We start from the raw sequence: 288,358 nt of genomic DNA, 5'->3' as shown, positions 1-288,358 counted from the left end.
TCTTTTGATTTGTTAGTCATTCACTAGATATTAGGTGACCCACCTATAATGTGCCAGTTACTGTGCTAGGTGCTGGATATCCTGTAGTGACTAAAACAGGCCTGTCTTTGCTTTCATGGAACATACTGTCTTTTGGGGGAGGGGCATATAATAAAGGAGGCCACTGTGGTTGGAGTGTCATTAGGTCACCAGAACATGGGTTGCATTTCAGCTAATGGAAACTGCACGGTTATAATGGTGACTTCCAGTGTGTTGTACGCTGATGGTATATATCTCCTCCAATGGAATACAGGGGTGTGTGGTATCGTATTAAGAGTAAGGCATGAGGGTGTGGGGATGATCACTCCTGCACCCAGTTAAGGTCTCAGAGAGGCTGAGAACTGCTCTGGATTAAGGAAGGAAAGGGAGGACTATTCTGAAGGAGACCAGTGGTCATGATATGTTCTAACATTTGGAGATCAGACATGCTGTTCTTAGAAGATGGTAACCAGTTCTGGAATGAATTGAGTCACAAGGAGGAAAGGTACAGCACAGGGCATATAGTCAGTGGTACCATAATGGCATTGTCTGGTGGCAGCTGGTAACTACTCTTGTGGTGAGCACAGCATAATGTATAGAGTTGTTGAGTCATTCTGTTGTACACCTGAAACTAAAGTCATATTGGGTGTCAATTGTACTTCAGTAATATAATAATAATAATAATAATAATAATAATAGTTGGTAACTTCTGACGAGTCATCTATAGGGGACAGAATTTCCCTCATCTGTGCTTTCTTTCACCTTTGTCTTTGGAACCAGGAAACAAGTAAATACAGAATTTGCTAGCTAAGATGAATGGTACAAGTTGCACCCACAAAACCATGGAGAGCTAGTGGCCTACATAGGAATCAGCTCATGACAACCTTGGCCTCACTGTCAGAGATTCTTACCAACAGAGTTCAATTGCTACTATTTTGAAAAATCATGGCTAAATCACATCCCTAAGACAGTCCAAGTTGGTTCTACTTGGCAGTATTATTTTTGCTCTATCTGTCCTGCCTGTTTGATCTTTTTATTGAGTTATAATTTATACATGGTGAGATGTGTAGTCTTATGTGTGCAGTTCAGTTTTGACACACACATGTGTTCCTGTGACCCACATCCATTTTCACTTTATTTTAAAAATCTTGGAATCCTCTTAAGTGATGAATATTTGCGTCCAGAGGCAGATTTCTGGAAAGGGATCCCCTATCTAGTCCACTGGCTGCCCTCTCCCCACCAAAAACAAAAACTCATCCAATCCTTTTCCTGAGTTCCCCAATCACCAAAGAGGACTTAAAGCCATAAGAACATTTTGTAATCCCAGCTTTCTGAAACCTAACAGAGATTTTGTCATCTGAAAACAAGGGAGAGATTAAGTACGGAATTTGATTCTGACAACAGGCAGAAAGGAACGAGCTAGACAAGAAACGTCATGGAGAATTAATTCAAGCACCACTGTGCAAATGCTCCACCACCTTTTTCTAGACTCTAAATATGATGCACAGTCCTGGTCAGGGAAGAACAGTTCTTTTAGAGGAATTTGCTACAGAGAGATGACATTATCAGGGCGGGAAGTGAAGACCCTTGTACGTTTTTCAGAATTTTGCCTTCAGCTCTGCCTTACTCCTTGTGAATGGATTTTTTTTAGAAGTAAGACATACAGACAGCTAAGCACACTGTTCTCTTGACACTGCTGCCAAGGTCTCAGACCCATCTTCTCTAACTGCCCTCATATGCTGGGATGTCTTTTCCAGGCCTCCAAAGCAGCTCTTCTTTTGCATCACTTTGACCGAGGGTTATACAGTCAGATAATATTGCAACATATAATTATTTAATAATTACAGCTTGTGTAACACTTAAGGAAAAGTGAGAAGTTTTATGTGAAAATGCTCTCAGAGCTCTAAAGTACATATAATTCATATGGATTATTTAAAAATTATTTCTCCGAGGCAGGATACTTTGCAGTAACTGTATTCCCATTGTATCTCACAATCAGAAAGGCAAGCCCTCCTCATTTTCCACATCCCCAACTTTCCCTGTTTTAATGATGGTATTTCTGAAATATTTCCTGAATCTGACCCTGCCTCTATATATAGTCCCAGTTACCTCCCCACCAGACTTAACATCCGCAAAGAAAGGCACGATGGCCATTTATCTACCACTCTCTTAATGGTGCACACGGTGCACGTGGTGAGCACTCACTCGTTTTTGTGAAATCAATGGGACCTACTTCCCTAAGGTCCGTCTTGTCCACTCCATCAGAATGCAGCTCTGCCTGTGTCCTGTACATCCTTGTAAAACCTTCAAGAATTCTCTGTTGTTGGGCAGCCCAGGTGGCTCAGCCGTTTAGCGCCGCCTTCAGCCCAGGGTGTGATCCTTGGGACCTGGGATCGAGTCCCACGTTGGGCTCCCTGCATGGAGCCTACTTCTCCCTCTGCCTGTGTCCCTCTCTCTCTCTCTCTCTCTCTCTCTGTGTCTCTCATGAATAAATAAATAAAATATTAAAAAAAAAAAAAGAATTCTCTGTTGTTGAACGAATAAAGGATGTGCTCCTGAGTGTCAAATTCATATTCCTTCAGAGGCTAGTTCCAATCACCTTTCCAGGTTGGTCTTGTCTACTGCCCACCCCCCTCCCCCCAAGTCCCCAAAGGATTCCCAAACACACTGTGCAGGCTAGGCTCATGCTCCCAAACCTTCACTTAAGCTGTTTCCTCTGCCTGGAATGACCTTCCTTTTACCTTCCTTAATTATCTGGTGATATTTCACTTCTTCAAACACAGCTCAAATGTCACCTTCTCCAATGCCTTCCCCATAAGGGTTTCTGTTTTGGTACTCTCGTGCCCAGTTTATCATTCCCTTATTGCCTATTTCCTATTACATTATAGTGGCTTTGCTCCTCTTTTGATTTTTTTCTGTGAATTCCTTGAGAGAAGGGGCTGAATCTCACCATCATTCTTTAAATATCTCTCGAATCTGACCACTTCTCGCCACCTCCCCCACCAATCATTCTAGTTAAGCTGCCATCCTCTCCCACCTGTTCCATGTGACAGCACCTGACTGGATCCACGTTGCCACACTGCTGTCCAACAGAGGACCTGCTGCAAAGCAGCCAATGATCCTTTAACAACGTAAACAACCATCTGCCGCTCCTCTACCACAAACCCACTAACGCTAACGGCTTCCCTTCACGTTTAGAAAAAAACCCAAAGCCCTCGGCTGTCTGGCCCCTGCGTTCCCCTCTAATTTCATCTGTACCACTCTCCCCCCTTGCTCATTCCAGCCCCATTTGTCTCTTTGCTTCTCCTTGAATATGCCAAGCTGTTTTCTCCTCAGGATTTAGGAACCATCTCTCCTCTGCCAGGGAAAGCTCTTCCCCTGGATATGTGCATGGCTTGCTCCCTTGCTTCGCTGTGGTCCCTCCCTAGAGAGGCCCTCTCTAATCACTGTCTAAAAGAGCACCCTCCATTAAGCCCTCCTCTCTTAGCTGCTTTATTTCTCCTCATGGCAGTAAGCACCATCAGTTTATCACCATTAATTTCCCATGCATTTACAGAGTTGTTCATTTGTCACCAAGAAGAGAGACTGTTTTGTTTATCACCATGTCTCTGGTACCTAGAAGAGTGCCTGGCAAATAACAGGGACTCAAGTGTTTGTTGAAGGAATGGATGAATCTTTGTATCCCAGGTGTTTAACATGGTGCCTGGTTCTAGAAATCCTTAAGTCAATGAATTAGCAAATTGTACAAATGAAATGGAATCTTGGCATGTATTCAGGAATTATCCAGAATCTGAGTGCAAGAGTTTCATCCATTTGCGCCACAAACATAATCTTGATTGCTTTTATTTATTCTAATATCATAGGTGACACAGCCAGGTTCCTCACTGTTTTCAGAAATTGGTTGTTAACAGAGGTCTGGCCCAGGAATACTTGGGGAATTTCAGAAAGACAATCAAGAGTGGCACAGCAGGGATTTAGAACACCTTTCTGCCCACTGCCTCTGATCAGCTCCTGAGGGATTCTGATAAGGTATTTGATCTCCTGTGATTTATACAGAATGTACACCGGCTATTAACCCTGCTGAACACACATTGTTCTCAGGGCTGGGATAAGTAAGATATTGGTTCACCCCAAACTCGGAGAAGGTAGGCCCTTCACACCCTTTACATCTGAGTGCAATGAGGCTTTTGGGCTGCACTCCAGCCTGCCTTAGTGTTTATGCTTTAGGAACCTGAGTGACTTTGGTATGGTAGCTCGGTCCCTTATAGGTGAGCTAGGGAACAGTTTGCCGCACTCTTCTTGTTCCCTTTGGCCTCTGGCAGTTGCTTTTCCTACCCATGTCATTTGTTTTTCTTAATTCTCTGCATTTGGGGATGCAAAAGAATCAGGCAGTGCAGAGGAAGGTGAACCCTTGGCATGAATGAGGTGTAGCATTTGGCAATCTGTCCATCTGTCCTCTTGAGGCTAGGCGGTGACTAAACTTGCTTGATTCTCACACATGGATGGCATCAGGGCAGAGACTAGAATAGGGAGAGAGCCTGGGAAGCTCACACCCCATCCCCCCCTTCGAATTTCAAGTATCCCATTACTAGACAAGAATGGTAGATGGAGCCTCATAAGGTGCAGAGGGAAAGGAACTAACTGGGTGAACTGCCCGTGGGCCCTGTTTCAAGTACAGGGCCAGATCTTTAACGTGCATGGTGTTATTAGATGTTACCAAGGAATTGGTTAGGATTGTTACCTGAATTTTAGAGAAGAGAAAAGATTCGAAGAGGTTGATGACACTTGCCCAAGTTGGGGAATTTCGGAAAGTGGCAGAGCTAGGATCTGAGATTCAGATCAGGCCTTTGTGATTCCCTGGCTGCCCAAAGGAGCAAGAATTTCTCTAACATCTAAAAGGATGTGAAGGGGAGGGGAGGGCCAACAGCTGGAGGAGCAGCAAATGGGTCCTACCTGAAACTTGATCATCATCAGGCCCTGCAAAGTCCAGGTTATACAGATGCCACCTGGCTTCTCTTCTGTTTTGACAACTGAAAACGTTCTCTGGCTGAGGTACCAGGGTCATGCTGGTGGCACTCCGCGGTACTGGAGTGGATGAAATACCCCACAGACACTCCTTCCAGCAGTGTCCTTCCTCGCCATTCTGGCTCTGGTGTCTGCGCAAAGTGCTGTCACAGAGTGCCTCTATCCTAAGGTCGCCAGTTTACTGCACCTTTCTCCTCATTTCCAAAGTTGCACCCCCTGGGAGAGCATCCCGCCCGCATCTCTGGAGGTTCCGGCGGCTCCGGGTCACTGTGGGAGCCGCCAGGCGTGTTAAGACCTTGGTGCGGGCCACCAAGGTCGGGGCATCTTTGGGGCCATCCGCCAAGCCCCTTTCCTAGCGCTCCCGGCGCCACGCCGCAGTGTCCCCTCCGCCACCAGGGGCCGCCCGGAAGCGGGGCTCCTCGAGCGCGGGGCGGGGCAAGGGGCGGGGCGCGGCGGTACCTGGGCCGCCGAGGAGCCGGGGGTGGGCTCTCCGGGGACAGCCGGCGGCCCCCCCAGATCCGCACCGCCAGCCGCCGGGAAGCTCGGGGCTCCGGGCGTAGAGGCTGCGCTGTCACATGGGCGGCGGCGACGGGGCCGCATTTAAGCGGCCGGGGGACGGCGCCCGCCTCCAGCGCGTCCTCGGGCTTGGCTCCCGCCGGGCGCCCCGCTCTCTGCCCGCCGGGGGCCCCGCGCAGCGCCGCACCGCGCCGCCCCCGCCGGGCCATGCGAGCGCGGGCCCCGCCGCGATGAGCTCGCACATCGCCAAAAGCGAGTCCAAGACGTCGCTGCTGAAGGCGGCGGCGAGCGGGGGCAGCCGGGTTCCCCGCCACGGCCCTGCCCGGGAGCCAGGGTTGCCTGGCCGCCGGCTGCCTGGCACCAGCCCAGGCACGCCGCCGCCGTCCGGGGACCCCAGTTCGCGGAGGCCCCTGTGCCGGCCGGCGCCGCGAGAGGAGGGCGCGCGGGGGAGCAGGCGCGGGCTCCCCCAGGCGCACTGCAGGCCCCGGGAGGCGCTGCCGGCCGCGGCGTCCCGACCTTCGCCGCCGTCGCCGCTGCCGCCGGCCCGCGGGCGGGATGGGGAGGAACGGGGGCTGTCCCCGGCGCTCGGCCTCCGGGGCTCGCTGCGAGCCCCGGGTCGCGGGGACTCCGCTCCAGCCGCCGCGTCCGAGGCAGACCCGTTCCTCCACCAGCTGCGCCCCATGCTCAGCTCCGCCTTCGGCCAGGTAAGGGCCGCGCCTCCCGCCCGCGCTCCCGGGAAAGGCGCTCGGGACCCTGCACGGCTGCGCGCCCACAGCCCTCCCGCCGCTTCCCGCGGCCCGGGTCACGCTCCCCGTAGTCCCTCCGCAGCCCTGCGCCCTGGCCGGCACTCCTCCTCCCCCGTGCCTGATTCAGCACCCTGAGCGCTGTCCACGCTCCCGGCCTCTTCTGGGCGAGGTACCGGCGCCTCGCCGCCCTCCACCTGCCGAATAGGCCAGTCCTGGAGGGGAACGACCGCCGCAAACCGCCTGGAGATCTGCAGGGGTCAGGAGGGGTGCTCCGAGCAGGTGGCGCCAAATTCACTCCTCTGGTCTCCAGCCAAGACTGCCAGTGAGCGACCTAAAGGAGCAAGGGGTTTGGGGTCTGAGACTCAAGAATGGCCACCTCGGGGCACACAGCCTTGCTTGGGGATGGGGGACGCTAGTCGTGGGCTGTGGTGGCCCCGGAGACCTGGGAAAAGTTAGGAGAGCCGAATGGAGACTCAAAAATACAAGAAAAGAGAAGGGTCTGGGTAGGCATGGAGGGGCTACACAGAGCTATAGCTCAAATGGGAACTTTGGGGTGTTTTAAGGAGATTGTCATTCCAGGGATGCCATTAGGATGGCAGTTGGGCGGTTGTCAGGTCGTAGGACGTGGAATAACACCCCAGCCTAAGTTGATGTGCCTTCTAAGGTTAGAAAGGTCACTAAGGAGTCACTAGTGGCTACTCTTGTTTCCTGTAGGCTTTTCTCTCAAGGGTCCTGGGCAGCTGAGCAGCTGTCCTCGAGTCCAGGTCTACAGTTTGGGGTGTGCTGCCGGGGAGAGAGGTTCGCAGAGAGGAACCTGTGAACTCCCGAGCAAAGCCAGGGTTTCCTCTAGTCTGAGCCCATAATTAATTCAAACTTATTGGCACAGCGTTGAAACTGTTCTGCGGCAGCCGAAGAGGGATGTGATGCAGAGGTCTGGTGGGAGAGTTTTCGTTGTGTGTGGAGGAAGAAGAGGCCCTGAGTGTTTCTGTGTTAGGATGTAGTGGAGAGAAGCCGTGTTAAGCTTCTGACTTGCCATGCTGGATCAGAATTCCAAGGAGGCTGTGTGTGTTCTGCCTCAGATCTGCACATTCTTTTTCAAAATACTACTCCGTGGCGGCTGAGGCCAGGGGAGGTCTGACATGAAGGTAGCTGCACGTGGATTTGGGTTGCACGGGGCTGCTGTGTGGTGTGATAGGGCAGCAGTGTGTGGCTTTGTTCCTGTGGGGAGCCCTCGTTAGCCGCGTTAGCTGAAAGCAGTTCTCCAGAGTAGAGATTTGGATGCAGAGCTTTGAGAATTAGTGCAGACATATTGAGGTGGAAGTTCACTGCGGTGGCTTATGTATTAGGTGGGAGACATAGAGTGTCCCAGGCAGTGGTCAATGGAGTGAGTCTGGGTTGTGGAATCAGTGACATCTAATCAAACATTTATCAAATAATTTGGGGGCACCTACTTTACCCAGGCATTTATGGGTACTGCGGAGACACCAGTGGACAAGATAGCTGGAGTTCTGGCTGTTTTGGAGCTTACAATGTAGTAATTTGTAAGGGTAGTTCACTGGCCCAGAATCACTCACTTTCTGGCTATTTATTTTGCTGCTAATATGACTTCACTCCTAGAAAAAGAGTCTCTTTTTCCAGTCTCACAGAATTTGCCTGCATGGGCCTTTGTGAGCTCAGAGCATTTCAGCTACCTCCTTTTTTCTTCCTTCTCCCTTCTCCTACTTTCTTAGTCATTAATGAGGACTATCCTACAGCCCAATGTTCTGAAATGTCACCAGGGTCACTTGAGTCAGGAAGAGCTGGAAGGTCCCATCAAATATTTACTACCTCCCTCTGGAAGCTCTTGCTTCTGGAGATGCAGACTTTTTCTGTAAAGCTCAGCACATTCAGTTTGGGCTTCCTGCTGACAGCTCTAGGCATCCTCTTGAACAGCAACAGCAATGACAACCGAACCCAGCCTCGGACTTTTGGGTCAGAGTCTCCAGTCTCCTGAGACAGTGGAGAATTAGTCTTTCCATCCTTTCTCTTTGCAATGAGATTTCTGTCCTTAGATTCAGGACCAGGACCAAGAGAAGAGACATGGAATTCTGAATACAGAAACATTCAGATAGAATCTGTTTAGGGCAAAATATAGTCCTGGGAAGGTCTATTTCTCATGTCTCCCAAGCTCTCTATATATTTTTAACCTTAACTGAATTGCTTAACCTCATTAAGCCTCTGTTTCTTTATCTACAAAATAAAGAAAATCATAGTACCTCACTGGGCTTGGGGGGGATTAAATGGGACATTAAGATATGTACAGATTTTGGCCAGTGCATGGTGCAGAGCAAGGGCTTCATCTGTAATAGTTATTATTGTTGCTGTCAATTAACTACCAAGTGCTGTCCTGAATCTCCTTTTCATTTGTAATACAGTCAAGGAGAGCTAGGGCTCAAAGTGACACTGAAGGGTCCAAGATAGGTCCTACATTAGGGGAACAGGAATCAGGATTCTTTTTTTTAAAAGGTTTTATGTATTTATTCATGAGAGACACATAGAGAGAGGCAGAGACATAGGCAGAGGGAGAAGCAGGCTCCCCACGAGGAGCCCAATGTGGTACTTGATCCTAAGACCCTGGGATCATGACCTGAGCTGAAAGCAGATCCTCAACCACTGAGCCACCCAAGCATCCCCTTATAAAACTACTTTAAGAACAGTTTTTCTGCTCCTTACTCTAAGTTCCTTACTCTAAGACCCCTTGTAGAAAAGTCAGATGTGCATAAAGCCTGCATCTCTGTTCCATCCTTCCCCTTTTTCTAGCTCTAAAGACATCTCTTCTAACTTGAATAAATTAGCCCAATTCCCAAACTGCTTTGCACATAACAAGAACACAGTATCTAATGGGCGAATGACCAGTATCTCCAGCCTCTGCTCTGCAGAGTTTCTTTAGTTCCTATAGTTTAGATGAGGGCGTGAGACCATGAAGTTTTGGGTCATAATGGATTCAATCATACTAGGCCTGTTTTTCTAGGATGAGGGCTGTGTATATCATTCACTCCTGTCAAGTCTTTCCCTCCTGCTCTCTGAGAGAGTGGGAGCCCTCATTGCCTTTCCCCTGGTGCCTGGAGAAAAGGAAAGAGAAGGTCAGCTTGGGGTTGATATCAATCCTGTAGAGTCCTCCAAGACAGCTGCGTTTGCCTTTGCTGTTTGGGGGAAGGAACAAGGGTGCTTGAGACCTCAGCCAAGAGCTCACTAAACAATTGCCTAAGTATCTTCTCAACAACCTGTAAAGGTTGGCATTATCACCCCCCATTTTAGAGATGAGGAAACAGTCTTGAGAGAGGGGAAGTGGCTTGTCCAAGGGCCACAGAGTAAGTAAGTGGCAGGACTATGATCTCTAAAGAACGAGTTGGGTGGGAAGTCACATAAGAGTGTTTCCTTTTTTTTTTTAAGATTTTATTTATTCATGAGAGACACAGAGAGGCAGGCAGAGACACAGGCAGAGGGAGAAGCAGGCTCCATGCAGGGAGCCCGATGTGGGACTTGATCCCGGGACCCTGGGATCACACCCTGAGCTAAAGGCAGACGCTCAACCGCCAAGCCACCCAGGTGTCCCCATAAGAGTGTTTCCTATTTGTCAGAAGCATCCACAAAGCACCTTTCAGGTTATGACCCAGCTTTCCCTGAGCCTGTTCACACTGGGCTGTCATCCAAGTTCAAATGCTGGTGATAGAACCGATCAGGGCTGGAGGCCAGCCTCCCTCTTAATCAGGAATAATCAGCAGTGGGTTTATCCTTCTCATCCCTCTGATCTTGTTACTGCATTCCAGAACTCATAGTGTAGGCTTCTGGAAGTCCAAGGGTTGTGGCCACTGGGGTGAAGAGGGAAGGTGGGGCTGGGCAATGTGCTTTGTTCCTTAGAGAAGCCCCTACCTGTTGGCCCTTAAAAAAAAAAAAAAAGTATATGTGTGTGTGTGTGTGTGTGTGTGTATATATATATATATATATATATATATATATATACACACATATGCAAAAGCAAATTTCTTCTAAAGGTCAAGACACCTGCCTCCTCTAGATCACGTTATTCCGGTCACCCAGGAGCACCAAGGCCTGACCTGCCCAGCCCAAAATAGCTTAAGCAAAGCTCTGAGTTTGAATCCCTGAATCCCTTGCTGCTTCAAGCTAGGGTCAGCATCCTGTCCTGTAAAAAAGGATGAGATTTATTGACTTTTCCACAGGGGCCTGGTCTTGCTGTCTCCTGTCTCCTGTCTCCTGCCTCCAAGGACAGGCATATTCCAAGGTCGGCAAGCGGGTGCTGTGCTCCGGGCTGGCCTGCAGGGGGCAGGAGTCACCAGGTCTGACTGAGTGGGTGTTCTGCTGAGTCTGGCAAGGCCGGCACAGCTGGCCCTTTAAGACTAATGCTGGGCCAGGGAAGGGGGCACCTTCTAGGTGCCTGGCACTGTGCCAAACCCTTTACATATATTATCTCATTAACTCCTCACAACAGCCCTAGGAGGAAAGGGTTATTAATGTACCCATTTTAAAAGAAACTGAGGTTCAGAAGGATTCACAAGTCCTCAAGGTCATAGAGTTTGCTAGGCAGCAGGGCAACATTGGAACCCAGGTCTGTCTGCCCCTGCATTCTAAGCTTTTAGCGTCTGTGTCAGTGGTCCTCAACGCTGACTGCAGATTAGAATTCCTGGAGCACTAAACACCACCAGTGCCTGGAGCTCATCTACACCTATTAAATCAGAATCATCTGCAGCTAGCATTGAGACTCTCACTTGACGCTGTGCTGCCTTTCCCTATATCTGCCCAGGTAGTTAATATAAATTGGGTTTGTACCTGGAACCTAACCCAGCTCCCCTCTGGGGTCCCTGGTGAGCCCCAGCTTGTCAAGAGTCTGCAGATAGTTGATTTACTAGATTTCATCTTCCAAGTCTTTTCTGATCCCCCCAGACTAAGTCAGATTCCTCTGTCTCACATTCTCAGAGGTTTTGTGTTTTCCCTTTTGTAGCATTTACCTGAAACGTGATTCAGTAAGTGCATTCATAGCTCTTTAATAGCTCTTGCCTGCCTGCTAGAACATGAACTCCCTGAAAGCAGGTACCATGCTTTATCTTGTTCCCCACAGCATTCCCAGAGCCAGGCACAGTGCCTGGCACACAAACCCTGGACAAATGATGCTATTTCTTACTCATTAAGTATCTATTATGTGTTGGGTACTTGCCCACATCCGCTTTATAAGCAAGATACGGGGAAACCCCCTTTTTCCAGGCAAGGAAACAGAAGCTCTAGAATGTGAGAAGTCAGAAGCTGGCAGCAGAGGCACGACTCAACCCCAGGCCTGTAGACCCTTCTCATGCACCTGAGTCTCATAACCCTGACTCCCTGCCCCACAGAAAGGCTGCTTGATGCTTTCCAGTGGAGGAACGTGTCTTTGGAGAAGGCACTTATGTTAGCTGCTCACTCTTCGGTTTCATCTCCCTGGTGTCTTTCCTGCCCTTTGAGCATCAACACCTCCCCAGGCTCCTCCCTTTGCCCTCAGGGGCTGCCCCCCCCCCTTCTTATACCCCCTTTGGAGGTTTGGCCCAAACAAGGCTGCTGAGTAACTCCCCTGATTAAACTGTTCCGTCGTCAGCAGCAGCACAGACGTCAAGAGCTATCCAGGGACTTCCTCCCCCGGCTCCCTGGGAGCCAGCCTGTGGCACCTCCTGGGCAGTGCCCCGCCCACTCCCCTAATGGGACTTCTGACCAGCCACTCTAGCTGGATCAAACGTCCCTGGGAAAGCAGCCTCTCTGGACTGAAAACTCTTCCAGTGCCTCGTGCGAGGGTTGTTGCATCAGGGGCGGGGAGAGTTAGGCTTCCCATCCTCTCTGGTGCCCCCTGCTGGGAGAAGCTGGCTGCAAGGTTTCGGGGACACTTCCGCTCTTGGGTCCTCTGGCTCCGTCTGTAGGTCTTGAATGTGACATCTGAAGCTCCAGATGAGTCCACATCAAACCTGGAACCCACCAGGACGAGGAAGAGCCGCTCACCTAAAAAGTTCCAGTCGTGGGACCTTGAAGACCACTTAGCAAAGGGTGGCCTCTCTGCTTTGCACCCCAAGGAAACCTTGAAAGATCCTCGCTCAGGATTAGGCAGAGGATTGTTAGAGGGTTGGCAGCCCTCCATCACAGCCTGTGCGCCAGCACTGCCTCCATCATGCCCCCCTCACCGCGGTCTCTTGGGTCGGAGAGACTCCACATAGCAAAGGGAGCAGAAGGATCCGCTCGCTGCTGTTGGCTCAGCTTGTGCTTCCAGCCCCGGAGCCTCATCCCATTTCAGTGACGAAGCAAGTGTGAAAAATGGAGCGTGATGGGGACGTCACAAGATCTTCCAGGCCCTCAACTGGAACTGTCTGCTCTCAATCCAGCTGGGATTGCCAGGGGGCAATTAGGATGTGTGTCTGTCTCTGAGTGCTTGCATATGTATGTGTGTGTGCAGATGTGTGTGTGTGTGTGTGTGTGTGTGTGTGCACATGGCTGGAGCTGGGAGGCAACCTGGCTTTGGTGGCCCAAACTAGCCTGCTTCCCCCTCTGGGTCTGCTGGCCTAATTCCCAGCTGCAGCTGCCATTCTGGGCCCCCCTCCCCGAAGCAATCTCCCTGCAGATTTGGCAGCGGGAGAGGAGGGGCTGAGGGAAGGGAAATGAACCAGAGAGAGGACTGAGCTCTAATCTGATGTAGATGATCGGCGCCTTCCCTAGCTTGCTACCCTCTGCCATCAGCTCTCCAGGCAATTTTCTCTGTACCCTGCACTCTCCTCTCCCCTTCTGCCTTCATCTCCTTAAGAAAGTGTCCAGAAAGTTAAACCCACACACACAAACACACACACAATCCACCAAAAAAAAAAAAAAAATCAGAGAGCAGGAGCAGGCAGACGAGTAAGAGAGCACGCGCGCAAGAGAGCGGGCTCAGAACGGGCCAGGAGGAAGAACTGCGCAGGCAGAGGGAGGCTGGGGTTTGGCCGTGACAGGGACTAAGGTCTCTTAGGCCCCAGAAGCCTCCTTCATGGACCCGGGGATCCTGAGAGGGGCTGCCTCAGCTTAGGATGGGCAACTGTGTCAAGTCTCCACTGAGAAATCTCTCAAGGAAGGTATGTTTCTGGAGTTTCCAAGTCCTGGGGAAGGGGAGGGGGGCATCTTACCATGTGTCCCAGAGTTGGGGATGGAGGGGGTGGGCATCTGAAGCTTGCTACCCTTTCCATGGGTTCTGTCTAGAGCTGCTTCCCTGTTCCTCCCTCCAGATTCCCTCTGATCCCCGTTTTCTGTGTCTCAGGCTCTGAGCTGAAGTTGGGACTTACAGCTGCATGGGGACCGGGGGCTATGTTTGGGAATTAGCATAAGATTCGGGAAAGAAACCCCCGTAGTTCCTGAGCCATAAAATGAAAAGCACAGGTCCGTAGAATGTGAGTGGATGGACCCCCTTGGGGGCTGCTGGATCGGAAGAGGGTTGAGCTGGGCTTTTGAGCCTGCTGCTACTGAGGCTCCTTCCCAGCTGTGGAGCTGGGGGCTCATTCATCTCTTTGAGAGTCTCTGTCCCTCTCTCTGGTGTCTCTAAGCCTTCAGACTTGTGGGTTTTGAAGTAGATCCCATTGCTAATGGGGTATGCCTTGCTCCCCTCAATAATTCTTGAATCGGGTCAGAGAATCTCAATTAGGACCAGGCTGGTTCAGGGCCCTGAATTGTTTTCACCGAGAAATAGGATGTTGAGCAAAGGTGTCTGTAAGTAGCTTTTTGTCATGGATTTATTGCTTATACACCAGGATAATATCCTTTTGCAAGAATTCCTTTTGGAAAGCAAATCATCACCTCCAAAACATTTTTTATGCAAAGCTGGGCTTACATCTATAGGGTTTTGCTGCACGTGGGCTCTGCCTGTATTTCTGGCCCTCTGTAGTCAGGCCAGAAAAGAAACTCGTGGATATTATTTAAAGGAAGAAGGAATGATAGGGATGTTTTCCTCCAGTTCTTTTTCCAGACAAGGAACTTGATTACCACTCAGGGTAAAGTGACTTACCCAAGGTCTTGGGGTAACTAATGGCATGTCTGTCCCTAACCCCGTACTACCTCCTGGGTCGGTTCAATCCTCTCTTAATTTAGGACATTTTGGGCTTTTCTGCTCATCGTCTTCCTCATTTAGTTAAGCTGCTCATATCAAATTCCCTTTAATCTTCACTGGTCCCTTGGATCCTTCCGAGGGTTGACTGTTTTTCTTCTTTGCATACAACCCACATCATCTGTCATCTTACGGGAGTCTTTGGCATCAGAGGTGGCCTCTGTGCTGTTGCAGAGAAGCAGAAATTGACCCGAATTAGTCTAGAGGACCACAGGGTGAAAGCTTCCCTTCCACCCTCCCCGGGGTTCTGTCCAGAACTTAAAGAGGTGAATTTAAGAGCAAGCATTATCCCTCTGCCCCACCTCACCCATCTCCCCAACAGCAGAGTGCTTACGAACCACACTTCTCATATCTTTTCTTTCCAGCTATGTGACCTTGGGTGAGTTACTTGAGCTCTCTGGGCCTGAGTTCCCCTGTCCACCAAGTGGGAATACTAGTATTTACCTCCTAAAGTGATTGTTAAAAGCAAATAAAGTGCTGCGCACACTGCCTGGAACAAAGTCCTCAGTAAATGGCAGCTAGTATTACTGTCATCATGATCCTAATTTTTCCACTCTGGGTGTCCAGAGAAAGGGGGGTAAAGGAAAATAGGAGAGGTTTTGTTTTGAGTCCATGGAATAAGGTAAAAGACAATAAAACTTATCGCATTTAATTTCATGTTTTTTTGTAATAGTAATAATTGCTTTCTTCTAAACAGCTCCAACATACCCATCCTCTTTGATTTCATTTGCTCTTTTCCACCAAGTAGTTCTCTTGGCTATTTTGTAGAGAAAGGAGCTGGATTTAAGAGCTAAGAGCTTTCCTAAAGTCATACAGCCGAGTGGAAGCGGAGTTGAGATTTTTGCAATGCCGGTCCATAGTTTGGTATTTTATTTTATTTTGTTTTATTTTGTTTTATTTTATTTTATTTTATTTTATTTTATTTTATTTTATTTTATTTTATTTTATTTTATTTTATTTTTTGCCTCCATGAGAGGCTGCCTTTCTTTCCCCTGCTGTCAGGAGTGTTATTCAGAGATTCCCACATCTGACCTTACAGGTTGCCTGGTTCCCCACTCACTGCAGTGATTCTGGCCCCCACCTTGCCAAGCCCTCACTGAATACCTTCAAGGAGAGAGAGCTTTGACTTGCCTTCTCTTGGATAGCTTGCCTTGTTAGAAAGCTGTTAGGTCATGAGGCCAGCTGACCCTGTTGCCATGCTACACTTGGGAGCTGTCCCTTTGGTGCCAGGAGACATTGTGAGCCTATGGGCCACTGCCCACTTGGCTTCCCGAGTGTGGTAGCCAGGGAGCCAAGAAGGGGGAGAGGCAGCCTGCTCCGGGCTCTGTGCAGGACAGGACTAGGCTGTCAGGTGCTATCATTGGCCAGGGAAGAACAGCAGCCTCCTGGCAACTTGGTGCCAGGCAGTATTATGATAAAGAGATGGAGTGGAAATTCCCCAGCTACCACTGGTGCCTCCTTTGTGGGAACGTGTTCTTCTCCATCCCTTCTCAGTTCTTCCCTGATTGGCAAATATGCTCCCACTTCCTCTGGAGCCAGAAGTAAATGCCTTCTGGCTCCCTGCATCTCTTATGTTGCATCTCCACCATCGTCATCATCGTCATCACCGTCATTCTCATCCCCATGGCAACTCCATGTATTCGGCTCTTACCATGCTCCAGGCACTATGCAATAGCTCATTTATTTCTCACAAGGATCCTGAGTTTATTCCCGCTGGACAGAGAAGGAAACTAGAGCACAGAGGAGTGAAGTCACCTGCCCAAGGTCACATAGCAAGCAAGCGGCAGAGCCAGAATGTGTCCCCAAGACTGTTTGAGCCCAAAGCCAGTGTACTAAATTGCCTCTCAGAGTTCTGTGCTGCCTGCTGCCTCCTCCCTCCTGGCTTGTGCTCACTGTGAGCCAAGTGTGCGAGGCTCAGCCAGAAACAAAAAGGCTGATTCTCTACACATAGCTTGGGAGATTATTTCTTGGGGTCCAGCCGCTCTCTACTCTTGGGCTTCCTCTGGGCTGGCCTCCCAGTGAGGAAAGTCTCCCGGGTTCTGCCCTTGCTCTAGCCTGGGTCCTAGAAGCCTGTGCAAGTATGGCTGAGGCTCTGACCGCTTTTAGTCATCAAACCAGAATGGCCCTTGGACTGTTAAACATTTGTCAAGTTCCGAGACAACCAAAGACCCACCCTTATTGCAGTCACTGAACTTGGGCCTTGTGCTGAGGACCTTCACTCTGGGTCTGAACCAGGATACTGCTCCTCCCTCTCAGCCTAGAAGAGGCTTAGGAAGTTGGAAGGGAGTCTAGTCTGTAGCCCCAGAGTGTGGGGCTTTGGGGAGAAGACACACAAGAGGAGAGGGAGGGTGAGGTAAGCCTGGGGGAGCTTGTTCTCCTTCTCAGCCTGGCAGGACAAGCTGCCCCCTGGGTCACAGGATCTTCTGGCCATGTCCTTCTGCGAGCTGGAGGAGTCTGGCAGCAAGTGTAGTACAGCAGGATACAAGAGTAGGGTATGCAGTTCTGGGGTTCTAGGGCAAAGACAACCCTGCAAGTTATAGCTGCTCTGTTTCTCCTTGGGAAGATTTGCCTCCAAATCCTCACACTGAGAGGAGGCATCCAAGCTCAGGACTGAAGGCAGAGTGCCCTGTCCTGGATCCTGGGGGGCCTTGGGCATCCTGGGGAGGCCAGGGTGGAATAGAATGTTGTGACTAGATGCTGCTGTTGTCCTAAGGGGATGGTCTGTGGGCAGTGCTGACTTTTTATAGCTGCATGGGAACCATCCGGGAGGAGGAGGGGAGGGCCAGGGCCTGGGAGCACAGCTATATTCGGTAAGCAGAGAGGGCCCCTGCCTCAGCCTCTAGAGGTCGGGCAAGCTGGGCTGGGCAGGGAGCCAGAGACTGGAGGGGGAAGGAGAGCTGCTGGGGGGCAGAGAGTGTCTAGTCTTGAGGCTGCAAATTGGGAAGAATCTGACCCACAGATGGGCTTTGCTTGGCCCAGGCAGAGCATAAAATCAGAAGGTCTGGAAACATTAGGCTGAATTAAGTAGTACTGCCCCTTCAGAGGGGATCTACAGTCTTCATTTTGCCCCAGGCCTCCCTCCTACCCTACCTGCTCAGCTGTGTTAGCTAGGCCTCTGTGTGTGCACTTGCTGGTCCAGCAGCCTATCTGAACCTGCTCTGTGTGTTCCCAGCTCTGACGGTCCCCACTGCCTTCTGGTGGGGTCCAGCAGGGGGGGCAGGGCCGGAAGTCCATTTGGGAGCATCTTGGGCAAGGCCAGTACTCATTAGTCTCTGAGTGAGTGCTTCCCATTGGTTGGAGCAGAAGCCTCTGTCAGCCTCCTTGTCTCTAAGCTCCCACATTCACGTGAGTGTGTGATTCTGTACATGTGGATGTGTCGTGAGCATGTGTGTGCGCACGTCCCACACAATGGGTGTCATCCCCAGCTCTCCCTGGAGCATCCGTTTCAATCAAGGATCAGAGACTCCATCTGTTGAGCCAATTTGGCTCCTGCCTCCCATCATCCTGAGAGCTCTCCGAATCCCACTGTTTGACTCTCAGGGGTCTCCTCCTTGAGGAGAGCCCCTTCTAGGACCAGGAGCTGGGCTGAGGCCAGGAGGGCCAATGGGGCAGGGAGATGACAGCCTGCCTCTCTTTTGTATTTGCTTGGTGCTGGCTGAAGATGCGCCAGGAGGAGAAGAGCAGCTACACGGTGGTGCAGACAGTGGTGCAGACGAGCGAGGAGGGGCTGGCAGCCAGCGGTGAGCTCCCGGGACCGCTCTTGATGCTGGCCCAGAACTGTGCCGTCATGCACAACCTGCTGGGCCCTGCCTGCATTTTCCTGCGCAAGGGCTTCGCTGAGAACAGGCAGCCTGTACGTAAGTTGGCCCCAGTGGAGCCGCACTTGACTTGGCTTCAGAGGGCATGAGGAGGTGCTGGGAAGAAGAGGGGCTCTGTATGAAGCAAGCCATGTCCCCTCATGGATACACCCCAACCCCTCAATGTATGATTCTGACCCTCCATATTTCCCACCCATGGCTGCAAAGCACTGGTGAGTCCACCTCCACCAGCAAGAAGTAACATAGCAGCTAATGTTTTTTTGTTTGCTTTCTTATTTTCTTGAGCACTTACTCTGTGTGAGGCTCTGTGCTAAGTGCTTTGGTGCATTGTCTCATGTCAGGCTCAGAGCAGCTCTGAGAGGTAAGTCCTATTATCATCTCTCATTTACAGATAAGGAAACTGAGTTGGAGAGATAAACATGTTCAGGATCACAGATAGTGAGTGTAGAGGTTGGATTCAAACCCGGGAAGTCTGATGCAAAGGCTCCCTGTTCTCTTAACAGCAGTTCTGAATACATAGGCCTGTCCAGGAGAACTTCCTATAGTGATGGAAATATTCTACAATCCATGGCTGCCCGATATAGTAGCCACCAGCCACATGTGGCCATTGAGCACTTGAGAGTGGCTAGTACAACTGAGGACCTGAATTGTTCATTTCATTTGCTTCCTATTCCAATTTAAATAGCCGCAAGCAGCTACTATATCCGGGCAGCCTCCTTCAGATATCTGAACAGTCACAGGAGGAGGGTGATGATGTTACAGATACAAACATTTGAGGGTTCCACTTGTTGAATGCCACATGCTAAATACTTTACAGATATTGTCTCATGGGATGCTCGCAAAGGCCCGGTAACATGGGTGCTGGTATTAACCTATTTTATGATGAGGACACCATGGCTCAGAATGCTGAAGTGACCTGCCTGTGGTCCCACAGCTAGGAAGGAGCAACTCTGGGCTTTGCACTTGAGTTTGTCTGGCTCTGGAGGCTGAGCTCTTCTTCCAGACCGCATACGTTGGGGAGAAAGGAGTGTGCATGTACTCTCCTCCCGTCTGACCCCTGGGGATGGTGCTCACGGTTTCTCTAACACATTGGTGTGCACCTGTGGCTCTTCTACACATACCCCCAAACGCTCCACAAGGGGAGCATGTGATCCAAGGGCTGGCCACCTGGACTTTGCCAGAGGCACACCAAGAAGGGGTACCTGGCTTGCCTGCTCCCTGGTTCCAGCTATGCAAGAAGGGGAGGAGGCTGCAGTAGGGTAGCACCCTGTTCCTCTCCAATCCTGCAGAGCTGGGTCCTGGAGAAAGAGAGGCTTCTTGAGGCTTGAAGAGTGGGAAAGGACTCATATCTGAGTGATTTGTCCTAGCGAATATACTCTGCATGGGTATGTACACACATACACTCACCTATTTACTCACTTCACTTATTGGGGGTACAGGGTTTTGCAAAAATCATTATTTTTGGCCACCCAAGATCCAAATGTGACTAGGAATGGAGTGACAACACTCGCAGTGTACACGGTGACAGGCTTTTATGGTTGAAGTCCATACCATCATCTTGCGGAGACATAACACATACCTTCAGTGAATCTTGCCCTCACCTAGAAATGCCACATGCTGAACGGGGTAGCTTGTAGCCTGCTCATTCACAGCTCATGTACACTGTCAACACTGTCCTGTCACATTTAGCCACTTCTGAGCCTGAGGTCCTGTGCACCTGGTTGTCTCACGAGATGTTGCTCAGCAGCCCCTTTCTAGAAAATTCTGAGTTTCCCAGAGCTGGGGTCTCTTGCGATGGGGCCAGCTTGCAGTGGGTGGGCAAAAGCTGTCTCTTGCTGCCTTGACCCCTTGGCTAGAACAGCCAGCGTGCCCAGCTGAGATGCTTCATGCTCACTGGGGCCCGCCTGCGTGTCTGTGTTCAGGAGGGGTGTGCCCACATCTGGTATGTGCTTACTCAGGGTGGGCACACCCTGCCACATTCTACCTGCCAAGTCAGAGAGCTGCGATACGTGGGGAGGATGAGCTGTGGGTGCCAGCTTTGGGGCCTACTGAACAGGTCCGGCTGGGCATCCATTTCATGCTGATCTGTCTGCCTCCTGGGAAGGCCTGGGGTGACTGGCACCTCACTAGCCAGAGTCTACCCCACGTATCCTCTGGGCCTGCTCTCTGGAGACTTCTCTGCCATCTGTCCAGATGCCTAGACCCAGAGTTTCCTTGAGTCCCCAAGGAGACCTGGGCACTGCACGAAGCTGGAGATGTGTGCTTTGGACCCTGGCAGCAGCCAGCAGCACCGGCAGCCCCCAGGGTCCTAGGCCGTGTCCCATTACAGGGCAAGAGGTAGGATGAGGGTCTGGTGGGAGAAGGTGGGCGATGCCCTACTTCTGCCTCCACACCCTTGGCTCCTCCTCCTCCTCTCCCTCCCTCTCTGGCAGCCTGTCCAGTTCTGGCTTTCTGTCCCTCCAGCCCTTTCCCCATTGCCTTGCAGGCCTTCCTTCTGTTGTGACCCACAGCAACCCGTCCACTCCACTTTATTTACAGGGTTTTGCCTCCAGAACAACTCTGTCCTCTGACACATTCTGGTGTCTGGAATGGGGACACAGAGTTTCTGTATGCAGGTTGGATGGGGCTCTGGGGTCCCTGGGCATCTTCTGTGTCTATGAGAGATGTGGGCTGCACCTTTTCCCCTCAAAGATGTGTGCTGGCCTTCCCTCCACCCAGTGCTCGTTGTCCCTCGTATAGTCCCCAGCCTGGGCATTTTGTGACCTCTAGGCCCCTTACAGCTGCTAATAGGACACATTCTTTTGTTTCAGGACAGATCACTGCGGCCAGAGGAGATTGAAGGTAAGACCCAGTCCCTTAGGGGAAAGAGTTGCTCAGCTGTCCAGGAAGGTGAGGGAAGGGATCCTGGTGTGAAGAGAGGCAGAGACATCTTGGCCTTCAGGGAATGTGGCCTGGTACAGGGCTGGGCATTGTCTGTGGGGTGCTGAGGATTAGGGGAGTGCAGTCCTGGCAGTTCTAGGCTCTGGCTCAGGAACAGGGGTGGGGGTGGGGGTGGGGCTTGGGCTGCCTCTGCCCAGAGGCTTCACAGGTCCCACTTTTATCCTTTTGTCTAGCTGTGCCCACTTTTATTCTTTCTCTCAGAGCTCCGAGAGGCCTTCCGAGAATTTGATAAGGACAAGGACGGCTACATCAACTGCCGGGACCTGGGCAACTGCATGCGCACCATGGGTTACATGCCTACTGAGATGGAGCTCATTGAGCTGTCCCAACAGATCAACATGAACCGTGAGTCCCTCCCCTGGGCACCACCTGCCCTTCCCCTTCCTACCCTCGCAGTCCTCTGCAGTCACACAGGCTGGTTTCAGCTCTGGGCCCGCTTCTATGACCTGGAACAAACTGCTTAGAGTCTCTGGGCCTGTTTCTTCTGCTGTAAACTGTGAAATGAGAGGAGCACAGGAAGTCAGTGAGGGAGTACCTGCCACACAGCCCTGCATGTGGCCTACAGGGACTGTTGAACAGAAGGGAAGCCATTACTGCTTTGTTATTTTCTGGCTTAGTTTGGGTTCTCCTAGAAGCAGACCCCCAGAGATAAGGATTTGGGTGCAAGCAGTTTCTCTGGAAGGTGAAGAGAAGGGTCAACAGGGAATAGGGAAGTGAGGCCACGAAGAGAAGGAGCCCACAGGGGGTGACCTCTCAAGCCAGCTAGCACCGCTAGTGTTGAGAATCTCATTCCCAGGCAGCTCTGGGAGTTAGTGTACTGTGCCCATCTTGAGGTTAGAGCCCTGGCCTCTCCAAGCCAGGTGTTTTGTCAGTCAGTGGCTGAAAGGTGTTGTGTGCAAGGGGTGGGGTGTGTGTCACTGCTCCAGCACTCCTACCTGCTTTGGGATCTTATTGGAGTGAGCCTTCTTTTGCAGGACAAGAGTAAGGCCTGGGGCATATGGGCCAGATGCTCCTAACTCCTGCTTTCTCTGCCTTTCTGCTTGTGTGTCTTTGTCTCTCTGTCTCTGAAAAAAAATTTTTTTAAAGATTTTATTTATTTATTCATGATATACACACGGAGAGAGGCAGAGACATAGGCAGAGACAAAGGGAGAAGCAAGCTCCTGATCATCAAGGAGCCTGATGTGGGACTCAATCCCAGGACCCTGGGATCATGACCTGAGCCAAAGGCAGACAGACACTCAACCACTGAGCCACCCAGGCATCCCTTCCCTGAGCCATTCTTTGATAAACCACCTGTCCATGGTCACCTCTCTGTCCTCATTTGGCCTTTGGTTGTACCCTCGACCTGGCACTGAATAGGTCAAGGAGAGGTTCACAGTGCCTTCCTTTGCCTAATTAGAGATGAGGGAGTGATTGGATGAATGACCTAGCCCTTTCCTCTGTCTCCAGTGGGTGGCCATGTGGATTTTGATGACTTCGTAGAGCTAATGGGACCTAAACTCCTGGCAGAAACAGCAGATATGATTGGAGTGAAGGAACTTCGAGATGCTTTCCGAGAGGTGAGTAATGGACCCTGGACAGACAGGGGTGGTGGTGGGGTGGTTGTTAGGATTCCAACGCCAGGATGGTTACTTGAAGAGAAACCTGAGCCCTGGATCACGTACCAGGGGAAGGAGCTTGGAAAGAGAAGGGTTTCCGGAGCTGGGGGACAATGAGGCTGGAAAAAGAGCCCAACCTTGGGATCTGCTTCTACATTCCCGGCATTGGAGCTACCCCTCTCTGCTCCCTGCCCTCTCTAGTTTGACACCAATGGTGACGGAGAGATAAGCACCAGTGAGTTGCGAGAGGCCATGAGGAAACTCCTGGGCCATCAGGTGGGACATCGAGACATAGAGGAAATTATCCGAGATGTGGATCTCAATGGGGATGGACGAGTAGACTTTGAAGGTAGGTGGGGTTTGAATGTACAAGAGAAGCCAAGCCAGGCCAACTGTGTATCCATCAAAATTCCAACTTTCCATGCTCCCACCCTTCCATTCTCTTACCCCTCCATCCATGCACCCCTGTAATCCACCTTCCAAATCCACCTTCCCATTCATTCCTACCCCCATCCATCCATCAATCCATCTTGCCAAATCTCTCTCTCCATCTGTTCATTCATGCATCTCTTTACGTGTCCAGGTGTCTAAACACTCATTCATCTCTAAACAATTATCCATACTAGCATTTATTCATCCACTTACATATCTATCCACATATCTATTCATTTTTCTGTACATTCACCCGTGCATCCATTTACTCGTGTACCTCTATCTATTCATACATCTATACCTCTATGCTTCTGTTCATACATTCACATATCTCCATCCATCTTCCTATACCTTTACCCACACTTCCATTGATCTGTTTGTGGGATCCTTTCCCATCTGTATCCACCTACCCATCCATCCAACCATCCATCCATCTCTACCCATTTATCTGTCCACCTACTCCTGCATCCATCCATGGTAGATATTTTTGGAGCACCCCATTGCTCAATCTATACTCAGGGCCCTGGAGATCAGACCACAGATCACCTCCCCATTTGCAGCTCCTGCTGCTCTTTTACTCACACTCCACCTTAAAGCCATACCCCTGTACTTGTGGTCCATGATCCTGCCAAGCTCTGGTTTGAATGCACTCTTCTTTTTGTCAAGATGCCTTTTATTCTGTTCTTTAGCTGGATTAAATTCTCTTCATCCTTCAAGACTCAGCAGTGGGGCCACTTCCTCTGGCACTTCCTCGCTGGTTCCTAGGCCAAATTCCTTTTTTCTGGGCTTTCATGGCACCTCAGGCTTACCCTCCCCCATTCTTCACACTGTCCCTCGGGTGCTAGTTGTAGCTCTGCTTGTTGGAACTTTTGGAGAAGAACATTTTATCTCTACATTTCCTCATAATTCAGCACCTGGCATATAACTAATGCTCAGTAAAAGTGTTTTTTTAAAGGAATCAGTAATAATTATAATAGTTACCATTTATTATACATGTATTGTATACCAGCCACTGTACTAAGTATACTTACGTATGTTATCCCATTTGATTCTCACAACTCTCTGGATTGTACTATTATTGTGTCACATTACAGATGACGACACGGAGGCTCAGAGAATTCATATGACTTACTTGAGATTGCCTAACTATTAAGATGCAGAGCCGGATCATACACCAGATCTGGAATCTCAGCCACTACATACATAAGACTGTATGATACCATTCAAGACAACTAGGGGAGACAGGGCAAAAATACAGTAAAACATTAACTTCGTACTCTATGAGCTTGCATTCTAAGCAGAAAGTCAAGATAAACATGTGCCAGAGCATGATTGAATCCAGAATACGAAGGTTGGGAGGTCTTTTCTGGGGAGCAAGTAGACTCCAAGTTTGAAGTGATTGTGGGTGGCTACATGGAAAGAAGGCTTTGCTGCCACCAGATCTGAAATTTTTAGGTTGTTCTGTGTTCTGGTATCACCCCCACTCTCCCAGGTGACAGCTCTTCCCTTTAAGCCCAGCACCCCCCATTTATTCTGCCAGCATGCGTTGTACACCTACTGTGTGTCAAGATCTGCCTCGAGAAGCCCGAGACCAGCAAGGAAAGCAGAAGCCAACAGTATAGTCCATGTTGTTTTGGGGGAAATACAGCAAGCTGTGGGGTACAGAAAGGGCATCTGTGCCAAGCTAGAGGGGGGATTAGGGAAGGCTTCCTGGAGGAGGCTATAAATAAGTAGAGCCCTAAGAGATGAGTAGGAGCCACCAGGTGAACAAGGAGGAAGAGGTAGTTCCCCAAATGAATTAAAATTTCCATCCACATAGAAACCTGCACACAGATGTTTATAGCAGCTTTATTTATTACAATTGCCAAAACCTGGAAGCAAACAAGATGTCCTTCAGTTGGTGAGTGGATTAAACTGTGACAATGGACTATTATTCACACTATAAAGAAATGAGCTATCAAACCATGAAGAGACATGGAGAAATCTTCCATGCATATCACTAAGTGAAAGAAGCCAATCTGAAAAGGCTACATAGTGTGTGATTCCAACTGTATAACATTCTTGAAAAGACAAAACTAAGGAGATGTAAAAAGATCAGTGGTTGCCAGGAGTTTAGGGGGAGAGAGGGATGAGCCGGTGGAGCACAGGGGATTTTTTAGGGCAGTGAGACCATTCTGAATGATATGATAGTGGCAGATACATATCATTATACATTTGCCCCAACCCATAGAATGAACAGCACCAAGGATGAACCTGAATGTTACTGTGGCCTCTGGGTGATAATGACACATCGGTGTAGGTTCATCGATTGTAACAAAAGTCCCACTCTGGGTGCGGGATGTTGATGGTGGAGGAGGCTGTGCAGGTGTGGGGCAGGGTCTAAATGGAACTCCGGACTTCCTGCATAATTTTGCTGTGAGCCTAAAACTGCTCCAAATAGTCAAATCTAGTTAAAAGAAAAAGAAGAGAGAGGAGACAGGTTGCAGACCAAGCTGAGAGGCGGAGGGAGGGGGAGGGTGCCAGCTGCACTGAAAGGGTGATGGGATCGGGTGGCTGGAGCTCAGGGATGGGGGTGAGCAGTGACAAAGACGTCAGCTGGGGCCATGGCAGGGAGGCCTCATCAGGATATTGGATATTTTCTGGCAGGGAGCCCGAAGAGGTTTTGGAGGGGTCAGCTGTGTAGATGAGACAGCGCCCCCGCCAGCTGCTGGGCGAGATGGATGGAAAGAGGCCAAAGGGCTGGAGACGACCACCTGGGGAGGGGGGGAGCACGGGAGGAGGGGGCGCGGCCTCCGATCCGGGAGGGAGATTTGGAGGCGCCGCCTGAGCTCCCGGGCCTGACGGTGCTCCTGTGCCCTCCCAGAGTTTGTCCGGATGATGTCCCGCTGAGGCCACGGGGGCCCTTCCAGGACTGCCAAGCTCCCCGGCGGGAGAAGAGGAGCCGGAGCTCGCGTCGCCCCGCCGCAGCCGCCGAGAGCCCAGGATGGACTGGCGGACGGGGCCTGCCTGCACCCCGGACCCCCACCCCTCCGCACTGTGAAAGACTCACAACTCCTGCAACTGGAAAGGGGGGCGCCCGCCACCGAGGAGGCCCCAGTGCCAAGCCGGCAGAGGTGACGCCGGGCGCCAAGTGCCAAGGACCCAGCTGCTGCTGGCGGGGCGGGCCAGGGAGCCCGCCAGCAGCCCCCACACAGCATGTCCGCCCCGGGGCAAAGCCTCTCGCCGCCTCCTTAGCTCTCTGCCCGTCCCAGCTCGCCACAGCCCTGTTCTCTCGGAACCAATAAAAGTATTTCCAAGGCAAGGGCAGCTGTGGCGGGCGGTCTTTGCTTCTTGGGCCTGGTCAGATGGTGCGCACTTCCCAAGGACCAACTGCACACCCAGAGCTGGCCCCACAGTCCTGCATTCAACGTGCATTTATTGCACCCCATTAGGTACCCACCGTCATCTCAGAAGCCAGAACCCCATACCTCTAGCTGGAGGGGACCCTGGGGGTGGTAGTGACCTGGCTGGGTACCCAACTGTCCCACACAAACGCAGGCTCTGTACAAAAAGGAGAATAGATGTTGGGTGAGCATCCAGCAGGGTCTGCCCACTTCCTGTCCTCCTGGAGTTTTCCAGCCTGGCGGGAAGACAGACACAAAGTCCTTCAATAACATGGTTACAAATTGTGATGGTTTTAGGAGGGAAAAATGCAGGGACTTGTGGTAGGCTCTAAGGAGGCCTGGTGGACTCCGGGGAGGTCAGGAGAGGCTTTCCTTCTTGAGGACAACGCATTTGCCACGGAAGGAAATCTCAGGGTGTGTGTGTGTGGAACAGATGTCCAGACAGCTACCGCCTGCTCTGCAGAGTGAGGAGCGGGATAGTATAGTTGTTAGGTCCTGGGTTTACTTGCTGTGTGACTTTGGGCCAGTCCTGTCCCCTCTCTGAGCCCCGTATGTAATAGGGGAACAATAAAGGATAATAAAGCCCCAGGAAGTGCTCTCAGGGCATCATGTTACTCCCTTCCAAGGGCTGCCATTCACATAAAGGAGATGTTAGTGGGTAGCAGTTGCCCAGAATTTTTGATGGGGTTAGGGAATAACCAGACAGGTGTGCAGGAGGGACCTGTGTACTTTGAGCCTGTGGTTCTCAAACATTAGCATGTAAGAATCACCTGGAGATTTTGTTAAACCACATATCCGGGCCCCACCCTAGTGATTCTGATTCAGGCTCTGAGGTGGGGTCCATGAATTTGCATCTCTAACAAGCTCCCAGGGGATGTTCTTGCTGTCAGTCAGGGACCACAGTTTGGTTTCTAAAAGCCTCAACAAATCAAGAGTGCCCATGACAGAAGAGTATTCTTGCCAGAGAACAGAATAGAAACTTCACCAAAGCATTGAATTCCCCCAGTCAAGGCTATAAAGGCAAGCAGTAGATTCTGGGGGAAGCAAAAGGTTTATCCCCAAGAAAGGGCACTGAAAAGATCCCTCCTACCTAATGGGCCACAATTTGAATAACACTGCTGTAGTCCCAGACACGTGGGAGGCAGGTGTGCTCCAGGCAGCAGGGGGCTGTGAGCCAAAGGCTGGAAGTGGGTGGTGAGTGGAGAAATCCCTGCCCTTATGCTGCAGCAGAGACAGGATCCTTGTTCTCAGATTTGGCAGGGAATGTGGGAAGACCTGAGGGCCCCCGGCCAGAGGCCTGGGTAATCCCCATGTCCGTGAGGCCAGTGGGGGGTGGGCTGGGAGTTCCAAATTCATTCTCATAATCCAATTCTGAAACTAAGCCCTTGGCTCTGTGCCCCGTGAGGCAGGCCTGCGGCCCTGCCCGCTCCTGTATTGGCTTGGCTCAGCCTAGAGCCCTCAGATCTACACGGTTACAGAAACACAATGGCCTGGAGGGCCAGAGGAACAGTTCATAGAAAGAGGGCTTCTGTGGGCATCTCTGTCCGCTGATAGGATGAGCCCCTGATGGCACCACAGGGAGGGGGCGGAGTTAGGGTGTCAGCTAGGACACTTCTTTCCCAGTGTGGTGGCCTCCTAATCACAGACATAGTGGCTAGGATAAAGCGACTTGAGAATATAGTCAGGCCACTGTTCAGAGAAATTCTAGTGCTCAGGACAAGGGGAAACCCAGGGGCTGGGCTTCTGCATCCACCGATGCTGAAACTCAAACTTCTCCTCTGGAACCTTATATTTAGTGGTTCCTAGTAAGATCATTTGAAGAGAAGGTTCTGCTATGTTCCAAGAACCAAGACTCATTTTTCTAGATGGACCCTATCCCAGGTGGGAATTCTTTCTTGATCTGAACCACACAACTGCTTAACTACCTCCTTTGGGGAGGAGCTAGGTGTGAGTCATCTTAGAAGGGTTCTCACTATCTGCAAGGTCCTTAAATCTGAGCCTGGATTTGGCTCTGTATAACTCGTAAAGTCCATGCATTCATGCATGCGTGCACCAGACAGACATTTCCTGTGCACCTACTGTGTATCAGGTCCTGTGCCAGGCTCCTTGTCTCTACTAGCAGGGAAAACAGTTAAGAAAACAAGCATAATGTGGTGGCATCAGTGTTGCTTCCTAGGCTACCTATGAGGTTAGCCTAGGAGAAGTGAGGATATGTAAAAGATAATCTGGCAGGGTGGGGGTGATGTGGAAGGGACAATTTGCTAGGACCTGAAGGATCAGCCAGGCTCAGTCAGGGAAGGTGAGAAGAATAGAGTTTCTAGTTGAGGCAACAGCACAAGCAAAGGCCCAGTGGTAAGGGAGAGCATGGGTATTTGGGAAATGAAGCAGAATTCCATCTGCCTGGTGAACTGGGCTGGAGAGAGGAGCAGACAGAGATGACACTCACTGGGGAGGCAGGGCCCCATCCACTGCAGCCCCTGGAGTGTGGAGAAGCTCAGGTGGGACCTCTGAAGGACTGCCTTCAAGTGTCAGCCAGCCCCATGGCAGCAGAAACCATGCTGCCTATAAAAGGCTCGCTTTTGGAGACAGATGCGTCCAGTGGGTGGAGCAAATCACGGAGCAACTAAGGACACCCGGGAAGCATCTCTATAGCAATGTGGTTAACAGCATGGGCTCTGATCAAAGGACAGAGGGAAACAGACATTCCAGGCCCCCGCCCCCATCCCGCCTCCCCGGGCCTTTCCAGAAGGATAGAACCTGAGTCTGAGCATGCCTCTAGATCCAGCGGCTAGTTGGCATGAAATTCAGAGGACAGAGTAACATGCTGAGTTGTACCGTGAGTATTCCACTGGCAAAATCCAGGCTGGGAAAGTCCGCAGGTCAAACAACTAAAGCTCTTCCATAAATAAATTACAGAAAAAAGAAAAGAATGGAGAGAGAATTTACAGATTGAAAGAGACTTAGGGGACGCCTGGGTGGCTCAGCGGTTAAGCGTCTGCCTTCTGCTCAGGGCGTGATCCATTCCCGGGATGGAATCCCAATCAGGGACTTTTCTGTGTGTTTTTCTGTTTGTCGTATTTTGCAATAAAAAGGCTAAAAGAAGTGTGAGCTCAGGAGTCAGCTACCTGGGTTCAAATCCCTGCTCTGCCATTTGTTAGCTGTGTCCTCTTAAGTTATACGACCCTTTGGGCCTCAGTTTTCTGATCTGTAAAATGTGGGATGCTGTTCTAGGGTTGTTGGGAAGATGAAGCAAGTTAGCGTCATGGGAGCCCTTGGAGCAGGACCTAGCATAGTAAGCATTATAAAAGTCTCCGAGGTTATTATTGTGTTGTTAGTCCCCATTTACCTACTATTCTCTCCCATACGTCCTCATGCTTTCATAATCCTCTCTCAAGGAAGGGGAAGAGAGAACCAGCTATGGTATTCTTTAATGGCTGGAGAGAGGAGCACTACTCCCTCCAAGGAGTAGTGGAGTCTCTCATTGACAGTGACAAGATATCAGCTGAAACCTGGGATCTGGTTCTCTGACCAGGGAGGGACTATCAGCACAGCACGGTCCTGGCGAGTGGCCCTGGTGCTGCTGGCTGTGCCTGTGGCATAGGTTGCAGGGCCAGAATATCCCTCCATCCCTCTGGAGGTGCCTGCCACCTGCTCCCATTCTCCACAGATGCCTGTCTTTCTTAGAGAGAGGTCAAAGGGGCTGAGTACCGCTACTGAGGCATGGGCTTCAGTGGTAACATGAACCTGGGTTCAAATCCCAGCTCTGCCACTAAAGGGAGTCAAGGCATGTAGGAGTTCAAGGAGCCTGTCTTCCTATTTGAGCCTTATTATTCTTTTTTAAAAATATTTTTTTTAATTTATTCATGAGAGACATAGAGAGAGAGAGGCAGAGACACAGGCAGAGGGAGAAGCAGGCTCCATGCAGGGACCCCAATGTGGGACTCCATCCTGGGTCTCCAGGATCCTGCCCTGGGCTGAAGGTGGCGCTAAACCGCCGAGCCACCGGGGCTGCCCTCATTATTTATTCTTAATGATGATAATTGCATCTGCCTGGTGGGGTGGTGGTGAAGAGATGATCCATGCACAGTGCTTAGTAGGGGGCCAGGTTCAAGGCCTCACACATGCTGTTCTTTGTGCTTAAAGTGCTTTTCCCTGCACTTCTTCCAATAGCTGGATCCTTCTCATGGTGGGGGCGGGGGAGGACTGTGCTTAAATACCTCCTGGTATTCCCTGTGGACTTCCCTATGGAAGGAAGGTAGGAAGCCATGGCCACATCCCATTTATACTATTTAGAGATGGATGAAATTCATGGCCTGATTTGTTTATTTTATTTATTTATTTATTTAATTTTTATTTATTTATGATAGTCACACAGAGAGAGAGAGAGCCAGAGAGGCAGAGACATAGGCAGAGGGAGCAGCAGGCTCCATGCACCAGGAGCCCGACGTGGGACTCGATCCTGGGTCTCCAGGATCGCGCCCTGGGCCAAAGGCAGGCGCCAAACCGCTGGATCCCGATTTGTTTATTTTATTACAATACTTTTTGGGGGGCAGCCCCCGTGGCTCAGCGGTTTAAGCGCCGCCTTCAGTCCAGGGCGTGATCCTGCAGACCCCGGATCAAGTCCCACATCAGGCTCCCTGCATGGAGCCTGCTTCTCCCTCTGCCTGTGTCCCTGCCTCTCAATCTCTGTGTCTCTCATGAATAAATAAATAAAATCTTTTTAAAAAAATACTTTTTTGGTTATCTGCTTATTATGCGACATCCCCAACCCCTCCTGAGAATGGACGCTCCATGTTGGCAGAGACCACCTGTTCCTTGTTCACTTTAATATCTCCAGTGTCCAGTAGGTACTCAGCAATTATTTATTGAATAAATGAACAAAATCCATGCATAGATAAATATATATGTTTGCTCCTCTATCATCTGTCTTCTCTGACTGGTTTTGAGAGGCATATCTGACCTATTCTCCCATGGGGATGCAGAGGGTGGCAGTCATTTGAGACTGCCACCCTCAGACGCAGGAAGGGCTCCAGGCCTCATCCCCAGTGATTCTCCTGACCTCAGATGTCCCTCTACTTCAGTGTCAGGTCTTTTTTTTTTTTTTTAGAAAAATATTTTATTTATTCATGAGAGACACACAGAGAGAGGCAGAGACACAGGCAGAGGGAGAAGCAGGGAGCCTGATATGGGACTCGATCCTAGGACCCTGGGATCATGACCTGAGCCAAAGGCAGACACTCAACCATTGAGCCACCCAGGTGCCCCACTGTTGGATCTTTTTGGATCATTTCCTTGTGCTTTGGGGGCCATGAAGTCACAGGCAGTGCCATGGAGTGGGAAAACAGACCAAGGAGTAGGAGCTAGACAGACTAGATTCTATTCCCTGATCCATCACGTAGTCTCTGGAACCTTGAGCTAGTTGCTGAACTTCCATTTTCTCATCTGTTCAAGAGGAAATAGTAACCATAACAACAATAACGACATATGTGCCTGGAAGGGTTTTAGTGGTCAGATCAGACAGCAGACAGGAGAGCCCAGTGTGGGTTGAAGAGTCCCATATACACATGCATTGTTACTAGTATTAGTAGCTACAAGGGCTTGAAAACCAAATCCTAGGGTGAAACTTGAATTCTGGGGAGACACTGCTAGTTGTCCACCAATACTATTCTCTTCATCTTCCTTGGTAATAAAACTCTCCATTAATAGGATATTCAAAATCAAGATACATTTTTCAGCCTCCTTTGGAGCTCACTGTGGCCTTGTGCCCAAGTTCTGACTGATGGAATAGAAGCGTGTGCAGTTTCTGGGAAGTGTCCTTAAAAGGAAGACCTGGGTTCCTTTGCCTTTCTTCCTCCTTCTTACTAGCTGGAATGTGGCTTTGAGGCTTGGAGCTTGAGCAGCCATCTTGGACCATGAGGAAGAAGTCAGTGCTGAGGTGGAGTCAATGGAAAACCATATAGAGGGTCCCTGACACCCTCTAGGAACCACCCCCCTCCTGTCCCCCCACAAAAGCCCTGGAGTTCCTCACTCCAGAGTCCTTTACAAGTCAGAGAAAAAAACCTCTGTGTCTTCAAAGCCATTATAACTTTGATTTTCTTTCACTTGCAACCAAATTTTTTTAAAAAAGATTTTATTTATTCATTCATTCATGAAAGACACAGAGAGAGAGAGGCAGAGACATAGGCAGAGGGAGAAGCAGGCTCCATGCAGGGAGCCGGATATGGGACTGGATCCCAGGTCTCCAGGATCGCGCCCTGGGCTGAAGGCGGCGCTAAACCGCTGAGCCACCCGGGATCCAACCCCCCCACCCCCGCAACCAAATTTAAATACAACAGATACACTGAAAAAGACAAATTCATCTGGGCTAATTTTTTTTTTTTTTTTTAAGATTTATTTATTTAGAGGGCACTTGGATGGCTCAGTGGTTGAGTGTCTGCCTTCAGCTCAGGTCATGATTTCAGGGGCCTAGGATCGAGTCCCACATTAGGCTCCCCTGCAGGGAGCCTGTCTCCCTCTGCCTATGTCTCTGCCTCTTTATCTCTGTGTGTCTTTCATGAATAAATAAAATCTTTTTAAAAAGATTTATTTATTTATTTATTTATTTATTTATTTATTTATTTATTTTTGAGAGAAAGAGGGAGAGAGAGAACATGAGCAAGGGGAGGGCAGAGGCAGAGGGAGAAAAAGAGAAGCCTACTGATTACCCGCTGAAGGTGAAGCCTGGGGCTCGATCTCTCCACCTGAGATTAGGACCTGAGCGAAATCAAGAGTCAGAGGCTTAACCAACTGAGCCACCCAGGCACCCCTAGATGGGTTATATTTTAATTAACAAACACTTGAACAAGACCAGCTACCTTGCTGGCATTCTATCAAGCACTTTACAAATATTAACTTGTGAATTATCATTATAACTCTAGGAGAGAGAGACCCCCAAATATTCTCCCATTTTACCGGATAAGTCTTGGAAACTTTGAGGGAAGAGGGACACAGTTCTTGGAATGTTTTCTTTTCAGTTCCCTGCTTCTGGTAATTCTTTCCGTCAACAAATATACACTGAGCACGTATTATGTGCCAGGTCCTCTGCTGGGTGTTTGGGATATAAGGACAAAAGGACAGAGTTGATGACTAGTCTCTTGGAGCTTAACAGCCCAACCTGTACAGTCCAGTATGGTAGCCATTAGCTATATGTGGCTATTTAAATTTAAATCAATTAAAATGAAATAAAAATTTAGTTCCCCAGACCAACCGGCCACATTTCAGATGTTCCATAACCACAGGAGGCTAGTGGCTACTGTACTAGACAGGACAGACGTAGTACATTTCCATCACGAGAGAAAGCTGATAAGTAAACTAGCCATTTACAATCCAATCATGCTGGCTATCGTATTTCTTTTTGCTTTCCTTTTTTTTTTTAAATTTTTTTTTATTTATTTATGACAGTCACACAGAGAGAGAGAGAGAGAGAGAAGCAGAGACACAGGCAGAGGGAGAAGCAGGCTCCATGCACCGGGAGCCCGATGTGGGATTCGATCCCGGGTCTCCAGGATCGCGCCCTGGGCCAAAGGCAGGGGCCAAACCGCTGCGCCACCCAGGGATCCCATCTTATTGCTTTCCTAATTTGCCCAGCTCTGGGGAGAGAACAGAAAGGAGAAGGCAGTGGCTTTATTTATTTACATGGTATTGTTAGGTATAGGGTTTTTTGTTTTAAAGATTTATTTATTTATTTATTTATTTATTTATTTATTTATTTATGAAAGACACACAAAGAGAGGCAGAGCCATAGGCAGAAGGAAAAGCAGGCTCCCCATGGGGAGCCTGATTCGGGACTTGATACTAGGATCCGGGGATTATGACCTGAGCAGAAAGCTGACTCTCAACCACTGAGCCAACCAGGCATCCCTAGGTTAAGTTTTTTTATTCATCAATTCACTCCATCTTTACAATCACTTCATTTTAAAGGTGAGGGAACTGAGGTGCAGGGAGGGGATGTGACTTGCCAAGCTTACACCTGGAATAGACAATAGACACACTTCCTGACTCCATAAACTGTACCGTCAACGCAATGAAAATAATCTGGGAGATAATAAGAAGTCAGTTTATGTGGAGAGTTTACGACGATGGCCATGGCAGGCACTCTCTCAAAGTCTGCTTCCTATAATCTTCATTCCAATCCTAGGGGCTCATTTACAGAGGAGGAAACCCAGATGCCGAAGGGAAGCGACTTGCCCAAGGCCACCCAGATGGGAAGGCGCTTGCTTTTTCTGTCTACATCCTAGGCAACTCCAGTGCTGCCTGGCTTCTTCTCTATGACTCATATCCTCCTGGGGGAAGTAAGGAAAAGCGACTCCATTCTCCCTCCTCTGAAGTTCAGTTCTAGTTGCTCGCTGGGGACCAGGACCAGGAGATACCCTGGGCTGGTTCCCAGGCTCTCTGAGTCGATCTGGACCCCCTGCTGTCTGACTGTTACAGACCCTGGGTGAGGAAACTTGGCTTTGGGACCAGACCACCCAGCTCCTACTCCAGGGGCTGGCAAGGGGTGCTGAGCAGAGAGCGGGGACTGGCCCCCACCCCCTTTCTGTGTTTACCTTTTGAACTTTAATTGTGAGCTTATCTTTAAGGGAAAGAATATTCCATAAACTTAAAATAGGCAAGACTTAATTAATAGCATGCTTTGTTCTTCTGATCCTTATCTATTCAGGAAGACACACCCCTTTTCAGTGTTGTGGGTCAAGGTGAAACTGCCTCCGGGGGCTTACCAGCAGCTGCTCCATTTTCCACTTTTGAACTCTGATTCCCTTTGGTTCTTCCCTCCTCCTGTGTGTGGGAAGGTTTTTCCCAACTTTTGGGCCAAGATCTTCTCTGTTTATTCAATTGCCAGTCTTATATAATTACTATATAAGCTATAATTACTTCTTCTTATATGGTTAATAGCTACTGGGCAATGAGGACCTACTATGAGCCAGACATTCTGCTAAGGGCTCCTATCACCCTAGTTATGGTGGATCTTTTAATTATTTCCATTGTACAGATGAGGCAACCAAGGCTTAGAAAGTCACTTAGAGAAGTGATTCTCCTGGATCCATGTAGCTCTAAAAAAAAAAAACGTAGAGCTAGGCTTTGAATCCAGGGCTCTATGCCCCCAAACACTCTTGACTAATATTATGTACTTAGCTACAGGCTCCAGGGTCCCACCATGCTAGCTTATAAAACATGTCCATTTTCCTTGTTTAAAATATGTCTTTTTCTTGTTTCACAATTCTACAAGGTATGTACGATTATTCTCTCCATTTCACAGATGAGGAAACTGAGGTTTAGAGAGATGAATTCATTTACCCAAAGTCACATAGTAATTAATGGTGGAGCTGTGATTCGCACGACACAGCGTCTGAGAGGTAGCCTGGTTCCAAGACAAAGTATTTTATTTTATTTTATTTTTTTATTTTTTTTCCAAGACAAAGTATTAGATTAGAAGCCGGAAAACCAGATTTTGAGTCTCATTGTGTGGGCAAATCACTTAACCCTACTGAACTTCAGCTGCTCATCTGCAAAATGCTGGACATTATTTTCCCAACTTTTTGTGGTGGTTGTGAGAATTAGTGGGTGGGAATTAATGGTCATTGAGAAACTATCCATCAGGGCCTGGATTTACATGCCTTATCTCAGTTTTGGATGGAATTATAGTGAATTTTACCTTTTTTGACATTCTCTTCTGAGTTGTCTATATTCTCCACAAAAAGTGTATCTTTCCTCTGCAAACAAAAAAACAGTTGTCTATTAAATTTTTTCTTATTTTTCCAATTTCAGTGAGAAATAACTGATGGACACCAACTTTTTAAAATAACTACAGTTTTATAGGATAGCTTGAAATCAGGAATTGTGATACCTCCTGTTTTGTTCTTCTTTCTCAGGATTTCTTTGGCTATTTGGGATCTTTTGTGGTTTTAGGAGTTTTTTGTTTTTTCCTACTTCTGGAAAGAAATGCCATTGGAATCTTAACAGAGATTCAATTGAGTCTATAGATGGCTTTTGGTCGTATTGACATTTTAATAATATTAATTTTTCCAATCCGTGATCATAGAGTATCTTTCTAATTATTTTGTGTCTTCAATTTCTTTCACTGATGTCTTACAGTTTTTGGAGTAGTGATCTTTTACTTCCTTAGTTAAGATTATCTCCAAGCACTTTATTTTTTTTTTCAAGATTTATTTATTTATATTCTTTATTTGAGAGGGAGAGAGAGAACATGATGGAAAGGGGCAGAGAAAGAGAGGGAGAGAAAGAATCCCAAGCAGATTCCTCACTGAGTGTGGAGTCAGAAGTGGCGCTGGATCTCAGGACCCTGAGATCATGACCTGAGCCGAAACCAAGAGTCGGATGCTTAATGACTGAGCCACCCAGGCCCCCTTTTATTGTTTTTGATGCTGTTGTGAATGGAATTGATTTATTTCTCTTTCAGAAAATTCATTGTTTGGTGTCTATTTTAAAATATCTAATTTGTGGGATGCCTGGGTGGCTAGGTGGTTGAGCATCTGCCTTCAGCTCAGGGCATCATCCTGGAGTCCTGGGATCTCGAGCCCCACATCGGGCTCCCCGCATGGAGCCTGCTTCTTTCTCTGCCTATGTCTCTTCCCCGTCTCTCTGTGTCTTTCATGAATAAATAAAATCTTAAAAAAATATATCTTGTTTGACCCTTACAACAACTGTAAGGTGGATGATCTTATTTGCATTTTAGGAGAGAGGTGATTACAGAGAAAAGGAATAATGGATGTAGCTGGGAAGCCACTGAGAAAGGAACTGAACCCCGTTCTGTCTGACCCCTAAATCTCAGTTCCTATCACTCCACAGAAGGCGAGTTCTCTGTCCCAAGAGGATGCTGGTGGGCTTCAATTAAATTAAAATACTTTAGCTATCATCCCCCCACCTCCCTTCCTCCAGCCCCAGACAACCCCTAATCTACTTTCTGTCTCTATAAATATACCTGTTCTGAACATTTTATGTAAATCAGTAATACAGCGTGTGGCCTTTTATGTCTAGCTTCTTTCACTTAGGATAATGTTTTCAAGGTTCATCCGCGTCGTAGGTACATCAGTACTTTATTACTTTTTCTGGCTCAACAATAGTTTATTGTATAGGTACACCACATTGTGTTTATCTATTCATCAGCTGATGGACTTTTGGGTTGCTTCCACTCTTGCTGCTGTGAACATTTGAGTACGAGTTTTTGCATGAACATGTGTTTTCATTTCTTGGGTAAAAGGGAGTGAAATTGCTAAGGTCAAATGGTTGCATTATCTTCTATAAAACCTCAGATCTAGCTCTTCAAAGCAGGAACTACTACTTACACAGTTGAGGAAACTGAAACTCAGAGAGTATATCACTTGCCCAAGGCCACACAGTAAGTAAATGGTGGAGCAGGGCTGAGAAGCCAGGCAGTCTAGTTCAGATTCCATGCTCATCATGCCTCCAAGTCTCAGAACTTTTGTTTTACCTAAGAGGTAGTCTAATCCACCAGCTACTGAATCTCAAAACACCAGGCCACGCTGTACAAAGGAAGCCCAGCCAGGAACAGAATCTCAGGAGCCCACTGGGGGTTAGCCAAGTATATTTTTCATCTCATGGGGTGAAGGAGGATCTGGGGAACTGAAAGGAGGCTTAAGGTTAGGTCTTTTGAGGCCTCCCTAGAGATTTAATCCATTTTTGTGATAGTTTCTCCTGGCCTAGAGTGGCTTAAGGATAAAATAAATATGAGCTCTGCAGATCATGTCATATGTGGCTAGAACATGGGCTCTGCAGGTCAACAACCTGGGAAGGAGGATCACGTCTTTGTACCTGTGATCCCCATTTGCACCATATCCTTGCTCTGAGGGCTATTCAAGTGCTGACTTAGCAGGTTCCTCCAAAGATGAGTTTTTAGAGAGTAGAGAGTAGGATAAGACAGCCTAGAGCAGGACTCCAGAGGTGTCTCGAGACAGGAAAAATATCTGTGGGATCAAGCTCATCCTGATCCTTGCAAAACATGGGGGGGCGGGGGGTAGGACCAGGAGGGTATACTTTAAAAGTTACCTCTATGGGGTCTGATCCTAGGGCCAGAGAAGGATTCATGGGGCGTTTAAATCGCCCCTGATATTCTCCATTTTGGTTATCTCATTTTGTTCCTTTCTCTGTTCTAACTAAACAATTAAAATTCAGAGTCTGCAATTCTCACTCAGGACCTTGGGCGTATTTTTGTTCAAGGCTGAGTGAAGCTCAATGCCTGGCACGGAGTAGGTAGGGCTGTTGGGTAAAATGCAAAGAGCCCAGTTAAATTTGGATTTTTGAACAAAACATGAATTATTTTTTCACATATGTCCCATTTGTTTATCTGAAATTCAAATTGAACTGGGCTTCCTGTATTTTATCTGCTAAATCTGCCAACCATAGTAAGGATGGTCTCAAAAAAATACTCGTGGAATTTGCCTTGGCTGTGCCCTAAACTTGCGGTGTGACCGTTTGGCCAACACTAAGACCGTCTCTGAGCCTCAGTTTCTGTCTGAAAAGTGGGAGTTGGGACAGCGACCACAGAGCAGGGATCGCTAGTGTAGGGAAGTGCTGGGTGATCTACTAAAGAGCAGAGAAGCAGCTCGGTCGCGCGGGAACCTCCAGACGAACTCCTAACCGAGCGCCGAGCCGGACTCCTAACACTAGCGCGGGGGAAACCCCAATCCCGTCCCGAACTGGTAGGGGCGGCCGCAGGTCGTCGCCATGGATACACGGGTAGCCTGGAGCCCCTCCCCCACAAGGCCACGCATTTCCGCTGCGCTGGAGCCTTCTGATTGGACGGCTGCCTGGACGCTACCACAGGCTCTGAGCCCGCTAAGGGGTGGGGGCGGGGTGCTGTCCTCGTGGGACTCGTGCCCTCAAGACCCGTGCTCGTGGCCTCTGTAGGGGCGGGGGGGTCTCTACCTCACGAGGAGAAAAAGACTGAGACTCAGGTCGGGAGAATGTGCGCTGCTTCTCCTACTAGAGCTTATATTCACGTCTCTCCCTGAGAGAGGAAGAGGGGGCGGGAAAGTCGGCAACGCCCCCTCCGGAGCCTATTCGGTCCCAAGATCTGGAGCACCGGAAGTGTTGGCGACGTGTCAGTGCGCCCTACTCTAAACCTTCCCTCCTAGGCCACCTTTCCTATTCAGCCGCGGGATTCCGGGGCCGCCTGGGCGCTGCACCCCTCCACTTCCGCATTGAACCGCCGCTTCAACCGAACTCCCAGCCTCTGCGCGCGCTCCCTCTCAAGCCTGATGGTTGGGCCGGCGCCTGGGAGTAGCCACGCCCTCTCCCTCGCCTGGCAGCCAATGGACGGGCGTCTCCTGGCGGGGTGATGGGTAATTAATGAGGATTGGGCGCTGATTGGCTGCGGGGTCGTGGCCGGGGGCTGGGCGGCGGGGTAGGTTGTTCCTGAGGTGGGAGGCGGCACCCGTGGCTGAGAAGGAGGCCCGAGAGCGACATGTCCCCGGCGGCTGAAGCACAGCGGCCCGTGGCGCTGTCGTTCTGAGTCCGGGGCGGCCTGGCGGCCGGCTGAGGACGAGGATCGGCGGAGGCTGCCCCCGCTGTGGTGGCCACCATGCTGGGGGCCTGGGCGGTTGAGGGAGCCGCCGTGGCGCTCCTGCGACTGCTGCTGCTGCTGCTGCTGCCGGCGCTCCGGGGGCCGGGGCTCGGCGTGGTCGGCTCGGCGGGGGCCGGGCTGCCGGAGAGCGTCATTTGGGCGGTCAACGCGGGCGGCGAGGCTCATGTGGACGTGCACGGGATCCACTTCCGCAAGGACCCTTTGGAAGGCCGGGTGGGCCGAGGTGAGAGCCCCTCAGCCGAACCGCGGGATCCAGGGCCTGCCGTGCTGGGCTCAGCCGGGCTAGGCTTGCGGGCCCTGAGCCCCCTCCTCGATCCTGGGGCCACGTCTCTGGAGCCAAGTCTCTCTCTGCAGTTTCCTCAGGGACCCGGTCCGAGCTCAGAGCCTAGCGCCGGCTCCAAGCTGAGAAGAGCGATTGAGGCAGAGTTGGCGAGAAGTTATATTTGGACCTCACATCCTGCGTTTCTTAACCCCTGGCTTCCACCCGATGGGGTAAAGTGAAGACGAGGGCGGCCTGTTGCCGTCTCGAGGCCTCACCGGTTGTAGGTTAACAACAGCGTCCCAGGCCTGGGTGGTTTTGCCCTCCTACCAAGACAGTCCCTGGTAGATTCCTGCCATCCCAGAAACCGGCCGCTTTCCTTACCCCTTCTTCAGGAGCGGGGCTTGATTCTTAGCCAGAATAGAAAGGAATCTTTGAAGAGGATGGGCCAGAAAAGTTTGATTGTAGCCTCCTCCTGCCCTCCTCCCCACCTCCCTCTAGAGCTAGGGATATGTGTGCAAAAAGGTGGAAGCTGAGGCCGCCCCAGAGGGTGGTTATACTGAAGCCATCCTGCACGTGAGGCTGATAGAGTGTCAACTGGATCAACTAGTGTAAGATCTGGGTATTCTGTCCAAGAGTGTGTAGAGCCTACCTTAAGTGGCCTTGAGAGGTCGGATCCCCAGTGTATGGGAAAAATGATTTTGACTTAACTGACAGAGCAACAGCAGTTTTTACAGAGCCACACAGTTGTCAAAAGCTAGTGTAAGAATTGCTGTGGGAGCTGGTTAAAAAAATGCAAATTCCAGACCTAATAGATTAAGCCCACGTTTCTACATCAGAGGCTTCTAATGTTGGTTATCCCCAGACCAGACGTGGGGTGAATCTGCTCTAGACTCTGTTTCTTTTGTAAGTGGGATTGGACAACAGGTTTAAGAGGGAAGTTCCTTGCTTCATGTGTTAGAAGGAGATTTATGTTGTATGCTGGGTTCAGAAGCTGCCAAATTGGCAGTATGCCATCTCCAGAAAACCAAGAAACAGACTTTCTCTCATTCTTTCCACGATGCCCAGATTTGGCTCTTGCCTTTAGGAAAGAGTTTAACTTAGTTCTTCCAAGTTAATTGCAGTGTCCTGGAATTTGTTACATTAGCAAGTTTATTACTTCCATACATGTGAGGGTGTTGGGACACAGGGCTGTTTTCTGAAGTTCTATGTTTGTCTTGGAATTTAGTTAGCCCTGGCATGTAGGTCTCAGTAGCCTGGGTTCAGCTGAGTCAGGGCTCCGTGCTTTAGCAGCTTGTAACAGCAGCCAAAGCTCGGCTTAACATGAGCGGGAGGTCATTGCTATCTCCATCCTGGACCCTTCCTCTTTCTTCATGGGTGTGGGCAGGGAGGAAGGATCCCTTGAGGAAACTCGAGACCGTTTGTGGACTTTGCCTCTTGAGATAGTAGTGGTAAGGACAGTGTGCAGATGGTTTCTTTCACTTAACAGACACCAGGCTTCGCATAGGTTACATTATCCTATTAGGTTCATTATGTAGAGGAAGAAGCTAAGATCATACAGGTTTAGTCCCCAGCTTCTCTTCTTATACAGAAATCCTGGTTTTAATCTGCCGGGGCAGGTGATTTTGAAGGGGGGCGGGGAGGGGGGGACGCTGCTGTTGCTGGTCAGTAGTCAGCCAGTCTTGGCGTCCTTGGGTTATTGGTTCATGGTTGCCGTTCCTTTGGAGGAGATTATTGTAGCAGGTAAAATTTCATGAGACCTACCAAAGCTTATGTGTACTGGACCCCTATCTTGGACCCCGGTCTTTAGGATACTCTATAAACCGTTTCCCTGCTCCACTCTTGTCAGAGTATGACCAACATGGACCACGAATTGGAGCAGTGGGGAGGGGTAGATGAAGAGTGAAGGTTGGTTGTCAGCTGCAGCTTGGACCAGCTTATTGCAACATTACACTTACTGGGTTCCTAGAGTAGCTTTTGGTGGCCTTAGATCTGGGGCTGAGATGTGATTCAGCTTCCACTCTCAGGAGGCAACTCTCTAGTTTCTTTCTGTACTAAGGAGTCGGCACCACCGAGAGAAGTTTAGCTGTTCACTCTGCCCGCCCTTCTCTGGTAGGCAGAGAAGGTAGGTTGTGCCAGGTATTTGGAGACCCTTGCTTAATGCAGCTATTTACAGTAATTGCAGTAGGAGCTGTATGTCTTATTTCTTTTGCCACATGCCTGTGCTACTGTTTGCAGCATGCTGAAGAAAGTTCATTTTATGTTGACTGAATTCAGGTATTTGTTGCCAAGTTAATCCAGATAAGCGTTTGGCCTGCTTTTGAACTTGGTGTTTCTCTATAGTGTCTTTGTAGTTCAGCATTCTTGTAACTGTGAGTGGCCTAGGGCACCTCGTGGCTTTTGCTTTCAAAGGCACTTTATAATATTTATTGAATTTCATTTCTGCCTTGAGGATAGCTGGTGCTTATAGGAGATACTTATAGCCTGGGAAAGGCTTTTTCAACTTGTGTGCCTCACCAGATGGAAGTACCACTATAGAAAGTGTTTAGCAGTGCTCAACTTGGGATTTTGGCATGCTGAACATTCCAGGTTCTTTTTAACTTGCTCATTCTGAGTTCCTCCTGGCTCAGGAGGAAAAGACCTGGTTATTTGGCCTGAGGGCATAGAACTTGGCTTGGTTTTAGGAGAGAGTATTTCCTCTTCATAGAAAGATACCTGGTGATCATTTGTATGACTTTGAAGAACATGCTTTACTTCTTTGGGTCTTGTTTTCCTTATTAGTATAACTTATCATGCTTTAGAAATCAGTGGCCCTGAGTCTGGAAAACTGTCATGTCCAGAGTGGGTTAAAGTGTCTCTACTTTTTCTGTGCTCAATGACCTTTTACATGAAGTTACAACCAGGGCAGAACATGGCTCCAGAGGGGCAAAAGGGTGGCTAAGAGCCGAGCCTATCAGATTACTAATTCTGCAAGCCTAAGGAAGACCCTTTTCTGGGCAGCCTTCTTTTTGCCTGGGGAAGGATTTGACTTTGTGGACATAAGAGCTTAAAAGAGGATGAGAGTCACTGCTCCCTCTGATTTGCTTAAGGCCATGGGATTTGTTTAGAATTCTCTTCCTATACTGTCACCTAAGAGGCAGGCTTCATTTACAGGCCCTCCAAGTAGCAGAAGTTCACAGGTAGAGAATTTAGGTAAGTGGTATTCCCATTCTACAGGTGAGAAAGTACCTGGAATAATTTGTTCCAAATCACACAGTAGGTGGCAGAGCCAGGATTCAAATCCAGGCTTGTCTTACTGTAAAGCTGGGACTGAATTTTCCAAGCAGCCTGGCTCCTCCATTGTCCCTGAGGTAAGAAGCAGCAGACATAATGTAGGCCCTTTGGCCCCCTTCCTTTCTGGTTAACTGTCTGAGCTATATTGTGCCAACTTCAGCAGTGTGCTGATTGTGTACACTTCACTGTACTCAGAGAAATCTGTTTAGCTGTGAATATGTAAACTCTAAGGGGGAAAGAAAAAAATCCTTTTTGCTGCTGCATCTCTTGGGACTTGGGCAAATGCAACTTTGTATGTGGCAAACCTCCTGTGAAAGCCACTTGGGCTTTAAAGGAAAAATATTTAAAGGTAATTCCAAGGTTAAGTAGTTTTTATTCACATGGCTGAGTTTTCTTAGTTGTGAGACTAAGGCTGTTACAGATTACATTTCTGTCAGCTTCTCGCTTTTTCCACTCTGCAAGAAAAAAGATTCCCCACACATGCACAAAATTTTCTGTGTATCTAAAAAGCAAATCTAGTTATGTTTCAGAGTTGTAAAGATCATGGTCCTCATGGAAGAAGGAAATTCTTAGAACTCAAATGGAAGAGAAATAGCAGTCTTTTAATCTTTATGGGTTTGTGCTCTGGTGTAATGGTTTGAGCCTGGGAAAGAGCTGAGGCATGTTGGCAGTACATCCTTTGTTAATGTTACTTAGGCACCCTTCTTTGATTTCTTGAGAAGAAACAAGAAGAAAAAAATCTGAAGACAAAAGTGCAATGAGTTTCCTGTTGCATTGTCTCATCAGGTCCATCTGATGTCATGGCTAACTGTTCACTTACAGGAACTGTTAACCGTTATGTCTATCGGCTTGACCTTAGCCACTGGCTCTTTTAGTTACTCTTTTTACCTCCCTTGGAGATAAAGATCTCCTTGGAGTTTTGGTGATTCAGAAGATAAGGCTCCAGGGATGACTGCTTTGGACATCTCCCAAAGGATCCAAGTGCTAAATGTCTTCAGAGTCACTGTGTGAGATTGGAAGGTGGTCTTGAAATCTTAATTCCAGGCTAGAGGAGAGAGTGGGCCTGTGTACCAAAATCATTGCTAAGTCTGTAGTTTGGAGAGTAGATTTACGGAGCACTAGAAAGCCTCATCGTGTTTACATGATAAAGGAGTCAGAGAAGCTACTCTGTCTTGGAAGGAGGAAGCATAGCTAGCTATTCATCTCTGGGGCTGGAGTGTGGTGTCTTATGTTTGAGGAAAGCCCCCAGTTTAGTTTGTTATTGGGGGGTGGGGTTGAAAAATATAGGTAGTCTTGTCTCCTGTCAAGGTTGGGGGAGGAAGCTGGGGGCAATAGTGGTTTTTGGCTCTTCTGATGCTGACTCAAGGTATGTAACTTTTCACCTTTTTTAATTTTTAAAATTTTTTTATTTTTTACATAAGCTCTATGCCCAATGTGGGGCTTGAATATTCATGTCTCTGAGATTAAGAGTCGCATGCCCTACCAACTGAGCCACTCAGGCACCTCTAACTTTTTAATTTTACCCTGCCTTATTCCTTCTCAGTCTGTGAAATGAGAAAGGTGGCTCCCCAAGGACGTGGGCATCTTAGGCCAGAGGTGCCAGTAGGACCTTGGCAAATTTTTTCTTGCTAGGATCGCCCTAGCTATCTGGAGAGAATAGCAGGGCTTTACTGCTCTGCAGGCACCTCCTTTGTTGCTGTTATTCAGCAAATCATATTGAGTGCCAGGGACCTTGTTAGGTGCTGGGGACAAAATAGGAACTTTTTTTCTTCTTTTAGTTTAACTGGGGGAATGTGCAAAAGAGAATAGGTGAAATTGAATTTTGTGAGTTTGTGGGAAGTTAAGATGTTTACATGTAAAAGAAATCAGAAAGCATCACACCTTTCTTTTTATGAGCTTGTTTCTCTTTACCAGCCTTGGAACTTTGTGAATGAAAATTATAAAAAGCAACTAAGCTGGTATCTTACTTGCAGTAAAGACAATGCAGAAATGACTTTCCTAACATATCCTGTTTGTTTTAGACTCGAGCTTTTCTGAATGAAAAAAAAAAAAAAAAAAAAAACCCAACACATTCTTTGAACTTAATCATCTTGCAGAGTTCTTGGCCATCCCCCCTGTTTTATGAGGTTTCTCTGAAGCTCCCTTCTCAGGGAGCCAGGAGCTGTAGCTATCGCCTGTTTTCTTCTGTCACGCTCTGAGCAGTTGAGGAAAGGCATTTTAACAGGCTTTTTAAAAGTTCCACTCTGAGGGTTTGAGAGCTGTTGGGGTGATTATTGTTTGGTTTCTTTTACTTTACTCTTCCTTGGTAATAGGTCTCTGATTCTTTTTTTTTTTTTTTTTAAGATTTTATTTATTTATTCATAGAGACACACACATAGAGAGAGAGAGAGAGAGAGGCAGAGACACAGGCAGAGGGAGAAGCATGTTCCATGCAGGGAGCCTGACATGGGACTCGATCCCTGGTCTCCAGGATCACACCCCAGGCTGCAGGTGGCTCTAAACCACTGTGCCACGGGGGCTGCCCAGGTCTCTGATTCTTGGATGTCTTTGTGTCTCGTCTCTTTAGTACCAGGCACAGAGAGGGTGGCCCCTTCTGGGCGTGTTACTAGCATTGCCCTGGAAATGGCTCTGTCAGTTCTGGGGTCTTTGCTCTTTTTGTGTGTCTTGCCTCTGATGTGGTTTCTCCTTGTCTTTTGTCCCCAGCCTCCGACTATGGTATGAAACTGCCAATCCTGCGTTCCAACCCTGAGGACCAGATCCTGTATCAAACAGAGCGGTACAATGAGGAGACTTTTGGCTACGAAGTGCCCATCAAGGAGGAGGGGGACTACGTGCTGGTGTTGAAATTTGCTGAGGTCTACTTTGCACAGTCCCAGCAGAAGGTGAGGCCTGATCAGTGGGACATTGCCACTCTTGGATAGTCCCCTGCTATGGGCCAGAGAATGTAAGAGCCTCCCCAGAAGGGAGGAACAGGTGAGCTTTAAGGAAAAGCTGGATTCCTTCTGCCCCTAGAGAAGCAATGTCCCATTGCTCACTAAGCTGCACTTGGCTCTGGGGGTTGGTGACAGAAGGCAATGCCAGAATCTTCATTCTTGGCAACTAAATGATCCTGGTTGTCCTCCTTGATTGTCAGTGCCTTCTTGTTTTTAGTTTTATTCTTTTCCTGCCTCTTCTTGCAAATTTTCTTCTATCCACGTTGAGCTTTTTGTTTCTGTTCTCTGTTCCCTAAGACCAGTATGAGACCTCGACAGTGAAGGAACATGGCTTTGATTTGGTTCATATAAAGAACTCTGTACCCTTGACTCTACCCAGCCCTGTCATCTTAAACATTATTTCTGAATTTGAAACCCAGGCAGGTACATGATCTCACACTGCTAAAGGGGTATGACATTGATGGTTTTGACATTGTCTCTTTTTTTTAATCGTGGAAGGTATTTGATGTGCGATTGAATGGCCATGTCGTGGTGAAGGACTTGGATATCTTTGATCGTGTTGGGCACAGCACAGCTCATGATGAAATCATCCCTATGAGCATCAGAAAGGGGAAGCTGAGTGTCCAAGGGGAGGTGTCCACCTTCACAGGGAAACTCTATATCGAGTTTGTTAAGGTAACGCTCTCCCTCTGCCCTCCCAGTTGAGGAAATGTTAAAAAGAATGGATTCAGGGGGAATATTTACTGCTGTGTGGTGCTGACCGTGGTTTCCCATTTCCTAGGGGTACTATGACAATCCCAAAGTTTGTGCACTCTACATCATGGCTGGGACAGTGGATGGTAAGTGGTGTCTTTTTTGCCTTGGGCTGAAGGATATGGTTGAGGAAACCTATGGGGGAGTGCTTTAGCTGATCAGTATTGTGAAAACACTTAAAGCCAAATTGTGAGGAATCCAGAGCCAGATGAATGGGGATGAAGTGTAGCATGGTGTTGGCCCTAAGCTTTGGAATAAGGTCGGGATTCAAATTTTGCTGCTGCCACTTAATCAGCTCTTTGGTTTTGGACAAATTCCTTGAACTTTACTGTAAATTTGGCTTAATAATGGTACCTCCTGGTGTGCCCTGAACCTTGCGGTCTTTTGGAATTGCCTAAAACTTGTTCTTACTCTCTTTCTCTGACATCTATTTCTTGGGGGCAAAAAGGGAAAAAGCAAAAGAAGGAGTCCTTTAGAGCTTTGGTCTGCTCTGAGAGAGTCCAGAATTGCTGGACTGCACTGGCCAAAAGTTCACTTACTAATGTCTCCTTGTCTTTGGGATCTAACCTTAGGGTGTATTGCTTTCTCAGCATTGAGATGATCCTGGGCACCAGCTTTCCAGGCTGATTTTTTGCAGAGAAAGCTTATGTCTTAGTGACTTTTCTCCTCTATTCTATCTCTGTACCTTTTCCTAACTCATCCTGAATGCACCAAGGAGCACATCTTCTTGTCTTGATGTGTCCCCAGATACTGGTATTCTGACATTTAGGCAAATGTCTTGCCACAAAAACAGATTTGTAGCTTGAGTCCCTAAGGAGGAGGCAGAGCAGAGGGGTAGTGTGTGCTGACAGACAACCCAAGGTTCTGTGGCTCAGCTTTTCCTCAGTTGCTGTGTGGATCAGAAGGGAACATGGGAGGCCAAAGGAAGGATTGGAAAAGGTTAAGTTTTGGGTGTTAGGTCACTGTCTCTGTTCAATCTGGTCTTCCCGTGGTTCTGAAGAAATAGGACAGGAAGGGAAGAGAGCGAGCCTCCCTGGGCACAGGGCTTTTACTGTGTTTTAGTTAAATCTAAAGAAGACTAGTGTTTGCAGCAATTGCTGTTCTCTAGGCCAGGAGCTATTTCCACTACTCTTTTTTCCCATGGACCCTGCTGAGGTCATAGCGTCTCTTGATTGTGGCTCATTTATAGTTCTTAAGGGTCTCACTTAAAGGCTGTGGGTCTGACTTAAAAGGTGTCTGCTTTATTGTGTCAGATGTACCAAAGCTGCAGCCTCATCCAGGCCTGGAGAAGAAAGAGGAGGAAGAAGAAGAAGAAGAATACGATGAAGGGTCTAATCTCAAAAGACAGACCAACAAGAACCGGGTGCAGTCGGGCCCACGCACGCCCAACCCCTATGCCTCGGACAACAGCAGCCTCATGTTTCCCATCCTGGTGGCCTTCGGAGTCTTCATTCCAACCCTCTTCTGCCTCTGCCGGTTGTGAGAACACATACCATCCTGAACTGGGTGGAGGGTGTGGGAAGGAAACCAAACATGTTGGTTTTGGTTTCTGTATTTTTCACAATGATTAACAAACAAACAAAAAACAAAAACCACACACAAAAAATTAGAGGAGAAAAAAAGAGGCAGAGTGGGTAGAGAGCAGCCCCCATTCCCCACTGGTCCCAGCCCTGCTTTATTCCCTGTGCTCTCTTTGTGGCTGGCCCCAGCCATCTCTTTCCTCTCCAGGGTACTTAGGGTAAAGCGGATCCTACACAGTCATGGATCCTCATCTGCACATCTAGTGGAAAGGACTCTGAACCCAGAGCAGACATGGTTCCTTTTTTTAGGTTAGAAATTAACAGCAGGGAAATGTCATCTTATTACCTGAGAAGACCAGTGCTGGGAGTTGGGTATGTTCTGAAGTTATGTCCAGATAAGTTTTCAGATGTCCTCGGATTGAAAGTGTGTGTGTGTGCTTTGTGTATATGTGAAGGTGTATAATTTGTATGATAAAGATGAAAACAGAAGGGGGATTAAAAAAAAAAAAGAAAAGTAGATACTTCCTTACTTGGAAGCCTTTCTGGTTTCAGCCTAATGATGGTTCCACCTTAAGTGTTTGCGCTTTGTCATTGCTTGTCTCCCTGACATGTGCCAGTTAGAGGACTGTCTGGTATCCAAGACGATTAGTTTATTTCAGGTCCTCAAGTTGCCTCTGACTTGTTACCACAACAAATCATTTTGATTTCAGTGCCTGTTGGGGACTTGATTTCCTCTCATTCCCGCCCCCCCCCCCTTAATCTGGCTCATTTGAAATCTCTTCTCTCTGTCTCTCTCTCTCTCTGTCTCTCTCTCTCTCTCTCTCTTTCAATCATCCCACTAAGTTATTGCCAAGAAGGGAAGGAGACATGGGGATTTGGGGTTCCCTTTGCTTGAATGTCTTATCCTCTACCACCTCACCTTGTTGGTACCTCCCTCCCTGGATCTCTGAGCCAGCAGCCAGGAGGACCTGACCCAGCAGTTCTTTTACTGGCCCCTTTGTAGGGTCTTGCTGCCAGGGGACAGGGATGCTTTCCAGCCTGCAGCAACAGAACACTTGACCTTAAAAGTCTCTTCTGGTCTTTGGATTGGAAAAGGCTTATGTTAGCATAATTTAAGAGCCACCTCAGAGACTTGAGCCCTACTAAGTGACTGACCACTGTTTAGCGTATCTATCTAGTATTTGATGTTCATTTAGTCCCATATCCTTCTGTGGCACAAGCCAACCAGTTTTGGTTTATGCCCAGAGTTGCCCCCGCAGAACTAGACTGATTGTATCTGGCCCAGTGGCTCCTCTCACTGATTTTAACAGTATGCCCCTCTGTCCTTTCATCTCCGTATCCAAGTTACAGTTGGGTTCTTGGCATGACAGGGCTGAAAGATTTCCAGTCAGCCATAGTCCTGGCAGCTCTGAAGCCAACCTTAGCATCTAAGCATCTGTCTTAAATTCCCTGGAAAAACTTCTGCAGGAAATGAAGCTTCCCCCTTCCCTTTCTTTCTGGTCACTGTTATCCTTTTCCCAGTTAAAGCAGCAATGAGGGAGGACCTAACCAAACTACAAGGAATTTTGTGGATGGAAGACAGCAGGATTAGCTTCTGCTTGGGCTGGAGCAGCACAGAATCTCAGACAAGGCCCATCTTTTCAGAATGTGTTTAATTTTGTCTCCCCCCCCCCCCCCAATGTTTTTAAAGAGCTTCCATATATTTGAACTGTTCATTATGTGACAAAGTAAGTAGCTTTGGGCTCATGTCCTGGGTTTTGACTCTTAATGAGTTACTCTGGGCCAGCGTTGAGTCCTTTGAGAGTTGGAGCCCTTTATTTTAGCTGTGACTTAGGCCTCAGTAGTAGGGTATTGAGTCGGGCATCTGGATGGCTCTGGCCTGAGGCTGCAATAAGAGGACCGCTTCCTGGAGTGCTTCACAAAGCTCCCTGCTTTAAAGGATGACATCCCTTAGCCTTGGTCCTGGGGACCCCTGCCTGGGGCAGCCAATATCCTGACTATTAATTGAGCTTCTGACAGTGGCTTTGGTTCCTCTTCCATCACAACTCCCCACAGCTGTCAGCCACTGCCAGTGGAGTAGACAAGATGAGGAAGGAGGACTTGCTGCCTCCATTTTGCCTTGTTTGTTACTTTGCCTGGGTCTCTGAGGAAGGGGAGGGTCCCGCCTCCTTACCTCAACCCATCCTTTCAGTGACTCAGAGTCTCAGAAGGAAACCCTGGCTCCTGGGGCCATTTCCTAATGGTACTGTAAGCCAAGCAGCTTTGCTTCCAAGCTTACCCCTGTTTCCAAGCCCACTCCTTTCCCCTGAGTTCAGGGATAAGGGATGGGCATTTTCCTCTGCTTGTGTCCGAAAGGAAGGAACATCTTTCTATGGCTCACAAAAACTAAAGGAGAAGTGAGGAAACAGGAAGAAGTATGGTGGGGGCTGGGGTAGAGTCCCCTGGAGCCAAGCCCACCCAGCTAACAGAGCTGCCCAGGGCTGGTTATAGCTGGCCCGTGATGCTGAACTTGAAAGCTTTTTTTTTGTTTTGTTTTTTGTTTTTTGGCTCCTCCAAGATGATATAGGTACATGAAGTTTAGGTTAAAGGGGTAGGGTGGGGCACTCTTTATTTGTATTTTTGTATTGTGTGTGTCACGGATTACTCTGTTCATCGTTTGCTTTTTGCACTGTTTGTTCCCCTGCCTAAATTTTGAGCTCATGTTAGGCCCAGGCGTCTATGCTGTAGGGAGTCTGTCTGGGGTCGGGGAGGTGATGAGGGAGGCCACTTAGGCCTGGGGAAAGGGAGATCTGGGCTCTTCTGCTGGATCCATGCTCTCCTAGGCTTTTCGATTTCCCTGACCCCAAAGCAAGAGCATATGGCCAAGATGAAACTCCTTTTGCCAGGAGTGTGGCTTTAGTTCAGTTTTTGGGTGGACCACACAAAGATGTCTACTGGGGATGGGCTGAGAGTCTGCAGCGTTGTAGCTCTGATTTGGGTCAGAGGCCGGCTGGCCGTTTTGGGTTTTACTCATCTGACTAAAACATTGTGGGTCCCACAGGAAACACTCTGTGGGATCCATGTCCCCTAAACCAGATCCCATTTTTCTGTAAAGTCTCCGTTATGGAGGAGAAGCTGCTCAGTGGATATCTTGAATTTTGGTGACTTGAAAGATGGTTATCTTCAAGTGTCAGCGGTGTTAGACTCCCAGGGGGGGCCACAGGGCCTGCAGGGCTACTGGCTGGTTTGAGAGTGTGACCTTGTTCTCTTTTTTTCCACAGTTTGCCTAAGAGATACTGGCTGAAATTGGGGGAATCACATTAGGGGTCAATTAGGCTTTGAAGAGATGAGGTGAAATTTAAGTTTACCTCCCCTTTCTGTGCCTGGAAACTTTAATCCAGTTTCAGAATTGTGTTTTGACTTCTTTATCTTTTTGGAGAAGCTTCTGTTTTAAGGAATTTCTCTTCCTTCTTATCCTGCCTCTACTTTCTCCTGAGAAGGCCTGGCCATGGCTTCTAGAATCTCAGTTGAACTTCAGAAAACAGCAGCAGTATTTTCCCTTTCCTAGCAAGTATACTCCTTTCTCTAGAAATTGGCTCACCTTGGGAAGCCCAGGGAGAGTCCATAGGTTCTCTACCCTCCCTGGAGATTGGGGCAGGACCCACCCCGGTCAGCACAGTGCCTTTTCCTCTCCTGCTCTGAGCCAGGGTGGGCATTCCCTCTAGATTCAGGTCTGGGCAGGGGTCTTACAGTCCTTGCCATGGGGCTGATTCCCCATCCCTTTCTCCCTTTCCTCTTTGCTGGCCGGCTCTGACCTAATTCAAGTGTCTTCTTGCCTCAAGGAGCCTTAATGGCATCAAGTGGCAACATGTAATATTGTCCTCCATGCCTCTCCAAAGGACCTAGGAGAACAGGTGAGCTTTCCAAAGTGAGAGATTAACAGATGCTCCTGTTCAAAAAAAAAAAAAAAAAAAGGGAAGGAGGAGGAGATGCTTTGGGCCTCCTTCTGCTGTGGGGAAGGCTTAAGTGATAGTGCAGAAGCAGAACCAGAAATACCTGGGATCTGTTCAGAAATCTTAGAAGAAGTCTGCTTCTCTTCTATGGAAAGATCTAATTAGGGTCCAAAGAGCTCTAAGAAAATTGCAAAGAAGCCTTAATGTTCAAGCTTCAGAGAGATCAGTGTAATTTCTCCTTATCCGTCCGAGCTTGGACTCTTTCTGTATTTAGACCTCTCCTGGGGCAAGAGGGCTAGATTTCTTCATTTTATTATGAGCCCAGATTGGCACCAGTGGGTCAGCTGCCCAGCTAGGGCGGGTTTCTTTGTATGTGGGTGGCTTGCTGCCGATCTAGTTTGTCCTTCCCCCGCTGCCTTTTGGCTAGCCTGCCTTCAGTTACCAAATCATTTTGATAAGAACTATGATTTGGGGACTGGCTGGGTTGGCAGGAAAAGAGCAGGATGGATCTCTTGGGATGGTCCCCTCCCACCCACCCCCCACCCCCACCCCCACCCCCCAGGAGTATAAAAACAAGAAGCCAGGATTGTGCTGGCAGCCAGGGAAACAGTAGTCCTGTTAGAGTTGGCAGGGAGGGCCCTGGCACCTCTCACATCCAGGCAGTCTTGTGAGATGGGGGCACATAGCACCAGGAGAAGCAGAACTTCATTCTCACCTCTATTTTGAGCTTCAGTGCTTTATTTCAGTATGAGGGAAAACAACAACAAACTGAAGTGTGCTTTCCGTCCTTTCAAAGGACAACTGTCGGGAAAGGAGAGCTGAGTTGCCAGGTGGGAGGGGAGAATTGGCAGGGAGAGTCTTCACGGCAAACCAGGAATGAGGCGTTCTTGACTCTTCTCTTCCCTGGTGTGTCATGATCCAGGGAATGAAAAGAAAATTTGACCCTGGATTAGTCCCTTCCTTGGATTTTCCTTCTATATTCTCACACGCTAGGACCAGCTGCCCATTCTGAGCTCAGAGCAGCCCCTTCAACCATTATTGGCCTAACCTGGCTCGTCAGGAAACCCACCCCGCCCTCCAGATTGGGCCTGGCTGCTCTATTCTGTACCAAGTCCTGGAGAATAGTGTCAAGTTCTTCATAGCCCTGGTAGCTCCTAGATTCCCATCCTTTCCCTGCGGAGGCCAAACTGACTCTGTCTGTAGCCACAACCTGCATCTCCAGCAGCACAGTGAGATATGACTGAGGGGCTTTGCACCTGGCTGGCCCGGGAAAGCAGTAGGGGTGGATAGAGCTGTCTTTCCTTCTGGGCTGTCTCCATCTGTCCCTACCCTTTACATGCCCCACCTTACTCCCACCAAAAAGTAAAAAAATCAGGATGTTTTTCACTGTCCATTGCTTTGTGTTTTAATAAACAATTTGCAGTGACACTCTGTTGAGATTGAGTTTGAACTTGATTGCAAAGAGGTCAAAAGGTGACACGGGGGGTCACTTGGCTGCAAAGGGCTCTCCTGTGACAAGCCCAGGGGCTTTTGTCCATTTTCGCCGGGATGTTTGGTTAAAGGATTGAAGTTGTATAAAATTCTGCCTGGCCATTTCAGCCAGCAGTGCATTCAAGGAAAAATAAACAGTTGTTTTGTTTTGTTTCTACTTTCACTGGAAGACCAGGCCATGACTAACTCCCTCCAATGCACATCTTCCCCTCAGCTTCCGTCACAGCCTGTGGACAGACCAAGCCCTGGGACAGTTTGCTCTGCTCTGTCTGTCTGTCTGTCTCAATCTCTCTCTCTCTCTCTCTCTGTTTTTTTTTTTTTTTTGAGAGCGCGCAGCAGGGGCAAAGGGGGAGCAAGGGGAGGGAAGAGAGAATCCTAAGCAGGCTCAACACAGGGCTCAACACACGGCTCAGTGTGGGGCTCAACTTCACAGCCGTGAGATGAGCTGAGCCACCCAGATTCCCTAACTGCTTTTTCCTTTTCTACTGTGTTGTCAGTGTTGAGTATATGTGGGGAAGGGGCAGAAAGGCCAAAGGATGTTTTTCCTGTCATTTATCTGCCTTGTTTTCCCACTGAGGAACATGAAACTTAAAAAAACACCTTAAGTATTATTTATTCCAGGCTAGTCTGTAAATGGTCAAGGCAGGCTTCAAACTTAGTCTATCTGCCTGCAAAGCAAAGCCCCTGTTCTTTCTAAGGCTCTAAGGATAATTGTAGACCTCCCTTATGGAGCCCTTGAAGTGGGCGAGGCATAATGCCAAGCACTTTTCCAGATGTTACTTCTGTTTAATCTTCAACAAACCAGTTGGTATTAGCCTTTTGTAGGTGAAGTGACTTGCCCAAGGCCATACAGCCAGCAAAAGACAGACAGAGCTGGGATTTTGCACCTGGGCTCTGACTCTTGAGTGTTACTCTCTGTTACTCTTAATTAGCTTTCCTTTTTCCACGATGCTATGTGCCTGGCTCCAGACTCCAGAACCTACCTGCTATATTTCTCCAGCAGGAATGGAGGTTGCTGGTATGAGGAGAGGGAGGGAGAGTTTGGCCTACCTCCCTCAGTTATCCCTTGAAGGATAGAATTCAGTGCTCAGTTCCAAGAATGAGGCCAGTGTTGATGGAGTCTGTTCTCAGGGCCCAAATAAACCAGGAGGCCCACAGAGTCTCTTTCTTAGCTCAAGCCCACCCGTAACGGGAGTTCTTTACTAATTCAGACCTAGCTGTTACTATTTCAAGCAGCTTTCCATGAGTTGCCAAATGGGGAAGAGCCCTAAAGAAGCCTTGCTCTAGGGAGTTGCAGGGAGGAAAAGTGTCTGACAGAAGTTCTTGGGCCAAGGGCTGGGGGTTGGGTTAAACCACTCCTTGGGTCCAGATCTTAATCTTGCTAAGGAAATCAGGCTCCCGGTTGGCTGGAGCCACTGTGCTGGACCTTTCTCCATACTTAGGACCCCATCCCCCTCCACCCCTTATAGAGGAAGAGAGGAGTTTTCCCCACACATACTGGAAAACTTGGTGCTGTTAGCAATGGTAAGGGGTCAAGGCAGAGGAGCTGGAGCAGGGAGGTTCTGGAGCCTCTGCCCCCTAGCAACCTGAGATGGCACGCACCTCGCTACAGGACTCTGGCCCCAGAGTCATAGTTTGTTTGTTGCTACCCACATGTATGTTAGTAAAAAATAACCACACTTGCTTTCTGGCTTAGCTTTGTGCTAAGACTTGCTCTCCTGGGTTTCCTTGCTGCTGCCACCAGAGTCCATGTGTTGCTTCCTCAAAGCCTGGTCCCCAGCTCGTTTCCCCTCAGCTCTTCCCAGTCAGCACCCTCTCCTGTCCAGCTCCATGTCTTCTCCCTGTCCGGCATGCCTGCCCATGGCAGAGGGGTCCTGGGGAAAGGCCACCAAAACAGATTGGCATAGTAACTGTTCATGAGACACCCTGGCACCAGCATCATGCTTTTTGTTGCTGTTTTTCATCTCCTCTTTGCTACGGCCCTAGGGAAGACAGACGTGTGACTAGCTTGACTTACAAAGAAGGAAACAAAGATTCAGAGGGGATAGATGACCCATGCAAAGTCCCATAGCTGGTAAGTGGCAGAGTGAGGACTGGGACTGTCTAACCACACGCTTGTGCTCTGAATGCCGTCATGTGCCAGTCTCTAAAAAGAACTGTTTGAATGAAGGTAACAGGATGCTGGGTGATGGTTACATGGAGGTTTATTCTATCATTTCTTCTCTGGAAAAGAAAGTAACCTTCTAAGGCTTAGTGATACAGGAAATGCATAGACATATATTTTTTTTAAGTTATATGGGGTGCAGAATGTGAAAACTTAATCATTCTCATACCTACCCAATTTATCCCTAGAGGGCAATACAGGTGACAGTCTGGTGTGTATCTTTCCTTTTATATGTATTTTATATGCTCATATGTGCATATTTCCACATATTTATTATGCACACGTGCAAGTTTTTCTTCTGAATCCATTACGGAGTTACTGGGTCAAACGGTATATGCATTCACAAATTTGAAAGTACTGCCCTCCACAAGGCTCCATGCATTTTTCACTCACCAATCTTGTACTGTATGACTTGGGAATATGCCAGAAACCCTTTTTTGGAAACAGGTGGGATATAAATAATAAATGAAATGAATGCTTTGTAAAAACAAAAACAATCCTCATCCCGGAGAGTGGTGACTTGGGTACTAGGGAAATGACCAGCTCTCAGTCCCAGACCACGAGGCATGCCTGCAGCCCCAGCCTTGACTGGTGGATTCAAGGCATGCCACCTTTAGGAGGCAGTAGGAAGGAGGACTGAACTTCCCCGTCTTTGCAGAAAAAAGCCTTCTGATGTCTTGCTTACCTTGGCTGCATGAGCTCCAGGCCCCACCTGCCTGGCCTGATTTGAGGCAGACTGCCTGGCTACCCTGGGGCTGCCCTGGAAAACCGCCACCGTCACACCTCTTACAGTGAGGAAAACAACCAGCTGAAGGAGACACAGAGCTTGGAGCTGGGGTGAAAGGAAGGCCAGCCTTTCCACACTGGTCTCCACGCATCTAGCCCAGGGAGATCTTGGGCTTTTAATGCAGTGCATCTCTGTTGTCCTATTTCCCCCAAACATGGTGTTAGTTTATGTACTTTCCAAAAAACATTTTTTAAAAGAGCTTTTTGATATACCTTAGGAAGATCTGGTGAAGAGAAGCAGAGGCAGATTGGTTTATAAGCCTTTATTTTTCCTACTCCATCTATATATAATATATATATATGATATATATGTAGATTATTATTCTATATATAATATATATTTTATATATAGAAATATTATTTATTTATGTATTCATGAGAGATAGAGGCAGACACATAGGCAGAGGGAGAAGATGTGGGACTCCATCCCAGGACCCCGGGATCATGCCCTGAGCTGAAGGCAGACACTCAACTGCTGAGCCACCCAGGCATCCCCAGCTTTTAATCACAACTCACAGGTGGTGTGACCCAAGAGAGAATAGGCCCCAACTCCCTTATATGGCAGTTTTTATTTAATTTTCTTTTTTTTTTTTAATTATTTATTTATGAGAGTCATACAGAGAGAGAGAGAGAGAGGCAGAGACATAGGTAGAGGGAGAAGCAGGCTCCATGCACCGGGAGCCTGACGTGGGATTCGATCCCGGGTCTCCAGGATCGCGCCCTGGGCCAAAGGCAGGTGCCAAACCGCTGCGCCACCCAGGGATCCCTTTAATTTTCTTTTGAACAGAAAAAAGTGATAAAATGTGAAGTTGCTTTTCAATTTTAAGAGAAGATAAGGCTACTTTGGCTTAGCGTTTTCTTTCAGAGATCCTGAAATATATATTTTTTAAATATACAAGCAACCGATGATAGTATACTTGCTGTGATAAAATAATACATAAGTAGCTCTTGTGTCAAAAGTGATTATATTCCCTTTTTAGTTCCTTCCGATACTCTACTCCTCAAGGGGAACTGTGGTTAAAACTTTAGTGCATTTCCAGACCTCTTCCTTTGCAGTTACAAATATAAAACCATATATTCATGTCCTTTTTATTTATTTTATTTTATTATTATTTTTTTCATGTCCTTTTTAAACAATTGGGATTCCTGTGCCTTGCCCCCCCCCCCCCCCCCCCAGATCTTTAGGCTCTCTCTATACTGGTGCATATAGATAGATCTCATTATTTTTAACAGCTGCATAACCTGAATGGATGCAATTTTTCAGTGTTACAAATGGTCCTGTGGTAAACATCTTTGTGCTAAAGGATCTGAAGTTGCAGATTAAGGGGGTAATATATTTGTTATTGTCCCTAGAAAAAGTGGGGATCCAGGTAACTAGTCCTGGTGTTCTGAGAACAAATTTTTTTTTCTTTTTTTTTTTTGAGAACAAAGTTTTAATGAGCAAGTGAGTGTGGGAAATGGCTGCATGCTAAGCCTCCCTCCTGGTGATTCACAATTAAGTAGCATATTAAAAGCTCTGGAAATTCTTCAGTAACCACTCACTGCTGAGTGGTTTAAAAAGGGTTGTTTGCAAAGGGAAGGACTTTAATTCTTTGTACACATCTATTAAAATTTTCCTGAACAGTTTGGTAAATGCCACCCAGTGGTGATCTCTCAAAGACAGGGCAACATTTAGATAAGAAATTGGCCACATACTGTTGTTCTACCAGGTTGGGCAGCTGGGGTGGAGTCACGTTTAGATTTTGTCCAGGAACCAGGTGAGGCCTGTCAGCCCCGCCCAAGCCCCTTACATAAGGTGAGAGGGACCCAGCAAGGCCTGCCGTAAATCAAGTTTTGAGGCTGATCATGGGGAGAAGGGTGGAGTTTCACTGTGGCCTAAGTCTGGCTGAGAGGTGATCTCAGACCTAGCAGACACAGGACAACAGTTGGGTCCAGGCTTCTAACATAGATGTTGACCTTAGAGAAGGAGCCACTTGGGATGTGAGAGGGCAGCCTTAACCCACCCTCCACCCACTGGCCCAACTCCCTGGCCCACCTCCTCCACATAGCGAAATCACGATGAACTTCCATGCAGATGTTAACCTCTGTGAAGCCTCTTCCGGATGGGCCAGACCACTCTTGTGTATTCTGGTAGCACCATTGCTGTACCTCTGAGCAGTTAGCAGTCTGGCTCAACTTCTAGTTCATTCACACTTATTGGGCCAGTCAAGAGGAGGGGCCACATAATGAATCATGTACTTCAGTCCTCCCCAACAAAAGGGGAGCTCCTACATAGTGGGGCATTCCTTCACCCACTCGTTCAGCCATTAATGAGCACCTGCTGTGTCAGGCATTAGCTATACTGCCAGAATACAGTAGTGAATAGGGTGGACCCAATCCCTGCCCTGGTTCATGTTCTTACATTTCCTGTAGTCTAGCCCGATGTCTAGCTCAAAGCTTGGCACAGTTGGGTTTAAAAACGGTAATCTGAGTGGAGAGCAAGTGCTCTTTTAATGTCTAAGCTACAGATTAATTTCCTTATGACAGAAAGTATGAACTATTTTAAAGACATTTGGTGTGACCTTGGGGGTCCGATGGAGAGTCCGGGGGGTGGGCACCCCCCCGGAAACCCCCCCAGCCCTCGGGCTGGGACCGTGCTGGCGAGCAGGAGGCTGCCCCCCGCCCCGCCCCCAGGCGCCACCCCGGGCCCCGCCCCCGCTCTCCATAGTTACGGCGCTGCGGAGGCGGCGGCCATCTTGGCGGCGGAGCGATGAGCGGGTCAAACCCGAAGGCTGCGGCCGCGGGGTCGGCAGCTGGGCCCGGCGGGCTGGTGGCCCCCAAGGAGGAGAAGAAGAAGGCGGGCGGCGGCGTCCTGAACCGCCTCAAGGCGCGGCGGCAGGCGCCCCACCACGCGGCGGAGGACGGCATCGGGGCGGCCGTCACGGAGCAAGAGCTGCTGGCCCTGGACACCATCCGGCCCGAGCACGTCCTGCGCCTCAGCCGGGTCACCGAGAGTGAGTGCCGGCCGGGCCGCGCCCTGCCCTGGGCCCCTAACCGCCTTCAGCCGAGCCGGCCGCTCGCCGCCTGACCCGCCCGGGGGTCCCCCCAGGCCTCCCTCGGCCGGCCAGGCCGCGTCGCCCGCCGCTCCCCGGGCAGGCTCTGCGCCCCCCACCGTCGCCCAGACCTGGTTGGGAAGGGGTACTCCTTGAGCTGGACCGCGCTCCCCTGTGTCCGGCCATGCCAGGCTCCTGGGCGGGCCCCAGCTGGGCCTGCGGGCCGGGCCGCTCCCCGCAGCCGGATCCGTTTGGTTAGGGAGCCCCCTTAGCGTAGCCGGACCCTCCTGTCCCTGGTGAAGTGGGACCGCTGCCCCCTCGCCCGGGAAGGCCCAAAGGCATCCGTGAAGCTCCTGCTCAGCCAGGCTCCTCAGCCGGCCCCGCCCAACCTCTGCAGTCTCTGCCCACCCCCCCGAGCCCCCCACCTGCTTTTCTCTGTCTGCTTCCCTGCACCCCGCCCCCTGACGCCCCCTTCGCCCGCCTGCCTTGGCCCCCTTACTCCTTTGGTCCCAAGCCTCCCCCTTTGTGTGCGGTGTGGGGGGGGGGGCTCCTTCCTCAAACATATTGTCGTGGCACTTCACTCAGATTTAAACTGCCACACTAGAAAACATGTTAATAAAGTTTCAGTTTATGTACACAGTTCAAAATGTGAATCCTGCCTTTGACATTTGTTCTAGTGAATTAATGTGTCAGGGTTTAAGAAACGCATTTCTTGTGTAAAATGCAACCACCCTACACCGTTTCGTTGATAATAAGGAGGGGTGGGAGGAAACGCATTGCCCACCCCGTCCTGGCTCCTCCCTTTTTATGTTCTCTGCCAAGCCAAGCCCTGACTTGTCTTTTTCTCCTGCTATTCCCCCCCCCACTACCCTCCCCCCCCTTTAGACCCTGCGTGCCCTACTCATCCCTGCTCTCCTCCAGCTTTCTAACCCTGTGGCACCAGCACTCCCTCTATGGATCTAAGGCTGCCACTTGTTACCTGCTGAATGGCTGTCAGCCTGGGGCTCTCTCAGGTGTACCTCGGGTAGCTGGTGGCAGCTCCAGTGATTTGGGGGTAGGAGTTTACACAATGGGCCTTGGTCCAGCCTGTATGAAAAGGAATTCCCATCTCCTGATAGGTTTAACTTGATTCTGGGTATTTTGATGTCCCCACTTTCCATCACCGTTTGGGTTGGGCCTGTCCTTTGCATGCCTGAGTATATCTTTAGAAGATCTTGCTATTCAGTTTATTGAAATGCTGTGAAAACACTGCTTCTCTTCTGACCCCGTTTTCATTCGAGACTCTGAAGGTCCAGAAGTGCTCATCACCTGAACTTTCTAGCCTCCTGCTTTCTCCTGATACCAAGAGTGAATCAGGCCATTTTAGTACCTGGCCCTAAGCAGCGTTCTCAGTGGGCACTCAGGTCGTGTGTAGGAACTTGGGATTGGTGCTCTTGCTCAAACTCATCCCAGCATCCTACTGGAGAAAGCCCCAGGTCAGAGCTTGGTGATCTCTGGATTTTGTTCAAGTCTGTTTCGTTCACCTAGTTACCTATTGAGTACCCTCTAAAGGTATAGAACCCATTCTCAGTCTTTTGAGGATTTACAAAGTAATCAGCAGCTCTCAAGTTTGGCATATCACTGGAGAGACAGCTTGTGAAAAACATGGAACAGCTAACACAAGCAGCCAATGTAAGAAAAAGTGCTCAAGTGAGTTGTGGAGAAGATGCTGTCAGGAGTCATCGTAGAAAGAAATCAGGGAGGTTTTCTGTGATCAGTACTAGATTGACTAGCTGCTCAGGTTGTCATGGCTTCCACTTCCCTTTGGCCCAGTGCCCTCTCAGCAGTTCTGCCCTGTCACCTCTGCAGGTATGGCCTACTGCCTGATTTTGTTCAGTCCACAAACTAAGAATGATTTTTACATTTTTAAAAAGTTGGGGAAAAAAAGAAATCCTGCCACACATGGTTATATGCAATTCATATTTCAGTGTCTGTAAATTGTCTTATTGAACTATAGCCATACTCATTTATTTACAGGTTGTCTGTGGCTGCTTTTGCTACAGTGACAGAGTTGAGCAGTTGTGACAGACTGTGTGGCCCCAACATCTAAATTATTTATGATGTGGCCCTTTACAGAAAACATTTGCTGATCTCTGCTGTACAATACTCATGGCTGGCAAACAAGCAATATATTAGCCTTTAGATCAGCATAAATGTTTTATTTTATTTATTCATATATTTTTTAATAATTGTAAAAAAGATTTTATTTATTTTTTCATGAGAAACACACACACACACAGAGAGGCAGAGACAGGCAGAGAGAGAAGCAGGCTCCATGCAGGGAGCCTGATGTGGGACTTGATCTCGGGACTCCAGGATCACGCCCTGGACTGAAGGCAGGCGCTAAACCACTGAGCCACCCAGGGATCCCCTATTTATTTATATTTTTAAAAGATTTTATTTATTTATTCATGAGAGACAGAGAGAGACAGAGACACAGGCAGAGGGCTCCATGCAGGGAGCCCGACGTGGGACTTGATCCAGATCTCCAGGAACAGGCCCTGGGCTGAAGGCGGCACTAAACCACTGAGCCACCAGGGCTGCCCAGCATAAATGTTTTAAAATGGATTTATAAAAAAAAAAATTCTGTCCTGTTGTGACATCCAAGTTAATAGATCATGGAAGTTATATAGGCCATTTTGGGGGTATTTCCAAAGGAAGCCCCTTACATTATCCCTGTTTCTAAAAGTGTTATGATAATCTTTCATCCAAACCAAATCCATGCACTTTTTTTCTTTCTTCCATCCCCTAATTTGCTTCACACAACTTTTGCTTATAAGAGGAAGTTTTGGGGTCTCTTTTAAGTAAATCGTGTAAGAAAAAACCCTGCGTTTGCTTTAAAACTTCAGAAAGAAATGTTTTGGAGGATTGTTTAATAGCATTTGTGTGTGTGTCTCTCTCATTTTTCAGATTATTTATGTAAACCCGAAGATAACATCTACAGTATTGATTTCACTCGCTTCAAAATCCGAGACTTGGAGACAGGGACAGTGCTCTTTGAGATTGCCAAACCTTGTGTTTCAGGTAGGCCTCAGTATTGTAGCAGCCACTTGAGAAGATCTCTGAAGCTCATTTGTGTGTACCATCACATCCTGCGGCCCGGACTCCAGCATGTCCACTTTTGTACCTCCTCCTGGAGCCTGGCAAGCCGGGTGTGCTGATCTGAAGCACATTTGTTGAGTGTCTACCATATGTTGTTTGTACACATGTTTCTGTTGGCATCCAGTCATCTAATCCTCAACATTTCTGTGAGGAGCTTTACTCCCATTTTTCAGATGAGAAAACTGAGGCCCAGAATTTCCAGTTGACTTTCCTAAGGTCCTATGCTCCTTCTTATGTTGCCTCCACTCAGGAAAGGAAGCTTTAGAATTAAAGTAGAAGGATGAAAGCTCCCTTTTCTTCTCCCTCACTTCCCTTTAAACAGTGCCTCATATTTATTTCCCTGTAAGTCCCAGTTTGGATTTTAATCTTTGCCATTTGCAGGATGAACAGAAAGCCCAGACCTATGAACTACTTAGGATTCCTTAAATTAGCTTTGAATAGGCGCTTCCGGTGCTTGTGATGCAGCCCCTGGGTGACTCACTCCTGGGTAAGAGACCACAAGTGAGTCTTGGAGCTCAGCACCAGAGACAGAGCGCCCCCTGGCGTTAGTTGGTAGACTACCAGCACAGATGACTAGAGTATTCACCATGATCTTTATTAATAATTCTTTTTGCAAAGCTCTTCCCATTTGATTTGCTGCTCAGAAGGAACCTGTAAAGGCAGCCCGGGTGCCTCAGCGGTTTAGCGCCACCTTTGGCCTGGGGTGTGATCCTGGAGACCTGGGATCGAGTCCTGTGATGGGCTCCTTGCATGGAGCCTGCTTCTCCCTCTGCTCTGTCTCTCTCTCATGACTAAATAAATAAAATCTTAAAAAATAAAAAGAAGGAACCTGTAAATTTGATAAGGCAGGTATTAGTACCCCAGGTAGGTAAAAGCTTTCCTGAGAAGGTCTCAGCTCAGGTTTATTGTACAGCCAAGACTGGAGCCCTGGTCTTCTCACCCCACCTGGTATCCTTTATGCTCTCATAATTTAGTGCTGCCAAGGCACATAATGGCTCTAACTTGTGGGTACTTAGCTGGTATTGGGAGGATCAGGGCCAGATAGCCTCCTGGGTCTGTGGGATTCACATCCCTAAGCAACATGTCCTGGTACTTTGGGTGTTTTGAGGACCCCAGGGCTGCTTCAGATATGTGGGTTTGGATTAGGCTGGGCCTATAATAGTCATTTCAGTACAAAATTGAACTGTATCAAGAAGCTTGGCTGCAGATCTTGTAAAAGTACCTTGATGTACAACTTCTCCGGGCTTTACCTTTAAGGATCTTGATTGGCTTAGAATATGCTCCACTGAATCAGCACCCTCCTGAAGCACTTGTTCTGCTGAATTTGAATCCTTGAGAAGATTTGGTCTGATTCTCTCTGAATCACATTGTTGGAGTGAGGGCTCTAGAGTGGCTGGCTCTGAACCCCTGCTCAGTCTGGTTGCCCATATTATCTTGGGGTTGTCATAGGCAGAGAGGTTTGGGGCTAAAAGAGTTGTAAGTTGCACCCACATTTAGCCTATATCTGGAGAAAATATTTTTGCTGGACACTGGATAGCTACTAGGAACTATCTCCTTTTTCACATTAGAATGGTTCTCTGAATTATTTTACAAACTTCCACTCTCTGGGTTCAGGAATAGACTAGACTCGCCCTCATTCAGGTCCTGCACATTGGTCCATTGCCCATCTACCTCACTGTTTCCAGGTGGCCTGGAATAGGCATTACGGTACCCTAAAACAGTAGGAGTTTAAATTTTTTTTTTTTAAGATTTTATTTATTTATTCACGAGAGACACACAAAGAGAGGCAGAGACACAGGCAGGGGGAGAAGCAGGCTCCATGCAAGGAGCCAGACGTGGGACTTGATCCCGGGTCCCCAGGATCACATCCCAGGCTGAAGGCGGCGATAAACTGCTGGGCCACTGGGGCTGCCCAGGAGTTTAAATAACAAGATTATTCTCAGGGGTTTGTCTTTGCTGCCTCAGAAATTTTTGCATTCTTTGAACTTGCCTTTTGACTAGTTTTCAACCTTTGTAGTCTCATTCTTCTGGTTGCTGGCTAATGCTGCAACCTCATTGCCAGGGGCCTAGTACCAGGCTTGTGTTTCAGGCTTCGCTCTTAGGATATGCCCACACCCCTATACCACATAAAAGGTAATTAACTTAGTGTTTGAGAATAAGCTTCGAGTCAGATGGATGTACTGGTTCAAATCTCTGCTCCCTCCGTTTACTATTTGGGGGACTTGGACATGTGACTTAACGTCTCTGAGCTTTTGCATCCTGATCTGTAACATGGAGATGATGATGACACCCTCTGAGGATCGCTCTGAGGATTCTGGGAAGTGATTAGCCCAAAGCCTGGCATGTAGTGAGTATGCAGTCAATATTGGCCATCCTGCCATGGGTGTTAGTACAGTTAATTGGTTGTGCTGTTTGGACTGGTGGGGCCAAGACAGTACACTCAAGATTCTGTGTGTTCTTTCAGACCAAGAGGAGGAGGACGACGACGAAGGTGGAGATGTGGATATCAGTGCAGGACGTTTTGTCCGCTATCAGTTCACACCAGCATTTCTCCGCCTCCGGACAGTTGGGGCCACGTGAGTACCAGTATTTCTAGAGAGGAGAACACTTGTTTGTCCACAAAGAATATTCTTGGTTGTGTTCTGGGTTGGCTTTAGAGGAGGGAGGAGGCAAAGTTGGGCTCACAGAGATTTGTTTTGCAGAGTGGAGTTCACGGTGGGAGACAAACCTGTGTCAAACTTCCGGATGATTGAGCGGCACTATTTCCGGGAACGCTTGCTGAAAAACTTTGACTTCGATTTTGGCTTCTGCATCCCCAGCAGTAGGAACACTTGTGAACATATCTATGAGTTTCCCCAGCTTTCTGAGGATGTCAGTATGTATCCCCTGACTTCTATACCATTCTAGATTCTTAGGGCTAGAAGGAACAAACCTTGGAGTCCATCTGGTCCAACACCCTCGTTTGGCAGAGGAGGGAGGTAGTGACAGGACACCACCTCTCTAGGCATTTGACTTGAGGCTTCTCATTTCCTAGCGCCATTTTCTAGGGTTTCAAACTCTGCCTGTATGAGAGCATTGAAGGTTTTAATAATGCAGGCCATCTGCTTTAAGCTGAAGGAAAGGGGGTGACTGAGGGAGATGAGGGGAGGCCCATGACAATCCCTGGGCCTAGAGTTAGCTGGAGCTCCTCTCTGAGCCACTCTTAGGCTTTGTTTTCCACTGTGTTCTAGTCATTGGCTCCTGCCCAGCACTCCTTGTTCACCCACTACTTTCTCCTTAGAGGGAAAAGTGAAGCTGGGGGCTAACTAGAATCAGAGATCTTTCTCATTCTGTGCTGTTAGAATAGATCCACAGGAAATAGGCAGCCATCACATGGCTGGATGGAAGCCATGTCTTAGAAACAGTAATCCTATAGTTCTCTGGAGGAAAAACTGGGGAGGCACCTGAGGGAGAAGCAGGGGAAGAGATGGACTCATCGAGAGAAAGATCAGGCTTTATCAGTTCCTGTGACTCTGGTGGAACTCTCTGGGGTTAGCATTCTCTGTTAGTAATCAGGGAAAATGGCTCCAGAACAATGAGAATATGAGTGGGGATCCTGTGAACTGTGAATATGAGTGGGGGGAGTTTGGCTGAGTTGTAGAAAACATCTACATATACTGATTGATATTCTCAGAATCCCAGGTATTTAAAACTGTTACATTCCGAAAACCAGAATATTCTCCACCCATGTTGACAGTGCTGTTTCCAGGTAATATGAGGATTGCTGATGTGGATTAGGCTATTTATGATAGCATCTGATCCTGTTTTGAGGTCTGCTCCCCCGCTGGGCCAGAATATATAGGTACTTGCAAGAAAAGATTATGTATAGTATTTCAAGTTCTTACCCAAGGCAATAGAACTTTTCTTCTTGAAACTAAATAAGCTGAAAGAGTGTGGAGGTCAATATCCTGGATAAAACCAAATAACTTTGGCCTAAGTAGGTTCAAAGGACTTTAAATAATCCGTTTCATCTTTTGAGAACTGTGGTAAACAAGCATGTTGCCTCTAGAGGAACCAAAATAGCATGTGATCATTAACTCCAAATTGATCAGAGGTATTGACTGTTAATTATCTTTACTCTCTAGTATGGCTAAAGAGGTCTGGGCAATTGCTTGAACAAACAGAAGATTTAAATCTGGATCCCAAGACAAGCATACCATTTTTGCTGGATCATTTGCGACTTAATACCCTGAGTCATCCATGGAAAAGTTTCCTTGCTCTTTCCCCCGCCACACACACTCATGCACACCTCTGGTTCCTTTGGTTGTCAGGGGTGCCCATGGGAAGTGGGCACAGGGAGGCACAGCTTTTGGAATTTGGACTGGAGTCTAGAAGTGGGGAACAGACCAGAAGTCCTGAAAAAACAGTGCGGTGGTCCACGTTGGCAAAGGCATAATCCTGTTTCCCTGGGGTTCTGAGTAAGCATCCAGGCTGGAGATGCACAAGAAGTGCCATGTCAGTTGATTGCATCCTTATATTGAAGTGGGTATCGTGTTTAATTTGGGGGCCTCTGTAGTTCTCTCCAAGCCTGGCTGCCTCTGTTCTGACCTCATTGTTCTGACAGAGTATACTCATATGTTCTTGAATTACAGAGGGCATATATGTTTTTTTCCCACCTGGCCAGTGGGGCAGACTCACATAAGTCTTTGCTGTTTCTGTTTCTCTGACTTGCAGTTCGTCTGATGATTGAAAATCCCTATGAGACCCGTTCCGACAGCTTCTACTTTGTTGACAACAAGCTGATAATGCACAACAAGGCTGATTATGCCTATAATGGAGGCCAGTGACTGCTGCGGGCATGGACGGGGAGCTGCTTTGCTGTGGCCCAAGGCCCTGGCACATGGAGATGGTTGACCCTGTTGGTCAACACACATCTAGAACCTGGTCCTAGGAAGCCAAGGCTGGCGTGGTAGTTTCCTGTGCTCAAGAGAGGTGCCAAGCAGTGCTGTGTTTTCTTCCCCAGTATTTTTTCTTCCCTTTTCCCTGCCCTGTAGGTCACAGAGGTACTAGAGTAAAGTGAAGGGTAAGGCTCCTGGAGTCCAGAGGAAAAAGAAAGTTTATTTTCTTGTAGTCCTAGATGCCTGCTGGCTGTGCTGATGAGCCTGGGTCTCTGCAGGCACAGCCATGTCAGGCTGAGGAGGCTCTGGCCGGTCAGTTTGCAGGTCAGCTGCTTCTCCCTGGCTTCCTGGGCACTGTGAGAAACTGAAAGGTAGGCCTCTTCTAGGCGATTCCTCCTCTCACAGTGTTGTTCTCAGCATAGTCTGACCTCAGTTTGTGTGTAGTTCTAAAGCAACTGGAAAGAAAGGGGATGATGGAGGGGTGCCAAGGTGGGGAGGCACTGGGGGCCAGTAGGGCTGCATGGAGAGGCCAGCTTCTCTGCCTGACTTCCAGGATCCTCTGCCAGCCCTCCTGGGGATACAGCAAGGTTTCAGCCTGGCAGTGCCTTCCTGATCCCATTTTGGAGGAAAGATGAGCTTGCTCTGCTTGTCCTGACTCCTAACTTTTGAGTATCTCCTGAAATAGACTATCAGTTTTTGTGTTCTTGGAACAGTAGGATCTCTTGAGGCCATAGCAGGCTTCGTATTTTGTGGGTTTTTGTTTGTTTGTTTGTTTGTTTTTTTCCTCTAGTCTTCTTTCAGGGAGGTTTTATAAGATGTCAGTGGTGTACCCAGCATATGTGATGGTGGTTAGTCTTTTGATAGTATTAAACAGGCTCCTGGGGCTAATCTGGCTCATGTTGGGGCCGGGTATAGTTACAAATCAGCAGCTACTTAAAGGAGGGATTTGATTTTCTCTACACAGGAGAGCCTGCAGGATTGGCTTTTGATGGGGATTTGCCTCTAAAACTCTTTGTAGATTTCTTATTTAGGAGGATTTTCCTGTCTGCCTTTTTCTGAAGTAGTTTCTGGAACCATCCTGGGGTGTCAGACCTGTTATGCATATTCTGATCCTTCATACTGCTAGTTGGAATGCTTTCAGGTGTTTGGAAAGGATGAATGAACTAGGCTGAGGTGGCTCTTGAAAGGTGTTTTCAGATAACCTTCCCTGCACATGCTTGGGGGCTACTTTCATCCTCAGGCTCTCACTGGATAGCCTGTCACTTCCTCAGCTCTGGCCGGTTGTCTAACTGGCCATGGCTGACCCTCTGATAGGACTGTTGCTGTGGCCAGGGTTTAGCACTGATTGAAAGGGAGCAGGAGGAAGGGCCCGGGTATGCGGGAATAGTCACTGAAGCATCACAGTAACTGAAGGAGAGCAGTCTCCCAAGATGCTTGGGACAAAGGCCCCACAGGGCCCAGGCTGGAAGGGCCAGCACTCTACCACAGAAGCCCCCTGCACCTTTGCTAATCAGTATTGCTCCCTGTTTGGACTCTAGAGTGTGAGTGGCCTTGAACCTTGGCCCAGTGCTCTGTGCCAGGCCAGAGTTTGGGCTGTGCCAGATGCTGGCAGCTTTCTCACTGGGAAAACTCTTCCTCCTCTGTGCTGGCACGGATGCAACCACTGAGGGAGGGAAGAGACCAGGCACCCTGCAGATGAGTTACTCATCACCAGACCAAGTGAATCTCAGAACTGGAGTCCACTACAAATCCAGGTGCCTTATGTGTGGCTCTGTCCCACGTGCTGCTGGGGAAAGCTGCATTGCCATCCTTCCTTCCTCATCTGTGGACAGACATCAGCACTGCCTCCTGACCCTGTTTCTCCTCGTGGCCCCTCTGGCATATTTGTATGTGCATATCAAGCCTCAGAATCACTGTTTCTCTATGGGACAGCAGCATAACTGGGAGATTTTCAACTATTTGATATTATTATCTAGGATGTGGTTTCTGGAACTGTTGAGTTCTGCTCAATAGAGTGTGTCTTGGAATGTGTCCCAGGGCAGCCACATCTTATGGACTAGTGGGCTGTCTCTTCTAATATGCAGTGTTAGCCTTTGCTAGGTGGGAGGGTAGGGGTGGCAGACATTTTGGCTTGAATAGTGCTGTATTCTCTTCCCCCTTAGCTTGCCTTAGTCTCATTGGAGACCATTTGAGGCCATGTGCTCAATATGTGCCCAGGAGGACAGGGCTATGCTATCTGCTCCAGAAAGTCTGTCTGGTGTTCTGTACCTGGGAGTCTGGATTCTTGCATCTCTTTACTCAGGAAATCTTGAGAAGCATTATCACTCTGGGGTGTTAACCAGGGTGTATTTGGAATTCAAGCTTTTGTACCTGAACTGGGGAGAGAATTGGAAGGTCCTGCTTTCTCTGAAAGTAGCTGAAGCAATCAGAAGTTGAATCGGGAGGCCATGTTATTAAGGAATCTGGACTGTTGATAGCAGTTGTCTTGGGGGTGCTACAGTGGGAGGGAAAAAAAATGACCTGTGCAGGAGAGCCTGCCTACTGTTCAGAGCCAGCATCTAAGTGGCAGCTCCTGGAGGAACATGAGCACATTCCAGCAGACTGGCAGGCCCACTGGTGCCACAGGGCCTGATGCCTGTGCCTCTTCCTCTCCTGTCCTGCTTCTGTCCTTCTGCCTTGGAATCTCCAGGAAGAGCAGCTCTCTCTTCCTGTGTAGCCTTTGGGCTAAAGTGCCCTTCTTGCTTATCCAAAGAAGATAGATGCCTGTTGATTTCGTTCTGTCCAACAGAGCAAACAGAAGAAATAACCAGTAAAAGTAGTCATAGGCTAAAGTAGGCCGCCCTCTCTGTAAGTGTTGGCTCAAAGATACCTTGCAGAGAAAGCAGTTTGCAGAGGCATGCAGAACTCCCTGAAGACACCTTCAGCCTTTGGGCCATCTGATTCTCAGATGGGGGCAGTGATTGAAGGGAAGTTGGGGCTAACCATGGACTGGCGATTCTTGAAATGGCAGTGACCAGGAATCGTTGACCTGGTTTTTCCAGGTGAAGTGGATTTCATTTCTGGAGTGGATTCACTAGGCTGTGTATAATGGGCAAGTTGGGCGAGTCTTGCCTTAATGTGTGTCCTGCCACCCCCAGTAGGCTCCCAGAGTATTTTTTTTCCCCTCTGTCAAGTCATTTTCTTTTGGTGGCTGTTGTCACCATGATAGCCGTGAGGTTTGGGGACTGGAGACAGTTTGTCCCCAGAACCACAGCATAGAGTCCTTGCCAGGACACGAAGATTTCTGATGCAGAGGTGCTGGTGTACCTAGTGCAAGAGCCTGATCGTCAATTCATTTCCTCACATTCCACGTTAGAGAATATCTTCACCACAAGAAGGGTGTGGTGGAGGCGAATTTACCCCTTGTTTTAAAAAGGATCATGTAAAGTCATTGAAGTTGTGAAAGTCTATTTTCTTCCCCTGTAAATCTATTTTTCACAGAATATAAGAAACGTCAATGACCTGATTTGTTCTTCCAAAGTCCTCTTTCCCTTTCACCTAAGATCCTCATTCCAGTTTGTATTGTCTTTGTGTCCAAAGTAAACTAGGTGACTTATTTGTATAAAATGTTATTTTGCCACAAGAGACAGTAATAAAAGATTTTTCACATTACATGTGTCCCCTCTTGTCCCCGGACTGGGCCCCGTGGGTTGCTGGGGGGAGCAGGGGTGGGGTAGGGGTGGGCTCCAAGTTTCTTTCTTTTTTTTTTTTTTTTCATTTTTGTTCACTCATTCATGAGAGACACGCAGAGGCAGAGACACAGGCAGAAGAAGAAGTATGCCCCATGGGGAGCCCGATTTGGGACTCGATCCCAGGACCCCAGGATGACGCCCTGAGCTGAAGGCAGACCCCTGAGCCACCCAGGCATCCTGGCTCTGAGTTTCTTTACCTTTCTTTCTTTTTTTTTTTTTAAATATATTTATTTATTTTATTTACTTATGATAGTCACAGAGAGAGAGAGGGGCAGAGATACAGGCAGAGGGAGAAGCAGGCTCCATGCACCGGGAGCCCGACGTGGGATTCAATCCCGGGTCTCCAGGATCGCGCCCTGGGCCAAAGGCAGGCGCTAAACCGCTGCGCCACCCAGGGATCCCTACCTTTCTCTAGATAATGAGTATAGCTGGTTTTTAGGGTGAGCAGGGGACAGTATTGGGCTCTAAGGTTTAATATTTTTGCTTTGTTTTGCTGGGAGGCTTTGCAAATTAAAAATTTTTGTAGTATTTTAACATGAGAGTTACTGAGGTGTGCCTCAACTGTGGTGGAATTCACCTGGATGAGCAGACAGCTTTATTACCCTGTCACAGTCCTGGTACTGGGCCTCTGCCTCCCCCACCCCCTCCAGAGTTCCCTCAGCTTCTTGGTGCTGGCAAAGACCAGTTCCCTTGAAACCCTTGAATGGTTTCTGTCTTCAAGAGGGAAATTGGTCTACTTTTAATATAACACTAACCTCCTTAAGGCGACCGTACAATAGAATTTTTAAGTCTGGTTGAGATGGCCTGTGGCAGCCAAAGCAATCATTGGCCCGTGCCTGCTCACCGATATCCCCCTCCCCTGCTTTTTTCCTTTCTTCTTCCCCCCAGGGCTGGCACCCAGGTGGGCAGTGGAAAGGTTAAGGAAGGCCCGGGAGCATTGGCCAACCACAACCACTTGTTCGGGTTTAAAGTACTGAGGATGTAGAGGCTCTCTTTTAGATGAGAGGTAACATATTAAGGATTCGCTGCATCTTTTCATTGATCTCTGGGAAGGAGAGCAAGGTCTTGGTGGAAGACAAATTTTTGCATGTGCGTCAGTGCTGGGGATGCAAGCCTGGCTGAGTTACAGCGGTTTAGTTAGGGATAGAGGGATGTGTGGGGCCCTGGAAAGTTGTGGAAGTCTGACTCCTGCTTGTTCTGAGGGAAGACCCTGGTCAGGGCAGTGGAATCGCCAGTTTTCTGAGGAGGGTGATGTCCTGACAAGGAGGCTTAGGACCAAATGCATGGCATTGGGGGCCCTGCCGCACAACTGGGGATGACACAGATGGGGCTACAGTGGAATACGGGGGGGGGGGGGGGAGACAGCTTCTGGAGGAACAGATCTCCCTCCCAGGCAACCCAATTCCCTGGGCCTGAATACTGAGCAACAGAGCAAGACAAGACCCTTGTACCTTCCGGAGCTCACAGATCAAAGAAAGGAGTGGAAATGTCAGATGCCGAGTGCCAGGAATAAAGAATGTGTGGGGCAGGGCAGGGCAGGCCTCAGTGTGAGACCTGGGGGGGGGGCATTCCAGGTAGAGGAACAGGGACTGCGAAATCGCAGAGGCAGGAACAAGCCGGGGTGTTGGGGCCTCCTCGCGCGGCCGGAGCCGCGAGGGCACTAGGCACCGGGCGGGAGAGGCAGCCGCCGGTTGGTCCTAGGGAGCATCTTCGGCCGCGGGACTGGACTTCAGGCGAGACGGGCCACGGTCCGAGGGTTGGGAGAACCGACCGCGGAGACACGGCGAACAGAGAGCGTAGCCCGCGCTCCCGGCAGGGAGGCGGGGCCGGGCGGAGACCGCCCCCGGGGCTAGAGGGCCTGAGGGCCGCCCGGCCCCGCCCCTCCCCGGCCCCGCCCCTCCCCGGCCCGGAACCCGAGCGCTCACCGCCCGAGGTCGGCGAGAAGCCCCGCGCCCCGTCCGCGTCCATGGCCGCCGCGCTGCTCGCTCGGGCCTGGGGCCCCAGCCGCCGAGGTGAGTGCGCTCCCGCTTCCGCACAGCGGGGCGGCGGCCCGGGCCGGCCAGCGGGCGCGAGTCCCGGCGGCCGGGCCCTGCCCTGCGGCGCCGGCGGGGGGCCGGCTGCACCCCCTCCGGGCACGCGCGCGGCCTTTGGCCCAGTTGGGCCGCTGCTGGCGCGTGCGCGTCCCCGGGTCCCGCCCGGATCCCCGCCCTCCGCTCAGCACCCGCCTGCTGAGGACTTGGGGCGCCCCTCCTCCCGAGCCAGGCCTGGAGCTGAACCCGGACCCAGGGTCCGTGACCTTGGGCGAGACGCTCGGCCGGTCGGCCTCATTTGGCCTGTGTGTAAAGTGGTCCCAGCGCCGTGTCACTGTCCTCACGGAGTCACCGGGATGAGATCGCAGGCTGTGTGAAGCACCCCGCTCGGCGCCTGCCATAGGGCGCTCAGTAAACGTTAGGGCTTGTGGATGATTTCATATTGCACTTTTCCAGCTTACTTCTCTCCCACTGTAGCAGCAGTGACACATGTGGCCAGGGCTTCCCTTGCCTGCAGGACAGCAGTAGGGGGACCCCCACGGAGGGCTGTCTCTGCGAGGCCCTGTGCTGAGTGCGCAGTCAGCATCGCTTTAACCCTCGAACCCTAAGGAGCTGAATACTGCTGGCCTCCACATTTTCTAGGAACAGAGGCTCAGTGAACTTAAGATCCTTGCCTAAGGGGCAAAACTGTTTTCTTAATATGATTGGTGTCATACTGAAGATTGAGTGGGATAGTTGTGTGCAAAGTGTACAGCAAGTGGAGTAAGCATTCCGTTGGTGGGTTTCTAAACAGCAGTGCTATTGGCATTTTGGGCCAATAATTCTTTGGACATTGTAGAGTGTTAGGCAGTATTCCTGGCCTCTATTCACTCCATAGCAACAACTGGAAATGTTTCCGATCATGCCTAGGGAAGGCCCACTCAGTCTGTTATGATGGTGATCATGCAGCAGGACCTTCTGCATTCGCCTTTCTCTAACACCTGTTCTTGCGGGCAGCTCTGCGTCCTCGGGACTGGCGTCGGTTCCATACTGTCTACCAGTCTGTGGAACTGCCTGAGACACACCAGATGCTGCGTCAGACATGCCGGGAATTTGCTGAAAAGGAGCTGGTTCCCATTGCAGCCCAGGTAGACAAGGAGCATCGCTTCCCGAAGGCCCAGGTGAGAGTTCCAACTTCAGCAGCCCCCGGTAGTGGTCTGCCAGCTGCTCCTGGATATGCAGTGACAGTGATAGCCAGAGGTACTGAGATTCCAAACCAGGAACTCCCGGGCAGGTCCTGGAACCCAGAAAATGCTCTGGAGGTTTCTTTCACCCAGCATGAGGCCTATCGTGCAGATTTAACTCCTAGAATAACAGTAATGGTGGTGGATGGGTGTCATGCTTCCTGCAGGCCAGGCATTGTGCTAGTAGTTATAGTCAGTGCTTGCAGGATGCTTACCATGTGCGAAGCCATCTGCATCTCACAGTAAACCTGGGAGGTGAGGGTACTAGGATTATAGACCCTTTTGTATAGTTGGTAAACTCACATTGACTAGGGGGAGTTAAATAATATGACCCAGGTCATGGAGCTAATGAGTTGCAGAGTGAGGGCTGGGGCCCAGCTCTTCTGCTGGACCCTGAGGTCCCAGTGAGTATGCTCTTTCTTTCCTGAGCCTGTGTGTTCATCTCTTGACATCAGCTGACATCTGTACTTTCATGGTTATTTATTTATTTATAATAATAATTAAAAAAAAGATTTTAATTATTTTCGGAAGGGAGTGTGAGAGTGTGAGTGCATGAGCGGGGGGAGGGGCAGAGGAAGGAGGGAGAAGCAGGCTCCCAGATGAGCAGGGATCCCCAATGAGGGGCTTGGCCCCAGAATTCCAGGATCATGACCCTAGCCAAAGGCTGACGCTTAACTGACTGAGGCACCCAGGCACCCTGTAATTTCATGTTTAAGATGTTCCTGCTCTATCCTTGGGGCCTGGCAAGCCCTGTGGCACATGGTATAAATATCCCATAGATTATTTGTTCAGTAAAGAACTTGTGGAAGAGTAAACCATTCTGGCTTCTTTTCCTTTTTTTAAAATTTTTTTTATTTATGATAGTCACACAGAGAGAGAGAGAGAGAGAGACAGGCAGAGACACAGGCAGAGGGAGAAGCAGGCTCCATGCACCGGGAGCCTGACGTGGGACTCGATCCCCAGTCTCCAGGATCGCGCTCTGGGCCAAAGGCAGGCGCCAAACCGCTGCGCCACCCAGGGATCCCCTGGCTTCTTTTCCTAGCCTGTTTTTCATCCTAAGGAAGTCAAGCGTTCTGGTTGCCATTTCATATCTCCTGAGCTCTGGGGCTACTTTTCCAGCTTAGAAAATACTGTGCTGTTCACAGCATCTTGGGTACTGTGCCTGGGCTGTGGCAATATGCAGGGAACTCAAGATGAAGTGGGTGAGTGGCGCTCTGGGCATGGAAATTTGTTGGGTATCCTTCAGGTGTTATTTGCCACTTGTCAGCCCTTCTAGCCCTGAGGACATCTTCACTTGCAAATCTGACACCATTTTGCTTCTAGAATGCTTGCAAGATTTAGGTGAGGTAATATATGTCAAATTCTGGAGCCTTGGGCAGCCCTTGTGGCTCAGCGGTTTAGCGCCACCTTCAGCCCAGGGCGTAATCCTGGAGACCCGGGATCGAGTCCCACATGGGGCTCCCTGCATGGAGCCTGCTTCTCCCTCTGCCTATGTCTCTGCCTCTCTCTCTCTTTCTCTCTCTCTCTGTGTGTCTCTCATGAATAAATAAATAAATAAAATCTTAAAAAAAAATTCTGGTGCCTCCTTGTCCTGGAGAAATGATAGTTATCAACACTGGTGTCATTTTTATTACAGTCAAGAAATTTGAGGCAGAGAGAGGTTAAGTGATTTTCCAGGAGTACTGATCTATGCACTAGAATTCATGTCCCAAGTCTGGCTGGCTCCAGATCCCTTCTCCCTCTGCCCTCCACGCGTTTGTTCTTGGAGCCCAGCTGGCAAGCAAGGAAGCCCTGTTCTGGTTGGGAATACTGCCGTTGAGGACCTAAACTACCCTTCTGCCCTGCGCACCCACACGCACTGCTCCAGGGACCTCATCTGGCACTCTCCCTTCAGCTTTCAGTACCATTCATGTAGATGTGAACAAACTCCTCTCTTTGAGGAGATAGGTTGGAAATAAGCAAAGGGCAGGAAGAGTTTAGAGGTGCTGCCCTCAGAACAGTTGTCCTGAGATGTGGCTGTGTGCTGGGGCTTCTCCTGCCCAAAGACAGATGGCATAATTTGCTTTTCCTGTTATTCCTATATTCCCTCAAAATCTTACTAATATGACAGACACAGATTTACTCTGGGCAAGACAGCTGGCAGTAGAGTAAACTTTTCCCCAAGCTCCTCTGAATTAGTCCTCCTGCTCTATAATCTCCTCCTGTGTTTCATGGGGCCAGGGGATTTGCAAGCCACCCCTCCGGAATCGTGGTAGATGAGGTATGGAGAGAGGCGGCCCATGGCCGTGGGGTGGCAGGAGGGCTGGCTCAGGAGGACTCGCCGAATTCAGGGCCGTAGCTCAGAGTCCCCAGAGCATCTCTGTCTGGGATTACGCTGGCAGGTGTTTTTACATCTGTGATGTCATTCAGTATCCTGAGTACTGCTTTTGTTTTTCCGACGGAGGCGCAGTCACTGAATTGCCCTTGGGGCTGTAGAGTTAGGGAGAATTTGTGCTGCATCTTCTGATCTTGCCACCACCCCACATGAACGGGACTCTTGTCTGGGTGGCTAATGGGGTACAGAGGTTAATCAAGGCTTGCTTCCCTTGAAGATTCCCAAGATTGAAGCCCGCTGGATCTGTGCGTCTATCCCTGGCTCTGTTACTCTGGATGGTGCTCCGTCCCCAGGTCTAGAAGGGAATCCAGGGCTTACATGGGCAGGGCAGAGAGATCAGAGAAGTAGATGTACACATTATATGCAGGTTGTGAAATTCAAAATGATAGTATCAACTAATGTTTCCAAATAAAATGGTGATAAGAACAGGGATGACTGTCATTTGGGGATTACTGTCTTCCAGTTGCTTATATGTCACATTTTCCACACAACACTCTGAGGTAGTTACTTAAATTCTTTTCAGTTTTTAGATGAAGAATCTGAAGCCAGAGGTTAAGTTTCTTGCTTAACAGCCACACAGGTAGAGTGGGAGGGGCCAGATAGATTCTTGAGCCCCAACCTGGCTTAGAGTGAGTGCTTAGTAATTTCTAATATTTTTTTCCTGAAGAATTTTTTGCCCACCCCCCCAAAAAGTGGGTTTATGGGGGAAGGTTCAAGGGGAAAAGAATTGAGGGAGGCAGGCCAAGGATTAGGTGGAAGGGCTAGTGCCAGTTTCTGTTCGCTTGGCTGGTTTGGGAACCTAAATTGAGCTTCAATTTTCCTGTATCCAAAACCAAAAAGAGAGGAGAGAAAAAGAAAGAAAAATTTACAATGTTCTTTTATTATAAAGGGAAATAAGATGTAAAATGGTGTTTCAACTGATTATGGACTCACCAGGCTTCCAGCACGTGGGGGCTGTATATTTATTGTCTAAAATAGTCCCCCGGCCAGCTGGCTCAGTTGGTAGAGCATGCGACTCTTGATCTCAGGGTTGTGAGTTCAAGCCTCATGTTGGGTGTGGAGCCTACTTTCAAAACAAAGCAAAAAACAGCCCCATTTCTTCTCCTTCACTCAGTGACTGTTTATTCAATAACTTTACCAGCCCAGGTTCGAGACCTGCTTTTCCTCATGTCCTCTCTCTGGTGATGCTGCTTTGCTGACCTAGTTAGCCACATAGAAACTTCTAGAACCATACCCCGTTTTCTTCTTCCTCTTATCCACTGAGTCTAGTTAATTCCTTTTTTTAAAAAAAATACTTTATTTATTTATTCATGAGAGACACAGAGAGAGAGGCAGAGGGAGAAGCAGGCTCCATGCAAGGAGCCTGACATGGGACTCTATCCCGGGTCTCCAAATTCACATCCTGGACTGAAGGTGGCACTAAACCACTGAGCCACCGGGGCTGCCCTAGTTAATTCCACCCTGGAAATGTGTCCTGAATGCCCCCTCCCACTTGTCCCAAGCAAGTTCGTCGATCTGTGTCCCAGGAGCATCCCTGTGTCCCAGGAGCATCCCGTTCACCACCTGTGTCGTTGTGCTCAGCACGTCACTGCATGCCGTCAAGAATAGTCAGCTTCCTGTTCACGCCCGCACATCTCTGTCCACATGACACCTTGCTCTGAGGAGGTGCCCAACATTCAACAGATGGTTGCTGAATTGAATGGGATGGTGAGGTGACCCTGCATGTCCAGAGTGGCCCAGCATGTAGCACCCACCAGCCACCGGCGGACACCAGAGGAGGCAGCACACGGGGCTTCTTTCCCTTGAATAAGCAGCGATAACTCCAGCAAGTTAAGAGCTTTGATTCTTTCAAGGAAGTTAGTTTTGATTCTGTTGAGCAAATGCAAACTCAGGGTAAATTTGATTCTGTGAAAATGTAAGCTCTCAAGGCACCCTGTGGTGTTGTTTCTGTATGAAATGCCTGCTAAAAATTTCCCAGAGATGAAGGCTGCTGGTGCTGCAGGCTCACTGTGTCACAGCCGGGAAAGGGGGCTTGGGGGCTTACTTTTTCTCGCATTTTCTCTTGGGAGCTTGGAGACTGCTGGGATGGTGTCTCTTTCTGGGATGTGAGCCTGGCTTCCTGGCTCACAGACACAGGGGACCTCAAGTGGCCATGCGAGCAGCTCCAGGACGTTCCCCAGGAGCTGGGTCTGAAGCCCAAGTCTGTCTGCTGGAGCAGCAGGGAGCCTGGTGGCCAGCGGCCATCTGTGCTCTCAGAAACCATCTCTACCGCCAGACACACACGTTCTTTGTTTCCGCTTTCTTTCTTTCTTTCTTTCTTTCTTTCTTTCTTTCTTTCTTTAAGATTTTATTTATTCATGAGAGACACAGAGAGAGGCAGAGACATAGGCAGAGGGAGAAGCAGGCTCCCTGCGGGGAGCCTGATGCGGGACTTGATCCCAGCACCCTGGGATCACAACCTGAGTCAAAGGCAGACACTCAACCACTGAGCCACTCAGGTGCCCCTGTTTTTGCTACTTCGCATCTTGTCCCAGTTTCTTTCTCTTTTCAGTTGTCATTTCCCAGTGAGTCCATGCTGGCTCTCCCTCCCCCGCTGCCCGCATCTTTCCCCAGAAGACACGCTTCGGCAAGCGTGTGTCACCACCAGCATTGCTTCTGCCTCTGTGTTTTTCCTGGAACGTTCCTGTGGGCTGGCTGTAGCATCTTGCCAGGGATCTGGTGACCTGTTTCTGAGTAGAAAGTTTGGAAACAGCAGAGCCAGGCATCGCTGATGAAATTGGGTGAGCTAGATTGTGTAAGGCCCTGGTCTGGGCCAGGGGTAGGGGAGCTATTTTCAAAGGTGCTGGAGCTGGAGGCCTTTTAAGCAAACAGAGCAGGTAGCGGGGAGGACGGGACCTGGGTGAAACTTGAGGGGAGACTGGTCACGGCTGTCCTGAGAACTGGCAGGATAGCCCATGGGAGGTGCCTGCTAGGGCAGAGCGCCTGGAGCCCTGGCTTCCTTGTGGCCCGAAGTGTCACCTCTCTGGGAGCTCCCCCACCTGCAGAAGGAAGGCAGGTCCCCCTCATTCTGCCCACAGCCCCTCCCCCTCAGGAATTTGGGTTTCCTTTTTGTTTCTTGGGATGAAGTGGAGTCGTGGGGTGCTGGACTAATCTGTCCTTTATTCCAGGGCTGGATCTGTAGGGCTCTGGGATGAAGAGGAGGTTGGGTGGCGCTGGTAGCGTGGGGCAGTTGGCTGGTAGGCCAGAGAGAGCCTTTCGGCGAGGTACCTGCCGAGGCCTGCGCGTTTCCAGCACCTGGTGGAGTGTGGCCCTGGCTCCCGACCCAGCTCTGTACTCCCTGACCAAATGCCGGATCCCCCCGGCCTGGGTGTGTTGGTTGCCTTACAGTATGGGTCTGACGATTTCTGTTTCTGTTTTAAGGTTGTGCTCGTACTGGCACAGGGCCCTGTGAATCCCCATATGGATTGAGATGCAGTGCAGTGTAGACTGCTCTCTTGCACCCTGGGTGCTTCCTGCCTGCTGCAGTGGTACAGTAACTGAGCAGGCCCGTGTCCTCTGGCTGTAGGCGTATGGTCCCCACAGAATGTTTGTTTTTTTAAGAGATTCTCAAAATGACACAGCTGGAGTACCTCTTAGTCTTTTTTTTCTTTTTAGAGAGGGAACATGGTGGTGGGGACGGGGATGGGTTGGGGGAATCCATGAATCCATGCCCAGCGCCGGGCCCAACACGGGGCCCGATCCCGCGACCCTGAGATCATGACCCCCCCCCCCCCTGAAATCAAGAATAGGATGCTCAGCCAACCAAGCCCCCCAGGTGCCCCGTCTAAGTCCCTTTTATCACCATCTGTTGGTTTCTTTTTGCTATTGTGACAAACGACCACAGACTAGTGGCTTAAAATGACACCCAGTTACAATCCGACAGTTCCTAAAGGTTGGAAATCCACCTGGGTCCTGCTGGGCTGAACTCAGTGCGCTGGCAGCTCTGGAGAAGGGTGCGTGTCCTCGCCCTTCCAGCACCGGCTCCTGACCCCCTTCTAGCCCCCCTTTGGGTCACTTGGACCCCTGCTTCCATCGTCACCTCTCTCCCTTGCCAGGACCCCGTGAATAATCCAGGGTGATCCCCATCTCCTGATCCTTAACTTAATCTCACCTGCAGTGGTCCCCATGTCTGCCTGGTGGCCGTGGAGTGCCGTCAGTGCCTATGGGCTCAGCAGTTTGTGCCACTCGGGTGGACAAGAAGTGTCTGCCCACCCCCCACCCCCGCCTCCCCTGTGCTTTTTGGAGACGCTGAGGGGCATGAGGCCACCCCAGGTGCAGAGGCTTATAGGAGGGGTTCCCATGGGAACAGTTCAAGGCAGCATCAGGTGAGAATTTCCTAGAGGGGAAGGCACATCATTATGGAAGTGGCCCTCGTCCCAAGCTGTCCAGGTGACAGCTTGTCAGCCACCTCAGGACGGTGAGCGCATTCACCCATCGCCCCACTTGTGCCTGGTGCTGTGCTCAGCATCCTGGACATATTGTCTCCAAACTTCGATGGTTCTGTGACACGGCTGCTACTTGGGGAGGGAGTATAACACAATCTCAGAGGTAACATTCATTATAGAAAAATGAGAAAATATCACAAACATTCTTACGTTTGCTTCTTTGAAGTCAAAATAGGGTAAGGACACGGGCACAGGAATCAGAATGACACGGGGGGGACTCATGAAAGCCATGCTGCTCCTCCTCCCCTGCCCCCCCCCTCACCCTGGGCCCTCTATTTTATTTTATTTTATTTAATTAATTAATTAATTTATTTTTAAAAAGATTTTATTTATTTATTCATGAGAAACACAGGAGAGAGAGAGAGAGAGAGAGGCAGAGACACAGGCAGAGGGAGAAGCAGGCTCCATGCAGGGAGGACATGGGAGCCCGACATGGGACTTGATCCCAGGTCTCCAGGATCACACTCTGGGCTGAAGGTGGCGCCAAACCGCTGAGCCACCCGGGCTGCCCTGGGCCCTCCATTTTAGTCGCTTCCTTTCGAAGCCCAGTGTGGTCTGCATTGGTCCCCAGAAGGCAGGCTTACGGAGGAGACCCCGGAGCCACTGCCGGGGTGCAGTTGGCCACAGTGCTCATGAGCATTGGCCCCGAGCACATTGCTCCCCGTGTGTGAGCTCCAGAGAGCCTCAGGTGGGGTTGGGCTCACAGTAGGCACTTGGTGGATGACCATTACTGTCATTGTGGTTCCAAAGCAGAAACTCCAAGCTCTTAGCCTTCAGGCAGTGGGAATAACTCAGTGAGCAAAAACCAGCTCCCCCCTTTGTGGTCAAGGAGCAGGACCCCAACCCAAATTGGCAGAATAATAGGTGTGAACTTCAGCTGCATGAGCCCTGCGTTAGAGAGCATGTGGTTTGAAGACAGAGATAGCAGCTGCAAGAAGTGAGGCTTGCGCTGGGATCTGAAGGGCATTAGTGACCGGAAACAGCATGTGCAAAGGCCTGGTGGTGGGGAGGCAGGGGTATGTGCTAGAGCTGAGGTGAGTATGGCACTGTGCTGACCTGCTCCTTACCTTGGGAAGACCCCGAAGGGGAGCTTTCCTGTGCCTTCTGCGTGCTCACTGGTTCTGGCTGAGGACACACGGGTGAGCCAGTGGGGATGTGGGGGCAAGAACAGCTTGAGTGCACAGTGCTATCATGTAGACCTCAGCTCAGGCTGGGTCTTCGGCTTAACCAAAGGAGCAGTGGATCAGGGATCATGGGGAGGGGGATGGGGCCACATGGCCTGAGTTTCTGCAGGCACTGGCTCAGGAGCAGGACGGAGGGTTTGGAGTTGGGGGAGGTGAGCACTGGCCCCCAACTGCCCTTGCCGTGACTTCCTTCCTTCGGCCAGGTGAAGAAGATGGGTGAGCTTGGGCTTCTGGCCATGGATGTGCCTGAGGAGTTCAGCGGCGCCGGCCTGGATTACCTGGCCTACGCCATTGCCATGGAGGAGATCAGCCGGGGCTGCGCCTCAACAGGAGTCATCATGAGTGTCAACAACGTGAGTACCCCCTCCTGGGCCCCTGGGACACACAGGTGGGAGGGAGGCTCCCTGTGGGCAGGTGAGCACTCTGGCTGTGTCTTCCCGGCATCCTGGGCACAGCCACACTTTGGCCCCCAGCCCCCGACCAGCTCTGGGCTCGGTCGTTTCAGGTGGGGCCCTGGGGAGAACAGGTCTTGGAGTGGGGTCCCCAGGCAGTCAGGTGAACCTGGACTTGAAGGCCTCTGACCACCTTCCCCTGGTGCCCCCACCCCTATAGTCCCTCTACTTGGGGCCTATCCTGAAGTTCGGCTCCAAGGAGCAGAAGCAACAGTGGATCACCCCTTTTACCAGTGGCGACAAAATTGGCTGCTTTGCACTCAGTGAACCAGGTACCAGGGTGGGACAGTGAGTGGTTGGCCCCCATCCCCTTGCCTGGAATCAGGGTGATAGACATGAGTCGGACCTGGGTTGCCCCTGGGGCAGAGGCAGGAGCGGGGCCATGAGAGGGAAGGGCACAGGCCTTCGGTGCAGGCAGTGGGGCTGAGCTCTGGCTGCGTGGAATCGGCCTATGAGGACACAGTCACCCCAGCTGGGCCAGGAGGGATGCCTGGCTCTGGGGTTCCTTCAGTGTGCAGATGCCCTGCTGTGCCCCCTCCCCCACGTTCACGCCCTTGGGCTCCTTTGCACAGCTCTGGGGGCTGGTGTGGCTTTCTCCTGGGAGCCAGCACTGGGATTCTTTGGAGGCCAGGTCAGGGATCTTCCTCCTGGGGCTGGGGCGAGGCCAGGTCCCCTTGGAGGGGGGGTTGCGGAGGGCAGTGGATCCTGAATCTGTGTGTGGGGCAGGGAACGGCAGCGACGCGGGAGCCGCCTCCACCACTGCCCGAGCAGATGGTGACGCGTGGATCCTGAACGGCACCAAGGCCTGGATCACCAATTCCTGGGAGGCTTCCGCCGCCGTGGTCTTTGCCAGCACGGACAGGTCCTTGCAGAACAAGGTGGGGACCCCGGGGAGGGGGCTGGTGGGACCTCTGGGCGGGGCTGCTCCTGCTGTCCCGCACCTTGGGGTCGCCCCTTCCTCTCCCGCCCGCGGTGCCTGAGCGGGAGTCCGCGCCTTCCCCCGAGGGGCCAGCAGAGGGCGCCCCGGGGTGAGGTCCGAGAGAGGAGCGTTTAGGGGCTGGTTTGAGTCTGGGGCGCTGGAGTAGGGGGTGTGGCCGAGTCCGGTCTCAGAACCTCATTGCCTGCCTCTGGGCATTTCAGGGCATCAGTGCCTTCCTGGTCCCCATGCCGACACCTGGGCTCATGCTGGGGAAGAAGGAAGACAAGCTGGGTATCCGGGCCTCATCCACAGCCAACCTCATCTTTGAGGACTGTCGTATCCCCAAGGACAGCCTGCTGGGGGAGCCGGGCATGGGCTTCAAGATCGCCATGGTGAGCCTGGCAGTGGGGCCCGGCCCGTGGGGCCACGCTGGCCAGCCACTGACCAGGGCCTTCCCCACAGCAAACCCTGGACATGGGGCGCATTGGCATTGCCGCACAGGCCTTGGGCATCGCCCAGGCCGCTCTTGATTGTGCTGTCAACTACGCCGAGAATCGCAGGGCCTTTGGGGCGCCCCTCACCAAGCTCCAGAGCATCCAGGTAAGGAGCGGAGCCTAGCCGGGATGCTGGAGGGAGGGCAGCTTGGCCTTTCTTTCCGGCTCTGGGTGAGCTTTAACCGGCTCCCACGCTCTGCTCCTCCTGCCTCCTGTCCTCGGAGGGAGGGGCAGCCACTGACTGCCACGGTGGGGCTGGCTTGTTGCAGTTCAAGTTGGCGGACATGGCCCTGGCGCTGGAGAGTGCCCGGCTGCTGACCTGGCGTGCAGCCATGCTGAAGGATAAGAAGCAGCCTTTCACCAAGGTGCCTGTGGGGAAGGGGTCTCCCTAGGGCATGTAGGCATGGCCCACAGCCTTGGTGCGCCGAGGGACACGTCTGGGTGGGCTTCCAGTTCCTTGGGCCTGTGGGGTTATTACTGCAGGGGAAGGCTCCCCAGGCCCACCCCTGCTGAGGGCCATGCTGGGGTCTCCTCCCCAGAGTAAAGTTTCTGACCCCACCGTCCCCATGTTTAGGAAGCAGCAATGGCCAAGCTGGCTGCATCAGAAGCTGCAACTGCCATCAGCCACCAGGTGAGTGTCTCCAGCGCAAGAAGGGGTGCCTGGGCGATGAGCCCCCTACCCCTGGTCCCTCAGTGTGGCCGGTCCCACCCCTGACGCAGCTTTTCCCTCCCACCGCCTGCTTTCCCTGTTAGGCCATCCAGATCCTGGGTGGCATGGGTTACGTGACAGAGATGCCGGCCGAGCGGCACTATCGTGATGCGCGCATCACCGAGATTTATGAAGGCACCAGTGAGATCCAGAGGCTGGTGATTGCGGGGCACCTGCTCAAGAGTTACCGGAACTGAGCCCCGAGGAAGGGCTAAGGAGCACCGCACATGGGGGCCAGGCTGGCCTGCCTGAGGACAGTGGGAAACGGCAGGAGCCAGGAGGCCTTCACCCTGACGCTCAGGAATGCTGCGGGGTGCCCAGCTTGGGGGGCTGTGCCTCTTCTTGCCAGGACCGCCCAGGGCCCAGCCCTCTGGTGTGGACTCTTCTGCTGCCCTCACCTCCACGCACCCCAGACCAGACTGCCCAGGCTAAGCCTGAGAGAAAGGAAAGGTGAGGGAAGGAGACCTATTCGGAAGACCCCTATCTTCAGCTCCGCTTTTAGACGCTGCTTCCTCTTCACACCTGTGCCTTCTTTTCTTCATCAGAGTGGACCTGGTCTCCTGGAGGCGGGGCCTTGGGAAGGGCTGAATTACCACCTTGGGACCCCCCCCCCTTTCCTTGCTCAGCGGGAGACCCAGGTGGGGAGACTCAGGTGGGACAGGCTCTTGGCAGCATCTGCTCTTCCCTGAGGTCAGGGGTCAGGAGGAGGAGTGGGGTGGGAGCCGAAATGTCAGGGCCCAGAGTAGCAGAGGTTGTGTTTCCTCTGGCTCCCAGGGCTGCCTTGGGAAAGCTGTGTGCCTGGCTCATCGTGAAGCACCTGGAACCCCATAAGCCTGTTCTTTATAAATTATAAATGAGCGGGAAGAGGTTTGAATCCTCCTTCAGGACAATCAGTTGTGGAAACAGTAATAAAGCGTACCTGTGCCTGGGTGGTCTGTCCTTGCCTGGGCGCTGCTGGGAAGGGGAGATGGTCCGTCTGCTAGTGAGCTCTCTGACAGCTGCCATCTCTGAGTGTGTGTGTGCATGTGTGTGTGTAAGGCTGACTGCAGGGGCATTCATCTGCCAGGGAGAGCTCCAGCACGAGGCAGGGTTGACCTGCTTCAGGAAGGTACCACCTGGGTCCCTGGGCTGGGTGAGGGTCTGGGACAGCGATGCTGCGGAGGGAGGACAGGTCTGGGCCTCTAGGCTAGAGGACCTTGTCCCGGGGACTGTGCACGGTGGGTCCAGGCCCTGAGTAGGAGGAAGGGAGGGTGCCGCACAGGTGGGGAGGGGACAGGGTGGGGGGACAGGCCTGAAAGCCCGCTGTGGAAATGGGGCGCCGCAGCATCCTCTGCGTGCTACCTGGCTGCTCCCAGGGGCCGCAGAACCTGCTGGGGACGGGGGTCTGGTGCCCCTGGAGCCGGAGCCCAGCTTTTAACGACTGCCACTCCGTGCGCTGGGGCAGCGGGAAGAGAAACGGAGCAGAGGTTTCTTCAGGGGAGCCCGGGTCAGCCCTCCCGGAGTGGGGAGGCCTGGGGACGCGAAGGGACCCATTTGGAGCGCCCATCACGGGGTGGCCGACCTGGAGCCGCGCGCCTAGCGTGGGGTCCTGCCTCGGACCCCTTGACCCGGCTCCGCGTCCCCAGCCCAGGGGCTCGCCCGTGCGCCGCGGGGCGGGAGGCGTGGAGGTGGGGTCTCCCAGCGCGGCGGGGTGGCGCCCACAGGCCGCGGGGCCGGCGGCAGGTGCAGGGTCCGGCCAGCAGGTCGCACCTGCGGCCGCAGGCGGCTGCTCCCCGCGCTCCCCAGCCCCGGGGGCAGGCGGATCCGGGGGTTGTGCGCCCCGCCCCCCCCTGCTCCCAGCGCACCCTCTGCGGGTCCCGGACCCGCCGCTGTGGCGTCCCTGGGCTCGGGGGCAAGCGGGAGGTGCGGGGCGCGGGGTGGGATTCGGAGCTTCACCCCAGTTTGACCTACTGCACCTGGGAGGCGGGTGAGTCTGCCCCCGCCCAAGTCGCTGACCCTACGAGCAGCCATCGCAGGGTGGGGTGTTCGGTGCCTCGGTGACCCTGTCAGCCACGGAGCTCCGGCCCCCTGGCCCAGCAGAGAAGCGAGGGCACGGCCAAGCGGTCCGTGCTGCCTGGGCCGTTAGACTAGCGGCGGGTGTGGGGGGCTGGGCTCAGGGGGAGCCTAAGCGCCGGCAGGGCTGGCCCAGCTGCACCCCCAGCTCTCCTCAGGCCCCCCTGTCTCCCCGTGTGGAAAAGCAGGTGGCTGTTGGGGGACCCGCAGGCCGCGGGCAGGAGCCACGACACTGCTCCCGGGGGCAGCCTGCTTTCCAAGACCCCCCTGGGTATCGGCTCGCGGAGGGGCCGGGCCTGGCCCAGAGGAGCAGCGGGACGAGCCCCGGGGTCAGGGAGGCCGGGCTCGCCAGGGTCGTCTTTGCTCGGGGCTCCCGGGAGCTCCCCGGGCCGGCTCCCAGAGCCCTGGCTTGTCGGGAGCGGCCAGCGGGGACTGAATGCTGACCTCCACCCCTGGGTCCGTTTGACCCCAGCTGCTGGAGCAGGTCTCAGTTGTGCCCGGCCAGCGTGTGCTTCCTAAGAACAAGGACGCGCCTTCTCCCAACCGCAGGTGGGTTACCCCAGTAGCGTCCATCCGCAGGCCTCGTGCGCAGCTGGCAGTAGGCCCGTGGTCTTTGTTTTTTACCAAGGTCTGGGGTCCCTTGTGGCTTTGGGAGGTCTTTTCGCGTTCACTCCAGGACAGGTCCTCAGACTGCATTTGTTTGTCATGACATTGGTATTTTTTTGTAAAGCTTTTATTTATTTATTCATGAGACACAGAGAGAGGCAGAGGGAGAAGCAGGCCCCATGCAGGGAGCCTGACACGGGACTCGATTCCAGGTCTCCAGGATCAGGCCCTGGGCTGAAGGTGGCGCTAAACCGCCGAGCCACCGAGGCTGCCCTTTTTCAGTCTTTCTAAAGAAACAACTTTTGGCTTTACTGACTTTCGGTATTGTTTTTATATTTTATTTTATAATTTTATTTTTTATTTAAATTAAATTAACATATAATGTATTATTGGTTTCAGAGGCAGAGGTCAGTGATTCATCAGTCTTATAAATACCCAGGGTTCATTCCATCACATGTCCTCCTTGATGCCCATCACCCAGTTACCCCATCTCCCCATGCCCCCACCCCCAGCCACCCTCAGTTTGTTTCCTGTAGTTAAGAGTCTCTTATGGTTTGTCTCCCTCTCTGATTTCGTCTTGTTTTATTTTTCCCTCCCTTCCCCTATGATCCTGTTTCGTTTCTTAAATTCCACATATGAGATCATATAATTATTTTTCTCTGATTGACTTATTTCACTTAGCATATCTTCTAGTTCCATCCACGTTGTTGCAAATGGCAAGATTTCATTTCTGATCGCTGAGTAGTATTTCACTGTATGTATACAGATATATCGCATCTTTATCTATCTGTTGACGGACATCTGGGCTCTTTCCACAAGTTTGGCTATTGTGGGCATTGCTACTATAAACACTGGGGTGCAGGTGCCCCCTTCAGATCACTGTATTTTATTTATATTTATTTATTTACTTATTTATTTATTTTAAGATTTTATTTATTTATTCATGAGAAACACAGTGATGTGTGAGAGAGAGGCAGAGACACAGGCAGGGGGAGAAGCAGGCTCCATGCAGGGAGCCCGATGTGGGACTTGATCCCGGGACTCCAGGATCATGCCCTGGGCCGAAAGCAGGGGCTAAACCGCTGAGCCACCCAGGGATCCCCCAGATCACTATTTTATATTTGGGGTAAATACCCAGTAGCGTAATTGCTGGGTCTTAGGGTAGCTCTATTTTCAACTTTTTGAGGAAACTCCACACTGTTTTCCAGAGTGGCTGCATTCCCACCAACAGCGTAAGAGGGTTCCCCTTTCTCCACATCCTCACCGACATCTGTCGTTCCCTGTGTGGTTAATTTTCCCCATTCTCACTGGTGTGAGGTGGTATCTCATTGTGGTTTTGATTTGTGTTTCCCTGATGCCGAGTGATGTGGAGCATTTTTTCATGTGTCTGTTGGCCATGTGTATGTCTTCTCTGGAGAAATGTCTGTCTGTGTCTTCTGCCCATTTCTTGATTGGATTATTTGTTTTGGGTGTTGAGTTTGATACAATCTTTATAGATTTGGATGCTAGCCCTTTATCTGATAAGATGTTTGCAAATATCTTCTCCCATTCTGTCTGCTGTCTTTTGGTTTTGTCGACTGTTTCCTTTGCCGTGCAGAAGCTTTTTATCTTGAAGTCCCAATGGTTCATTTTTGCTCTTGTTTCCCTTGCCTTTGGAGATGTGTCTTCCTTTGGAGGAAGTTGCTGTGGCCGAGGTGATAAAGATTGCTGCCTGTGTTCTCCTGTAGGATTTTGATAGATTCCTGTCTCACATTTAGGTCTTTCATCCATTTTGAGTTTATCTTTGTGTGTGGAATAAGAGAATGGTCCAGTTTCCTTCTTCTGCATGTGGATGTCCAATTTCCCCAGCACCATTTGCTGAAGAGACTGTCTCTGTTCTGTTGGATATTCTTTCTGCTTTTTCAAAGATTAGTCGACCATAGTGGTGGTGTGTTTTTAAATTTTATCTTGTTTGACACTTTGTTTCCTTCTACTATTTTTAGATTCAATATGCTGTTCTTTTTCCAGCTTCCTGGGCCGAATGTTCATTGATTTTTTTTCAGTCTTTTTTCTAATAAATGAAAGTTATACAGTTCTCTCTAGGCATAGCTTTAGCTTCACTTCCTAAGACTCGATATGTTGTATTTTCATTATTTCAGTATTCTGAGTTCCATTGCACCTTCTCCTTTGACTTATCAGTTATTGAGAAGAGTACTATTTTATTAACATGGGATTTTCCTTGGTAATTTTTGTTACTGATTTTTTAATTGTAAAATACACATAATGTAAAATTTACCATTTTCTTAAAAAATGTACAACTCATCGGCATTTAACACATATACAGTGTGTGTAACCATCTGCACTGTCTCATCCCAGAACAATTTCGTCATCCTAAAAGCAAACTCCGTTCCCATTGGTATTGATTTTTGCCTTAATTGCATTGTGATCTCAGAACATTTTCTGATTATTTAAATTCTCTGAAATGTATTGGGATTTACTTCATGATCCCTAAGTCACTTTTTTTAAAAAAAAACAATCTTTTTTCCACTTTGATACATTAACTCTAGTACATTTATTTTGATTGCTGCATGATATCCAATTGTGTAAATATACTTAGGAAGTTTTCAGTTTTTCCACAGACACAAGCTGTGGTGCAGAGAACATTCTGGAATGTGTCTCCTTATTCACAGATGATAACTTTGAGGTATGTAAGTTGAAGTGATCTTTGCTGAGCTTTGCGCTGTTTGTTTCTTCAGCCTTGCCAGATATTGCCAGGCTGCCTTCCACAGTAGCTGGATCAGTATGTAGCCTTCCAGCAGGGCAGGAACACATCCATCCCCTGGTACCACCAACTTAACATCTTTTCTTTAACCTGATTGTCATTTTAACTTGCATTTCCTTGGTTATTATTGCATATCTTTTTCACGTGTTTAATGCCCATTGTGGTTTTTGCTGTGAATGGCCAGTCATGTCCTTTGTTCACTCCTTCCCTTGTTGATTTGTAATTGTCTCATGGGTGATATATCAGATGCTAATCATTTATCAGCTGTATAGTTGCAGAAAGGCTCATACAGGGCGTGGCTTCCACTTTTTAAAAATGGTTTTGCAGGGGAACCTGGGTGGTTCGGTTGGCTGAACATCAGACTTTTGATTTTGGCTCAGGTCATGATCTCAGGATCATGAGATTAAGCCCCACATCGGGCTCTGTGCTCAGTGTGGAGTCCGCTTGCCATTCTCTCTCTCTCTCTCTCTCTCTCTCTCTCTCTCCCCTTTGCCCCTCCCCCCACTCGTGCTGTCTCTAAATAAACAAAATCTTAAAAAAAATGGTTTTGCATTTTAATGTCTATTCTTTTTTTTTTTTTAATTTTTATTTATTTATGATAGTCACAGAGAGAGAGAGAGGCAGAGACACAGCCAGAGGGAGAAGCAGGCTCCACGCACCGGGAGCCCGACGTGGGACTTGATTCCGGGTCCCCAGGATCGCGCCCTGGGCCAAAGGCAGGCGCCAAACCGCTGCGCCACCCAGGGATCCCTTAATGTCTATTCTTTAAAAGAAATTTGTTTCAGAAGTTTTGTCTTCTGCAAACATTTCAAATACATATTTTGTGGTAAAAAGTGACAGTCCCTTCTGGGGAATAGTTCGGGTGTACCCCTCCAGACCTTTTCCTGGGCATCTATGAACATCTCATGTGTCCCCTCCTCTCCACCCCCCTGTGAGATGAATACTCCACACATTGTTTCATTTTATTCACTTCACATTTCTTTGGGTCAGTACATTTGGACAGTTCATTCTTTGTAACAAATCTGAACATCCAGTTGTACGGTTTTACCCCCGTCCTGCCTGGTTGGTCTCCTCTTCCACTGTCCAGCACACGGGGCGGTACCTGTTTCCCCACATCTTCCCAATGCTAGAAATTCCCAGGTGTCTGGGGCGCCTGCCTGACTCAGTCGGAGGAGTGTGCAACTTGTAATCTTGGGGTCATGAGTTTGGGGCCCATGTTGGGTGTACAGATTACATCCATAAGTAAATAAATAACCTTTAAAAGATTATCAGGCATCTAACTTGTACCCATCTGACAATTGGAAAATGTGACTTGATTTTGCAGTTTTTAAGGGAGCTTGAGCATATTTTCAGCTATTAATTGGTGATTTTCCTATTGTCTGTGAATTTCTTTTGCACATCCGTGATCCGTTTTTCCTTCCTATCTTTCTCTTTTCCGTTGTTGGAAGATCATTATAGTCTAGATAGGAGTAATCCCTGCTGGCTTTAGACCTTGCAGGTGCCTTCTTCTGATCCATGATGTCTCTGCTAGCTTTACTCCGAAGCCACCCCCCAACATGTTAGGCAGCTTCTCCCCATTCCTTCCTACCTCCCACCCCAGAGCCTCTGGTGACCGTGTCTGTAGACTTACTGATTCTGGATATGTTCTATAAACAGAATCACACAAATGTGGCCTTTTGTGTCTGGCTTCTTGCACTCAGCATCATGTGTTGTAGGTTTGTCCATGTTGCATCCTGTGTCAGTATTTCAATCCTTTTTATGGCTAAATAATCTCTCATTTACTCATTTGGGTCGTTTCTTTGTTGTTTTGGCTCTTACAAATAATGCTGCTGGGGGCATTCAAGTACAAGTTTTTGTGTGAACCTATGTTTTCACTTCTGTATACTCCAGAATGCTGGGTCATATGGTAACTGTGTTTATCTTTTTGAGGAACCCTTGTGTTTTTTGGTTCATATTTTCCTAATATATAAAATTTCGGGTTGTTTTTTTTTTTTGGCCTTATCTTGCTGTTGAAGCAATGTCTCCCTGGAAAAACATTATTGGACCTCCTCTCCCCACCTCCTTCCTTTCCCCTTAACCAAATCTGAGTCTCAATTTTGCTTGATGAGTTTAACCCATTTATATCTGTTATTATTTCATATTTGGATCTACTTTGGCCATTTTATATTTCCCCCCCTCCATTTTATTTTGGCTTCATTTTTCTCCGTCTCTGCCTTTGATTGCAGACATTGAATTTTCTTATTTTTAAAATTCATGCTTTCTAGTTTTATTCTTCTGCCGACTGAGCTTAGACCAATAGTTATGTTTAATTTTTCCTACCAATTTATTTAACTTATATCTACATCCTTTCCTAAGACAGGGAAAGAACTTGAGCATTCTCTCATTGTCTGATCTCCTCCTTTCTCTTCTGTCCAACCCCCCTCCCCCAATTTGCTTCCGGTGTTTTGTTCAGGTTTGTTGGAGATTTTCCCTTCCTTCCCTCCCTCCCAGTCACTGTGAACGACCACAGTGTTTTCTTACTCTAATTTCCGTGCATCCCCACGCTCTCCTGGATCTATTTATTTTCTTCTTGAAGGACTTTAATCCAAGATTTGATTCATTGAGGTCTTTTGTATAGAGACTGTTCTGAGAGCTCAGAATATCTTCTTGCTTCTGGTGTCATGCTTTAAAAGTCTGACCCTATTTTTTTTCTCTCTCTGAGTGTAAATTATCTGCCCTTTATCTCTAGTAGGAGCCTTTCCATTGTTTTTCTTTTTATCTTTGAGGTTCTTACGTTAAACCATAAGGTGCTTGGAGATGGGAGGGGGGGCTTGAACTCATGACCCTGAGATCAAGAGTCTGGATGCTTCCCTGAGCCACTCAGGCACCCCTTGGAGGTGGGTTTTTTATCATTTGCATTGTATGGCATCAATGAGCCTTTGTCTTTATCTGTCTCTAATTTTGCAACATTCTTGGGTGGCACATTGTGACTGAGATAACTATGTACTCTACAATCACTGAGGTCTTGGGGTATGATGTTGCAGATTATCAGATGTTAGAATATTTAACATAAACAGTAGGGCTTACGTTGTGCATCCGGAATCTGTTTTGGAGTTACCACAGCTAGTCACGTAGCAAGAATGTGCTTATGTGAACCTCTAAGAGCTCGGGTTCCAGGACCTGAGTGGCTTTCCCTGGGCAGAGCCCTCTCACATCTCTGTGCTACACAGAGGGCCCCTGGAGGACTCTGTTCCCCAGGGGACAGTCCAGGGGATGCGGAGGAATGACGGTTGACTCTCCTGTCAGTCACAGCGACCCCCATAAACTCCCCCCACCCCTTACCTCCTGACTGGATCTAGCTTTCCCCAGAGGGTGCCACAGTGGGGAGATGACATGTCCGAGGGGCCTGGCTCTGCTCAGCCTTTCTCAGCCTTTCTCAGGGGTGGCATTAGGACCCCTCAGCCTCTGGCTGCCTTGATCTGCTCTCAGCTAAGGCCTCAGGCTCTCTAGGGCCACAGAGTGACTGCAGGCAAGGGAGGCAGGAGGGACCCAGACTTCCTGCCACACCCCATTCCCTTACAGCTCTGTGGATGCTGTTGTGATTATAGTTTGCATATTAAAGGGCTTTTATATTAAATATGTTTGGTCTGAAAATAAGTTCATCTGAAAAACCAACCAACCAAGTAACCTGGGGGTGCCTGAGTGGCTCAGTCAGTGTAGCATTTGCCTTCAGCTCAGGTCCTGATCCCCGGGTCCTGAGATTAAGCCCCATGTCTGGCTCCCTGTTCATCGGGGAGTCTGCTTCTCCCTCTCTGTCCCCTCACCCCCACTCCACACTCATGCTCTCTCTCTCTCTCTCTCAAAAAAAAAAAAAAAAATCTGTGCAACCCTTGCAGAGGGTCTGCTCGTGACCTCTCTGGCCTTTCCCTATGCATAGCTGTCTCCTGCTGCCTCCATGTTGTATGCTTTGCTTAAGAAACCTTAGCTGTGATGTAACCTGATATCAGATTGGCCAACTCCTTCTAGTGAATCACCGGAATCCAGATCGTCCTAGGACCCCTGTCACATCTGTTGTGCCTCCTGACTCTGCTCTGGGCTGCTGTGGTTCCCTCTACATCTGGTGTCATCCACTGTCACTCCTGTGAATTTTCTGGCAATCTTCACTTGAGTTCCTCCCTTAATGCTGTATGTTTGCCTTCAATGTCCGTGGTGCTTAGGGTTTGGCTGAGGAGGGGCCAGCAGCCTTGTGAAAAACCTTTTCTTGTGAAAAACCAGAAGTCATCTATATTTTTAAAAAAATTGTTTATTGCTGATGTAGTTCATGTTCTCTTATTTCTATGTGTTTATCTGGTTATGTTGAAGAGCTTTCTTGTCGGTTCTTTCAATAGATTGCCTATTCAGAAAATAAGTCATCACTGCCAATAATCCTTTCTACGTGATCTCCCTCATTTCTTTTTCTTGTCACGTTGCATTGACACGGCACAGCCACCCCTGCTTTACTGAGAATGCCTCAGATGCTTCCCCTGTAGGTATGACATCTCTTTGTAATACATTTCTGGAGTATAAACCTTTAGTGAATTAAGAAAATTTCCATCTCTTTCTAGTTTATGAACAGTTTTTTCATTTTAATGAGGAATGGGTTGCAAATTTTTAAAATGTGTTTTGAGAGGCTCCTGGGTGGCTCAGTTGGTTAACTGTCTGAATCTTGATTTTGATTCAGGTTGTGACCTCAGGATCTTGGGATGGAGCCCCAGAGTCAGGCTCCTCCCTTGGAGGGGAGTCTGTTGGAGATTCTCCATCCCTCCACAACCCCGCCCCCCCCCCCCCCCCGCAGCTGTGCGCCTGCTCTGTCTCTCTCAAATAAATCTTAAAGATGTACCAAAAAAAATGTTAAAGAAAAAGATACACCAAAACAAATGTGTTTTAAATTTTGAAGATGGCTTTTCTCTAATCTAAAAATGTGTGGAATTACATTAATACTTTTTCTTCTGTTTAGTATGAGTGTTATGAGGATGAGATTTAATTGGTCATGGTTGATTGTTTTAATATAATGCAAGATTTAGTTTGTTAATATTTGATTAGCATTTTTGCATATATATTCATAAGTAAGATTCATCTATAAAGCTTTTTACAAAACAAAAAACAAAAAAAATTTAAAAAAAGTAAAGCTTTTCACCTTTTTTTTTTTTTTATAAATTTTTATTTATTCATGGAAGTCACACACACAGAGGAGAGAGAGAGAGAGAGAGGCAGAGACACAGGCAGAGGGAGAAGCAGGCTCCATGCAGGGAGCCTGATGTGGGATTCGATCCCGGGTCTCCAAGATCGCGCCCTGGGCCAAAGGCAGGCGCCAAACCGCTGCGCCACCCAGGGATCCCCTTTTTACCTTTTATATTCTGCTCTGATATCAGGGTTATCCCAAACCTGAAGAGGAATTAGGTTGTTTCCAACTTTTTATGTGCTCTGGGATAGCTTAATTATCAATAAAAGTTTTCTTAGAACTCTCAGTAAAACCATCTGGGCCAAATACCTTATTTTTCTATTTCAAAGAGAGAAGGTTCCACAGTTTTCAGTGTACCGCTTTGTGAGTTTTCCTGCATGACTGTGCTCAAATAACCATCACCCAGGTAAGGATCTAGAACATTCTCCGCACCCTACATACAGGTTCCCTTGCGCCTCCTGATCAGTGAGTGGCTCCCACGGTAACCTGTAGTCTAATTTCTATCACTATAGATTAGTTTTGTCTATATTTCAACTTCATATAGTACAGTGATACAGCAGGAACTCTTTTGATGTCTAACTTTTTCACTCAACATTATGTCTGTGAGATTTGTCCATGTTATTACTGAATTATGGTCAGTAGTTCATTTTTTAAAAATAGCTGTATATTCACTGTATGAATATGCTTTGATTTATTTACCCATTCATTCTACTCCTGGGTTGTTGGGTGGTTTCCAGTTTTTGTCTATTAGAAATCAAGCTGATATGAATATTCTTGTCCATATCTTTTGGGACATGAGCACTCGGTTCTGTTGGCTGTTAAGTGCAGGGGTGGAATTGTGCTGGTCATAGGTTATGTGTGGGTTAATGAGAGGGGGAGTTCCAGTTGCTCCATACGCTCACTGACCACCTGTTAGGAGATGCCTTTTTAAGGGCAGGGGACAGATTATTTTTTCTCAGTTTTAAGACTTTATTTTTTTCAGAGCAGTTTTAGGTTCACAGCCAAATGGGGAGGAAAGTACAGACATTTCCCATATATCCTGCCCCCACACATGCACAGCCTCCTCCATTGTCAACTACCACACCCACCCCTCCACCCCACTGAGCAGAAAATTTCTTATAATTGACAAACCTACACTGACATGTCATTATTATTAGGAGTCCATAGTTTATATCAGAGTTCACTCTGGGTTATACATTCTGTGGGGGTTTGGATTACTGTGTTATGATCGGTATCCACCATCAAAGTATCATATAGAGTATTCACATTCAGGACAGATGTTTAACTGCTTTTTCAATTTGGTCTAGACTTACTGGTCTATTCTGATTTTTGTCTGTCTTCTCTAGGATCAATTTTGCTAATTTGTGTTTTCTTTTTTTTAAAATTTTATTTATTTATTTATTTATTTATGATCGTCACAGAGAGAGGGAGAGAGAGGCAGAGACATAGGCAGAGGGAGAAGCAGGCTCCATGCACCCGGAGCCCGACGTGGGATTCGATCCCGGGTCTCCAGGATCGCGCCCTGGGCCAAAGGCAGGCGTTAAACCGCTGCGCCACCCAGGGATCCCTGTGTTTTCTTAGACAACAGACTATTTATGTAGATTTTAAATTTCATCAGCATCAGTATGGGTTGTGATATGTAATATTTTCATTTTATATTCTTTTTCTTAAAATTAATAAATTCTTTTTCTGAAAGTAAAATGTACAAAGATTGAGTAGTATTACAAGGCTGTAACAAACCCCTCAGTGCCTTGCCTTTCCCTTTTTACTTCCTGGCTCTTTCAGTATTTATATATTTATGCTATTCATCCTATTTCTTGACTTATAATTTGGGATTCTATAAGTTCATGTACCAGTTTAGCTTTTTGCCCCACCTGTCCTCCCATTTCCCCCCAATCCACATTCTCAGTCTAGTTATGTCCCAGTTTTTGGCATAGTCAGTATTCAGTGTTTAACACTTTATTATGACCACATTACTTATTTTTACAGCTGAGCCAAGTAGTGATTTATTTTTCTTATAATGTTTTTTTCCTGGAGTTAGTACTTGCCTCATTTTTCTATTTGCTTATTTCTGTGTATCTGTCATTAATTTTTCCAGTCTTTCCATCAGAGTGAAAAACCCTTCTGATGAGGTTTTGTACATGTTGACCCACATCATATGTCTTTCAAGTTCCATGTTTTTCTTGGTGCCATCCCTTCAGGGGGCTTCCTGTGTTGGTTGGTTTGGGACCTTTAAGAAGTGGGGCCAAAATGGGATTAAATATGCAAGTTTTTTTTTTTTTTTTCAAGGAAATGCCTGTGTGAGAGAAAATGAGGGAGCCAGCCGTGGGTGGGAGAGCCATGAGATTGAGATGTAATTACACCAAGTGGAGGAGAGCAGAAGAGAAAGTTGGGTGGAAGCACTCCGGATTGCTGTGCATCCTAAGGAAGTTTCTGAAAAGCTTTCAGGGAATCCTGAAGTTAAAATGGACTGTCACAGGAGCCCTAGGTCCCCTGGAAACCACTTGCCTCAGTATCTGTGTTGTCCTGTGTCCTAGAGTGGGAGGGGCCCATGGCAGGAGAGGCCTCAGCAAAAACTGGAGGGTAGGGTTCAAAAATTAGCAGCTGGGGCTGTCGGTCAGCTATACTCCCTGAGTTTGGAGGTCTGTGAGGCACATTTGTGATTTTGTTTCTCTACATAGGTGTGGGCAGCAGCAATTCTGTGGTTTCCATGGGCCTTTCTTTCTCTGGGGGAATTGAGAAGGAGGAAGTCTGTGAGCTGAATGACAGCTCCCTTTGCTGCAGTTGACCTTGGGCTTGCAAATTATACTCATCCTTATTCTCCTCCACTTATCTGTTCTACCCTCCTCTTATCCCCAGCAATCACTTTGGCAGGTGTTGGTGGTTCTGTCTGGTGGAGGAGCCCAAGCCCTCACATCTGAGCAGTCTGAACACTTACTGGTAGTCAGATCTTTTTCAGCCTGGGCTTGCTGAACGCATCTGTCCATAGTTGGCATGAGGCAAGAGAATGCCAGGAGGTGTCCGAGAGTGTCACTTGAATTCTGTACAGTTTCCTGTCTTTCTTGTGTAAAAACGGCCTCCTCCTGCTGATCAGTCACCTCTGCCAACACGGTGATTCTCTTTTTTCTCCTGCTGCTCTCCTGCAGAACATCCACTGTGCCTTGTCAGGAGCTGGAACTTGTAGTGCATCAGGATTCTTGCTGGTCACCCCTTTGGTGATGAGGAGTTCCAACACTGCACAGCCCAGAGCTGTGGGATGAAGAACACAAAATGGCAAGTGGCGCAACTGCTCCCACTCTTTGTTTTGAGAGCCACGTGCCCTTCCTATGAAGACTCAGAACTATATTCAAGGCTCTGATTTAATACAAACATAGTGTCCTGATGGATAGTACCTATCCCTTGAGAACGCTTTCTGAGCTGGCATTTTGGCTGTGCCTTTAGGCCACTGAAGCTTTCTGTGAGTCCACTTCTGGAATGTGACACACTCCGGTGGCTCCCAGGATTGTGGGGCACTCCTGCACCTCCTTCCTGGCTGCGTGCTTTGCTTGCTGTGTGGGACTGCAGGCCTGGGCATCAGGCACACTGTAAGCCCCTGTGTAGTGGTGCTGCCTGAACCCTACAGTCTTCTGTCCCCATGAGGATGAACCACTGGCCCTTCCAGGATGGAGAAGGATCAATGTCGACTTGCCACTGTGAGGTCTTCTCAGGGAATTATGCCATAATGGGAGCTCAGTGTTGGTCTCTGTGGCTGACCAGCTGGACATTCGGAGGCAGGAACAGCGACATCAGTCTTGACAAGTGGGAGTCCATGCTGTTGGGGGCATATGTGGCCTCTGCCATTGTAGCCTCTCCATTCATGAACCTGTTGTGCCAGTTCTAGAGTGACTGGTGGTGAACACGGGCTAATGTTGACCCACTGAGTCATTTCTGTCTACTTGGTCGTTTAGTGCCTCTTCCTTGGTAGGTAGCTGGGATGTTTGTGTGTATATATATCTGAGTTTCAGAGGTTTCCATGTGGCCTCCCTACTATGACAGCCCTTCTTCCACACCCAGGGACCTAATATAGGCATCACTTCAACAGCCAAGTTCATCGATGCCAATTATACATGCAGGGACTAGAACAATGATTTTTAGGTCAATCTACAGACCCACCGTACCCACTGTGAGATGGACTTTAGCTAGGACTCCATTTGGGACCTGACCTTATGAGCCCCACTCTAAGGAGGGAGACTGTGATGAAACATTGGCCTCTGGACATCAGCATCCACTAAGGTCCTATGTCCAGTAGTCCTTGAAATATCTGACTGGTCCCTATGCCCCCCCGGGTCCAGTCACCAGAGTAAATGACCACACTTCCTTTGGGGGATGAGTGAAGGGAATGCTCATGGATTACATACTTGCTGTGATGTTACAGGGTCTGTGGTTGATGGCTCAGGTGTCCTTCCTTCTAGGGACCTAGGCACTTTTTGGGTCCCAGACTGGTCTCTTTGAAGAGATGAAATGTGTGACTCAGATCTCTTGAGTCACCTCAGCAGAAGCCAGAAATAGAGATATGGTCATCTAGGAAAGATCTGTGGATGAACTTCTTGTCTACTGGTGTGAACCTTTGTGACATACATTGGTGACCCACAAAGTTCTTGAGAATTTTGTACTACTGCCAGCTTGGAGTAAAAGGGACAGGGGGAAGAAAAAATGAAAGCAGCCTGCCTTTCAAAATTCTACAGGCAGGAAACAGACTGATAAAACTGTTCAGCTGCAAACATGTGCTGTATTTCATGAAAAAGAAAGGATGGAGGGTAGAGCTTCAGGCCACAGAGGATTATTCCCAGGCCTTGAAACCTAATGGAGTTTGCCCATCTGGATTTCAGAATTGCTTTGGACCATGATTCCTCTTTTCCTTCCATTTTTAAAAAAAGATTCTGCCAACAAGTCTCAAATGAGATGCAGGCCTGCCTTCCATCTTGATCACGGCTTTGTGAGGCCCTGAACAGAGGATCCAGCTCAGCTGTGCCCAGAGCCCTGAACTATGGGAACTGAGAGAGAATAAATGGGCACTTTTTTTGTTTTGTTTTTTTTTTTTTTAGAGAGAGAGAGAGAGAGGGAGAGAGTGGGTGAGGGGGAGAGTAACTTTTAAAAGATTTGTTATCTTAGAGTGAGTGGGGAAAGGAACAGAGGGAGAGAATCTCAAGCAGACTCCCTCTTGAACTTGAAGCATATGTGGGTCTCAATCTTATGCCCCTGAGATCACAAGAGTCCGACACTCAGCTGAGTCACCCAGATGCCCCTAAACAGACACTTTTTTTTTTTTGATACTTTTTTTTTTTTAAGATTTTATTTATTTGACAGAGAGAGAGCGCGCCAGAGAGCACAAACAGGAGGAATGGCAAAAGGAGAAGAGGAGAAGCAGGCTCCCCACTGAGCAAGGAGCCTGATGTAGGACTCGGTCCCAGGACCCTGAGATCATGACCTGAGCCAAAGACAGACACTTAACTGACTGAGCCACCAGGTGCCCCTAAATGGGCACTTTTAAAGCCACTGAGTCTGGGGTAGTTTTGTTCACTGCAGTAGGAAACTAGTCTCTTAGCTCTCTTAGCAGGGCCAGCATATCCCCACTGGGTTATGCTGGTTTTTTTTTTTTTTTTTTTTTTAATAATATTCCATTAGTTCCACCCAAGTTCCTTTTTTTTTTTTTTTTAATTTTTTTTTATTTATTTATGATAGTCACAGAGAGAGAGAGAGAGAGAGGCAGAGACACAGGCGGAGGGAGAAGCAGGCTCCATGCACCGGGAGCCCGATGTGGGATTCGATCCCGGGTCTCCAGGATCGCGCCCTGGGCCAAAGGCAGGCGCCAAACCGCTGCGCCACCCAGGGATCCCCTATGCTGGGGTTTAACCACATTTAGCGGCCTGGCAGCTAGGAGGGGTGAGGGCAGCCCCTCAGGGGGGCATCTGTTTCCTTGTTGGGGAGGGGTATCTACAGCATCTTTCAGCACAGTGCTGGCCTCCCGTGACAGGGAGCACCTCTGCAAGCCCAGAGAGTCTGGGCTGGAGGGAGTAGAATCTGCATCCTTGGGGTACCATCCCCATGTCTCCAGGTTCTCCCCACTGTGCTCTCAGTGTTGCAGAGCAGACCTGCCTTGGCTGAGGGTTAGGTCTCTGGAGCTCTGACTCCTGCACTTTCGCTTATCACTCAACTGTCTGCCCTTCTGCCGCAGGTGATAAGAGTGTCTTTAGAAAGAACCGAAAGTGACAGAGGTGTCAGCATACGTTGGGGGGTAATCACTGTAATATGTAAATGTATCAAATCTGTGCGTTGTATACCTTAGACCTACACAGTGTTCTACGTTAAGTATATCTCAGTAAGCAAAGAGGGCCTCTTTATACGCTACTCTGGATCCAGGCCCTCTGGTGCTCATACTTGGCCATGAACTATTAACAGCTGTTTCTCACTATCTTTCTACAGGGCATCAATACAATTAATAATATTAATAGCCAACTCTGATTCTTTTTTTGTGGACACTGTCCCCCATACATGTTCTCTTGATATTTTTCAAATGACAGTATCATCACTTCTGCCACAGCATCCCCTTCTCCCCAGCCACGACATGCCTCAGGTCACTGCTGGTGAGACCTTTAGCCACCACCTGTGCCAGGATCTATCCATGCCACCTACCAGCCAGGACCACATCCTCTTCCCTTGCTGCTGGTGGTGAGACCCTGTCTCACTATCAAATCCCCTGTCTTACAGCCTGTTTTCTTAGACCACTCCTGGTTTCACTTGTGTTTGGCTGAGTCCTCTGAGAAGCAGACATCAAGGTGGGACTAAACACATGAGAACTTATTAACAGGAATGCCTCTGTAAGGGCAAATGGGGGCGGGGCTAGACAGAGAAGGCTGGGTGAGCCATTGGGCTCCAAGTGAAGGAGAGAAGTTTGGGTAGAAGCATCCAAACTTTTGTGCAGTGTCAGGAAAGTTCAGCAAAGCCTTCAGGGCATCTTCCTGCCCAACGGAGCCATCAGAGGAGTCCCATGTCTCCCAGGAATGGGTGTGCCTTAGAATCCCTGTGGCGCTCAGTCACTGACTGGAAGTAGCCTATGGGAGGTGGCCTTGGTGCAAACGACAGCACAGATTTTAAAGGAGAGCGGTTGAGGCCCTTGGTCAGTTGTTTCCTCTACTTAGGGGTCTGACAGGTACATTTTCATGGCTCCTCAACCCCCATTATCCTTTTAATTTGAGCCCACTACCCCACAGTATCATTCTGGAACTTTCCTTGACATCTTTCTTATCTTAGATTTCTTATTTCTTAGATCTTGGGTGTTTTTTGTTTTATTACCTAGTTTTGGTAGAATTTGGTAGAGTATTTCCTCCAGTAGTTTCCTGAGAAAAACTGAAGGAGAGGCAATTTTTTAAAGACCTTGCCTATCTTAAATATTTTTAAAGACTTTTATTTATTCATTTGAGTGAGAGAGTGAGCATGAACGAGGAGAGCAGAGGGAGAGGGACAAGCAGATTCCCCACCAAGCAGAGAACCGGACAAGGGGCTCAATCCCAGAACCTTGAGACAGTGACCTGAGGCTGAGACTCTCTATTTTCTGAGAGTCTTGTAGCATCTTTTCCTTTTCCTTCCATCTCCAGTGTTCTGAGATTTTAAGGTAATGTGCCTTGATGTGGGTCATTTTTCATCCATGTAGCTGAATGCTTGGCTGGTGTTCCCAGTCTGGAGACTCATGTTCTAAGCTTCTTGGAAGTATTATATTCTTTGATCATTTTATTCTCTTTTTGTATTGTTTTATTTCTGAAATTCCTGTGAATCTGATGTTGACTCTTCTTGACTGAACCTCTAATTTTCTTTTCTTCCCTTTTTTCCTTCTTTGTCTCTCTGTCCTACTTTTTGGGAGTGTTCAATTTTATCTTTACATTCTTATTTGACCAATATGTATTGAGCACCTGGAATAGATACTGGAGACACAGCAGTAAATGAGACAGCGCTTACTAGGTTTTTTTTTTTTCTTTCATATTTTCTGTGCAGTAGTAAGAGAAAGTGGTCAGCTGTCTCCACTTTCAGATTATGAGGTTTTGTGAGGATTGTAATTTTCATCAACATTCCATAAGAACTAAAATAGTTATGATTTCTATGACAGCAAGTAGGTATTAATGAGATTTTTAAAAAGATTTTATTTGTTCATGAGAGATACAGAGAGAGAGGCAGAGACATAGGCAGAGGGAGAAGCAGGCTCCTGGCAGGGAGCCTGATATGGAACTTGATCCTGGAACTCTGGGATCATGCCCTGAGCTGAAGGCAGACACTTAACCACTGAGCCACGCAGGCAACTCGGTATTAATAAGATCTAATAAATGTTAATCATTTGATTCAGATTTGTTTTACTAGTGTTTATTATAGCACCTAGTATATTTGAGATACAGTGCAAGTCATTGGGGAAAATAGGAAAAAACCCAGAATTTCCTTTTCTTACAGTCTCTTCTAGGAATACAGTGGTGGTGGATGACGGACAATCAAATAATAGCCTAAATGGGATAAATACAGCCCAAGAAAGAAACAGAGTTCTATGAGAGCATAATACAGAGGAATCCAAGCTAGAATGGTAGGTTACAGGAGGCTTCCCTGACGAGGTGACAGGTGCGTTGAGATCTGAAGTATAAGCTGGCATCAATGAGACAGAGAGCCTAGAAGTGAACGGTTCAGGTCTAGTGAATGGCTTGTGCAAATGCCCTGTGTTGGGAGAGGAGCATGGTTTTTAAGGAATGGAAGGATGTCTAAAGGATGGAGTTAGGGAGCACTGTGTGAAAGGAGCCTGAGAGGCAGGCAGGGCCATGTGGCCCTGGCCCTATGGGTCACATTACAGATTTCTGCCTCACTTTGAGAGCAATAGGAACCCTTTGGCCAACTTGACTCAGGGGAGTGGTATGAGAATATTTCCATTTTGGAAAGATCACTCTGGCTTTGGTGTACAAAGCAGGTGATGGAAGACGGAGGGGGAGGTTGGTCAGAGTGGGTTAGAAGGCTCCTGTAATAATTTAGGGCAAGAGAGTAGAATCTTGGACCCGGGTGGAGACAGAGAGGGAATGGAGAGAAATGGATGGGTCCAAAGGGATATTTAGGAGGATGAATGGACAGGAGTCAGTGATGGATTGACTGATCATGGGAGCCAAGGGATTTAACCAGCTGGATGGATGGTGATGTCTTTCACGTAGTAAAGGGACACGAGTGGTGATGTTGGGGAGAGCAGAAGAGCTGTCTCGGGCATGATGAGCCTTTCTATACACTAATTCTTTAGAAAAAATTTTATTTCTTGTGTTGCATTTTTGCTTATATAGTTTGATACATTTGGCAGTAAAAGTTTCTTTTTTTAAAAAAATTTCTAATGGTGTCAAATTTTAAAATTTTTATTTTTGAATATTGAAATAATAGCTGAAAACATTGTCATGAAGCATTCAAATTGTGGACAGTCCCTATTTGTGGTTGCCTCTGTTCCCTTCTCTAAAAGGAACCCTTGGCTCACAGCTTGGGTTGGATAAATATTCTGTGTAGATGAGGGTCCTCACCTTTATGAAATGTTTAATGCTTTTTGCCCACATTCAGCTTTGTTGGATCTGAATATCCTGCCCTTTCTTTTCATGTGTATTTGCTTGGTACACATCTTTGCTTGAACTTTGACTTTAGAAATTTTGAGTCATTTCACAGTGGGTAGATTTCTTTTTGGTCTGATATGAATTTTTTTCTTCTAATGAGTAACTTTATCCCACTTACATGAGTACCAGATTCCTGATCTTAGCTTTCACCTTTTTCACATTATTGCCCTTTTTTATGCTTCCGTATTGTTTTCTTTGCTTTGCATCTTTTGCTGCAATGTCTTTTCCTGAGTAATTTGGAAAATTGACATTTTTAGTTCTAGTTGCTATCTTTAACTTTAAATAATATATTTAGGTCTGTACTTCTAGTTTCTCCTATTCATTCAGAAATGGGTCAGGATACTGACTTCTCCCAGGAAGAAGAAATAAGCATACATTTCTGCTTTCTTCCCTGCCTGTTACCTCACGCATCTGTTGGTGCATTCCTGGGTTCTTGTTTCAGTAGATTATTACTTCATCATGTATCATCTGCTTTAGAAATGATGACAAGTGACACCGACTTTCTGATCTCTCTTTTAAAATTTTTTGTTTGTTTGTTTGAGAGAGAGAAGAAGCACAGAGAACAAGCAGAGGGGAGGGGCAGCAGGAAAGGGAAAAGCAGACTCTCTGCAGAGCAGGGTAGCCCCATGCAGGGCTCAATCCAAGGACCTGGAGATCATGACCTGAGCTGAAGGCAGACAACCAACCAACTGAGCCACCCAGATGCCCCCCATTTTATGATCTTAATTCCCTTCCTGGGAAAGAGGAGGAGGAGGGTCTGTCTTGATCTTTTTCACCATGGGGCATGGGACTGGCCTGAGGGAACTTCACCCCAAGAGGAGTGTTTGTGCTGGGGATGGTGTGTGCAGCCTTGTCTAGCCAAGAGCCTGGCCTCTGTGGCCTGAGTCTGTGGTTAATGGCAGGGCTTTCCTAGGGACATGGACACTCACCTAGTATGCACTTGGTGACCCACTGGCTGTTTCCTGCCTCCAGGCCATGCACTGGTGATTCCTGCTGTCTGGCAAAAGTTTCTTCCAACGAAGTATTTTTTTATTACTTAATATAGGCACAAGTCTAAAAAAAAAAAAAAAAAACATACAAAAGTGCCTGTAGTGAAGTCACTCTCCTTCTCACCCCTCTTCCCCACAGAGCAGCCACTATTACCCATCCTTATAACTTCCCAAAAATGTCTGTGTGTGGATGATGCTATCCATCCACATTTCCTTTGTGTGAACAGACCCACACTGTTCTGCATCGTTTTTTCCAGTTAAAGATGTGTCTTGAAGATCACCGGATCTTAGTACTTGATCTGCCTTGTGCTTTTTAATAGCTTCATGGTATTCACTATTGTGGATAAATCATGATTTAAATCTCTTTTGAGGGATCCCTGGGTGCCTCAGAGGTTTAGTGCCTGCCTTCAGCCCAGGGCATGATCCTGGGGTCCCGGGATCGGGTCCCACATTAGGCTCCCTGCGGGGAGCCTGCTTCTCCCTCTGCCTGTGTCTCTGCCTCTCTTTCTCTGTGTCTCCCATGAGTAAATAATTAAAATCTTTAAAAAAAAAAACTCTTTTGAGGATATTTTTGCCAGATCTTCTTAACCACAGTGATTACTGTGCAGAATGTCATTGGCACATAGTAAAATACTGTACGTGTAAGCTTTGTTGATTGTTTTCATTCTCAGAACAAACTTTGGTGGCAGGCACTGTTAGTTCCACCTGGGATTCTTGGTAGAGGCAGTGCAGACCTTCTCATCCTAGTGTCTATGTTTTGTAACCGCTTTTTCATGTTGCCCTCCCTGTCTGTGTGTGCTGCTTTCTGCATGATTTCCTCAGCTCTCTTGGGGTTTTAGTATTCAGTCTCCATATTTCAGTCCATCCATTAAATTCTGCTGTTGTTTTAGAATTTAGGAATTTATTTTGGGGTGCCTGGGCGGTTCGGTTGGTTAAACATCTGATTCTTGATTTCAGCTCAGGTCATGATCTCAGGGTCATGAGAGCGAGCCCTGCATCAAGCTCCATGCTCTGTGCAGAGTCTGCCTGAGAGTCTCTCTCCCCTTATCCTTCTCCCCTTTCCCTTACTCGTGCATGCACTCTCTCTCTAAATAAGAATAAAATCTTTAGAAGCTCATTTTCATAGCCAAAAGATTTTAAAGATACAAACATATAAAGGAGAAAAAATGTGATGTCAGTTATACAGTTGATTAAAGCAGCATGCTTGGAAGAATCATGAGCAGAGTTCATAACTGATACCTCAAAACAGGGATTTCTAAATTGTTTTTTTTTTCTCACACCTCTATTTTCTGCTTATTTCTTTCAACCTAAGTATGATGCTTTATTTTTTTGTAGGTGCCTTTAATCCAATTGAGGAAGTTCCTTTCTTTTGCTAGTTTGAAAGTTTTATGATGAATGGGTGTTGGATTTTGTTACATGCTTTTTCTGCATCTGTTTTTTTTTTAAGTCTGTTGATATGAATGACCTTGATCTTTGAATCTTCTTTTAAAAAAATGCACGAGGGTTCTCATTTTCTCCACATCCTCACCAGCACTTGTTTTCTGTGTGTGTTTTAACATAATAGCCATCCTAATGAGGGCATGTGAAGCAGTATCACATTATAGTTTTTTTGTGTGGTTTTTCTGGTGTGATTGAGCATCATTTCATGTGTTTATTGGCTATTTGTACATCTTCTTTGGAGAAATGTCAATTCAAATCCTTTACTACGTTTTTAGATTAGCCTGTAGTTGAGTGGAAGAGTTCTTCATATTTAACCTCTTATCAGATACATGATTTGAAAATATCTTCTCCCATTTAGTAGGTTGTTTTCAATTTTTTTATAGTATCCTTTGATGCAATCTTAATTTTGATGACATCTAATTCATCTATTTTCTTTTTATTGTTGCCTGTTTTTTGGTATCATATCCATGAAGTTGTCAAATCCAATGTCATGAAGATTTTCTTCAGTGCTTACTTCTAAGAGTTTTATAATTTCAGTTTTTTTTTTCTTAAGATTTTATTTATTGGGCAGCCCGGGTGAATCATTGGTTTAACGCCACCTTTAGCCCAGGGCGGAATCCTGGAGACCCGGGATGGAATCCCACGTCCGGCTCCTTGCATGGAACCTGCTTCTCCCTCTGCCTGTGTCTCTGCCTGCATCCCCCGCCTCATGAATAAATAAATATTTTTTTTAAAAAAAGACTTTATTCATGTGCGAGACACACACACACACACACAGAGGCAGAGACACAGGCAGAGGGAGAAGCAGCCTCCACACAGGGAACCCGATGCAGGATTTGATCCCGGGGCTCCTGGATCATGCCCTGGGCCGAAGGCAAGTGCTAAACCACTGAGCCACCCAGGGACCCCCTATAGTTTCAGTTCTTAAGTTTAGGACTTTGATCCATTTTCAGCTAATTTTATAAATGGTATAAGGTGTAAGGGTCCAATTTTACTCTTTTGCATGTGGATATTTAGTTTTCCCAGCATAATTTGTTGAAAACTATCCTTTTTATATTGAATGGCCTTATGTGTGAAGTTTTATTCCTAGACTCTCTATACTATTCCATTGGTCTATATTTATCCAGATGCCATTATCATACTGTTTTAACTTTGGTAGCTTTGTAGAAAAATTTCAAAGTTGATTAGTGTGACTCCTCCAACTTTCTTCTTTTTCAGGATTGTTTTGATTATTTGAGCCCTTGCAATTCCATATAAATTTAGGATTGACTTCTCTATTTCTGCAAAGACTACTGGAATTTTGATACAGCTTACATTGAATTTGTAGATTCCTTTGGGTAGTGTCAACATTTAACATTAAGCATTTTTTTTTTTTTTAAGAGTGTGAGTGGAGGTGGGGGAGGAGCAGAGAGAGAGACAATCTTAAGCAGGCTCCATGCTCAGTGCAGAGCCCAACACAATGTTTGATCTCACAACCCTGAGATCATGGCCTGAGCCAAAATCAAGAGTCAGACATTTAACCGACTGAGCCACCTAGGTGACCCAGCAATATTAAGTATTGTTATTCATGAACATGGGATATCTATTTCTGTTTTTTCTTTCAGCAATATTTCATAGCTTCAGTGTATATCTTTCATCTCTTTGGTTAAATAACATTTTTTTTAAGGTTTTATTTATTTTTTCATGGGAGACACAGAGAGAGGCAGAGACACTGGCAGAGGGATGTGGGACTTGATCCCAGGACTCCAGGATCACGCCCTGAGCTGGAAGGTATACACTTAACTGCTGAGCCACCCAGGTGTCCCACTTTTATTCTTTTTAATGCATTTATACATGGATTGGCTGTTCTAATTTCCTTTGCAGATTGTATCTGGTATGTAGTAATACAATAGATATTTATGTGTTGATCTTATACCCTGCAACTTAGCTGAATTATTAGCTGTAATAGCTTTCTTGTGGATTTTTTTTTTTTTTTACATTTTCTCTATATAGGACCATGTCATCTGTGACTAGATATAAGTTTTATCTGTTCCTTTCTAATTTGGATGCCTCTTTTTTCTTATCTCGTAGGTCTGGCTAAAACTTCTAGTACAAATTTGATAACAGCAGTGAAAGTGGGCATCCTTGTTTCACTCATCCTAAAAGCTTTCAGGCTTTGATCATTGCATGTGAGGTTAACTGTGGGATTTTCATAAGTACCATTTACCATGTTGAGAAATTTTCTCCCTGTTTCTAATTTTCTGAGAGTTTTTATCATGAAAGAGTATTGGATTGTCAAATGCCTTTTCTACACTAAGGAAGATCATGTGGATTTTTTTCCACCTTTCATTCTGGTAATGGTATTACATTTATTGATTTTCTTATATTCAACCACTTTTGCATTCCTGGTATGAGTCCCATTTGGTCATTGTGAATAAAATTTTAATGTGCTGTTGGGTTTGGTTTGTTCATATTTTGTTGAGAATTTTTGCACCTATATTCATAAGGAATATTGGTCTGCAAATTTTTTTTTCTTGTGATGTCTTTAATTGGCTTTGGTATCAGAGTAATGCTGGCCTCATAGAATGAGATAGGAAGTGTTCCCTTCTCTTCTATTTCTGGAAAAATTTGAGGATTAGTGTTAATTCTTTGTTTAATAGATTCACTGGGGGAGCCATCCGGCCCAGACTTTTTCTTTTTTGGGAGCTTTATCATTACTCATTTAATCTCTTTACTTGCTAGAGATCTGTTGAAATTTTCTATTTCTTGAGCCAGTTTAAGTAATTTGTGTATTTTAAGGCATTTGTCCATTTTTTCCAGATTATTTAATTTATTGGCATGTAGTTCTTGATAGTATTAAAATCACATTTATTTCTGTAAGGTCATTATTGAATGTCTTTAGTTTTCAGTTTAATTATTCTCTGTCAAAGGTTTTGTCACTTTTGCTAATCTTTTCAAAGAACCAACTTTTGGTTTTATTGATTTTCTATTTTTCCATTTTCTACTTTGTCTCCTCTTATCTTTTTCTATATGCTAGTTCTGTGTTTAGCTTGTTTTTTTTTCTAGTTCCTTAAGGTGTAAGTTATTATTGATTTGAGATCTTTCTTAAATTTTTTTTTAAGTAGGCTTCATATTCAATGTGGAGCCCAACATGGGGCTCGAACTCATGACCTTGAGACCAAGACCTGAGCTGAGCTCAAAAGTCAAATATGTAACTGACTGAGCCATCCAGGTACCTCAAGATCTTTCTTCATTTTTATTTTAAGATTTTTATTCATTTGTTCATGAGAGACACACAGAGAGACAGACACACAGGCAGAGGAAGAAGCAGGCTTCATGCGGGGAGCCCGATGTGGGACTCAATACCTGGATTCCAGGGTCATGCCCTGAGCCAAAGGCAGATGCTCAACCACTGAGCCACTCAGGCATCCCTCTCCTGACACTCTAATTACACATATGTTAAACTAATTAATGTTGTCTTATAATTCACTGATGCTGGTTTTTTCCTAGTCTTTTTTTTCTATATTTTGTTTGTTGATAGTTTCTTATTTTATTTTATTTTTTATTTTTTTTAAAGATTTTATTTATTTATTCATAGAGACAGAGAGAGAGGCAGAGAGAGAAGCAGGCATCATGCAGAGAGCCCGACGTGGGATTCGATCCAGGGCCTCCAGGATCACGCCCTGGGCTGCAGGCGGCGCTAAACCGCTTTGCCACTGGGGCTGCCCTTGTTGATAGTTTCTATTGCACGGTCACTAATCTTCTGCAGTGTCCAATGTGCTTGTTCATCCAAACCAGTGTATTTTGTGTCTCAGACACCATAGTGTTTATAATTTTGACTTAGGTCTTCTTTATATCTTCTATTTTTTCTCTCAATCTGCTCATGATTTCCTTTACTTTTTTGGATATATAGAATGTAAGCACTTATTCTATCATCTAAAGAATTCTTGGGTCTGTTCCTATTTATGGGTTTTTCTCCTTTATGGGCCAGATTTTCCTGCTCCTTCACATGCCTGGTAATTTTTTTATTGGGTTCCAGACACTGTGTATTTTACACTGTTGGATGTTTTCATTTGTATTCCTTAAATCTTCTTGAATTTTGTTCTGTGACAGTTACATGGAAATATTTGGGATCTTTTCAAGGATTACTTTTATGGTTTATTAGATGGATCCAGAACGTCTTTTCATCTATGGCTAATTTTCCCCTACTGTTGAGTCAATACCTTTCTGAGAACTCTAACTGATGCCTCGTGTGTTAGGTCTTTTTATTCTGGTGTTGAGAGTATGAAGTATTCCTTTTTTTTAAAAATTTTTATTTATTTATGATAGTCACACAGAGAGAGAAAGAGAAAGAGAGGCAGAGACACAGGCAGAGGGAGAAGCAGGCTCCATGCACCGGGAGCCCGACATGGGATTCGATCCTGGGTCTCCAGGATCGCGCCCTGGGCCAAAGGCAGGCGCCAAACCGCTGCGCCACCCAGGGATCCCAAGAGTATGAAGTATTCCTAGCTATGTGTGAGCTCCTGGATTGTTTTGCGAGTTCTTCCCTTGGCCTTGATAGTTTCTCATACACATGTACTAAAGTCAAAGGTGAATGTTTGCAGATCTTCAGTGATCTCTTTCTCTTTGAAATTCTCTTCTTTTACTCTGTCCCACAATTCTAGGCATTCCAGAATGCCTAGCCATCCCAAGGAAAGTTCTGGGTTCTGTTTTGATATGTTCTCTCTGGTCCATGGTTTGGAAACTCTCACCACATTGTAAACTGGGGGGAGTTGTGCAGCTTACTTCATTAGTTTTCCTTCTCTTAAAGACCACTGTGCTGCCTATTGTCTGAGACCTGTTGTTTCATATATTTTGTCTTAATCGTTTAAGGTGGGAGGGATAATCTTTTTTTGCCCATTAATACTTAATGTAATTACTGATATAGTAGGATTTAGGTTGGTTATTTTGCTATTTGTTTCCTATTTGTCCATCTGTATCTCGTTTCTCTTTTCCTGATTTCTTTTTAGCTAATCAAATAGTTTTTAGTATCCTGTTTTAATTCCTCTTATTGGCTTTTTTAGTTATACCTTTTGCATTTTATTTTTTTTAAGTATTTGCTTTGGGGATTATAATATATACATCCTTAATTTTTCACAACCTACCTAGTTATTAATATTTTACCAGTTCACAAAAATATAAAAATATTGCAACCATATAGGCCCATTTACCCATCACCCATGTTTTATGCAATAGTTGTTATAGGCATTATAACTTCATATATTGCAAACCCACTATACCATGTTGAGTTTTTCACTCAGTTATAGATATGTTAATGAAATTCAGAAAGCCTTTTGTATTTAATCCATTGATATACTAATTGTATTAGTTATCTATTGCTTCATAGTAAGTTTTCTCATATCTTAGTGACTGAAAACAATAAACATTTATTCCATAGTTTCTGCAAGGCAGGAATCAGAATTGGCTTAGCTGGGTGATTCTGGCTTGTGGTTTCTTAGGAGATTATAGTCAGAATATTGGCCAGGGCTGCAGTCTTTTGAAGGCTTGACTCAAGATGGAGGATCTGCTTCCAAGTTCGCACATCACAGCATATTGATGTGTCCCTTACCATATAGGCTTCTCCACATAGTTGCTTGAGTGACATTATGACATAGCATCTGACTTCCCCGTGTGAATGATCGGAGAGAGAAAGATGGAAATCAGAGGTTTGTATTTTTGTTTTTGTTTTGTAAATTGAGATATAATTCTCATCCTGTAAAATTCACACTTTTAAAGTACATATAGGGATCCCTGGGTGGCGCAGCGGTTTAGTGCCTGCCTTTGGCCCAGGGCATGATCCTGGAGACCCGGGATCGAATCCCACGTCGGGCTCCCGGTGCATGGAGCCTGCTTCTCCCTCTGCCTATGTCTCTGCCTCTCTCTCTCTCTGTTGACTATCATAAATAAAAATTTAAAAAAAATAAAAAAAATAAAGTACATATAGTTCAGTGGACTTTTAGTATACTCACAAGCTATGAAATCACCACCACTTCAGTTTAATTCCAGAATATTTTCATCACCCCAAAAGGAACCTTGCATCTAGTAACTGTTATTCCCATTTCACTCTTCCTCTGGCCAATCTCCTTTCTGTCCCTATGATTTGCCTGTTTTTGACATTTGAAATAATATTTTAGGGGATCCCTGGATGGCTCAGCAGTTTAGTGCCTGCCTTCGGCCCAGGGCATGGTCCTGGAGTCCCGGGATCCAGTCCCACATCAGGCTCCCTGCATGGAGCCTGCTTCTCTCTCTGCCTGTGTCTCTGCCTCTCTCTCTCTCTCATGAATAAATCTTTTAAAATAATATTTTATGTGGCTTTTTGTGTCTGGCTTCTTTTATTTAGCATGTTTTCAAGGCTTATCTATGTTGTATTATGTATCAGCATTGCATTCTTTTAAAACATATATTTTTATTTGGTTCATTACTTTTTCTCTTCTGACAATTCCTATGTGTGCATTCATTGTAAGCATATTTTCCTTTATATTCTTTGACACCATTATAATCATTGATTTAAAAATCTTGATGTTAATCCTAACATCTGGGTATCTCCAAGTCAGTTTCCATTAATTACCTTTCTCTTCGGTATGGATCACATTTTCCCATTTTTCATTATGTAGTAATTTTGAATTATGTCCTAGATTTTGTGAATAATACATTGTAGAAATTCTCCTAAAGAAAAAAAAAAAAGAAATTCTCCTAAAGAATATTATTTTTTATTTTTTTAAAAGATTTATTTATTTATTTTATGATAGACAGAGAGAGAGAGAGAGAGAGAGAGAGGCAGAGACACAGGAGGAGGGAGAAGCAGGCTCCATGCCGGGAGCCCAACGTGGGACTCAATCCCAGGACTCCAGGATCACGCCCTGGGCCAAAGGCAGGCGCTAAACTGCTGAGCCACCCAGGGATGCCCCTCTCCTAAAGAATATTTTTAAAGCAGGCACTTAACTTGGCTGAACTCAGACTTAAAACTTTGATTCCCCTGTGGGAATCAGTGGGCAGCAGCTGATATTTCTCCTTAGTTTTTGTAGCTGGCTACTTGGGAGTCTGCTCTATAAGGGTGTATATTTGGAGATTAAAGATTTAGGCAGAGTTTATGCACAGAACATGGGGTGCTCTCTCTTTTCCGGGATTTACTCCCTCACTTTTTAAGGTGCTGGGATCATCCTAAACCATTTCCTTTGGTTATTGAAGCTAAGATTGGAGGTTTCTCTCCAAGTTTTAACTACCCCACATGGTGGCAATTGGGGCCTGTCCTCAGGCAAAAGCCGTAAAAATGGTAACTCAGTGACATTTCCGTCAGCTCCCCTCCAGTTTCTAATTTGGCAGCTCTTCACTGCCTTAAGGTAGTTGTTTTCATTTGGTTGAGAATTTATGGTTGTGGGTTGGATGAATAGAAGCTCTTCCACCATTAGCAGAAGCAGAACTTTCTTCACTGCTTTGTAAAAGACACTTTATTTTAAAGTTATTTTTAGCAAGAGGATTAGTTTGAATTACAGCCTATCATTGCTGGAGATCAGAACAGCAGCTGCCAGTTGTTTTCATTTATTTTTATGGTTTATTGTTTTAATGACAGCAATGGGGGAATTCATAATTTTAACATTAAAATCTGGTTGCTTCAGATGCCTCAGAGATTTTTCTTTTTGTCCTGGCTCCTCCTTCCTCGGGACTCCTGATTTGCATAAGACTGTACTCTTGTTAGGAGTTGCCACATTGTCACATTACAACATTAATATCTCTGCGTATACCTCTGGATAGGAGTTGAGTCAGAAGAGCCCAGGCAGACCAAACTTTGACTCTTCCCTAATCAGGCTGGTGGTTCCTCACCTCCAACAGGACACTCTTGTTTAAGCCATCGGTCACATCTACAAAATCTGGGCGTGATTACTTTCTGATAAATTGGGCAAGGAGGTAGAAAGAGCTGAGGCAAATTAACCTTGACATTCCTTTTTCTTGTATATAAAATGGATAATAAAATCTGCCTTCCTCTGTATCATGGGGTTTTATTAAAAATATGAGGTGATGACCAGTTTGACTTACAAAGGTGGAATATGCATTGAATTTGGGAAGACTAGAGCAGAGGTGGTTGCAGCAATCATTACTCGCTTTGGGCAGTAGTTAGATTTAAAATGTTTTGGAGCCAGTAGGCCAGTCAGTCATCAGAGTGTCTAATGACTTAGCTGTATTTTTCTTAATTTTTTAAAAAAATTATTTTTTCATGAGAGACAGAGAATGGCAGAGACACAGGCAGAGGGAGAAGCAGGTTCCTCACAGGGAGCCCGATGTGGGACTCCATCCCGAATCCTGGGATCATGACCTGAACCAAAGGCAGACGCTCAACCGCTGAGCCACCCAGGTGTCCCTCAGCTGTATTTTTGGAGGGTGGGGCTATCTGTAATTCTGTGCTGGGGAATAAGTACAGTGGGTAAGGTCACAGGCCAGTGCTTAGAGCTAATTCTGCCACTTATCAGTTGGTCATCTTGGGGGGCTTGCTTGGTGAGTTCCTCTGTAATACTTGTGACAGGAGCGGCACACACCTCAGAGGACTCTTGTGTGGTGGTCCTGCTGTCTGGTGTGTGGCTATCATTTGCCAAGGCTCTCACCATCAAAATTCTCCATGTTGCATTTAACTAACTGTCCTAGTACTCTGAGGTTTGGATCATGGTTGTTTCTCTCCTTGCTCCAGGTCCTCCTCCAATTGCTAAGCCTGGCAGTCATGTTCTCAGCCACACTATCAAGAGAAATGTTGGGCAGTGCTGAAGGCAAAGTCCAGGACTCCTCCTCTATTGCCAGGGCATTCCTTTGCTCAGCTGGAACAGGGTCATTTAACCAGTTATTAATCTACACTGTCAATGATACCTCAGGCCTGACTTCCCCACCTTGTCCTGAGGATAATTTTCAAATGCTTTGCTGAATCTTTCTATCTACTCTGGCTCCTGACCCTCTTCTATATCTTGTGGACTGACTTCAGCCAAGTGGCTTTGAATGACACTGCTCTTTATTTTAAAATAGATTGGAAGTTTGACCCACTGAATCTTTGTTCCAAAGGTATTCAAGAAAAGCCTACAGATTTGGGAACTATTACAAGCCCATAATGGCTGACAAGGTGGCTTCACAGTGCAGTGGTTAACTTTTCCCTTAAAACAAGTAACAGGACTCTAAAGCACACAAATGTATAAGAGGGCATAGGTAGCATTTATTACAGAAAATAAAATAAACAAAAAAAAAAAAAAAAAGAAGAAGAAGAAAACATCACCATTGGTTTGTTTGCAGAATCTGGTTAGAGGTTGATATCCTTGGCCTTAGGCAGCCAAAATGTTAAGGACCTGTTAGGCAGAACCTATCCCAGTTATTGCAAAGAATAAGAGGCCTCTTGTAAGCACCACCGTTTGTTTTCTGTGCTGGGGACACATCATGTTTCTGTCGTGAGTATTCTGCTCAGTCTCAGCTGCAAAAAAAATTTAGGCCTAAACTAAGAATGGCTTAAAGGAAGGCCCTACAGGCTTTGAGAGGCCACTCCTTAAACTTAACCAGGGTGAGGCTCACCCCTGGTCCGCCAGACATCCCAGGACTTGCAGAGGTGGGAAACTGCTACATGCACTCACCCAATATCCCTGCTTTGTACCAAGTCCTTCAGTGCGTACGGGTAAATGTCAAGACCCTGAACTGGCCTAGTTTTATGGTAAAGATCCTATTATCTATGCAGAATCCAGTTTTGAAAGTCCAGACTAGGATTCAACTGCCAGGCCTCCATTTACCCATCAAGAGAGGAAAAGATCACCAGTTTTCTAAGTGATCAGCTGGAAGCATTTACAGAAGCTGTAGTTGTTTCAATAATCAAAGCTTGTGTATCTGTTTGAATCTGATTATTTTAATTGCATTCTAACACCATGAAGACTGGTAAATTGTGTAGAGTACATGAAAACTCAACAGGCCAGAAAAGTGCCTAGTATTTGTTCAGTACTTTAAATAAGGCACCTTCATCCCCAAGGCCCAGAAGGGCTTTCTCACTAACCCCAGGCCACATGTGGCTGTGTGAGGACAACTCTGACAGATGCCTAACCACACAGAATGCCATGGGAGTCATTTTCCTACCTTTCACTATTGAGAAGATCTCAGTATTGAAAGCCTTGGGTAATGTACATTTCTACCTTTAAGACATACCAAGTTCTTTAGTTTTAGCTGCTCTACTGGCTAAACCAGAACTCTTCTCCTCCTCTTTCCTCTCAGTTTTGGCAATTAATTGTTCAGGTCAAAAGCTGTGGAGTCCCCTTCCAGTCCCCACCCTGCAGTGTGGCAGCAGGTTCTTCCCACCTCCTAGTTCCAGCCACCTTGTCCTGGACTGCCTAGCAGGAGGCCTACTGGCAGAAGAGCTCCGTGAAAACCATGGTGAAAGCTGGACAGGATGGCAGCAGGGAGACCCACTAGGTGACATCTAGTGGCACAGGTCCCGATTGCACCTGTGGCTGTTGAAAGGCATGGGCACTGGAGTAGCGGAAAGGTGTCTCTCCATTCCCTAAGCTTCTGGGTAGGCCTGGGGCTCTTGGCCCAAGTGAGGTGGCCCATCAACTCTGGCCAAACCTGCCAACAGCCTTACGGAGGGCAGCACTCTTTCCACCACTGTCAAGTTAGCAAGACCATTACTTATCATACAATGCTTTGTCATCTTAGAAGTCAGGGGTATTCCTTCCCATACTACCAAGTCCTTTACCTCTCTCTTGAAATTAGGTGTCTGCCTTCCCCAGGAAGCCTGTAAAGTAAGGCATAGCTGTCCCAGGATGTGTTACTATATATCTGCAGAAATGCAAGCGCTAGAAAGTCCAGGTGGGTTGAAAGAACGGTATCATTAGAAGGTGGATAGGTAACTTGCACCTAACTTTTAGCCTTTGTGGTTGAACCTTTTCCCATTGAAGACTGTGGATTTCTTCATTCTTCCAGTTGGTGGTGTAGCTTGTTTGGGGTGTTTTCTGCAGGTATACAGAGTGTTTGGCAGGCAGAGGAACTGGCATTCAAAATCTTGAGGCTGGAATGCTGGCACATGGCCACCTTACTGCCCCTTCTCCATCTCTTTGTTCTGTGGACACCCACTTCCTGTCTTTCATTCCTCACAAGGCAAAAGCCCACTGCCTGGCAGATTTCCCAGCTTCCCGTCTCAAGCTTTGTTTCCTCCACTCCCTACTGGTTCCCATTCCTCTGTCGTTTTGGGATCCAGTGAGAATCCTGGGACTTCATGGGGGCTGGAGCACCCTCATGGAGTTCTCTAAGGACCTCTCAGGAACACTGTTCACTTGCAAACCAGGAGCAAGTTACACAGTTTCTACCCAACAGGGGATAGACTTCTTGGAACTTAACTGATAGGGCAGCATCCAAATTGGAGGAGCCATAAACCAAGTCTGAGTCTGCTGTATGAATCTTTAATCACTCGAATATGTAAGAGCTCTATATAGCACACCAAAGTGATCACTATGAGAAAGCACTGCATAAAGTTAGAATTTCCACAACTGAACTGCTGGCTCTTACTTAGATTTCTAAACCATGCTGCATAGAGATAACGTGCTCAGTGCTTCTTTCAGTTGTAGTTTATACATGTGGTCAGGAGCACTGGACTTCTGTACCACAGTGCAGGAAAAAGGGGTTAGCTATTTTTACAGCCTTGCTTTCAACTTTGTTGGGGGCATCCAGTCCTGTGCGTAAACATTCCCAGCTACGTGCCTTTGCTGTTTACAGGAAAGTCCAGAGTCATGGGTTGAAAGCTCTAGATTCCATTTGCCAAGGGTGAAATAAAATGGAGTCACTTAAGTCAAGGAGTTTTAAAAGGAGCTGGGAGGCCATTAAGGAGGTGGGCCTTATGCAGGTCCTCACCAGATGGAACCATGAACTTTTGAACTGAGCTAAACCGCAGATCCTTCCCAAGGACTCTGCATGGATCTGCAACTGGCTACAGTAACAGACTTTTGTTTTGGGGGACAGTCTTAGCAACCAATTATATTCAGCCAAGATTAGGCTTCTGCCACCACCAATCAGAATGCTTTGTAAGCCATATTGATGGCCTTTTTATTTTAAAATAGCTTCTGGTTTTTGTTCCAGTGGGACATTATTTGAATTGCTGCTGAAATCTGTGCACCCCAAATTGCAACTCTGATCCCAAATAAATGTGCTTCATTGCATGCCTCCTGACAATTTCAGGTTGACACACTTGAACTCAGTGCTGCGTTGCTGAGTGAACCTGTGTATTGGGACAATGCTCCCCATATGTGGTAAAGCACCCCCTGCAGTAAGGATCAGCTGTTTGGTTTTGTTTGCAGGAGCACCCAGTGCCTGACACAGCTTAAGTTGAAACAACTCTGAATTACCTCCAGTGGATGGGAAAAGACTTTGAATTCCAAGGGAAATGTTGAGGAGGAAACAAATTATGGCTGACATGGCTGCAAGGAGTGGGCAAAGTACTGTTCTGGGAGAGGCTCCATACACATGAGGAGTTAAGAGCCCAAACTCGAAGTCATGAAGAGTTCATTCAGTCTTGCAAACAGAAAGTGGTCCATAAATTGCATAGGAATAGAAATAATTTCTGGATAAAATACTTACCTGGCTTATCCCTCCCGGAACAGTGGAGAAGCCTGAGTTCTACGGCCAGATCTGTAGGACTTTATACAAACTCCGGGGCAAGGCTGTCACCGATAAGGGCCATCATTCTTGAAGTGATTTCATTGTTGGAAATTGCGAAGGCAATGTGACAGAGTGAAGGGAGGAGGCTGTCCAGGCCAGTATGCACTGGAAGACCAGAAGTAGGATGGGCTGCTTTTCTTCAGAGCCCGTACTGTCTACCCTGCTTCTATGGAGAAGAATCGCAGTTGACGTTCTTGATGAGTGTGCTTCAAGTATATACAAAACGGCTACATTCCGAGCCTCTGACGTAAATGTTGGCCTTTACCAAGCACAAATGTCTACATACAACACTGGATCAGTTAGCAGTAATGTGAGAGCTGCTATGCAGACACGGCAGATTCTATTTTTGACACTTTATTGACAAAACAGAACTCCCTTCCCTCCACCCTCACAGAGAACTAACCTTTTGTTTTTCTTGTCGTAACAGAACTTACCTGTTTAACCAAGGCCTGTGCTGGCATGCTACAAAGTAATTTAGATAGAAGCTTACCCTCCCACCACCCCCCAGCTCTGGCTTGAACTATGCCTACACAAGGAGTTGTGTAGCTGTCTTATTCAGAAGAGCAGAAGCTGTAATAACAGTAATGGAACATGCTAGGCTTTGGATAAATTTTGCTGTCTATTTTCATTAGCTCCAATTAGAAGAAAGTTACTATGAGTGAGAGTCCCAACATGCAGTCTCTTTGGAGGAAGAAGAACCTCAGACTAGTGAGGAAGGAATAGGGTCTGTGCCAAACTTTTGTCAACATGCCTTGCCTAATGGAAGACTTCTTAGAAGACCCTAGAACTCAGAGCATCTGAGAAACCACAAAAAAAAAATAAGGACATAAATATGTATTGGGCAAGGGAGGGGAGAAGACTATAAGGAAAGACTGAAATTGTGTGCTGTAACTGCAGCCTCCCATCCCCCACCTCCTCTTGCCCAAAGAGCACTACTTTCAGAACAGGGGAAATTCTAATGTGTCTTCTGTGGTTAAAACAAAAGGAGTATTTGTGGTTCCTCTGCTCAAGTTTTAAGGGCTTTGAGGACTAGCAGCTGGAATCCAAATTACATTCAGGGACACGTGTGGGTATTTTCCCCCTTAAACCTGCACAGGAGCAAAGATAACAAAAAATTGTATTTCCTTCTGTCTGGAATTTAGTTTTTTTTTACAAAAATAAAAATAAAAACAACCAACTGCCAGGATAATACTTCTAACCATTACTGGCACTTACCCTTAACTGGAGTCATTTTGGAAGAGTCCCCCAACCCATTCCCCATTTAGCCATTAACATCCTCAAAGGGTAAGAAAGAAGTATAGCCAATAAACAGCAAGCACACAAGTGTACCTTTGGCCTTCACCAAATTCAGAGGCTGTTTTGAGTTCTGTGGACAATGGAAGCTTCAGTTCTTTGACATCTCTAAGAATGAACCAGAGCCACAGGTGACCTTGTCTGGAGATAGACAGGGTCCTCCTATCTTCTGGAATAGGCAGAGCAGGTAGGAGGTGATGGTAGCTCTGTGTGGTACCAACAACCAAAAGTGAAGATGAGGTGACAAAGGCTAGAAAGGAATCATTTATTAAAAAACAAAAACAAAAACAAAACAACAAAAAACAAAACAGCCCTCAGCAGGATTTGAAGACACAACAGAAGAAGGCACCATCCTGATCGCTTTATGCCCCCATGACTGCGCGACATGTATCCACTTATGAGCTCTGTCCACCGGGAAGCACAGCACACTGGTTCATTGTACAGGTCAAGGTAGAGGCAGGTCACCTGCTGAAGGGAGAAACCAGGACATTTGGGCCCTTTTCACCTCTGCTGTCAGGTAGCCAGAGAGGCAGGCTTCTCTCTGCCTCTACAATGGGCCATTTCTTATGAGGCCAGGGCTGCTGAGACAAAAGCAAGCTGACACGATCACACTAGGTACTACCAGAATGCCTGCTTTCCAGCAAGGACCACAGCATGCGGCCGGATTCTAAGAGGAAAGAGCAGCTTGCTCCTTCTGCAGTGCCTGGAATGTAGGGCCCAGCTCAGAGAGGCATCTGATATTTGTCCCCAATACCCAGTTGTCACCACAGGTAAACCAAGACTATAATCACAACAGCAAGGACAGGATCGTGTTGCTTTTTTCCTTTTTTTTCTTCAAGGAGTGAGGGCATGGAAAATACAGCACACCAATGAAACAAAATGCCAAAAAAAAAAAAAAAAATACAAAAACAATAGAAAATAGAAAAATGTATTTACAAGTAGTACATTACTATGATCAGAAAGCACAAAGACACCTGCTGCTATATTACATGCATTGGTTCAAGAAGAAACTACTAAAAATCCTGCAAGGGAGAAGCCTGTAAAAACAAAACAAAACAAAAAAAGGGCCAAAAAGTTTGAACTTTTCATCCCTAATTGGCTACACTGATCAAAACCAAACGAGAGCCCCCGAAAGTCCATGAGTATATCAGTACGAATACTATACTGGTTTTTAACTGCACGTTCAGTTGTGGAAGGGAGAGACAGCAGCGTATCCATATACAAGGAAGCCAGAGTAAACTGCTCTACATGCTAAAAATTACAGCAAGTCCCTGTCTGCTACACAGCATGATCTTAGCAGGTTTTAATTTTTGTTTATTCATATATATCTATGTGCGCATGTGTGTATGTATAAAAACCGTGCCCTCGTTCACTGTCAACACAACATCTGGGTGGACATGAACTCATTACAACAAATTCTTATGTGTATTGTTGTAAGAAGTCACTCAATGTCTGTGGATTTAATAAGTCACTTCACACCACAGAAAATATTTAATAAATCCAAAAAAAGGAAAGAATATAACGACAGAAGAGCTTCTGTCTCAGTTCTCTGAAACTGAGTCCCCCATAGGAAACTGGTCCCAAAGTTCTTGAGGGTTCACTGAAGAAACTTCGGTTTGCTAATATTTTTCATCCTTTTAGTGTTCAAAAGGTATAGAACGACTCTTCGCCGTTGTCAGTTTTAATCAGTCATATCTCCATCCCCCACAGGTAACAGTCTGGTGCAGATTCATAAAAATGGGGGAAGAAGGAGCGCTGGGGAAGGCCTGTCACTTCAAGAGGGGCTCCACCTCTACAACAGCAGGAAGAGAAAGAACCAAGCAGGGCTCCAGCACCTCGCTCCTGCAAACAAGCTCCCTGCAAATGCAAAATCCAGTCACACGTCAGTTCTCTATGCAGGTACATCTCCGAGTACCAGGCCAGCTCTAAGAGGAAACAAAACCACGCGTTGACAGAAAAGGACTCAGAAGGCCATTCTGGTCACTCTCTGGGACCCATCATACTTCCAGGAATCGGGAACTGCTGGACTTGGAGTGGAATGGCTCAGACCACATCCGCCGAAGGTCACCCTGGGGAAGAAGGAACTTTACTAAGTAATGAATTTAAAAATGAGTCACGCGCATCTACAAGTCCTTTCTGATTCTTGATCTTAGATCAGACTGCTTCTGTGGAGAATCAAAGACATTCTAATCTTACTGAAAAGTAACCCACAATTCTTTGAAGAACTCACTAGAAGAGCTCTTAAGCTCCTCAAGCAAAGAAAGGTGTAAGTTCTATCATTTATGAGTGAGATGCTGAGGCCAAGTTAGTTTACCTCTCTGCCTCCTTCTCTGTAAAATGGGTATTATACAAATCTTGTAAATCAGGTAATGCTCCAAAGTCTAGCTGTAACCATACATTTCTTAAATATTTCCAAACTTTAATGCAGAGTATTAAAAAAGCTGGTAGGTGACAATACGGTGCTGCTTTTAAGGGAAATAGGTAGTCTCTGTAGCTGAATGCTAGGGATTTCAGTTAGTTCATCCATGACCAGGTGGCACAGTAGTCTAACTCACTAGCATTTTCTGCCAGTGACTGCAACAGGCTGGAAGATACCTAATACCAGGTGAGCAAAGACCACCGACCCACCGTCAAGATCAAGAACTCCAAGGCTCAAGCAGACCCACCTCCGGCAAGGAGAATACATACCCCAGTCCAAGGTCAGTGCCAAGTTACTGCTTTCACAGGTTTCTAACTGCTTCTCTCACCTTTAAATAGGCCATCGTGAGGAGCGGCAATAAGGTGAATGGCACCAAATAGAGAAGGGCAGGCTGGGCCGCTCGGTGAATGCGGGATGCCACGGTCGCAGTGAGCAGACCTATTAGGGGAGAAACATCCATGAGCAATACCGAGGGACCAGCCGTCAAAAAGGAGAGCCTGCTACCTGGTTGCTACCTGCTGGGACCCTGACAGGACAGCTTTCCTGTGGCACATGCTGTCCAGTGGCAAGGGCGTGAGAAGCTCAGCAATGGCAGCAAAAGCAGTGTGCAGCAGTGCAGTTTGAAAGTCCTACAGTTCCAAGGACCTGTGAGTGGCCCATGCCCCCCTCAGTGCTGAGGTTCCTGGCCCAAGCCTTCACTTCTGCCCTGAGTGTGCCTGGTCCTCCTGTCTCGGGTGATATGTAATCCCAGACTTGGAGGAAAAAGCCCTGGGGTCAAATCTTGACTTGACCAGTCTGCAAATTTTGTCACTTTGGTCATGCATTTCACCTCTCTGAGCTTCAGCCTCCTCTACTGTGCAATAGGGCTAACACCACTCATCCTAGCAGTCTCTGAGCCTGTGTGCTGAAATGAACCACTCTGCTGTAACCACTGTAGGTATAGACAGGTTCCCGCTTATTCCTATAGCCCAATTATGTGGGTCTCTCCCTGTCTGTGTACAAATGAGTTGTATATGGAAAAACTGGCCCACAGAGAATCTGAGGTTAGAGGTGATAGACATGTTAGGACCAATGAAGGGAAATACCTATTAAATGATGTGGGAAATAAACATGACTTGGTTAACCTCAAGCTGAAGATTTAATTAAGCACACAGACTGATCCACAATCATTGCGTGGTAGATGTTCCTGACTCTGAGGCCTGACCATAGTCTTCCCACAATGTTCTTCAGACATGCTGTTGGATAGAGAAACTGGGTGGGCCAGTATAGACAGCACCTGTCATTTCATGAGCCACTGTTATTCTTTCTCTGTGGTTGACTATAAGAGCAATGAGAATTGCTACTCTCCCATCTAGCGTCTGCAGCTAAAAAAAACCTGATTTAACTCCAGGACTTGGAGGATAGTCAGAAGGGATCACAAGCAGGCTCTCTGGCTCTCTCTTACCTACAAAGTATCCAATGAGGGTGCAGTGAAAGTAGGAGACCTTCTGCATGCGTCCAGAGATATTGGCGGGTCCAGAGGCACCGCAGGAGTCACCATTGGCTTGTTTTTTGTAGTTGTCATAACGCAGGACAAAGCACAAGAGGAGTCCAGGCATCACGATGTCCCCAATGCCCAACATAGAGAAGTGACTGCCAGTGGAGCTGGAATGTAGTGTCACATGTCAGGGATGCCACCCTCAACAATCCCATTTCTCCTCCTCCTGTGCAGTTGTCTGTCAGCTGTTTAAGAGGTTGGACTTATCTGAATGGGAGATGGAAATCTCTAGAGGTGGAACAACGCTAGTTTGTAAAAGTTTAGAGATTACAAGCCATAAGAGTACTGGCAACAGATGTCTTTTTTTTTTTTTTTTTTCCAACAGATGTCTTCAACCAGGCTCCTCACTGCTTCCGGAGAGCACCTCTAAAGTGACTGCTAAAGTCATCTATAAGTAGTGCTTCCTCAAGAAATGTCAAGCAATTCAGTATTTGTCACACATTTGCTTCTGTGACTTTAAACAAGCACCTGACTACTACCAGAAACGGATATTAAAGCAACACAGTATTTTTCCAAGACTATATCACCAACAACTGTAGAATTTTAGCATTAGTACATATTTTTACAAATATTTTAGAAGTAAAAAAGATCCAGATTCTTCTGATTTCCTCCAGCCAACTCTAAAATATGGTAACAGAAGTAACATACGGTTGTTTGATAACATTAATCAATAATAAAAAGCAGCACCTGTATCATTTAATGATAAATCTTTACAAATCAAATCAACATTCTTCTCCTTATTTGTAAAATGGAGAAAATAACTCACAACGCTTTTCCACTCTAGGAGAAGAATACTGATGATAAAGACTAATTGAGGGACACCGAGGCACAGGGAGACAGTGTGTTCACTGCCTCATCACAACAGGAGGCCCGACGTGCCAGTCCTACCTTGGGAAGACCAGTTTTCCAGGCAGAGACAGGCGAGGAACATCACGCCCAACATTGGGCCCTAGGTGGAGCTTCCGGGATAGAACGTCAAGGGGATTGTCAGCTGGTTGCGTGGCCACCTTCACCATGACATTGCTATTGAAGATGTAGGCAGAGAAAAACACCTGCCGAATGCCAAATGGAGAGACATCTTTAACAGAGGAAGCTGGAAGCAACCTAATTTCAGCATCAGCCTTCTTTGTTCTTAAGAGCAAAGTCTCAAAATACTGCAACATCAAGCTATTTTGACGGCATGCTTGGAGGAGAAAGAAAATCTCTGCTCCCAGGGCAGAGAACCTTGTCTGTCTGCTCTCTTCCCTACCCCTAGAGATACACATGCATTAACTGGTTAACACGTCTCAACAAAGGCGTGGACAGATGCCTGCTCACATGTACAGTTCAGGACTGGAGAGAGTGATCTTAACAGTTCACTGTTAACAATAGTTAACAACTGTCAGGAGTGAGTGCTCCAATTAAACACCAAAGAGAGCAGTGGCTTCAGGGAAACAGACTCTTACCCAAAAGACATCGTAGATTAGAAGCCCTGAGAGAAGCAGGCAGGACACCTTGAGGCTGGGCAGGCGGACAAAGGCGATCATGGCGACACAGAGACCCATGGCCAGGGCTGGAGAGGAGACCACAGACATTGGTCAATGCGGAGTATGGGCACCCTCCTACCCTCCTTCCTCAAGCTATTCTGCTTAGAAACCTAACAGTTTGTAAGTCCCCTAAACAATCAAGCAGCTCAGTTTAAGATGTTTATATCCTACTTGTGCTAAGTGCCCACTTTAGCTCATTTTGACTTGCTGGTCTTTGGGGATATCCCTTTTTTCATGTTCTTGGATAGTGCTCAACTGTGTAAGACCCAGGAGATTCTGTTTTTGAATGATAAAGGTCTTGGCCAGGCCCAGTTCAGGACTTATCTGTTTCCTGCTTCCCCCATCCCAGCGAGGACTCGCTGCTCCTAAATGTACAGTCTGCCCACACCCGAGGTCATGCACCCTCCCTTTTACTGAGCAATTCATTCTTATATCCTTGCCTTATTTTTTTCTCACACCTCTCAAGATCCGACATATACTATATGCATATATATTTAAATTCTCTTTCCTCTCAACTAAAATGTCAGGTCCTTGAGGGCATGGTTCCTTGCTGCATCCTGGGAGTCCAGCATGGGTCAGGCAGGTGAATGGGCTCTCCCTGCCTTCCGCTCTCCTCCATTCTTCTGAAACATAGGTCTGACTAGATCACACAGCCATTTACATACTTCCCATGGGTTCTTGTAGTGGGATGAAGGTCAAACAACTTGGCAATGACAGGGACTTAAGGGAAGGCGCCCTCCATTGTGCAAGTCCCCACCCTCAGTGTGCAATGCTGTGGCTCTGTTCTCTAGCCACCTAAATATGATCATACCTCTCAACATCACTATGTTTCTTCCTATTCTCCACAGAAGGCCCTCTTCAAGAAGTCTTTCCTTATCTAATCAGATTCACTACCCTACCCCTTGTGATGCCAAAGAACTCTGAATCTCTTTCAACTTGTTCATCCATTCTGTAATAGTGCAAGTATTTATACAAGGGAGTTTATTCTCTTCACTGGGTTCTCCTGGTAGACAGAAACCATGGCTTATTCTTTCTGTGAAGCCCCAGCACTTGACAGAATAGGCATTCAATAAATATTTGCTGAATGAATGGAAAATTATGTTCTGTCAAGTTTAAATTTCAAATTATTCTAAGGAAGGTAAGAAAAGCAAGTAAGGCCATATTACAGATGGATATCATTTTAATAGAACTGGTGGTAAACTGGGGCAGCCCAAGTGGCTCAGCGGTTTAGCGCCACCTTCAGCCCAGGGCTTGATCCTGGAGACCCAGGATTGAGTCCCATGTCGGGCTCCCTGTGTGGAGCCTGCTACTCCCTCTACCTGTGTCTCTGCCTCTTTCTCTCTCTGTGTGTTTCTCATAAATAAATAAATAAAATCTTAAAAAAAAAAAAAAAAACAACTGGTGGTAAACTGTCAATACATGTAGCTAAGTGGGTAAATATAGCAATTTGGTGGACCCCGGACACATCAATTCAACTAATATTTGATGAGTTACTACTCTGGGGATAGTGCTGGACACACACAAGAAGAGATGGATTGCTATTCCCATCCCTGGAAGATAGCACTAAAACTGGGAAGAAGAACAAATGATCTCTATTCCCTGTCATTATTGTTCTCAAGTATTTGCTGGTCTCCATGGTGTGCACTGTAGTATGTGTTTTGGAGAGATGTGTCAAACATAATTTCTGATTTTTACAATAATCTAGGATATGCTCCTTTTACTAGGATCTCCTTTAATTTTTTAGAAATTTATGAAAACAGAACCACGGTCCTTAATACAATCAACCCATACTCATTTTTTTAATAATGAGATTTCCATTATAATTATCTTTGGAAACAAATATTTGGCTGTGCTGTGAATCAAAACAGGACACGGGCAGGGATGAGCTCAGCTGGCTTGAGGAACACAGTGGTCAGAGGTGGGAAGCCCCTGAGGCAGGGGCAGGGGTGATGGTGGTAGGGGAACAAGAAGTGATCTGTTCAGGAACTTACAAGTGCATATGTGGAGTGCAAAGCACATCAAGGGAACAAAGTAAGAAATCAAGGCCTGAGATGGACAGACAAGGGACAGGCTGTGGCCAGTGAAGGTCAAGGAACTGATAACTAAAAGAGGGATATGGTCAGGAAGGGAGACAGAACATAAAGACTCCTAACTCGGGGAAACGAACTAGGGGTGGTAGAAGGGGAGGAGGGCGGGTGTTGGAGGGGAATGGGTGACGGGCACTGAGGTGGACACTTGACGGGATGAGCACTGGGTGTTTTTCTGTATGTTGGTAAATTGAACACCAATAAAAATTAAAAAAAATAATAAATAAAAGAGGGATATGGTAACCAAAGGGACAGACAAGCAAAAGGATAGGTTCCCAAGGTTAAATGTAATTGCCTCTGTGACACATACAGGTGACTGGTCCATTCTAGAACTTTTCAATTACATTCAGTTACTTAATCCTAAATTGGTAGTTGCTTTTACAGGCCATATGGTCTAAGCATCCACTGCTGCTTTGCCACTTCTCATTTGCTGATCCTACCCCACCTGAGAGGAAACCACCCATGGACAAGACAGAACTGCTCAGTGACAGGATTTCCTATGACTCAGACAATGCCATTCGATCTCTCATCTTCCAAACAAGAAACTCTGGGTCTGTTTTCAATTTATCACAGTCTTTCATCACATAGCCACTCACTCTGCAGACATTCTGGGTGCCACCCTTTGTGGTCACAGCACAATTTGTCCATGCTTCCCTACGCCTCCCTAGTTTGAAGTGCGTCCTTTCCCACTCTGTGTCTCTCCTGCTTACTCTTCACCGCCACTGGAAATTATCACTTCGCATTGTTTCCTGCATATGGTACTAGGTTCCTTACTCTGTGATGGATCTAGTCTAATTATAAGTCCTACAGCCTCGGGCACAACTCACAGGATGGTAAGGCCTCAGAGTCTGTCTTCCTTTGCTCCCATTCCTACTCCTTCCTCTCCAACTAAGCTGAGCGATATACCCTCTTGCAGTCATACCAAGCGTTCCCACTGTGCTGTGAGTCCCACATGTGAGAAGGCAGAATGCACCCTTTCTGACTCCTTCAGACAGTTAAATATCACTCCTACCCTCAAACAGATAGTGCCACAATCTGTCACATCCCTGAAACACACCCTCAAATATTCATTCTATTTTGCCTCTCTTTTTCTTCATGCTTTCGTTAAATAACTCTTCAGAAAATCTTACATCCTCCTCAGGACTTTTCCAAGCCAAAATGAAGAAGTGTGATAACTTTCCCTCATTTCATGCTGCTTGAGAAAACTCAAGACTCTCTCAAATAGTTTTACCAACAATCTTTTGGTTAAATGTAAATTAACCAAAAGTGTTAAGTAAATTATTATATTTTTAAATTAATTAATTATTTATTCATGAGAGACACACACATAGAGAGGCAGAGACACAGGTAGAGGGAGAAGCAGGCTCCATGCAGGGAGCCCAACGTGGGACTTGATCCTGGATCTCCAGGATCACGCCCAGGGCCGAAGGCGGCGCCAAACCGCTGAGCCACCGGGCTGCCCGAGAAGTAAATTATTAATCTTAGCCAGTTATCTAGAATTACTTTCAACGTATTATTGATATAATCTGTCACTCTGCCTCCACAACCAGTAGGGCCAGGGACAAAGACGATGACCCCATCCAAGCCAAAATGTTCATGAAAAGGAACAGGTAACCTATAAGATCTTAAGTAGCCTGCACTCCATTCTGTAGGATCTGTAGATCCTTTATCTTAGCCCTATGTGGATGAAATGCCACATTCTAGCATTTTATTTTATTATTCTTTTTAAAGATTTTATTTATTCATCAGAGACACAGAGAGAGAGGCAGAGACACAGGCAGAGGGAGAAGCAGGCTTCATGCAGGGAGCCCGACATGGGACTCGATCCTGGGTCTCCAGGACTACACCCTGGGCTGAAGGCCGCGCTAAACCGCTGAGCCACCTGGGCTGCCCCACATTCTAACATTTTAAAACAAGAAAATAAATCAATTACTAGATTTTTGGCACTGCGTGTTTTCTAACCATAGATTAGTAACAAGTGTATTAAATGAGAGCACTGGACTAGATATCTGTTCAAGACTCTTCTGGTCCCTGAACTGGTCAGTGGATGTATACTGTGGATCTGGTTTTACAATCCTTGAATGGTAAATGTGTGTGTAAAAGATTCATCAGCTTTTAGCTAATGTACCAAACCACCCATTGGCCAAATTCTTTCAAGGCTTCCCAAATTTAAAAGGTTAATTTGCCAGATGAAAGTGAAAGTAGATAAAGAACTCTATATTTAGTTTAAGAACATGCTGATGTCTCTTCTTACTGTTAATACTTTTTAGTTTATAAGCTTGAAAACATACTTCATGCCTTGCCCTAAAACAACCACATTCATCATTCTGTTTTCACTCTCAATTAACTTCAAAGAACAGGCTTTCATTAAGAAACATTCATTTAAAAAATTCTACTACCAAATTATCACTGCCTACGATGATTTCTGATTCTGTAGAGAAGTCTATAAAGATAATTTCCATGTCAGAGAAGAACAAATTTCAAAACATTAAAAGACTGTGGCTAGAAAGCTACATTTTCTGTAATAGCAGAAAACAAGTCACACACACTTCAAACATTAGAGTCTGAGAAACAAAGAAAGCTCAAAGGTTCTCCTTTTTGGTGGGGGCAGGGAGGAGGAACAACTCTACTCTGGGTCACAAGGGCAGTTTAACCAGTGCAAACTGGTAGGGAGAAGAGACTCTTAGATAAGTAAGGTTTGGGGACCAGCAATAATGACAGAAGGTTATGTAAACATCTACATGCTAGGGGTTTGGAGAGCCTCACGGAACCCTCAGAGAATTTAGCTGTATTAGCTGAATTTCAGGATGGAAATTTATTTCTGATATTGGTCACTGGGAAAAGTGGGCAGCTTGTATGGGCAGCTCTTGATCAACTCTACAGTCTAGAGGAAATCTTATAGGGCAATGGACTCTGTAGTCCATCTTACGGGAGAGCTGCTTTATCCCATTCTTCTGTTAGTCTAGTAAGCCTGTCCCTGGCCCTGCCTGTAGAAGTACAAGGAAAATCCTGCTGACTTGTTCTAAAGTATGTGTTTCAGATGGCTGTGTAAATCAGTGTATCCTGAAGAGAATGTCACCTTCCATTGCCAACCTTTTCTTTTTTAGTGACATACTACTAGAAAATAGGTATTTTTCTGTTCCATATGCAATGCTTGGGAGAGTAGAGATGAAGAGTATAAACACACTGCTGCTGCTTTGAGAGGTATCTAATCTTTTTGGGTCAGCAGCTTGGTAAACTTAAAACCCTTAGCAAAACCTGTAAATAGTATCATGTGTATCTGAACACATGCATAAAGAGTTCCATGAAAGCAGAGCCACAAAAAGTTAGTGGAGTTACAGAGAAACTCAGAGAGGGCCGAGAGACTTCAAGGTAGTTTAAATACCATCTGTCGTCATCTGGACTTTGAGTCTGCCAGCATTGAGAGACTGACTAATCAGTCTGGTAAGATGATGACTGTCTTCTACTACTCTAGTTAAAACAGTAGTACCTGAAGCTTTTGTCCTCTCATTTCACATACTATTTGTATAATGAGATCATTTATGTGTAACATTTATGGGAATGGACTCTTTAAGGACATCAGCACAGAACAGCTTCTCTTAAGAGTATATAGCTAACAGTCATCCAAACATTTTAATGGACTGAAATAATCTGATTTAGATATTAACCAACTAACCAGCATTTCTAAATAGTTTTTGTTCAGAAGTAATAGAGGAGAAATGTCTGTGCTGCTTGTTTTCTCATCAGGCACTGGTTTAGGTGAGACTGAAGAATATAATCATAAAAACAGCTATGAGATTTGGACTAATATTTATTATCTCTAATCATTATCATGACTAAGACTCCTTAATTTTCTGTAACACAGATTTTTAAAAGAGATTAGGCTCTATTCATCTTTCAAAATCACCCACATGCTTTTAGGGTAAGTCATTCTGCAGAAATCAAGAGTTAATCTCAGGAAAACTCAAATACACAAACCTGGTACTTTATCATTACTCTTAATGCCTAATATACAAAGATAGGCATTCACTCTTCTACTATAAGCTGGGCAAGCAACCTGTGTGACTTCAAATTTTTTTTTTTAATTTTTATTTATTTATGATAGTCACAGAGAGAGAGAGAGAGAGGCAGAGACACAGGCAGAGGGAGAAGCAGGCTCCACGCACCGGGAGCCCGATGTGGGATTCGATCCCGAGTCTCCAGGATCGCGCCGAGCCAAAGGCAGGCGCCAAACCGCTGCGCCACCCAGGGATCCCAACCTGTGTGACTTCAGATGCAATTTCTTTTTAAGTTATTCTTCATCAACCTCTACAAGCACTTAAGTATCAAATACCAATCTGTACGAATACCGAAAGAACTGATACTTGATTTGGGAAACTGAATAGTTCTGGTAACCACTTAAAAACCTTAAACATTTTACTTCAGGATGCTTATACACATTCCAAAGCATGATCACAGAAATGTTTTTTTACAAGGCAATTTAAGAAGCTAAAACAAGAGATCAAACCTGTCAGACATCAGCAAATGTGAATTACTGCACAGTCAGGGCACTGGTGATTTTGACTCTACTTTCTATTCTGACTCATTAAAGGTCTGTATATAAATCTAAGGGGTAACTTGATCTGCAACCTCACTGAATGACAGTTCTACTGTAGTTGAGCCATCATCAGAGCTGTGGGAGCACAGTGCCTTAGCGGACAGGAGCCTCCAAAAAGCTGTTTTTAAGGTCTTGATTAGGCTTGTGCTTGCTTGGAATGGATAACAGGAGTAAGTGCAATCCATACCCATAATATCTGATTTTCAAATTTCCCTTTTAAAAATTCTTTAGATAGTATTACAGATCGTATAAAATAGTCTTTTGTATTTTAATTTCCTTTTCTTCTGGAGAAAATGAACCAGACCTTGTAGGGCAGAGCAGTTAGATAAGCTCCTTGAGATCCGGAAAAGTGAACTGTGAAAGTAAGACTAAGGACTGAATGAAAAAGGAGGAGGAGATGCTTATGGGGTCTTTTTTTTTTTTTTTTTATTAAAGATTTTATTTATTCATGAGAGACACACAGAGAGGGAGAGAGAGAGAGAGAGAGAGAGAGAGAGAGAGACAGGCAGAGGGAGAAGCAGGCTCCATGAGGGAGCCCGACGTGGGACTCGATCCCAGGTCCCCAAGATCGCGCCCTGGGCTGAAGGCGGCGCTAAACCACTGAGCCACCTGGGCTGCCTGCTTACGGGGTCTTTTAAGAAAAGTTTTTAAATGCCTTACGGGAGAGAAAAGAATGAGGTATTTTTGGAAATGTCCCTCCCAAGATATTCTGATGAGAAGTATGAAGTATACGCAAGAGTTCTGGGACTGGATAAGTGACTTCACTGAACCTGTTTCCTCTTCTGTCAAGTGGGAATAAGTATCTCTTTCAAAGACTTTTTCAGGACTAAATGAGATAATCCATGTAAACACCCAGGAAAGCACCCAATGCAGATCATTCAATAAATGTTAGCTCTTACTGCCATTCTTAGTTCATCCTTATCATCACCCATCAAGGGGGATTCTCATGTGCCACAAATAGAAATGTAAACTGCTACTGCCTTTCTGAAAGGCAGTACAGTAATAGAGAAAAGAGAATTTTTAACAAAAATCCTTTGATCTAGGAATTTCATATCTAGGAACTCATCCATAGAAACAATCTTATTAAGTAATCTGACATGTGTACCCAGAGGTGAAACAAGAATGTTTATCTCAGGGTTATTTATAACAGAAGGTTAAAAACAATCTAAGGGGGGACTCCTGGGTGGCTCAGCGGTTAAGTGTCTGCCTCTGGCTCAGGGTGTGATCCTGGGGTCCTGGGATCGAGTCCTGCATTGGGCTCCCTGCTTTCTCCCTCTGCCTATGTCTTTGCCTCTCTTTCTCTCATGAATAAATAAATAAAAATCTTAAAACAACAACAAAAAAAATCTAAAGGTCCAGAAATAGTTAAGTAACACAATGGAATACTCTGGAATTTTTAAAAAGGATATGCTTCACCTTTATGTTAACGATACAGACATATCATTACATAAAAAGTCTATTGTATATAACATATATATAATATATTCCACACATATATTTGTATGTAATATATGTAACATTATTCCATTTATGTAACAGTATAATCTACATAAAAACATGTACATGAATGTTCATAGCAGCATTATTCATAATAGCCAAAAAAGTGGCAACAACTGATGAATGGGTAAATAAAACTGGCATATCTATGCAAACAAACAGTAATTGGCCAGAGAAAGAAATGAAGTACCAATTGAGGTTACAGCGTGAATGAACCTTGAAAATATCATGCTAAGTGAAAGGAGACAGACACACAGCCACATAATGTATGATTTTATTTATGTGCAATGTCCAGAAAAGGCAGATCCACAGAGAGAGAAAGGAGACTAGTGGATGCTTGGGGCTCAGGTGGGTAATGAGGAGTGACTGCTGGGTATGGGGTTTGGAGGGTAGATGATGACAATGCTCCAAAATTGACTGTAGTGATGGCTGCACAACTCTCTCACTGAATTTTACACTTTAAGTAGGTAAATTATATGGTATACCGTGAATTATACCTCAAAAAGCTGTTATTCAAAAATACCTTAAAAATGTGGGTAAAAATAATAAAAAACTCAACATATTAACACCATCTAAGAATATCTAAAATTCATGGTAATCAGAGTATATGTATATATACATATACATATATTTTAAAGATTTTATTTATTCATGAGAGACAGAGAGAGAGAGAGACAGACAGAGACACAGGCAGAGGGAGAAACAGGCTCCATGTAGGGAGCCCAACATGGGACTCGATCCTGGGTCTCCAGGATCATGCCCTGGGCTGAAGGCGGTGCTAAACCATTGAGCCACCCAGGCTGCCCAACCAGAGGAAATATTACTAAAACACAGAAAGCAAAGGAAGGAAGGACAAATTTAATTATATAAACTATATTAAAACTTCAACTTTTCATATGTTACTCACCATCCATGAGAAGCCAATGGCCAGTGAGAACCCAGATAAGGACGAGCATGACAGACAGAGAGAATGATAATAATTCAGCAGCAGTGAAACGCCCACAGCAACCAAAGGAAATCCTGGAAAACACACATTTATTGGACTAATATAGCAATACATCATATTTCAATAACCAAAATCTCCCTTGGTCCTTCATGCCCAGAGCTCATGATGGTCAGATTAGAAAAGCAGGCTATACCCAGACATCTGGAATTTGAAAATATCCAAACCTTCTTTGAGTAAGCTACAGATATGCAGAGGAATTAATTATACTTCTGCACCCATCTGATACTATACTTTTTATCCAAAATTATCAACATGGGTGTTTAGAAGTTTAAAGTTACAACGCAAAAAAAAAAAAAAAAGTTACAATGCCAATCTTTGGAGAGTTAAAGTACATGATACAGGAAATTCTGTTCTTATGAGGAAAACAAAATGAAGTATTGACCTTCAATCCACTGGGCAAGGATGAATACATATTTATAAAATGGCAGTAACTATCTGGTTATCACGAATTCCTGGGAAAATCAGCTGCCCCAAGTACCTGGTTTCCTAAGTGCATATGGCATCTCTGTTAGCACAGCATTTTGTTTCCATGGAGCGGTGGCTTTAGGAGTTAAGTTGTAAAAAGTGTATACACGGGGTTTAGACCATAGTGGCTAGTATATACTCTAGGTCACCAAAGATGAAAGGCAAAAATGTTTCAGTCAACCACTATTTTCATATCCCATTAGCTCCCTAGTAAAGGAATGAAAGCAGTGCTTCAAAACAAAACTGTTTATCTTTCAATAATCTAAGCAGGAAGCATATTTCAACAACTCTGACTGCCTAAGTTTGTTTACATTTCCTCTGCTATGAAAAGATACAAAAAGAAGTACCATCTTCCAGTCTTAAAGATCAAACATCTCCCTTCCCAGTCTTCTGGTATTTGTGTGCTCAGTCAATACCAGAAATTTAGAGTTCTAACAATGCTATCAAGTATAAGATAAAAACATACACAAATTCATAATTTAGAGGAAAATCCCAAGTCCTTACTTATTCTGAGGTGAACAGGGTCTTGTTAAATACTGGCACATCGGGAGGAGGAGGAAAGCAAAAGCTATTGTTGCAAGAACTAGAGAAAGAAAATATATAGTTAACTTTTGTTTAGTTTGAACTATAGGAAAAATGGCATGACTTATGGAAACACTTACTGCCCAGAAAACTTTTCTCAACAGATACAATTAGTTAACCAGAGAAGAAAAATGTCTTCTGTCAGCATTGTACAGATAAAGTCTTGAGAAGAAGTACCTGATTTGAAGTAGGGGAAAGCAGAGACATCTAGGGGTTCTCACTCTATCTTAACACGAAGAGAGAAACAGCAGGCCAGGGTATGATCTGACATGTCCAGCATTTTGCTGACGTTTTATACACTCTATTACCTCTTGACTTAAAAACTGATCAGAGGGCTGACAGTTCAATTACTGATTATCACTGTGTCTATCTACAGACACATCAGTGGGGGTTGCCAATGACTGCTCTCTGCCACATTGGACCTTCTGGTAATCTTCCAGACAAGGAGCCACAGTCAAAATGGTCCTACTATGGTGTCATAAAGCTTACAAGTTTTCAAACCCCTGGCCTTTTATTCAGGCTATGCTGGCAGTTCCGAACTGATGATATGTGTATCATCCAGTGGTTCAAAGAGAAGTGTAGGGAGTAAAAATCAGACTTAAGAAGAAAAACTTGCATAGAAGGGTATATAAATCTTAAGTTTTGAATGATGATTAAAAAGAGGTGAAAAAATTTCTTTTAAGGTTAATGTTTAAGAATAGAGAAGAAACTCACTTACCTGCTGTACATATTGTAAAAACTACTTGAACTGAGTCAAAGAAGAAGAACATTACTAGGAGAGAGACAGATGCTCCAATTGGAAGGAACAGCGCCTGGGTAGAGTCAATAGTTTGGATACCTGAAAGAGAAAAAGGGACATATTAATGACTTAAATAACAGGTGCTATGCCCTTACTTCAGAGACATTCATTAACAGTTGCAGGGGTTAGTACATAAGACATAGATCATCTAGGTCCTTTGATTCTTTCCTTCCCACTGAGATTATGAACTTCTTGCTCTCCTCATGGTGCTTTCATTATAGCAGGTGCTCAAGAAATACTTTTGAACTGAACTACCACCTCCTGCTGCTAACAATCTGGTTGACAAGGCACCAAAAAAAAAAAACCAAAAAAAACAAAAACAAAAAACAAAAAACCCATCAAAAATAAACAAAAATAGAAAACCAGGAACAACAACCGGTAGTAAAAATTCACATTAGTCAATTTGAGTACATTTGTAGTCTCATGTGCAGGTTTGGTAAAAGAGGTGGTTTAAATATACTAAGTAAAATAACTTATCATCATCTACAGATTTATTCATGTTCACTCTTCTCCACTGTCACTGAGGATCACCTCTGGGCTGGGGAGTGGAGGGAACAAGACACCTGAAAACCAAAAATCAGAAAAATTATTTTATGGGAACCAGTAAGAGATAAATGGGAGAAAACAATTACTTGGGATACAGTAAGGTTTAGCACAGTGGTTTTCAGTTCGTGGTTATTCATCAGAGTCACCTGGAGAGCTTTAACAATTACAATGCCCAGGCCCAACCCCAGATCAATGAAACTGAAATCTCTGGGGGTTAGTAGGGCCCGTTAAAAACTCCTGAAATTTTCTTGTACATACAGAGTTGAGAAGCATTAATAATAAAGTATCTGGTAGAGAAGAGAAACATGGCACAATCTGATAACCACTAAATTAAAAGAAAAAATTACTAATCTGTGTACAATCTACTTCCACAAGAACCTGCTGAGATACAAAGTTCTTGAGAGGAATCAAAGAAAAAATATTCATATGAGCTATTATAAAGAAATGCCAGAAGTAAATGTTTCTTTTCAGTAAATTAAGGCTATGAATAAGATATAATGTGACCAGGATGAACATAACTAGGCAGAAAAGGTTGCAATCAACTAATGCTTAAAAACTGCTCTTTGGGGGGGCGGGGGGACTTGGTGGGAGGAGCACTGGGTGTTATGCTGTATGTTGGCAAATTGAACTCCAGTAAAAAAAAAAAAAATTTTTTTTAAAATAAAAACTGCTCTTTGGTATTTAAATTTACCTGTCCCAAGATAGCTATTTAGGTATTTTTGTTAAATATTAAATATTTCTACAAAACAAAATTGCTTCTCACTGGCTAGGTGGAAGAGTCAAATAATTCACCCAAGGAATAGGGCATTTCAATTTAGGAAGAGTGACCTATGTTTCAAGATAGACATGTTCTCTTAAGATGGCTGACCAGAACTGCAGTTAAACTTGGCTCCTGGATCGTGTGCACGCATACAATCTTAAAGTGTATTATGGACATTTATGAGAAAAAACTCTATATGAAATTCACCTAGTTGTTTTATCTGAGTACTCTACACTTGGTCAAAGAACTACTAGAGGAAACTACATTTCAGGTGCCTTTCCCAACAGAAAATAATGGTTTCTCAAATAATTTTTATATGAGGAAAAACAAATCTTAAAACACACACTTGCACCCTCCTCTTTTGTAAAACAAAACATCATATAGTCTACAGATTAATTATATTGGTTTAAAATATGGACAGAAAATTTAAATGGCTGGCTAGAACAAAGACTGATTAGTAAGTCAGGTATGAAAGAAGTATTTGTTTATAAAAATCTAAATTTTAGAAGTTCAGTCTGCAATCAAAATTGAATACAAAGAGCTTTTCTAGAAAGACAGAATGTACAGATTTTTTTTTTTTGAAAGCACAGATTTTAAACTGTGGAGGTATGAGACACTGCTTCCATTAGTTTTATAAAAGAATGCCCCAAGGGAGTTTACCAAACATCAGTGTCAGAGGGCAAAGGAAGTTCCTTTAGTTGCTGACAATATGCTAACTAAAAAAATGTATACAATTTCAATACTGTACTTTCTAAAGGTCTGGAGATAATGGTCCTGAAGGGGATGGAGCTGATTAGTCAGAAATTTCAGCCACATTTCAGTGACTTCAAAACAAAACAGAGCATAGCAAAACAGAGCCTTTATAATTGAGGAGTTACTCCAATGGAACTGGCATTACCTTTAAAGCTAAAATTAACCTAAGAAATAGGGATGGGGGATGCCTGGGTGGCTCAGCAGTTTGGCGCCTGCCTTCAGCCCAGGGTGTGATCCTGGAGTCCCAGGATTGAGTCCCATGATGGGCTCCCTGCATGGAGCCTGCTTCTCCCTCTGCCTGTGTCTCTGCCTTTCTCTCTCTGTGTGTTTCTCATGAATAAATAAAATCTTAAAAAAATAAAGAAAAAGAAAAAAGAAATAGGATGGTTTTCTCTTCAAGGCGGACCTAGAGATAAGGCAGGCACTTTCGAACAGTGGCAAGAAGCTAGTGGAACACAGAGATTGAGGGCAGTCTCAAAAAAATAAAAAAAAAGAAAAAAAAAAAGAAAAAAAGAGAGAGAAAGAGGCATGGTGATGGAAAAAATTAGTATAGAGAAATTATTTTCAGCAATTAGTGAACAAGGCTATAGGCTAAATATATGGTCATGAAACAGATACTGAACAATACACCACCATATTATTGATAATTAAGAAAGTTACTGATTCTGCACCTCCATTAAAGAAGCAGGCTTTTCACTATTTACTAGCACCTATTACACAGTAGGTAACATGACGGCTTGAAAAAAACTGTATACTCTTCACAGTTCAGATAAATTCCACAGGAAGCCTGGTAAAGGATTTCAAGGTGTCAGATAACGGGGGTAAGGAAGGGAGTTGTCCTTTTTAAACCTACTTAATACTGATTAAATAAAGGACTGGTGTACCAGGAGGAAAAGTCTCTATGCAAGTTTCTTGGGGCAGATGTAGGCATGGGACTGGATTTAGAATAAGGTTAGGAAAAATCAGAGAGGACCTGGAGGATACTCCCTCTTTCCCACTTTCTTTCTAGCCCTTTTCTTTTCTTTTTTTTTTTTTTTTTAAATTTTTATTTATTTATTTATTTATGATAGTCACAGAGAGAGAGAGAGAGGCAGAGACACAGGCAGAGGAAGAAGCAGGCTCCATGCACCGGGAGCCTGATGTGGGATTCGATCCCGGGTCTCCAGGATCGCGCCCTGGGCCAAAGGCAGGCGCCAAACCGCTGCGCCACCCAGGGATCCCTTTCTAGCCCTTTTCATTGTAAAACATAACACGCATATAGCAAAGTTCATAAAACAAAAATGTAGAGTTCAATCATCACATGGCTAATACCACCCAGTCAGGAAACAGAAGCTTGCCAAGCCCAGAAGTCATTCTTGTGACCCTCTCAGTCCCTAGTCTTTTCCACAAAGGGAACTACTATCCTGGCTTTTATGATACTTTCTTCTTTGCTTGCTCTATTTTATCTTCTTTGCTCTATTTTATAGGTTGTCTACCCAAGTGCACATCATAAAATACTAATATTTATTTGCCTACTTTTTGAACTTATTACATACACTGAATTAAGCAGCACATATTTTTGTGTGTCTGGGTTCTTTTGTTCAACATTGTGAGCAACATTCACACTGTTTAGGTAACCATATGTCACTCATTTTTGTGTATATTTCACAAATTCCTTGATTCTTATTTATTTTGTGAGTAAGCAACTGCAAGCTTTATTTTTTAATTTTTAAAAAAATTTTGCAGGGTGCTGGGGTGGCTCAGTTGGTTAAACATCTGCCTTTGGTTCAAGTCATGATCTTAGGGCCCTGGGATCAAGCCTCACCATCGGGCTCCCTGCTCAGCAGGAGTCTGCTTCTCCCTCTTCCTCGGCTTTTGTGCCTATGTATGCGCATGCGTTCCCTCTTAAAAAAAATCTTCAATAAATTTTTTTTTTTTAATTTTGCAACCTTTATTTTATTTATTTATTTTTTAAATTTTGCAACCTTTAAAAGCAACCTCTACCTATCTACACTTTCTTCTATAGTCAATTCGTAACACTCTTCCCAAAATCTGAACACTAAATTCATACCTTCCTTTCCTGAGAGCTTCTCCCTAATTCTTCTACATTGTTAACATTCAGGTCTTCCAAGCTCTTTAGCACACAATCTCTTGTGTTTCTCTGTTCATCTTTCTGGTTGTTATTATTTCCTTAATTTTGAAAAATATACCCTGTTGTCCATGCTGTCCCTTCAATATGGAATGGTGTTGTGCTCCATGATCAAGTACTGGCCTTCCACACTGCAACAGCCATTTTTTTCATTGTGTTTTTCCTGATTATGTGAAAGTGGACTGCATTCTCTCCTAATCTGTGTCTATCCTTTCTGGTATTCATGGCCTAGATGAGGCACTGAGAAAATATTTCTGTGAAGATAATTCAGCACAACATGGGAGGCAGATTTAGGAAAACCACCATTTAAATAAGCATCTAGGGGCACCTGGGTGTCTCAGTGGTTGAGCATCTGCCTTCAGCTCAGGGAGTGATCCCAGGATCCTGGGATCAAGTCCCTCATTCGGCTCCTCATGGGGAGCCTGCTTCTCCCTCTGCCTATGTCTTCTGCCTCTCTCTGTGTGTCTCTCATGAATAAATAAATAAAATCTTAAAAAAACAAAAACAAAAAACAAGCATCTACTACTCCTTAGATGTTAGTGGTAAGAAATGAAAATTGATGTCACCAGGTAACTTCCGTCCACTGTGTGGAATGATCTGACCATTTATTTGAAGATAAAATTGTACTCAGACACATTTTGTCTATTTCTTTTAGATTTCTGTGATTCAATGTACAATGAATTTATAATATGGTTTAAATACATCATCTGCATATATGCTATGTAATACAGGACTTGTAAAAGAGTTTCAATTGTATAAAGTGATTTGGCTTAAAAAGTTGATAGAAGATAAGAGCTATGTAATCATTTAACCTGAAGATCGGTATTGACACTGGGTTTTACCTGGTTCCTCACAAGTTACTGGTATGGTATTTTACCTCATTAAAGGATCTGTGTTGTAAGTTTAAGGAAAAACTCATATTTAAATGATTCTACTTACTGTATTTGTAATGCCTACTTTACACTCCTGTGAACAACAAACACATTTAATTCGGTGAAAATTAGGCAAGTAGAATTTGGCTGATGGGGACTGAAAGTAATCTCTTTTTGATTTAACTTCTAAAATTCTCCCATCAGTATTCTAACTTTATATTGGATCCTCAGTATTTCCTTTCTGGCAGGTGGTGACTTGATACTGTCCTATAAGTCATGCTCATTCTCTCCTCAGTGCCTAATATCATATGCTCTTCCCACCCAGAATGACTTCTCCAGCAATACGAGTTCATGGTTTCAAACTTCAGGTCAAACTCACCTTCTCTGGGACAGAAGTCTCTTATTAAATTGGCCCATGAAGGCTCACCCTGAACTGCCTCTCTCTTTATTCTCTTTGTACATGGATGATGACAAATGAATTCATCTCTAGTGCTTACTCTGACCTATGGATAGCAGATGCTTGTTCAGAAGGACTCTGAGGCTATGTTAAAGGTCTGTGAGAAAAAGTTCCTGTTCCAGGGACAGGAAGTGGTATTTGGTATCTCTGTCTGTCTTAGGACTTTATTAACCCCTTACAAAGTGTTTTGGCCACACTGCCTAGTAACAGCTTGGGTACCAGCTCTCATGCTTTTGCAGCTTTCAAAATATCGAAAAGATTATCTAAAAAAATATATATCTAATAAATTGCATGGCAGGAACCTAGTATCATGCTCTTGATTATCAAATCAAGTCTCCTTATTTATAATTTAATTCCCTTTATAATAAGCACCATCAATTTTCTATAACTATAACTGAAGCACAATTTACATATCGCAAAATTCACCCATCTTAAGTGTCCCACACTTGCCAGGCAACTAAAACTCCACTGTATGTCTCTCCATATTTGCCGTTTTGGAAATTTCATATAAGTGGACTCATACAATATGTAGTCTTTCCTGTCTGGCTTCTTAACATGTTTTGAGGTTCATACATGTTGTAGCATGTACATGTATCAGTACTTCATTCTCTTTTATGCTGAATAGTATTCCATTGTATGGATATGCCATATTTTGTTTATCCATCAACTAATTTATTGATTTCTTTCTCTTTTTTTTTAATTTATTGATTTCTGAGTTGTGTGTCTACTTTTTGGCCATTATAAGCAATGTTGTGAAACATTTGCCATTTAGCACACTTCTATTTCTTATAAAGCAAGTACTCTTATAAAATCTTTAATATCAGAAGAGGTTGTCATAATAGTTTTACAAGTACTTCATGTAACTCTCTTCAAGAGTCCCTGAATGGGGACGCCTGGGTGGCTCAGCTGTTGAGCACCTGCCTGTGGCCCAGGGCATGTTCCTGGAGTCCCGGGATCAAGTCCCATATCAGGATCCCTGCATGGAGCCTGCTTCTCTCTCTGCCTAGGTCTCTGCCTCTCATGAATAAATAAATAAAATCTTAAAAAAAAAAAAAAGTCCCTGAATGAATTTGTGATCAATGATTATTACAAAATAATCAACATCAAAGAATTTAAATGAAGTCATAAGCAGGCAGACACCTGCAGTACACAAGAAATCAGTGGTTTAGATTCAGAACATTAAGAATTTTTACAAATTATATACCATATAGATTAGATTTTATTATTATAACCAAGCATAAATCCTTAAACCCAGTAAATTAACTGGGGTTATAGAAAGAATCTAATTAAGACCACTACATGTATGAAGGTTAATTGACATAAAATGTCTTACTATTATTGGTGCTGTTGCCATTGAAAGACCCAGAAGAACTGCTATTGTCTTTTTCCTTATCTTGATTTTCAAAGTCCATATTAAGGGACCTGTGGAAAAAATTGTATAGGCAAGTTTAATTCTGCTTAAGAAAGAAGTATGTTTGAAAAGTCAGTAATGAGACAATATTTTAACATGCTAAGGCATTACAAAAGATTGGAAAGGCTCTTTAAACAGTTCTTGTTGCCACATTTTGAAAAACAATCTACATTCCTTCTAATATGTCAGTTCAAGAGTTCTCCTGACTGCAGATAAAAGCATTCCATTGTGGCTGAATCTAACAACCATATCTCTGTGCACATCCTTAATTACTTCCATATGATAAATACCTAGAAAGAGAAGTGTTGGGTCACAAGGCAAGCACAATTTTTGAGTCTTTAACATACTACATAACTGCTTTCAACAAAGTTATACCAATTTACTCTCTGATAGCAGTGTATGAGAGCATTTTTTCTCTATACCTTATCAGGTTTCATTTAACATATTCTTGAGTTTCTGCTATATATAGGGCTGTTCTACATAGTGGAGATTACAACAAATAGTGCATAAAACAGGCTTTCATGGATTGTACATTCAAAAAGGGCGGATACCAACAACAGACAAGTAAGTTAAATGTATATTAATGGTTACAGCTAATGAGAAAATGTAGGAAATGAAAAGACTAAGTTTGAAATTTTAAATACGGTGGGTTGGAATAGCCACATTGGCATGATTTCTAAGTCAAGACCTGAAGGAAGTAGTCCATTGTCCATCTGAGGAACTAACAATCCAATCTCTTTTCTAATTTTGCATTCTTTAACTACTAAACAATTTTGTGTACATTGAGTTCTCATTTCTTTCTTTTTTTGTTAACTAACTGTTCAAGTTCTTAGCTCATCTTCAACTATGTTAAAGTGTTTGTGTCCCAAAGAACTTCCTGCAATGATGGAAACATTCTGTATCTGCACTGGGTAGACATTAGCCACATGAGCATTTAATATGTGAGAGTATAATGAGGAACTGAATTCTACATTTAATTTTAATTAATTTGAATAATTTGAATAAACTATAAAATTCTTAGATGAAACACAGGAATAAATCTTCACAATCTTGGATTTGACAGTGGATTCTTATATATGATGCCAAAAACACAAGCCAAAAAAACGATAAATTGGACTTCAACATAAAAACCTTGTGTTTCAAAGGACATAATCAAAAAGCCCCAACTCATAGGATGAGAGAAAAATATCTATTATATATCTGGTAAGGGCCTTGCATTAAGAACATAAAACAACTCCTACAATTCAATAATAAAAAGACAACTCAATTAAACAATAAGCAAAGCATCTGAATACTTCTCCAAAGAAGATATGCAAATGAAAGATATGCAAAAGACCAATAAGTACACAAAAAGATTTTTCATGTCATTAGTCATCAGGAAAATACAAATCCAAACAGAATGAGATAAGCACCTTCATACCCATGAGGATGGCTGTAACTAGAAAATCAGATAATAATCAAGGACATTGCTGGAGGGAATGTAAAGTGGTGCAAACACTTTGGAAAACAGTCTGACAGTCTTAAATTCCTTTAATAAATATAGGGCTATTCAGGCTATTGATTTCTTCTTGAGTGAGCTTTACCAGATTGTGTCTTTCAAAGAATTGGTCCATTTCATCTAAGTCACCAAATTCACTGGTATAAAGTTGTTGACAGGGGTCGTTTATTATCCTTTTAATATCTGTAAGCTCTAGTAATATCACCTCTCTCATTCCTGATACTGGTTTTATGTCTTCTCTTTTTTCTGATTAGTCTGGCCCGAGGTTTACTACTTTTACTGGTCTTTAAAAATCAGCTTTTAGGGATCCCTGGGTGGCGCAGCGGTTTGGCGCCTGCCTTTGGCCCGGGGCGCGATCCTGGAGACCCGGGATCGAATCCCACGTCGGGCTCCCGGTGCATGGAGCCTGTTTCTCCCTCTGCCTGTCTCTGCCTCTCTCTCTCTCTCTCTCTCTGTGACTATCATGAATAAATAAATAAAATCTTAAAAAAAAAAAAAATCAGCTTTTAGTTTCACTGATTTTTCTCTACCCCTAGAGAAAATATTTCACTTATTTTGGCTCTGATCATTCTTCTTACCTTTTGCCTGTTTATTAAATTGGATTTAATTTGCTCTCCTCCCAGCTTGTTTATTAAGGTTAAAGTTTAGATTGTTGATACCTTTTTTCTTCTATTCCAACCTAGGCATTTAGAGAAGTTAATTCCCCCCAAGCATTGCTTTTGTTGCATCTCATAAATTGAGTGTTTTCACTTTCTTTTAATTCAAAGTGCTTTATTTTCCTACTTGACTTCTTTTTGGATGTATGGTAGTGTTATTTTTGTTTCCACATATCTGGGAATCTTCTGCATCTCTTTCTGTTATTGATTTCTAATCTGATTCAATTGTGATCCGTTAGGGACTGAATTGTGTCTGCTACCCTCCCCCCAACCTCCCCCAAAAGTTCATTGGTTGAAGCCCTACTCCCAGTATGATGGTATTTGGTGACTGGGTCTTTGGGATGGAGTGCTCACCAAAACCCAACCTTGCAGTACCCTGACCTTGGATTTCCAGCCTCTAGAACTGTGAAAAAATAAATTTCTATTATTTAAGACATCCAAAATGTGCTATTTTGTTACTGTATCCCCAGCTAACCAACAGAGATCATACTTTTTATGCCTTATATACACTTATTGAGACTTCTATCTTGGTAAATATTCCATATGCACTTGAGAAGAATGCATATTCTCCTGTTGAATGACGTGTTCTATGAATGTCAATCAGGTCAAGTCGGTTGAGAATATTATTCAACCCACTATATCTTATAGTTGTTGTTGTTTTTTTTTTAAGATTTCATTATCTACTCATGAGAGACAGAGAGATGCAGAGACACAGGCAGAGGAAGAAGCAGGCTCCACGCAAGGAGCCTGATGCGGGACTCGATCCCAGGACCCCAGGATCATGCCCTGGGCCAAAGGCAGGCGCTAAACCGCTGAGCCACCCAGGCGTCCCCAACCCACTATATCTTTACTGATTATCTGACAATTTGTTTTATCAAGTACTAAGAGAAGGGTCAGAAATCTTCAGCTATATTTGTGAATTTGTTTTATTTCTCCTTGAAGTCTGTATCAGTTTTTGCCCCATGTATTTTGAAGATCTTTTATGAGATGCATAAACATTTAGGATTATTATGTCTTGTTGATTAATCGACCCCTTTATCATTATGAAATAACCTTGTGTAATAATGTTCCTTGCTCTGAAAGCTGCTTTGTCTAGTATTAATATAGTTACTCCAGCTTTCTTTTGATGAATATAGCATAATATAATCTTTTCCCAATCTTTTATTTTATTTTTTTTTTATTTTTATTTTTTAAAATTTTTATTTATTTATGATAGTCAGAGAGAGAGAGAGAGAGAGGCAGAGACACAGGCAGAGGGAGAAGCAGGCTCCATGCACTGGGAGCCTGACGTGGGATTCGATCCCGGGACTCCAGGATCGCGCCCTGGGCCAAAGGCAGGCGCCAAACCGCTGCGCCACCCAGGGATCCCTTTTCCCAATCTTTTAAATCTTTTTCTGGCTTTGTGTCTATAATGTGCTCCTTGTAAGTTGCATGTAATTGGATCTTGCTTTTTAATTCAATCTGACAACTGCTGCCTTTTGATTGCAGTGTTTAGACCAATTTCATCCAATTGTTATGATCAGGTCTGAGACTATCATATTGCTATTTGTCCTATCTTTGTTGTTCCCCTTTACCTGACTTCTTGTGGACTAATAGAATTGCTTTTTTAAAAGATTAATTTATTAATTTTAGAGAGAAAGAGAACACAATCGGGAGGAGGGGATGGGGGAGAAGGTGGGAAATCCTCAAGCAGACTCTGCTGAGCACGGAGCCTGACACAGGGCTCAATCCCATGACCTTGAAATCATGACCTGAGCTGAAATCAAGAGTCAGGCCGCTTAACTGACTGAGCCATCCAGGTGCCCTAGGATTAATATTTTTTTTAATTTTTTATTTATTTTTTATTTATGATAGTCAGAGAGAGAGAGAGAGAGAGAGAGAGAGAGAGGCAGAGACACAGGCAGAGGGAGAAGCAGGCTCCATGCACCGGGAGCCCGATGTGGGATTCGATCCCGGGTCTCCAGGATCGCGCCCTGGGCCAAAGACAGGCGCTAAACCGCTGCGCCACCCAGGGATCCCCCTAGGATTAATATTTTTAATGATTCTTTTATCTCTTTTGTTGTCTTATTATCTGTAACTCATTCTTTTATTTTAGTGGTCACTGTAGCTTTTATATTAATCATCTTTAATGTTTACATTAAATTACCAATACAGTATAACTTAAAGTTACATTATATAGTACTTCATGTATAGTATAAAAACCTGACAACAGTTTACATTTATTGCTCTGTACCTCTATACTATTACCATGCATTTTGCTTTTACATGTTATGCTATAAACTCCACAATATGCTGTTATTTTTGTATACATGGTCAATTATATTCTAAAATTTTTTAAATAATAAGAAAATAATCCTTTTATACTTAGCAATATTGTTACCTTCCTGGTGATCTTTATTTCTTTGTGTAGATCCAGATTTCCAGCTGGTACCATTTTTAATCTGCTTGAAGTACTTCCTTTCACATTTCTTATAGGGCAAAGTGGTTTTGTGTATCTAAAAACATCTTAATTTGCCTTCATTTTTGAAAGTTTTTTTGCCAAAAGAATTTGTCAACACAGAATTTTATGTTGATGGTTTTTCCTTTCTGTACTTTAAAGCGGTTGTTCCACTGTCTTCTCACTTATATTATTTTTGATGAGAAATCTGGTGTTTATCCTTATTCTTTGTTCCTATATAACATGTTCTTCTGCCCACCCACAGCCTGGCTCCTTTTTGGATTTTCTCTTCTATGACTGGTTTTGAGTGACTTGGTTATGATGTGCCTCAGAGTAGTTTTCTTCATGTTTTATGTGCTATGGGTTTAAAGTTTCTTAGATCTGTGGGTTACAGTTTTCTTCAATTTTGGAAAAATTTTGGCCTACTAATTCAAGAATTTTTCTATCCTTCTCTTTCTTCTCTCTTGCAGAGATTCTGATTGCCCATATTATTAGCCCACTGGGGGTTGTTCTTTGATATTCACAGGTCAAAGACACTCTATTAAAAACTTTTTATTCCTCTCTTTCCTCTATTTCATTTTGGATTATTTTCTGTCACTGTGCTTTCAAGTTCATTAGTCTTTTCTTCTATAATATCTAATTGCTGTTAACCCCAACCAGTGTACTTTTTTCAAGTTTTAAAACTTTTTATTTACATATTAAAAACACTCCATTCCAATAATTAATATCATTTAACAACAACAAAAAAATAACACTCTGATTAAGCAGCATTTTACAGCACCTTAGAACAGCTTGGATTTTACTCTAGATTTCATTGTTGTCCTACCCAACTTCTTCACCAACATGCAAGTTCTCTTCCTTTCCTGCCAGCCAGACAGGCAGATGGGAGGATACGTATGTGGCCTTTGTTGTCAGTAGTCCTTAATACTTTGATGTGAAAAGGAGCAGCAGTCATTTAAACTTATTCCAAACTCTCCACTTCTTATAAAGTTAAACAGCTAAAGGCATTAAAATTAAACACACAATGCTTGGGGAATGTACAGTGCATACTGGCAGTATATACCTCATTACGTTTTGTCTGTTTGCTTTCTATGTTTAGTTGTTTCTTTTGAAGGCAGATTTTTCTCTTGCGTTTCTATCTTCTTCAATTTTGACTTACTAAATTTCTCAATTTCAGCCATATCAGGTTTGTTAGACATGGTTACAGAGGAAGCAGAGTGAGATGCATGAGGAAGCAGTATCTGGTCTGAGCAGAGACTGCCACTGAGTGCCCATTCAGTGTATGTTTGTTTTTGTTTTCACTTCCAGAGGCTTGATTTTGGCTATTTTGGAATATCTTCCATGTATTTACCTAACTTTTTGTATAGTTGGAATTTATAATATCAGTTTTGATGTACTTCTCTGTTAATTCCAACATATGTGTCAGTTCTAGATTGGTTCTGGTTATTTTCCTCGTCATTGGTCATGTTTTCCTTCTTTGCTGCCTGTCACCTCTGCATGTATGCCAGATATTGTGAGTTTTACCTTGTTTCTATATTTTTATATTCCCATTGGTTGTCTGACATTTTTAAATTCCTATAAATCATCTTTTTTTTTTCCCTATAAATCATCTTGAGCTTTGTTTTGGAATGTTGTTAGTTACAACAGTTGTAGTATTTGTTCCGGTATTGCTTTTATAATTTATTAGGCAGTGTCGAATTTAGGGTACTCTCTACCAACTGAGGCAAGACCTTTCTGAGTACTCTACCCAATGCCATGTGAACCACAAGGCTTTCCAATTTGGCTGATAGGAGCAGGTACTCTTCTTCTAATCCTTTCACATTATTCTTTCCTTAGCTTTATGTAATTTCCTCACATGCATGCACTGATCAATACTCTGATGAATGCTCAAGGGATATACCTGCAGATCTCGGGTTTTTTGTTTTTGTCTTTTATACTCTGTCCTATTAACTCTAGCACCTCAGACTTCCTGGGCTCTCAGCTCCATCTCCTTGAGGCAGGGGATGTTTCTCCCTGCACCATGACCTAGAAATTGTCTTTAATATTTTCCCTTTTTCTTACATTTATTTTTTATTTTAAAAAGATTTTATTTATTTATTCATGAGAGACACACACACAGAGAAAGAGAGAGAGAGAGAGAGAGGCAGAGACACAGGCAGAGGGAGAAGCAGGCTCCATGCAGGGAGCCTGATGTGGGATTCGATCCCAGGACTCCAGGATCACGCCCTGGGCAGACACTAAACCGCTGAGTCACCCAGAGATCCCCTTAAATTTGTTTTTGACTAATAAAAATTGTACAAATTTACGGTATACATGATGTTTTGATATATGTATATACTGTGAAATGCTTACCACAATAAAACTAATTAGCATATCCATTGCCTCCCATAATTATCCTTTTTTCTCATGGTCAGAACACCTGATATCTACTCTCTAAACAAATCTTAAGTACACAAATACATTAACTATACACACACAATGTACATTAACTTATACCTCAAAGTTTGTACCCTTTGATCAATCTCCCCAACCCTCTAGCCTTTGGTACTACCATTCTACTCTCTGTTACTATCAATTCAATTTTTGAGGAGTGGTGATGGAGGCAGAGAGTACTACCTTAAGAAAGCTAGAGAAAAAGTTTATCATCTCTCAGGATTACTACCTTTGTTGTCTGATGAACAGTGTTCCTGAAATCATTATTTCAGGTGGGATGGTAAATCCAGTTCCTGTTACTCCATCTCAATTGGAAGTAGAAGTGCTTCTAGGTAGTTCTTTTAAATATTCAGGTCCCAACTGAGCAGATTTTGAAGTGAAGGAGAGGCCTCCTTTCATTTCTTATTCATGCTGTTTATAAGTCCTTGGGGGTACTGGAACATTGTAGAATTTTAGCCCTTTCTTCAGGAAAGCAAAGGATGCTATCCTGGAGAGGTCAGAATTTTTCCTGGAAAGGACTCAACCAAACTATGAAGCTCAAGTCCTACTGATAATGCTCTTTACTTCATAATTTCCTACCTTTATGACTCAAAATCTGCTAGACTCAATAAATTTAACCCTCTACTGTAATGGCTTGACTCTAGGTGCTGGAGAAGGCTCAATTGGTTATGTCCTCAGTTAGAATTGGTGACCTGCTTAGAAAAGCCTATGGAGTATTGACTGGTTAGGTACCCTTCACCCTGTTCCCCTATGAACTTGGCTAATTAGTTGTTTAACAAACTGTTGCACTGGAAGGGCAACCCTAATGGTTGACAAATTCTTCAGTAAGACCAAAGAATGGGTATTTATACAAATGTGGTAGACGCATGCCCATTAAAACATGGCTAACATTCCTCTTCTGAATGGTCAGGACTCTGATATGTTGGCCTCCCTGGGAGTTTATAATTAAGAGAAAAAAAAAAAAAGCCCTGTATTTTAGAACATCCAACTTCTCATATCTAATAGTGGGGACTTCTATTTCTCCAGTAATCAGAGGAAGACACTTTAACAGAGATTAGAATGTATACTAGTTATTCTCACACTCAGTCAGTCCTAGTCATTGCTTTAGTGACTGGCTTCTGGGACAAATTCTACTCTGTCAACTTTGAATAGTTCCACAACAAACTAGATACAACATTTTGCAAATATTTCTCTTGCTAAGACATCTGTCCTAGTTTTCAGTATATGGTTTATAACATTTCTATGGTTTTTAAACTTTAATTCACATTTCTTGTGGAAGAGCTAATCATTTGTGGAGAATTAAACTCTAAGACTTGTGATGTAATTCATGAGAACCTATTTGGAGCCATGGGGATATGAAGACCACTTCTTCCCTGTGGGCATGTTTTGGAAAAGACCTGTATTAATTTAAATCACATTTTTCAAGTTCACTTACAAATGGAGCAACAATAACAACAAACATTTGTTATGCTTACTCTGCTTCTCAGAATCTTGGAGATAGCATGGTACATTTACAGAAATTATTAACCCACATTTCAACCATTGGGGCTGGTTATTTACACACTGTTAGCTTTTCCTATACTTTCTACAGGCATTATATTGATGTCTGGACTGCAAAGTTCCAGTCAGCTCTGCTTTGACCCGAGGCACAACTGTTACAGAGCCTTTGTCTCTTTAACACTCTTTAACAGAGTGTTAAACTGGGTAAATGAAACTGGTTGCTGATAGTACTGTCAGATAGACTTACAGGTGATATCTAACTCCAGTTCAATATATTAACTAAGGACTATTTAAAGCTCTATCCTGGCTGTTTTAAGCCAAGGATTCCTCATCCTTTCAAATACCAGTAGATTGTGATTAACTTAAAGCCAGTTTTAGCTGTAATGTTTTTCTTAGAACCTAGTTTGATAAGAACTGTTGCAGGAACATGAAAGCTTTAGATAGGCTAATGAGGTGCTGAGTGGGGTGGAGTGGAGAGAGTAAGCAAGCATGTTATATAATTTGAAGCTAACTTTGAATTTCTTACTGCCTCAAATAAGCTTAAAATCAAGCACTGCCTGATTATCAGAACATAGGTCACTACTACACAAAACAGAAATCTGGTTAAATGAGGTTGTGGGGCCCCACATGTTTACTCAAACAGGAAAATTCTTTACAAAACAAGATCAATGGACAACCCAGGTTTAGCAGATTCCAGGCCACTGCTACTGAGGTCCAGTAACAGTTATCCACTCTGCACAAATAACAGCTAACTTAAGCTGTTTAAATAATGTCTTTGCTGAAGACTCTGCCTCCTGAGAATTATGGGCCTTTATCCCGCCTTCCTTGGTAATCTTATATTAACTTTACAGAAATTGCTTGGCTGGACTTAGAAGAGTTTGTTCCACCTTCATGAAAGACTCTTTCACCTCCCCCTCCCCCTCCCATCACAATCTCATCATTATTACTACACAATAACACACATTAATTCATCATAATGTTATTACTAGGCATTCCAGCCAAATTGTATCTTGGCTATTTCCTTAACAGCAAGTCTGGGTTACTGAAATCAATGTTTAAACACACTCATAAAAAGACTTTAGCTGTGGCTATTTCATCACAGACAACCACCTACCATCGTGGGAAAAGCCATCTAAATTACAGCATATTATTTGCTATTTTTAGTTGCCTTGTCATCAACTATGACTGAAGAGGAAATAGTTATGGGTCAAGCTGTAGGAGGCATACAAATTTCTAATTATAAATGCTTGAGAAGAACATGAAGAATCTACTACTGGGCAGCCCGGGTGGCTCAGCGGTTTAGTGCTGCCTTCAGCCTGGCTTGTGATCCTGGAGACCTGGGATCGAGTCCCACATCGGGCTCCCTGTGGGGAGCCTGCTTCTCCCTCTGCCTGTGTCTCTGCCTCTCTCTCTCATGAATGAATGAATGAATGAATGAATGAATGAATAAATAAATAAATAAATAAATAAAAAATATATATATAAAAGAATTTACTACTAAGAATCCAGGTAAGAGATGGTTTTCTGACTAAGCAACTGAAAACTTCCTAAGGGTTAAAATAATGGTAATAGTTTACCTTTATTGGGCTTATCCTGTCAGGCATTATGCTAGCTGCTTTACAGGCAAGACTTCTTTTTCTTCACAGAATGACTATAATTAGAATGTTGACTGTATTTGGAGACAGAGCATTTAAAGAGGTAATTAAATTAAAATGGAGTAGATAGGGTGGGCCCTAATCCAATTTGACTGGTATCTTTATAAGAGGAGGTAATTAGGATAGAGACAGATAGCCACCCCAGGCACATGCATACATGTGAGAAGACCATGTGAAGGGTACCATCTATATGTGAAGACAGCAACCTATAAGCTATTTCAGCATGAAACCAACTATCTTTTGTGAGTGTTTAAACATTGATCTTGGAGTTCTGGCCTCCCAAAATAAATTCCTGTTTTTTAAGTTAGCCAGACTATGTTACTTTGTTATGGCAGTTATAGCAAACTAATATGAAGATGCTCTATTATTATCTCCATACGGTTAGGAAATGAAGGTTCTCACTATACACCCTGCCTTGGCTATAACAGCTCCCCTTCCAAAACAAACTACTATTTTTTTTGAAAAAAGGAATATATCTATTATGAAAAAACTCGAACAGTAGGAAAAGATACGAAATAACAGACTTCCATAATCCCTATCTCCAGAGATAAATGCATTTGGTATACAACTGCCTTTTTCAAAAAATGAGGATTAATATATTATTTCACAAATTAATTTTTCATTGAGTAATATGCCAAGGACATCTTTTTATATCAATACATACTATTTCTTATTAAAAAAATAACTATACAGCATTTCTCCTTGAGTTAACTTGATCTGGTAACATTTTTGGATGAATTGCATATATCTCACCTTATTACAGAGAAATATCAAGATAAGCAACCTTTTATAAGTAGATGGCATTTAAAAAAAAATATTTTATTTATTTATGAGAGACACACAGAGAGAGGCAGAGACACAGGCAGAGGGAGAAGCAGGCTCCCCGTGGGGAGTCTGATGCAGAACTCGATCCCAGGACCCCAGGATCATGACCTGAGCCAAAGGCAGATGCTCAATCACTTAGCCATCCAGGTGTCCCATGATGGTATGGTTTATCTTGAACTGCGTAGGGTTCAACTGACAACTGAGTCTGCCAGTTAATTATAGTGTCAGAACAACAACTGATCAACATTCTTCAAATTTAAATTAGTAAGTGAAAATCCTAAATGTGCCTTTTTTGGGTCATTTTGATGTGCATTTCATAAGTAATATATCAGACATTATATGAGGAAATGGTTTAACATTCTCTGAGTGCTTCAATAGTATTTTATTTTGGCTGAGGTGGAAATCTGGTTATATTTGCCCTAAATTTTTTTTACACTAAAACTGATTCAGCTGCACGGAACAGAACTTTAGGAAATCAATTACTCATGTCTTTATGTACTGGACTAGATTAAAAATGATTTTCTGAGGAAAATCCTAGGTCTGTGGGAATTTCTACTACTTGCCCAGAACAAGGAGAAATATGCACTTATCATTAGGCATTTTTAAATTCCTTAGTTCTGATGAAAATACAAATGTGCTCTGAGCACTATAAGACAAAGAGTTCTGTATTCAGCTGGCAACAGCGTACATGTCTGGATTGTTGCCAACATTTATCAAGAGATCAATATTCAGGAATAATCACTTGAAGAATGAACAATCCATATACTTCTCTAGATATTCCAAAATATAATGTTAGACCAGAATAAGGTAGCAATCTGGACAACAACTTTCTGCTGCTGGCAGTGTACCTCTAATTTTGGCCAAATTACTTTTGCTGAAATGTATTTTCACGAGATGTTCTTCAACATCCGATTTTGAAGGGGGTCTTCAGGATAAAGGTTTGTATGATCTTAAGACCAGGAACAGTTGTAAGTGATCTGAACAGCTGGCTTTTTTATTTCTTTTTTTCTTCTGAAAGTTGGCGGCTAGAAAGCTTATTGTGTGATTTGTGGACCATCAGTAGTAAAGGTGTTGGCCAATATGGTTTGCATTTTTCGAATTATTTTTGGCTGTCTCCACCCATACTTTTTCTTTTCTTTGGCCCCATTTTAATTTACCTCATCTTATCACAAGTTCGAAAACTTTAGCAAATGGCCTGAAATCCTTTTGAACAGGGCAGAGCAAAAATAAAGCATTTCAGGAAGCAAAATGGAGCTGAGGACATTTTTACTAAGTTACATTTTTTCACTCATTTGAATTCTGGTAATGGAGTACACTAGGAGAACTGGAGAAGAAAGGTAAATTGGAATTTTTAATCTTAATTTATCTTAGTATTTTAAGAATACCATGCTTTTGATCATCCTAATATTAGAAGCAGATGCAATGAAGAGGGGAACTGAAGATGGCTGAACTGGATCTAAGCTAAATATTTATAAGTGGAACACTTTTTTAAAATTTTATTTATTTATTCATGAGAAAGAGAGAGAGAGGCAGAGCCATAGGCAGACGGAGAAGCAGGCTCCTCACAGGGAGCCCAATGAGGGATTTGATCCCTAGACCTCAGGATCAGGTCCTGAGCCAAAGGCAGAGGCTCAACTCTTGAACCACCCAAAATGAAACATTTTAGGGTCATCCAGGTGGCTCAGCGGTTTAGCGCCACCTTCAGCCCAGGGTGTGATCCTGGAGACCCGGGACTGACCCATGACCCACGTCGGGCTCCCTGTGTGGAGCCTGCTTCTCCCTCTGCCTGTGTCTCTGCCTCTCTCATGAAGAAATAAATAAAATCTTAAAAAAAATAAAAATAAAATGTTCCACTTATTTTTTTAAATAGCTTTATTTTTTTTTTTAAGATTTTATTTATTCATGAGAGAGACAGAGAGAGAGAGAGAGACAGAGGCAGAGGGAGAAGCAGGCTCCATGTAGGGAGTCCCACGCGGCACTCGATCCTGGGTCTCTAGGATCACGCCCTGGGCTGAAGGTGGCGCTAAACTGCTGAGCCACCCGGAGTGCCCTAAATGGAACATTTTAAAAAGAGTTGATGAAACGGTTAAATATTATCAAGGAACCTGTCCATATATTACAATGTACGTAACCATGCCCTATATTTGGTTCCTGTATACGCTGTTTTCTGAAGGTAGGACAGGTTATGAGATGGCAGCAAGAATAGCTCGAAGGATAACTGGTTGCATGCCATACCACTGTGTGATCAACACGCATCATGATGCATCATGACACTGTGGACCAGGATGGAACTTGTTTCTACTCGACTAGTCTGACTTTACAATGATACAGCTTTAGTGTGAAGGGCAACACAATCATAGAAAGTGCATTTCTTATTCTCTCTGCAGTCTCATTAACTTGATGACATTGTCTTTCTAGAGTAGGATGGGGTATAAGCAAACAAACTGCCTTTGTCATTGAAGAAAACACAGGAAAGTACCTATCTTTTTTTTTTTAATTTTATTTATTTATGATAGTCACACACACACACACAGAGGCAAAGACATAGGCAGAGGGAGAAGCAGGCTCCATGCACTGGGAGCCCGACGTGGGATTCGATCCTGGGTCTCCAGGATCGCGCCCTGGGCCAAAGGCATGCACCAAACCGCTGCACCACCCAGGGATCCGGAAAGTACCTATCTTAAAAAAGGTAGTAGTTACCCTACAGTTATAGAAGTTCCATTCTTCCTACATATACCAACTTTATATAGGGATTATAGATAAATATATATTAAATAATTATCGGGCCACCTGGGTGGCTCAGTGGCTGGGCGTCTGCCTTTGGCTCAGGGTGTGATCCTGGATTCCTGGGATCAGGATCAGGTCCTGCATGGGGCTACCTGCATGGAGCCTGCTTCTCCTCCCTCTGCCTGTGTCTCTGCCTCTCTTTCTATATCTCTCATGAAGAAATAAAATCTTTTTAAAAAGTTATCTTTCCATTTAGAGAGAGAGGATATAAAATAAATCTTCCTTTTGATTTTCTTTTAGATCTATTTCAAACCTGTTATATGTTTGCTTGTCTATGATTCCTGACAGGAAAGAACTCAAGTATCTTGCCAGTAATGAGCTGCAGTTGGAAGTTTGTTCTCTCTCTGCCCTTTTTTTAAAGATTTTATTTGAGAGAGAATGAACAAGAGAGCACACATGCACAAGCAGGAAGTAAGGGGCAGAGGGAAGGGGAGAAGCAGACTCTCCCGCTGAGCAGAGAGCCTGACTCAAGGCTCAACCCCAGGACCTTGGGATCAAGACCTGAGCCCGAGAGGTAGACCCTTAACCAACTGAGCCACCCAGGTGCCCCTTTCTTTCACTGTTAATGCTCTTCTATAGTTTGTCAAACTCTTCAGGGACATACTGATTAGATGAGTGAGTATATATATATATTTTTTCTGAGCAATGGAAAGACTAAGGGAGACAGGTGTCAATTTAAGTAATATAGGAAATCCAGCAAAGCTCAGCCAAGGGATGGCAAACATAAGCGTTCCTAAATTGAGAATTTGTTTTGACTTTTATTTTTATCTATTTCTTTTTTAAAAGATTTTATTTATTTATTCATGAGAAACAGAGAGAGAGAGAGAGAGAGAGAGAGCAGAGACACAGGCAGAGGGAGAAGCAGGATCCCTGCAAGGAGCCCGATGTGGGACTTGATCCTGGATCCCGGGATCACACCCTGAGCCAAAGGCTCAACTGGTGAGCCACCCAGGTGTCCCTTGTTTTGGCTTTTAGAATCTAGTTTTACACGGCATAGTTATTCTTTATTCTTTCTTAACATGAAAGACTGGTGGGAAATAACCAGCACAATTCACAAATCTTTAATCCTGTATTTTATGATATTCCCCATGTCTTCACAGCTTCAAATAAATAAAATGTGATAATTAAATAAGTGAATAATATAATCTTATGGTCTCAGAGGAGATATGAACATACTTGGTTGGGTAGCTGGCAGGCAGGCAACACAAACAGTTCTCAAATTCAAGAAACGTTTTATTGTGCATGTTCTTTATGCAGGGTAGCATAAAAATGAATCATGGAAGCAAATGGAGAAAATTTAAGTAGTGGGTAGTGGTAAACCATCAAGGACAGCTCAAGACTAAACACTGGAGGGGAATTTTTTTTCTTTTTAGCAAAAGGGAATAACTCTGAGAACTTTAGGAGAGTTTCAAATAGATCTGTAAAAGGTAAACAACATATCAATGAATGAGTCCTGAAAATGCTACTAGCAATTAAGAACTAATGACCTATGGGCAGCCCTGGTGGCGCAGCGGTTTGGCGCTGCCTGCAGCCTGGGGCGTGATCCTGGAGACCCTGGATCGAGTCTCACATCAGGCTCCCTGCGTGGAGCCTGCTTCTCCCTCTGCCTGTGTCTCTGCCTCTCTCTCTCTCTGTGTCTCTATGAATAAATAAATTAAAAAAAAAAAAAAAGAACTAATGACCTAGAAAGTCAGGAACAGGGGCATCTGGGTGGCTCAGTGGTTGAGCATCTGCCTTTGGCTCAGGTAGTGATCCTGGGGTCCTGGGATCGAGTCCCACATCAGGCTCAGGGAGTCTGCTTCTCCCTCTACCTATGTCTCTGCCTCTCTGTGTCTCTCATGAATAAAGAAAATCTTAAAAAAAAAAAAGAAAAAAAAAAAGGTCAGGAAAGAATCTGTTCAAAGTGTATCATGCAGGCCACTTGAATAGGCTTGGGTATTGGGCCCTATCCTAACTAAACCTAGAGAAGCAATCTTTTCCAGGTGAGTTTTATGCACAATAAAAGGCCTGAAGACCACTGCTGAAGAAAAGAAATTCCAAGAACAGGTTTATAAGAAAGCTTCTCATTCCCTCTGACTTCACTACCAGATCAATTTATTTGGTTCAGATTTGAAATTTTGTTATTGTTCTCAAGAGCCACCAGTAGTAAAGTACTTGAATCCCAGCTCCATCACTTATTACACTTGACTACTTAACATTTCTGGGCCCAGTTCCATCATTTGTAAAATGAGAAAAACAACATCTATCTTGTCAAATTAATATAAGGATTCAATGAGACTTTATGTAAAGCACTTAGCACCATACCTGTCACATAAATGCTCAGTAAAATATTAGCTGTTTTCTTCATCTTTGACACGTTTTAAAATTCAATGTCACAGTAATAGCCAACAAAAATCATACAACTCCACCCAACCCTCTTACAGTAATAGAAGTCAACTCACAACAACTAAAAAGCATCTCAACTGTTAAAAAACCCAAATGGTAGGAATCAGACAGCATGTAGACTGGAGAGCATCATTCAGAACCCACAGGAAACCCAACTGGCTATGCCTCAATGAAGAACACTGTATTTTCATCAAGGAATCTATGTCCAAATAAGAGGCCAGTTCTTCATCCAGCTATCCCACATTTATGTGAAAGCAAGAATTAAGAAAATTACTTTGCTACTAGTTTTACTTCACTACTTCAATTTTCACTTCTTTTATCACAAAGGTACATTTCTGAGGGGCACCTTGGGTGGCTCAGTAGTTGAGCATCTGCCTTTGGCTCAGGTCGTGATTCCAGGGTCCTAGGATGGAGTCCTGTGTCAGGTTCCCCTCAGGAAGCCTGCTTCTTCCTTCTGCCTATGTCTCTGTCTCTCTCTTTCTAGGTCTCTCATGAGTAAATAAAATCTTTAAAAAACAAAAACAAAACCCAAAGAGATATTTCTGAGAAGAGGCATAAATAAAAACCCCTATATGATCTTAGGTCGATGAGTAAAAAGAATCCATCAGATTGAGCTACATAAAACTGCCAATATTTGAAATGTAACAAGCAGTAAATGCAGGATTTCTTGTTTACTAAATACTGAGAAAGAAAAAGATGTGAAACTTTGTTGTAAAAATATATTTGCTTAAGCACTACTAAAATATACTTACAACTCTCTCTGGAAAGCTTAGAGAGAGTGCGTAACAAGTCAGAATAAATGACACTACTGTCATAAATCATAGTAATAGTCATAATCAAGTAACAATTTACCAGACAGAGGTCTACAAAGGTTAAGTTTCTTGTCCCAAATTAAACAGCGGGGAGAGAAAGAGAACCAATAGCAGTCTCTTGACAAACTGTATCTGCTTTGTGTATCATGTTTCCATGAAAAGTCTGCTTCTTTATGGAGCTTTCCATCTCAGAAATGGCATCATCACTAGTTTCAGTTGTTTAGGCCATAAACCTTGGATTCTTCCTTGACTCCTCTCTCTCACACACACTATCCATTTTATCAGCAATCTTGTCCTAAATCCACTGACATTTCACTCCACCATTAGCGTAATTAAAGCTATCATCATTTCTTGCGTGTAGGAGAACACTCTCCACTTCCCTTGTTTCACTCTTTCTTCTTACTCAACAAGCTATTTCTCATATAGAACTCAGAACAATTTTTCCAAAACACAAACCAGATTATGTCACTTTCTCCTCTCAACCCTCTGTTGAAGACTGATTTTTCTAATTGCACACATGGAACATTCTTCAGGACAGATCATATGCTGGGCCATAAAACAAATCTCAATAAATTTAAAAGGGCTGAAATCATAAAAACTATGGCTCTAACCACAAAGGAATTGAATTAGGTTTTTAAAATTCCTTTCAACAGGGAAAATTTTAAAATATCCCCAAATAGTAGGAAAGTAAGCAACACACTTAAAATGAACCCCTGAGTCAAAGAAAAAAATCACCAGGGAAGTTAGAAAATATCTTAAATTCAATGAAATGAACATGTAATTTTTGGGATGCAACTGAAGCAATGCTTAGAGAGAAATCTGCAGCTTTAGTTGCCTGTGTTAAAAAAGAAGAAAGGTTTCAAATCAATTAACTCCAGCTTTCACTTTAAGGAACTATGAAAAGAAGCACAAACTAAACCCAAAGCAAGCAAAGGGAAAGGAATAATAAAAATCAGAGTGGAGATCAATGAAAACAGAAAATAGAAAAAATAAAGAAAAATTAATGAAGCCAAAAGTTGTTCTTTGAAAAGATGAACAAAATTAATAAGCCCTTAGCTAGACTGACCAAGGGAAAAATAAGAAGATACAAATGACAATAAAAAATTAAAGAGGGAACACACCACTACCGATCAATAAAAATTAAATGAGTTACACATTGACAATTTGAACAAACTGATGCCAACAAATGAGATCATTTAGAAAAGATGCACAAATCCTAGAAAGACACAAATTATCAAAACTGACTAAAGAAAAAATAGAAAATCCAAGTAGACTTAGAAGAAGAAATAAAATTGGTAATCAAAAATCCTCCCATCTAAGAGAACTGGAAAGGTTATACTAACAGACAATATAAGACTTTTATGCCAGAGATTTTTGCTAGAGAGTGACATTTTATCTCAATCTATTAGGAAAAAATAAATATTGTAACCAAACAGAAAGTGAAAGACAAACCCACAGACTAAGAGAAACTCTGAAAGCATTTATCTGATAAAGGATGTGTACCCATAATATATAAAGAACTCTCAGAACAATAAGAAGGTAATATAATTTTAAAATGAGCAAAAGATCTGAACAGACATTTCACTAAAGATGACACACATATGGTAAATAAGTACATGAAAAGATGCTGATCAACATCATTAGTCACTAAGGAAATGCAAATCAAAACCACACTGAGATACCACTTCGTATCCACCAAAACAGCAGAATACAGTATCTATAATCAAAAGACAGATAATACCAGAAACTGGAACCCCCATACATTGACAGTAGGAATGTAAAATGAAGCAGCTGCTTTGAAAAACAGTGGCGGTTCCTTAAAATGTTAAAGACAGAATTGCCATATGACCAGCAATTTCAGTCCTAGGTATATATCCAAGAGAAATGAAAACTTATGTCTCCACACAAACTTGTACATGAATGTTCACAGCAGCCCAAATGTGGAAACAACCTAAATGTCTATCAACTGATGCATGGATAAACAAGATATTGGACAATAAAAAGGAATGAAATACTGACACACAATACAACATGAAAAAACTTTTAAAAAATTATGCAACCACTGAAGTTCCTCTCTTTCAAGTAAGGAGTGAAAAGAAGAAGCCAAGTATCTAGTTTCTGGATTTTCCTTTGTATTCTATTCCTATGGCTGCCTTGATAGGACAGGGATTTCAAGAGGATCTGATCTCGGCATTGCCAAGGTCAGTAGAGAGAATAACTTGGTAAATGATCTTAGGCACAATCCTAGTAATAGTAGGTGAACCATATGAAATCATTTCTGTAAGTGAAAAGAGCAGACCGTCAGTAACTGCATATGGCTCAACCTATGTCAATACCTCTGTATTAAGAAAAACATTCTGTCGTCCCCTTTGAGACTATAGAATCACTGTCAAGGATTCTCTTCTTGACCTTTTCAATGAGTACACTTAATGTGAGTCATTATTTTCAGAGCCAGAATTAAAGCAATTTAAAATTTTAATCTTTAAGCAATTTTTACATGTTTGCACTAAAACGAAGTGTTTTAACAGCAGCCAACCAAAGAATAAATATCAGAATGATCCCACTCTAACTCAATTCTTTTCTTTTTCTAACTCAATTCTTGTTAGTCATGTTTCGCTTCACAGAGCAGTAAGTTTTCCACTTTCAGAGCAACTGAAATCCATCCCATACTGAGAGCAACTTACCTGAAACTACCATAGACTATAAGTAGAATGGAAATCAGAAATGTAGACACTTGACTGGAATCCACCAGGGAATACGCCCTAGAGAAATAAGAGGGGGGAAAAAGTTAAATCACATAGCACAAGTCCTCCCGGAGTTGACAGTTTGGTGGAGTTCTACCCCACAAAGTTTCATTTAAGTTAAAAAAAAGGGGGGGGAATCCCTGGGTGGCGCAGCGGTTTAGCGCCTGCCTTTGGCCCAGGGCACGATCCTGGAGACCCAGGATCGAGTCCCACATCAGGCTCCTGGTGCATGGAGCCTGCTTCTCCCTCTGCCTGTGTCTCTGCCTCTCTCTCTCTCTCTCTCTCTCTCTCATAAATAAATAAATAATTTTTTTAAAAAAGGGTATAAATTAGCAAAAAAAACCCCAGCATAATTAAAATGAGATCTGCTAGTTTAATATAAAGAATACATGTGTAGGTTCACAGCCATTATTAGTTAACACTCTCAGGATGTTAAATGATATCAATGCAAAAATCCCACCTCTGTATACCACATATGCTTACAGCATCCACTCCAAATTTAAGTACCACCAAAATATCTACCATCACTGTGCCAAAGACAAAAAGTGTCAGTGATTAAACTGTTACCAGTTTACACTTGAACTGTCAATAATATTTTACTGCTTTTCCTCAGTGATGAGGTGAAGCCTGTGTTTCTCCTGAATTCCATTTCCATTTTTATAATTGCCCACTGGTTCTCTCCATCTGGGTGTCTTACACCACTTCTTCCAAGACAACAAGGTCCAAAATTAAGGTCAGTGTTTTTCCCATCATACTTGAGGGAATGGAATCATGCTTCCCTCAGTTCAAAGCTAAGAATCTGCTGCATCCTTAACACCCCTTCTCTTACTTTACACACATAATGACAAGTCCTGCAAGTGCTACATCCCCAAACACCCCACTTCTCTAAATACTACTGGCAATTCTTTAGCTCCCTTTTACAGCTTGACTAACAGAAGTCTGTGTCTAAGTTTGTCTCTAGGAGTTAATGCTTTACACTAATTCTTGTTAGGGGTTTTCCTAAAACAAATTCCTCTTTATTTTTTAACAAATATTTAACGATGCCTCTGTGTCAGGCACTCTGCTAGTGACTGGGGATACAATAACAAAGATGACTGTCTTGGTCCCTCACTGAATGTTCTAAAAGAATAAAAAAATTAAACTCCATTCTTTCTAAAGGAATGAAAACAAAAAGTTAACATAAGTCAGTGAATATAATCATAGAAAATATTATAAAGGGGAGACAGACAAGTACAGGGTCCTCTGATAATATATAATAGGTGGATCCTATCGAAGATCTGGGCAGAAAGGGTGAGCTTTCCTTTGGGGAACAGATGAACGAGCGAGATACAAGACACAATAATGGACGTGGTGATTGTTTATGGGAGCTAAGAGAGCATTCCCACTTTTCTGGTGAGCAGCTGGTGGATGGCTATACCATTAAGCAAAAAATGCAACATATGGAAGCAGATTCCTTGTATGTTGGGTTTTGGATTGTTAAGGAGACAGGTGGATATGTGGATCTACAGCTCAGAAGCAGCTCTAAGCCAAAGATATATATTGGGAGCTCATCACTTTCAACACGGTAACTGAAACCCTAGGTGTGCATGAGACTGCCCAGCAGCAGTGAGAAGAGGACCCAGGAGGAAGGCCTGAGAAACTTCTAAAATTTAAAGGTCAGGAAGAAGGAGAAGCTGCAAAACACATAGACACACACCCCAAAATGAAAGAGAAAGAAAACCCAGGATAGCACGGTAAGTGACCAGAGTGTTTTACAGAGGCAGCAGGATCAGATGGTGCCTGAAATTAAACCCTTGCTCTACCGCTTACCAGAAGTTACTCAACCTGTCTAAGGGCAGCTTCTTCACCTACAAAATGGGAATGACAACATCTACCTTAAATAGCTAATAAAGAATCAAATAAGGTAATTCCTATAATAAGCTGAACATGAGAACCACTGTTAATATTAGGAGGGAGAGGTCACCTGTGCTGAAGGCTACAGAGACAGTAAGATAAAAACTGAAGTGTCCTTTGGATTTCTTTAGTAAGTCACCTGTTACCTTAGCAAGAACACTTAGGCATGGCAGTGATGGGGGTCAGGTGGGAACTGGCTGAGAAGTTAGAATTAGGTAAATGGAAACAGAAATCTTTTTGAAAGGCACAAGGAAGGGAACAGTAGTGGGAGGGAACATAAGGATGAGGGAGGCCTGAAAAAAATTTTTGTTTTAAAGATTTACTTATTTTAGAGAGAGACAGAGCAAGAGCACGTGCAGGGGGCGGGAGGGATAGAAGAAGGAAGAAAGAGTTTTAAGCAGACTCCACACTAAGTGTGGAGCCCCATGCAGGGCTCAATCCCATGACCCTGAGATCACCACCTGAATCAAAACCTAGAGTAGATGCTCAGCTGACTATGCCACCCAGGCCTGAAATTTTTTTAAGATAGGAAATACTCAACCATTTGTGTATGCTGACTGGAAATAATCCCAATGAGGAGGGAAAGACTAGTGAATACAGAGAAGTTTCCTTTAATCTTTCTAAAAAATTTGACACACTGTGAAATTTCATAAGATATTGTGATCTAAAAACAAAAATAAAAATAAAAGATATTGTGATCTGCAGTGTCATTTTTTTGGATCTTTAGTTATTAGAGGCATATACTGAATGAACTCTGGGTAAAATGACAGGATTTAAGGTTTGCTTTAAAATGTCCCAGGAAAGGGGATGCCTGGGTGGCTCAGTGGCTGAGTGTCTGTCTTTGGCTCAGAATGTGATCCAGGGGTCCTGGGATCGAATCCTGCATTCAAGCTCCCCATGGGGAGCCTGCTTCTCCCTCTCCCTGTGTCTCTCATGAATGAATAAATAAAATCTTTTAAAAATGTCCCAGGAAGGGGCGCCCTGGTGGCTCAGTTGGTTAAGCATCTTCCTTCTTCTCTGCTGGCTCTCACTCTTGCAATTAAATAAAATCTTTTTTTTTAATGTCCCAGAAGAAAAAAAGGTAAGAGGGATAGATTTTTTAAAGGCAAAATTATTTTTAATTATTGAAGCTAGAAGGATAGGTTCATGGGAATTCATTATAAAAGCTTACCCTTCAACAACAACATATAGGGGTCAGGGATGCTAACCCCCCTCCACGGTCAAAAATACATGTGCAACTTTTGATTCCCCAGATACTTAACTCTTAATAAACTACTGTTGACCAAAAGCCTCACCAATAACATCAACAGTGGGCTAATATACTTGGTATGTTAAACTACATATTACATTCTTTTAATAAAGCTAGAGAAAAGGGAATGTTAAGAAACCATAAGGAAAATACATTTATAGTCCTGTAATGTATGTACCAAAAAAAAAATCTATGTATAAGTGGACCTATTCAGTTCAAAACAATGTTATTTAAGAATCAATTCTTTTTAAAAAAAAAAAAAAAAAAGAATCAATTCTTTTTCTACTTTTGTGTATTTTGAAAACTTCCACAATAAAAAGTTAAAAAAAAAAACCCACCTTTTTTCACAGTAACAGGAAAACTGGTCGGTTAGCAGTGTGAGGGGCAGATGAATACAGGAACATCTGTTCTGGGTCATGAGTTCTGAATTACAGCACCCCACAGTAGGCAACCAACCCTTCACAATGTGGGGCCCAGGAAATTTAACAAAAATCCCCTACCCCTGGACAAGCAGAGCAGGACTGATTCCATTTTGTGCTACATACCTCCTGTATGACCCCCACATCACCTGCTTATTGCTAAGGCGCTGCCCCACCCTAGTCAAGCCGCTGGGCACACCCTAATCTGGGCACACCCTAATCGGAAATCGGCTCATAACAATGTAACCCTCCTTTGTGCCCGCCAAAACTGCATACCAATTCTGACCAAAGTAATAGGCCAGCTCAAATGGATACTATAGGGTAAGATGTAATTCAATTGGTCACCTGCATGTGAACCGACATGACTGTGCAAGTTTCTGCATATCCCATTGGCCACTGGCCCCTATAAAGCTGCTACGCCTCTTAGTCTCCTCTTAGTCTCGGGGTCCAAGTCCCTGCTCCGCTGTGTCGGGTATACTTGGATCCAAGCTCGAGCTTGTAAATAAACCCTCGTATGTTTGTATCAGTGTCGGCTCCTTGGTGGTTTCTCAGATTCGCAATCTTGGGCACAACAACAAAATTTCAGTCAGCAAAGGGAATGGGAATGCAGGAGACAGGACAACCACCCTAGCCTCTCTGCTAGCCTGTGTTAAGCAATATAGCTATGGTTGGCCAACGTGTTCTCTTTCAGACAGACAACCAGATGACGCAGACAGGGCTTAACTACCACAAGACATTTCATATATTAGGAAAACCAATTCAATGAATTTCTCTTTATTTTAGAATTATGTTTCTTGCTGTGACATTATGTTTTTTGTACATATCTCTTCTTATAATTCTGAAAACACATGACCTCTGTTGAGAAGGTACATTTTCTTAAAATTAAAAAAAATTTTTTTTTGGAAAACATAATATATTCATATAGTACAAAAATCAAAACTATGTATATTAAAAGGTACACACCAGAAAGTCTCACTCCCACCTAGTTTTCCCCAGGTCCTCTTTATCGGTTTTTTAAAAATATTTTATTTATTTGAGAGAGATAGCCAACTGAGCCATCCATCCACAGGCGCCCCCTGCCTGGTCCTCTTTAGTTAACTACTTTTATTAGTTTCTTATAGGGTCTTCTAGAATATATAACAAATACATATTATTTCTCAACATTTCTTACACAAAAGATGAGACTATGCACTCCTCTCAAGCTCTTTTTACAATATAGCCTAGAGATCTTCCTATATATCAATATGTGCAGATTTTTAAAATTTTCTTTAAGCATCTATACAGTATTCTATTCATCTAATTCTATTACAGATACACTAAAAAGATTCTTTTTTAAACAAATCCCCTTTTGATGTGGATATTGTGGTTGTCCCAAAAATTCTGTTACCCATACTTCTGTAATAAAGAGCTGTGTATATTATACCTGCAATGCACACATGAAATGACCTGTCTGTGTAGAACAAAAGAAAGGTCTTAAAAATGAAACTGCTGGATCCCAGAGGAAATGCACATGTAATTTGATAGATGTTGCCAAACTGCCTTCTAGAGACCTTATATCATTTTGCATTCTCACCAGCAGCAGATTACATAGAGTTCCACTTTCCAAAGCCTTGCCAAAAGTGACTTTTAATTTCTGAATTTTTACCAATCTGAAACATGAAAATTGGTATCTTAATACGGCTTTCATTTGCATTAATTTTCTGGTGTAATTAAAATTTCAAATTGATTAAAAGTGAATGTAAGCAGCTTTTCACATGATTTTTTTTTTTTAATTTTTTATTTATTTATGATAGTCACAGAGAGAGAGAGAGGCAGAGACACAGGCGGAGGGAGAAGCAGGCTCCATGCACCGGGAGCCTGATGTGGGATTCGATCCCGGGTCTCCAGGATCGCGCCCTGGGCCAAAGGCAGGCGCCAAACCGCTGCGCCACCCAGGGATCCCAGCTTTTCACATGATTAAAGGCTAGCAGGCATTTAAAAAAGAATATCAAATTTTTTCCAGACTCCAAAGCTATAAAAAACAAAGGCAGATTTTCTTTTTTCCTTTTTAAAGGAATTTTTCTTTTCTTAGTGTTTTACTTGGATTGGATGGCTTGGCTTTTTTGTACCCTTTGTATTCTGAAGCATATTGTCATTATGTATGTAAAAGGTAGATTAGAGCCTAAACTTCCCAAATCGGTATCTTAAGATTTCATATTATTAAAAAAAAAAAAAAAAGATTTCATATTATTGTTTATTCCTTTTGCTACATCTCTCAAATCTGTGGAGACTCTCCAGAGACTCATCATTGAAGACTTCTAGACGTCAGAGGTTGAACTGTTAATTAAAACCAGCTCTTGGTCTTCCATGGATCCTCTGGATTGTGCTCTGGTCTCTGTGGCTGACCATCTTGTAGTCACTGATTTTCTTCAGTCTTTTTCAAGGCAAGGATTTGACCATGTGCAAAATACCTTCTAAAGAGGCTGATCAGGGCTACCATCAGCCTATAAGCATGTTACCCACTATAGAACTAAACACATAATTTCAGAAAGTGGTTTCTTCTGGACTGAATAGTTTTATTTTTCCAATTTATACATGAAAGTCTGGAGAAAAGCTCACTCTTGATATATCCATGGTATTTTATAACAAAACTTAAAAAACTTATTACATTGCAAACTGTACCAAGTATCACATAATTGGAAATTATAAATTATTTCATGGACATTATTTGAAATGTCATAGATTTTTTTTGTTGTTGTTAAAGATTTTCAACTCAAACTACTGTCCTGGAAATTTTACAAAAAGCTTTTTAACATGAAGGATTTATTATACAAAATACGATTAAAACTAATGTTAGCCAATTTGTATTTTTAAAACAGTATCAATATTCTTTTTAAAAAATTAAAAAATTGGGGCACCTGAGTGGCTCAGTCAATTTAGTGTCCGACTCTTGATTTCAGTGGTCATAATCTCAGTCATGAGCTCAAGCCCCATGTCGGGCTCTGTACTGAGCACAGAGTCGGCTTGTCCCTCTCTCTGTGCTCTTCCTCCTGTTCACGCTCTTGTCTCAAATAAATAAAAATCGTTTTAAAAATTACAAAAGTAATCCATGTTCATTGTAAAAACCCAAATAATAGGTAAGAAACAAAAGTACAAGTGCCTCTCTCTCCCCCTTCTCTGCACTCCCATTCCCTAGGAGGAGACATTTGCTTACAATTTGGTGTGTGTACCCTTCCATATAAATGGTGTATGCAAAATGTAAAAATACCATAAAAACGACACATACGTATTCTTCTATAACTTACTCTTTCTACATACCAGAAACTATTCTTTTCTATTACCTTACCTTTTGGTATAAAATTAAGACATGGAAAACCTGACAATAGAGAAGGCATTCTTTTTTTTTCTTTTCTTCGAGAGAAATCTTCCAGGTTCAATGGACATAACTTTTAGCATACACACTGTATAAAATTCTCATTTCAGGGATCCCTGGGTGGCGCAGCGGTTTGGCGCCTGCCTTTGGCCCAGGGCGCGATCCTGGAGACCCGGGATCGAGTCCCACGTCGGGCTCCCGGTGCATGGAGCCTGCTTCTCCCTCTGCCTGTGTCTCTGCCTCTCTCTCTCTCTCTCTCTCTCTCTATCATAGATAAATAAAAATTTAAAAAAAAAATCTCATTTCAGAGGTATTAACAACAGCAGGATCTCCCAATGCTTCACACTTTTTCTCTTAACTTGACTTTCTAAATTAGGAGAGTAGACTGTTCTTTCTAACCTCAACAGAAACAAATGGACACCTGTGCCTACATTTCTGTTGCACTTTTTTCAAAGGCAAACTATGGAGTCCCACAGGTAAAGATAATGTCCATGTCCTGACGCCGAAGAGTCAAATCTTGTGTGAAAAACATGAGGAAGCACTGCATCTTCTGTTCTGGCAGATGTGCTCTAACAACTCCTGTCAGGCCTAGAGCCTATCAAAAACACTGGTATTATACATATTACATTTCAAACATGTACAGAAATCATTTTTGGAAAACATCTGCTTATGAAATGTGAACATGCTAGCACATTTTGTCACTGACACTGAACATGTTAAAACATTCTGATATCCTAAAACAACTTGACTACGAAGTTTTTCTTTTTCCACATTTACCAGAAAACTTTCTGCCACTTACATTCTCTAAGTGTAGGGACTTCTTTGCAGAGATGTATTGTTTTATGAATCATTTAAGTTTATTTCATTAGCGGTCACTTGTGCCAAGTTTAAGTAGAAATATGTAACACTTTACTATTAATACTAAGTCTTTAAAAAGCCCTAAGGACAGAAGACACTTGCTGATGATAAGCCTAGGATGTGGTCAGAAACACAAGTTCTGGGATCCCTGGGTGGCGCAGCGGTTTGGCGCCTGCCTTTAGCCCAGGGCGCGATCCTGGAGACCTGGGATCGAATCCCACGTCGGGCTCCCGGTGCATGGAGCCTGCTTCTCCCTCTGCCTGTGTCTCTGACTCTCTCTCTCTGTGCCTATCATAAATAAATAAATAGAAGAAAAAAAAAAAACTTAAAAAAAAAAAAAAAAAAGAAAGAAACACAAGTTCTCCCCCTCACACCAGTTGTCTTAGCCAACAGTCTGCTGGGTATTGTTGTATCTTATACAAAAAGATAATTACAAAAACAGCAGAAGTAAAGACTGAATGGAACATCAACGTAAATATCAAACTGCACTGTCCAATATAGCAGCCACTAGCCCTAAAATGGCTACTAACCACAATTAAATTTTTAAATTTAATTAAAATTTTGTTTCATTGGTTATACTAGTCAACTTTTAAGTGTCCAATAGCTGGTGGCTACTGTACTAAATGGCCAGATAAAGAACATTTCCACTGAGGCAAAAAACTGTCACATCTGACATTTTACTGAGCGCTTAATTCTCACAGCCATTCTATAAGGTTAGGTCCTACATGTCCACAACCCCTTACCCAAAACAATACCTGTGGAAAGAGGTGTTGCAGAATTCAGAATTTTTTGGATCTTATACAGAAACACCCTCAATGAGGTCTAGTGTAGTACCCTTCAATCAAATATTAATGTTTCTGTAGTGAAACATGGATAACCGCACTAAAGAAGATAAAGATTAGAAACTGCTTCGCATCAACTTAGGTCAGGTTTTGCTTCCAAATGAATTACAGAAAAACTCTGGGTTTTCAGAATTTGTGATTTGGGAATTGTGGGCCTGTGTGATTATCACCATTCCGAGGTGAGGAGTCAGGTGCAGTTCTGAATATAGGCAGACTTACTCCAGAGTCTCTCAAATTGACTTGACCATCTGATTACAAACTTTAGAGGAGTCAGGAAGCTCTAGTTTCTATCTTTAATTATACTATAACTAGCCGTTTGATCTTCCCTGGTCAAGCCTTTACATTTTTCTCGTCTCTATAAAATCCTCTTTTTGCCTAGATAAACTTGAAGGTCCAAGTAATTTTTATTTTCAAGATTCTAGGTATTCATTTTGTGTTTCCTCAAAAAAAATTAAGTATTACCTCTTACGTTTGGCTGATCACTGGCATGTTATAGGTATATTAGCACTGTTTCCAGGCACTAAAGACCGGTATTTACTTTTTTAAAATTTGAGGATAGTTGACACACAATGTTACATTAAAAGTTTCAGGTGTACAACATAGTGAGATTCACCAAATATATACACTATGCTAAGTTCACCACAAGCTACCATACAACTGGTACCTACAACTATTATAATATCATTGCTTATATTCCTTATGCTGTGCCTTTAATACCCGTGACTTACTAATTCCATAACTGGTTGGTTTAATCAGCCCAAAGAAAATTCCTCTTCAGTCACTTTTTAAAAAAAAATGGCCAGCCCAGAGTCTAACCTACAGCTCTTTTGTTCCTTTGTCAAACAGACTAATTAATAAAGCGTTTCCAGGGATCCCTGGGTGGCGCAGCGGTTTGGCGCCTGCCTTTGGCCCAGGGCGCGATCCTGGAGACCCGGGATCGAATCCCACGTCGGGCTCCCGGTGCATGGAGCCTGCTTCTCCCTCTGCCTGTGTCTCTGCCTCTCTCTCTCTCTGTATGACTATCAAAAATAAATAATTAAAAAAAAAAAAAGAAGAATAAAGCGTTTCCACTGCTGATAATGATGGGGAGAAGAGGGCCTCATCCATACCTCTCTCTTCTTTTTGTCCACAAAAAGTGGTGAAGAAAGATTCATCAGCACTTCAGAAGTACGCAGAGATTCTAGAACTTTAAACTACAGGAGTTGGGGTCTGGGTTTAGGGGGTACAACCAGAGTAGGGTATGCAAGGAGGGAAAAGGATTCCAAGGAAAAAGGGTAGGTAGTCTGGACAATTCTAGGAAATCAAAGCCCGGCAATATTATCTATTTCATAGCCTCCACACTTCAGACTCTCCCAAAGCCATCAGCAGAAATGTGGCATCTCTCAAGACCTCCTAGTGCTTTTTCCAGAGACTGAATGCACATTAAAGACAGGAACATACTCTATGCTCAAACAAAAGAATTCCTATTGAAATGCAAAAAGAAACTAAATACATGCATTTTAGACATGCCAAAATCAGGTTAGCCAAATGTATTGCAGACAGACTTGGGAGACTTTGCCAAGTGATGTATTAGTACAGGTTTGCTGTTGAGATATTTTATATGGTCACTATGAAAAGCTCTAGTTCTTTCATTACATTCCCGCAAGTCATAATAGACAATGACAAAAAGCTACCAGAAAGTTGTCTCATATACAGTAAGATTATATTCTGCACCCTAAGATTTTTAGAGCCACACTAGATTTTATTTAGTAATTGCTCTACAGTCAAATATTTCTAGCTGCTTTACCAGCAAGTGCTTATAACACATATCCTGCTAAAAATCATGCCAAACTGAGACACAGAGAGTACTGTCCTATAATGTGTTCTATGTGTCAGCCTTCCAGCTATACAATGAAAGCATTCTTGTTCATCCAACAAACCAAGCAACTAATATTCCAACCCGGCACAGACAGTGCCCTAGACTAGCACTTTGCAAACGTTTTCATCTTGAAATTATTTACACACTTGAAATGAAGACCCCTTAACACTTTTGTTCCTGTGGGTAGTAACTATTAGAACTAAATTAAAACAAAAATTAAAAACATTTACTAACTCATTTAAATATAATAAAAATATTGCATACAAGTATAATTTTATTATTATTTATTTGAAAAGGTTTTATTATTTGAGAGAGAGAGAGTCACAGCTAAAGAGCACCAGCAGGAGTTGCAAAGGGAGAAACAGGCTCCTCGCTGAGGAGGGAGCTCCACCTGGGCTCAATCCTAGGAACCAGGGATGATGACCTGAGACAAAGGCAGACACTTAACGGACTAAGCCACTCAAGTGCCCCGTGAGCATAATTCTTTTTAAGATTTATTTGTTTACTTTAGAGAAAGAACAGAGGGATAGGGGCAGAGGGAGAGAGTGTCTCACGCAAACTCTGTGCTGGGTTGGTATTGAGCTCAGAGCCTGATGCAGGGCTTGATCTCAAGAGCCTGAGATCATGACTTCAGCCAAAACCAAGAGGCCAATGCTTAACCAACTGTACCACCCAAGCACCCTGAGCATACATTTATTTTTTAAAGGAAAAGAACTGTTCTTCAAAACAAAGAATTTGGAGAGACAAGGGGCATCCTCTTACATTTCTGCACAACTCTTTAAATGTCTGGCTTAAAAGGAAGATATAACCAGATTCTCATACTTGCTTCTGCATTCAGTGGGTTGCCATATGTTACATTAGTTGAATGCTATGGAGAATGAAATCTGGCCTTAAACAGATGGGCAATTAGAAAAGGAGTACTGTAGTAACATTTTTAGATAACTAAGGATACTCTTCTTTGATAGATACCATACATCAACAAGTGGTAATTTCTTAAAGGTTAATTTCAATGTGAAATATGATACCATATCAGTGAATTTTTTTGTTATTATGTTAAAATCCAATGGATTATGCTATACTTTGAATGGATCCTTTACCCACGTCTGATTTTGTAACATCATACAACGGCCATCTGGAAAACAAGGATTCATTGAGTTATGTAGCTTTTGGGATGCCTGAATGGCTCAGTGGTTGAGCATCTGCCTCCGACTCAGGAGGGTGTGATCCTGGAGTCAAGTCCCACATCAAGTCCCACATCTGGTTCCTTGCAGGAGGCCTGCTTCTCCCTCTGCCTGTGTCTCTGCCTCTCTCTGTGTCTCTCATGAATAAATAAAGTCTTAAAAAAAAAGTTATGTAGCTTTTCCACACGTCACATTTTATTATACAATATCTGAAAAACCACATTTGTTAAATATCATTCCTGAGGCCAATGATAACAGATATAAAATTTCCAAAATTTAAATTTTCACCAAAAAGTCAAATTTTATCACTGGCGAGATTATCCTTTTTTAAAAGACTTTTATGCATTTATTTGAGAGAGAAAACAAGAGACAGAGCACAAGTGGAGGAAGAGGGGCTGAGGGAGAGGGAGAAGCCGACTAACCAATGAGCAGGGAGCCCGATGCGAGCTTGATTCCAGGACCCTGGGATCATGACCTGTACCAAAGGCAGACACTCAACTGACTGAACCACCCGGAGGCCCTTGTTTTGTTTTGTTTTTTAAGTGACAGGATCACTTTATTCATTTTGGAGAAACTGTCAAGGTGTAAATAACTCTAGTTGTCCACTAGTCATTCTTTAAGTAAAAATAATGTTCCAAGAAAAAAAGTGGCCAGTTCATCAGCTAGCATCTCACATGACTGTACAAGTGTTTTTTCAAGAAAACCAATGGTACTTTAGTATACAGAAGTGCTTAATCAGAATTTTCCATTTCATTATCTAAAAATGTGTTCTAAAAAAATTAAAAAATAAAAAATAAATAAAAATGTGTTCTTGGGCACCTGGGTGGCTCAGTGGTTGAGTGCCTGCCTTTGGCTCAGGTTGTAGTCCTGGAGTCCTGGGATTAAGTCCTGAATCAGGCTCACCACAAAGAGCCTGCCTCTCCCTCTGCCTATGTCTCTGCCTCTCATGAATAAATAAATAAAATCTTTAAAAAGTGGGAGCCCGGGTGGCTCAGCAGTTCAGCACTGCCTTCAGCCCAGGGCCTGATCCTGGAGACCCGGGATCAAGTCCCACGTCAGGCTCCCTGCATGGAGCCAGCTTCTCCCTCTCCCTGTGTCTCTGCCTCTCTCTCTCTGTGTGTCTCTCATGAATAAATAAATAAATAATCTTAAAAAAAAAATAAAAGGTGTTCTCAAGGGCTGAGATTCATTAAAAGTAATTTTCACTGCTTCACCCTAAGTGAAACTGGTTTATTTTTTAACGGTATATACATGGAGGTGAAGAATATAGTTATTACTAGAATAGTTTGATGCCACTGCCTTGATTCCTGTTACAGCCCAGCAGTGGTTTTACTCATCACCACTTTTCACCATAAGAAAAAAAAGTCAAAATGAAAAAGACAAATAACTTTAATGGCATTATGCAGTTTGAAACTCAGAGGCCCCCTGAAAGGGTCTGAGAAGGGATTCAAGGGTCACACTTTGAGAACCACTGCCTTACACATTTGTCCACAAGCCCTGGCTATACAGATTGCTAGCATTTTCTCATATGCAATTCTAAAATCACAAAACACCAAGAAGACTGAACACATTTTTTGCTATGTAAGATTTTGGCTTTAAATATGATATGCAGAATGACTTATTTACCAGGCCTTAGAAATGCTACAATCTTTCCCTTTAAGGTAGAGCATATTGAAAGAGGGTTTAATTTGTATTTTTTTACAAATTATTTATATGAGAGAGACCGCGTGCATGCATGTGCAAGAACAGGGAAGGGCAGAAGGAGAAGGAATTTGACGCTGACTTTGCATTGAACATACAGCCAAAGCAGGGCTTGGTCTTACAACCACGGAGATCATGACCTGAGCAAAAACCAAGAGTTGGAAGCTTAAATGACTGAGCCACCCAGATGCCCCTGAATTTGTATTTTTATCTGAAATATTTGTCTAACATTATAATGTCTACAATCCTCTTCCATATTTTTTCACATTTTAAGAAAAGAAAACCAAATAAAGGAGATCTCTGGGTGGCTCAGCAGTTTAGCACCTGCCTTCGGCTCAGGGCGTGACCCCGGAGTCCTGAGATCAAGTCCCACACCGGGCTCCCTGCATGGGGGCCCGCTTCTCCCTCTGCCTGTGTCTCTGCCTCTCTCTCTGTGTGTCCCTCATGAATAAATAAATAAAACCTTAAAAAAAAAACCCTCCAAATATGTATCCTAAGCTTCATAATGGAATAGGTAATCTTAGTAAAATTTTAATAAATTAAATCTTTATGTGCAAGATACAAAGTAAGACAGTCAATTAAGAAAAAAGTGTGTAAAAAAGACAAAAGGTGACAGAATGTAATGTTTTAATAGAGAAATAAAGTGTTATAGGAGGTGCTATGGGTTGCCACATGCCAAGAGTGGACAAACTACGGCCTTCTGTCATTCCAGTAAACAGAGTCAAGCTCATTCATTCAGGTATTGTTTTTTGCTGCTCTAGTACTTCAATGGCAGTTATATAGTTGTAACAATTTCCAAAGGGCTCATAAAGCTCAAAATATTTACTACCTAGGGGATCCCTGGGTGGCTCAGCGGTTTAGCGCCTGCCTTTGGCCCAGGCCGCGGTCCTGGAGACCCGGGATCAAGTCCCGCATCGGGCTCCCGGCGTGGAGCCTGCTTCTCCCTCCTCCTGTGTCTCTGCCCCTCTCTCTCTCTCTCTCTCTCTCTCATAAATAAATAAATAAATAAATCTTAAAAAAATTTTTACTACCTAGTCCCTTGTGGAAAAAGTTTACTCATCCTTGTATACTGCTGTTACTATACAAGGCCACCTGGGTAACAGGGCCAGCAAATGTGAAAATACAACCTACTCCTTTCCTCCTAGAAAATGCAGCTTGACATGGGGCACAAAACTTGATGAGCAAAACCTTGTGTCCTAATGGGTGGAAGCAACCACCTGGTGGGAGGGGCACCTTTTCCTTTCACAAAGGTGATTTATGAGCCTGAGTCCACTGGGGCCAGGGAGGCACTATTTCCTGCTTTGCACAGAGGGGTGTGTGTGTGTGTGTGTGCGTGTGTAGTCTATCAAGAGTCACAAACATCTCTGAATCACACCATGAAGATGGGCGGATTTCCAATATCAAAATATTTTTGCATTAAAATGAAGAATTTTTATTCTTTCATATCCCTTCATTATCACCAAATACTTTACAAAAAGAACATATATGAGAGGTACCATATGTTAATATTTTACATTTTAGCAGCCAGTACAGTGAAAAATTATTTTCATTAGAGATGCAAAATCTGCAAACTGAGCAAATTCTTATGAAAGAAAGGTATTAGCCTCCAAGGCATCAAAGATAATCAGTAGTCATTTTTATTTCAAATGGATTTTATTGTGTAGGACAGATAAAGGGTTTACTGGGCTCCAGTGAAATAGAAAGAAGACCCCACACTGAAGGATTCCATGGCAATATGTTTCCATTCTTTCCTATGAGTTACTCTTTTAGACAGGTCCTCATATCGCAATTTCAAAAGCATGTGCATTCTTTGGTGATTTGAGCATACACTCAACAACATAATTGTGACCTCTGTGTTAAAACATCAACAGCCAGAAATAGCCCTGTATTAGCTGTAACATATATTTTTAAGGCAAGGGGAAAATCTAGGCAGTTGGTTTTATTCCAGGTACAAGCTGGAATAGAATGGTTTATGTATTTTCTTTTGACCAAGGAACTCATTTTTAGAAAAGAAATTATAATGCAGCTTTCAAAGACATTTTTGTATCACTTATCCAAGACTGCTCTAGAACTTGAACTAAATAAATTTTCTTACAAATTTACAAAACTTTGTGTTAACATACTGGCCAAGATTAATATTTCATAAAGGAACTATTCCTGCATGTCTGAGTACTCTCTCATGATATGTGCCCATAAAAATTAGTAAGGCCTATGTATATACCCAAAACACCTGAAAGCAAGGACTCAAGAGATACTTGTAGGCATGTTCACAGCAACATAATTCACAACAGCCTAACATGGAAGCAACCAAAGTGTCCATCAATGAAAGAACGGACAAAGCAAATGTGGTGTATACACACAACTGAATATTATGCAGCCTTGAAAAGGAAAGCAATTTCAAAACATGCTACCACATAGATGATCTCTGAAAACATGGCAAGTGAAATAAGCCAGACACAAAAGGACAAATAGTGTTTGATTTCACTTATGTGAGGGACCTAGACCAGGTAAATTCATAGAGAGAGAAAGTAGAAGTTGCCAGGACTGAGAGTCATTGTTTAATGGGTACAGAATTGTTTGGGATGATGAAAAAGCTCCAGAAATGGAGAGTGACGGTGGCTGCACAAAACCTAAGTGAATGGACTTAATGCCAATGATCTGTATACTCACAAATGGTTAAACTGGCAACTTTTATATTTATTTTACTACAATAAAATTTTCCAAAAAACAAGAAGGGATATTTTTTTAACACTGCTCTTTTTTTAAGATTTTGTTTATTTATTCATGACAGACACACACACACACACACACACACAGAGGCAGAGACACAGGCAGAGGGAGAAGCAGGCTCCATGCAGGGAGCCCGATGTGGGACTCGATCCCGGGTCCCCAGGATCACACCCCAGGCTAAAGGCAGTGCTAAACCACTGGGCCACTGGGGCTGCCCTAACATTGCTCTTAAAATCATGCAGCAAACTGATTTTTACTTCATGAGTCTCATTACAAGATTATTCTCTGCCATTTATCATGCTGATAATAGATACACATATAATTCTGTAAACAAAGTCTCAAAAGCATGCACACAATTCCAAAATCTGGACTTTAACATGATTATTTTGCAAGACTTATAAAAAAGTCAATGCTACAGGGGCATCTGGGTAGCTCAGCCAGTTAAGCATCTGACTCTTGATTTTGGCTCACGTCATGATCTAAGGGTCTTGAGATGGAGCCCTGCTTTGGGCTCTGCACTCAGCAGGGGAGTCTGCTTGTGATTCTTTCCCTTTCCGCCCTCATGTGTGCACACTCTCTCTCTCCGAGATAAATCTTTAAAAAAAAAAAAAAAGTGAATGCTACAGGTTGACATTTAGTCCTTTCTTGGCAGCTAATCTCTCCTAGTGATAAACCTACTTCTGTGAAGAAGCAAAAAGTCTCACAATTTAAGTCACAGTGCTTCCATTACTTCTGTGAAGAACCAGATTTAAAAGGAATGTCCAAGAATAAGAGGAATTTCTAAGACAGTCTGAATTTTGGTAAGAAATCGCCAATTCCTATGAAGATATTTCCCACCTGTATATACTATAGTCACCTCAAATTCAACACATCTAAAACCCAAGAAATCTCCCCATCATCTTGCAAAATCTAACATCTGTTATACACTCCAACAGTAATAACTGTTTTTGTCACTGTCCTATTCTAATTCATCACTGCATGTATGACTATTGAAATTAGTACTCTAATAAGTGCTGACACTCCAAGATAAAGACCCAGCTCCCTATCACCCACCAAGTATTGTCTGATGAGGAAAGACAGAAGTAATTTGACAGAAGCTATCAAATTACGTGGAGAGGTGTAGAAGCTCAGCTTGGAGGCCGCTGTGAGAGTCTGGTCTGTTAGGAGGTTACCAACAGTCCAGTAGTTTAGCTGGGCTAGAGAAAAATGAGCAAGAGAAGCAACAGATGTGAGGGAGTAAGCATGGGTGGGAAAGACGGAGCAAGAGAATGAGCAAGAGCTAGAACGTACTCCCACAAGAGTATCTGTTGGGGGTTGTACCACTGTGTGGATGGGTGAAGTAGTGGGGGTGAGAGGGGAAGGCCAGTAAGGTTAAACAGGCCAGGTTCAACCTTCTAGAGATTCAAGCTGGGTTGCCATCTCTGCCAGTGTCTTCTTGACACACTCTAGCTCCTGCCCTCAGTACTCCATGGAATAAACTCTCCCTCTCCCCTAGATCAGCAACAATCTTGTTTCATCTAATAAACTTCAGTCAGTATCTTGACATGCTGCTCCCTCTGGCCCCTTGCTGATCTGACAATAATGACCGCCTCCTTCCTCTGAAACAATTTTGTCCCAGCTTCCACAATTTTCTTCTGGATTTGTTCCTATCCCTCTGGCTCCTAAACTTCTTAGTCTCCTTTTCTTCTGCCCATCAGAGTTCTGTCATTAGTTCCCTTCACTCCTTACTCCACACACTGTCTTTGAGTGACACTGTCCACTGTCACGTGTTCAGTTACCATGTCTACAAGCTGATGACTCCCTCTTCTAAGCAGTAAGTACTTCAATCTTCTATTGAGTACTGTGTCAAGCAGTGTATTAAATACTTTTGCAGATGAAGTAACTGAAACATAGTGAGGTTAATCAACCTTTTTCTTTTTACTATAGTCATTGTGTTTTGTATAATTCAATCTATAAAAAAATTTTAAAAGGATAGCATGGAAAACTATTACAGGAAGAAGCAGGCTAAAGCCAATATATCACATAATCCCACTTTTATTAAAAATGGGACTATTTCACATTTTTGTATTATAGGAGTTTTTAAAACAACATGAACATTTAAAAAATTGTGTTTAGGATCTTAGACGGCACATTAAGAAAAAGAAAAAGAAGTGCTTGTGATTTCTGATTTGGCTATATTTTTCATTTATTTTTAACCAAATGCTAAAAGCTTATGCTCTACAGTTAAATTTAACATCCCATCTATAGTAGAATTTATTTTTAAAAAGCCAAATTTAAAGATAAAGGTTTCCTTAAACTTTAAAAGCATTGTTACAATTACCTGTATATTTTAAGATTTATTTATTTGGTCATATAATCACATCAATTGAGGTCTTGATTCAGCACTAAATGCTACTTGCAGGTAAATGTTATTTTTCTGGTTACTCACCCCTTTTTTCACCCAGGAAATGGCAACAAACTCTTATACTCTAATGCATTTGAAAAGGCAGCTTAAAACATTTTAAGCAGGAACACCTGGGTGGCTCAGCAGTTGAGCATCTGCCTTTGGCTCAGGGCATGATCCTGGGTCCCAGGATCGAGTCCCACATAGGGCTCCCTGCATGAAGCCTGCTTCTCCCTCTGCCTATGTCTCTGCCTCTCTCTCTGTCTCTCATAAATAAACAAAATCAAATAAAAAATTATTTTAAAAAATTAAGCAGCTACAATTGCAGATTTTTAAAAAGATTTATTCACTTGAGAGAGAGAGAGAACAAGTTGGGGGAGAGGGAGAGGAAGTAGGAGAAGCAGATTCCCCACTGAGCAGGAAGCCCAACATGAGGCTCAATCCCAGTTTAACAGATTTTTAAAAGATTTTATTTATTTATTTATTTATTTATTTATTTATTTATTCATTCATTCATTCATTCATTCATTCATTCATTAACAAGTACGAGAGCACAAGTGGGGGAAGAGGCAGAAGGAGAGAGAATCTTAAGCAGACTCCCCACTGAATGAGGAGCCCACCTGGGGCTCAATCCCATAACCCTAAAACCACAACCTGAGCCAAAACCAAGATTCAGACACTCAACCAACTGAGCCATCCAGGCAACTGGATGCCCCTTTAACAGATTTTTAAAAACATTTTTGGACGTGTGCTTGGGTGGTTCAGTTGTATAAGCATCTGCCTTTGGCTCAGGTCATGATCTCAGAGTTCTGGGATCGAGACCCACACTGGGCTCTCTGCTCAGTAAGGAGCCTTCTTCTCCCTCTCCTCCTGCCTGCTCCTCCTGCTTGTGCTCTCTAATAAATAAATCTTAAAAAAATATTTAGAAAATTTATTTGCAGATGGGACTAAACAAACATTAAAGAGTAAACAGACCCTTCAGTCCTTTTCTCATAGTATGTTCTCCCCTATAGGACACTACCTTAAATCTGGGCAGTCATTATATTTAGTAACAAATGGAACATCTTAAAAAAAAAAAAAACAAATGGAACATCTTTATTACTAAAGTCTTAAAACTCTGGGAAGAGGACATAGGTACATGAGAAAAATAGTATCAATAGGAGCAAGTCTCTCTTGTCTCACAAAAGAGTAGAATTCCAGAGAAACTAACTGAAAGATTAGCTTCTATTTAAGTAAGCAGCTTAAAATATGGTGTACTAGGATTCTGGGTTTGTCAGTAGGGTTTTATCTGCTGGAGTTTTTGAGCTCACCTAGATATACTACTTTTGTCAATGGAATAAAACCATAAAAATGATACAATAATATTTTGGAAAAATCAATCAGGTAGAAATATACAGTGTAGAAGGAAGAGGCAGAAGAGACGAGACTGGAATGAAGAAGACTAAATAAAGCTCTTACAAGAATCCAGACCTTAAGTGAGAAAGCCCAGATGAGTAAGTAGAAACAGAAGGGGTAATGCAATTACCAACTATATTTTGAAAGAAATACCAACAAGACCTGGTGACAACACGGCAAAGGGAATGACAGAGAGACAAGAGTGAAAATTTCTACAGTATGACAGTGCCCTGACCACTTAGCCTGACAGTGGGGACACCTGACTGAGCACCAATAATTTTGTTATATAATCCTCAATACCACCACAGGAAATAACTTTTATTATCCCTTATTTACATATAAGGAAACTAAGGAATATGGAGGAACTATGGAATATCTTGTTTAGGTTACAAAGCATTAAGTGATAGAGTCCAGATTCAAATCCAGACAGTTTGGGTCCAGAAGTGCTAAAGTACCCTGTTTACTCTGAATAGCTGCCATTTTGGATTTCCCAAGTAAATGCTTCCCTCTATTCATGAAAATAATCAAGAACTGACTGCAAAAAAAACAAAAAAAAAAATGACTGCAGATAAAATTGTCATTTTCCAGCAGACAAATCAAGATCAGCCCCAGAGCCTGATTTTTTCCAGAGATGCCCAAGCTATGCAGAGGGACTCTATAGTGACTTAGGGCTGCTTGCAGTAAGGATGTGGGGGAAGAAATATTAAATGTTAAGAAATGATAAATGTTCAGGTTAGACTCATTTCTATCTCCTACTAGGATATATGATCCCATTTGGCTATGTAGTCCCTCCATTCTTTTTCACGTCTAGCTGTACCTACCACATTTTCAAGTGCTACTGTTCTATTTCATCTTGAACTCACCCAATTTATTCAACTGGATTTTACCTCAATTAGATATTACTACAGAGTATGAAGAAAAGTCATATCTACCCTTAACATACCAGATGACAGAACTGGCCATGGATGAAGGTCCACAAAAGGAAAACATCAGTAATTTATGTGACAACTAAATTGGAGGTAATTCATTAATTTGCCTCCAAATCAGTAATAAAGTATAGATTTCCAAATAATACATTTAGAAGTAAAAGCTTATAAGATTCTGAAAGTTTTAACACTACCTTTTATTCTATTTCCAGTATTTTATAAGTAATCTAAGACCAGAGGTGCTGAAACTGACTTCAGAATCTGAATGCTCTTGGGACGCCTGGGTGGCTCAGCAGTTGAACATCTGCCTTTGGCTCAGGGCGTAATCCCAAGGTCCCAAGATTGAGTCCTACATTGGACTTCCTGCATGAAGCCTGCTTCTCCCTCTGCCTGTGTCTCTTCACCCTGCCACCTCTCTGTCTCTCATGAATAAAATCTTAAAAAAAAAAAAAAAAAAAAAGAATCTGAATGTTCTAGTTACAGCATGTTCAAAATGGCCAACATTCATCAACTCAATGTAAAAGGCAATTCATTGTGCAACATTCATGTAGTACACAAGTCTTCCAACTCTAATAAAAAAAAGTTTTGTTGTTGTTTTCCCAACATTATAAACACGTTTTACTCTAAGGTCATACTTAAATTCCCCATTCCACCCTTACTGGGACAGAAGCCCAACTTCCACTCCTGAGTTTGTAGAGCATAGCCCCTTGCAGAAAGAGAAATACAGTTGTCTACTTCACCATACCTTGATTATATCGAGGATTTAGTGAGTCAGAAGAAACAGGAATGGTAAGCCATAACCTTAATAAAATTGGTCACAGGTGAGCTAATGTCTTACGACAAATAAGGGTGATAAAAGGAAAACATCTGGCAAACTTCAGTATCACTACACAACAACAACAAATCTATAATGTTTCCCAGATTCTATGGGACAAAAGTTTCTTAGGCAATTTAACTGGTTTGATGACTAACAGCAGTAATTGACAAGTAGGTTTGTTTTTTTTATTTTTTTTTATTTTTTATTTTTTTTATTTTTTTATTTTTTTTATTTTTTTTATTTTTGATAGCCACACAGAGAGAGAGAGAGAGAGAGGCAGAGACACAGGCAGAGGGAGAAGCAGGCTCCATGCACTGGGAGCCTGACGTGGGATTCGATCCCGGGTCTCCAGGATCGCGCCCTGGGCCAAAGGCAGGCGCCAAACCGCTGCGCCACCCAGGGATCCCGACAAGTAGGTTTGTTAAATGTTGAGCTATATAAACCCTACTACTGTGTTGTTTTTTTTTTTTAAGTAGAGAACTTCTTGAAGTTCATTATATATTTTCCAAAACGTACACTTCTTCTCCCCCTTTTTTCCTTTATTAAAGCAGCTTTTATATTCCATAGCACACTTTTGGGAGAAGCTCTGCTCTAAAAGAAATCTTTTTGCCAACACAAAACCAGGTAAAAACTTGATCTCTAACCCTTCGTTCAAAAACTGAACACACACACACACAAAAAAAAACCTGAACACAGGGATGCCTGGGTGGCTCAGTAGTAAAGCATCTGCCTTAGACTCAGGGCATGGTCTGGAGTTCAGGATCCAGTTCCAAACTGGGTCCTGCAGGGAGCCTGCTTCTCCTTCTGCCTAGGTCTCTGCCCCTCTGTCTCTAGTGAATAAATAAAATCTTAAAAAAAAAAAAAAACTAAACACAAATAATAACCACAATAATAATAGCAAATAATATTTAAGCATTTATAATGTGTCAAATATCATCCTTCAGTACTTCAATTTCATTATTTAACTCTCATTACCACCCTATGAAACACGTAACTTTCATTATCCCTAATTTAAGATGAGGAAACTGCTAACCAGAAAGGTATTCAAGAATTTGTTTGGGGCTCCTGGGTGGCTCAGTTGGTTAAGCATCCAACTCTTGGTTTCGGCTCAGGTCACGATATCCCAGGGTCCTGGGATTCTGTCCTGCATCAGGCTTCCTGCTCAGTGGGGAGTCTGCTTCTCCCTCTCCCTCCGTCCCTGCTCTCTTGCTCTCTCCTGTGTGTGTGCTCTCTCAAATAAATAAAAATCTTTAAAAAATAAATAAAAGTCACACTAAGAAAAGACTATTTTTAATTGGTAGTTATAATGGATATAGAACCCTATTCTATGATTGGAGACTTCTGCCACTTATGAAGATATTTTCAGAGGAAATTTAAGAGTCACATTCTTTTTTTTTTAATATTTATTTATTTATTATTCATGATAGACATGGAGAGAGAGAGAGAGGCAGACACACAGGAGGAAGGAGAAGCAGGCTCCATGCCAGGAGCCCGACATGGGACTCGATCCCAGGACTCCAGGATCGCGCCCTGGGCCAAAGGCAGGCGCTAAACCACTGAGCCACCCAGGGATCCTAAGAGTCACATTCTTGTTCAGAGTTTAAATTACAGTGTTTTGTTTTGTTTATTTATTTATTTATTTATTTTGATCTGAATTTTATTTTATTTTTTTATTTTTTATGATAGAGAGAGAGAGAGAGAGAGGGGCAGAGACATAGGCAGAGGGAGAAGCAGGCTCCATGCACTGGGAGCCCGACGTGGGATTTGATCCCGGGTCTCCAGGATCGTGCCCTGGGCCAAAGGCAGGCGCCAAACCGCTGCGCCACCCAGGGATCCCAAATTACAGTGTTTTAAAAGACTGGGTTATATAGATTTTCCAAACTTCCCGTTTTCCTCTACATACACATGACACAAACCCTCAAACAACTGTTATCTGGCTTCCCATAAGTAATAAACATGAGAAAAACCTTTACAAAGGGAGTAATTCTCTAAAAAGTATCCAAGCAACCAAACAAGGCCCTATCCGAAAGTCCTGTGAAACCAAGAAATTACCCCCTGTCATGTAATAACAGCTAACAATTATAAGAGCTAACATTTTGGGGGTTTTACTATGTGTTAGACGTTGTAGAAGCTGTTAACATCCAACTCATTTTACCTTCACAACATCCCTTTGAGGAAGGCACTATTATTATCAGCTCTAGAGATGAAGGGATTGAAGCACAGAGAGATGAACTACTTTGTCCAAGGAGACAGCAGAGCTACCAGTCAGTCTGGCTTCAGATGCAGAGGCTGTGCTCTAAACCACTTGCACAATCTTCCTCAATTTCTCTTGTTCCCCAACCTCAGCCCCATATCATGAAGTTGTATGATGGATCAAAATGCACCTACTAAGTGCTAACAGTAAACAAAGCACACATGGACCATTTTCTAGGATAGGCTACATTCTAGGCCATAAACACAATTCAAAAGAACTGAAATCATACAAGGTATATTTTTTAATATTCACTACAATGGGATTAAATGAGAAATCACCCACAGGAAATCTGTGAAATCTCTAAATATCTGGAAATTAAACATTACACAGTAAATAATCCACAGTAAATAATCCACAGGTCAAAATAAGAGATCACATGGAATATTAGAAAATAGTTTGAACTAAACGAAGATGAAAACAAAATACACTAAACTATGTGAAATGCAGCTAAAGCAGCCTGTAGAGGGAAATCTACAGAATTAAATTATTATATAGGAAAAGAAAAAAGGTTTAAAGATCAATGACTTAAGCGTCTACCTCAGGAAACTGGAAAAAAACAGAGCAAATTAAAGTCACAGCAAGTAAATGGGAGGAAATAGTACAGAGCATAAATCAATGAAACTGAAAACTAGAAAATTCCTATAGACATCAATAAACTAATCCCAAATGTTTATGGAGGCAAAGGAACCAGAACAGCCAAAACAATTTTGGGGGAAACGGAAGATTAAGAGAACTAACTTCAAGATTTACTATAACACTATGGTATTCATTCCCAGTGTGAGAATGATGAAGAACATGCATACTGTTCTATAGAAAGAACAGAGAGACTCCAGAAATCCAAAAAGTCACAATCAACTGATTTTTTATTTATTTATTTTTTTTTATTTATTTATTTATTTATTTATTTATTTATTTATTTATTTATTTATTTATTCATGAGAGACACAGCCTGAGAAAGAGAGAAGCAGAGACAGAGGCAAAGGAAGAAGCAGGCTACTCTCAGGGAGCCCGAGGAGGGACTCGATCCTGGATATGAGGATCACGACCTGAGCAGAAGGCAGGCACCCAACCACTGAGCCACCCAGGTGTCCCATGATCAACTGATTTTTGACACAGATGCCAAGTGGAAAGGAATGGTCTTTTTCAACAGTGTTTGCATAACTGGACATTCAAATGCAAACCAACAAAAACCTCATACTGGACACAAAAATTAACTCAAAATGAGCCATAAACTAAAATGTAAAATTGAAATCCATGAAGCTTCTAGAAGAAAAGAGGGGAGAAAAACCTTTCTGACACGAAATTAGGTAAAGATTTTTTTAAGATACAAAACATACAGGTGGCACCTGGGTGGCTCAGTGGTTGAAGTCTGCCTTCGGCTGAAGTCATCATCCTGGGTCCCTGGGATCAAGTCCCACCATCAGGCTCCACGAAGGGATCCTGCTTCTCTATCTGCCTATGTCTCTGCCTTCTCTGTCTCTCATGAATAAATAAAATCTTAAAAAAAAAAAAGACACAAAACATACAAACCATAAAATAAAAACTGGTAAATCAGACTTTTATCAAAATAGAAACTGTTCTTCAAAAGACACTGTTGAGAAAATAAAAAGACAAGCATAAACTGGGAGAAAATTCTGCTAAATACATTACAGATAAAGAACTGCTAACTACAATATATAAATGAGGCTCCCAACTCAGTAAGACAATAGATAACCCAGAATAAAAAATAAGCAAAAAAAAAAAAAAAAGAAGCAAAAGATCTGAATACTTCACCAAGAAGAGATACAGATGGCAAATAAATATATAAAAAGATGCTCAACCACCATTAGTCAGTAAGAAAATTAAAATTAAAATTTTATCAAGATACAACTATGTACCTATGAGAATGGTTAAAATTAGAAAACAGAAGTGACTGTCTAACAAGTGCTGATGAGGAAGTTGAGTTACTACTGGAAACTGGAAACACCACTGCCAGTGGGGATGCAAAATGGAAGTCACTTTAGCAACAGTTTGGCAGCTGCATACAAAGTAAAACAAGTTACCCTACGACCCAAAAGAAATGAAAATATATATCCACACAAAATCTTCAATGTAAGGGGTGCTGGGTAGCTCAGTGGTTGAGCATCTTCCTTTGGCTCAGGTTGTGATCCCAGGGTTCTGGGATGGAGTCCCACATCAGGTTCCTCGCAGGGAGCCTGCTCCCTCTGCCTATGTCTCTGCCTCTCTCTCTCATGAATAAATAATTAAAATCTTAAAAAAAAAAAATCTTCAATGCGAATGTTTACACAGCAGCTTTACCCAGAACTGCCAAAACCTGGAAACAATATAAATGTTCACGAACTAGGGAACAGATAAACAAATTTTGGAACTTTCACAAAGCAGAATACTACTAAGCAATAAAAAGATACAAACTATTAACAGATGCATGTGGATGAATCTCATTATGCTAAGTCAAGGAAGCCAGACTCAAGAGACTACAAAACCTCATCTTATTTATAAGACATTCCAGAAAACATAAAAACTAAAGTGAGAAAAGAGACCTGTTGCCAGCGACCAGGGATCAGATGAAGGGACTGATAACAAAACAATTATAAGAGTATGAGGGAATTTATGGAGCAATGGAAATGTTCTCTCTCTCTCTCCTTCTCCCCTCTCTTCTTTTTTTCTGCAAACAGGCATTTATTTGAGCAATTGGAAATTCAGGAGGCACAGACTGAAGTAGAACTCTGACCTGTGCTTCCTCTATTTCTTGATTATGGTACAAGACTGTGCGTATTGTCAAAATTCATTAAACTATGCTTAAAAATTTTAGAGTGATTTTTACTGTTTGTAAATTATGCCTTAAATCTGACTTTTTAAAAAGCGGGGGGAAACGAGACGACTGGCTGATATACTGAGAAGAGATTATAGTGGGTTAAGACAGAAGCAGAGAAAACAGACTACTGTAGTAATCCAGGCAAACAACAATAGACGGTGGCTGGCACTAAGTGAAAGTTATAGTAGTGGTGAGAAGTGATCTGATTCTAGTTATATTTTGAAGATGAAGTCTACAGGATTTCTTGATAGACTGAAAATGGAGCATAAAAGAAACAGGAGCCAAGGGTGACTACCATGGTTTGGCCTGAGCAACTAGAAACATGAAGCCACCATCAACGGACACTGGAAGACTACAAGGGGAACATGGTGGTGGTGGTGGGAGGGGGATGGAGATTGATTAGGAGTTCACTTCTAAGCTTCAGCCTGCTATCTAAGATAATGTCGTTACTTACCCTCATGGTTTTGCGTATATGTTTTTTAAACATCACTGTATTCCTCCATGTCAGCAGGAACACCTACCATATAGACTCTGTTGTGACCCTAGAAGGAAGCCCATTCATCATATATTCTTTTTTTTTTTTTTTTCCAAATTTTAATTCATCCATGATAGTCACACAGAGAGAGAGAGAGATGCAGAGACACAGGCAGAGGGAGAAGCAGGCTCCATGCACCGGGAGCCCGACGTGGGACTCGATCCCGGGTCTCCAGGACCGCGCCCCGGGCCAAAGGCAGGCGCCAAACCGCTGCGCCACCCAGGGATCCCCCATTCATCATATATTCTGCTTATGGTAGTTTAATGGTTCTACCAACTCTAATCCCCAAGTTAAGCATACTCCTTCTTTCAAGAAAGGCAAAAATGTGTCCACTGTCCATGACTCCTATTTAATCAGGCCCCACTCCTACCCCTGTAGCAGAAATTCCTCCACATCATGATTTCTATAGTTCAATTATCATGCCCACTGTTTACCCCACTGTTTATGCAAGGGAGAGGTCGAAATCTTTGGGAATTCATGTCAGAATCACCTGATACCTCTGCTACAGCATTCCTTTCCAATTATGGAGTTCACCATTTTCACTAGTAAGTGGTGTGCTTAATACAGAAAAACAAAACAAAAACTGCTTATTTTTCCCATTTCTTCAAGCAGCCAGTTCCTCTGAAGTCCTATAGCTCCTGATCCTTTTAGCAGATGCTCCCTATTCTCTCCTTTACGCTATCATTTTATATTTTTTAAGATTTATTTATTTGGTGTGGGGGGGGCAAAGGGAGAGGGAGGAGAAGAGAGAATCTCAAACAGACTCCCCACTGAGTGCGGAGCCCTATATGGGGCTCAATCAACGTCATGACGCTGAGACCATGACCTGAGCAAAATCAAGAGTTGGATGCTTAACCCGACTAAGCCACAGAGGTACCCTTCGTTGACTATCATTTTAATCTCAGAGTTGGGAAGAAAGAATCTGATAACAAATCAAAAAAGCCACTATGGATTCCCACTGAAAGCTTTTTTCTCTGAAGGGAGAGCCAGTTCTGTTTCCTAATGCAATACTGTCACCTAGAAACCAAAATTCTCAGCTGACATAACATTTCAGGGCTAATCTAATTCCTAGGAAACTATTCTGTGCAATTCAAAACATAAAAACCAGCAGCAGCACTTGCCTTTACACTACCACCAATTTAAAATCTCAAATTGTAAAATTCCTGATAGTAATTACAGCAGCTTGGTTTTACTGACCATTGAATATGTGTGAGGTGTTGTGCTAAGTGCTTTAAATAAATTAGCCCCTTTGATACTTGGAAAAACCCTGTGACAAAGTTACCATTATCATTATTCCTATTTTACTCATGTCAAGTTAGCATTTAAGGTAATGTTTATAAAAACAGGAGATATTAATCTTAGAATAAGCAAGGACCAAGTACCTACAATTTGGTTTGAATGACCAATATTTTGGCAGTATACTAAGGAGCATGACATTTAATTAATCCCCAAAGGATTAGAGAAAATGGTTTTTGCCTTATACGGTTATTTTCTGGCTCCGACATTTAAAAAAAAAAGTAGAAGAGGAGGAAGAAGAAAAATACAGGTGTGCCTGCTCTTAAAGAAAACAGGTTATTTGAAAACATCACATTTATGGAAATGAAAATTCTTTTTATTTTACTTGGAAATCCTCATAATTAAGGAGAGAACTCAAGGTTGCCCTCATAGCAATTTAGAGCTCACTATACTATATAGGCACTGTGTTTCTACACTGTAATTTAGTTTCAGAGATCTAAAGTGCACAGGAAGACTCTTAAAATACTGTATTGGACAGATGTTTCACTGAGTCATTCTAAGTATGAGGGATTACTTTAGGCACCACATCAGCACTATGGGAATATGGTCCTGACCTCAAGATTACAATCTAAGTGGGGTGATAAAAATGCACATAAATAATTCTAAATAAGCCACAGAGAATTAAATTTCAACGAAAGGAACAGACAGCTACAAGAGATGAGAAAAGAGACTACTTCCAACTAGAGAGGTCAATTTAGCCTCTTTTGAAGAGGCAGTATTTGAAATTTTCTTGAAGGATAAGTAGGATCTGGATATGTAGAATCCAGCAGGGAGAAGAACATTCAGAAGCAAAGGATACAACAATGATGGCATAATAACAAAGAAGAGTGGATGGGGGGAGGAGGGGTGTTCAGTACTTGGAAATCACGTGGAGTATGGGGCCCTGCGAGGAAACAGAAAAACAAGGTTGGCCAGATAGGTTAAGTTGGGTCAAGACAGGCCTTAAAAAAGGAAGAAACCAGGAGAGAGAGCATAGAGGAGGAGCTATTAGAAAGAATACTATTGGAGAATACCTGAATCAAGGCTGATACCAGAACATTTTAAGACAGAACAGCTGGGCAGCCCAGGTGGCTCAGCGGTTTAGCGCAGCCTTCGGCTCAGGGTGTGGTCCTGGAGTCCCACATCAGGCTCCCTGTATGGAATGGAGCCTGCCTGTGTCTCTGCCTCTCTCTCTCTCTCTCCCTCCCACCATGAATAAATAAATTAAATCTTAAAAAAACAAAAACAAAAACAGACAGAACAGCTGACTTGGTATGGTGAAACAAGAGAGAAATAGGAATGAGGCTGGGTAAAAGAGAGGATGGTAATACAGTGATAAAAATACGCAGCAAAGGGGGAGAAACAGATGCATGTGAGTAGGGACAGGGAAAGGAGTGCTGTTTTTTTATATACTGAGCTTCAACTGATTTCAGTGGTGAGATCCACTTATATTTTACATAACTGCAGTGGGCTGCAAATGTGGGGCTAGTGCTCAGGGCTGAGATTTCACCTTAACATATACATATAGAAAGTGCTGGCAAATTTGCATTGTGCTGATCTTTGAAGACTCAAAATAAACATATGTCAAAGATTAGACACTTTCACTTATATTCTCCTTTAATCCTAATAAAATAGTATTTATTTCACACAATTACTCATCATCACTTCCTGAAATGACAGTATTTGGCCTATAAATGCTGCCTAGCTAATGACTTCAAAGTTAGAACTAGTTTTATGTTAACCACAATCTGGAATGCAGAAACAAAGGAAATCTCCTACAGATAGAGTTTCAAAGTCTTCAGTTGGTAACAGGCAACCAAGCTAGTATGAAAATCATTCAGTTCATTCTTACTCCTTGTAGCTCCCAGATCTCTTGAGCACAATTATGTGTGCTAAGCAGTTTGAAGCCAACTGTACCATGGTTAACAGGAAGCAACAGGGTGGTGAGAGGGCTTGGGGGTCCATGAAGGCTGTGTGGTTGTCTCCAACAGGGGTTGATGTGGTAGAGGGGAAGGAGTTGTGAAAGCAATTCTGTCCTGTAAAGTACCCTTTGAGAGACTGCTGGGAAGATAGACGGACCGTGAACAGCTTCCATGTGAACACCTAACATTCAGGAGGTAGGAAACAAAAGAGGACGACCATGGATGTTGCCAAAGAAGTTAGTAATGTCTACTAAAACAAAGGAAGATCTTTCTTCCCCACTGTCTAGGTAATACTACCTTCTGCAAATTTTTTTTTTCCTTCTGCAATTTTAAATTCATTCTCCTTTTCTAGCTGTGCCATTCTCATCCTAGTATCTGAGAAGCACTAAGTGAAACTATTGAACTACTGTAGTTTAAACAAAAATAAAAACCTTTTGTTTCCCTGTGTTTCATTAATTAATGTAATTCTTTGTTTCATTAACGAATATTAAAACAAGTGTCCATAACTGTGTACACACAGTGGGTAAAACATGCCAAAAATATGCAGCAATAAATCTTTCAGAACAGGGGATCCCTGGGTGGCGCAGCGGTTTGGCGCCTGCCTTTGGCCCAGGGCGCGATCCTGGAGACCCGGGATCGAATCCCACGTCGGGCTCCGGGTGCATGGAGCCTGCTTCTCCCTCTGCCTGTGTCTCTGCCTCTCTCTCTCTCTCTCTCTCTCTCTCTCTCTCTATCATGAATGGATAAAAATTAAAAAAAAAAAAATCTTTCAGAACATCACATGGAATCTAATACATTTTATTAGAAACTATAAACCGGAGTGCCTGCATGGCTTAGCTGGTTGAGCGTCTAACTTTTGGTTTCAGCCTGGTCATGGGATCAGACCCAGTGCTGGGCTCTGTGCTCTGTGCAGTCTGCCTGGGATTCTCTCTCTCCCTCTCCTGCCCCTCCCCCTGTTCATGAATGCTCTCTCTCTCTCTCCCTAGATAAATAAAATGTAGAAAGAAAAGAAAGAAAAGAAAAGAAAAAAGAAAGAAACCATTAACTAATCATTAAAGCAGACATTTAAGAATGACAATACTTTAGAATACTGGAAGATAACCATCCACATTTGTTTCACAGGAGTGAAAATGAAAACTAAGGTTCAGGCAGCTTACCTTGTTGCCTGTAACATTCTCTCCTTGTTTTAAACGTCTACATTATCACCATGGTATTACATATCAGCTATTTGTGTGCATCCTATTTGCCCTGTTAGACCCACAATCTCCTGGAAAATAGGTACCCTGTTCTAACTTTCCTTTAATGATGTCTAACAAAGTACCGCAACAGAGAGTGTATAGTAAATGTCTATGAAGTTGGTTATCACTCAAAAGAAGTCAGGAAGGAAATGGTCAATCAAATAACATACTGTTCTACAACTCAGAGTTGAAAAATTCATTTCTATATTTGAAACCACAACTATATACATCATCATGATTCACTGAAGGCTCTCTAAGCATGAGAGCCCTCATTGGGTAGCAAATCTTTAGTTACCTGTCATTCCAGAAATTCTATGAACACTTTTCCTTACAGTGTAATAGATAAACAAAGATTCTTCCAACAAAGACCAGGACCTAACTTTTGACCATTCTACTGCTGCTCTCACAGCAAAACAAATGCTCTCACAGTAACATTTAACAGTCCAAAAAAATCTTAAGAAAATGCTCTTCTGGTTTCTTTTTAAGTTTTTTTTTTTTTTTAAATTTATGATAGTCACAGAGAGAGAGAGAGAGAGGCAGAGACATAGGCAGAGGGAGAAGCAGGCTCCATGCACCGGGAGCCCGATGTGGGATTCGATCCCGGGTCTCCAAGATCGCGCCCTGGGCCAAAGGCAGGCGCCAAACCGCTGCGCCACCCAGGGATCCCGTGCTTCTGGTTTCAAATTCTTAGCTGAAACAAGTGTCTCCTTCTACAACTTTACTCCTTATTAAGAAATCTTTTATATGAAATCAAAATATCTTTTTAAAAAAGATTTTATTTATTTGAGAGAGAGAGGGAATGAGCAGGGGTAGGGGCAAAGGGAGAAGGAGAAGCAGATCCCCTGCCAGATGCAGGGCTTCATCCCAGGACTCTGGGATCATGACCTGAGCTGAAGACAGATGCTCAACCGACTAAGCCACTAAGCCCAAAGTCAAAATATCTTTTAAAAAAATACAACACCCTTATGCCTTATCTAAAAAGTTTAATTAAAAAAAAATCTGTATCGGTGGGGGTGAATGGGTGACAGGCACTGAGGGGGGCACTTGACGGGATGAGCACTGGGTGTTATTCTGTATGTTGGCAAACTGAACACCAATAAAAAATAAATTTATTATTAAAAAAAATAAAAAATAAACAAATCTGTATGGTCTTTCAAAGTTAGCATTATAAACATTCAGAAGTATGTATACAAGATCCTGCTATTTTAAGATCACAAGAAAACAGCTAGCCTGGAAAAATAAAAGAGAGGCGAACCATTCCTAACATCTTAACAGCCACTTTAAGCAACCACTTGTTCTGTAAATATTGCAGGTCCCTTGGGAATCCTTAGATTTGGTCAATAACTTGAATTCTGGCAACTTGCCCTGCAAATCAACTGTTCTATTTGAAACATGTTTTAAAAGTAGGAAATTATGAATCTTATATTCTTTGTACTTTTTATGGAATTCAAACAAATTCAAGTTTCAAGATGAAGTAAGGTAACATTTACAACAGATTCAAGATATATGCACCATCATTCCTATAACCTATCTTGTCAGGTACATGTAAGACTGTCTACAAAGCTGGCCACTAACAATCCCTACACACACCTGCTGTTCCTCTCATCAAGAGGGAACACCTATTTCCCCTCCGCTTGAACCTGGGCTATCCCTGTGATTGTTCCAACCAACAGGCTGCTTACAGAAGGGAGGTTGTGCCAGTCCTGGACTTTGCCTGAGAGAGACCTGGCAGCTTTCAACTTTTGCTTTCTTAGGTCCTCTCAGCTCCCATGTAAGGAAGTCTCAGCTCTACTGCTAGAAACAAAGAACTATGCAGAAAGAAGACCCCGCAGGAGAGGAGACCACATGAGAGAGGCCATGAGAAGGAGCACTTAGACACCCAAACTGAAAGCCAGTATCAAGACTACAAGCATGTGACTGAGACTATTTTGGATTTTCCAGTGCTGGTAGAGTCTAGCAGATACCATGTGGAGCAAAGACAAACCATCCCGACGGAGCCCTACTCCAAAGGCAGAGCCACAGAATCATGAGCAAATTATTTCTGAAAGACAAAACTTAGAAATGGCCAACAGTGGTTGCCAGGGGTCAGAGATGGGAATTAGGGTGGCATGTCAACACTGAGAGGGAGGGGAGTATGGGGTATGGTTACAAAAGAGCAATATGAAAGACACTTTTAGTGTTAGTCCTGTTCAGTGCCTTGACTCTGGTGGTAGATATACAAACATACACAAGTATTAAAATTGTTCAGACCTAACCCACACACACTCTCAAGTAAAACCAGTGAAATCTGAATAAAATCAGTAGATTGAATCAATGCCAATATCCTGGCAGTGATATTACACTACACTTTTGCAAAATTTACCACTGGGAGAAAATGGGCAAAGGATACAGGACATCTCTCTACATTATTTTTTTTTTTTTTTAACAACTGCATGTGAATCACAATTATCTCAATGAAAAGGGTCAATTAAAAATGGTTACTTAAGCAGCCTGTTACACAGTAATAGATAACTGACACAGAGTAGTACTATTTTAATGTAATTTATTAGCTTAGCTTTATAAGAAAACAGTAACTGGATATATAACTGATACTAACAAGTGCTATTATTAGTATGGTACATTATTTTTGCTTAGTTTTTTTGCATCTGGCCAAACATTTCTCAATTGCATGCAATAATTATTCCTTCAACTGGCTAGAAAGATGAGACGAGACAAAAACCAGACGTGAAAAAGGTTAATACTGTCACAAACACCCTTTTCTCCATGTTTTAACATCTCTGAAATTGCAGTGTATTTTACAACTGTCAGCATTTTTTTTCTTAGTGATACAAAAATAATGGTCCATTTTAAAGATTTTAATTACTTATTTGATAGTACGAGAGAGTGAGTACGAGGGGGGTGCGGTTGAGGGGCAAAGGGAGAGGGAAAAGCAAACTCCCCAATGAGCAGAGTCCGACAATGGTGGGGTTCTATCCCAGGACTCTGAGATCATGACCTGAGCCGAGGGCAGATGCTTAGCTGACTGAGCCATCCAGGCGCTGCAATAATGGTCCATTTTAAATCAACCGTCTTAGATTCGCTGATACACATTACAATAAAATCCGAGCTCTTTTTAAGTCCAAATATATATTTGACTACATTTCAAAACACAAAAGATTTTTGTTTTCTACAGTTCTTTCCCATATAAGCCACTATTATCTTGAGTTTTTATCACATATATATATGTTAAACCTAATCCTAACTAATAAGTAACAGCCTACAACGTCATCCAAAATGTACCCCCACAGAATCTTAGTTTTTAAAAATATCCTTTTCTTGTCAAAGAGTTCCATATTTAAGTAAGTAAGATAAACACCATCTTACCCATTTAAACTTAGATCCCTCAAAGTCTACAAAACTCACTTTTCTAACAGCACTGGAAACTTTCAAAACAAAAACAATTCTTCTATGGGAATGTATACAGTGTTTCTGAAATGTTCCTTAGATGACCTAGATGCTTCTAAATGTAATTTTAGATGCCTCACCTTTTCACTAATTCTGTATTCTAGCTGTTATGAGATTCCTGTAACAGCTGATGTATAAATTGACTAATAAGTAGTCTGTTAAACTCTAGAGAAAGAATGAGAATAAGAGTTGGTTAATAATTTAAGACTGATCACAAGTAAGGATTTCAGCCCATTTTACAATTTATAAAAGAGACTAGTATTAAGAATCACTAAGCAATTTAGCAAATATCTTCAGACACTAAGCTGAAGAGCTGAGCATAGTACCAACCAGGATTGCTTTCTCAGAGGAGCGGCAAATAAAATATCATTAATTTAGTTTGAACATTTATGGGTGTGTGTGTGTGTGTGTGTGCGTGTGTGTTTTTAAAGATTTTATTTGAGAGAAAAAGAGATAGCAAGAGAAAGCACATGGGAGGGGACTGGGAGAGGGAGAAGCAGGCTCCCCGCTGAGCAGGGAGTATGTATGATATGGCCCATTCCAGATCATGACCTGAGCTGAAGGCAGACACTAAACCAACTGAGTCACGCAGGTGCTCCTGAACATTATGGTTTTAATCAGATTATTAAAATGTACCAAATTATACTCTTACATAATCCTAATTTACTCATGCTAAGAAGTTTGCCTTTCTCACAGTTTCATGCACCTTTATTCCTAGGATAACAATGGCTAAGCAGATTATCATTCCCAATACTTTGCTCAATCCCTCATTAGAATTATACACTCATGTTCACTGCCGTATGACTTTAAAATGCTTCCCACTTTGGGAGCAGTGTATTTCCTGGACCCATTAATTTTGGGCTTGGTGATACAATTTACTTTGGCTAATAAAACCGGGAGGAAGTATCAGTATTCCAATTCCCAGACATTAAGAGACACTGCATGTTTCTACTTACCCTTCTTATACTCTTGCGATACTGTATGACTAGAACATATAGTCATATGCTGAAATAGCCACTGCCTCTCAGCCTAGGCCCCAGAATTAAAAACTTATGAAATAGGGCAGCCCGGGTGGCTCAGCGGTTTAGCGCCGTCTTCAGTCCGGGGCCTGATCCTGGAGTCCCAGGATCGAGTCCCACGTCAGGCTCCCTGCATGGAGCCTGCTTCTCCCTCTGCCTGTCTCTCTCTCTCTCTCTCTCTCTCTCTCTCTCTCATCTTTCATGAATAAATAAATAAAAATCTTTAAAAAAAGAAAATAAAAACTTATGAAATAGAACTGAGCCTGGCCAGAGGTTTAAAGTTCAGCTTGGCCTAGATGAGCAAAGCAAAGCCTAGGTCAGAGGAACTGCACCAAATCAAAAACCCATAAGAACAAAAATAAATGCTGTTGGTTGTAATTCACTGAGGTTTTGAGGTTATGCAGTAGCCAGAAAAAGAAAAAAGAAAAAAACCGCTGCGCCACCCAGGGATCCCGTGCTTCTGGTTTCAAATTCTTAGCTGAAACAAGTGTCTCCTTCTACAACTTTACTCCTTATTAAGAAATCTTTTATATGAAATCAAAATATCTTTTTAAAAAAGATTTTATTTATTTGAGAGAGAGGGGGAATGAGCAGGGGTAGGGGCAAAGGGAGAAGGAGAAGCAGATCCCCTGCCAGATGCAGGGCTTCATCCCAGGACTCTGGGATCATGACCTGAGCTGAAGACAGATGCTCAACCGACTAAGCCACTAAGCCCAAAGTCAAAATATCTTTTAAAAAAATACAACACCCTTATGCCTTATCTAAAAAGTTTAATTAAAAAAAATCTGTATCGGTGGGGGTGAATGGGTGACAGGCACTGAGGGGGGCACTTGACGGGATGAGCACTGGGTGTTATTCTGTATGTTGGCAAACTGAACACCAATAAAAAAATAAAACAAATCTGTATGGTCTTTCAAAGTTAGCATTATAAACATTCAGAAGTATGTATACAAGATCCTGCTATTTTAAGATCACAAGAAAACAGCTAGCCTGGAAAAATAAAAGAGAGGCGAACCATTCCTAACATCTTAACAGCCACTTTAAGCAACCACTTGTTCTGTAAATATTGCAGGTCCCTTGGGAATCCTTAGATTTGGTCAATAACTTGAATTCTGGCAACTTGCCCTGCAAATCAACTGTTCTATTTGAAACATGTTTTAAAAGTAGGAAATTATGAATCTTATATTCTTTGTACTTTTTATGGAATTCAAACAAATTCAAGTTTCAAGATGAAGTAAGGTAACATTTACAACAGATTCAAGATATATGCACCATCATTCCTATAACCTATCTTGTCAGGTACATGTAAGACTGTCTACAAAGCTGGCCACTAACAATCCCTACACACACCTGCTGTTCCTCTCATCAAGAGGGAACACCTATTTCCCCTCCGCTTGAACCTGGGCTATCCCTGTGATTGTTCCAACCAACAGGCTGCTTACAGAAGGGAGGTTGTGCCAGTCCTGGACTTTGCCTGAGAGAGACCTGGCAGCTTTCAACTTTTGCTTTCTTAGGTCCTCTCAGCTCCCATGTAAGGAAGTCTCAGCTCTACTGCTAGAAACAAAGAACTATGCAGAAAGAAGACCCCGCAGGAGAGGAGACCACATGAGAGAGGCCATGAGAAGGAGCACTTAGACACCCAAACTGAAAGCCAGTATCAAGACTACAAGCATGTGACTGAGACTATTTTGGATTTTCCAGTGCTGGTAGAGTCTAGCAGATACCATGTGGAGCAAAGACAAACCATCCCGACGGAGCCCTACTCCAAAGGCAGAGCCACAGAATCATGAGCAAATTATTTCTGAAAGACAAAACTTAGAAATGGCCAACAGTGGTTGCCAGGGGTCAGAGATGGGAATTAGGGTGGCATGTCAACACTGAGAGGGAGGGGAGTATGGGGTATGGTTACAAAAGAGCAATATGAAAGACACTTTTAGTGTTAGTCCTGTTCAGTGCCTTGACTCTGGTGGTAGATATACAAACATACACAAGTATTAAAATTGTTCAGACCTAACCCACACACACTCTCAAGTAAAACCAGTGAAATCTGAATAAAATCAGTAGATTGAATCAATGCCAATATCCTGGCAGTGATATTACACTACACTTTTGCAAAATTTACCACTGGGAGAAAATGGGCAAAGGATACAGGACATCTCTCTACATTATTTTTTTTTTTTTAACAACTGCATGTGAATCACAATTATCTCAATGAAAAGGGTCAATTAAAAATGGTTACTTAAGCAGCCTGTTACACAGTAATAGATAACTGACACAGAGTAGTACTATTTTAATGTAATTTATTAGCTTAGCTTTATAAGAAAACAGTAACTGGATATATAACTGATACTAACAAGTGCTATTATTAGTATGGTACATTATTTTTGCTTAGTTTTTTTGCATCTGGCCAAACATTTCTCAATTGCATGCAATAATTATTCCTTCAACTGGCTAGAAAGATGAGACGAGACAAAAACCAGACGTGAAAAAGGTTAATACTGTCACAAACACCCTTTTCTCCATGTTTTAACATCTCTGAAATTGCAGTGTATTTTACAACTGTCAGCATTTTTTTTCTTAGTGATACAAAAATAATGGTCCATTTTAAAGATTTTAATTACTTATTTGATAGTACGAGAGAGTGAGTACGAGGGGGGTGCGGTTGAGGGGCAAAGGGAGAGGGAAAAGCAAACTCCCCAATGAGCAGAGTCCGACAATGGTGGGGTTCTATCCCAGGACTCTGAGATCATGACCTGAGCCGAGGGCAGATGCTTAGCTGACTGAGCCATCCAGGCGCTGCAATAATGGTCCATTTTAAATCAACCGTCTTAGATTCGCTGATACACATTACAATAAAATCCGAGCTCTTTTTAAGTCCAAATATATATTTGACTACATTTCAAAACACAAAAGATTTTTGTTTTCTACAGTTCTTTCCCATATAAGCCACTATTATCTTGAGTTTTTATCACATATATATATGTTAAACCTAATCCTAACTAATAAGTAACAGCCTACAACGTCATCCAAAATGTACCCCCACAGAATCTTAGTTTTTAAAAATATCCTTTTCTTGTCAAAGAGTTCCATATTTAAGTAAGTAAGATAAACACCATCTTACCCATTTAAACTTAGATCCCTCAAAGTCTACAAAACTCACTTTTCTAACAGCACTGGAAACTTTCAAAACAAAAACAATTCTTCTATGGGAATGTATACAGTGTTTCTGAAATGTTCCTTAGATGACCTAGATGCTTCTAAATGTAATTTTAGATGCCTCACCTTTTCACTAATTCTGTATTCTAGCTGTTATGAGATTCCTGTAACAGCTGATGTATAAATTGACTAATAAGTAGTCTGTTAAATTCTAGAGAAAGAATGAGAATAAGAGTTGGTTAATAATTTAAGACTGATCACAAGTAAGGATTTCAGCCCATTTTACAATTTATAAAAGAGACTAGTATTAAGAATCACTAAGCAATTTAGCAAATATCTTCAGACACTAAGCTGAAGAGCTGAGCATAGTACCAACCAGGATTGCTTTCTCAGAGGAGCGGCAAATAAAATATCATTAATTTAGTTTGAACATTTATGGGTGTGTGTGTGTGTGTGTGTGTGTGTGTGTGTGTGCGTGTGTGTTTTTAAAGATTTTATTTGAGAGAAAAAGAGATAGCAAGAGAAAGCACATGGGAGGGGACTGGGAGAGGGAGAAGCAGGCTCCCCGCTGAGCAGGGAGTATGTATGATATGGCCCATTCCAGATCATGACCTGAGCTGAAGGCAGACACTAAACCAACTGAGTCACGCAGGTGCTCCTGAACATTATGGTTTTAATCAGATTATTAAAATGTACCAAATTATACTCTTACATAATCCTAATTTACTCATGCTAAGAAGTTTGCCTTTCTCACAGTTTCATGCACCTTTATTCCTAGGATAACAATGGCTAAGCAGATTATCATTCCCAATACTTTGCTCAATCCCTCATTAGAATTATACACTCATGTTCACTGCCGTATGACTTTAAAATGCTTCCCACTTTGGGAGCAGTGTATTTCCTGGACCCATTAATTTTGGGCTTGGTGATACAATTTACTTTGGCTAATAAAACCGGGAGGAAGTATCAGTATTCCAATTCCCAGACATTAAGAGACACTGCATGTTTCTACTTACCCTTCTTATACTCTTGCGATACTGTATGACTAGAACATATAGTCATATGCTGAAATAGCCACTGCCTCTCAGCCTAGGCCCCAGAATTAAAAACTTATGAAATAGGGCAGCCCGGGTGGCTCAGCGGTTTAGCGCCGTCTTCAGTCCGGGGCCTGATCCTGGAGTCCCAGGATCGAGTCCCACGTCAGGCTCCCTGCATGGAGCCTGCTTCTCCCTCTGCCTGTCTCTCTCTCTCTCTCTCTCTCTCTCTCTCTCTCTCTATCTTTCATGAATAAATAAATAAAAATCTTTAAAAAAAGAAAATAAAAACTTATGAAATAGAACTGAGCCTGGCCAGAGGTTTAAAGTTCAGCTTGGCCTAGATGAGCAAAGCAAAGCCTAGGTCAGAGGAACTGCACCAAATCAAAAACCCATAAGAACAAAAATAAATGCTGTTGGTTGTAATTCACTGAGGTTTTGAGGTTATGCAGTAGCCAGAAAAAGAAAAAAGAAAAAAAACCCAAAAGACTAACAGCTATACAAGGAAAATTATTAAACTGGATAAAATTCATATGATACATAGAATGCTTATCTGCATTCTTCTCACTGATGTCCAGAAGAGTATTTAACCCACTCAGCTTACTGCCTTGCTCTGTTACTTATTAGAATGAGCTGGAAGAGTCATATATGGATGTTGCTTCAGATAAAATTTAAGTTGCCCTGATCACTAAAAACCCAATTCCTGTATCAAGCAAGACTATCACTGAGCAAAATAAAACATTCGTCATAGTGACAGGTGTATTCTTATTATTAAAACTCAGGTGCAGTGATTTATGAATACAGCCCATATTTACCACTTAACAGATGAAGCAGTTTTGTTTAGCAAAGCTATAAAGTAATCTAAAACAAATAGTTAAGAATAAAAAGGCTCAGACATTAAGGATCTGCAGGAAGGGCTAGAAAAAGAAAAGGGCCATTGGTCTCTTGAAGAAAAGATGGGATTCCTGAATTTAATAGGTTATCAGGTACAGGCTCAAGTGCAGTTATTTTTTTTTTTTTCAAGTGCAGTTAAGTGTGAATTTATTTTTTCCTTATCAGCTCTACAGAAAGAGAGGTGTGACTGCAGTGGACCTTTACTGGATACATCTCAAGCATACAGCCTTCTTTTCCTAACAGAACCTTAACCTGGAATATACTCAGTCCCAGCTCTAGTTTATCCCAAATCCTGACCAAAGAAGAGCACAAAACTCCAGGCAGGTCAATCAGGACCATAGGATTCAACTGGGACTTCTGTTTAAGCCATCAGGGAACTCTTAAAGTAGAAGAACAAGTCTTGCCTGAAGCCAGCACTACCTGGACTTTTCAGTCACTGCACTAGAGAAGCCTCACTACTACTTATACCAGTGGGCTTCCTGTTCTATTATTTGCATCCAAATATTCATTGATAAAAATTTTAAAGTAGTCAAGCAACAAATGTGAAATTATAATTAGAGGTATTATTAAAGTGCATAGCCATCATTCCAAGAAAGGTAGACTCAAAAAACCCAATGAACTTTCCTCCACTCATCCTAAATGTAGGAGTTTCTGTTTTAAATAATCAAAGGTGGAAAACAGCCTAATAATATACTTAGCTCTCTGGCTAAATTATTTTTTCAATATGTAGATATATCTAAAACATTCCATTCACTGGACTAGTCAACAACAATAGTTATTTAAGAAACAACTGTAAGTAACAATTGTTATTTACAAAACAAGACATACTGTAAAATGGAGCAATTCCATTCTTTGGTACATACTCAAGAGAACTGAAAACACATGTTCACACACACAAACATATACACAGATGCTCCTATATCAGCATTATTCATAATAACTCAAACGTGGAAATAATGCAATGTTCCCCACTGAGGAGTGGGTAAACAAACTGTGTATAATCCATGAAAAGGACTAATTGGGGCCATAAAAAGGAATGAAGCACTGATACATGCTACAACATGGATGAACCTTGAAAACATTATGCTAAGTGAGAAAAGTCAGACACAAGGCCACATATTATAGGAGTACACTTATGAGACATCAGAAGAGGTGAATCAATAAAAAGCAGATTAGTGGCTGTTTAGGGTTGGGGTGGGGGATAAGGGAATGGAGAGTGACTGCCAGTACACATGGGTCTCTCATGGAGGGAATGAAAATCAGATGATGGCTGCACAACTAAAAACAGAACTGTATATTAGGAAAGGATGAGTTTTACAGTATGTGAATTATATCTCAATAAAGCTAGTATTTAAAAAAGAAAAAATAAAAGCTTTTAACTTCCAATCTTTATTATACACTGATTTTCTTTGCTATGCACTTTTAAGTGAAAGGAACAGATTACTTATATTCTGGAGTGTCTCCTTTCTCCAACTCAGTTTTTCATTATTACAGATTCCTGAGACCTTCATGTTGTAGAAGGATGAGAAATAAAGAGCCAAGTTACATATTTTCCTTAAAAGTATAGAGACTGCCTCAGTTTGCTCGTGCATGTGATTTAGGTTAAATTACTTGACTGTGTAAGTCAGAAGTTTTGGAATATGAAACAAAATGTGTTAAATGGGCAAGTCCTAGTCTGGGCTTTATACAATTAGCCCAATGTTACAAAACAAGTGCCCCTTGTTGTCCAAATCTATTCAGTTTCTGAGTTTGAAAAGTGAAAGGTCAGACAGGGAGTGATAACTGAATTGTCCTTTAGTCAGAGAGTCTCAGTATTTCACTACCTAGCAATACAACTTCTTTATTCAAAGCAAAATAAGCCTTAACATAATATACTTTTCTTTCACTCATCAATAGTCTGAATCACAAAACTATTGGTTTGCACATTTAGGTGTGCACCAGTACTATCAGGCATTTAAGGCAAAGTATGACAGTAACTATTTTTATGTCCTAAGCTTCTATCAAGCCCCAATACTATCTTACCATCTGAAACAGTAAATCTAAGGATCTGCAAGCTCAATTAATTCTGATCACCAACACAGACTATGTCTCTTCTGCTGTACTATCACAGTACAGATAGAAAATAAAGCTCAGCTACCTACTGTGTTGACAAAAAGAATAGAAGGGCTCAATTTTTGAAATGATGGGTCAGACTCACAGGAAGCTGATACTTTTTAGACAGAGTAAGAAGAGAGAAAGCAGTCATAAAAATCCGAATGGTCTACTTGACTGATACAAGTAATAATGCCAATAGGCACTGCAATGTTATAAACATGTACAAACAAATATCAGAAACTCTTGTTCCTCAACCTAAGATAGTGATAGAACATCACTAGATGTTATTCTTACTAGATGTGACTAGATGTGTATTCTTAGATACACACTAAGAAGCTATAGGTGGTGGAGGAAGGGAGAGAGGAACCTTACCACAGCTTTTTAAATGTTCCTATAAAAATGTTCCTGAACAAATTATTTTTCAAAAATAATTAAAGGGGAAAATACAGTGCTGAAGACAGAGGTCTAGCAAACATTCAGTTAATGGAAAAAAACATTAAGAAGGGTTTTTTGTTTGTTTTTTTAAAAACACAGAGGGAGGGGATCCCTTGGTGGCTCAGCGGTTTGGTGCCTGCCTTTGGCCCGGGGTGTGATCCTGGAGACCCGGGATCAAGTCCCACATCAGGCTCCCGGCATGGAGCCTGCTTCTCCCTCTGCCTGTGTCTCTGCCTCTCTCTTCTCTCTCTCTTTCATGAATAAATAAAATCTTTTTTTAAAAAAGGATTAACTTCTAAAAATAAAAAAATAAAATAAAATAAAATAAAAAATAAAAACAGAGGGACCTGTTGACTTGACTTGGAAGCTGCAGGAGGCAATACATATACACACACACCCTTTCACTATGCATTTTACACTATTCCTAACTCAAAATATATTGAATTACAGCTTCAAACTAGTAAAGGTTCTCAACATGGCCTATGCCACTTTCAACAGCATTCACACAGTGACGGATTACAGTTCTACTAACAGATGTCTGGGTCCACAGGGGAGATAGAGGTGTGTGTGTGTGTGTGTGTGTGTGTGTGTGTGTGTATGTAAGTGTGTATATAAATTATATAGTGACATTTCTGTAGATTTACATTATGAACAAAGGATGTTTGTTATCTCAGTTCTCTCTTACAAAACATAATTACCTGTTGTATCTATTTTTGACATAATCCTTTGTAATTTTAAGAGCTGTTGGTAACTATCTCCTTCCTTGCTTCTATTCTCTTCTTGACCATTTATCAATTCCACTGAGAATGCTCTCATTAAGATTATGAATGGCTCTCAAAGCCAATATCCCTGTAGTTCTTATTTAACTTGACCTTTCACAAGTGGCAGTTTCTATCCCTCCTTCTTAAAACTTTCAACTTTTGGTTTCTCTGATGCCACAATCCACAACTTTTGGTTTCCCCCCACCTCAGTGGTTGTTCCTCTTCAGTCACTTTTGCTGGCTTTCTCCTGAGGTCCCAGGGTACTATCTCTCCTCTTCTCAATCTACACAATTTTACTCAGTGATCTTACAAGTCTAATGGTTTGAAATACTTGCTCTCTAATGCTTACTACCTCTTGGTTTGGTCTGTCCTTCTCCCTGGAACTCCAAAGTCATTTATTCAGTTGCTAATTTGAGACCGGCAGTTGGCAATCTAATAACAGGTATCTTACACTTAACATGGACAAGGGGTGCCTAAGCATCTGACTTCCGCTTAGGTCATGATCTCAAGGTGGTGGGATCCAGCCATGCTCAGCAGGGAATCTGTTTGTCCCTCTCCCTCTGCCCCTTCCCCTGCACACACTTTCTCTGTCTCTGTCTCAAATGAATAAATAAAATATTTTAAAAAATTAAAATGGACAAAACAAACTCTTGGTTTTTCTCAAAAAGCTCCTCTTCCCCAGTTTTTACATCAGTAAAGGCATCACCCACCTGGGTACTCAAGTTAAAATCTACAACACAAGTAAATCAATCATATCCCCAAAACACACCCCCAAATCCTTCTACCTCTATTTCCATTATAAGCATCCTGATTCAACCCAATACCACCTCTACCCTGAACCATGGAAACAGTCTAACTGGTCTTCTTTCCATTTTCCTTTCCCCAACACACAAACCACCAATTCTTCGTGTCTAAATAGCACTGTTGTGCCTTTAAAATCCTCCAATGGCATCCCACCATAGGGATAAAATCCAAGCTCCTGTCTACCTATCTGACCACAATCATATTCTTTTTCCAATTCACCCCATGCCAGTGCCTCAAACCCAAGCCTTATCAATGTAAGCACTATGATTCAGCCTCACTGGCCACCTTTCTGCTTTTGAATGCTCAACTCATTTCCACTTTAGGACTAATCTATCTGCTTAGAGTATGTTTCCTCTGATCTTTGTATGGCTATTTGATTGCCCTTAGTACTGTGTACAGCAAGAAAAAAATTATTTAGAAATAATTCTCTGATAAATTTTTCAAAATTGAATTTAGTTGACTGAACAAATCAAATGTTTTTTTTTTTCCCTTTGGTAAAAGGTGGCTTATCACTTAAAATTTGTTATATACACATTTGTTAAACATTTACTGAATCTTTCCTAGGTATTAAAGTTGAATGTGAAACATAAAATGTATTCTAATTACAGAATTTTAAAATAATTTCTTGTATGTTTCACAAAGGTGCCAAGTTTACATTTAAAATACTTCATTAAAGCAATCATATATTAGGAAAAAAAAAAAAAAAGGTGGGGAAGACCTGAGGTTAGAGCCCAGGCTTCCTGGGTTCTGTCCATCTACCCCCCACCTTCCATGCCCTAGGATCATTCTCTACTGACGAGACTCTTCCCTCACCCGCCCCCACCCTCAGCTGACCAAGGATTGGGGTTGGGTGCTCCCTCTGAGCCAGCACTGTGAAGGGAGAGATGCTGTGCCTGACCCCCACACCCCCTCCCGCACCCAGGCCTGGTGCTGAGGATCTAGCTCTTCTCAGTATCTGAACACAATCTCCAAAACCAAAATGTATATTTTTGCTAGGAGCCCCAGCTTCCTGTGTTTTTAATATAAATAGTGTACACAGACTGACAGAACTTCAAATAAATGGGAATTAAATATTTAAAAAATATATTGATGCTATTCTGATGCCAGACACCTTAAATGTCACCTTCTCAGCTATTTCCTGCCTACCCAATTTCAGTCATCTCAAATCGATCATTCTGTATCAATTTTCTTGGAATTCATTATTAGTATTTTCCTTGTTTGTTTATTGCTCCCTACTAGAGGGTAAGCAGCACTAAAGCAGGAGCTTGCCATCTTGTTCACTACTATACCCCCAGCACCTAGAACAGTGCCTGACATAACTAGAGTGCAGTAAATATTTCAAATGACTGAATAACTAAAAAGTAGGGACACTCTAGGAGGACCGATAAAATAATTTTCTTATTTCAAAATTCATTTCAAACACATACACAGTATGGCATATTTGTTTAGCATGTCACTTGATTTTATCAAAGATACATGTTGAGCTCTTCAAATACATTTTTAAAAAATATTTTATTTATTTATTCACGAGAGACACGCAGAGAGAGAGGCACAGACACAGGCAGAAACAGGCTCCATGCAGAGAGCCCAATGCGGGACTTGATCCCAGGTCTCCAGGATATCACACCCTAGGCCAAAACCAAGGCTAAACCACTGAACCACCTGGTCTGCCCTCTTCAAATACATTTTTAATTGTATTGAAGGTAATGAAATGTTACTGGTTAAACTGATGGAAAAACCCACAGTCTCTGGTTTACTTACATAGCTGCTATTTCTATTTAAAATAGTTGTCTTAGAATTTTAAATAATTTTTTTTTATCCTATAAAGGCTCTAGAGAGTAAAATAGTGAGCCAGGGATATTTTCTGCTTATTCAGTATATGTTACTTAAAACTAGAAAGAGAAACAAGTCTTAAAATTGGGAGTTTTTAAAACTTGGCCGCAAATTAAGTAAAATGTCTTAAGAATACAATGACAAAGTTTTCCCCCCAAAATAACCAATTTTTTTAAAAATAAAAAAAATGGCTTGGAGAAAGCTGGCAAAACAGAATAGTAGAGTCTTGAGCGTTTAGTTGAACCATTTATAAAGTTTCTAAACCAATTCTACAGTAACTCCTGGAACAGATTCCTTATTTTTATTTGCCAGACAGAGGGCAGGAATAGAAAACCCAAGGGAGTTCACATGGGTGGAAGTGTGGAGGCTTCCTTCAGGCACTCTCATCTGGGTGTTTATATTGTGACAGCAAACTCTGTGGTTAAGCTTATGCAGTAATTAAGTAGTGTGTTTAAAACTTAAATCTCAATAGACTTTTCTGTGATTTCCCCTCAGGCTCAGGAAGAAGTGAAACAGAATTCTGACTTATAAACACAAATAAATGAAGTTTTATGTTACTCAATGCCTGCACCAATAGCCTCAAGCTTCGATATGCACACATCCAAACAGAAGGAAAAAGGAGAAAAGGAGACTCAACAAACAAACCAAAAGAAAAGAACATGTGACCTCAATTTCAACGCTAACTAGAGAAAGGGGAAAAAAAAGAGAGAAAAAGACAAATTTAGTTAGGCTCTCAAGAGAAGTTGGAAATATGGATTAGGTTTATTTTTTAAAGTAGCCATTTGAACTGGCTTTTAATCTAATAAAAAAAAAAATAGTGCTGAGGAATGCCTAGGTGGCTCAGTGGTTGAGCATCTGCCTTTAACTCAGGGCGTTGATCCTGGAATCCCGGGATCGAGTCCCACATGGGGCTTTCTGCATGGAGCCTGCTTCTCCCCCTGCCTATGTCTCTGCCTCTCTCTCTCTCTCATGAATAAATAAATAAAATCTTAAAAAAATAGTGCTGATATTTATAATTCATGTTCCATAGCAGAGCACTGGTCTTCCTGTTCTGTAACTGCATGCCATAATCACCTTGGGTACATGCCCTTGCTTTTAAATTGCCACAGTAAACACTAACTGTGTTCTTTTTAACTGATGAGATAAAGAGGATAATCTGGTTTGGTCAAGAGTGATTTTTGGTAGAGTGATTGGTAGAGAATGTCTGGTGACAGAAGGCAGAAGGTATTATGTACACCCCCATCCCAAAAACAAAACAAAAACCACAAAACAAACAAACAAAAAAAAACCCTAAGAACTAGTCTTGTCCATGAACACTGCAGTGGGATGAGAAGGTGTTACGTGTGTCCAAGAGCAGCTTCTGACCTAGACTATTTATCACCTCTTGATGAACAGAGCAGCCAGAACCTGTTAAAAGAACATTATTACTAGCATTGCCTTGACAGAGAATCTCAAGTTTGCTCTACTTGGCACTGTAAACAAAGCTGTGTCTAACCTCATTTTCTCCAAAGGCCACTTTCTAATATACTAGGATCAGGATATAAATCTCTAGGAAAGGGTCTGAGAAAACAGGCCAAACCACAGGCATTAGATCCTAAAGCCCTGGAATGAAGCTAAGAACTATAGGGATGTGTGTGGGTCTATAATTATTCTCATACTCACTCATGTTCTCATACTCACTAAGCCCTCAAATTAAAATCCTTGAACGTGGGAAGGCCCAAGGCAGCCAGCATACGAGCACTGCTATTTCTTGTACAGTCTGAATGACTGAGAACAGTGGTACCATTAAGAGAAGGGTAAGAATTTAATTTACTTGTCCCCCATCCTGCCAAGTAAGCTAGTTTAACAAGTATTATTAACACAATTGCTATATTAATCATCCAACATATTTTACATGGACTTGCAGAATTAATCTATATATTTAATACTAAAGGAGGGCAGGTTTATAGTTTTCATAATTACTTTCTAATTGTTTCATTTCCAAAGTCACACAAACCCAGAAGATTACAAAGGGAAAGGCTAGGTTTCTTACATGTGCTTTAAGTTACTGTTCTTTTAGCATAATATCTCATTATATCTAAAGTATAAGCAAATAGTTAAGCAAACAAAAATGGAAAAATTCTAAATAAATTTGTGCAGAAACTACTTTTTATCACCTCTATATGATAATAACACTGATAACCAAAAACTGAGCAAATTATAAATGATTTGTATGACATCTTATTTTTTAAAAAAACCATCTTCCTGGGCTCAGGGCAGAATATAAACTTGATTACTGTGTGAATGTTTTTACAACAATAAAGTAAAATAAAAAGCTAAACTTATATATACCTCTGATACTCTCCATCCTCTAATGAAGTTACCAGAAATGGGATCATCAACTCTAAAAGAATTTTACAATTTATCAAACCATCTAAGTCAGTCTTCTAAAGCTAGAAATAAACAAACAAATAAAATAATTTCACGTAATTAGTACCAACTTCTACAAAGTTGCAGCCAAACTGGCAGGGTGGTTTCCCCGAGCTATTGTTTAAAAGTAGCTACTAAAGATTAGTGATCCATCACAGAAGCAGCTGAAATGGGTGATCTGTTCACAGTAGCAACTGCTTAAAAGATCTGGGGCAGTTTGCACCTAGGTGACTCAGTCATTTAAGTATCCGACTTGATTTTGGCTCAGGTCACGATCTCAGGGTACTAAGATCAAGCCTTGAGTCAGGCTCCCCACTCAGCCAGGAGTCTGCTTGGGATTCCCTCTCCTTATGCCCCTCCCCTCTGTACACATGCTCTCTCTCTCTCTAAAATAAAGAAATCTTAAAATATATATACATTTGGGGCAGTTAGATTACCAATATGTAGCAAATACAAGTAAAATTATGAATTTTACTTAAAAAATCCAAATTGCTCAAAAACCAGAGGCTAACATATTCTGTATGATTTTTCCATATGGCACTGAGACAATGTCCAAGAAAATGTCTGGCCTGTACTAGGCATTCTAGTTAAGCTGTGAACTAGTCTGACTAGCAAATAATACATATGGTCTATACCTTTTGGGACTAGGAAAGCCTTATTTAGCTCAGACTTCTGAAAAACAACTCTGGGTTATATAGGCTCTAAATTTTCTTACCTGTACCACTCCCCTAAAGTTTTCATGTCCTCAAGACCTACCACTTCTTTATGACAGCTGCTACTTTATAAATCCAGAAGTCTAGTGTGAAAATTTTTTATCTGAAAAAATCTAAGACTGAAAAGCTGTTGACAAAAATTCAGTAAAAATAACCATTCCTAACAGTATAACAGATAAATACAAGCAGACACTGGTTAGATACTTCCCTCAGTTGAATCACTGGGTCATGGAAAACCCCAGCTTTACACTTCAGGGAGGCTCTGAAATACTACCCTCTGATGTGCAAACTTAAATTACATTAGGCTTGGAGAAACTGTTCTAAAAAGTAACTTGTCATGATGGATGACTGGTAAAGGACAGATTCAGGAGCTGCCAAGGAAACTCAGTTCCTGGAGCTCTTTCCACTGCGTGGTCTTTTGGAGACACTCTTATTTTAGATGCTCCAGAAGTTTAGGAATCCTCCCCACCATCCTTATCAAATCTCATTTCTTAGTTTCTAGAGCCATCTGAGTGTTAAAGCCAAAGGAAATCTTCTCAACATGTACACATGGTGGAAATTTATGCCACTGTGTAGAGAAGTCTGAAAAGTTAAGCACTGCTATTCCAGATTTCACACACACACAAAAAAAGTCTTCTGACATTGGATTAATAGTTTTTTAAAGAAACTATCGCCTGTTCAACTTAAGTAACACCCTGTATTCATTTACTATTGCTCCTTTAACAAATTACCACAAACTCAGTGACTTAAAAACACACAAATTTATTCTTTTATCATTCTGGAGGTCATAAATCTGCAATGAGTTTTATGGGGCTAAAAATTAAGGTGGTGGCAGGACTAGTTAGTTCCTTCTGGAGGCTCTGAGGGGAAAATCGGTTTCCTTGCCTTTTTCAACTTCTAAAGACCCTTCCGTACTCTGGCTCATGCCCCCTTAGCCACATCACCTCCATCTCTTGCTTCCATCATCAACTCTCCTACTACTTACTTGGATCTCCTGCCTCCTTCTCCTAAGGATCCACCTGGATAATAATCCAGGATAATTTCCCCATCTCAATATCCTTAACTTAATTACATCTACAAAGTCTCTTTTACCATATTTATGGTAACAGGAATTAGAATGTGGACATCTTGGGACACCTGAGTGGCTCAGCGGTTGGGCAGCTGCCGCTCAGGTCATGATCCCGGGATCCGGAATCAAGTCCCACATCGGGCTCCTGCGAAGAGCTTGCTTCTCCCTCTGCCTATGTCTTTGCCTCTCTCTCTCTCTCTCTCTCATGAATAAATAAATCTTTAAAAAAAAAAGATTAAAAAAAAAAAAAAAGAATGGGACATCTTTGAGGGGCCATTATTCAGCCTCACAAACCTGTCTAGAGATTTTAAATTCTATAAAGCATACTTAACCTAGAGTATCTCATTTAAACCTTGTGAAGAATATCATTCCTATTTTATGAATACTAAGGCAGGTCTAAAAAAGTTAATTTCTCAGCCACAGTCATATAGTTAACCAAAGAACCAAGACTCAAAACCAGAGTATATGGCCTTGAAGACAATATACCATCACCACATACTGCCTTCTCCTTGACTGTGCTGTTTACAGTTCTCTGGCCTTCCTCCTCTTTTCTTGTACAACTTTCTACCCTACCTAAAAAGTCCAAACTGCAATTTATTAAAAAAATTTAACCCACACCAGAGGCTCCCACACTTTTTCAGGTCACTGGTCCCTTATTAATAACCTTGATCATTTTCTCATGGTGTCCCCTGGGCCAAAAGAAATGCCAAGTAGTTCCGTTAGCTGCACGCACATTATTTATGTCCTAACAACTTAGTACCTTTTGGGTACTCCCCAACTCCTCAACTTTTGATTCTTAGAAGCAGATTGGACCTGCCTCTCTTATTTCCTGTTTCACACTGATTTTCATACTACAGTACCTGCTTGGTTATAGCAATAGTCAAAATCCCAGCTTTGCAAAAATATGACATCATATCAAAAGGAATGCAGCAATTAACACTGAATTGTGAACTACCCTGAGCTAGCAGCTTGTGTGATGTCTGATAGATGTTGCTGTGTTTCCCGGAAAATTAAAAATATCCTGTGATGCCCATGTGGGTTTGCTGAGGTACCCCACAGGTCTGGGTAAACTATTTGGACCTGTGGGCCTATGCTATTTGGTATGAAAAGTGACAGCTACATCTCTGGATAATGGGCTAAGATCAACATTACAGGGAACTCACAGTCTGTTTTCCATACATGTTGGCATGCCAATCTGACATGTTCTTTTATAAGATTTTATTTATTTGCAACAGATTATGCATGAGTTCGGGGGAAGGAGACTCCTCACTGAGCAGGAACCCTGGGATCACAACCTAAGCCAAAGGCAGACTCCTAATCAACTGAGCCACCCAGGTGTCACCAATTTGACATTTTCTATTAAAGATACATTCTTTATCAGCACCATATCTGCTCATCACAGTCTTCTGAGAGAATAGGCAAGCAACTCAAGGAAAATATCTGTATATAGTAAGGATTTTTATTTTTAAGTCTCCAGGAGTATGTTGCATCTAAAAGCAGAGAACTGTGTTAGACACATAAAATACACTGACATTTTTTTTTTTAAGGATTTTATTTATTTATTCATTAGAGACAGAGAGAGAGAGTGAGAGAGGAACAGATACTAGCAGAGGGAGAAGTAGGCTCCATGCAGGGAGCCCGACGTGGGACTTGATCCAGGGTCCCCAGGATCACACCCTGGGCTGAAGGCGGCGCTAAACCGCTGGGCCACCCGGGCTGCCCTACACTGACTTTTTTTTTTTTTTAAGATTTTTTTTCATTTATTCATGAAAGACACAGAGAGAGGCAGAGACACAGGCAAAGGGAGAAGCAGGCTTCATGCAGGGAGCCAGATGTGGGACTCGATCCCGGGACTCCAGGATCATGCCCTGAGCTGAAGACAGACGCTCAACCGCTGAGCCACCCAGGCGTCCCTACACTGACATTTTTATCTGCGCAAAGGAACTGCACTTCCTCATTACGACATCACAAGAACAAATACCTGATATCAAACAATAAAAAAATTTTCATGAACTTCAAAAATGTTTACAATACTGGCAAAGTAAAAAACTGTTAAATTGTCTTATTTCTTGATTCTTTGGTATTGTTTTATGACTGATGTTAAAGAAGATATGCAAATTGAAGCACATGGAGAGAAAGTTTCAGAGCTTGTCCCAAATTATGCAAACTCATGGATCTTCTAGATCAGAGTTCTCAAATCTGAGAGTGCATTAAAATCACGTGAAAGATTTGTTAAAACACAAACTACTGGGCCTCACCCCCAAGTTCCTGGTTTAGTAGATCTGAGGCAAGAATCTACATTTCTAAAAAGTTCCCAGGCAACACAGATGCTGCTAGTACAGGGACCAAACTTTAAAAGAAACATTGTTTTAGATAAAATTCACGTATTCATGGTAATTCAGAAAAGCTACTAAATGCATTATGAAAGCTGGTGGGGAAACGCAACTGAATTTGAAAGTGCAAAACAACAAAAACCCACCACAAACAACAACAAAACACCCAGAAAAAAAAAAAATAAAACACAGTGACAGTACTTTCTCAAGAAAACTGAGCCAACTCAAATTGTGCTCCTCATGGTATGTGCAAGTTATCAATTTACCCTTCATTTGACTGCTCCAGTCTGCTCAATGAGACAATACACACATGCAACAGCCAGCTGGGAGGTGGGCAGAGGAAATTAAAGTTCAGAAAAGTCAAGGGTTCACCATCAAGAATGAGAATAACCCTCAACTGCTTCAGAATGAGAAAACAAGTAAGTTTTGGTGGTATTTGTCAAATTACACTTCATAGATGTAAGTAAGTCTAGTTCTGCTGACATAAAATGGAAAAATATGCAAGCAGGCAGCAGGATTTTTTGGTTCTGTTTTATTTTTTAATCAGGGGGAGATGTGCTGTATTGCTCACCTCTCTCTTACAGCTTCTACATCTAAAATCAGTAAAACAAAAAAAAAAAAAAAGAAATAAAATCAGTAAAACAGTAAATGATGGACAGGAGTAAGAGGTGTCATCAAATCCTTAACTAAATGTTAAACTGCTTTAATATGTTTTATTAAGGCAAGAAATCACCCTAATAATACTAAACAAAACTGGCCGTTAGATAAGTCAATCTAAAATTAGTCAGCCTAGGGGTGACTGGGTGGCTCAGCTGGTTAAGTATCCGATTCTTGATTTTGGCTCAGGTCATGATCTCAGGGCTGGGAGATGGAGCCCAGCATTGGGCTCTGCACTGAGTGTGGAGCCTGCTTAAGATTCTCTTTCCCTCTCCCTTTGCCCCTCCCCTGCCAAATAATAATAAATAATGAAGTCAGCCCAAATGCCCCAAAGCCTAAATATCATTAAATTACAGAACTTTACAAAGTTTATCGATAATGAAAAATGAGGGATCCCTGGGCGGCGCAGCGGTTTAGCGCCTGCCTTTGGCCCAGGGCGCGATCCTGGAGACCCAGGATCGAATCCCACATCAGGCTCCTGGTGCATGGAGCCTGCTTCTCCCTCTGCCTCTCCCTCTGCCTATGTCTCTGCCTCTCTCTCTCTCTCTCTCTCTCTCTATCATAAATAAATTAAAAAAAAAGAAAAGAAAAATGAAATTTCCTGTTATTCCTATTCCTTTTATTTTTATTTTTTTAAGATTTTATTTGAAAGAGCAAATGAGCACAAGTGAGGGGGAGGCAGGGGAATTCTACCAAACATTTAAAGGAGAATTAATACTTATTCTTCTGAAGCTGTCCCAAAAAGTAGAAATGGAAGGAAAACTTCCAAACTCATTCTATGAAGCAGCATTACCTTGACTCCAAAACTAGACAAAGATGCCACCAAGGAGAATTATAGACCAATATCCCTGATGAACATGTATTCTAAGATACTAGCCAAAAGGATCCAACAGTACATTAAAAGGATTATTCACTATGACCAAGTGGGATTTATTCCTGAGCTGCAAGTGTGGTTCAACATCCACAAATCAATCAATGTGATAAACCACATTAATAAAAGAAAGGACAAGAACCATCCAATCCTCTCAATAGGTGCAGAAAAAGCATTTGACAAAATACAGCATTCATTCTTGATTAAAACTCTCCACAGTGCACGGATAGAGGGAACATACCTTAGTATCATAAAGGCCATCTTTGAAAAGCCCACAAAGAATATAATTCTCAACTAAGATCAGGATAGGTTTTTCTACTTTCACCACTGTTGTTCAACATAGTGCTAGAAGTCCTCGCCTCAGCAATCAGACAACATAAAGAAATAAAAGGCATCCAAATTAGCAAAAAGGAAGTCAAACTCTCACTCTCTGCAGATGACAGGATACTCTATGTGGAAAACCCAAAAGACTCCACCCAAAAACTGCTAGAGCTCATAAAAGAATTCAGCAAAGTGGAAGAATATAAAATAAATGCACAGAAATCAGTTGCATTTCTATACACTAACAAGAAAAGAAAGAGAAATTAAGGAATCAATCCCATTTATAATTACACCAAAACCCATAAGATACCTAGGAATAAGCCTAACCAAAGAGGTAAAGGATCTGTACTCTGAAAACTACAAAACACTTATGAAAGAAATTGAGGAAGACACAAAGAAATGGAAAAACATTCCATGCTCATGGATTGAAGAACAAGTATTGCTAAAATGTCTATGCTACCCAGAGCAATTATACATTCAATGCAATCCCCATCAAAGTATCATTAATATTTTTCACAGAGCTGGAACAAATAATCCTAAAATTTGTATGGAACCAGAAAAGACCCTGAATAGCCCAGGAATGTTGAAAAGAAAATCAAAACTGATGGCATCATAATGCCAGACTTCAAGCTATATTATAAAGCTGTAATCAAGATGGTATGGTACTGGCACAAAAATAGCACATAGATCAATGGAACAGAATACAGAACCCAGAATTGAACCCTCAACTCTATGGTCAATTTTCAACAAAGCAGAAAAGAATAACCAATAGAAAAAAGACAGTCTCTTTAACAAATGGTGCTGGGAAAATTAGACAACCACATGTAGAAGAATGAAACTGGACCGTTTTCTTACACCATACACAAAAATAAACTCAAAATGGATGACAGATCTGAATATGAGACAGGAATCCATCAAAATCCTAGAGAAGAACATAGGCAGCAAGTTCTTTGACCTCAGCTGCAGCAACTTCTTGCTAGATATGTCTTCAAAGGCAAGACAAAGGCAAAAATGAACTACTGGGACTTCATCAAGATAAAAAATGTTTTTTGCACAGCAAAGGAAACAGTCAACAAAACCAAAAGACAACTGACCGAACAGGAGAAGGTATCTGCAAATGTCTTACAGATAAAGGGCTAGTATCCAAAATCTATAAAGAACTTATCAAACTCAGCATCCAAAAAACAAATAATACAATCAAGAAATGAGCAGAAGATACGAACAGACATTTCTCCAAAGACATACAAATGGCCAATAGACACATGAAAAAGTGTTCCACATCACTTGGCATCAGGGAAATACAAATCAAAACCACAATGAGATACCACCTCACACCAGTCGGAATGGCGAAAATTAACCACTCAGGAAACGACAGATGTTAGTGAGGATGTGGAGAAAGGAGAACCCTCTTACACTGTTGGTGGGAATGCAGCCACTCTGGAAAATAATGTGGAGGTTCCTCAAAAAGTTAAAAATAGAGCTACCCTATGACCCAGCAATTACACTACTGGGTATTTATTTACCCTAAGGATACAAACAAAGTGGTCCAAAGGGGCACCTTTACCCCAATGTTTATAGTAGCAATGCCCACAACAGCCAAACTATGGAAGGAGCCCAGATGTCCATCGACAGATGAATGGATAAAGATGTGGGGTGGGGTGGGGTGTGTGTGTGTGTGTATACATACATACATATAATTCAGCCTTCAAAAAAAGAAATCTTACCATTTGCAACGATGTGGATGAAAATAAAGTATTATGCTCAGAGTATTTCTCAATCAAAGAAAGACAATTATCATATGAACTCACTCCTGTGGAATTTAAGAAACAAAACAAGGATCATAGGGGAAGGGAGGGAAAAATAAAACATGACAAAAATCAGAGAGGAAGACAAACCATAAGAGACTCTAACTACAGGAAACTGAGGGTTGCTGAAGGGTAGGTGAGTAGGGGGATAGAGTAACTGGGTAATGGGCTTTAATAAGCAGGCAAGTGATGTAATGAGTACTGGGTGTTCTACATAAGTGATGAATTCCTGAACTCAACCTCTGAAATTATTAATACACTGTTCATTAACTGAATTTAAATAACACTATATTTTAAAAAACAAGTGCGGGGGTGGGGAGGGGAGGCAGAAGAAGAGGGAGAAGCAGGTTCCCGGTTGAACAAGGGGGCCAGACGCAGGACCCTGGGATCACGACCTGAGCCAAAGGCAGACATTTAACTGACTGAGTCACCTAGGTACCCCCTCTAATCTTTTTAAATAACAGCCACTATCAGCTGTTTCCAAAGCAGAGCATACGTCTTTGGTACAATCTGGCTCCACTGAGAGAAACCGTGCAATAATGAGAACATTCTTATATCTATATATTCTTATATTTATGATATTCATGCTATTTATGTAGCATCCTAACAGCAAGTCAGGATTTTCAGCGCATGCACATAATTGGTGATGACACTCCATGTAGAAGGAAAGAAAGAAAGGAAAAAGCTTGTCTGACCCTATCTCTAGTGTGGAGAAAAGAGGAGACTGAAATCAGTATCCTTCTGATCCTGGTGTAACAGCTTCCTGAGAGCACAATAAATGAACAGAAATAATACAGTATGTCACTTTTCAACTACTCAATTAGAAACTGACAAATGTATATAAACCAGGTTTTTGTCAAGTAAATCACAGCTCTCTGCTACTTAGCATTTGACTCCAAAGCTTAATTTTAAATAAAGTTACCAGTCTCAAATAAAACAATACTCGCTTCAGAAATGTGTAAGGTACAGGCAGCCCCAGTGGCACAGCGGTTTAGCACCACCTGCAGCCCAGGGTGTGATCCTGGAGACCCGGGATCGAGTCCCACGTCAGGCTCCCTGCATGGAGCCTGCTTCTCCCTCTGCCTGTGTCTCTGCCTCTCTCTCTCTCATGAATAAATAAATAAAATCTTAAAAAAAGAAAGAAAGAAAAGAAAGAGAAAGAAATGTTTAAGGTCCTGAGACACCTGGGTGGCTCAGTTTAGCACCTCCCTTCGGCCCAGGGTGTGATCCTGGAGTCCCTGGATTAAGTCCCACATCGGGCTCCCTGCATGAAGCCTGATTCTTGCTTCTCCCTCTGCCTGTGTCTCTGCCTCTCTCTCTCTCTCTCTCTCTCTCTCTCTCTCTGTCTCTTATGGAATAAATAAATTCTTAGAAAAGAAAAAGAAAAGAAATGTGTAAGGTCCTCTTTCAGGCAGTAAAAAAATCTTACTTTTTCTTAAATGGAAGAATTATGTCACCCTGCCAAGGAGTGGAGATCTACCTGTAGTCTAAAAGCCACACCAGGGTGGAATCACTATCTGATACTGTGCCTATTCACCATGCAGATGTCCCTAGAAGGCTAGAAAGCTGCAGAGAGAATTCCAGTCTTAGGAGTGAATATAATTCTAAAAGGCCTAGAGGATAAATCACATTAACATAAGCCAGCACTGTCCAATGGAACTTTCTGTGATGATGAAACATTCTATGTCTGCAATGTCCAATAAGTGAAATATGAGTGCCACTGAGAAACTGATAACTTTATTTAATTTTAATGAATTTAAACAGCCACACGTGGCTAGAGGCTACTTTATTGGACAGCACAGATCTAAGCAAATTCTGGAGAGTCCAGTCCCTTTGACAATGATCTGGCTTAGGCTTATGATACAATTCTGGCCCAATGAGATAGAAGGAAAAGGTCTTCCCTGATCTAAAACAAAACAAAAAACAAACAAAAAACCAACACACACACACACACACACGGAAGTTTTTTTTTTTTTTTTTAATCTCTTTGCCTCTAGAGGTCTTCTCGATGAAGTGATGTCTAGGAAATATTGCAACCATCTTGCAAATAGTAGGGCAGGAAGCCTACAGACGAGGCATGTACACTGAAGAGAGCTGAGCAGAAGAATGAAAAGACTTTGGGCCCCGATACTATCACTGGAGCTGCCCAACCACTATTATGGAGACAATATTTTCATGTTTACTTACTCAGATATTTTAGATATTTTCATTTATTCAGACATTTCCTAAGCACTGACTAGAGATGCTGCAATAAGCACAACAGATAAACATTTCTTACAATATGAATTCAACAAGTTCTTACAATGTCAGTCAAGTCAGGATTATTCTTAATTGTAGCTGAAGATACAGCAATTCATAAGATAATATAAAAGTGGATGAAGTAAACTGTTTTCCTTGGTATAGCAGTGAAACAAACCTACGTAAAGACCAGACATTGATGTCAATTCCAAATCTGTACCTCAAAACAAATTATATCCTAAAAAATGGGCCACAATTACTTTGCTAAAAATGATTTTGTTAGCATGCATTAAGGCCACACTACTAAGACAGATAAATAAATATGGTTAATAGGAAACTAACCACCTGCACACTACCATCCAATGGCTCATTTAAAGTTGTCATTGTTAAGGTATTGGTACAAGCAGAACATTTTTCTAACTTAACTTTTCCTCCATGTATCTTCCTCTCTACCACTTTATATTAAAATATATATATTATTTAAGTTACCTAACTGTTCTCAAAGAACAGAACAGTTACACATTTATTTTGCTAATCAGATAAACACAGATTAAATCATGTTTCCAAAGTGAAATAATTTAAACTTGTTTGGTACTCCTAATAAATCAAGATAATATATCACACCAGAGCTTTTCCCCCACTAATATATCATATTAAATAAACTATATGGGGATCCCTGGGTGGCTCAGCACCTGCCTTCGGCCCAGGGCGTGATTCTGGAGTCCCGGGATCAAGTCCCGCATCAGGCTCCCTGCATGTAGCCTGCTTTTCTCCCTCTGCCTGTGTCTCTGCCTCTCTCTGTGTGTCTCTCATGAATAAAATCTTTAATAAATAAACTATATGACATCTGAAATAAAAAGCAAAGATGACATACTAATATTCTCAAATTTTGCACTCTTTTGCCCAAAAAAATGTATTTTTAAAATATTTAATTACAGAAGGATTCTAGAGTGATGGCAGTAGCCAGGGCATAGATGTTTTTGACTCCTCTTGAACTCTCTCAAAAACAAACTGAGCAATCTGGTTAGCAAAAGTGAAAATCTGCATTTACTATAAAACTATGAAATAAGGTCTGCTTATGAAACCCAAAATACAAGCAGGTAGGGGCCAACTACTGACTGCTGAAGACTGTGCAAATGCCATTTATGTGAGAAGCAGCAGAGGAAGCAACAAGGTATTTGGTGAATTTAGGAGAACTCCAAAAGAGATGACAGGCACTGTGTGGAAAGTGCAGCCTGCCAATCGAGAACAGCAGCTGAAAATGAAAGTAGTTTTGCACATTTCAACTTGTGGGTGAGCTTCAGGAGACTGTGGAGGTCTGAAGGGGATGGACTACTCTGGCCCTACAAACTCCAAGCTAGCCCATCTGAAGCTCTCTTTCAGGGCAAAGCCTTGTACTGAGGAGCAACTGCTGGGAACAACAGAATCCAAGTTAAGCATAAGAGACAAGGGAGGGAAAGGAAGAAAGTGGCCTGGATAAACAACTGGAAGGAGTAAGGGCCAAGAGAAGTGTGAAGCTTCCCTCTGCCCCCCGCCCCCTACCAGAAAATTCAGAAGAGGGAGCTGGAACCATGAAGCTAGAAAAAATTTCATGACTCTCTATTTTTTCTAATAGTTCAGGAAATTGGGAAGCCCTGGTGGCTCAGTGGTTTAGTGCCGCCTTCAGCCCAGGGTGTGGTCCTGGAGTCCTGGGATCGAGTCCCACATCAGGCTCCCTGCATGGAGCCTGCTTCTCCCTCTGTCTGTGTCTCTGCCTCTCTCTCCTTCTGTGTCTCTCATAAATAAATAAATAATTAAAAAAAAAAAAAGTTCAGGAAATTAATTTCACTTACAAATGAGCAAGGAAGGGAAAGCACTGGGTTATATCTCAAAATTATAAGAAAAAAAAAGGGAGAGGGAGGCAGATACCATCCTTAAGACAATGAAAGCATACCAGAAAAACATGCCTCTGTAAGAGATGAAAATTATAACACAGTATTTCAAAATCAGCTTTAAAAATTTAATTAAATGACATCATTATGGCCCCCAAAACAAAAGCAAAGCAATGGAACATTAAAAAAAATACTAAAACATAACTTAGGAAAAATTTTATGAAATAAAAAAATCCAAACTATAGGGGCACCTGGGTGGCTCAGTGGTTAAGTGTCTGCCTTTGGCTCAGTGATCCCAGGGTCCTGGGACTGAGTTCTGCACCAGGCTCCCCAGAGGCAGCCTGCTTCTCCCTCTGCCTATGTCTCTGCCTCTGTGTCTCTCATGAATAAATAAATAAAATTCTTAAAAAAAATTTCAAACCATATATCAAATCTATCAATCTCTAACGACCAATCCTAGGACACAATCTAGTGAAATTACTAGACTTTGAAAACAGCAAAAATTCTGGCATCCAGGCAAAAAGACCAAATCACTTATAAAAACTATCAGAATATCTTTAGTCTTTGACAGCAATACAGTATGGCAGAGGACAACAGAGAAAACTAAATGTGAGCCAAGAATTTACAGGCAGCCAAACTAGCAGGAGTGAAACTGCACGTCAGACAGTATATTTTTTAACTTTTTATGAACCAGTTTCTTTTTATAATCTATTAGTGTTTCCTTTATTTAGTCCTTAAAATAAACAATTATGCTTTCACTTTTTATTTTGTCTCATCATGCTTCCTGGAGGCACAGTAAAAAAAAATTTATAATGGGGAGATTTTATCTATAAAGAAAACTTACAGTGTGCTTATTATAATATATAAAAATAAATCCTAACATCTTTTCCTAAATAAGGAAAAGATTACTAAAGATTACTAAATCTAAATGTTTTCAAGCAATAACAGAGGTAAAAATTGTGATTTTATATATATATATATATATATATATATACACACACACATAATACACATCAAATACAGTAGTGTCTGTGTATATATAGTTTATCTGATGCCCCCAAAAATACCTGAAACAAAAATCCTTAAAAAACCACTAATTTAAAAGAATTCTTTTTGAAATTTGTATCTATAAGACATATTGTCCCTAATAGTAATGAAGCTGTATTAAATTCAAACACAATATAAAACACACAGTCAAAAAGTCTGCTCATTCACTATGCAAGGTCAAGTTGATAAAGAACAAGCAAAATTATCCAAGAAAGAACTCAGTCACCTGTGGAAGACACATCACTTTCCAGATACATCTTCAATATATTTTGGCATATAAACTATATACCAAATAAATTATATAAATATTTTGTACTTATTAAATAAGTTACATAAATATAAAAGTTTGTAAATAACAAACTGACTACTATAACAGGGCTATTTAAAATGTGATTGAGGGGGCAGCCCCGGTGGTGCAGCGGTTTGGCGCTGCCTGCAGCCTGGGGTGTGATCCTGGAGACCCGGGATCGAGTCCCACATCAGGCTCCCTGCATGGAGCCTGCTTCTCCCTCTTTCTGTGTCTCTGCCCCTCTCTCTGTGTTTATGAATAAATAAATAAAATCTTTAAAATAAAATAAAATAAAATGTGACTCAGGGGATGCCTGGGTGGCTCAGTGGTTGAGTGTCTGCCTTCAGCTCAGGGTGTGATCCCAGAGTCCAGGGATGGAGTCCCACGTCGGGCTCCCCACAGGGAGTCTGCTTCTCCCTCTGTCTATGTCTCTGCCTCTCTCTCTGTGTCTCTATGAATAAACAAATAAAATTCTTTTAAAAAAATGTGATTCAGTACTGGTGTTGGTTCGCAACTACTGGTAACTGACCCACTTCAAGTAAAGTACAAAAACAGAATGATTTTGAAACTTTTACAACAATTTGGTAATTCTATGTCTGTTGCCTCTAATAATAAAATTGGGGGGCATGCATTTCATAAACTATTATTACTTTTTTCCCCTGGTAATTTATTTTAGTATATTTTACCCAAAAATGTGCTCATGACAAATTGGGAGCAAGGAGGGAGGAGGAACTAGCACTTTGTCAGAAATAGTGTGAGAAGCAGAAGCCAACAAACTTTTTCTGTAAATGGCTACAAAGTAAATACTTTAAAATTTGCAAACCACAGGGTCTCTGCTCCAACTATTAACCTCTGCCATGACAGCATGAAAGCAGCCATAGATAATATATAAACAAATGGGCATGGCTGTTACAATAAAACTTTATTTACACAAACATCTGGTGGGTCAGATTTGGCCTGCAGGCCATATGCACTGATTCCTGTACTATAACATTAAAAAAAAAAAAAAAAAAAAAAAACCAGAATAAGGGAGGAGACAAAGCATAAAACTCTCCCAAAGGACAAAACCTTGGAAAGGGTTTTGGCAACGATAGGCAGGGGAAAAGAATAAGAATTTTGGGGGACAGCTGGGTGGCTCAGGGTTGAGTGTCTTCCTTCAGCTCAGGGCACCGAGTAGGGGGGACTGAGTCCCCGCATTGGGCTCCCTCCAGGGAGCCTGCTTCTCCCTCTGCCTGTGTAGGTCTCTGCCTCTCTGTGTGTCTCTCATGAATAAATAAATAAAATCTTAAAAAAAAAAAAAAAAAAAGAACAAGAAGTTTTGGAATCCAATCCTGAAGAGATTGTTATCAATGTAATCTAGATTTCATTTAGCTATGCCAGAAGCCACATTTTTAGTTAACCAGGCTGTGATGGACCCTTGCTTTATTACAGTAAATCACAGCATCTTCCAGTGATACTACATCAGTAAAATGTCTTCATTTGTGTGTATCAGAGCAAAGGACTGAATCCTGGTTTATCTGGCAGGGGAGGACACTGCTATTACATTTAATACACAATCAAATCTCTAGTAGATTTTTAAAAATCACACCCTTAAGATTTTATTTATTTATTCATGAAAGACACACACACACACACACAGAGAGAGGCAGAGACACAGGCAGAGGGGAAAGCAGGCTCCATACAGGAAGCCCAGCGTGGGACTCGACCCCGGGTCTCCAGGATCACACCCCGGGCTGCAGGCAGTACTAAACCGCTGCGCCACCAGGGCTGCCCAAAAAAATCACACCCTTAAAATCATAACATGTAATAAACAATCCAATCTCCGAACAGATTAGCCCTGTCCCTTATTTTTTGTGTTATGAAACAGTTCTTATATCTTAAAGGTACAAAGTTCTGGTGGTGGTATCCATTACTTAGGGTGTAAAAATGGGTTTGCCTTCAAAAAAGTTATATTCTAATAATTAAAAAAAGATACATCTACAAATAACTAAAATGCAAAGTAAAAAAAAATAAATAAATAAATAAAAAATAAAATAAAATAAAATAAAATGCAAAGTAAAAATGACATTGCTAAATAAATAAATAAATAAATATAAAATAAAATAAATAAAATAAAATAAAATAAAATAAAATAAAAATGACATTGCTTTTCCTACTAGACCCTAAGTTACTTGAGAGCAGGATTCATGCCTGATTCTTCTTTGTATCTCTTCTACCAAGCACATTTTAAAAAGTCAACTATCTGCTGAATAAGATGTAAGTAAGGGTGGGTAATTAGTATCTGCCTTTCACACATGAGCAAACCAAGAGAACAAAAAATTTCATAGCTGGTTAAAAGTGGATTCAAGACCACAATCCAGATTTCCTAATCCCTATTATTCAGGCATTCCCATCAGACCAAGATTTCCTCCATATACATAAAGAACAAAATACCATCAACATTCAGACTTCCAACCATCTGAAATAAAACCATAAAACTTTAAAGATATCTTTAATATCTCTCAAGAACAATTTCTCAAATTGAGGGATAATAACTACATTATAAGAATAAGAATAAGAGATGGGTGGTAGGGAAGGAAGCAGAACATAAAGTACCTTTCAAAATATGCTCTGGATCCCTGACCCTTAAGAGTTGAGATACTAAAAAGAAAGATACTATAAGGAAGCCTATAAGAGAGTTAGCGATAAAAGAGAACTGTCAAAGGATTTGGAACATGGCTTTGGATAGTGGTTCTCAATATTTTCATTTCCCACATGGTTTCAATCCTAGAATTTTGGGCTTAATCCTAGAATTCTGGGCTTAATCCCTTCAGGGATTAAGATTTTAAAACAACAATAAACAAGTCAATAATTAAAATACTGTACTGTACAATACTACTGTAAAATAATATCCAGTGTCTACAGAAGCTGTTCTCAAACTTTTTGATTCTGGGATTCCCACTGGGGACCCAAAAGGGTTTTGTTTATGCACATCATATCTATTGATGATTATATTAAACTCAGAACTTAGAACATTAAATATATAAATATTTATAAATATATTTATTTTAAAACAATAAACCCATTACATACACACATAAATCACATGTTTTGATGAAATGTAACTTTTCTTTTAAAAAAGTTAGAAAATAAATAAATAAAAATAAAAAAGAACAGTGGCAGTGTTTTTTTTACATTTTTGCAAGTATCTTTTTTTTTTTTTTTTTGCAAGTATCTTTAACGTACGGTTTAACAGAATTCAGATGCACTATATCTACTTCAGCATTTAATCTGTTGCAATAATTTGCTTTGGTTGAAATATATTTAAAAATATTTAGCCTCACACAAATCTGTAGTTTAAAAGGGAGTTTTTAAATAGCCTTTCAGAAAACTGTGGATATTCTTCTTCAATACTACAACAAAACTCAACAGATAATAGTTTTTTAAAGATTACATACAATAAGGAATCTGAAATCACATCAATGTTACACTAAAATCCATTGGTCTATCTTGCACTTTGGGTCTTTATTCACCAAATATTATTTCACTGTTACATAGCTCTTCAAAACATTCTTACATTTCTTCATTCAACATTAAAAATTCATATTTCTTAACATTACCATCGATCTCTTCAGAGAAGCCTTTAAATACTGGGAAGCTGTCAAGCTCAAATTTTACCATTGGCAACACATACTACTAGTTTTCTTATTTTTAAGATTGAATGTATTTATTTTAGAGAGGGAGAGAGGGAGCATGAATGTGTTTAAGTATAGGGGAGGGGCAGAGGGAGAATCTGAAGCAGACTCTGGCTCAGTGCAGAGCCCAACACAGTGCTTGATCTCACGACCCTGAGATCATGGCCTGAGCCAAAATCAAAGAGACGGATGCTTAGCCAACTGAGCCAGCCAGGCGCCCCTCAGTTATTTCATTCCCCACCACCACCACCACTTAGTTTCATATATTTACTAATCAGGGTAAATCTCAACACAAAACACCCAACACAATACACAATAAACCCAACACACAATACATTTAGAGGGGAAATATTTCCTAGATAACTGGAAAATTGTGCAGATGGCTTCTGAAAGACCTTCATTCTAAGCAGCTTTACAGTGAAACATTTCATTAGAAGTCTGGACTTTTTTTCTTGAACTTGCTATAATCTACATTCACTGAGTAGAATCTGTATTGATCACTTACATCCTGTTTGTTCCAGGGTTCTGGGCTATTCTCCCTATCCCAACTGAAAGAAGAAGGGGATCAGGCTCAGATGCCTGAGGATCTGCCAGAACATAGCTATGGCAGAGGCCTCGGCTCCAGAAGAAAGAAAGATCTAATCTGCAAGGTCTGGCACTAGTAGTCCCTATAAAAGACAACACCCAGAACCTCCTACTTCTCAGTTCTTTCATTTTTTTAGAAAATGTCTGCTAATTACCCAATCATAATTTTTCTATCAACTAATCTTTCAAGTAAAAATGAGTGGCTCAGTTAGACAGCCGATTCTTGATTTTGACTCCGGTCATAAATTCAGGGTTGTGGGATTGGCCATATGGGGCTCTGCACTCAAGCAGAGTCTGCTTGTCCCTCTTCCTCTCTGCCTGCTCCTCCCCCACATTCTCTCCCCGCCCCCAAATAAATAAATAAAACCTTTTTTTTTTTTAGAGTATTCCATGAAAAAAATCTGCTAAGTCAGCAGTACAGAACTCTAATCCTCCAAGTGCTTTTCCTTAAAACCACCTAGGTACTAAAATATGCAAAAGTGCCATCTATGTACTTCTGTATATTACATTATACAGACTAATCAAAGAATGTATACTCTTTTACTCTATTTTTTATTTAAACAAGGGCGTTCTTAAATGAAACTAACTTTTTTTTCTTTTTTAACTGTAGAGCGAATGTATGGCAGTGAAGAGTACAATGGCTACTGAAATAATCTAGTGCCAATGTCCTGTTTCCTGCTTAAGGCACCAACATTCTACCTCCCAATGCAGCTGTACCAGTAAGTACAAATGTTTACACAGTGAAAAAGTCACAATTTCTCAGTAATGTTATGAAACAGTTTGACCCTGAAGACCCCATGAAAGGGTCTTAGGGTTTCCAGGAGTATAGGGACCACATGTTGAAAACTGCTAATCTACAGAAGCATTAATAGTTATCTAATTGACTCCTATGTGGATCTCCAGGATTGGTTACTATTTTCTGCTCTAACTCTCACATATTTAGGAGGCAACACTCTGTTGAGCTTTCAACCTTATGTTCTACCTTGTCTCTTACCTCATACACATAGCAAACTGTACACTATGATGTCCTGCACAACCAACTTAGCTTACCATTTGACTTCCAACAGCCAGTATAGTGTGCCTTAGAGCACTGGCTTTAAGCCCATTTGTCTGAGTTCCAATCCTGAGTCTACCACTTAATAGCTAAAGACCTTATACAATTATTTATTCTTATTTGCAAAATGAGAATAATAGTACCTATACCTCCAAGAATTGTGAGGATTCAACCCATTCAGTGTTTGGCGTGGGGCCAGATACAAAGGAAGTACTTGCAAGATATCAGCAATATTCGAAATATCACTATAACTAGAAGCAATATATCTTAAATAGTAGCAAAGAAATTCTGTATAGCAGCCAAAATGAGGCAGCATTCCCAGAAATGAGCCCAGGCTCTATAGTGGTATTTCCCAAACTATCCTGGAAGAATCACTTAGGGTGCCTACAAATTTAAATTCTGGGGCTCTAAAATAGACTTAGGAGATCAAAAATTTCAAGAAAGGAGCCTAGGAATGCTATGTAACAACACATTAGAGCTTCTTATTATCATGTGAAGGTGGGAAACATACCTCTAAAGTAAACACTAAAAATAAATAAATAAATAAAAATAAACACTATAATTGAGGTATTTAGAGCATGTCTACCATCACACAATGTATACATTTTATTTTATTCTCTGAATAGTGTGAAGTTCATTACAAATATAATTACTAAAATATAATAAATTACTATATTATTACTGATATGTGGATGGCTCAATCAGTTGAGCATCAGACTCCTGATTTCAGTTCAGGTCAAGATCTCGCAGTCATGGGATCAAACCCCATGTTGGGCTCTGAGCTCAGTGTGGAGTCTGCTTCAGATTCTTTCTCACTCATCTCTTCCTCTCCCTTGCCCCTTCCCCGTTCATGCACACACACTCTCTCTAAAATAAAAAAATATTTTTAAAATAAATAAATGGTTAATGTGTGAACTCAGGTTCTGAATAAACTGAAATGGTAAGTATAATCTGTCTAGCAAAAGAAATCTTTGAAAAGAGGAAAGATGGGCAGCCCCGGTGGCTTAGCAGTTTGGCGCCGCCCTCAGCCCAGGGTGTGATCCTGGAGACCCGGGGTCGAGTCCCGCATCGGGCTCCCTGCATGGAGCCTGTTTCTCCCTCTGCCTGTGTATGTCTCTCTCTCCTGAATAAACAAATAAATATTTTTTTAAAAAGAGGAAAGATTTAAAAGGGAGAAATATAACTCACTTCTTCCATTCTATGATGCCATCCATCGTGAAATTATAGCAACACATTTCTCAAAAAATTATATACCACTTTCCTCTTCAAAATCCGATCAAAGTTTGAAATGAAACTTTCTTCAAAGTCAGAGTTTAACAATTTATCTGAACTTTTGGGAATCTGAAGTCATGTGTCGTATCAGATTAACATGTCACTTTTTGAAAACTATGTAATTCTGTTCTTGGACATCTTCAGAATGCAAGATTTTGAGGCAAATTGAGGAATATCTGGGAATCCGCTAAATTTTGTATGTGGTTATACTCAGTTTCACTTTTTCTTAACTAAAAAGCAAGAGAAATTGAGCAATTTCTGTCAAAAATCTGAAGAATTTTTAAATATAATCCACAAGTCATGAATCAGTCACATTCAACTCTCTTACATTCAAATTCTAAGATGTGTTCTAATGAGTTAGGGACTTCTATCCCTTTTAATTGTATCATCTGTCCTGGTACAGGCTGTTTCCTACACATAAAACAATCTTTACATCATATTCCTTTCGAAGAAATATAAAACAAATTATTTACTTAAATTTAACTTAAAAATTCAGCCATATGGGGATGCCTGGGCGGTTCAGTGGTTGAGCGTCTGCCTTCAGCTCAGGACGTGATCCCCAAAACCCAGGATCAAGTCCCAAATCGGGCTCCCTGTAGGCCTGCTTCTCCTTCTGCCTATGTCTCTGCCTCTCTCCGTGTCTCTCGTGAATAAATAAAATCCTTTTAAAAATTTAGCCATATGTAATGTCAGTGCAAACAGCTGAGATGGCAAGTGAGTGAAAAGACACCTCTATACATGGCTAAACTGATATGTAAGCAGGCAATGACATTTGCAATACAAAGTTATCCACTAGTAAATTGCAAATTTCATTTGCCATTAAGGACTGCAAAGGCACATCAAAAATGTTTAGAAGTGTTGAAAAGGTCCATCCTACAGTTGGGCTTATGGTATTAGATAATTTATATATATAAAAAATATACTGATAAATGAAAAGATCAGATTTTCTTATGAAAGTCATATCACAATGAATTAAAACCCAAATTCAATAACCGGCTCTTTAAAAGGGATAGACTAAAGGATAGAGTTCAATATTGAACTAAAATAAAAAGCATCCTAGACTACACCTGAAACTACTATGTTATATGTCAGTTATGCATTAATACATAAAACTTAAGACAAAACAAAAAGGCTTGAAGTAAAAATTATATATAGAATTCAGAACAAAAACAGTAATTGAGAAAAATAAGGTCAACATATAAAAGCGAGATAAGATATACAGCACTGTTTCTCGAAGTATCAGTGGTACTTACTGCCCAGTCATTCATGAGACAGTGGTAACTTCCAAGGAATATTGATAAAAGAATATTTTCACACATTATCACATATTAGTGATAACTTTTCACAGAAATAGAAAAGCAATCTTAAAGGTTGTATATGTGCTGCAGGGACTATGCAGCTCAGTTCTCTCTGCTAGTTAGTCAATTCAGAAGCTCTAAGCTTATCAGACTCAAAACTTCCTATTTATAATAAACTTTTTTTGTTTTTAGATTTTATTTATTTATTCATGAAAGACACATAAAGAAAGAGAGAGAGAGGCAGAGACACAGGCAGAGAGAGAAGCAGGCTCCATGCAGGGAGCCTGACATGGGACTCGATCCCAGGTCTCCAGGATCAGGCCCTGGGCTGAAGGCAGCGCTAAACCGCTGAGCCACCCGGACTGCCCTATAACAAACTTTTTAACAGTTGCTCTATTACCCTGAAATTATATTAATTGATAACTTACCTAGGCACATAGCTTTAAAAAATCAATACAATACCCTAACTATAATATGAAAGAGAAAGAAAACTGATTCATAATAAAGAACTAATATATAAAAACTTAAGCATCACTATACCTGAAGATATGATCTAGTAAGAGGTATGCGCCAATATGAAGAATCACTATGAATGTGACAGCTACAAATGCCAACTAAATTAGGTGGCTTAAATGGTAACCAAAATACTCTAAGGGGTACCACTAGAGTGATGCATTTTTCCAAAATGGTAAATAGCTCTTGGTAAAGCTCTATATGAACATATAGACATTATGAACATATATGACATTACTCTTTGATATACATACTAGTTGCATTAACAGACTGCGGTATATATTAACATCATGTAAAAATGCCTTGTGTATATATATAGAGAGAATATTTTAGACTGAGGTAATCACAGGAGCTTCCAACCTCATATGAGACAGAACAGTTATGCACTGTACAGCACTGTCCTGCACAATGTAAAGTATCTAACAAACTTAGCCCCTTGCTCACTAGCCTACAACAACCTCCAGTGTGGTAACTATCAAAAATGCACTCCCCTCCTCCAAAATAGCACTACCCTAGCTGAGAACTACTGAGCTAAGTAACGAGGCTATTTAAAAACCATTGGCATGCTACTGTTTACTTCTTAAATTAGCATTTTTGCTACTATACAGTATTATTTTGTAGCTAGAATTCACTTTAATGGATCAACATAAAAGTAGTTATAAAAATAGAAACAAATACTACATCTAAGCATATCACAAATATATGTAATCAAACATGATTCAAATACCAGAATGAAAATATATATCTTCTGGAACAAAATGAATTTCAAACGTAGTGATTTCAAATAGACAGCTGAGAATGCAAAAATAGGAATATTTAAAAACTGGATTTTACTGGATCAGCAATATACTCACTACCAGGAACTGTTCCTGAACATCTCAACATTCTCTCAGGCATGTGTCCATAAAACTTAGTAAGGCCTAGGTATATATCCAAAACTGAAAGCAGGAATTCCCAACAGGAATTTGTAAAGCCAGTTCGTAGCTGTACTATAGCCTGTACTATATACCTTTTGGCTTCACAACAGCCAAAAGGTAGAAATAACCCATGTCTATCAATAGACAAATAGATATGCAAAATGTGATATATCCAAACAATATTCATCCTTAAAAAGAAAATTCTGACACATACTACAACATGGATGAATCTTGAAGACATCATGCTAAGTAAAATAAACCAGTCACAAAAGGAGAAATATTATATGACTCCATTTAATCCTAAGAGTAGTCAGAAAGAATGGTGGTTGCCAAGGCCTGGGGAGAGGACGCAATGGAGAGTTAAGTACTCAATGGGTACTGAGTTCAATCTGACAGGATGAAAAAGTTCTGGAGATGAACAATGTGGTGATAGTTGTACAACAATGTGAATGTACTTAATGCCAGGAACTGTACATTTACAAATAGTTAAAATGATATTTTTATGTGTTATATAAGTACATACTCAATATATATATTTATTTTTTTAAACATTTTTTTTAATCTTTATTTATTTATGATAGTCACAGAGAGAGAGAGAGAGGCAGAGACACAGGCAGAGGGAGAAGCAGGCTCCATGCACCGGGAGCCTGACGTGGGATTCGATCCCGGGTCTCCAGGATCACGCCCTGGGCCAAAGGCAGGCGCCAAACCGCTGCGCCACCCAGGGATCCCTCAATATATATATTTAAACCAATTTTAAAAATTAAATAGGAGGAAACTGGAAAATTAGAAAGTAGAATTGACAATGAATTTTTTGGCAAATAAAACAGATGAATCATTGAAAGTACTAAGACAATTTAAACAGGAAGACTTCCAATTATGAACATGAAGTTGTAACTACTACAGGAATTGCCCTACTCTTGTAAACAACTAGAAAATCTGAAAAAAATAACGTGAAATTGCAGTTTTTAGACACTGGGCAAAGAGCAGCACAAGATTGTGATCCTCAAGAGAATGGAAATAAAGTAAATTCCTTGACTGACCAAACTTTGCTGCCTGAAGGCAATTTCCAGGCTTCACCAAAGGGACAGAAATTTGAAACAGGATTTAGGGGTCTGACTGTATTGAAGAGACAACAGAGGTGGGGGAGCTGAGAATTTGCAGTCAGAACTTGAGGGACAATGTACTGAAAAGCAAGGAGCTGCATGCATGTAAAGATCTGATGATCTATAAAGGGGTTCCCCCTTTTATCTCAGAAACCTTTTCCTCAAGAGCAGGAAACAAACTACCAAAAAGCAATCAGCCCAACAATTCCCAGAGCTCACACAGGGCGGCGATGGAGAAACCTCAGAATCGCTAGAAGGATCACACTTCAGTAGTGGGGCCACAATCTAAGGAAAAAAGACTGCTGTGACCAGCCATATAAGTCTTAAAAGCAAGCTTCAGAAGGATCAAAAAGTTACTTAAAGTTACTTAAATGTGTGACAAGTCCCACATTCTTTAAAAGAATATAGTGAAATTCAATGCCCAAAAAAGTAAAATGTAACATCCAAAATGTTCAGCCACACAAAGGAAAGAGGAAAAGATGATGCACATCCAGAAAAATTAATCAACTGAAAACAGAACCATAAAAAAAGAAAAATAAATAAAAAGAAAACAGAACCATAAACTGAACTAAAGACAAATGACATTATGGAATTAAAAGACAAAAATATTATAACGCATATTATTAATATGGTCATATAAATGTGATGTGGAAAGAAGAGAAATAGATTTAAAAACAAAACAAAACAAAACAAAACAAGAGGGACACCTGGGTGGCTCAGTGGTTGAGTATATGCCTTTGGCTCAGGGCGTGATCCCAGAGTTCCAGGAGTGAGTCCCTCCTGAGGCTCCCCGCAGGGAGCCTGCTTCTCCCTCTGCCTATGTCTCTGACTCTGTGTCTCTCATGAATAAATAAGTAAAATCTTTTTAAAAGTTAAAACAAAAACAATAAACAACAGACCCAATGGAACATGTAGAGTTTTTTAAAAATACAGCATCTAAAAAGAAAACTATGGGGTACCTGGGTGGCTCAGTCAGGTGTCTGTCTGACTCTTGACTTTGGCCCAGGTCACAATCACAGGGTCATGGGATCGAGCCCTGAGTCAGGGTCCATGCTCAGCAGAGTCAGCTTAAGGTTCAGATTCTTTCTCTCTCTCCCAGAGCCCCTCCTCCCACTGCTCACATGGCTCTAAAAAAAAAACTTAAAAATAAATATATAAAATGAAAAATACACTGAATAGGAAAAATACACTGGGAAGAAAAAAAAGTCTCATAATCTATTGGAGACTATCAAGTGTTCAAACAGAACTAAAGTCCAGAAACACTGAAGGGAGAAAGGAAAAAAAAAAAAAAAAACCCTGAAGAAATCATGGCTGAAAATTTGATACATTTGATGAAAACTATAAGAGATTCAACTCTCTCCAAACTCAACAAGTCCCACACAGAAGAAACATAAAGGAGGGATGCCTGGGTGACTCAGTGGTTGCGCATTTCCCTTTGGCCCAGGTCATAATTCTGGGGTCCTGGGATTGAGTCCCACATCACCAGGGAGCCTGCTTCTCCCTCTACCTATGTCTCTGCCTCTCTATGTCTCTCATGAATAAATAAATAAAATCTTTTTTTATTTTTTTTTATTTTTTTTTATTTTTTTTTATTTTTTTTAATTTTTATTTATTTATGATAGTCACACACAGAGAGAGAGAGAGAGGCAGAGATACAGGCAGAGGGAGAAGCAGGCTCCATGCACCGGGAGCCTGACGTGGGATTCGATCCCGGGTCTCCAGGATCGCGCCCTGGGCCAAAGGCAGGCGCCAAACCGCTGCGCCACCCAGGGATCCCTAAAATCTTTTTTTAAATGAAAGAAACATAAAGGAAAAAACACCAAAGCACAGCAAATTGTAAAGTAAATAATAAATAAATTGATTAGTTAAAAAAAAAGAAAAATTTGAGCATCTGAAGAAAAAAGCCAGACTATTCAAATAGGTGCACAGATGAAAATGAAAGTAGACTTCTCACTAGAAATCACACAGGACAGAAAAATAAGATCCTACAGTGCTGAAGAAAAAAACTTTGTCAACATAAAATTCGATAACTAGTGAAGTGTTTAAGTTTAAACATGAAGACACACACACACACACACAAATAAATAAACATGAAGACAAAATAAAGGCTTTTTTAGACCAATAAAAGCTGAGAGTATTCATCAGGAGCAGATCCCTGCTACAACAAATGTTAAAGTTCTTCACATAGAAGAAGAGTATCAGATGTAAATTTGGATCTATAAAAAGGAATGAAGAGTGAAAGAAAAGGCAAATATGTGGGAAAACATGAAGACATTTTGAAAACAAAATAACATATTATGATGTTTACAACATACAAAAAATAAAAATGTCCGATAACAGAGGCACAGAGATATGGGAGAGTGTAAGAGACTGCATTTTCCAAAGACTGCCTCCCATCTCAACCCATATGCTCTGCTTCCAATGTGACACTGATATTCCTCCAATAAGATGGGGACAGAGTAAAGTGGGAGAGTGGGGAGGAGGACATCTATATTCCCTCTCCTTGAATCTGGGCAAATCTTTGTAACTGCCTCCACCTAGAGAATACAGCAGGAGAAACACTGCATGACTCAAGATCAAGGCTAGGTCATAAAAGGTAAAATAATTTCTATTTGTCTGTTTTTTGTTAGAAAATTTGTCTTGAAAAAAAAAAAAAACTGTCTTGGAACTCAATCACCAGACTGTAAGAAAACTTAGGCCATACAAAGGGGTCATGTGTATGAGTTCTAGCCAACATACTACATAAGCTAAGGTCTCAGCCAGCCTCAACTGCTTAACATGTGAGTGAGCAAAATCTTCAGATAATAATTGTCCCCAGCTTTGAAGCCCTTCTCAAGAGGCCACAACATGGACCATCCCTACTATGATCCATTCAAATGCCTTACCATTAGAATAGGTTTGTAAATTTAACAGTGTATAGTTTTAGGCACTAAGTTATTGGTAGCTTCTTATGCCATGAAAGGAACTGGACAGGAAAAATTACAGTATACCACTGTAAATCCTGGAAGTTATAGATGAAATGGTATTAACATTATTTGAACATAGTAATAAATTAAAAATGTATACTATAAACCCTATATCAACCATTGAAAATATAAAACAAAGACATAAACCAAGTAAACCAAGAAAGAAGACAAAATGGAATCATAAAAACTCTCAACAAAAGTTAAAAAAAAAAAAAACAGGAAAAATAGGAAAGGAAAGAACAGATGCAACAAATAGAAAACAAACAGAAGGAAAATATGAAGGTGCCTGGATGGCTCAGTCAGTGGAATGTGCAACTCTTGATCTTGGGGTCTTGAGTTCAAGCCCCATACTGGGCACGGAGCTTACTTAAAAAAAAAAAAAAAGAAAGAAAAAAGAAAAAAAGAAAAAAAGAAAAAGAAAAGGAAAAGGAAAAGGAAAGAAAAGAAAAGGGAAAGAAAAGAAAGAAAAGAAAAGAAAAGAAAAGAAAGAAAAGAAAAGAAAAGAAAAGAAAAGAAAACATGTTTAATATAAGCATATAATTACAGAAAATATAAACAGTCTACTCCAATTAAAAGGCAAAGGTTGTCAAATTGCATAAAAAAGCAAGCCCCAACCACACACTATAAGAAAAACAGTTTAAATATAAAAACACAGATTAAAAGTAAAAGGATGGAAAAATACAAATAAAGGCAGACACTAAGTTGAAGTGGTATAAATATCAACAAGTAGATTTTAGAACAATGAATATTAGGAGGGATATTAATAATGATAGAAGGATTAATTCACCAACAGGACATAACAATCCTAAGTATGTATTGCCTAATAACAGAGTTTCAACAATCACAGAACTGAAAGGAGAAATATACAAGGCAACTAAAGTTAGGAACTTTCAACTTTATCTTTCTCAGGAATTGACAGAATTTTAAAAATCAGCAAAGATTTGAACACTATAAGCCAACTTGACCTAATTCATATTTGTATATCACCCCAAAATAGCAAAATACACATTATTTTCAAGTGTACCTGAAACATTCACCAACATGAACCACATTCTGGACCACTTTAAAAAAAAAATAAACACTACTCGGGGATGAGGGAGGGGGGGTACTACTCAAATTGACTATATGCTATATGACTCCGGTTATATGAAATTTTTTAAAAAGCAGAATTATATATATATATATATATATATATAATGACAAATGGCAAATCAGTGGTTGCTAATGGCCTAGAAAATGAGAGAGAAGCATAAAGGTTTATTTGGAGTGATGGGAAGAAATACATCTTAACTGTGCTGGCTATCCCACAACAGTATGTATTTGTCCAAGACTCATTGGAATTATACACGTAAAATGGGTGAATTTTATTGTAGGCAATTATACCTCAGAAAGAAATTTTAAAAATTAAATGGACAAAGAAAAATCTCGGAGTTACAAATAACAGGAATCACGGGGCACCTGGGTGGCTCAGTTGGTTAAGCATCTGCCTTTGGTTCGGGTCATGATCCAGGAGTCCAGGAATCGAGTCCCATGTCAGGCTCCCTGCTTGGCAGGGAATCTGCTTCTCCCTCTCTCTCCTCTGCTCCTCTCCCACCCCCACCCCCATTCATGCTGTCTCTCTTGCTCTCAAATAAATAAAATATTTTTTAAAAATTAAAAAAAAAGGAGAGACTCCTAACTCTCGGAAACAAAAGGTTGCAGAAGGGGAAGTGGGTGGGAGGACAGGGTAACTGGGTGATGGGCATTGATGAGGGCACATGATGAGATGAGCACTGGGTATTATACTATATGTTGGCAAGCTGAATTTAATAAATTAAAATTTAAAAATTAAAGAAAATATTTAAAAAAGAAATCACAAAGGGCAAAATAAAATTGAACAGTATTACTAGAGGATGCCATGCATATTTATATGCTAATAAATTTTATTTATTTTTTTGCTAATAAATTTTAAAATTCAAGTTCAAAGCATGATATGCTATTAAAATATTAGATGCCAAAACTGATACAAAAAGATATGAGTAAATAAACCTGCAAGAGAAGACACTAAGACAAATTACCTAACCACTCCTTCTTTACCCCAGAAGAGCACTAAAATCCAAAACCCAGCTTTACACAGAAATTTTGAAATTTCTTACAAAATGTGGCATACTACTCTTAAGGTGTTATGGAAAAAACATTACTCAGGTCCTAAAGCTGATAAAATTAAAACAGAAAACTACAGGACAATTTTATTTATGAATAATGATGTGAGAAATGTGAAATAAAATTCAAGCAATTAAAGAAATATCTCAATAGATTTATTTTTAAACCTATTTAAATAGGTTTTGTTCCACAAATGCAAGGTTTTTTTAATAAGTAAACTATTAATATTGTACAAAAGATTCAAGCAAAATGTCATGATAGCAATAGACATTATATATTTTATAAAATTTAATCCCATCCCTTTTTATAAAAAGCAATAAAGTATTTTTTAATATGATTAAAATAATCCATATCACAAATTTGATAGTTAAACATTAGAGGTCTCCCACTTAAAAGATGTAAAAGCCCCTGATTCAGTTATTCATAATAGTATACATTACATATTCTTTATTCCAGAGTAATTTTTTTTTAAGATTTTATTTATTTATTCTTGAGAGACAGAGAGAGAGCGAGAGGCAGAGACACAGGCAGAGGGAGAAGCAGGCTCCACGCAGGGAGCCCAATGCAGGACTTGATCCCAGGACTCCAGGATCACACCCTGGGCCAAAGGTAGGCGCCAAACCGCTAAGCCACCCAGGGATCCCCCTATTCCAAGTAATTTTTAAGGGCCAAATAAAACAAAAGAATTACAAAAATTATATATATATAAATATATATACAAATATATATATAAATATATATGAATATATATTTATCACTACTTGAATCTCTATAAAACTTAAGCAAAGAATCATTAGAATAATTTGTCTACTACAGTTGTTGGACATAAAACAAGTCTGCAAAAATCAATGTAATTCTATATACCAGTAGTAATGAGCTAGAAAAATTGGGAAGTATCTCCATTAAAACAGCAACAAAAAGTATAAAATACTTGGTAACTGGTGTGTTGAATGTATTAAAAAAAAAAAAACTAAACTTTAGTGGGAGAAAACTTGATTAGTTACAGAAAAGGAATATACCATAACATCATGAAGAAAACAATTCTGTCCAAGTTATAAAAATAAATGTAATGTATTTCCAATTAAAGCACTAACAAGATGTGTTGTACAACTTGAGAACTTGGAAAAATAAATGGGGAAAAAATCAAAGAATATTCTGTAAAATCATGAACATAGGATTAGCCCTATGGAATACTAAAGCAATGCCTAAGCAAGGGATTGAGTCTCAAACCAAAAAATGACTTTCTCTTGCAAAATAAATGCAAATAGACTGCTGATTCATTCATTTGCTGACCACCACGGACACTAGTTTCAGTTCAATGTTTAAATGACACACTTAGAGACAATCTTTCATTTCCTAAATCAGAGCTTATGTTATCTGTGGTACAGCTAAAATGAACAATGCATGACCAAGATAGAATCCTTAACTGAAAGCTTTCGTGTAAGAAGTACTGCAGGTCAAATGTTATTTTTTCTTAATTATTTCCTAAATTAATGTCTTAAATTCTTTTGTTGTTATTACCATTTTACCGTATCATACACACTGAAATAAAGCTAGAACTTTTTACTTGGACAATAGAAGTTGCAGTCACATGCAATTCACCTCTGGAAAAACAGCTACCTTACAGATTTTATGATATAAACTGACCCTCACTCTCCAAAATGCAACATGCCTGGTCTGTGTTAGATAATTTGAGATAGGCTGTTTCTTTTCTTCACCAAGTTAAGATTTAATTTCCTGTCCTCAGCCTTTTATAAGATTTGATACAAGAAAGAGAACACAACTGTAAGAGCAGCACTTCTCACAACAGTGCTAAGGGAGAACTGTTCTAGGTAATTGTTAAGATGCCAAGCAAACTCCCTGAGCAAGTGTCTTTTAACATTTAAAACAAAATTAAAGTTTTTTTTTTGTTATATCACCTGATTTATCAGACCTCAAAATATGCTAGTTCAGACTGAATTTCTAAGGGAAGGATCTAATATGCAGCCTATCTCAATCCTATTTAATTAAAGGTTCCTTTTATTTTCAGAGAACCATTAATGGCAAAGAGCCTAGACTTTGGAGTTAAAAATTAAGTGTGTTCAAATTCTAGCTCTGCCATTCATTAACTATATAATCTTGGGTGAGTTATCAGTTTTTCAACTGTAAAACTGTGTGTGTGTGTGTGTGTGTGTGGGGACAATACCCACACTTCAGAGGACTGATTTAAAGATAAATTATATACTCACAGAGTGTTATGAATATATAAACCTGATAAACTTTCACCAAAATTGCAATCTGAGAGCAAAAACTAACAATCTTATGCCCATATACTCCCTCTGTCTTTCTCTCTTCCTTGCTTTTGTTTTCTTTCAGTTTTCATTTCTGGGTTTAACATTCCTATTTGATTCTTTTAATTTAACTGTTATTTAAGGTAGCCATACTCAGCTCTCCTACATACTGACTTACACTGTTAACTAAATACTGGATAGAACAAAATAGAAACAGATTAGTGGGGTTGAGATACACTACTAAGTGAAAAAAGCAAGAAATATGGTGTATAGAGCAGACTACCATTTCATTAAAAAGGGATTACACAAAAGAATGAAGTTGAGAGGGATCCCTGGGTGGCGCAGCGGTTTGGCACCTGCCTTTGGCCCAGGGCGTGATCCTGGAGACCGGGGATCAAATCCCACGTCAGGCTCCCACTGCATGGAGCCTGCTTCTCCCTCTGCCTGTGTCTCTGCCTCTCTCTCTCTCTCTCTCTCTCTGTATGACTATCAAAAATAAATTAAAAAAAAAAAAAAATGAAGTACCTGGCTCTGGTGATCACTAGGGCTTCAGCCCTTTAAAAAAAAAAAAAAAAAGAATGAAGTTGAGGGCAGCCCAGGTGGGTGGCTCAGTGGTTTAGTGCCGCCTTCAGTCTAGGGCCTGATCCCAGAGACCGGAGATGGAGTCCCATGTCGGGCTCCCTGCGTGGAGCCTGCTTCTCTCTCTGCCTGTGTCTGTCTCTCTCTCTTTCTCTCTGTCTCTCATGAATAAATAAATAAAATCTTAAAAAAAAAAATGAAGTTGAATGCTTACCATATACAAAAATGGATCCCAAATAGATCAAAGTCCCAAGCATAAGAGCCAACACAATAAAACTTAAAGAAGAAAACAGAGGAAAAGCTTCATGACCTTGGATTTGGCCATGATTTCCTGGATATGACACCAAAAGCACAGGCAACAAAAGAAAAAATAAATTGGGACTTCAGCAAATTAAAAACTTTTGTGCACCAGAGGAAACTATTAACGAAAAAAAAAATCATATGACTGATAAGGGACTTACTTCCAAAATATATAAAGAACACCTACAATTCAACAACAATATCAAACAACCTTAATAAAAAGTGGGCAAAGGACTCAAAGCAACATTTCTTCAAATATATACAAATAGCCAATAAACACATGAAAAGATGCTCAGCACATTCATCATTAGGAAAATGGAAATCAAAACCACAATGATACCACTCCATACCCACTAGGATGATAATCATTAAAAAAAAAAAAAATGACAAGTGTTGGAGAATATGAGGAGAAATTGGAACCCTATGCACTGCTGGTGGGAATGTAAAATGGTGCAGCTACCATGAAAGTTCCTCAAAAAATTAAACAGAGAATTACTACATGATCTGCAGTCCCACTTCTGAGTATATATTCAAAAGATTTGAAAGCAGGGATTTGAACGATATTTGTATAACTATGTTGATAGCAGCATTATTCACAACAGCCATCTGATGGATAAATAAAAAAAAAAGAATGTGGTATATACATAGAATTGAGTGTTACTTAGCCTCAAAAAGGAAGAAAATTCTAACTCACGCTAAACCTGTATGAAACCTGGAAGACATTACGTTAAGTGAAATAAGCTCCTTATTCTTATATAAGAATATATATATTCTTATATAAGAATATTTCTCCTTGAGGAGAGGAGAGGAGAAATAGTTTATGATTTCATTTATATGAGATACTTAAATGTAGTCAAGTTCACTGAAACAGAGAGGAGAATGGTGGCTGTCAAGGAAACAGACAAAAATAGAATGAATTAGTGTTTAATGGGTATGGAGTTTCAATTTTGTAGGATGAAAAAGTTCTGGAGTTGGATGGTGGTCGTGGTTGCACAACAATGTGAATGTATTTATTAATACCACTGAACTGTACATTTAAACTGGCTAAAATGGAAAATTTTATATTTTGTATATTTTACCACAATAAAAAAATAAGATTCCATAGGATTGTACTTATACATGTGCATTCATGCATATTCATGTATCTCTAGAAGAATGGAGAGAAAGCCAGTTATAAACTTTCCTGGAGAGGGAGACTGAAGGATCATGAATGAACAATGCATAATAAACAAGAACTGAATATAGTGATCTACTATACATACACTGAAAACTAATCTACAATATTTTTTAATAATAAATTTATTTTTTATTGGTGTTCAATTTGCCAACATACAGAATAACACCCAGTGCTCATCCCGTCAAGTGCCCCCCTCAGTGCCCGTCACCCATTCACCCCCACCCCTCACCCTCCTCCCCTTCCACCACCCTAGTTCGTTTCCCAGAGTTAGGAGTCTTCATGTTCTGTCTCCCTTTCTGATATTTCCCACACATTTCTTCTCCCTTCCCTTCTATTCCCTTTCACTATTATTTATATTCCCCAAATGAATGAGAACATACACTGTTTGTCCTTCTCCCACTGACTTACTTCACTCAGCATAGTACCCTCCAGTTCCATCCACGTTGAAGCAAATGGTGGGTATTTGTCATTTCTAATGGCTGAGTAGTATTCCATTGTATACATAAACCACATCTTCTTTATCCATTCATCTTTCGATGGACACGAAGGCTCCTTCCACAGTTTGGCTACTGTGGACATTGCTGCTATAAACATCGGGGTGTTTACTGATGTTTATACATGTTAAACATGCAGGTGTCCCGGCGTTTCATTGCATCTGTATCTTTGGGGTAAATCCCCAGCAGTGCAATTGCTGGGTCGTAGGGCAGGTCTATTTTTAACTCTTTGAGGAACCTCCACACAATTTTCCAGAGTGGCTGCACCTAATCTACAGTATTTAATGTTATGAAAAGATGTTCAAGGAATTTTAAAGAAAGGCAAATAACAAAATACTATTTGCCATTTAATAACAAAATACCATTTACCATCTAACATTACTTAAACATACAAACATACCAGAGGTGACATTAGAGATCAAATGAGAAAAGAAGGGAATATTCAATAAAATAGCTGTTACAGCTGGATTCCTATTATCCTCTACTAATAGGGAATACAATAATATAATTAATAATCCAATGTTCTTATTATCCTATGTTTAAATAAAACAATTCTGTATGTCTTGATTTAGTCTTACCTAAATCTTAATTTAGACTAAATTCTAAATTTAAGCTAGATCTTACATTAAAAACTTTTACATGAAAGGCAAAGTGTTCACACTAACCCACTCCTACTTGGAAGAAAATGTAGAATACCTTTAAGACTTTGGGCCAGAGAAGGATTTCTTATGACACAAAAGCACTCACCTAAGAGAGATGGATAGAGTCTAGCTATAGGTATAAACTCTAGGAAAACCTTTAAACATGAACACCAGGAATATATTCAATATATATACATATACACATGAACACACAGAACTCTGAAACAGCTCCAACACAGAAATCTAAAGACCCATCAACAGGAAAATATATAATTTATGATATAATTCACAGAGTAGAACGTTATACATTCATGAAAATAAGTGCAGTAAGTGAGACACATCTTGGAAACAATATTGATTGAAAAAAGTAAATTATAAGACCACATATTTTCCTTATCACACTCAATTATAAAAAAATTAAAAAAAAATAAACATTATGTTGTACAGTAAAACATTAAAACATTAAATGTAAAACCAGTTTTTTAACAAGCAAGGGAATGCTAAACACAAAGTTCATGACAGTGGTAGGGGGAGGAGGACAGGTAGGAGGAGAGTACAGGAGCTTAAAGAGAGTACTAGTAATCCTTTAGGTGGTTCGTCAGGTTCATGAGTGTTTATTATGTCTCATAACTTACATACACCGAACACATATTCTTCTGCAGATATTAAATATGACATAGAAGGAAAATATAGTATGAATCTGTTTCTATTTCTGTATAAAAAGTGATCTATACTTCCTAGGATACCCAGAAGAGTTGCATGAAATGTTGCAATAAATTTTCCAAGTAAGTTAAATTTTAGGTAATAATTTTTTAGTACCTCTTTTTTGAGATTCCTGGCTTTTGATGAACTTGACTGTAATTAAACAACAATCACAAGCATATGCATTTTTTAAAAGACCTAAAAATATGCAACAAATTTCATGAAGGATTGACAGGGGAATAAGTGGTTTTCTTTTTCTGTTCATCTGCATTTTTCAAACTGTACCAATAATATATGCATTAGAGTTCTGTAAACTCTTATCTGATACACTTGCAACCAAAGATGTTTCAGAATCTGATTTTTTTTTTTTTTTTTTTTGCTTTTGGAAAGGCAACACAGAACATGTATTAACATACCCTAACATCAGGCAGTACCCCATAATCAAACACAAGTATTTCTGCAGCAAAGTGAAGAGTCATACTAAGAGAGATAAAAAGATAATATAAAGAATTTTTTTTTTAAGATTTCATTTATTTACTCATGAGAGAGAGAGAGAGAGAGAGGCAGAAACTCAGGCAGAGGCAGAAGCAGGCTCCATGCAGGGAACCCGATGTGGGACTCGATCCCAGGACTCCAGAATCACGCCCTGTGCCGAAGGCAGGCGCTAAACCACTGAGCCACCCAGGGATCTCCAATAATATAAAGAATTTCATGTCAACTTTTGTTTTTTGTTTTTTGTTTTGGTGGGGGGGGGGGGGTGCCACCAAAGAAGTCTACATTAGGTTTTATCACCAAAAGAGTGGAATTATTTAGTGGAAAGGACTAGAGAAGAAGTAAGGATTCCGATTCTGTCCCCCCTGGGTCAGCCAGCTTGGCACTTAGTGACTGAAGGCTGTGCACTCACTCAGTTGAGAACAGTTAAAATAGCTGTTAAATGAATACTTTATAATACCAATAAATCAAAGCATTTCAGATTCTAAACTAAAAAACATTTCTTAGTAAGGCTAAAGCTTTCAAGCATATTTCATTTTTTTTCAAGCATATTTCAAAAGTGAAGTTAATGAACAAGTGTTAAATTAAAATACCTGGAAATTATCAAAACCATAATGTAATTCAAAAACTTGACATGGCCACCCAATAAACTGCAGACCAAAAAGACAGTACCACTCATGGTATTCTTTAATTCCACAATTGTGCACTAAGGACCTATAATTCATAAAGATTTCATGTTGCCTTCAACAAATGGGCCCTGGGTCCACGCGATCGCAAATACCAAGAGCTCGAAAATGAGTGCAATAGGATATATCATGTAAATCAGGTAGTGGTCCCTGTTCTCTCAATCAGAATATCATTCGTAGACTATGATCCAAAATGAATTCCAAGTGAATTCCATTTAGAATAACTGCATGTCAGCTTTCAGAAAACCAGAACCATGGTTGATGGAACACTTGTTAGAACTCTGAGATACCCAATAGTCAACAATACTTAATGCAATGGTCAAATATGGTGGAACTATTTGTGCCCAACGATGTAGATGTAGGTACTCAAAAGATAAAAGTCTCTTTTTATCCATTGTCACTGGGGCACTTATCAGCTATCTCCTTATCCCTGACCCACCTTTGTGGTGATGACCTAGAACTGATCATAGACATCAGGAGGTCACCATTCAACTGCCTGCAGGGCCTAGGCAAATCATATCAACTAGTGATGTAGAGATAGAGATTGAATGTACAGCAACAGAAAGTGGCGGGCACCAAGGCAAACTAGAAAATATAAGCTATAGGTGAAGGCACTCAAATATTAAGACATTTGACCAAATTCAGTCCTCTAGTAATCAAATGATTGACAGACACACTGTCTATACAATGAATGCCCATTCTGAAATCTCCTCCTCTTATAGTTGTCTTAATTTTATTTGCTGGCATTGGACCCAGCAAATACCAGCAGTCTCTAACAACAGTGTAAACTCATGGAACACAGAACCCTGTTTATTCTACCTTATTACTACAGTGAAGCCCCAGCATGCATAAAGTCAGTCATTAATTACAGAGATCAAATCTACAGCCTTATTTTGTCTAACCAAGTGAGCTATGTCATCAAATAGTACAAGTCGTATATAATTGATAAAGAGCAGGCCAAAGGAGACTGAACATATAAGAACAATTAAAATAAGAACCAAAGAGGAAACAGTTCTTTTATTTGCTACAGAACCTCGTACATCCTTCATGATAAGGGACCCCATTTTTTCCCCTCCTGCTAACTAATTGCTACGCACAGCTAAAATTCTGAGCTTTAAGGAGCTTGTCTCTCTCTGTACCCTCTCTGAAGACCCTCTTCCACATTTAAAAGAAAAAAAGAAAAAAGGCAGTAACAACATAAAACTGAAGAACCAGAAATACAGGCTGATCAAGAACTCATCTTTTCTAAAAATACAGATTATACTTGTGAGGAAAATCCAGATCATAAGCTCTTAGACCTCTATGACAGTGTTGCTCAATATGCAGCTGCTAGCTATATGCAGCTACCGAGCTTTGAAATGTGGCTGATCTGAATTGAGAAGACTTTGTAATAAAAAGTGTAAAGTATTGTTAATTCTTTATTGATTACACATAACCAATGATATAAATATTTTTGATACACTGAATTAAATAAACTATATTATTAATATTAATTTAATGTGTTTCTTTTTACTTTTTAGTGCAGCTACTAGAATACCTCAAATTACATGTGATTCATGTTATACTTCTATTGGACAGTGCTATCCAAAAAAGGTCATATTTTACAACAAACTCCTCCAATGATTAACTTCCTGGCAAAGAATAGATATCAAGGACCTCCTTCCTCCCCCAAAAAACCCAACAACTTCAGTCATTAAACCAGTCACAGTCCTCAGACTAGTGACAATGCAGCAGGCTGCCAGAATAATCTGGGCATTCACTTACCCAAAAGTTGAGAACTTGTTTAATACTGATCTGAGGTTAAAAAATAAAATAAATTAAAAAAAATAATTATCTGAGGTTAATTTCCTTTTTTTTTTTTTTTAAGATTTTATTTATTTATGAGAGAGAGAGGCAGAGACACAGGCAGAGGGCAGAGGGAGAAGCAGGCTCCATGCAGGGAACCCGATGTGGGACTCGATCCCAGGACTCCAGAATCACGCCCTGTGCCGAAGGCAGGCGCCTAAACCACTGAGCCACCCAGGGATCTCCAATAATATAAGAATTTCATGTCAACTTTTGTTTTTTGTTTTTTGTTTTGGTGGGGGGGGGGGGGTGCCACCAAAGAAGTCTACATTAGGTTTTATCACCAAAAGAGTGGAATTATTTAGTGGAAAGGACTAGAGAAGAAGTAAGGATTCCGATTCTGTCCCCCCTGGGTCAGCCAGCTTGGCACTTAGTGACTGAAGGCTGTGCACTCACTCAGTTGAGAACAGTTAAAATAGCTGTTAAATGAATACTTTATAATACCAATAAATCAAAGCCATTTCAGATTCTAAACTAAAAAACATTTCTTAGTAAGGCTAAAGCTTTCAAGCATATTTCATTTTTTTTCAAGCATATTTCAAAAGTGAAGTTAATGAACAAGTGTTAAATTAAAATACCTGGAAATTATCAAAACCATAATGTAATTCAAAAACTTGATATGGCCACCCAATAAACTGCAGACCAAAAAGACAGTACCACTCATGGTATTCTTTAATTCCACAATTGTGCACTAAGGACCTATAATTCATAAAGATTTCATGTTGCCTTCAACAAATGGGCCCTGGGTCCACGCGATCGCAAATACCAAGAGCTCGAAAATGAGTGCAATAGGATATATCATGTAAATCAGGTAGTGGTCCCTGTTCTCTCAATCAGAATATCATTCGTAGACTATGATCCAAAATGAATTCCAAGTGAATTCCATTTAGAATAACTGCATGTCAGCTTTCAGAAAACCAGAACCATGGTTGATGGAACATTTGTTAGAACTCTGAGATACCCAATAGTCAACAATACTTAATGCAATGGTCAAATATGGTGGAACTATTTGTGCCCAACGATGTAGATGTAGGTACTCAAAAGATAAAAGTCTCTTTTTATCCATTGTCACTGGGGCACTTATCAGCTATCTCCTTATCCCTGACCCACCTTTGTGGTGATGACCTAGAACTGATCATAGACATCAGGAGGTCACCATTCAACTGCCTGCAGGGCCTAGGCAAATCATATCAACTAGTGATGTAGAGATAGAGATTGAATGTACAGCAACAGAAAGTGGCGGGCACCAAGGCAAACTAGAAAATATAAGCTATAGGTGAAGGCACTCAAATATTAAGACATTTGACCAAATTCAGTCCTCTAGTAATCAAATGATTGACAGACACACTGTCTATACAATGAATGCCCATTCTGAAATCTCCTCCTCTTATAGTTGTCTTAATTTTATTTGCTGGCATTGGACCCAGCAAATACCAGCAGTCTCTAACAACAGTGTAAACTCATGGAACACAGAACCCTGTTTATTCTACCTTATTACTACAGTGAAGCCCCAGCATGCATAAAGTCAGTCATTAATTACAGAGATCAAATCTACAGCCTTATTTTGTCTAACCAAGTGAGCTATGTCATCAAATAGTACAAGTGGTATATAATTGATAAAGAGCAGGCCAAAGGAGACTGAACATATAAGAACAATTAAAATAAGAACCAAAGAGGAAACAGTTCTTTTATTTGCTACAGAACCTCGTACATCCTTCATGATAAGGGACCCCATTTTTTCCCCTCCTGCTAACTAATTGCTACGCACAGCTAAAATTCTGAGCTTTAAGGAGCTTGTCTCTCTCTGTACCCTCTCTGAAGACCCTCTTCCACATTTAAAAGAAAAAAAGAAAAAAGGCAGTAACAACATAAAACTGAAGAACCAGAAATACAGGCTGATCAAGAACTCATCTTTTCTAAAAATACAGATTATACTTGTGAGGAAAATCCAGATCATAAGCTCTTAGACCTCTATGACAGTGTTGCTCAATATGCAGCTGCTAGCTATATGCAGCTACCGAGCTTTGAAATGTGGCTGATCTGAATTGAGAAGACTTTGTAATAAAAAGTGTAAAGTATTGTTAATTCTTTATTGATTACACATAACCAATGATATAAATATTTTTGATACACTGAATTAAATAAACTATATTATTAATATTAATTTAATGTGTTTCTTTTTACTTTTTAGTGCAGCTACTAGAATACCTCAAATTACATGTGATTCATGTTATACTTCTATTGGACAGTGCTATCCCAAAAAAGGTCATATTTTACAACAAACTCCTCCAATGATTAACTTCCTGGCAAAGAATAGATATCAAGGACCTCCTTCCTCCCCCAAAAAACCCAACAACTTCAGTCATTAAACCAGTCACAGTCCTCAGACTAGTGACAATGCAGCAGGCTGCCAGAATAATCTGGGCATTCACTTACCCAAAAGTTGAGAACTTGTTTAATACTGATCTGAGGTTAAAAAATAAAATAAATTAAAAAAAATAATTATCTGAGGTTAATTTCCTTTTTTTTTTTTTTTTAAGATTTTATTTATTTATGAGAGAGAGAGGCAGAGACACAGGCAGAGGGCAGAGGGAGAAGCAGGCTCCATGCAGGGAGCCCGACGTGGGACTCAATCCCGGTCTCCAGGATCAGGCCCTGGGCTGAAGGCAGCGCTAAACCACTGAGCCACCCAGGCTGCCTGGTTAATTTCTTCCTAAATGACTCTAGTATGTAAAACAAATAAGGAGTAGCCTGAAAGAAAATCTGTAAGCCAAAAGATTTTTTTTTTCCTTACTGCTAGATTTTTTAGGTAACTAAACCTGAGGTGTGACTTTGGTACTACACTGTTAAGTACAAACAGATTTAACAGTTTTTTTTTTTATTTATTTACAAACAGATTTAATATTTTAAACTACTGCTTTTATCCTCTATAAACCCTTCAATACAAACATTACACAAGTAAAAACCACTTCACACATAGACAATGACAAGTGTTGATGAAGAGGGAGAAATTAGAACCTTCACACACTGCGGATGGGAATGTAAAATGGTACAGCTGTTTTGGACAACAATTTGACAGTTCCTCAAAATGTTAAATAGAAAAATTCTATGAGCCAGCAATTCCACTCCTAGGTATTTACCCAAGAGAAATGTAAATGTACATACAACTACACAAACACTTCTACATGAATGCTCATGGCAGCATTATTAATAGCCAAAAAAAATGAAAACAACTGTCACTTGATGAAAGGATAGTGAAATGTGATATATCGATACAATAGGCTATATTTGGCAATGGAAAGGAATGAAGCACTAATACTTGCCACAGCATGGATAAACCTTGAAGACAGTGCTGAGTGAAAGAAGTCAAAAGACCACATACTGTATTATCGCATTTATATGAAATAGGCAAATCCATAGAAACCAGAAGTAGAGTAGTGGCTGCCAGGGGCTGGAGAAAAGGGGGAAAGGGAGTATCTGCTAATGGGTACAGTTTCTTTTGAGATGAAAAAAAAAAAAAAAAAAAGAGTTCTAAAATTGTGGCAATGGTTGCAATAATTCTGTGAATGTACTAAAAACAACTGGATTGTACATTTTATGTGAATTGTATGGTACATGAATTATATTTCAAAAACGCTTCTTTAAAAATACAAAACATTAACGAAAAATAAAAACATTACAGTGAAAACCTGAATGCTACAGAAAGGGGCCTATATGAAATCTGACTATATGATATGCTTCATTTTAGAACAGAATGAAAATGTGAAGGCATCTGGGTGGCTCAGTCAGTTGAGTATCTGCCTTCCCAGGGTCCTGGGATCAAGTCCTGCATGACACTCCTTGCTTAGTAGGGAGCCTGCTTCTCCTTCTCCTTCTCCTTCTCCCTCTGTAGTTCCCCCTGCTCATGTGCTGTCAAATAAATAAATAACAATCTTTTAAAAATTAAAAAAAGGTGGGGGGCACCTAGGTGGCTCAGTGATTGAGCATCTGCCTTTGGCTCAGATCATGATCCCGGGGTCCTGGATCAAGTCCTGCATCAGGCTCCCTCCAGGGAGCCTGCTTCCCTCTCTGCCTATGTCTCCTGTCTCTCTCATGAATGAATGACAGAATGAAAGAATGAAAGAATAAATAAATAATAAATAAATAAATAAATAAATAAATAAATAAAATCTTTAAAAAATAAATTAAAAATTTAAAATTAAAAAAAGAATGAAAATGTGACAACTAGTCATATGAAAGGGAAGAGGGAACTTCACCTGTGATTGACTACATTACTGGCCCCTAATTCCTCACTCCTCCCTGAATCTACTCCTTAGCCCTGTAATAGTGCAGCTACTCCCACAAAAGGGCAAGGTTTAAGTTTTGTGGCTCCTTGTCTTCAGTTTCCATCATATGACTTGCTTTGGTTCAAAGAATGAAGCCGAAGTGGCAGTATGCTAGTTCTGAGCATGAGCCTCAAGAAGTCTTGTAGTTTCCACCTGCCCTCCTATGCTTCTACCACTGTCGTAAGAAGAACCTCCCCTGGGTGCTACCGCCCATTCAGTCTAGGCCCCAAAATAAACACACATGAAGCAGAGCCACCCAGTTGATGTATAGATCTGAAGCAAGAAGCAAAGTTGCCCACCCAATCTGCAGTTTGCTATTTTAAGCCATTTTAGGTGTGGAGATAATTTATTATGCAGTATTATTGTGGCAACAGCTAATACAGTAACCAATTCTCCCACTGAATTCTGAAGAGGTTCCATAAATTAAACAGTAATAATCAGGATAGATCTCACCTAACAACCTGAACAATGATACTTTCAATTACTTAGTGTAATTGAGTGAGCTCTAGACCTCAAATGATACTTGATGTTTGTCCCTTTGATGCTGTCTCTTAAACTGAGAGTTGAGAGCAACATACTCTTCCATCTTACTAATTTTTCTTTTTTAAGGGTTATTTTAAAAAGTCAAATACTGAATGCTATTTATTAGAAAAAAAATTTTGGGGGGGATCCCTGGGTGGCACAGCGGTTTGGCGCCTGCCTTTGGCCCAGGGCGCGATCCTGGAGACCCAGGATCGAATCCCACGTCGGGCTCCCGGTGCATGGAGCCTGCTTCTCCCTCTGCCTGTGTCTCTGCCTCTCTCTCTCTCGCTCTCTGTGTGACTATCATAAATAAATTTTAAAAAAATTATTAAAAAAATTTTTTTTGAGAGAGGGGTGTAGTGGGGAAGAGGGGAAGAGGGAAAGAGGGAGAGAGAGAATCGTAAGCAGGCTCCACGCCCAAAGCAGAACCTGATACAGGGCTCAATCTCATGATCCTGAGATCATGACCTGAGCCAAAATCAAGAGTCAGACATCAGACACTTAACCAATGGAGCCATCCAGGCGCCCTAGAATAATAATAAATAATAGTTTATTTAAATAAACTATGTGCCAAATAAACCACTGAGGATAAAGTCACAAACAAAATAGAGTTATGTCCTCAATACTTTATAGGGAAACAAACAACAACTGAAAGAGGTAAATACAATGTACTAAGTGAATACAAAGAAGGGTCATCCAGAAACCATGAAGAGATAAATTTTTTATTTTATATGTATAAAGTCAATAGGAGTTACTGGCTTATTTGATGAGGATTAAAAATGTCTCCAAGGTCTCCAGCTGTAACACCCAAGCCAGAAGCTCTCAAAAGCTATGGGACAGGCTAATAAGACTGCCTCATTACCACCTGTTAACTCATTATCAACCTGGTAAGTCAACAGTGAGGCACAAAGCTGGATTTGCAGAGCCATTTGCACCTCTGCCACATGATGACTCTCACTGAGTTGCCTATTCTGGTAGCTGGCTATCTTTTCTTTTTGGTCTCATTATTTGACCTTCCTGATGCTTGAATCTCTAACCTTCCCCCTTGTTTCTACTGTCCAATCACATCTGGTATTCACTGTTCTCCCCTACTTCTACTTGTTATTCCCTTTTGTTCTAAGTTTGTTGATAACCTTTGGTGTTGGCTCTTAAAACCTTTGTTATCCATGGATAACAGCCTATTATACCACTCTTAAAGTCTGTAGGTTATTTTCACCATTGCACAGCATGTACAAAACAAGAACTTCTAATCCCCCAAATTTCTGATTTATGCCTATACCAGATGACCAGGTTGTTTAATTCTGACCTAAAATTGAGGCACTGCTGTATCTATGCAATTTAAAATATGCACACACCAGGCCAAGAGATTTTTTTAAACTGTCCTTTCTGAATTATAATTATTAAACAAGAGAAATGAGTTAAAAGAGAAAAAATGAAGGCAAAATAAGGTTTTATTTTTAAAATATTTTTAGCTCTTTTTAAAAATATTTTTAGCTCTTTAAACAAAAGCTTAAATACAAGAAATATGGATTTCTGAAATAGTAGCAAAAGAGATAGAAAATGTTAAATTGCTCAGAAGCTACTTTCCATATAGCTTATTGCTCCTCATATTTCAAAGGCAATCTCCTGCAAAATATTTGAGATGGCCGAAACTTGTTCCCTAATTACAAAAAAAAAAAAGAGAGAGAGAGGGAGAGAGGGAGAGAGAGAAAGAGATTCTCCATTTAAAAAAAATAATGTATGTCACAAAGTGCTTATTTGGGAGATAAAGTAGAAATAAATTGGGAGCAGTAAGTTGAGGATGACATAAATGAAAAGCCTGTGGTCCTCTATAAATGTCTCCCTTAGGTGTTCAGTTCAGGGACTGAGCCATTTTCTCTTCTCAAGGTGCTGTATGGATATTAGCAAGTTAGGCATATCTGGCCACAACCCTTGACTCAGTATCAATTTTACTTTTCTTTAAAGAGCTGTGAGATGGGGGATCCCTGGGTGGCTCTGTGTTTAGCACCGCCTTCAGCCCAGGGGCGTGATGCTAGAGACCCGGGATCGGGTCCCATGTCAAGCTCCCTACCTGGAGCCTGCTTCTCCCTCTGCCTCTGTCTCTCTCCCTCTCTGTGTCTATCATGAATAAATAAAATCTTAAAAAAAGAAAAAAAAATGAGCTGTGAGATGTTAAGTAAGTATCTCTTCTCTTCTATGTGCCCTGTCATTATACTTTTAAGGTGACGTTCTCTTCTAAAATCTAGCTCTAAAATCTAGCAAATTTCACCTCTAAAAAAAGGAAAATCTCAGCCTCTACTATGCATAAGGTCCTTACACCAGGAAATTAATTATTTTGATCCTATCCTTACAGAGTTCGTGCAAGGTGGGAAGATAGCTACATAATTCAATACAAGGTCAGAAAAATTGTAAAAGTGCTGCCACATGACAGGATCAGATAAAAAACTATAGGTATCCGAAGAATATTTCTCCTGGGCCAATCAGAAGGTTCTGTAACAAGACAAAAGCTTTTCAGCTGGACTTTGAAAGATGCGTAGGACTCACATAGAGACTCTGGAGAAAGCCTAACCAGGTATAGGAGTCAGTTTAAATAAAAGGGGAAAAACAGTAAGTAACCCAGTTTGGCAGAAATAACAAGCATTTTAAAGAAAATGCAGCCCAGGTGGTTCAGGGGTTGGCGCCGCCTTTGGCCCCGGGCAGGATCCTGGAGTCCCAGGATCGAGTCCCACGTCGGGCTCCCTGGGTGGAGCCTGCTTCTCCCTCTGCCTGTGTCTCTGCCTCTCTCTCTGTGTGTGTCTCTCATGAATAAATATTTTTTAAAAAATAAGTAAAATACAGGGAAGCAAGGTAATAAGGCAAGATTGTTTTGATGAGTCAGACCAAAGAGGTTGGACTTTATACTGATACAATTAAAAACAAAACAGAGGGCACCCCCTCCTCCCCCCCCCCCCCCCCCGTGGCGCAGCGGTTTAGCGCCGCCTGCAGCCCGGGGTCTGATCCTGGAGACCCAGGATCGAGTCCCGCGTCGGGCTCCCTGCATAGAGCCCGCTTCTCCCTCTGCCTGTGTCTCTGCCTCTCAGTCTCTCTCTCTCTCTCTCTGAATAAATAAATTTAAAAAAAAAAAAAAAACAGAAAACAAGACCTCCAAAAGCAATACAATCCAAACTAGTGGCAATATAAAGACCAAAAGAAGCAAAGAATAAATGTACACATCAAGTGTTCATTTCCTATTAAGTTCCCTTCAAAACTAACTGAGGGATCCCTGGGTGGCTCAGTGGTTGAGCATATCTGCCTTTGGCTCAGGTCTTGATCCTGGGATCTGGGATCGAGTCCCATATCAGGCTCCTTGTGGTGAGCCTGCTTCTCCCTCTGCATGGGTCTCTGCCCCTCTCTGTGTGTGTGTGTGTCTCTCGTGAATAAAAAATAAAATCTTAAAAATAAAATAGACAAAAATCTCTAAATTTAAACTATAGTAAAAAGAAAAAAAAAAAAAGTCTTTCCAAAGGGGTGCTCAGATGGTTGGACGTCTGTCTTGGGTTCAGGTCATTTTCTCCAGGTCCTGGGATCAAGCCCCACATCGGGCTTCCTGCTCAGCAGGGAGTCTGCCTCTGCCTCTTCCCCTACTAGCACTCGCTCTTTCTCTCTCTCAAATGAATAAATTAAAAAATCTTAAAAAAAAAAAAGTCTTCCCAGATCAATTTATCCTTCTCTCTAGCTTCAAGTATAGAATTCTCTCCCTTAACAAAAAAATGAAAATAAAACCAGAAGACTATGGCCCTGTCTACATCAAGAACCCTCCCGCTTTCCTTATGTCCTTCCCATCTTATCTTGCAAACAAATGGCCAGTACCCAAAGGATGCCTTTTATTTCTTCATTACCCTGCCTTAATTTGCCTTTCACCCTCTCTACTCTCATCTTTATTAGTGCACTTTCACTAATGACTTCCTTAGCAAATTCAACATCCTGTTTTTCTTCATTCTCTTTGAACCCTGTAGCCTTTTACACTCTTGCCCCCCAAAATTCTATGTGCCTTTTCTTTTATCACCATTAGGCTTTGCTAATTATCCTACTTCTGATGGAGCTTTTTTTGATTCCACCTCTTCCAATTCCCAACTCTTGAGTTTTCCAAGCCTCAACTTCCAGGCTTCCATTCTGCCCTCAGAGCTATACTTTCCTACTTGGTTAACTGACCTCATCTCAAATCTTTAACTCTCACTAGCCTCACAGTGTCCCTAGGTAGCATTTCTATAATAAGACTAGATTGAATCCCTAAGATGAAAGTTATGTATGAAAATATTTTTCATAGCTATTAGATCTTAATATTTTCTGAGGTATTTATTGGTGCTTGCACTAATCAATGCATAGGTAAGAGAAATCAATTTCTAAAACTAACTTTTTTTTTTTAAAGATTCTATTTATTGGGGGGGGGGGGGATGCACAGAGGGAGAAGCAGACTCCTCACTGAGCAGACAGCCCAACACGGGGCTCAATCCTGGGACCCACAGATCATGACCAGAACCAAAGGAAAACACTTAACTAACTGAACCACCTCAGGTGAACCTAAAATTAACTTTTACTTCTAACAGTATTTTTGCAAGCATTTTTGAGAATGAATGTAAATTTTGATGAGTTTATAAGTCAGTTGAGCATATAGTCAAATGGGTTAAAAGTTAAGGCTGTCAGACAAGACTGAAGATTTACAAGTTTGGAAAGTAAAGCTAGACAACTCAGGCAAAATTAAGGAAATAACAAAGTCAAGCACCGTACTTAAAATGTCTGCATAACCAAGTTGAAAAAACAATTAAAACTTTACTGCACTCGTCCTATTTAGGTCAAGAGTGAAGCCGAAGTCTGAGGCCCTCAGACGAGGGGAAGTGGGTGTGCCTGACAAACATGGTATGGAACAGGGAAAACAAGAAACTGCTAACAGCCCCTCTTCAAGCATTTTAGGGTATGAATGCCCTGTGCATTCCAAAGAAAACCAGAAAAAGCCTAGGATTATCCATACCACTGTACTCTTCCCTCATCTGAGTACATTATAGAGGAAACTGCCTTCCAAAACAAAGATCAAAATAAAACATTTTGTGAAAAAACTTAGCCCTTATTCAATTCATGATTTTTCTTCTTTATTTTTGGACCATAAAATGTGACTAGAAGAAAATGACCTTATAGCACATTTCGAAGGCAACAATATAAATCAATGACAATTTGAAAACTTTTCTTTCTTTTTATATGGAATTACTTGGATATCTCAAAAGAATCCTCACTAGAATGGACACCTCAAAGTTTAAATGCTACTTATATTATGAAACAAGAAAAATTATTTTCTGTAGTAAGGAACCCTGTATCTGGAACCTGTTTGGATCTAACAATGTAGAGCACAAATACCTTGCTTTTATATTTTACTTAGCAATTTACAAAGCATTTGCATGTGCATTATCTCATTAAATCCTTGCAACAACTCTGGAGTACGACATACCCATTCTACAGACTACAAAACTGGAACTAAAACAAGACTAGATCCCAGTTCATCAGAGCTGGAAATCACCCTCAAATAAAATTTTTCCCCATTTGAAGAAACCAGAATGGAATTAAAGCCTCTTATTTTAGAATTTCAAACAAAAATGTAATGAGTGGCATTGACAGAATCAAATATTTTTTGAGCAATCACTTATATTCAGCAAAATTCACAAATTCATTAAAAAAAAAAAAGTGGGGCACATCTCTACTGTAGAGCCGTTCTGTTTTTTATCCCTCAGTGGTTCTTCACTATCAATACCAGAACTCCAAAACAGAGATTATCAAGTCTTATCAAATTAGGGTGAAATCTACAAATCAAGAAATTGGATTTTCTATGAGATTTCTACTAATGTATATTCATAGACTGATTGGTCTAATACCTTAAAAACATTTTCAAACCTAACTTTTCATAGGTGCTCAATCTAGTCTAATCACAGCTAATGAGTAGGTCTGTTTTAAGCTTTGGCCTTAGTGAGACCTATTAATAAAATCGGACAGGTAAGAATTCATTGTGAGGATCATAGGGGCTAACTGTAGATTTTCACTGTAAAATTGAATCCCTCTATACACCTAAGAAGTTAAAATTACAGAAGAGGCACACTGTACCTCTAACTTTCCCAGTAAAGGTTGGAAAATGTTACAGAAGCTTGTTGCAAAGTTGCAAAAATTTGACTTATACATACAACAAATGAAACCAATATTGTCTTTTTTAACTCCCAGAAGCAACCATTAAACTCCAGAAAATATACTCTAGGATTTAACAAATCAAGTCATACTAACGGCTCTATTGCCAGGGACAGCAATCACATCAAGTTCAGATGCCAAAAAAAAAACAAAAAAAAAACAAAACAAAAAAGTTCAGATGCCAAATGTAGCCAAGTAAAACAAGACTTGGCTAGATATTCTCCTCTTAAGACATCTCGATTTTCCATGAGATAGTTTGATGAAATGTGAGAATGATAAAAACTAAGTTATTAACATTGAAGTAAAACACAATTAGAATTCCATTAACACCTCAATTCAAGAGCATTTGTCATCTCTAAAATAGATGGTCACACAGAAATCTATTTTTAGAAATGCATGGATAGGGTGCCTGGGTGGCTCAGTGGGCTAAGCATCTGGCCCTCGGCTCAAGATCAAGCCCCACGTTGAGCTTTTTTGCTCAGCAGGGAACCTGATTCTCTCTCTCTCCCTCTGCCTTCCCCTTACTTGTGCTCTGTCAAATAAATAAATTAAATCAAGAAAGAAGAAAAGAAGAAAGAAAGAAAGAAAGAAAGAAAGAAAGAAAGAAAGAAAGAAAGAAAGAAAGAAAGAAAGAAAAGAAAGAAAGAAAAGAAAGAGGGGGGAGGGAGGGAGAGAAAAAAAGAGAAAAGAAAAAAGGAAATGCATGGACATTAGGCTCCTGAATTCATAATACCACTCGGTAAATTATAGGATGGTTACAGACTCTCCAGCTTCCCTCTCCTCTATCCCCAGGCAGGAAAATGATTTCAGTACAAATTCCTGGTCTTAGTTTTGGTTAATTTCAGTCTGAATCATGCATTGCCAAACCATTATTATAGCACCTTAACTAGAAGCAAGACATGTTTTAAAAATGAGCAAATCTAAAGCCTATAATGCTAGACACACATTTTCAACTAAATAATTTCTCTCTGAAAATTTTGCATAAAATGCAATGACCACAAGATACAAGAACAGATATGATCATAACAGATACAACAATACACAACAGTAATTGCATAGAAGTGACTTTCATGAGTTCTAGAGATCTGTGTTATTTCTCATTCTCAGGTGTAACACTATTTGCCAATACCTAGTATCAGGTATAATACTATTTACCCATTATATTCACAGTATATTACCTCAATATAATGCAATCTTTAGAGTAGACCTTAAGACACATAGCCCAGGGGGAAGTGTTCTCATTCATTTGTTCAGTAAATATTTACCAGCTATCATTACATATCGAGCACCGGAAAGAATACCAAAATAGAAAAGATTCTTACTCTTGTGTAACTTTTTAGTTTGTCTGTCATCCCTCAGAAACCCACACAAGATAAAACTGTGAAGAGCCTACTGATGAACCTGGGTTTTATTCCAAGTGTGACCACTGAAGAGTTTTTTAAGCTGTCAGAAGGTCACTTAGGAGAACAGTCATCATGTGGAGAACAGGGGACGGGGGAGGTGTAACCAGTGAGGAGGCTAACAGGGAACTCAAGCAAAAATGGACTGGCTTACAGTAGTGATTATGGAAATGGAAGTAGACAGATTTAGCCACAGAATCATGTTAAACAGTCTTCACTTTGAGCCCTTTTACCATTTACATGTTATTTGGCAAGTTAAATTCTTTGAGCCTCAGTTTCCTTATTTAACAATGCTTTAAAGCCCTAGCACCCAGAAAACACACAATAAATTGTTATGATACTACTTTGGAAACAAAATTCATTTCGATGAGGTCCACATGTACTTATTTCCTTTTCCCCCTACACCAACATTAACGCTAACTTAAGTAATTTTTACCACCAAGATTCATTTTTTTATTTTATTTTTATTTATTTATGATAGGCACACAGTGAGAGAGAGAGAGAGGCAGAGACATAGGCAGAGGGAGAAGCAGGCTCCATGCACCGGGAGCCTGATGTGGGATTCGATCCCGAGTCTCCAGGATCGCGCCCTGGGCCAAAGGCAGGCGCCAAACCGCTGCGCCACCCAGGGATCCCTACCACCAAGATTCAAGTACTGCATTGACTCCATCGAGAAGTTCCAAAAAAAAGAGAGGGAAAGAAAGACAAATTCCTGTTTCCCACAGAACTTATGCTAAAATAACTGCTCATATACACATCGAGCAAGGTGTTTTTTCCCAAATTAATAAAAAATCTAGCTTCCACCTTCTATTTGTGTTTTCACATGCATTCTTTTACTTCCTGGGTATACAAGTAAGAAGGATACAAGCTGAGTCCTGTGGTTACATCATGATAAAGATTGTGGTATTACTACCAATTATTTTAATTTCATCTGTCAACAGATTTTATTTAAAATTTTATTAAGGATGGCATTACTCATTCTTACAGCACTGTGATACCAAGAAACTAAGTTACCAAGAGCTTTTATTAAGTATAGTATATAGATTATAATAAACACCCATCTGTAGCTTTCCCTCACACTTAAAATATTCTTTCAACAAAGGATGAACAATCATAAAAATCTATCTTATTCAATCAGTGTGTTCTAAGCAGAAGCTACAGGCAAGACAATGTACTAAGTATGTGGGAGGTACTGTAAGAGCATCCTTACTCTCAAGGAGCTTACAATCTAATGAAGAGGCTAGGTATTCAAACACATAAAAGTAGCAAAAATGCAGACAGACTACAAATATCAAATATAAAGAGATCAGTTGGATATAGAAATGTTTCCCAGATACGTGGAATTTCAGGTGAACCCTTGGGTAATAAGATTTTGATAGACTTTGCTAGGAATAAAGTATGCTAAGGAAAACAACTTTCGAGGACAAGAACGCTGCTTTTCTCAGTTGCTGCCATTTTACGGTATGATATTTGTAATCACAACTAGAGTCTGGATATTTAGATGAGGATTTGAGTTTAGAATGCACATTCTAAGTCCCTGCTTTGCTTTTCCCTGGGCACCTTTTAATAATAACCACTAGAGGTAAGCCCCCCAAATTACTGACCTGCACACCAATCACCTTGCAAGTAACAGGTGTTTGCTACCCTGCTCTATATCTCCTGCTCATGACCTACCTGGGACAGAGAACTGCCCGTTCCCTGGCTCATTGGGCCCCATGGTTTCAGTTACCAGGGTCAACCACAGTCTGAAAGCAGATGATCCTCTTCCTCATGTATTATCATACGGTCAATAGCGGCCTAACGCTACGTCACAACCTCTATGTCATTCACCTCCCTTCATCTCATCACTTAAGCATTTTTTCATCTGTCATCACAAGGGTGAATACAGTACAATAAAATACTTCAAGGAAGACTGCATTCATGTAACCTTTATTACAGTATGTTGCTATAATTTTTTTTATTATTTGTTGTTAATCTATTACTAGGCCTAATTTATAACTTAATTTTATCATACATATGTATGTATAAAAAAAGCATAGTATATACAGGGTTTGGTACTACCCTTGGTCTCAGACATCCACTGGGTTCCTGGTATGTAAACCCCACAGATAATGGAGGACTAACTGTACTTCCACTGTATGAGTGTACTGAAACTGCACCTTCAACTGAAATGACCCCTTAGATTTCATCTTCCCAAAGTGGGAGCTCAGATGCTGATGAAGGTATCTGCCAAATACCTGGATGGCTTGTGCCCCCTCATTCATCAGGTCATAACCTACATATTCTTAACTCAATACACCCACTCTAGCTTCTCAACACAGAAAGCAAGCACAAGAAACCAGAAAACAGCATGAATAGCATGGATAGAAGTTTTTTTTTTTTAAGTTACCTTTTTATTATGAAAAATGTAAACATGTCAAAATATACAGAATAGAATAATAAACCTTCAAGTACTCATCACTAAGCTTCAACAATTACCACATGACCAATCTTGCTTTATAATTTACCTATCTTATTACACTAAAATCCTGGGGCACCGGGCTAGCTCAGTCGGTGGAGCTTGTGACTCTTGATCTCAGGGTCATGGGTTCAAGCCCCATGTTGGGTGTAGAGATTGCTTGAAAATAAAATCTTTAGGGGCTCCTGGGTGGCTCAGCAGTTGGACATCTGCCTTTGGCTCAGGGCGTGATCCTGGAGACCTGGATCAAGTCCCACATCAGGCTCCCTGCATGGAGCGTGCATCTCCCTCTTCCTGTGTCTCTGCCTCTCTCTCTCTCTCTCTCTCTCTCTCTCACAAATAAATAAATAAAATCTTTAAAAATAAACAAATAAATAAATAAAATCTTTTTAAAAAAAGACAAGAAAAGAAAATCCTAAGGAAACTATTTTCAATCTTCTGACATCTACATTCTAGATTCTTCACTGACAAATGGTGAAAATTAACAAGACAGGAAACAACAAATGTTGGAGAGGATGTGGAGAAAGGGGAACCCTCTTGCACTGCTGGTGGGAATGTGAACTGCTACAGCCACTCTGGAAAATTGTGTGGAGGTTCCTCAGAGTTAAAAATAGAGCTACTCTATGACCCAGCAATTGCACTACTGGGGATGCAGTGAAAAACTGAGACACCTGCACCCCAATGTTTATAGCAGCAATGTCCAGAATAGCCAAACTGTGGAAGGAACCTTGGTGTCCATCAAAAGATGAATGGATAAAGAAGATATGGTCTATATATACAATGTTACTCAGCCATCAGACACAACAAATATCCACCATTTGCTTCGAAGTGGATGTAACGGGAGAGTATTATGCTGAGTGAAGTAAGTCAATTGGAGAAGGACAGACATATGGTTTCATTCATATGGGGAATATAAAAAATAGTGAAAGGGATTATAGGGGAAAGGAGAGAAAATGAGTGGGAAAAAATCAGAGAGGGTGACAGAACATGAGAGACTCCTAACTCTGGGGGAGGTGGGCGGGGAGACGGGTGACTGGGTGACAGGATGAGCACTGGGTGTTATACTATATGTTGGCAAATCGAACTCCAATAAAAAAAAAATTTTTTTTTTTAAAGATTCTTCACTGACTCCATCCTCAGACCAATTTATACTGCCACAATAGTCCCCACAAGGTTGATTTTCCTAATGGCCACATGCAAACGTAGTACAAGTCCATAAAAAAGCAAAACAAAACAAACTCTTATTTGCACAAACCAAAAGAACAGTGACAAAGATACTGCAAAAAGATACTCCAAAACTCAGTTCACATGTACTCTTGGAATACCTTTTTCATACTTACAAGGAGAATGAATACAATGATGGGAGAATGTATCAAACAAAACAAAGCATCACAAGTGAAGTATCTCATCAAATCACTTGGCATCCTAAGCCTAAATTTCCTCTTCCATAAAACAGAGCATTCACCTACCTCAGAGACTGGTGACTGAAACATGGATATTACTTACAGTAACTATCAGAACCTAGAAAGCTGCCTGGTTTCCCAATCCTCTCTCCTCATACACCTCCCTCTCTCAAGATGATGTATAAACTTTCTCCATCTCAAAACTGGCTAAAGGTGAGAGGCTAATAAACATTCTAATTTCAATGAGTTTCTTTGCCTATAAAGCAAAAGGAGCTGAGATGGAAGTATTTTAGTAAGATAAATATTGTAAACTATCAAACTTCACAAAACAGTACCCCCCCCCCCCAACTAGTAGAGCCATCCAACATCACATAGTGTGTGGCCAACTATCTAGTAAAACACTTTCATTTTCCTCACTTCTTGGCCACTGTGTTTACTCCTTCAACCGTCCATGGTCTCTATATGGCACTGTAAAAGCAGAAGGGCAGCCATCAGGACTCTCAGCTAGACCAGTTAGTGTTAAGAGCTCAAGATGAGTTAGTTAAGTTAGTTACAGAACTTAACTCTAACTCTGTCCGTAAGAAAGCTCAAACTGTAATCTTGTGTTCCATATTACCTGCTAAGGAGAGGCAGCTCACTGTTGCTCAAAACTATCCAATCAGTTAATGCTTTTAAAAATACATCTGCAGTCACAACTGTTCACCAACGTTTTAATTCTTCTTTTAGTGTGACTTTCTTTCAGACTCTGTTTTCTTCTTTTTGAGCACTGAAGTTCCCTTCTGAATTATCATCTTCCATCACCAATCCTCTTTCCCTATGTGAAGACACAATGAGTTCCTGACTTATCTATCATAACCTCAAGCACCACAAAGCATCCACTCCATTAAAGCCCTCTACCTAAAACCATTCTTTATTTTCATGTATTAATCCATTTCTTTGTCGTTCCCCTAACGATAATGTAATAAAATGTAACACTTTACAGTTTTCCATTGGCTTTCTAAAGTTATTCATTTAATCTTTACAATCTATGAAAAAGGCAAGGGAAAAGGAATGGAGAACTTACTATCTTGCCTACTTATAAACCAAGTTAGCGGTGAAAGAGGGACTACCAAACCAAACCTTCCAACTCCAAACGCCATGCTCTTCCCACTCAATTGTGCTCTTTTCTAGCAAGGGAAAGCAGTACAGTTCTGTCCCAAACCACATTTGCTTCAAAGAGTAAACCATCTTCAAACAATCTCTCTAGATTGCAACCAGATTTCCCATCCCCATACCTACCATCCCATTCCTTCCTTCTTCACCCTCGGTTATTACTACTTCCTCCTCACTATCCAATTTCCACTCTTCAAGGAAGCTACCGTCATTCCTTCCACCCCTGCAAATACTCCACCTCCACATGCTAAAGGGAGGCCTCTCACCCCCATCTCCCCAAACACTGCATTCCCTTCTCAGGATAGGTTAAGTTCTCACTCCATAAACCACACAGTGCGCTTCTCATTCCTCAACAAAATATTTAATAGCGTTAGAAGTCCCATAAAAATGAACGTGCAGATCTTCCATCTCCATACGTGATCCAGGGCAGCAGGCCACTTCAAATTCCGAAGAACAGAGTACCAACCCTCACAAAGATTCTACTCATGCTCCACTTGCCACCAACGACTCCTTTTCCAGAATGTGGTTATCCAAACAGGATCCCCTTCCAACCTCCTCGCAAGGGACTCCCTTCCATGGTTCGCAAGACGTTCCTTCCGTGGTTTTCCTTCGATCACACCCGGGCCTCTGCCCACCTTACCAACTCCCCCTTCAGTCGCCACGCAGGTGCTAAGCAGCAGCCCCAGTCAGACGGCTCCTCCTCTCTTCCAACTTCCAAGTTCAGCCTCTTATCACCTGTTTTTCCTACCAGCTTCTTCGCAGCCCGGTGGCCCACCCTTGCCCTGGCCCGCCTCTGCCCACCCTTTCAATCCTCCTGCCCAGCAGCTACCCCCTCATGTCAGTTCCGGAGCGTCCACGGGATTCAACTTCCCATCCGTGGGCTTCCCACCTCTGGGGTCACGCTCCCCTTCTCCATCACCTGCTCCGCCCATGACCAGATGACATCCGCCGCGGCCGCCACCGCCTCCATCCCTTCTCGGACTCCCGGGTCCCCGGCCGCTGACCACCTTCCACAGCGCCAGCCGCCCCCTCTGGTGGGGACGAGGGGGGCGTGCACCCCCAACCCGCGCCCCCCCGCGACGCGCACCTGTTCCTCCTCCTCCTCTCCCCCCCACCCGGCCGCGTCGGCGCCCCGACCCCCACCTGCGCCGCGCCCCGGCCTCCCCAGCCCCGCACTCACCACGAGTAGGTCTGCTCCGCCATGGCGCTGACTCTCGTGAGCTCCGCTGCAGGCTCTGGCCGGGCCCGGCGGCGGCGGGGGAACGAACCTGCGGCGGGCTCGCTCGGGCCGGGAGCGGAAGGCGCGGCCGCGGCCCGGCGCTCGCTCGCTCGCTGGCTCGCACGGCGGGCGGGCCGGGAAGGCGGCTGGCGGGGAGAGGCCGGGCTCCGAGGCGGCCCCGCTCCCTGGGCCCCGGGGCGGGGCGGGCTCCGCTCTCGGCCTCCCTTACCGGCGGCGGCGGCGGCGGCTCCGCTGCGGCTCTAAACCCAACATGGCGGCGGCGGCGGCGGCGCTGAGAACAAGGGGGCCCCGGGGCGGGCGAGTAGCGAGAGGGCCCCGCGCTCACTGCGCGCTGGGCCGCTGGAGCGCCGCGCTCGAGCGGCGGCGGCGGCGGCCCGGGGACATGGCCGGCGGGCGGAGGCGGCGGCGGCGGCGGGGCTGAGGGGGGCGCTAGGCGGTGAGGCGAGGCCGCTCGACTCACACCCGCTGAGGGGAGGAGAGGAGGGGGCGGGGGCCGGCCCTGGCCCCGCGCGGATCACGTGCCCAAAACACGCTCACGTGACGCGCGCGCCCCGCCCCTCGCGCCGGGCCCTTGCGCGGAGACGTCGGTTCGCCGGTTCGAGGCGACTGTTGCTCACACAGCTTCTGGCGGTTGGGCCGCCTCCCGCCGCTTGGTGCCGCCTCCTCCCCACGCGGAGCTGTCGCCTCGGGCCCCCTCCCCTTCCCCTCCGAGGGGCTCAGCAGCCAGCCAATCAGGAGCCCCGGTGCGCGTCCGCGGGCTGCCGCTCCGCTGTCGGCGGCCCCTCCACAGCGCGCGGGCCGAGGCGCCCCCAGCTGTCGCTCAACCCGTCAGTCTGCAGTGGGAGTGCTGCGTCCTCGGGTTCGTTCATTCGTTTAGCGAATGTCCCATGAAGCCAACCTTTAGTGCGCCGGGCTCTGAGCCAGGTCCTCAGGGTGCCAACTTGAATGCCCCTAGTTGCCTTCATTTAATCAATAGATATTTTATTGGGAACCAACCACGTATCAACTGATCCTGCCGGATCTCTGCCCTCCAAGAGCTTACATTCTAGAGGAAGAGACATAGTCCAGGCCGACGAATAGGTAAAGAAAATTTCAGATGCTGAGTGTCATGAAGACGATGATCCCAGGTAATGAATGGGACAGAGTGTGTATGGATGGGGCCTGCCTTTAGATGGGGCGGTCAAGGAAGGACTAGCTGAGGAGATGGCATTGGAGTTGACACCTGAAGGATGAAGCGGAGCTGGTTGTGCAGGAGCAGAAAGTTCAGGGGACTGTCCATCGGCATGACTGGAGGCAGGCATGAAGTAAACATAATAGAGCTAGACCAGAGACCAACAGAGTAAATCTGGGGCATAAGAGGAGAGAGAGAGAGAGAGAGAGATGTATTGAGCCTCTGGCCATGGGGGGATGCTTCTCCAGAGTGGCTTACTAGGAGAAAAGCCATTCTAGGAAGAGAATGGCATGAGGCAAGGCCCAAAGATGTGAAGGCTTGGAGTGAGCTTGGATCCAGGAGTGGGATGGATGGTTTGTACTGGGGAGTGTTGAGAGAAGGGACTCATGATAAAGGCACACTGAGGCCAGACTCTGAAGGGCCGAGCTAAGCCTCCTTGCCAGTTAGTATGTTCATGAATGAAAACGATCAGTGCAGCTCCAGGTTTGAGAAGCACACTCCGGCAACAGACATACTAGCCCTCTGGACCCCAGTCTCCAAGGGAAGCAGAGATCCCACACCTGAAACCAGCATATTGCAGCTCCTGTGCAGCCTGCCCCATTTCAGGCCGGGATCTAGCTCTGCTCCAGTTTCCCAGGGCCTGCCCAGGCTTAGAGGGAACACCACACCCTGAATCTATCTACAAATGGATCAGTTGGCCATTGCCCATACATCTGCTGCTTGCCTGTTCCCCAAGGAGAACCCATTAATGAGAAAGCCAAGTACACTTTTCCTTCAGGAGCAATCTCTCCTTCATCCTCCTTCCTCCACTGCCAGGTGCCAGGACAAGTCAGGTTCAACATGTATCTTGAAGCTCCACCAGAGAGCCCTGGGAAAGGGCCAGCTGATAAGATCAAAGTCCCAAAGAGGGTTTGAGGCAGGGCCCCAAGAAAATAAGAGTCCACTGGGTGTCCTTCCTCTGACCATTGACAGAAAGATAACCAGCCTGCAAATACCTGTCCAGCCATAAATAGCGCTGGATATGGGGATATCGTGGGGAGATAGGAAGGCAGAGAGCCTAAATTCTTGATCATTTAGCTCTTATGGCTTTGCCTGGTGTTTTACAGATGCCAACTATCTCCTTAAATGTGACACACAGCCATTCTGAGTCTCAAAAGAGCATGAGTGAGGCTTCAGGCCCCATGGGAAGGAGCATGAGTGAAGCTTCAGGCCCCAATGGGAAAGGCCAGAAATCATTGGTACAAGTGGCTTTGAGAGGCACAGAAGCTTGTCTGGAAAACTAAGAACAAAACAGACCAGACATGTTGCTAATGAGACAGAAAGAGACACAGAGCCTTTGGGCAATTCACTTGGTTTTTAGTTCCCAGTGAGTTATTAAAGGCAATGCCAAGGGAAAAGTTGGTATTGGATGGATGGAAAATGAGGTGCAGAGAGGAAAGAAAATCAAGGCCTCCCCAGAAACAACGGGATCATTCTTTGCACTAAGAAAAACCTGGTGGAAGAAAAGAGGGAGAAGAGTTTGGGGTGAAGGTATGGGGTTAGAAATAAAAAGAAAGGTTTTTGGGGCAGCCCGAGTGGCTCAGCGGTTTAGTGCCACTTTCAGCCCAGGGCCTGATCCTGGAGACCCGGGATCGAGTCTCACGTCAGGCTCCCTGCATGGAGCCTGCTTCTCCCTCTGCCTGTGTCTCTGCCTCTCTCTCTCTCTCTCTCTCTCTCTGTGTGTGTGTTTTTCATGAATTAATAAATAAAATCTTAAAAAAAAAAAAGGTTTTCTTCTCTCCATCTAAACCAGAGGCCCTCAAGGTGTCTCTTGGATAAACATGTGAATGGAGATTTTATAAGAAGTCAAACAGCATTTGACAGGGCTAGGAGCATGTCCAGGCCACCAAGACCCCATGTATGTGGTCTTAGGAAGAAGAAACGTGAGCCCAGAGACCAGTGGCTTGAGCATCTCAGGCTAAGGTTGCCAAGATGTAAAAGGCACCTCCAGGTCCTGGGCAGGATCTCTGCAGGTTTGAAGATCAGAATGAAATAAATCTGAAGCCTGTGGGTTGGCTAGAGTCTGCTCAGCCTGGGGAACCTGGGGAGTGGCTTTCAGTTCCCCCCGCCAACAGCACTCAGCTCCACACTGGAGCGGTCCCAGGTGTATCTATGGCACCTCTGGGCCTCAGCTGGGTAGTCAGGTGTGCTTGGCAGGAGATAGATACAGGTGTTGGCTTCCCCCACAAGGGATGCCTGGCTTCCCCACCCCTTGAACCCCGCCCACGACGTGAGAGGGCCACATTTTATGCAATGTTTGTTGAAAGAAGCAATGGAAGTTCCTCTAATTATCACCACCGTAATTATATGATCACTTCTTCTACCAAATGTGTTCAAAAAAAGACTTGGTGAGTCTCCCCAAGATGCATCATCTGCCTTAGGCACAGACTCCTAGGAGCAGGCTTTTCGGGTCTGGCTGGGCTGAGTAGGCATTACTGAGGTCAAAGGCTTGGGTCTGACCAGTCCCTGCCTGCCTCTCCAGCCATTTTCACCTCTATCCTCCACATCTCCCAACCCCAACACACACACACACACACACACACACTATTTACATTCCACAGTGACCCGATTGCAGCTTTCCAATGGGCTCCATTCTTTTTTGTGTCCAGATCCCTGACCAAGCCCAGGAGGCATTTCCATTTCTTAACTGCTGCTTATAATTTTGAGGCTTGGCTTCTATTTCACCTCCTCTGGGAGGGAGTCTAACTTGACCAAACCTAGGCAAGGTTGGATACTCCTTCCTGAGATCCTCCTCCCCAGACCCCTGAATTTACAATGTATGTAATGTAGATGTAACAGCACAGTGAACAGTCATGTCACTGCTTGTTTACTTGTCATTGTCTCCCTCTGGATCGTGACTGCCTTGTGGGAAGGAACTGTGGCTTGTTGCCATTTATGCCTTCCGTTCCCAGCGCAGAACTTTAGCTCAGAGTAGAAGCTTAAACACTGTGGAATGAACGTTTGAGCAAGCAAGAGGGCAAACCAGATTTCAAACCAGAACAACTGGTTTCACTGATATTCCCATGATTCTCTCCATGATCTTGTTCATATTCAGCATCTGCTCCTCTTCCCTGAAACCCCCTTCCTGACTGAGAAAGTTAATTCTTCAAGGCAGATAAACCTCTGTTAGAGATGTTATGGGATGACAGAAGATCAGAAGTATAGGTTTAGGTATATGGGGAACGTAGGAGGCATCAGTTCATCTACAATCTTTGGCCTCAGGTGTTTTAAAAAAAACTTAATTTTTTAGAGCAGTTTTAGGTTTATAGGAAAATTGATGAGAAAGTACCAAGGGTTCCCTCCCCACCCCCAACACACAGTTTCCCTCATTATTTATATCTTGTGTTTGTGTGGCACATTTGTTAACAATTGATGAGCCATAAAAACTAAGATCCATAGTTTCCATTAGGTTTCACTTTTTTATTTTATTAAAGATTTTATTTTAAAAAAAAGATTTTATTTATTTGAGAGAGTAAGAGAGCACAAGCGAGGGGAGCAGCAGAGGGAAAAGGCGAAGCAGGCTCTCCGCCAAGCAGGGAGCCCAGTGTGGGGTTTGATCCCAGGAACCCAGGATCAAGACCTGAGCTGAAGGCAGATGCCTAACCAACTGAGCCACCCAGGTGCCCTGGTTTCACTTTTCAAAAATCTTTTCATAAAAACTAATCTCTACACCCAATGTGGGGCTCAAACTCACAACCCTGAGATCAAGATTTGGATGCTCTTACTGACTGAGCCTCCAGGCTCAGTTTTTGTGCTGTGCATAATCTGAGCAGAGAGGTTTTACTTTTTGTGTTGTACAATTCTATGGGTTTTGACAAAGGTATAACGATATGTATCCACAATTACAGTATCATACAGAATAGTTTTCCTGCTCTAAAAATCTCCCATGCTTCACTTATTCATCTCTCTCTCCCTCCAAACTCCTGGTAAATTTACTGTCTGTAAATTTACCTTTTCCAGAATGTCATCTAGTTGGAATCATGCAGCCTTTTTTAGATTGGCTTTTTTCACTTAGTAATATGCTTTTAAGGTTTCTCCATGTCTTTTTGCGGCTTCATAGTTATTTTTGTCATTGAATAATATTCCATTGTATGAATATACCAGTGCTTGTTTATCCACTCACGTATTGAAAGACATCTTGGATGCTTCCAGGTTTTGTCAAGTATGAATAAAGCAGCTATAAATATTTGTGTGCAGGTTTTTGTATGGACATGTTTTCAACCTATTTCAGAATATCATGAGTTTTTTAGAGGTGTGTTGTTTAATTTCCAAATATTTGGGGCTTTCCCAGATATCTTATTGCTATTGATTTCTAGTTTAATTCTGCTGTGGTCAAAGAATATATTCCATAAGGATTTAACCTTCCAAAATTTATTAAAACTTGTTTATGGCCTAGGATATGGCTTATTTTGATGACTATTCACTGTGCATTGGAAAATAATTTTTATTCTATTATTTGAAGTGTAATGTTCTGTATATGTCAATTAAGTCAAGGTAGCTGATAATGTTCAGATCTTTTATGTCCTTACTAGTTTTTTAATCAAGTAATTGACTTTTTGTATCAATTATTCAGAGGTATTAAAATCTCTACTTAAGGGATCCCTGGGTGGCGCAGCGGTTTGGCGCCTGCCTTTGGCCCAGGGCACGATCCTGGAGACCCGGGATCGAATCCCACGTCAGGCTCCCGGTGCATGGAGCCTGCTTCTCCCTCTGCCTGTGTCTCTGCCTCTCTCTCTCTCTCTCTCTGTGTGACTATCATAGATAAATAAAAAATTAAAAAAAAAATCTCTACTTAAGGGGCACCTGGGTGACAGGGTCAGTTAAGTGTCCAACTCTTGGTTTCAGCTCATGTCGTGATCTCAGGTTGTAAGATTGAGCCCAGCATCTGGCTCCAAGCTCAGCCCTGAGCATGCTTGAGATTCTCTCTTCTTCTCCTTCTGCCCTCCTGCTCATGCTCTCACTCTCTCTCAAATAAATAAATAAATATTTAAAAAATAAATAAAATAAAAACTCTAATAATAATTGTGAGTTTGTCTACTTCTCCCTTTAATCATATTTTTGCTTTGCGTATCTGACACTCCGTGATTAGGATAATACACACTTAAAGTTGTCATATCTTTCTGATGAAGTGCCTCTTCTATCATTGTGAAATACCTTTTACAGTTTTGGGGTTTTGTTTTGTTTAGATTTTATTTATTTATTCATGAGATACCCAGAGAGAGAGGCAGAAACATAGGCAGAGGAAGAAGCAAACTCCCTGCAGAGAGCCTGATGTGGGACTTGATCCCAGGACCCCAGGATCACTACCCAATCCAAAGGCAGACACTCAGCTACCAAGCCACCCAGGTGCCCCTAAAGTCTTTGCTTTGAAATATACTTTATCTGATATTAATATAGTCATTGAAGCTTTCTTATGATTTGTGTTTTTATTTTGTATCTTTTACCATTCTTTTACTTCCAACCTATGTGTAGCTTTGTATTTAAAGAATGCGTCTTGTACAATAGAATGGGAGAAGATGTTTGCAAATGTCTAATTAGATAAAGAGCTAGTATCCAAAATCTTTTTTTTTTTAAGATTTCATTATTTATTTGACAGAGGGAGAGAGCACAAGCAGAGGGAGCAGCAGAGGGAAAAGGAAAATTAAGCTCCCCATCGAGCAGGGTGCCCAGTGCAGGGTGCCCAAGACTATGACCTGAGCTGAAGGCAGACATTTCACCAACTGGGCCGCCCAGGCACTCTAGTATCCAAAATCTATAAAGACTGTATCAAACTCAACATCCAAAAGACAAATAATCCAATTAAGAAATGGGCAGAAGATATGAACAGACATTTCTCCAAAGAAGACATACAAATGACTAACAGACACATGAAAAAATGTTCCATATCACTCGGCATCAAGGAAATACAAATCAAAACCACAATGAGATACCAGGTCACACCAGTCCGAATGGCTAAAATTAATAAGTCAGGAAACAACAAATGTTGGTGAGAATGCGGAGAAAGGGGAACCCTCATACACTGTTGGTGAGAATGCAAGCTGGTACAGCCACTTTAGAAAACAGTATGTAAGTTCCTCAAAAGTTGAAAATAGAGCTCCTCTCTCCAGGCATCTTCGTGGGAGTGACATCGTCTTTAAACCCTGAGTGGCAATCCCTGACGCACCGCTGTGATGCCCAGGGAAGACAGGGCGACCTGGAAATCCAACTACTTCCTTAAGATCATCCAACTTTTGGATGATTATCCAAAATGCTTCATTGTGGGAGTAGACAATGTGGGTTCAAAGCAGATACAGCAGATCTGCATGTCCCTCTGCGGGAAGGCTGTTGTGCTGATGGGCAAGAACACCATGATGCGCAAGGCCACCCGAAGGCATCTGGAGAACAACCCAGCCCTGGAGAAACTGTTGCCTCATATCCGGGGGAATGTGGGCTTTGTATTCACCAAGGAGGACCTCAATGAGATCAGGGACTTGGTGCTGGCCAATAAGGTTCCTGCTGCTGCCCATGCTGGTGCCATAGCTCCATGTGAAGTCACTGTGCCAGCCCTGAACACAGGTCTGGGGCCTGAGAAGACCTTTTTCTTCCAGGCTTTAGGCATTACCACTAAGATCTCTAGGGGCACCATTGAAATCCTGAGCTATGTGCAACTGATTAAGACTGGAGACAAAAAAAAAAAAAAAAGAGACCGGAGACAAAGTGGGAGCCAGCCAAGCCACACTGCTGAACATGCTGAACATCTCCCCCTTCTCCTTTGGGCTGATCATCCAGCAGGTGTTTGATAATGGCAGCATCTACAACCCTGAAGTGCTTGACATCACAGAAGATACTCTGCATTCTCACTTCCTGGAGGGTGTCTGCAACATTGCCAGCGTATGTCTGCAGATAGGTTACCCGACTGTTGCATCAGTGCCCCATTCTATCATCAAGGGATACAAGTGGGTCCTGGCTTTGTCTGTGGAAACTGATTACACCTTACCACTTGCTGAAAAGGTCAAGGCCTTCTTGGCTGATCCATCTGCATTTGTGGCTGCTGCTCCTGTGGCTGCTGCCACCACTGCTGCACCTGCTGCTGCCGCAGCCCCAGCCAAGGTTGAAGCAAAGGAAGAGTCGGAGGAATCGGACAAGGATATGGGATTTGGTCTCTTTAATCACCAAAAAGCAACCAATTCAGCCAAGTTTATTTGTGAAACAAGGAAATAAAGGCTTACTTCTCTTAAAAAAAAAAAAAAGTTGAAAATAGAGCTAACCTACAACCCAGCAATTGCACTACTGGGTCTTTACCCCAAAGACACAAATGTAGTGGGATCCCTGGATGGCTCAGTGGTTTAAGTGCCTGCCTTCGGCCCAGGGCGTGATCCTGAAGTCCCGGGATCCAGTCCTGCATTGGGCTCCCTGCATGGAGCCTGCTTCTCCCTCTGCCTGTGTCTTGGCCTCTGTGTGTGTGTGTGTGTGTGTGTGTGTGTCCTATGAATAAATAAATAAAATCTTAAAAAATGAATTAATGTATTATTAATGTATGTATTGTATGTAATGTATGTAATGTATGTATAATGTATGTATTAATGAATGTAAATGTATTAAAGAATCTGAAACATTATTTTAAAAAATAAACAAATAATAAAAAGTAAAATTTTTAAAAAAGATTTTTCTCATTCTGTTTGGATTTTGGTGATTTGACTGTGCTGTGCTGGACATGGTTTTCTTTGTATTTATCTTGCTTGGGCTTCACTAAGCTTTTTAAATCTGTGAATTTATTTTTGGTTAAATTTTGAGAAAACTTCAGCAAATATTTCTTCAAATATTCTTATGACCCATTCTCCTTTTTTTTTCTTTTTTTAGATATATATATATTTTTTAAGATTTTATTTATTTATTCATGAGAGACAGAGAGAAAGAGAGAGAGAGAGAGAGAGGCAGAGGCAGAGACATTTTCTTCTCCTTTTTTCCAAAAATTGAATTATGTATGGTTAGTAGATCTTTTCATGTTGTCTCATGGGTTCATGAAACCATTTAATTTTTTCCAGTTTTCTTTTTCTCTCTGGTCTTCAGAATGGGTAATTTATTTATTTTTTAATATTTTATTTATTTATTCATGAGAGACAGAGAGAGAGAGAGAGAGAGAGAGGCAGAGACACAGGCAGAGGGAGAAGCAGGCTCCATGCAGGGAGCCCAACATGGGACCCAGTCCGGAGACTCCAGGATCATGCCCTGGGCAGAAGGCAGGCACTAAACCACTGAGCCACCCAGGGATCCCTGAGAATGGGTAATTTCTATTGATCTTCAAATTCACTCTTTTGTCATCTTCAAACTGCTATTGAACATGTCAAAGTAATTTCTTATTTCAGTTATCACACATTTTAGTTCTCAGATTTCCATTTGGTCCTTTTTTATAGTTTCAATTTCTCTGCTGAGGTTCTTCATCTATTTCTTCACTATAATTTCTTTTAAGGCTTTGAAAATATTTATCAGTAAGGACTTGCTTTCAAGTCCTTGATGTTAAATCCAACATCTGGATTGTCACTTTTATCTTTGAGAATGAGTTCTGAGTGTAAGTCAGTTTTCTGTTTCTTCATATGTCTACTACAATTTACTTGCGTTTTGTGTGCTGGACATTGTCAGTGATCCAGTGTAGAGACCCTGGATTCTGTTATTTCCTCTCGAGAGTGTTTAACTTTGTTTTAGCTGGCAACTAACTTGGCTGGACTTAAAACTCCAAATTTTGCACCCATCTAGACGGTGGCCCCTGACATTTCCACACCATTCTTTCAGCTTACAGCTACGATTTCACTGAGATCTCTGGAGCCTCCTGTGCATGTGTGTAGTCCAGTTGTCAGCCAAGGATTTAGATGGAGTTTATATATAGAATTTGGAACTCATCTCCTCTATAGCTCATTTCTCTCTGGGATTCTCCACACACACACACACACACACACACCTTAATTTTCCAGCAATTTTCATGGACTTCTTTACTCTTGACACCTGAAACCAGTAAGACCACAGCTCTCTACACATCCCTACCTCCCACACAGATTAGAGAGTGCCTCAGGCAAGAGGCCTTGAGAGTACAAATTTCAGCCTATATCTCCTATCTTTCAAAAGTTGACTCCTTTCACATTTCTGCCCACTGTTGGATGCTCTACAGTGGCTTCAAATAACTGGAGGGTTTTGGTATGTATTTTGTTCAGATTTTATCATTGTTATCTGAGGGAAGGTTATTCTGACCAAGCCAGTCTGCTATTACCACCCCTCACCCTTTATTCCTCAGAGCACCACCTCAGGTCAGCATAAGCCGCTCTATTTTTAAGCTAAGGAAACCCAGGCTTTGAAAAGTGAAGCATTTTGCCCAAGGTCACATAGCTAGTTCATGACACAGCCAGGATTTGAGTCAAACCAGATGACACAACCCTATCCTTGGTCCAATGCACAACCCTTCCTATACATCCCTAAGGTGGTTTGGATCCTAGCCTAGAGCTCCCTGGAAAATATTCAAGGATGAGAAGAGGTGAGATCTCTGAAAACTGCTATTCAGGCTAGGGTGGTAGTTTTCAACCCACAATGTCAGAATCGTTTGAAAAACTATGAAAAATAGAGATGCTAGGCCCCTCTACTGGAGAGGTATCTCTAGCAGTGGAGACTGGAAGTCTACATTTTATACTATTTCTTTATTCTAATGCCCAGTTGGGGTTAAAAACCCATCTGGTAAAGGTAAAGTACCTGCCACTAGTATTCTTCTGTCTGTTGTAGCTCAGGATTCTTAATTTTTCCATCATGCTTCATCCAAATAATAACACTGGTGGAGAGGCTAATGCTGCAGGCTCTGGAGTCACTCCACTTAGATTCACATCCTGGCTCTGTCACTTGTCAGCTGCAAGGCCTTGGGCAGGCAGCCCCACCTCGCTAAGCCTCCTCTTTCTTTTATCTTAAATGCAGATCACAATGGCACCAACTTCACAAGGCTATTGTAAGGATTACAGGAAATAATCCAGCTGAAACATTTCGCAAAGTACCTGACACCCAGTGAGCACTCAACCGATAGTAGCTATTATTATGAACACATCTCCTGTAGCCTTTTTGTTTGCATAAACTCTGTTCTATCTCTTACCTAAACCTAGCTTCTGGCGTTAAACTATACCTATGTCTTCTAAGGTATTTTAAAATCCCTCTGTCCCAAAAGTTAACACTACCTCTGTCCTCACAACTGATCCATCTCCACCTGAGCCCCTCTGCCCTAGAGCAGGAAGTGTTTTAAATAAAATGCCCTCAGCATCAGGCTGTGCCCCTTCTTGCCTGTGAGTTGGATCTTGTAGGCCACAACTTCAGTGAAGCCCTGAATGACAACTTTGAATACCAGAATAGGGTGGTAAAATCACAAAACCTCAATTCAATTGCTTCAATTGCTGAAATGAACCACCTCTGCTCCTGAGAGTCACACTTGAGTCAGAGCACCCTAAGGGAAATCGAGCCTGACCAAGAATATCTGAAGAAGGCAACCTTCTAACACCCTATTTCTAGACACTGGCTGAGCAACTGAGGATTATGAGAGGACTCGCCCACTGCCCTTGAAGCTTGCCCCATCTGGCAGACTCCTCCCCAGAGAAAACTTTCCCATGTGGCATATGCCACACCCTAAGGTGACTAGAGCCAGGCACACTCCTGACTACCAGGACATTCACTCAACCTCCATCATGTGTCAGGTTTGTAGATTTCAGTGAGCACTGAGGACAGGCGTGGGGGGTTGGGGTGGGGGGAGTGTTCCCAGGGCTCCTTCCTGGGAAGCAAGGGCAGAGGACCACTCCCCTTTACTGGGGATCCTCTATGTGCCAGATGCTACACATTCCTTTTTTTTTCTTTTAATATTTATTTATTTGAGAGAGAGCACATGTGCTGGGGGGTAGGGCAGAGGGAGAGAGAGAATCTCAAGCAGATTCTGTGCTCCTGAGCATGGAGCCTGACACAGAGCCCAATCCCACAACCCTGAGATCATGATCTGAGCTGAAATCAAGAGTCAGATGCTCAACTGACAGCCACCCAGTTGCCCTAATACTGCCCCTTCTTTACTGTACCTTTGTCTACTGTAAGGTGTCTCTTTTCCCCAGCACTGAATCTCCAATGCCCAGCAGAACAGACACCAGGTAAATATTTAATCGCAATGGTAATAAAATAGAAACCATTTATGAAGTGGTTATTATATGCCAGGTACTGCTCAAAATGCTTTATATCTCTTAACTCTTGCAGTATTTGCTAAATAAAAAATAATGACAACCCTATGAGGCTAGACTCTATGTCCCAATTTTACATAAGAGGAAGCCAAAATGCAGAGAAGGGAAAGGGGTGGTGGAAGGGCAGACAGGTAATAAATGGACAGTGAGGCCAGGCTTTGAATCCAGGAAAAATGTGGCATCCTAAGAAGTGGAGCGGGGGGAGAGTCTGGGTTGAGTGAGTGAGATTGGATTTTGAAGGAGGTACTTCTGAGAAAGGAAGAGCACAGACTAGCAACAGTAGGGGCCATTGCCCACTGGCTGCCTCTTAGAGCAAGTGTTTCAGATGCAGCAACACAACCCTAGGCCAATCCCCTGAGAAATGCTGACATCATGACCTCAAGGTGTACCACACCCTTTGTTCACAGAAAGGGGTAGAAATGAACCTTAAATTTCATCATGGCCACTGTGGACGGTGCAAGGTGCAGCAAGGTAGGGTTGCTTCCCCAGTGATCATAAGCCCCTATTTTATGAGTGTCTCTAATCAGATCCTCTCCCAGAGTCCTACAGCCAGGGCAGTTGAGGGGGGAATGTATAGCAGGCGGCTCTCCAGCTCCACCTGAAATGAGTCAGAGTGACACCCCCTCCCTGGACTCTGGGCGAATCTGGACAGGTAGGAGCACGTTGCAAAATCCCACTGGTGGTTCAGAGGATACCACCCTCTTGGCCTCATTCTTAGGTGAGATCTCTAGGGTTGGATTACTGAGGGGGCTACAGGGTTGGCCTGCCCTCCTGGGCAAGCATTCAGTGGGCCTGACTTCTTAGGTGAGACAGGGGCCCCACCAGGGCAAGGCAAAAGCCCCGGCTCATCCCATGGTGACATAGATGACCAAGTCTGCTCTACTCACTCAGCCCCATCCACCTCAGCTACCCCAGTACATCACATTATCTTCTTCACAGCACATATCACCATAGAATTTACTTTGACCCATACGATGTACTTGCTTGTTATCTCCCTACTGCTTTGAAGCTCCCACTTGCTGCTGTTCCCCGTATTCCTGGAATGGAGCTGGGCACAGAGCAGGCGCCAAATAGCCATGGATGAACCATGAGTATAATGGGCCTTGGTTACACCCAAGCCCCCACCTACAGCCTTGGTACTTAAACCAAACCTCCACATCTCCAAAGCTGGGCCGACAGGAAGTCCCGCCTTGAACATGGGTCCCCTTCACCAAGTAGTTCAGTGACATGCTAGGTTCTACTAGGGGCTCTGGCTCTGGCTAAGGTCCAGAACAGGAGGAGCTGCTTCAGAGCTGCCTGAGGCCTTTCTGCCGGTTTTCTGTGGGGCTCAGGCCCTACCCTACTGCTGACCTCCCTTCAGGGACCTGCCTGCCTGGGAGAGTCCATGCTTATCCCTCTGTCTGGCCAGTCCTCTGCAGTGTCTCCTAGTGAGCTCCTTCGGAGAGGGGGATCCCTTGGTAGAACTGTTTGGGCCCTTCTTGCCTTCATCCCACAGCCTTCTCTCATCACAGAGCAAACAAGAGCTATGTGAGGATGAAGGAGGGCAGAGCCTCAGTTGGTTCTTTGAACACCTGTTCCTGCCAATCTCTCAGCCTAGCCCTCCGTCAGGCCCTCTCTTCCTGGTGTCTCCCTCCTGTGATTTTTTCTCTCAGGTGCCTTTCCTCCCTCCACATAGTTATGTCCGGCCCCTGCCAAAGCTGTTGGGCTGGTCTGATCCTACCTGAATCCCAGGTTCAGATACCTGGACAGGTTGTCAGTTCTATTGCATGAAGCCCACGGGTCCCATGCAGATCGGGGTGGGGTGGGGGGTGTTACTAGCCATATTCCAGGAGGTGTCATGCCCACCCCCTCTGCACCTAATGTTTCACAGCTATTTGGAAACCAGTCTATTTCCAACCCACAGGGCCCCTCTGTAGGGTACTGTGGCCTGATTGCTCTGCCCTGGCTCAGCCAAAACCTCCCTACCCAGGAACCCAGCAATCAAGAAGCTGGGGGAAGAGAATGTACATTTTCTAAGCACCCACTATGAGCCAAGCATCCCACTGGGCCCTTCCAAATGTAAGATTTCAGAATGCCAAAGAGCATGGCTATAATGCTCTTTACTAAACTTTTAGTGAACATCTACTCTGTGTCATGCTTTACCAATCTCATCTTTTTTACATTGTGGCACACAATTCCCATTTCAGAGTTGAGAAGACTGAAGGTCCAAGAGGTGAGGGGGCCTTTCTAGGGTTACAAAGCTAGTAAATGATTCCAGAGTCAGTGCTCATCTCATCCCGCCACATCCTATCCCCAATTGTGGCTTTAAGAGGCATGCTTAAGGAAAATCAAGCACAAATCACAACATTCTACTCACCTAAACAAGGGGTGCAAATTCAAATGCCTCTGGGACCCAAACAGATCATTTAAATGAATGAAGCAGTCCAGGCATAAGACAATAGGGATTAGCAGAGACTGTGGATAACACACCAAAGGCAGTAGGAGCAACTCATCTCCAACAAAATGTTACTGCATGCAACTGTGGGTCAGTGTGGCCAGATCTTCTGATTTTTCAAGAAAATCTGGAAATCTGAAACTTTTCTGTTAAATTTACAAACAAAACATTTCCACTTGAGGGCCGTATCAGGATAACAATTTGGCCCTCTGAACCAGAAGATGCTCCACAGTCTTTGAAAGGATCCTATATCACAAACCAGCTGTTTGGAGTTTTGCACTGTTTGGGCTCTCCAGATACCCCTCTATCTGAGGAGGGAGGGAGATGGGAAGACATAAGACATACACATCCAAAAGGTATGCCACACTCAAAGAAGACACATAGTTTAAAAAAAAAAAAAAGACCCATGTTATGACACAGGACTACTTGAAGCTCATCAGTTGCCAACAACAGAACCCAATTCTAGGTAACTTAGGCAGAGAAGAATTTGTTAAAAGGATACCTGGAAGCTTAGAGTATTGGTGAGAGAAACAGAAAACAGAAACCCAGGGGAGACAGATGGCTGGAACCATACCAAATAGCCCCCGACCACCGCTGACAGCTGGAGGCCAGATCATCTCTCCTTGTAGGTAGCCCTCAGCCTATACTTCTAGAAGTTCCAGCCAAACAATCCAGCCTGGTGAGAATGAGTATTTGATACTTTCGCCCCAAACAAAATCTGATATTTGATCCAGAAGGTGGACCCCTCCCAACACAGGTATGAGGTTCGGTGCTGGGAAGTCCCCCTCCCCCACCACACAATCTGATTCCTAGTCTAAGCTGGAAGAGATCTTGAATAGCCTGTTGTCTTTCATTTTCAGAATGGAGAAACTGAGGCACCGAGCAGGCCAATGAGTTGTTCAAAGCCACACATAGAGCTTGTGGTCAAGCCATATGTGGACCTCCTGACTCAGGTTTTCTAACTGAGCTGCAAAGGGCTTCAGAGGTCATCAGAAAGGAGAGAAATGTGAAGGTGGAAGGCAAGAAGGCATCTTGGTGGAGATGAGAGAGGAAGGTGGAGGAGCATCTTGAGATGACAGCAAAAGCTAGGTTAGGCTGTAAGGGAGAAATAAAAATAATAATAGTAACAAGAGCCATAGCTTTGTAGTTGGAAATGCAGAGCCTCAGGCCTGGTCTGCATTTTCACCAGATCCCCCAGTGATCCCACCGCACATTCACATTTGAGAAGCGATAGCTCTATTCAATGAAGGGAAAGCCATGCCTACAAAATGCAACAAAACAAAAAAACACAGCTTCAGGAGTGATCATATTCTAGCTCATAAATTAGGGAGCAGGTTCACAGGTAATATTTATTTTGTGATTAGGTTTTATAACCTATTTCAGGGTTTTGTTCAAAAGTTACCTCCTCAATGAAGCTTTTATAGCTGTACTATTCAAAATTATATCTACTCTGTGCTCCTTTGCCTCTTTGCTGCTTTATATTTTTTCCAGAATGCTTATTCATCTCAAAGATGAAAAG

The 288,358-nt window shown here is 42.9% G+C and overlaps 7 protein-coding genes across 10 annotated transcripts; 5 read left to right on the top strand and 2 right to left on the bottom strand.

The window, feature by feature from the left end:
- Nucleotides 1–5,547: 5,547 nt before the first annotated feature.
- On the top strand, nucleotides 5,548–26,529 carry CABP1 (calcium binding protein 1). Of its 3 annotated transcripts, XM_041729422.1 has the most exons (7): nucleotides 12,059–13,420; nucleotides 18,104–18,295; nucleotides 21,071–21,101; nucleotides 21,402–21,545; nucleotides 22,652–22,761; nucleotides 23,002–23,149; nucleotides 26,096–26,529. In XM_041729422.1, exons 1-7 carry the CDS (start codon nucleotides 13,376–13,378, stop codon nucleotides 26,119–26,121), a joined length of 696 nt encoding a protein of 231 aa, XP_041585356.1. In that variant the 5' UTR covers nucleotides 12,059–13,375; the 3' UTR covers nucleotides 26,122–26,529. The 3 variants fall into 3 exon arrangements, with proteins under 3 accessions (XP_041585355.1, XP_041585356.1, XP_041585357.1); XM_041729421.1 differs by lacking the exons at nucleotides 12,059–13,420; nucleotides 18,104–18,295 and adding an exon at nucleotides 5,548–6,263; XM_041729423.1 differs by lacking the exon at nucleotides 18,104–18,295 and having other exon boundaries at nucleotides 12,075–13,420.
- A 13,512-nt stretch (nucleotides 26,530–40,041) lies between these two features.
- Nucleotides 40,042–54,313, top strand: MLEC (malectin). The gene is made up of 5 exons (XM_041728826.1): nucleotides 40,042–40,438; nucleotides 46,451–46,629; nucleotides 47,179–47,355; nucleotides 47,462–47,519; nucleotides 48,687–54,313. The coding sequence occupies exons 1-5, from the start codon at nucleotides 40,213–40,215 to the stop codon at nucleotides 48,914–48,916; spliced, it is 870 nt and encodes a 289-aa protein (XP_041584760.1). The 5' UTR covers nucleotides 40,042–40,212; the 3' UTR covers nucleotides 48,917–54,313.
- Nucleotides 54,314–60,038: 5,725 nt separating this feature from the next.
- Nucleotides 60,039–72,027, top strand: UNC119B (unc-119 lipid binding chaperone B). 2 transcript variants are annotated; one of them, XM_041729003.1, is made up of 5 exons: nucleotides 60,042–60,319; nucleotides 63,308–63,421; nucleotides 65,964–66,075; nucleotides 66,202–66,374; nucleotides 68,213–72,027. In XM_041729003.1, the coding sequence occupies exons 1-5, from the start codon at nucleotides 60,076–60,078 to the stop codon at nucleotides 68,323–68,325; spliced, it is 756 nt and encodes a 251-aa protein (XP_041584937.1). In that variant the 5' UTR covers nucleotides 60,042–60,075; the 3' UTR covers nucleotides 68,326–72,027. The 2 variants fall into 2 exon arrangements, with proteins under 2 accessions (XP_041584938.1, XP_041584937.1); XM_041729004.1 differs by lacking the exon at nucleotides 63,308–63,421 and having other exon boundaries at nucleotides 60,039–60,319.
- A 1,936-nt stretch (nucleotides 72,028–73,963) lies between these two features.
- Nucleotides 73,964–86,905, top strand: ACADS (acyl-CoA dehydrogenase short chain). Its single transcript, XM_041729351.1, has 10 exons — nucleotides 73,964–74,119; nucleotides 75,134–75,297; nucleotides 83,606–83,755; nucleotides 84,015–84,126; nucleotides 84,581–84,732; nucleotides 84,995–85,165; nucleotides 85,236–85,373; nucleotides 85,537–85,632; nucleotides 85,842–85,898; nucleotides 86,021–86,905. Exons 1-10 carry the CDS (start codon nucleotides 74,074–74,076, stop codon nucleotides 86,171–86,173), a joined length of 1,239 nt encoding a protein of 412 aa, XP_041585285.1. The 5' UTR covers nucleotides 73,964–74,073; the 3' UTR covers nucleotides 86,174–86,905.
- A 36,656-nt stretch (nucleotides 86,906–123,561) lies between these two features.
- Nucleotides 123,562–272,490, bottom strand: SPPL3 (signal peptide peptidase like 3). The gene is made up of 11 exons (XM_041728632.1): nucleotides 271,917–272,490; nucleotides 165,760–165,837; nucleotides 146,010–146,098; nucleotides 139,080–139,199; nucleotides 138,284–138,362; nucleotides 137,216–137,328; nucleotides 128,047–128,153; nucleotides 127,490–127,653; nucleotides 126,509–126,708; nucleotides 125,393–125,502; nucleotides 123,562–124,714 (listed from the first exon to the last, which is right to left on the bottom strand). The coding sequence occupies exons 1-11, from the start codon at nucleotides 271,937–271,939 to the stop codon at nucleotides 124,643–124,645; spliced, it is 1,155 nt and encodes a 384-aa protein (XP_041584566.1). The 5' UTR covers nucleotides 271,940–272,490; the 3' UTR covers nucleotides 123,562–124,642.
- LOC121475389 (thymosin beta-4-like) lies at nucleotides 151,712–152,311 on the bottom strand. Its single transcript, XM_041728633.1, has one exon. It carries the CDS (start codon nucleotides 151,875–151,877, stop codon nucleotides 151,746–151,748), a length of 132 nt encoding a protein of 43 aa, XP_041584567.1. The 5' UTR covers nucleotides 151,878–152,311; the 3' UTR covers nucleotides 151,712–151,745.
- A 6,792-nt stretch (nucleotides 272,491–279,282) lies between the features above and the next one.
- On the top strand, nucleotides 279,283–280,386 carry LOC121475324 (60S acidic ribosomal protein P0-like). The gene is given in 2 exon segments (XM_041728526.1): nucleotides 279,283–279,866; nucleotides 279,868–280,386. Coding segments are annotated over 2 exon segments (1,029 nt in total). The 5' UTR covers nucleotides 279,283–279,356.
- The last annotated feature ends 7,972 nt before the right edge of the window (nucleotides 280,387–288,358 follow it).

This window comes from Vulpes lagopus, chromosome 14 (assembly GCF_018345385.1).
Source record: "Vulpes lagopus strain Blue_001 chromosome 14, ASM1834538v1, whole genome shotgun sequence".
NCBI lineage: Eukaryota > Metazoa > Chordata > Mammalia > Carnivora > Canidae > Vulpes > Vulpes lagopus.
This window is presented reverse-complemented; position numbering and strand designations above follow the sequence as displayed.

What these genes read in the sequence shown, in the direction of transcription:
- CABP1 (XM_041729421.1), top strand. Translation starts at nt 5,619, where the DNA reads ATGGGCGGCGGCGACGGGGCCGCATTTAAGCGGCCGGGGGACGGCGCC. An exon ending in TCAGCTCCGCCTTCGGCCAG is followed by an intron (nt 6,264 to 21,070) that starts GTAAGGGCCGCG and finishes CTTTTGTTTCAG; the next exon opens with GACAGATCACTGCGGCCAGA. An exon ending in CCAACAGATCAACATGAACC is followed by an intron (nt 21,546 to 22,651) that starts GTGAGTCCCTCC and finishes CTCTGTCTCCAG; the next exon opens with TGGGTGGCCATGTGGATTTT.
- MLEC (XM_041728826.1), top strand. Translation starts at nt 40,213, where the DNA reads ATGCTGGGGGCCTGGGCGGTTGAGGGAGCCGCCGTGGCGCTCCTGCGA. An exon ending in GGAAGGCCGGGTGGGCCGAG is followed by an intron (nt 40,439 to 46,450) that starts GTGAGAGCCCCT and finishes TTTTGTCCCCAG; the next exon opens with CCTCCGACTATGGTATGAAA. An exon ending in CATGGCTGGGACAGTGGATG is followed by an intron (nt 47,520 to 48,686) that starts GTAAGTGGTGTC and finishes TTATTGTGTCAG; the next exon opens with ATGTACCAAAGCTGCAGCCT.
- UNC119B (XM_041729003.1), top strand. Translation starts at nt 60,076, where the DNA reads ATGAGCGGGTCAAACCCGAAGGCTGCGGCCGCGGGGTCGGCAGCTGGG. An exon ending in TGCCAAACCTTGTGTTTCAG is followed by an intron (nt 63,422 to 65,963) that starts GTAGGCCTCAGT and finishes GTGTTCTTTCAG; the next exon opens with ACCAAGAGGAGGAGGACGAC. An exon ending in CCAGCTTTCTGAGGATGTCA is followed by an intron (nt 66,375 to 68,212) that starts GTATGTATCCCC and finishes TCTGACTTGCAG; the next exon opens with TTCGTCTGATGATTGAAAAT.
- ACADS (XM_041729351.1), top strand. Translation starts at nt 74,074, where the DNA reads ATGGCCGCCGCGCTGCTCGCTCGGGCCTGGGGCCCCAGCCGCCGAG. An exon ending in TGGGCTTCAAGATCGCCATG is followed by an intron (nt 85,166 to 85,235) that starts GTGAGCCTGGCA and finishes CCTTCCCCACAG; the next exon opens with CAAACCCTGGACATGGGGCG. An exon ending in CAACTGCCATCAGCCACCAG is followed by an intron (nt 85,899 to 86,020) that starts GTGAGTGTCTCC and finishes TTTCCCTGTTAG; the next exon opens with GCCATCCAGATCCTGGGTGG.
- LOC121475389 (XM_041728633.1), bottom strand. Translation starts at nt 151,877, where the DNA reads ATGTCTAACAAACCTGATATGGCTGAAATTGAGAAATTTAGTAAGTCA.
- SPPL3 (XM_041728632.1), bottom strand. Translation starts at nt 271,939, where the DNA reads ATGGCGGAGCAGACCTACTCGTG. An exon ending in CCCTGTTCACCTCAGAATAA is followed by an intron (nt 137,329 to 138,283) that starts GTAAGGACTTGG and finishes TGTGTTTTCCAG; the next exon opens with GATTTCCTTTGGTTGCTGTG. An exon ending in GGAAAACTGGTCTTCCCAAG is followed by an intron (nt 126,709 to 127,489) that starts GTAGGACTGGCA and finishes ACTACATTCCAG; the next exon opens with CTCCACTGGCAGTCACTTCT.